Raw genomic sequence first — 242,005 nt, 5'->3', positions numbered from 1 at the left:
TTTGGGGAGGTAGGCCGGCAGGCTTTTTGGGAGGGGGTGGGACAAAGGCTGGAAGCAGTGAGGGGACATAGGAAGGAGGGATGAAGGAAGGAGAGAAAACGGCAGAGAAGGGGGGGGGTTGTAAGTAGAAGAAAGACTAGAGAGATAAAGGCCTGGACCAAAGGGGAAAGACAGGAGGCAGAAGCAGGACGTTGGAAGGTGCAGACAGAGGGGGAGAGCCCCTGAGGAAGAGCAGAAAGAGGTGATCATAACAGAGAAGGGAGACCTGGAACAAAGGTACAAAGGAGAACTGAGACTGGATCTGGGGGCACTAAGGACATAGGAAGGAGGTGCTGGGGACACTAAGGATATAGGAAGGTACTGGGGCACTAAGACATAGGAAGGAAGGAAGGAGGGAGGGAATAGAAAGGGACAATTGTTGGGCCTGAGTGCAGAAAGAAATGAAAGATAGGATGCACAGTCAGAGGGAAATGCAACCAGAGACTCATGAAATCACCAGACAGCAAAGGTAGGAAAAATGATTTTATTTTCAATTTAGTGATAAAAATGTGTCAGTTTTGAGAATTTATATCTGCTGTCTATATTTTGCACTATATTTGTCTATTTTTCTATAGTTACTGAGGTGACATCATTGAAAACCCCCCAAATATAAATAATTAACATTTTCTCTGCGTATAGGGTGCTTTGTGTTTTTTTAAAAATTTTATGGTTACCATTATGAAATAATAAGATATTGTGTGTACATGAAAAATGAATGGAAGAAATTGGGGGCGGGGCTAGGGCGGGATTGGGGGCGGGACTGAATATTAATAGATGTCCCGTTTTGATGAAAAAAATAAATGGTCACGTTATTGTTGGACCATCCTCAGTTTACTGCAGACATTTCTGTTTATATAGATTTAATTCATACCTTTTGCAGCAGTAGCTCAAGGTAAATTACATTCAGGCATACGCATATCAACCCCCCGTTTTACAAAACCAAAATAGTGGTTTTTAGCGCAGGCCAGCGCCCTGAATGCTCAGCTCTGCTCACAACATTCATAGAGCAGTGCAGAGCATTCAGCCTGCTGACCTGCATTGACTCATACGCTCCCGGTATCAAACACCAGCTGAGTTAGACCCGGCCAAATTTAAAAAAACAAACACCATTTTCTGAACGAACTGCTTTTTTCATGTAAAAATACCCCAAATTTCCAATGAAGTCTCTCAACCACCACGTGAAAAATCTGCAAAATTCCCATTTACAAATCATAACCAACGGAAACTTAAAACGCATGCCCCAAAGCTCGGCAACCCTCCTTATCAAAAATATGCACTAACGGCCAAATTTTCCCAGGTCCAGAGACTCCCTTGACCCGCCTGAAGGGACCACCAACAGGTAATTCTCCTTGGTTCAATAAAGTACAGTGCGACCCCTACCCCCCCCCCCCCCCAACGCTGCCGACATACAGGATCCCTCAAAAATCAAGGCCCCGGCTTTAATTGTGGCCTACCACGGGCTCTGGAACCCAACTGAGTATGTGCGAGAGTTCGCACATGCCCAAAACACCTCCCGACGCCGACTAGGTCGCATCCCCGGCCTTTCCTGCAGGACTTGCTCCTGTCTTCATTCGCGGCTGGTCGCGTCCCTGAGCATCAGAACGGACCCGAACTTAAATACGGGTCCCAACAAGGCACCATATCCCCTGTGCCTCAGGCCAGCCCTGGAGCAGGTAAAAAAAAAAAAAAAAAGCGTTTTAAAACCTATTTGCACACAGATAGCAAGATAACAGTAAAACCTATTTGCACACAGATAGCAAGATAACAGGTAGCTCTGAGGGGCTAGTGGGAAAGCACGAAAGAGGGGTAGGAACAGGGCAGCTCCTGGCTTGCTGAGGAGGGCGGTAACTTGTTCTGGGTTTTGAGAGCTAGATGGGATGAGGGATAGGGTTAAGAGTGGCTGAGGTCAATGGGCTAAAAAAGAAACTGGGTGACAATTTTGGGGTGAAAAGTGAGTCGGAGGGAGGTTGCTGGTATTACTACCAGTGGCATTCAGAGACACATTAAAGGCCTGATTTACTAAGGCTGTTTTTCCATATTGCTTGTCCAAGGGATAAGGTAAGTTTGTAAATAAGGCTCTGAAAGAGCTAGACCTTAGATAGCCCCAGCCCCTCCCTCTCTTTCCTTCTTTTAATGGTGACAGGAGAAGAGGAGGGGAGGGTCGAGAGAGATCTTAGCTGCTGGGCTGGACAATAAAATTTGTCAAGGCCTGCTATACATGTTACAGAACAGAATATAAATAGTGATAATAGTGGAAAGTGTACAGTAACTATGGTAGAAGAGGGAGGGAAAGAGAGATTAGACTTGGGGAGTGGGGAAAGACATTGGACTGAGGATAAATGTAGGACTCATTGGGGGACACCAAGGACAGAAGCAATATTGGGGGGTTGGGAGGAGGGAAGGTGAAACAATTTGGCTTAGGGTGCTATAATTCTTTGACTTGACTAGGGATACTGCAGAGGAAGCCCTAGCCATTGCTCAGCAGCAGCAGCATCAAGTGACTGGATCTCAGAGGAAGCCTTAGTGCATGGCTTTTGGCTGAGCATTCTTTGCATTGGTTGAGCTACTTAACTTGAGAGAGAATATAGAAAACGGGGAATACCATTCTGGAGTGGTACCGTAATTGTTAAAGTCTCATGACGCAGGGTCACATCCCTGGCTCTGATTGAGCTGGAAGCCCAAAGGAGCGAGTGGAAACTGTCAGGCCCTCCCCCAATTTATCAAATTAGATATAAAGTGAGAATTTTTTCTGCCAGTAGTGATGCCTTACTTCAAATATAGCATGAATGTTTAATTATTGTAGAAACATTTCCCAATGATATCTACTACAACAGATCAAGAAGTGAGTGATATCTTGTGTCAGCTCAGAATGGGCCAGTTTTATAACTTGTGTTTCTTTTAGACTCATTGATCTGCTCTGCCCCTCCACTGGACCTATCCAAACATGGTAAGCAACATTCAAGTCCTGAGATGCTTCAGAACAAGTGGTTGAGGCCTTCATAAAGGTTATATTTGTTCCAAAGGGAGAAGATAATTTGTAGGAAGTTTATTTTTTTAAATATCTGCATGAGTCTTATAAAAAAATGAATAATCAATCCAGAAAATACAGTTTCTTTTGTGGGAAGTTTTCTGTTTCTGGTTTTGAGAATGGAAAGTAGGGGGTGGGATTTGATATACAGGTACCACCTTTCTGTGGTTACAATCAAAGCAGTTTCCATATTACTGTACATACAAGTACTTATTTTCCAATCTAATCTAAATTGACGTTTATATAGTAACACAGTAACAATTACTTGTATGCTGCTTTGAACCATTACAATTAATTTTATGCTTCTTTAGACTACCGATATAGAGAATAGAGAATAAGTGGGCTATAAATGTCATATAAATTGACATATATAAACCATTTGTTTATGTTTACTCAAATGCCTTTGTACATTGAAGCGGTTTATAAAACATCAAAGAAGGAAAGGAACTAAGGGCTCCTTTTATCAAGCCGCGCTAGCGGGGTTAACACGCGTGACTTTTTATCACGCGCTAACCCCCATGCTGGCTAAAAACTACCGCCTGCTCAAGCAGCTAGTGCAGCTGGCGGTTTAACGTGCGCTATTATGCACGTTAAACCGCTAGCGCGGCTTGATAAAAGGAGCCCTAAAATTGTTGCGGATAGAGGGAAAGGGAGAAAAAAAAAATGGTCCAAAGTAGCATACAGTTAATTGTAAATACAATAATGTACAAATGGCATTTACAAGGTACACAATTCATAATAAAATGCTAAAACAGAATTGGTTCAGGCTACTATAGCTCACATAATTCTCAAATAAATGTTATGATCTTTATGAAATAGCATATAAGATGATTGATTCCTTAGACTGAATAGCAAATTATTTCAAATCTGAATGACCTGTTAAGAAATTTTCCAATATTTTTAAAAATCTGATTCCCTTAAAGGATGAACAGGCTAGGTCCAACCAATGTAAAGTGCAGCTGAAGCTCAATCTGAATGAAAATTGAATCAGATGAATAACCTATAGACAGGTTAAATCATAAAAGATCTAAAAAAAACCAACAACCCCAAAACCCGCAACAGGATTTAAAAATATGAACTTGCAACAGAAACCAATGCAATTCCTTCAGTAATGGGGACACATGATCAAATTTACTCAGTTTAAAAATCATACGAGCCACTGTATTTTGTAGCAATTGAAGTCGATTTCATAATTTCACCAATATGCCTAAATACAATATGTTACAATAATCTAAGGTCCCCTTTTATCAAGCCACATTAGTGTGCTGCCTCTCTTGCTGGTTTATTCTTGGGAGAAGCTGTGACTTCTGCTTCACTCACAGGCTTAGATGCATTAAGTGGTGCATTAAAATGCTGCGCTAAGCTTCAGAGCACAGCATTCTAATGCGTGCACCAAAATAACCTTTTACTCACAATGCAGTAAATTTAACAGCCAGGGTTGTGGAGTTGGACTTAGTGCATCTTCACAGGTGTTCAATGCCATAGTTCGGTGGTGGGGGCCTCCTAAGATGGATATGATGGCCTTGGCAGTAAACACAAAGACGTCTCATTTCTACAGCTGAAGATACAAGCTTGGAAGTGAGGGATTGGCCGCGTTATTCCAACCGTAGCTAAAGAATGAGCTCTTGTTTGTGTTTCCCTCATGGCCCATGCTTGGTTGAGTCATTCGCAGGATTGTGATCCATTCCAGCTTGGTAGTCCTAGTGGCGCCCGATTGACTTTACAGACTTAGGCCATCTCCAGAAGCCTCAGACTGCTGGTCCAAGAGATCTTCTCACTCAAGGACTGGTTCCTATCAAGAATCCAGAACACTTTAGGCTTAAGGCATGACTCTTGAGTGGGTGGCCCTGACAAGCAAGGGTTATTCAGATGTGGTCGTTACTATGTTGATCAGAGCTAAGAAGAAGAGAATGACATAGTGACTGTTACCCGCAGTTAGCCACGGGTAACCCGCTGAAATGGGGATGTAAAAAATATAGTAGCCGCAGGTACAGGGATAAGGCCATTCACCGCCCCGTGGAGCAGTGAATGGCCTTGTCCCTGCAGTTAACTGAGGATCGCTTGGTCCAGCAGCCCCCTTCTTCCTTCCTCCCAATCGCAGTCAAGGCAGCTCCATCCCTCCTCTTTGCTTCGCTGGCTTACTTTAAGACTTACTTTAATTTTCTCTTTAACAAGCAGCCGGAGATGAGCCTTGAAGTTGCATGTGGCTGCCGGAAAGGCCTCCTCTGACGCAACCGGAAACAAGAAGTTGCTTGCATTATTGTCTCATAGAATAAATAATTTCATTTATTTGATTGTATGTAATAAGAACCCAAGCAAGATACAAGTGGAATATGAAACAATACATTAAATAATAAACCAAAATAAATGATACAGTGAAAAAATAAGGTATGATAAGATAATGATTTTAGAAGCCCTCTCTCCAGCTCTATAAAGGGCCTGGTGGGCCACCACGTGTTCTGATCAGCACATTGAGGATGAAGGGAGGCCAAGTTGTCCCCCCTCACTGCATCAGAAAGCTTGTTCTTTTCGGTTGGTAGCCCTACCTACTCCTCCACGTTTGACCTTCAGCCCTATAAAGGGCTCAGTGGGCCACCACATGTTCTGATCCAGCACAGTGAGGGGGCAGGAAGGTCAAGTCGTCCCCACTCACTGCATCGGAAAGCTTGCTCTTCTCTTCAGTGGGAAGCTCTGCCCACTCCTGCATGTTTGATCTTCAGCCCTCTCTCCAGCCCTATAAGGGGCTGTCGAGCAGGCGGGCTCTCACTGAAGGGTCATGCCAAAGGGCGCTTTGTGTAGTCCTTCTTGCAGATTAAGGAGGACTGGACAAACATCCCACCAACCCCAAGATTAAGTAACCTTCTCCCTAGAAAAAATAAGAAAAGAAATTACCCATTGCTGAACATATTCTGCCTCACTTCAACCACCACCAAAAATCCTTTATCATTAAGTTAACCGCAACAACCAGTCTAAACATATCCCCCTATGACCTCAACAAACTCCATAGATTACAGACCTCATTGCAGCCATGAAGGAACTTCATACACTTGACTACTTTTCCTAGTCCTTTCAAGCCTTACAGCAGCCAAACCAACACAATCTACCAGAACTTTTCCTGCATGGTTCTCTAATTGTCATGTGCTTAGACATTTTGAAACCCACTGGCAAACAAACTCACAGTTTGCAGACCACTCCATCTTAACTCACAATCCCATCCTCACTATCACCAGCAGTCGTCTCGCCTACAAAAAGATCTCCACATACCAAGGTCCATCCAAACCTGAAACACATCCACACACCTCCCTGCCATGTATACAAAAGTGCAACTACCTCTATACCATGCACTTACATCAATGCCAGATCGGTTGTCAACAAGTTGCTACTACTGAACGAACTGATAACTACCAATGACCTAGGCCTTGCCTTCTTCTCAGAAACCTGGCTCAAGGACAAAACTAGCCCAGAACTGACTCACCTCTGTCCCCCAGGTTATAGTGTAATCCAAATACCTAGATCAGGAAAATGAGGCGGTAGTCTGGCTGTAATCTACAAAAGCTCCTTCTGCATCACCTTAACTGACTCCTCAATCCTGCTCAACGTTGAATATAAGGCACGTAAACTGGAAGACAAAACCAACACCTGCTCCAGCAGTAATGGTATCTTATTAGTCTACTGCTCTCCTGGGCCATGATCAGCCAACGACACCAAGTTACAAGAAATTATTTCAAACCTAATGTGCCAGTTTTCATGGCTAGTCATTATAGGCAACCTTAAATATACCTTTAGAACTACAAGATAATGTCCATGCCTGCATATTAAAAACCTTCCTCAATAACAGCCATTTGGATATAAAATCCTCAGGTCCCATACACGAAAAAGGGCACACACTAGATATATAGTAAAACCTTGGATTGCAAGTAAATTGGTATGCAAGTGTTTTGCAAGACAAGCAAAACATTTTATTAAATTTTAACTTGATAAAAAAGCAAGGCCTCGCAATACAAGTACATACCGTATACACACATCACATCATCACAACTAAGCCAATGGTTCTTCTCTCTCTGATGCTGCAGGAGTGTAGTGACTGTTCTAAACAAGCAAGGTCTTGCGATATGAGTTCGTACAGTATTTTGTATTAAAGTTTTTGGGTTGTAGAACGAATCATCTGAGTTTCCATTATTTCTAATGGGAAAATTTGCTTTGATATATGAGTGTTTTTGATTACAAGCATGTTTTCGGAATGAATTATGCTCACAAACCAAGTTTTCACTGTAATTGAGATAAGGAGGTGGTGGTGGTGCTGGGGGGGTGGGTTGGATGCAGACACTGACTGGTCTCCAGTCCCCTGGTTAGACCACTATCTACTTTTCTTCAGTCTCCTCCTAAACATGGGTAAGGCACTTACCAAAAGTCCCTCCACAAAGACTCTATCGAGAGGCAAGATTAACCCCACTCAGTTCTGGAATAAAATGTCTGTAATGCTAAACACAATGTCAAACAACACCCTCACAATGCTGGCTACCTAGAACAAAGCAATTGAGCACACAAACCCCTCTGTGCTATCGCAACAGAAGAGCTGCAAAGACCTTCTGTTCACAGACACTTTAAAAGCAGAAAAACAAACCTGCTGCAAACTTGAGAGGAAATGGCAAAAAAGTAATTTACCTGAACACAAAATTGCATGGAGGGCTGCAATCAACAAATATAAATACAACATGGCTGAGGCAATAAAAGCCCACTATGCTCAAGAAATTGAAAATAACTTAAATATCAAAAAAGCTATTTTGTTTACTATGCACCATGACTACACCCCGATTTAGGTCTGTCTGAAAAAAACCTAATACCCAGACTCTCTCTGACCTCTTCCTCAAGATAATAATAATAATAACAGTTTTTTTATATACCGCAGGACCGTGAAGTTCTATGCGGTTTACAATGATTAAAGAAGTTACAGATAGAGTGGAATCAACAGAGTATAGACTTAGTGATTGACAGTTATGGAGATCATTTGTTGAGGGCTAGGATTGTATAGGTTGGTTTCCTAAGTATTTCAGGAACAGATGTGTTTTTAGACGTTTTCTGAATTCCCTATAGGTAGTAGGCGTGAGTAATTGTTCTAGGTCTTTACCCCACAGAGCTGCTTGATTTGAGAAAAGATGTTGGTGATGACTTTTAAATTTACAGCCTCTGACCGGTGGGGAAACAAAGTTTGGGTGTGAGCTTTGCCTATGTTTGTTGGTTGAGAAAGAGAAAAGGTCTGTTATATGTTTAGGGGCTAAGCCATAAAGTACCTTGAAGCAAAAACAACCAAACTTGAATTTAACACGTGCCTCCATCGGTAGCCAGTGTAGAAGTCGATAGGAAGGTGTTATGTGGTCGAACTTCTTCAGTCCACAAAGTAGTCTGACCGCTGCATTTTGTACCAGTTGCAATCGCCGCTTATTCTTCTGGGGGAGTGCCAAGTAGACGATGTTACAATAATCGAGTTGACTCAGTATAAGGGATTGTACCAGAATTCGAAATGATGAGACATTGAAGTAAGCTCTGATGGACCAAAGCTTCCAGAGGGTGAGAAAGTTTAGATTGCTTCCATCACATCAGCTCCAGTTCACTCACCACCACAGGAGACTTCCGACACCTATCATGCTGACCAAATCTGGAGCACATTTATACCACTAGAAAATTCCGACACAGATAAACTCCTAAAGAAACTTTCCTCCCGCAGCAGCATCATTGATAAATGCCCTGGTTGGTTATTAGCCAACCCCCTGAATCGCATCATTGCCTGGCTCACTCACTTTCTGGACGATTTACTACACCATGGCCAACTCCAACCCCAAATGGGTCAGATTGCACTCATCCCTATTCCCAAGGCCTCAAAAGCTGACCTAACAAATCCTATAAATTACAGGCCTATAGCTGGCATCCCAATACTCACCAAACTTTTAGAAACACATGTAAGTAAATTGCTCTCACCTGTATCGAAAAACACTTCTGCCTCCATCTTACATAGTTCAGATTTCACCCACAGCACAGCACAGAACTGCTTCTACTAACCTTAACTACCAAAGTCAAGCAAACACTAAGCAAAGGACATCAAGTCATCCTCCTTCAATTCAACATTTCTGCAGCATTTGATTCTGTCAATCACCAACTACTCCTAAACATACTCAATGAAATAGGTATAGTGGGCACCGTATATAACTGGTTCAAAGACTTCCTATAGAATAGGAATTACCTTGTCCGGAAGGACGAGGAATTCTCACAAAGCTGGCAGCCATTCTGTGGTGTTTCCCAAGGATCCCTCCTCTCCCCTATACTCTATAACCTATTCATGAGCTCCCTAAGCAATACACTTCCCCCTCCGAATCCGCTGTTTCAGCATCCGTGGATTCGGTTATTCACGATTTTAAAACAAAAAAAAACCCCACATTTAAATTTTTTGGGCTATTTTAAGCCCTGTAAGCTCCCCCCTTAAGCCTTACCTGGTGGTCTAGCGGGTTTTTTGGGCAGTAGCGATTTTCCCATGCTCCTGCCCTGTGCAGATCGCTCATAGGAAATGGATGCCTTGAGCTCCATAGTCTCTCGAGATTACGACGGGAGCAAGGCAGTCATTTCCTATGAGCAATCTGCACGGGGCATGAGCGTGGGAAGATTGCTCCTGCCCCGAAAACTCACTAGACCACCAGGTAAGGCTTAAAGGGGGGCTTACAGGGCTTAAAATAGCTGGGTGGAACCGGCCTGAATATTATTCATGCTTTTTTAATATTCACGGGCCGGCTCTGCCCCTAACCCCTACATTGGCGCAAAGACCTGGAACAGCCTCCCGATAGCCATCAAAATGGAATCCTGTTATCTCAAATTTCGAAAGAGACTAAAGACTCTTCTCTTCGAGGCATTATACTCCATTGACAATCAGTAGCTTGTTCTAATTCGCAGATTTCTTCCCTTCCAATGTATATTGTACTTCAAATATCTCCTCAATACTTCCCTGTAGAAGGAAGACTTCATGCTCCCTCTCCGTCTCCTCCTCCTGCTCTATCTCCTTCCTCGCTATTTCTTCCATCTTTTGCCCATCACTTGAATTGTATGTCGCCTTGAACATATTCAGGCATAGAGCAACTCACAAATTGTAGATTAGATTAGATTATTATTTTTAAACCCTAAATCAAAAAGTTGCTAAACCAATGCAAGCAAAGAGTATAAGATAGTCAAGCATTTAACTAATAATAATAATAATAGCTTTATTTATATCCCGTCATACCTATTCAGTTCAAGACGGTTTACAGTGAAGGAGTGAGCAAAGTGGTTACAAGGTACAGATATACAGTATTACAGCTAACAGAGTGATTACAAGGTGAGGGAAGATCTAAAAGAACAGGGTTGTAGCTTGTACATGAGTATCAGAGTTTGGGTGGAAAAGAGGGTAGGTGAGAGAGGGGGGATTGGAGAAGTTGGAGGAAGAAGACAGGTTGGAGGAAGAAGACAGGTTTGAAGGAAGGAAGTTCAAACAAGTTTGTCAAATAGGTGGGTTTTAATTGCTTTTCTGAAAGATTGGTATGTCGAGGAATTTAGGAGGAGGTTGCTTAGGGTGTTGTTCCAGGTTCCTGCTTGGAAGGATAGTGTCCTGTCGAGGAATCTCTTGTAATGCCATCCCTTGGGATTACAAGTATTGCATTTTAAGCTTTGATCTCTCTGCTTTCCTCATTGCTAGATACGGATTGCAGCATTAAATGCCTCCTCCACTGTAGAGGATGAGCATGAAGACACCTTCAAAAGTCACAAAACTCAGACAAAGGAAGCTCAGGTGGGTAAAGCTGCAGTTTTCCTAGTCTCTGCTGGAGGTGTAGTTTATATTCTCACTTCCAGAATATGTTAGAGGCACTTCAATATAGTCACAGATGCTTACTCTCTTTAACCGAGCCTTCAGGGAATAGGGAAAGGCCTAATGTATCCTGAATTAATGTACCTGCAAGCAGCTCCCATTGAGTTTCCAAACTGAATGCAAACGTGACAGAATTTTTTGCTCTTCTTTGCAGGAAGCTGAAGCATTTGCTCTTTACCATAAAGCTTTGGATCTTCAGAAACATGACCGCTTTGATGAGTCATCCAAAGCTTATCATGAGCTATTGGACACCCGCCTTCTACAAGAGGTCAGTGAAATAAGGCAAAATAAAAAAACAGTCCCCCACAGGTTTCTTCTTCCACTTTTTCAACTTAGCACACAATTGTCCCATGTTTTGTTGCTAGTGGGATATCATTCTGCTGAGCTTGACACCTTTTGGAATAGTTGAGAATATTGGGCATTTGCATCTTTGCAGCACTGTGGTTCAGTTCCACTAAGACTCTAAAGGAATAGTTTTATGCAGACTTGAGTTTTGCTGCTTGCTCAGTTTCTCAGAAAAAAATACAAAGGATCCTGAACGTTACAGAAGTGCAAAAGGTGATAAAAGAAAATGAAAATATAGAGACCTATTAGTTTGAAATTTTTAGTGAGGGACAGACTAATACAGTACCTTGAAGCTGGTAGGTTACAGGAGTCTAGGGAGCATAGTTTCCTAGAGGAAGATCTTGCCAAACTGGATTTATTTCCTTCAGGTGATCAGAGTAAAAAGTCGAGGCAGGTTCAGTAGATGTGGCCTCTCTGGATTTCTGTAAGGTCTTTTACCTCTTTTTCCACACACAAGACTGGTGAGCAATCTAGTAAACTGGGCAAGATGTTAGATGAGAATCAGGACTGCAGAAGGGGTGCTTATTGTTGTGCACCCTGGAGAAGGGAAAAGTGACCAGTGAGGTGCAGTTCTAAGCTTAATCCCCATCAATGTCATTGGGGGATTGTGAAAGGCTTAGACCACAATATAGGGTAGATAAAAAGCAGCTGAAATTCTTTTTCTCTGACTTGTCTCTCACTTTAGATAAATTATTATATAAATAATACCATCTTCTCCCAAGTGTTTTATTTGACTTCTGACTCCTGTCACTGCTCTCTTTCAAACATGTTTAAATTCCATTACAGAGCTTGCCTTTTTCACCTCTACTGGTAGACTCATATAGGCTTTTTCACTCTGCCTTCAGTGTACTTCACAGTAGAGAGTTGCGCGGGGACAGAAATCCCACCCGTCCCCGCCAAAGTCCCACCCATCCCCGTGAGGAATCACACCCGTCCCCACCCGTCCCCGTGAGGAATCCCTCCGTCCCCACCCGTCCCCGCGAGTAATCCCCTCCATCCCCGCCCGTCCCCGTGAGGAATCCCCTCCGTCCCCGCCCGTCCCTATAAACTTCAGAAATAGTTATTTCATTTAATTATGCTACTGAATTAAAGGCTCTGGTAGAAACCCATTTACAAATAAGCAAAAATACTTTATTAATTTGGAAATATTAATTGGGAAGAATACATACTTTGTAAATGGGTTTCTACCAGAGCCTCTAATGTTTATAAATTTTTATCAACACAGCTAATATACTATTTTATCCTGAAGCAAAAAAAGAAATAGAATTATTTTCCTACCTTTGTTGCCTGGTTTCTGCTTTCCTCATGTTCTCATTCAATTCCTTCCATCCACTGTCTCTCTTTCTTCTACGTCTTCCATTTGCTCTGTTACTGTGCCTCTCCCTTTCTCCCCCCTTCCAAATTGGTCTGGCACCCATTTTCTTCCCTCCACTCCCCCATAGTCTGGCATCTCTGTCTTCTTCCCTGCCAGCGTCTTCTTCCCACTCTCTCTTCCCCATTTCTTTTCAGCGTCCTTCTCTCCCCCCATCTTCCCCATGTCCTGTCAGCGTCCTTCTCCCCCCTCTGTCTTCCACAAGTGCTTTCAGTGTCCTTCCCCCCTCCTTCTCTCCCGCCCCGGGTGCAGCACAGCCAGCCAGGTCCCCTTACTTTTGTGGCGCTTCCCCGACCGACAACAGCCCCGGTCCGACAAACCTCCCTGCCCTTAACCGGGAATCTAAATTACCTTCTTACAGCTGCTGTAAGAAGGTAATTTAGATTCGCGGTTAAGGGCAGGGAGGTTTGTCTGACCGGGGCTGTTGTCGGTCGGTCGGTCGGGGAAGCGCCACAAAAGTAAGGGGACCTGGCCGGCTGTGCTGCACCTGGGGCGGACCGCCCCCCTCCCTTGGTAGCCACTCGAGCCGCGAGGCTATTCTCCTTCTCCTTACCTGCCCTGCCTGCAGCACAGAGCCGAACGGAAGTCTTCCCGACGTCAGCGCTGATGTCGGAAAGACTTCCGTTCGGCTTTGTGCTGCAAGCAGAGCAGGTAGGGAGAAGAAGAGCCGCGCAACTGAGTACATCCAGCCCCGCAGGAACCCCGAGACCCTAAGGGGCGTCCCCACGGGATCCCCGTGACCCGAAGGGGGAACCCGCAGGATGCCCGCGGGATTCCCGTCGTCCCCGTTCCCGTGCAGCTCTCTACTTCACAGGCTAGCTTAGCGCCCTCTAGCAGTCTTTTCTTCTGCACGCATGACTGCAGTTGTGCATGTTCTGCTCTCCCCATTTTATTATTTTTAATTCGATGTAGTTTTGTCCCTTTCGTGGGTATTTTCGCGTTTGAAGTGGATTTGAAGCTCTGCCTGCTTGAGAATTTACAGACTTTGGTCTGTAGCTGACAGGCCGATCCCTTTGGAGTACCTGTTAGCCCAGTGGTCTCAAACTCGTGGCCCGGGGGCCACATGCGGCCCGCCAGGTACTATTTTGAGGCCCTCAGTATATTTATCATAATCACAAAAGTAAAATAAAACAGTTTCTTGATCATATGTCTCTTTAGCTATAAATTACAATATTATTATTAAGATTTAGCCAAAAGGAAAGATTTATAAAGTAAAGAATTTTACCTCATGCAAAAATTGTCATTTCTTTCATAAGACATTAACTATTTTTTCTGAGGCCCTCCAAGTACCTACAAATCCAAAATGTGGCCCTGCAAATGGTTTGAGTTTGAGACTACTGTGTTAGCCAGTCTGCTTAGTCTGCCTCGGAGTTCAGGCCGTCCCTGACCTAGTCTCACTCCCTGTTAAGCAGGGGGTTGAGCGCAGACTGTTTAGCATGCTTAGGGGGCTCAGCGGTGTTCCATAGCATACTGGCTGCATTTTCGCTCCTCCACCCAGGGCCAGATTAAAGAATAGGCCCAGGAGGCACGTGCCCAGGGCCCGGAATTGTCAGGGGGGCCCTAGGGCCGGCGTTAGGGGGGAGCAAACAGGGCAGCTGCCCTGGGCCCAACAGATCCAAGGGGCCCCGTGATCCGATCTTCTTGATGGAACTCCTACATTGTCCTTTTCAGAGGGGCCCCGACACAGCAGCTGTTTTCACAAGCTGCAGGCCCCGACACGGCAGCTTTTTTCACAAGCTGCAGGCCCCGACACGGCAGCTGTTTTCACAAGCTGCAGGCCCCGACACGGCAGCTGTTTTCACAAGCTGCAGGCCCCGACATGGCAGCTTTTTTCACAAGCTGCAGGCCCCGACACGGCAGCTGTTTTCACAAGCTGCAGGCGGCTGCCCCGAAGTTTTCCCTCTGCCGCAATCTGCCCTGTCAGAAACGAGAAGTTGCGGCAGAGGGAAAACTTTGGGGCAGCCGCCTGCAGCTTGTGAGAATAGCTGCCATGTCAGGGCCCCTCTGAAAAGGACAATTTTGGCTGCAGGGGAGAAGCGATCTCTTGCCTCGCCTCCTCCCCCCGTTAGAACGCCTCATCTTTCCCCCCAAGGCAGGGCCGGCTTTAGGGATGAGCAAGGAGAGCAGCTGCCCCGGGCCCTTAACTTCTCTTTTGAGCCACGATGGTCGTCTGCTTTCCTCCTGCTTCCCCGATGCGGCAGGCCCACAAGCCTTCTTCCTATCCCCTCCACCCCCCCCCCCCCCGACATCAGTTCTGAAGTTCCAGGCCAACCAGGCAGTGATTGGCTGGCCCAGAACTTCCTCTCCGACGTCAGATTTGACATCAGGCAGGAAGGTTTGTGGGCCCGTCACGTCGGGGAAGCAGGAGGAAATCGAGGGCGGTAACTTGGCGAAATCAGCAGCAGCAGCGGAGTGAGAGAGAGAGAGAAAAAAAGGGGAGGGGCAGGAAAAAAGAAATCCTGAAAGAAAGGGGACAGGAAGAGAGAGAGAAAGAAAGAAAGGGGACAGGGAGAAAGGAAGAAAAAGTTGGACTCATGGAGGGACAGAGAGAGATATTGGTTGGGATGAGATCTGGAGGAGAGGAAGAAAGAAAGGATGCACAGTCAGAAGGAAGTGCGACCAGAGACTCATGAAATCACCAAATAAAGGTAGGAAAAATGATTTTATTTTCAATAGTGATCAAAATGTGTCAGTTTCTTCAAATTTACATCTGCTATATTTATATTTTGCAGAGTATTAGGAGGCTATGTATCATTGTTTCTGTGGTGTTTCACTGTATGCAGTTTGGCTTCTTGGCGGTTCAATTTAATCTTTATCTACATTTTTCTGGTTTTAGTTTGTGATTACTTATTCCATACTGGGTGAGGGTGGATCTGTGTTCTGTGTGTATGAAAGACATGGTTTTCTGTTAGCTTTGACTAGCCTTGTTTGGCGAAATGCATCAGGCATGGTTCTTGGGAGCACCTTGAATAAGCCTGATTTGATTCTCCTTATTTTCTGCCGATCTTCTTTGGTTTCCTGTTGGATTCTTTGGTGGACTGCTTGCCTTGTTGTTTCGTTACAAGTTAACATACATGGAGTGGAACGTACTAGATGAGTTACAGATTTGATTGTTTATACAGTAGAGTGAGGCCATTGAGAGGTGTTGTAAATTTGATTATTAATATAGACTTAAATTTTGGATAATATTACTGCTTTACAATATATTTGAACACTTTTATATATATATGGAAAAGGTTCAGAATAAAAGTACCGGGTAAGTAGGTAGGAAGGGAAGGAAGGGGAAATTGTTCAGAGATGTTTGGGGGTGGCATAGAATAAAAACTGTGCACTGGTATGCTAATCTTTGCTTGTTTTGTCATTCTCATGTATTTTCTTTTTCACTTTTGTGTTATGTAAAAACCTTAATAAAAACTTACTGAACTTAAAAAAAAAAAAAAGAAGAAAGAAATACAAGTGGAAATAAAGAAGTAAATAAGAAAACAGATAAATGGAGGTGGGGCAAGGCCAGGGGGGGCCCAATGTACTTGTGTGCCTAGGGGCCCTCGAAGAATTAATCCTGCCCTGCCTCCACCCATCCTGGTGTGCATCCAGTGGTCCACAGGGATGGGGGCATAGTTAGACAGTGGAGTCCGGCAGCCCGAAGATCATTTTGGAGGAAGCATTTCTAGGATTGTGGCAGTGAATTTGAACCGGATATTGAAAAGGCTGGAAGCAGGTGCAGCACCAGTGTCTCTGGTATCAATGAATACAGACAAGCTGACAGGCTCCAACAACAAATTTAAAAAGTTAATTTCAAAGGGTTTTTTTGTAGTTTCCAGTGTTCCCCCACCTGAAAAATCCTAAAATTGCTGTTTTTTAAATCTTCGGGAAGTGTGCTTTTTAGTACGTTTTTGGCACGAATTTGGTGCCAGCGACCATCTTGGATTTTTAGCGATCTTTTTTTCAATTTCTCTCTGCTTCTTCAAAATTTGAATTTTTGCCAGGAAAACTGCTAAGATGAGGTCCTCAGGGTCTCATCTCGTGGATTCATGTAAAGTTTGTGCAGATTTGCCACTTTTAGAGCATCTTGGCACCACGTGCCGCGGTCGGTGTGTGTGTGTGGGGGGGGGGGTGGGGGGCGGTAACTACTGATTCAGCCTCCCCTTTGCAGAAGCAGGCGATTACACGCTCAGCTAGCCTGTCTGGGTGGCCATCTTTGCTTTTGGGGCTTGGTTCTGCGGTTTCATCTGTCAGTTGCGAGATGGATCCTCCGCAGCCTAATAAGCGCAAGTCTAAGTCACCTAAGGGTGACTCTATGCCCCAGGGGATAGATACCTTCTCAGAGTTCATGAGATTTTTGGGGTCTGAATTTTAATCCAGGGGTCCGGCTGCTGGGTGCTCTTTTTTTCCCCCTGCTACGTATCTCAGCGGCAGGGTGTCCTCGGGGGTCTCTTTGCCTCCGCTGTCTGTTCCTTCTTCCCAGACTGTTCAGGGGGTTCCAGTGGCTGATTCGGACCTCCCTGATCCTTTGTTGGATAGTGCTGCATTTCCTGGATTGGGGGATCCAGACTTGGGTGCTGGATCTGCGGATTATTTCGGGCCTCCAGATCCTGAAGATGATCCTAGCTGTCATGTGCTTGTTTAAGTTTGTGGTGCTACCAGGTCTAATTGTGAATCTTTGAAGGAATTGAGTTTGGATGCCCAAGCCACTACTTCTACTTCAGCTTCTCCGCCCTGGCTCTGCAGCATTCGTTTGCAATCTGCGACCTTTCCCTGGCATCCAGATATGAGTTTCATGGTCACGGAGCAGTTTGACCCTCCGGAGAGTCCTTTGCAGACTGCTAGGTCTATGTCCCGCTTGTATTCTCTGGCGCAGGATTGTCAGCAGCTTTTTGGGGCAGCCCAAGGTGGATTCCTTGGTGGCTCAGGTGACCCAGCGCACCTCTCTCCCCAGTGACAGGGGAGTTGTGTTGAAAGATATGCAGGACTGCCAGGTGGATGTGGTTCTCCAGAAAGTTTTTGAAGTAGCTAATTTAGGCATCAAAGCTGCGGTGGTGATGTCCTTTGTGGCCTGCGTCTGTCTAGCTTGGCTACGAACCTGGAGACGGACGTGGTAGAGCCTCCTCAGCTTCTGCTGGCTGGGATGAAGTACATAGTGGTTGGCTTATCTTTTGAAAGTGCTGACAAAGGTGTCAGCATATTCTTTTTCAGCCCGCTGAATGTTCTGGGTTCAGCAACGGGCTGGTGATTCCACCTCCAAGGCAACTCTGGCTCGGCTGCCTTTTAAGGGGCAGTTGTTGTTGGGCAAGGGTCTGGATGACCTCATGAATTCGGTGATGGACTGTGGTTCAAAGACCCTGCCGGATAGTAGAGCACGAGCCAAGGGTTCTGAGCATCCTGTCTTTTGTGGCTCACGACGAAATTTTTGTGATTACAGGCAATATTCTTCTTCCTCATTGCAGAGATTTTCTCAGGGTTCCAGGGGTCGGTATGCAGGCTACAGGCACTCTCAGCCTGCCACTGCCCATCCTGCCTGACCTGCTCGTAAGACACAATGGCGCCAGGGAGCCGAGAGCCCTTCTGCGGATAGGGGGGTCGGCTCTTGGAGTTTCTGCCTGCTTGGATGCGCATTACACGGTCAACTTAAAGAAAAACCAGGGTATATAATTCAAAATGATGAGAGAAAAAGTGTCAGACTACAAAAATGATAATCTCCCTCATATAGTGTTTAACAAATTCAATAAACTTCTCAATATAGAAACTTTTCACATTCACATATGCTCAGAGACATGAAGCTCTGTGTGGACTAGCCCCATCACGGAGCTCACCCTTCAATCATTGCATATGACTTATGTATTGTGTGTGTTCTGTTTTTTTGTTCAAATGTGTTACATGATCAAGAGTAATGTTCAAGATGTATACATGTTTGCCACTTATCTCAAAAATAATTTGGGGGTCCCGACGTGGCCCCATTTCGATCTCTTCCTCAGGGAACACAAAAATAAGATAGATTTTATCACTTGAGATTTTTTGCATGGCAACGAACCTATTGTATTGTCATACAAAGCTCCCAGTACACGTCCATCTCTGGTGTTCAATATCTGTCATACATACCACAATTTTTCAAAAAATTAAATATCTCACAATGGCATTGGAAGCTGGACACGCCTCAAAATGTCAGTTGGAAGCTGGGTCTATGTTATTGTAAGTCTCAGTTTGAAATAAACAAGGTTTTACTTCACACCATTGCTCCTGTGGAGTGTTCATTGTTCATTCCCACTGTCTTCTTTGCTGCTCAGTACCTGTGGGATCTTGTCCTGTTGAACTCCTTGGGTTGTTTTGATTCTACAGCCAGGACAGGACAAGACAAGACACCTCACCTCAGGAGAGGAAGGGATTACTCCCATCCCAGCTTGGCTCACCACACCACTGGACCATCAGGATTTAAGGTGGACCTGAATATAAACCAAAACCCCCATTTTTGTGCCCCAAAATCTCAGTTTGTATTCGAGTATATATGGTACTTCAGAAGACTGGGAAAGTGTTGGGACGAAGAAGGCCCATCACTAAATTAAACCGGCAAAAAACAGACCCAGTAATAATAACAAGCAATTAAAGTCCCTATTGAATGCTTGGTGCATGTCTTCATGGTCCCCTGTCTTGCCTGGAATCTAGTCTGGCGGGGATTCGGAATATTGTGTTCCATTACAGAGTTAAGCAGTTGTGTTTCCACTATGTTTTAGCTACTTTACTTAGAAACGGAAAGAGAGAAATTTGTATATAATTATTCAAATTAACTGGCTCTAACAGCTAATTTAAATAATTATAGACCAATTTGCCTCCCTTGTGGTTAGTCTAGTTTCAGAGACTTAGGACAACAATTTCCTATGTAATCCCAGCCTCCGTATCTAGAATGCTGCTTTGGGTTTAGCTGTGTTCCTTAGCTATATTTATGTCCGCTATTTTAATATGGCTTCTTGAGGAGTCAGCTGTAAGAATTAGAAAATTCTGCAATGCAAGTTTTGAAGTTCTGTTAAAACTCTGCATACTTGCATAATTTTACATCTTTTCTATTTAGTGTACAATTATACATCTCTATCATTTCTTTTCCATATCATCCTCACTAGATCTGTCTAGAACCTTTGGAGTATGCCTGCTGTCCAGCAGATGGAGATAGAGAACAAAAGACTGAGATCCTTGCCCTATAAGGGCATCCTGCGGCCTGATTTCCATAGTATTTTTCTGTCTTCAGCAGATGAGAATGATCATATCCTGCAGCTCCTAGTTTGGTCTGGTTGAATCTATTGTATTATCAACTTTAGACTATTGTAATATAATTTATTTGGGGTTACCTAAAAGATTATATTAAGACTTCGGTTGCTGCAGTTCGCCTGATTTTTAATCTTAAAAAGTATGATCATGTTAGCCCTTTTTATACCTAGTTACATTGGTTGCCTTTTGGGGGCCAGAGTGCTTTTTAAGTTCGGATGCATTTGTTATAAGGTGCTTTTTGAATTATCTCCCTCATATTTGTCCCCCTATCTGAAACTTTCTTATTCAACAAAAGGAACTAGAAATTCTGGAAAGTTCATCTTCCCTACTCCAAAGGCCTGTCGTTTTAAGACCTTTTTAGACAGGACTTTGGAGTATCAAGCTGGGAAGATGAACTCCTGGCTAAGTCCGATGATAGTTCAATCTAATTCTTACTTCACATTTAGGAAATCATTAAATACCTATTTATTTGATAAAGAAGAATATTAATTTTGATATATTTAAATGATGTCTTTTGTTTCTATTCTTATTGTCATAGTACGTTTTAATTTTTTAATAATTTTTAACATTGTACTTGAATGTTTTTAACAATTGTATTACTTTTATTATATAATTTTAGATTGTACATAGATATAATTTTAGATTGTACTTAGTGTGTTCTATGAAACTGTACCATGTGCTGAAATGTCTCAGTATTCTCCTGTTGTGAACCACCCAGAACTACTGGTTGGGTGGTATACAAGAAAATAAATTATTATTATTATGGTTCCTAACTCAGGTGAAGAACCGTTAGCCAGTTGAGCATAGGAGTTTTGGAATTGGGGGACGTAGGCTTTAATTGAGGTGATTGAAGAGTCCACCCCCCCTCTCTTCCCTTAGTTTTCCTCTTTTTTGAGAGGGAGTTTGTGAACTCTGCTATAGCTGTGCTGTTTGTCACAACTGGAGGTTTCTTCCTGACGCTTGGCAGCCAGTGTCACTGGGGCCACAAGAATGATTTGGCTCAGTATTGCATCCTAGTTCTTACTGTTTTTTTTTACTGTTGAGTGCCTTTTACTATCAGCTATGGAGGTACCAGCAGATATATAGAAAGGTGTCTTGGTGTGATGGAACTGCATAACTTGTCACAAAGGCCCCTGTGTTTGCTTATTTTGCAGTGAAAACATGGCAATTCAGAAAAATTTGCACCCTCTGTGCTGTTCAGCCCTGGAGATAGATAGTTTGCTTAACACTGTTCAGAGCTGCATTTCCCACATGGAGGAGATGGCAGTGATGGCAATTGTGTCTCCTTGCTCCCTCAAAGCCACCTCCTTAACAATAACTACTGTTGCTGGAGATTCACAGCGCCAGAGTGACAGTGGTGAGGGTGTTGACTAATGCATCTGGTGGATGATTGGTTGATGATTCCTCACAATCTCACTTGAAGTCTTCCCTTCCAGCTCCCCTGCCATCACAAACTTCTAACCACAGATGTTTCGATGTTAGGATGGTATGATCATCTAGACAGTCTCCACACTTGAGGAGTTTGGTCTCACTATGAACAAATGCTCTATATCAATCTTCTCGAACTGCAAACAGTAGTCAACACTCAAAACATTTCAGAACCGTCTCCTCCAATAAGTTGTCCTTGTCTGTACAGACAATCGAGTGTTCTACCTGAACAAACAAGAGGGCACAGGATCTCATCCCCTTTGCATAGAAGCAATTGAAATTTGGAATTGGGCAATTGCTCATGGTATACTCCTCAGAGCAGTTTACTTAGTGGGGAAGCAGAATGTCTTGGCAGACAAATTGAACAGACTCATTTAGCCTCACAAAATAATAATAATAATAACAGCTTATATACCGCAATACCATGAAGTTCTATGCGGTTTACAAAAGATTAAGCAAAGGTACAAATTGACTGACTTCAAGAGGGGAAGAGGAAAGAGAAGTAATTAGACAGGAAATTCATTGTTGAGGAGAAAAGTGATCAAAAGGACAGTAGGTCGCTATTGAGAGGAAAGAGATAAGTGGATCAGTTGTCAAGATGTTTTAGGAACAAGTGTGTTTTTAGACGTTTCCTAAATTCCTCATAAGTAGAGGGTGAAAGTAATTGTTCTAGGTCTTTACCCCAAAAGGTCTGTTAGCACATCTGTCTTGCTCCAGATTTTCTCCTAATGGGGAACACTGGCTATAGATCACTTCCCCTCAGAACAACAAACTTCCAAGATTCTGTTTCAGACTCTGTATCCCCAGTCACATGGCATCAGATGTCTTCCACATTTATTAGAGGGACAGATTCCTCTCTGCATTTCCTCCGATACTTCTTGTTGGGAAAACTCTATTCAAACCTCTCAAGGATGGAAGCACCATGATTCTCATAGAATCATTTGGCCATGCCAGATTTGGTTTCCACTTCTAGAGCCACTTGACTAAGAAACCGTGCAAATTGCAGTTGTTCCCAACACAACTGATGCAGAACGAGGGATCCCTCTTTCACACTGACCACCGCTCCTTATCACTAACAGCACAGTTTCTTTCACTGAGCAAGTAAATGCTTTCTCCCTCTCGGCTGCAGTATCTGCGGTCATTGAAGCATCTAGAAAACCTGTGCTGTTACCGCTTCAAATGGACAAGGTTTTCTTCTTCATTTACTTTGGAATCCATCACCTATCCACTACTGTCCATGCTGGACTACCATCTTCACCTCTCTAACTCTAGTCTAAAATGTAATTCGGTTCACATACATCTCAATGCTATCAGTGCATTTCACTCTTCCTCTGACCAAAAACCTCTCTGTTCACCATTGACAGCTCATTTCACGAAAGGCCTATGCCTCATGAAACCACCTATCAATCCTCCACCTATTACTTGGGATCTTAATGCACTGTCTGCTCTCATGAAGTCTCCCTTTGAGCTGTTTACATTACATCTTATCTCAAATATTTCATTTGGAAAGTCATTTTCCTCATTGTATTCACCTCTGCTCATTGTGTGAGTGAACTTCAAGCTCTTGTATTGGATTCTTCCTACCCAAGATTCTACCAGGACAGAGCAGTGCTTCAAGCTCATCCAAAATTCCTATCTAAAGTTGTCTCAGAACTCCACCTCAACCTGCCTGTTTTCTTTCCCAAACCACATATGCATCCTGGAGAGGCAGCACTTCACACTTTGGACTGGAAAAGTGCTATGGCATACTATCTGGACAGAACTAAACTTCATAGAGGATCCTCCCAGCTTTTTGTAACTTTCAACCTTAACACACTCGGAGTTCCTGTCACCAAAAGAACCGTCTCCACTTGGCTAACGGACTGTATCTCCTTCATATATTCTTAGGCTGGGCTGATGCTTCAGGACCGTGTAATAGCCCACAGTTCCAAGCTATAGCTATTTTGGTGGGCTTGATGGACTTTCAGTCTGTCCCAGAATGGCAGTTCTTATGTCCTTATCTATTGAGGACAACTGCAATGTGGTCCTTTGTACTGTTTGGAGCAAAACTCCAGAAGAGACAGTCAGTTTGGTCAAGCAGTTCTGCAAAATCTATTTAGTTCTTTGAGAGCCAACTTTCCCTTCAATCCTCATGGGTTTTGGCAGGCTCATTTTTATATATCCATTATTCTTCTCCAGAGTCATGTTTCTGGCAGCTTGAAAGTCCTATGTGTGAGAATATTATGCCTACTTATCCTCAGAGAATGCAAAGATACTTACCTGTAGCAAGTGTTCTCTGAGGACAGTAGACATATATTTTCACAATCTGCCTGCCTCTTCTAGTTGGCTTCTTAGTTTTGTTACTGATCTGATGGTCTCACAAGCCGACATCAGGTGGGAAAGCACCAGCACATGTATGATATGTCAGTGTCAATATTTTTTGGAATTATCTGGCTTAATCTACTATAATGTTAGTATCTCTTAATTTGTGAACTGCACTGACCGCAAGGTTGCTGCGTTATATAAGAAATTATGTTATGTTATTAAGTTTATAGTAAATGTAAGAAATGTATATAAGGATGGGCTGGTTGCCACATTTTAAGTTGCTCCTTCTGGTGTTTGTCTGCAGGCTGTACCAACCAGTGATGAAAAGGAGGGTTTGAAGCATCCTGGTCTTATGTTAAAATATTCTACTTACAAAAACCTGGCACAGTTGGCAGCTCAGCGTGAAGACCTGGAAACTGCTATGGAGTTTTACTTAGAGGTAGAGTGCATTATAGAATATTGCTTCTGGGTGTATCCCTTTTACATGTCACATATTTAACAGTGGTGATGCTTACCTGATAATTGATTTCCAAAAGTTTGGCTCCATTTGAAAAATCTTTTTTTTTTTTAATAATTCTTTATTCATTTTCAAATTGGACAACAAGTGCACAAAATAATATAATTCAACAAGTTATTACACAATAGCACTTTGATATCTACTACATAAAAATCTAATGATACATTTAACCCCCCTACCTCCCAATCTTCATCTTATTTTCAATCAGAATATACACATATTATAGAACATATTATAACATATTATGTAAGATTGTTCCCAGCACCCTCCCCCCTTTGGTGTGCCAAAAGAAGAAGAGAAGAAGTGATGACTATTCACTACAATATTTTGTCAATGGCCCCCATATTTTTATAAATTTATAAGTCCCTCTTTGTATTGCTATTGCTCGTTCCATTTTAAATATATGACATAATGTATTCCACCAAAATGTATAACTAAGGTTTCTGTGATTCTTCCAATTGTTGGTTACTGGATTTAATATGTACAGCAGTGGCACTGTAATAAAGGTACAATAAACATTTACATTTTGCAGTTTATATTTGATATATTGCCCATTGAGTACGTCTGAGTGGTTTATGGACATTAAATAGAATAAGAAACGAAAGTACAAAGTTGTTATATTGCAATAAAAAAGAAACATTAAGAGGGAGAGAGAGAAAATATGTTTTGTATCGCTTGGTAGACTGATATAGTCCTTACGAATGGGTTATATGCTACCAGCGGGTGGAGATCGAGCACAAACTTGTATATCGGGCTAGAATCTGCCCAGCAATTCAGTCTTCCTCAGTCTCCATTAAAGCAGGTGGTAAGACTTATTCGGCTCAACTCTTAGTACTGTTGGAATTTTATTCTGGACTCCTAGGTTCCTCTTTTGTGCCAGATAGAGCTTGGACGGGTCCTGTTTGGGGATCTGTTCGACCTCGTGGGTGGGGTTTTTTTAAAAAAAATATCATTTTTATTAAATTTTTCAGGTATATAAATACAAGCAATACAGCAAACCAACCACAACTAACAAGAGTTATAGCAGGAACAGTCAGGTCTTTCCTTGTCGGTGTTAAACTCGGTGGGTCCTTCCGCAGGATCAGCTTGCACTACCGATGGGGGTGCGTTTTTTTTTTTTAAGGGGTGGCGGTTCGTTCTACTTCGGTGTCAGCGTTCTATAGGGCCCTATCGGAGCTTGCAAGCCCTAAAGAGGTGTCGTGTCTTTGAGAGAGCTGGGGTCGTGAACTTCACATTTATCTTAGTACTTGGGATATTCTGAAAGCCCTGCGGGGGGTCCCTAGTTTGATAATGGGAACAGTGTATCGTGAATGTTATGTTAGAGTGATATATAGGGCTTATTATACTCAAGTCCAATTGCATAAAATAGGGGTATCGACTCCCCCCTCTGTCTGAAATGTGGCCGGGATCCCAATACTTTAGCTCATTCCTTTTGGGATTGTTGGACTATACAAGCTTTTTGGAAATCTATCATTCATTACCTCCGAGGTTTATTTTTGAGCACCATTGTGGGTAGCGTGGAGCAGTTGGTTCTTGATCTGCCTGGGGCTTTTCGTGGCCTTCCTAAGGGGGGTCCTCTCTGGTGTCGTAAGGTGTGTCTCCTTGCTCGCAAATGCATTTTGCAATCTTGGACTGTTTCTGAGTCCCCCTCTTTTTGGACCTGGAGAGCTCTAGTGCGTACATTGGCCACGTGGGAGGCTCGAGAGGCACTTGGTCACCCTTGTCGCTGACGTCGCTTCCTGCTTGTGTTTGGAGTCTACTTGGACTCCTTATCTCCTAGAAGCCGTAGTCTCCTTTTGAATCCTCTTGCTTAGCCTTGTTGAAGTTCCTCGTGCTCCCTCCCGGGATCAGTCACCGCAGGCATACCCCCCATTTTTTCCCCCCCTTTGTTTTGTTGACTTATCTGTTGGGGGGGAGGGCTTTTCGCTTGTGACTGCCAGGGGCCACCAGAACACGGGCCTCTGGAATTTTGTTGCTTGACTTCTGTTTGCTTCATGGGACATGGGGGGGGGGTTCTTGTATGGGGGGTTATTGCTGCTTGGGTGGGGATTGGGGGACAGGGGGGGAGGCAGGGGGTTCCACTTTTGTTTCACCAAAGTACCTCAATGACTTTTGTATTGTTGGAAGATCTTTCCTTTGACTTTGATGTCTTTGTTCTTTGTTGTTTTGTATTTCTACTAATAATAAAATAGATTTGACCATAAACTCAGTGGGTCTCATGCTGGGTCCCTCCCCCCATCTTCCTCCACCTCCCCACATTTTTGTAGAGGTGCCTCAGCCGGCGGCCTGGCTCCCTGGTTGATCAACCCTCCAGCTTTGAGAGCCGTGGAATCTGTTCTGAGTAAGTGGGGAAAAAAAAAATCCTGAGGTGTGCCAGTCTAAAGGGCTCAATTCCCTTTAAAACTGCCATTTCTATTGTTTTTTCTCATCTAACTAGCACTTTTATTACAGCTAGGGCGTTTTTCAGCACAGTGAGCACTTTTAAGGGGAAAAAAAATGCTCATTGTGCTCCAGATGCGAGGTACTCGCTACCGGCCTTTGCAAGCGTTGTGCAGGCCGGAGCAGTGGGGGAGTCTCGTCGGCAGCAGTTGCCGGCTGCCAGGCATCCCGCCGCATGTACCTTGACTGGGGATTCCCTTTTCATGTTGGTCGGTTTCTTGGCTTCAGCGTCAGGAAAGTCCCAGGCTTTTCAGACACATCAGGCCACAGGAGCTCCGATTTTGGTGGTTTCAGGTCCAATTTCGGCGGGAACCTCCTCCTTCATTTCTGTTACCTCAAGTGACATTCCCCCTGTTCTGAAAATACAGAGGCAAGGTATGGCAGGGACCCCTGCTGGGGCAGGGAGTCCCATGGGGCCGCCAAGGGTTTTCCCCCCCTGAATTTATAAAGCTTATGTGCTGGTGGCTGGAGGTTCCGTGTCCACTCCAGGGGTCTCGCAGGGGTGGGGGGTGTTTGCCCTCAACATCTTCCCCAGTGCGGCCCCATACAGCGGCGGTTTTGCCCCCCTCTACTCCTCTCTCATCCATATGCCCGAGGGTCTCTTGGGATGAGGATTTTTGCCCAATGGAGCAAGATGTAATTGATGAGGACCTGGACCCTTGGAGAGATTTCCAGGATCCTTTTGGGGGTCGGATTCCGCCAGTGAGGGTTCATGCACCCCTCTGCTGGCGAAGTTGCGTTGGTGCACATTTTTTAGTGGGAAGAGCTTCATGAGCTAATTATTCAGGTTTCCTCAGTTTTGCACTTTGAGGTCAACGAGTCAGAGCCCACGCTTACGGTAGACCCCTTGCTTAAGGGGGATCAACCCTGCTTCCTGCTCTTTTCCTATGCATCAGGATATTCAGGACATTATGCTCGCACAGTGGCAGGTGTCGGAAGCTCCCTTTCGTTTTGCGCACTCCATGACCCGCCTGTATCCCATTCCTGAAGGGGATAGGGGCACTCTGAAGTCGCCTGTGGTGGATGCGGTGGTCTCGGCCATCTCTAAGAGGCATACCGTGTAAAACTGAGGATTGGGAATTGCTCAAACACGAGGTGGTAAAGATTGAATTGGGCGTTTTTTATCTTTCAGATGCCATGTATGACCTCTTGCGAGCTTCTGCCAAGTCGATAGCGTTTGCAGTGGCAACTCGCCTTACCTTGTGGCTTTGCACTTGGTTGGCGGACTCGGCGTCCAAAGCTAAGCTGACAAAGTTTCCTTTTCAGGGATTTTTCTTGTTTGGTGAGGACCTGGACAGGTTGGTTCAGACTCTTACTGATTCCAAAGTGCCTCGTTTGCCTGAGGATAGGCCTAGGCTGCTAGCTCGAGGTAGTGCTGCTCATGGGCATGGGCGTGATTTCTGCCATTTCTGCCCTGGTCAAGGGGCTGCTTCTTTTCAGTCCCCTGAGCTCTCTAGAGGCAGGTTCTTTCAGTGCATGCAGTCCTTTCATGGGGGCCCACTGGGGTGTGGGTAGCGCCCCTACCGGGTCCCCTGCCACCTGTCCTGCCCAATGACTCCTTGCCTGTCTTGGTTCCGGTGGGCGCCTGGCTGTGGGATTTTTATCCAAAGTGGGCAGACATCATGTCCAATCATTGGGTTCTGGAGGTGATTCGGGATAGTTATGCTCTGGAGTTTGCCCATTCCTTGCCAGATCGTTTTCTTGCTTCTCCTTCGCAGGTGGCGTGGAAGCAGCAGGCCTTTCACCAGACCCTTCAAAGATTGTTGGATCTTCAAGCGGCGGTTCCAGTTCCCCCATGGGAGTGGGGCACTGGTTGGTACTCAATTTACTTTGATGTGCCAAAGAAAGAAGGGACCTTTCAGACTATCCTGGATTTGAAGGGGGTCAACGGGGCTCTTCACGTGCCTTCCTTCCGCATGGAAACTCTGCAGTCTGTGATTCTGGCGATTTCACCGGGGGAGTTTCTGACCTCTTTAGATCTGACCGAGGCCTACTTGCACATTCCTGTCATCGCTTCCTGCGCTTTGTGATCTTGGAGCAACATTATCAGTTCTGTGCACTTCCCTTTGGTCTGGCCATGGCTCTGCGGATGTTCACCAAGGTTTATGGTGGTTGCGGCGGCGTTGCACAAAGATGGAATTCTAGTTCATCCCTACCTGGATGACTGGTTGATTCGAGCAAAGTCATTACGGGAGACCACTCGGGTTGCGGCTCGGGTGGTGCAGTTTTTGCAGTTGCTGAGATGGGTAGTCAACCTTGCCAAGAGCCGGCTGTCTCCCTCTGAGTGCCTGGAGTATCTAGGCGTGCTGTTAGACAACTTCTTGGGGAAGGTCTTCCTTCTGGAGGCTCGGGTAAGCAAATTGCAATCTCAGATTCGCCTGCTTATGGCGCCCCAGTGTCCTCGGGCACAGGATTTCCTCCAAGTCTTGGGTTCGATGGCGGCTTCCCTCGATGTAGTGAGGTAGTTGCGGGCCCACATGCATCCTCTTCAGTATGCACTTCTTTGAAGGTGGTTGCTTCAGAGGCACGGTCTGGATCACCCTGTTCCGCTTCCGGGCTTAGATCAGGACAGTTTTCATTGGTGGCTCCAGACCCGCCATCTTGTATAAGGGGCGAGTCTGGATCAGCTGCAGTGGATGGTGCTGCTCACGGATGCCAGTTTTCTTGGTTGAGGGGCTCAGTGTCTAGGTCACTCAGCTCAGGGCACCTTGTCCACGGAGGAGGCTTCTTGGTCGATCAGTGTTTTGGAGACCAGAGCCATCTGTCTGGGGTTGCTAGCCTTCCAGTCCTTTCTAATGGGCAAGTCAGTCAGGGTTCTGTCGGACAATGCTACAGTGGTGGCCTATGTCTTATCATCAGAGGGGCACCAGGAGCACTCATGGTCTGGTCAGAGTCGCACCTTCAAGACATATCAGCTTCCCACATAGCCGGAGTGGAGAATGTTCATTTGATAATGCAGTTTTGGGGGTCAGCCCCTCATGGTCCTGATGGCCACAAGTGTTAACGCCAACACACCCCGCTTCTTCAGTTGTCGCAGAGACAGTCAGAGATGCTCTGGTTCAACCATGGCCAAAGGAAGGGCTGTTGTATGTGTTCCCTCCGTGGCCATTAGTGGGCAGGCTTCTTCGCATAATTCGCTATCCAGGCCTCATGGTTCTGGTGGCTCCAGATTGGCCTCGATGACCATGGTACGCAGATCTGGTGAAGCATCTTGTGGCGGATCCTTTTCCTCTGCCTCTCTTTGACGACCTTCTAACTCAAGGTCCCATTCCAATGTTCTCATTCAGGTCCCTTTTGTCTTACAGCTTGGCTCTTGAAAGGAATCTCCTAGGTAAAAAGGGGTATTCAGATAAAGTGATCTCAACTCTCTTGGGGTCCCGGAGGCTTTCACCTCTTGGGCTTATGTGAGTGTTTTGCATCTATTTGAGGAGTGGTGTGATGCGCGTGGAATGGTCTCTTTTGGCGCTTCCCTGCCTAACATCTTAGAATTCTTGCAGGATGGCCTGGATAGGAGACTGGCTTGGTCTGCTCTCCGGGTTCAGCTTGTGGCTTTGTCAGCCTTTCAGAGGTTATTGAAAGGTCAGCGTTTGACTGCCATTCCTGATTCACTTCTTGTGGGTGACCAAGTTGCTCAAGCCTCCTGTATGACCCTTTGTTCCATCTTGGGATCTGAATCTGGATCTGTCAGTTCTAGTGCGCCCTCCTTTTGAATCGTTGGGTGACTGCTCTTTGAAGGACCGTACTCTTAAAGTGGTCTTTTTGGTGGCTATTACTTCAGCTAGACGTGTTTCTGAGCTGCAGGCTTTCTCTTGTAGGGCTTCCTTTTTGGAGTTTTCTAGGGGGAGGGTTTTCTTGAGGCCTGTTCCTTCCTTTCTGCCAAAGGTAGTTTCTTCTTTTCATGTCAATCAGGCAGTGGTCCTCCCGGTGTTGGATAGCTGGGAGGGCTCTTCCAAGCAGAGACAGCTGCGCAAGTTGGATGTCAGTCGGGTCCTTCACTTTTATGTGCAGAAGACCCAAGAGATCAGGAGATCCGATCATCTCTTTGTCCTTCTAGCGGGTCCTCGTAAGGGGGATGGTGCTTCTAAGGCTACTATTGCACGCTGGATCAAGGAGACTATTGCTTCCACTTATCTTCTGAAGAAGAAATCTGTTCCAGAATTTCTTAAGGCTCATTCTACTAGGGGTCAGGCAGCTTCTTGGGCTTAATCTTCTATAGTGCCTCCAGTGGATATTTGCAAGGCTGCAGTTTGGTCTTCTCTGCATTCCTTTATAAGACACTACCGTGTGGATGTTTAAGTGCATTGGGACGCAGTGTTCAGTGAACGTGTTCTGGTGTCGGCCCTTCGGGGGTCCCACCCTTAATGGGTACGTCCCATTTGTAAGGACTATACCAGTCTACCAAGCGATACAAATGAAGAAATTAGGTTCTTACCTGCTAATTTTCTTTCTGTTAGCTTGTAGAATGGTATAGTTCTCCAACCTGTCTGTCTTTGTGCGGTGATTGTGGGTTTTTGTTTTGCTCGCTTACAGATTTGTTTTTTTCTGCGGTTTCTAGAATTTTTCTAGGGCCGGGGAGAAGTAAGAACAGCGGCTATGGCTCAGCTGGCTTATCTGGTGAGCTGTGGGAATGTTTTCTATACCAGGATTAAGTTCTACACATGTTCCAACAATAGTTTATAAGTATTTGTTGTTTTTTCCACTCCTGTTCGGAGTGTGTTATGCTGTTTTCAGTTTAAATCTTTCCTAGGTTCTGCTTGGCTATTCGGCAGACTGAGTTGCTGGGCAGATTCTAGCCTGATGTACAAGTTTGTGCTCAGTCTCCACCTGCTGGTAGCAGGGAGGCATATAACCCATTCGTAAGGACTATACCAGTCTACAAGCTAACAGAAAGAAAATTAGCAGGTAAGAACCTAATTTCTTCTTCTTTATCAGTGTAATAAATAGGGATGGAGAATGACACGGGGACAAAATTTGTCCCTGTACCCGAGGATAACCGTGGGAAACCAGCCCGTGTCATTCTTTAGTGTCTATCTCAACCTCAGTCCTTCTACACCAGCATTCTTCAATGCAAGGCTTGAGAGTCAGTGGCTGTGCCCATTCATACTCCGATTCTTCCCTCTCTCCTTAAAGAATAACATGGGGATAGTTTCCTGTATTTAACTGCGGGGATGGAGACAAATTCTGTCCCCATGTAATTCTCTAGGTGTAGTCTCCCCCCCCTTCAATAGTTTAATCTCTCTTTTTTTGCCATTTTTAGAAGTTTCATTCATTTTTTCACATTTTGTTATTTGTGTAAATTCAGTCTTGCTTACTGTAGATAACTGACTTATGTGTATAAAATTAAATTTGTATACATAACAGGAAGAAAAAAAATGTGCGCATGTCCCTAGTAATTTGGAGGGAGGAGGAGTTCTCACTAGTGCTGCCCGATTCACGATTTGAATCGGTTCACCGATTCACTTCGGGTGAATTGATTCAAATCGATTTAAAATCACAAAAAATCAGCTTCCTGACTCGGCTAACCTTCCCCCCTCGCCCCTAAAGCACTGACGTCAGAGGAGGGGCAGGACCGCTGCAGAGGAAACAGCTCTGAAGCTGTTTGCAAACATCGCTAACGCCGCGATCTTCTGTGCAGGATGCTCTTCAGAGGTAAACAGGTGTGGGAAGGCCAGGGGGGAAGCCGGACACCAGTGGGAGGCCAGGGGGAACTCGCAGGCCTTCCGGGGGGGGGGGGGGGGGTGAGTAGTCCTTCGGTATGGGGGGTGGGACTGGCCTTCAGGAGGGCCAGATAGGCAGGCCTTTAGGGGAGAACAGGCAGGCAGGCCTTCAGGGGTGGGATGCAAGCCTTCAAAGGGGGGACAGGCCTTCAAAGGGGGGGAGACAGGTCTTCAAAGGGGGGAGACAGGTCTTCAGGGGGAACAGGCAGGCCTTCAGAGGTGGGGTGCAGGTCTTCAGGGGAGGACAGACCATCAAGGGAGGGGGCCCTGGTGTAGAAGTACACGGAGGGAGGGAGGGAGGGAAGGGGGGTTCAAAGAGACGTGCATATGCTGGACTTTGGGGGGAAGAAATGGGTCTAAAAATAGAGGAGAAGAAGAGAGATGATTGGACAATGGGATTTAGGGAGGGAAGGAACAGAAAGGGAGAGAAGTTGGACACAAGGGATGGTGTGGAGGGGGGATAGAGATACTGGATAGGAGGGTAGTTGAGAAAAGAAAGGGAGAGATGGTGGACCCTGGGTTGGTGGGGAAGGAGGGAGAGATGCTGGATGAATAGGTAGTTAAGAAAAGGTGGATCTGTGGAGGGAGACAAAAAAAAAGGAAAGATGCCAGAGGACAGAGATGGCAGGTGGATGGTTAGCACGGAGAAAGAAGGAGACCCTGGCAAGCAAGTTATCAGAAGACAACCAGAGCCTGAGACCAACAAAATTTGAATAATGACCAGACAACAAAAGGTAGAAAAACTAATTATATTTTCTGTTTTGTGATTACAATATGTCAGATTTGAAATGTGTATCCTGCCAGAGCTGGTGTTAGACCGCAAACATGAGCTAGGATTTAACGGAGAGAGGAAAAGTCTTTTTTGTTTGTTGATTTTGTTTGCACCACAGTACCAGTGTGGTTGGAGAAGGCAAAGGGGGTTAAGAGGCTATAAAATAAACCCACCAGGATGTTTGAAAAAAACACCCAATTGGGAAAGAAAATCAAATCGAATTGAATCGAATCGAAAACCAATTCAATAAGCTGAATCAAATCGAATCAAAATTTTTTTTCCTGAATCAGGCAACACTAGTGCTCACACAGTGCATAGATAGCTCTGTTGCTGAAGACTAATGAATGACACGTCCCATCCTCCTGAGTTTTGTCGCTGTCGCTGTCCCTGCCCCATTCCTGTAAGCTCACCTTTAACCACACAAGCCTCGAACACTTATGATTTTAAAGTGTTTGAGGCTTGTGTGGATGAAGATGAAGCTTGCAAGAATGGGGCAGGGACAGGAAAAGAGCTCGTGGGGTTGGGATGGGAAAATGAGTTCCTGCGGGGATAGGATGGGAAAATGAGTTCCCGCAGGGATGGGGAAAAATTTGTCCCCATGTCATTCTCTACTGAAGACAGCAACTGGTTTACAACACAGCCTTATACATCCCATAGTACATTATACTCAGCTTATGGTGTGCAGTGACCTCTTGGTTAACCAGAGAGAGTTTTAACCAGTCTTGTTTCATTGTTAACTCACATCTTTGGTTCTTGGGTAATTGGTTCTATGATACTCTCTCAGAATGTATTAAGGAGGCAAATGCCATTAAGTTGTATATATTATTTGGCTGATTGCAGTGTTTTGCTCTGAGTGCTCAGTTTGTATTTGCGAATGGTATAAATAAAGAATTAAAAAAAAAAAAAAAAAGATGGCAAATGCCATATTCATCAAAACTATTCTAATATATGTTATCATTTAATCTGCCAACACACACAGTATGGTCAGGCTGCTATTGTAAACTCCTGTCTGTGCACGCAGTTTTAGTTAATACTTATTCATGAGTCATTTACCCACTTTACAGGCAGTAATGTTGGATTCTACTGACGTCAACCTTTGGTACAAAATAGGCTGTGTGGCTGTGCGGCTGGTACGCATCCCCTTGGCACGGCATGCTTTTGAAGAAGGGCTGCGGTGTAATGCAGATCACTGGCCATGTTTGGATAATCTCATTACAGTCCTATACACGCTTTGTGATTATACAAGTAAGTAACTTCTTGGCTTATTGGTTTGAATTTGTGCAATGTGCCACTACATCTCATGGCTTTGTAGAAAGGAATTCAGCCTCTCATAAAGGCTGACCTGTCCTGTGAAGGAAGAACTCGAATCTGATAAATGTACTTCTCTGAAATATTCTGTAATTAGTACGGAGCTGCTCATGGGACTCTAATGTGAAAAATAGAATTGTATAATGCAGTGGTTCTTATACCTTTCCTGGGAGATCCCCAGCCAGTCGGTTTTTCAAGATATCCCTAATAAACAGGGATCTCAAAGTCCCTCCTCAAGGGCCGCAATCCAGTCGGGTTTTCAGGATTTCCCCAATGAATATGCATTGAAAGCAGTGCATGCAAATAGAAACATAGAAACAGATGGCAGATAAGGGCCACGGCCCATCTAGTCTGCCCACCCTAATGACCCTCCCTTACCTTTGCCTTGTGAATAGATCCCATGTGCCGATCCCATTTGGCCTTAAAATCGGGCACGCTGCTGGCCTCAATCACCTGCAGTGGAAGACTATTCCAGCGATCAACCACCCTTTCAGTGAAAAAGAATTTCCTGGTGTCACCTCGTAGTTTCCCGCCCCATAGTCATTGGGGAAATCCTGAAAACCCGACTGGATTGCGGCCCTCAAGGAGGGACTTTGAGACCCCTGCTAATAAAAGATTTGCATATAATAGAGGTGATAGGCATACAAATCTGCCTCATGCATATTCATTAGGGATATCTTGAAAACTCAACTGGTTGGATGTCCCCCAGGACAGGTTTAAGAACCACTGGCCTAATGAAATGTTGACCTCATTTTGTGCAAGGTGTTCAAAATTTTCCCCAAAGAACCTTAAAATAGAAACATGATGGCAGAAAAAGGCTAAAATGCCCATCCAGGCATCCCATCTTACGAGATCTCATGTGCCTGTCCTTCACTTCGAATTCAGACAGTCTTTGTCTCTACCACCTCTACCGGCAGACTATTCCAAACGTCTACAACCCTTTCTGTAAAAAAAAATATTTCTTTAGCACTCTCCAGACCAGTAGAGGTTAATCTTTACGAATGGGTATATATCCAATCATGACCAGCAGGTGGAGACTGAAAACAAAACTGTGGGACAGTATATAATATACTCCCTTCTCTATTTACATCAGTCTTCTTTCAGTCTCCAGCAGGTGTTGAGTGATCTGTACCCATCTCCCTTGGTAGGGCTGTTGGAATTTGTTTAGGGGGTTTCTAGTCCCTGTTTTTGGCCGGACGGAGCTTGGGCGGGCCCTATTTGGGGGTCCGTCCGACCTCGGGGGTGTCAAACCCGGCGGGTCTCGAGCGGGGTCCCTCCTCCCACTTCCTCCACCTCCCCACATTTTTTTAGAGGAGCCTCAGCAGTAAGCCTTGCCCCCTAAATCAAGCAAGGCATATTGCTTCGAGAGCCTGTGGAGTCTGTTCTGTAAAAAAAAAAAATCCTGAGGTAGTGCCGGTCTGCAGGGTTGCTTCCCTGTCAGTTTAATGGTTTTTACTGTATTTTTTCATCTAACCGGCACTTTGTTTCTAGTTAGGTCGCATATGGAGCAATTGTGCCCTTCTCCGGGGGAGTGGGACACAATTAGGTCCAGCCGCGAGGCACTCGCGGCCAGACTGAATTCGGTAGTTTGGGCCGGTGAAGTGGTGGAGCTACGTCGGCAGCGGCTGCAGGCGCCCAGAGCTCCCCGCCGATGGTGCCTCGCGAGTCGGCTGGGAGCAGTGGGGAAGCCCGGTCTTCTCCAACCGCCCACGGAGGGATTCCCCGAAGGATTCCCTCTCAGCTGATTTTTTGACAGCTGATGCCGACTTGCCTGTTTTAGCGGCTGGGACTGTTCAGGCTTCTCAGCCGCTACAGGCAATGGAGGGAGCATTTTTGGCGGGAACTTCGCCATTTTCTCTGTCTGGCCCCTCCATTTTGTCTGCAACCTCAGGTGACCTGCCCCCTGTATTGCAAACACAGGGGCAGGTTTCAGCAAGGACCCCTGCTGGGGCAGGGAGTCCCTGGGGACCCCCAGGGGTTTTTTGCCCCCAATTTAATTTCTTTCTTTGTGCAGATAATTGGGGGTCCCATGTGCACCTGGGGGGTTTCAGGGGTGGTTTCCCTCTGCGCCCCCTATGGCTTTGCCTCCCTCTTTTCGTTTGGCGTCCCCTCTTCCTCCTCCCTCATCTAAGCGCCCGCAGGGGGGGCTTGGATTGCAAATTGGTGGTCGGAGTAGCATGTTGGCATGATTGAGGACCTGGCCGCTTTGGCGGGCTTCCAGGATCCTCTGGAGGGGACGCCCGCTGGCAGCGGGGCGGCGGGTTTCCCGTCTTCCAGAGCAGATGCGTCCGTGGTGCGCTTTTTATTCAGAGGGATGAGTTTTTAGACCTGATGTAGCAGGTCTCCTTGGTGCTGCATTTTTGAAGTTGCGCCACCGGAGACCCCGCGTATGGGGGCCCCTCTGCTTCAGGGGGTCTGTCCTGTTTCCCGCTCTTTTCCTGTGTGTCAGGATTTTCGGGATTTTGTGCTGGCGCAGTGGCCTACGGGCGCCGTTTCGTTTGGTGTGCACCTTGGCTCATGGGTATCCCATCCCGGAGGGGAATAGGGCTACCTTAATTTCGCCAATGGGGGACGCGGTGGTCTCGGCACTTACTAAGCGGCATACCGTGCCTGTTATGGACGGTTCTGCTCTTAGGGTCTCTGAGGAGCGTACGTTAGAGACACTTCTAAGTATAATTTTGATGTCTCTGCCTTGGGGGTATTTGTGTGGGGCTGGTGGCTCGCACCGTGTTTTGGTGGTCTGAGCGTGTCCTGGATCATGAGTCTGATGACTGGTCCTTAGTGGATCAGGAGGTGGTGAAGATTGAGATGACTGCCTCGTTCCTCTCGGTTGTTCTTTGTGACTTGGTGCAGCTAAGTCTGGGACTTTTGGTGGCCGCATGCTGTACCTTGTGGCTTCGCGCTTGGTCGGCGGTTGCCGCGTCCAGAACTGAACTTCCCAAAATTTCCCTTTCGGGGGTTGTTTTTGTTTGGAGAGGACTTATCAAAAATTCGTTTGCATTTGTTTTATCTCAATCATTTTAATAAATATTTTATATTTTAAAGTGACAATGTACTTAGCTTTTTTTTGTTCAGCCAACGTCTGGGAGTCAAACCCGACATGACATGTTTCGCACTGTGAAAGTGCTGTATCAAGGGTCTCCCTGAAATGATAGGAAAAGAGGCTGTTGAAAACATTCACAACCGTCCCCTCTCCCCCTTTCATGCATTAATCTTATCCCAACTCTCAACATACTCAACACCCACCAAGAACGCCCGTGTCATCCGACTCCACAAATTTAAGGGTGAAAGATGGCCACGGTGTCTAAGCCCGGAGTTTAAATATCCCTCCCTTCGTAGTATAGAGGTTACCTCCCCCTGAATCTCATTGGCCCGACCTCATCCAATGAGTGAGGTCCACTCGATTTCACCGTTCAGCCCCCGTGGTTCCACAGTTTCAAGCATGAAGATGTGCCTCTGCTCGCTCTCATTGAGTTTGTATGGATCTTTACCCCCATCCCTCCCAACTACCTGGTTAATGACATGCCAGCGGATCTGTTCCACTGTGTGTTGACATGCTATCCAATGGGCAACTAAAGGGGCCTGGATGACACCATTCACTATACGTGATTTGTGTTCGGTCAATCTGACCCGAATCGCCCTGCTAGTTCTTCCAATATATACTAACTCACAGGGGCAGACAATGGCATAAATCACATCTTGTGTCAAACAATTTGTATCTGTTCTTGAAATCAAAATTGTGTCCCTCCCTGGGACCTTCCAGCTCCCCCCTTCAATTGTTGATGAGCACCATTGGCACCTGCCACACTTCATATGCTGACCCCCCTGATCCTCCCTTGTCCTCCCATATTTCAAATGATTACATTTTTGCCCTAATGTTGTGCCCCTCGAGTATGCCACCCTGGGGAACTCCCTCAACGCCCGATGAGCTTGTACTATATACCAATGGCGCTTCATTATAGCCACAGCCAAATTTGTCGCTCTAGAGAAGGGAAGAACACAAGTGAGAATGTCATTCTCAACCTTTTGAGATACCTCCGATTTTTGCAGGAGGAGCTCCCGCTGGGCAAATTTAGCCCTCAAATAGGCTTGTCTTATGGATCTTTCTGGGTACCCCTGATCTCTAAACCTCTCCGAGAGAGCTCTAGCTTGCTTCTTAAACTCTCCCAAGGTGGAACACACCCGACGGACACGGAGAAATTGGGCAATAGGCAAATTGAACCTCAGTCTATATGGGTGAAAGCTATCAAAATGGAGGATCGTGTTCCGTGTGACTGGTTTCCTGTAGAGAGAAGTATCAATCCTACCATCAACCACAGTGATAGCTATATCAAGGAAATCAATCCTATCCTGATGGCATGTCATAGTGAATTTTATGTTGTTATCGACGGAGTTTAAATAATCAAAAAATTGTTGAAGATGTTCCCTAGTTCCTTCCCATATCAGAAAAATATCATCCAAAAACCGGCCCCAGTATATTACTTGGGAGAACAATGAGGTCCCGTAGATGTACTTATAAAACAAATGCAAACGAATTTTTGATAAAAAATGCATACAGGCAGCCAATGATGAGCTCCCACATAATTCTTCCCGCAATGACAAATTAACATAGCGGTGGAGTGGTGGGGCTGAGGCTACCTTTAAAAGAGTATATAAAATAGTGAATGGGACCGGTGAATATAGCCGTGTTGTACTTTCAGAGCAGCACAGAAATGTATTTCGGGGAATCTCCTTGTACCTCTCCTTCTTATGTGTTTCTATATAGAGCTATATCATCTGCTTTGGTACAAACTGAAGGGGGAGCAAAGCCCTCTGGAGAAAGGAGGAGTTGAAAACCTGGATTCCTACTGCATGACTCACAAGCATGGGGAGAATACCATACTGTCCACTGTTTCCAGAGTGACACACCTATCTACTAAAAAAGATATTAGCAAGGTAAAAACCACTTAGACAGCCTGCTCTCCCAGCGGTATATCAAATTCCATTAAAAACTTGAAATATATATATATTGGTTGATTTTTCTCTTGTCCTTCTGCAGCCTGTCTGTACTTTATCTGCAAGGCCTTGGAGAAGGACTGCCGATATAGCAAAGGTCTCGTTTTAAAGGAGAAAATCTTTGAGGAACAGCCTTGCCTACAGAAAGATTCTTTCCGCATGTTTCTGAAATGGTAAATCCAGATGTTTTCCAGTGGTTATTTTATATGTCTCAGACACACTCCGTCATTGTTTTTGTCTCATCTTTTGCTTGCACAGTCTTCCCTATTAGTAATTCTCACTTGGGCTAGAGTCAAAGGCCCTTTGGGGCATGGCTGTGAAACTCAAGGGAATAGCATGTATAATGTAAATATGCAGTAATTACCAGTAGCCTTTTCCAGTGCATATGTATTAAATATGAATGTCATTGGTCATGCATTCTTTAGAGGTGCAAAACAGTAAGCAGAAGATGCCACGTTCTTCTAAATTACAAACATTTAGGTGTTTTAGAAGAACATATTTCTGGCATGACTTTGAAATTCTGTTAAAGATTCTGTTCAGATTTCCTTATCAAAGCACATAGTGCAGCATTTAGGTTTAGTGACACTAGCCAGTAAAATATATTTTGCAGCCAAGATTCAGAATTTAGTAATTGAATATTAATTTATCCTTTCATTTGTTTGTGATGTTTCTCGTTCTACATTTATGTCACTTTTGCAAAACAATGTAAATGATTCCAACAAAAATACATAAAACCAAGCAAGAGCGTGCTGTTAATCTTTCCATAAAGAAGTAGGATATTCGCTTAAGCTAGGGAAATACAGTAAACTCTGAGCTCACTCCAATGCTCTGTCTTCCTTCGCGCCAGCCTGACTCCAGTGGTGGAGGATCGGGGGAGTCATCGACACAGCCTCACTCAGAGTTAGACATCTCCAGCTCCTCCCCGATGAGAGAGCAGACACCGCCCTTCTCTAGGGAACAACTGGCAGACAACCGCCAACCTCGCCTTTTGGTCCTCCCCCTCTTGTCGCTGTGGGGAGATCACTGCTGGAGGATGCCGGAGGTTGGAGGCTCCCTTTTTGATGCCGGCATTGTGGCTGTGGGTTGAGCGGATGGTGTGTTTGGACCCCAATTCCTCCCTGATTTGCTCCATCTAATCTGCTGCAGACTGGCATTGGCCCTTTTTGGAGCAGCTGGCTGTGGATTTTGGTGCGGCAACCTCTCATGCTGTCAGGAGTCCTGGGGCTGCTATGCACCATTCCTCCTGTGGCTTGCAGATGTTCTGCGGTTGTGGTGGAACTGACCACATTGATGAATCAATGGCCCTGCTGCGAGCTGCCTGTGGGAGTCTGCCAGCATCGGGCAGCTAATTTGAATGCATCTGCCAACTACTGAGCCAGGAGTGGTATCTTTCTTTGGTGGGGGTGGCCTAATTTTGTCCTTTCTTTTGTTTGCTGCTTCTTTGTTTGTGCCTTGATTCTGTATTTTGTAATTTCTTTTGTCTTTATCATTTCTTCATCTCTCTTTAGGAATTGATTTTTCTTTGATATGGAATATAATTTAGAATGTAAGCTGCTGAGGTCGGTATTTAATGTAACTTAGAATGTAAACCACTGTGATATATGCGGTATAACAAATGATAATAAACATAACATAAATATAAACTCTGTTATCTGGCACCCATGGGGTTTTGTGGATGCCGGATAACTATAGTTTTCTATTTGTTTGAGAGTTAAATCGTTTTGTCTCCCTTTCCAGCTCACTCTATAATTCCTCCCATCCCCACTTGTAGGACCATCTCTGTTCTTCCCATCTTTATGGGTCACTTTCTCTTCCCCCTTTCTCCCCCCACTTATAGGTCCAGCATACATACATCTCCCTCCCTTGCACCCTGATGATCCTCCCTCCCCAAACACTTCTGGTCTGACCCTACCCTCACTTACTGAAGTAGCAGAGGTAGCGCTGAAAACAGGATGCTTGCGGACAGCCCCATATCGGAAGTGATGCATCAGAGGAAAGGCCCTGCTGGGGCTGGCCGTGAGCAGCCTCTTGTCAGTGCTATCTCTGCTGACCGGCTGTTGTTGCTGCTTTGGTAAGTGAGGGGGGCTCGCAGCTCAGGACCACTGCCGCTGCTTTGGAGCTGGAGGGAGGGGGGTTCGTGGCTCAAGACCGTTGCTGCTGCTTTGGGGCTGGAGGGGAGGGCTGGGGGCGGGTGTTCGCGGCTCAGGACTGCTGCAGCTGCTTCGGGGCTGGAGGGAGGACTGGAAGGAGGGGGCACACCGCTCGGGACCAGTGTCGCTACTAAGGGGCTGGAGGGAGGGGGGGGTTCATGGCTCAGAACCGCTCCTGCTGCTTTGGGGCTGGAGGGAGGGAGGGAGTTTGTGATTGAGGACTGTTGCTGCTGCTTTGGGGCTGGAGGGAAGGCTAAACGGAAGGGGGTTCTTGGCTCAGGATCGTTACTGATTCTTCGGGGCTGGAGGAAAGGGGGGGTTTGCAGATCAGAACCGCTGCCACTGTTTCAGGACTGGAGGGATGGGGGTTCGCAGCTCAGGACTGCTGCTGCTTCGGGGGTGATTTTTTTTTTTTTGCGATTGGGTGAGAGTGTCAGTTGCTTGAATACCGGTTAATCATGATTCTACTGTATCTATGTGCTGCCGCCTGTGATGCTCTGCAGTGTGTTAGTCTCAAGCTTGCAAATTTTACCTGGAGTTTGTTGTGCTCAAGACCACAGGCTTTGAAGCACATCTTAGTGGTTTTGCCTGTGTGTAGGTTAGGGATTCTTGCTCTAGTTAGTAGCAATGTGACAAATGATGGTGAGGAGTGAAGGAGTAGTCTAATGGTTACTGTAGTGGGCAGGGAACCAGGTTCAGTTCCCATTGCAGCTCCTTGTGCGCATGGGCAGATCACTTAACCCCCTTTACCCCAGGTATAAAACATTATATTGTGAGCCCAGTAGGGACAAGAAAGTATTTGTATAATCTATTGTAAACCGCATAGAACTTAACGGTATTGCGGTATATAAACTGTTATTATTATTATTATGTCTGGGAAAAGGTGACTTTAAAGTACCAGATCCAGAATGTGGAGAATGGCTGACTTTATCATGGTTCCATAAGCAGTCTGGAAAAAGTTGCATGTTTGAACTTCTGTAGCTTTTTTATTTTGTCACATAAAAAATGGAATTTGGACTGTTTGTATTAAAAATTGCTTACTTCAACAGAATTCATTATAACCTCATTTTTTGTTCCTGGTGATTTTAGTCGCATGGTCAGATATGTTAACAATTGTAGCACAGAATGGCAATGTATCTGGAATGTAATAATAATAATGAGCTTTGGGTAGTACCACAGGTCTATGATTACCTGACTCTTGACTTTCTGGTGCCTTATTTTATATTATGATGTTTCATTGTTCCTCTATCTTATAGTGACATGTCAATCCATGAGGTGAATGTGAGTCTGACAGAGACAAGGGCAATTATAGATGAAGCATTAGAACTGCGTAGAAAGAGGAAAGCTTTGACGGTGCGGGAGAAAAAGCCGGACCTGAAACTGGTGCAGCCTGTTCCTTTCTTCACGTATGTTTCATGGCTCAGGCCTAGGCTACGCTCTAGTCTAGCATGTACTGTCTCATGAGCATGGGATGCATGTATTTGGTATATCTAGTGAGAGTGTTATCTGTGGAAGAAATTTTAAATGTGATGGTAAAAATGACTCAAGTTTCTTCTCTGGTACAGGTGGAAGTGTCTAGGAGAGAGCCTGTTGGCTATGTATCGGTACCTAACTACTTGTGAGCCACCACGCCCCAGTCTGGGCAAGAAAATTGACCTCTCGGAGTATCAAGATCCTGCTCAGCATTTGATTCTCTCCCCTACCTCCACTCCTGTCAGTGTTATTCAGGCCAATCCCAGTAGCAGCAGCATGGGAATGGCAATAAGGGAGCCAGTTACCCCTCTAGCTGCTGATACTCCTGTGCTACCCATTCCAAGCCAGAGTCTGCTGGAGTCGGTAGCCTTGTTAGGTGAGGAGGGGCCTGTGCCCTGGATGCAGTCATATTATTCCTTCATTTCATGAGATTTTTTCCACCTTATGCACGGAGCATTTTAGGCAGGTTACAGTTAGATAAAGCAGCTTAGGGACTAGCCCAGATGGGTAAGCACTTAAAAACTACTAATTTGATTCCCAAGTCAGAACTTCTGCTCCCCAGAGAAGCTGCAATGGGGTTTTTTGTGTTTTTTTTTTGCATGATCTGATACCTAGGGGTCTGATCAGAGGGTCACGGTGATCATGTTCTGAAAGGATGCTCAGATGTGAGAAGGGTGGTATGTAGACTGAGGGGATTTTGTGTTCTTATCTATCTAAAATGGTGGAAGGAAGAAGGAAGCCAAAAAAACACCTATTCGTGATAAAGAGATTTTTGCAGGCAGTTACTCTCTTTAGTTGGCTGCTAGAGTATCTCCTTGGCAACATGGATGTATCCTTGGTGGCATGGTTAGAATAACTGGGTAAATGGATGGGTTGATTTGATTTTTTTCTGCCTTCATCTGCTATGTTAATATGAGGTCGCTATTCAAAGTTAACTGTATAAGTTTTTTTTAGGGCCAAGGGATGCATAACCTTTTTTATGGACAGCTTGATATCTGGCAAAGGTTATGCCTTTTGAGAGGAGGGGGAACTGAAATGAGGGGGGAAACTAGAAGTTGTGTGGCTAGTGCTGATAATAGAACTATCTGGATAAATTTATCCATTTTAAGACAGGCTGCACAAATAGCTGTCCTAACCAGAATGAATTTCTTGGGCTGCAGCATTCCAGTATAAACAGATACAGTAGTATGACTACAATTCTAAATACAGATAAACAGACAAGTCATCCCCTTAACTTTGTGACCTCTGTATGTTTCTTTGTATGCAAAACGTGTTCTCTCAAAGTTCTTGTGAAACAGAGCCTCTAGCCTTGGATTTGCTGAGATACTAGTTCTAACTTTGATTTAACAAGGTTTATATGTGCAGTTCTTACTTGCCGTCACCTATGTGACAAATTAGCCCTAGAATAAGAATTCACATATTGGCATCATGCAAAGCAAACTTTGGTCCAATAGATTGCAGCGGGTTTTTATTTTTCGCTCTATAAGACGCACCTAGCTATAGAGGAGGAAAAGCCAAGAAAAAAAATTTTGAACCAAATGGTGTACCCTGTCCCCTCCTCCCCCCCCCCCCCCCCCTCTGTAGTCTAGTGGCAGGCCGGGGCAGGGCACAGGCAGGCAGGCAGCCCCCCCCCCCGGCACCTCTTTTTAATCCTAGCAGCTGCCTCCTGTGCTGATGTGTTTCTGGCAGCGTTTAATCCTGCGGCTGCCTCCTGTGCTGATGTCTAGCAGCAGAGTGGCACACCTCAGGCAGGCGTGAGCTATTCACACGCCTGCCTGATCCCATGCCGCTCACTGAATGGATGCCGTCAGTTCTCGCAAGAACCAAAGGCAGCCATTCAGTGAGCGGCACGTGAATAGCTGGAGCCTGCCTTAGGTGTGCCGCTCTGCCGCTAGACATCAGCACAGGAAGCAGCCGCCGTGATTATAAAAAGGTGGGGGAGTATTTGCTCCATAAGACGCATCCTTATTTCCACCCATTTTTTTGGGGAAAAAAGTGCATTTTATGGAGTGAAAAATATGGTAGTTCAGTTAATTCAATCTTTTTTGTAGCCTTTTGTAATATGTATACAGAGTAAAACAAAACCCTGTAATTAGCCATGGTACTTTGCAAGGTGTGCATTTTGAAACCATTGGACTCATTTGCTAGGTGATGCATCCACATGTGACAAAACCAGGAAAGGGGTGAAGCGGAAGAGAACCACAGATGATTGTGGTGAGACAGCCAAAAGACGCTCAGCTCGTGTGCGAAACACCAAGTGTAAGAAGGAGGAGAAGATTGATTTTCAGGAGCTGCTGGTGAAGTTCTTGCCTTCCAGGTCTGTTTCTACAGCTCTCACCCCTCCAGAGATGTTGTAATGGTGGCAGGGGGACTAGATTTTAATCCTGGGGTAGGCCATGCAGGTAGAGCTGTAGTAGTGAGGTCAGAAGGTAATGTGCAAGTGTTTATTTGATTTTCTGTGGAGGTATTGCCATTCTGTCTTTTGCTCTCATTGCTGCTAAATAATTTTTTATACCATTTTCAGTATATGTCTGACATTTAAATCTATGGGTCATATCCAAACCAAGCTGAATATCTTGTAGTCTGCTAGTGTCACATTTGAACTGCAGTCTGCAAGCTGACCTTGCTCTAGTTGATAGTGAAATATTCTGGTTTCTTTCTCCTATATCAAAGTGAGCCCTTTAGCTCTACAGTAGAGTACCACCCTCTGTCATTCATGTATATATGTTCAGTAGTTTATTGCTATTCCTTTGGGCTTCTAGTTAATAAGAACTGGTTTCTTTTGAGGTTGCAGTTCAGTAAGTCTTTGTTTTCCACTATCTGCCATATTTTTTCTTAATTTTAACCCCTCTTCATTCTGGTCCAGCTATTGCCAAGGTCCTTCAGACAGGGATTACAGCCTTCATATCCTTTTAGAACCTTCTGTATGTTTACCATCGGTTAGGCCACAAGGCATCATGGTTGTAGAGTAGTTGGGACGCTGAGGAGCTGTGAACACTACTTCTGCAGGAGACACAGCATTCAGGAGTGCTGGCCCATCACAGTAACTTTGTAGATGTCTGCAAAACTGACAACAGTTGGCTCACCCAGTCTATCAAGTTGTTCATTGCTCAAACAAAGCATTTCTCCTAGCTGTTAGCCATACCAGCTTGACCACCTACACAATATTTCTCTGGTTTTAATTTGTATAATGATTGCAGTCCATTTGCAGCACAGTTGCATATCATTATAAGGATGAAACCATGATATAAATTGTTGTATTATTTCGCACAGCTCAGAACCCTTGAAAATAGAGGCAACTACTGTGTTCCCCGAAAATAAGACCTACCCCAAAAATAAGCCCTAGCATCATTTTCAGGGTAGGTCTTAATATAAACCCTGCCCCAAAAATAAGCCCTAGTCCCGGGATTCGCCAGCAACTCTTCAACCCGGCCCCCCCCTCCCCTCCCCATCGTGCAGCCAAACCCCTGCTGACCCTCCATCCTTTCCGCCAACCGCAAGCGAGCCCTACCTTCAACTGAAGCACCATCAGGCTGGCAGTTTCAAGTTTCTTTATTTTTGATATACCGTCTATCAAAACAAGTGTCTAGACGGTGTACAAAATAAAAAGTTATAAGGGACAATTAAAATAGGTAAATAAAAGCAATATTTTATCAAATATTAAAAAATACTGGATGAATTCAGATTAACGTACATGAAAAGGGAGGGAAAGGTTGTTTAAAATACATCAAAGTAAAATTAATAAAAAAGGACGGTAAATGGGGAGTGGCAAAAACATTAGAAGGGGAATCATTTCAAAAGAAGTATTAGATGTTTCAAAGCTTCACATGAATCAAGGAATTAAGAGGCTGAAGCTAATACTAAAGAATAAAGGCATCTTTAAAAAGGAAGGTTTTAAGTTTGGCTTAAAATTTTTCATCAGTAACGCGGCAGAGTGAAATCCCCGACAGACATGGCCAAAAGCCGGTTTAGAGTGCTGCCGGCCCGACGCAGCTTTGGTTGAAGGTAAGGCTCGCTCGTGTCGGCGGGGAGGGAAGTATGGAGGGTCAGCAGGGGTTTGGCTGCGCGGTGGGGCAGGAGGGTGCTCAAGGGTTCTGCACAAGGGATGGGAGGGAGGGAAGGATGGATAGAAGCTGGGCAAGTGTTATGCTGCACAAGGGAGAGAAGGATAGAAGCTGGGTAAACCTCTACTGCGCAGGGGGATGGGAGAGAGAGAGGGAGGAGAGGAAAGATGCTGCACGTGGGGGAGAGAAAGGAAAGAGGAAAAATTGGGGTGAAGGAGAGGGAGGGAGAGATGATCATGTGCATACTCCGAAAATAAGACCTCGGGCCTTTTTTGGGTCCCAAATGAATATAAGACACTATCTTATTTTCAGGGAAACATGGTAGCAGTGTGCAGGAGAGAGAATAGCACAATTCAAGTAATACCAGATTCCTCCATCCTCCACAATTTCAGCGGAAGCAAAAAAACCCAAAACAAAACATTTTATGCAAAGCCCAAGAGAGAGACTCCTTCCAAGTTTAAGCATAAACCCCAATTTGATGCTGAAAGAAATTTTTAAAATAATAAACTTCCCTTGGCTGTCCAGATTTTTTACCATTATACTTGTACTGTGTAGATTAAGGTGTTTTTGTTCTTTTCTCATTGGGATTCATCACTGGCTACACCTTTCCCTTGCTATTCAGCAGATGCGACTTGTAGCTTCCAGTATATAATTAGGTTTTGCAACATTTCTTAACTTTCTGCAGACTTCAGAAGCTGGATCCAGAGGAAGACGATGATCCTTTCAGTATTGATGAGGTACAGTCTGAGGTCAAGCAGGAGGACTTCCAGCACTTGGGTCTTCACAGAATGTCGTTTGGTTCTACCACCTTTACGGAGTCTGGTGAGAAATTTCTTTCCCCATCCCTCTATTCTACCAGGCTTTTCTCCCACTATTGGTACAAAGTGTAACTATATATGAGCCTCAATGAGTGTTTTTTAAATGACCTTATGAACAATGCTACTTATCACACCAGATTTATTTCATACATACTCATTGTGGATATCCTAACAGTCACTGGATTTGGATTTTAGATTTAATTACATACCTTTTCCAGATATGAGCTGAAGGTGACCTACAAGCAGGTACACAAATTATTTCTTCTTCAAGCGGACTTAAAATGTAAGTTGGACTTGAGCCAACGAAGGGTGAAGACATTTGTCCAAAGAGGATTTAGATTTCCAGAAAGCCTTTGACAAGGTACCCCATGAACACCTACTTTGGAAACTGAAGAACCATGGGGTGGAAGGAGACGTACACAGATGGATCAGAAATTGGTTGGCGGGGAGGAAGCAGAGGGTAGGAGTGAAAGGCCACTATTCGGACTGGAGGAGGGTCACGAGTGGTGTTCTACATGGGTCAGTGCTCGGACCGCTGCTATTCAATATATTTATAAATGATATAGAAACAGGGACGTAGTGCGAAATAATAAAATTTGCAGACGACACCAAACCATTTAGTGCTGCTCGGACCAAAGAGGACTGCAAAGAATTACAAAGGGACCTGAACAAGGTAGGGGAATGGGCGATGAGATGGCAGATGAAGTTCAATGTAGAGAAATGAAAAGTATTGCATGGGGACAGACTTAAAGATCTTAATCTGTATATTTTGGAGGAAAGGTGGGAGAGGAGAGATATGATGGAGACGTTTAAATACCTATGTAATGTAAATGTGCATGAGTTGAGTCTCTTTCATTTGAAAGGAAACTCTGTAATGAGAGGGCATAGAATGAAGTTAAGAGTTGATAGGCTCCGGAGTAATCTAAGGAAATAATTTTTTACAGAAAGAGTGGTAGATGCATGGAACACAGTCTCCTGGAAGAGGTTGTGGAGACAGAGACTGTGTCTAAATTCAAGAGGACCTGGGATAGGCATGTGGGATCTCTCAGAAAGAGAAAGAGAGACTGGTTACTGTGGATGGGCAGACTAGATTGGCCATTTGACCTTTATCTGCCATCATGTTTTTATGTAAAATGACTATCTTATCAAAGTTACTATATATTTTCTTGGCCCTCTCTATTGTTATCCGTAATAAATCTTTCAGATCTTTAACTCACAAAGCCTTTGCTTTTATCTGGAGACACAGACCTCCCAGGATCTCCAGATTGATACTATATCAGCTTAAGCACAATGAAGGCATGTAGGTACTACATTTTCATTTCCATTATTCCTGCAGCCCTATTTCAGGGAGTAGCATACTGGTGGCAGACAGGAAATAAACCATGGATGGCTATAGTACAGCATTGGACAGGTGCTTTACCACTCTGGATGATTCACTGGCCCTCTCTAGCAAAGCTACAACAACTACGCCACACCTTAATAAATATCTGAAAGTTCAATTAGAAGAATGGATAAAATATAGAGTAAAGGTGTTTGCAAATAGACAATGTTTTCCATTTACTCCTATTTAATTTGCCCCAGGTTTTCAGCCAGGTTCAGTTGACCCAGCTTACTCTTGCTGGGCTTCAGCTTCTTTCTGTGTGCTAGGTCAATTATGACAGGGGGGTGAAATGTGAGAATTTGTTGGAGCCAGTAAGGAAGCCGCTCAGCACCCAGCAGCAGTTCCAAATCGCGCTCCTGCTGGTGCTGCTCAGCGTCCGAAAAAACTCAATCTGCAGCAGCTGGTTAGCAGTGGGGCAGGAGTTCAGAAAGCTTGTTCCTGCCCGCTGCACCTCTACCAGGGATCAGCAGAGGTATGAGGATAGGGCAGGGAGGGGGGACAGAGGGCAGAGCCTGGGAGGGAGGGTGCAGAGTCTGACAGGGGAAGGAAGGAAAGGTGCTGGGTACAGAGCCTGACAAGGGAGGGAAGGAAGAAAGGAAGGGTGCTGGGTGCAGTGCCTGACAGGGGAGGGAGTGAAGGGGGTGGGTGCAGAGCCTGACAGGGCAGGGCACTTGAATATTAAGCCGCCTGACTTATATTCGAGTCAACAGTATAAACTCTTTTACTAATGGTACTATACACCAGACCAAATATTGAAAATCTATAAGGTGAGAGATGATTATGCTGGCATAACTGTGGGCAAAGGGAGACATTCTTTCACATCTGGTGGACGTGTCCTGCTATTTTTGCCTTTTGGGAAGCCCTTGTTCTCAACCTAATGAAATGAACATCTATACTATACCCTATAATAGCTAAAGGGTGCCTCCTTAATTTTAAATTAGCTGGGATACCTAAAGAAACCCATAAGTTGGCAATACATATCTTAATGGCAGCAAGGATTCTAATAGCAAAAAGTTGGAAGACCTCATTTATTCCATCTTTAAAATTGGTGTACTGTATTAAAAAAATTGATTACTTCTGCCTTATGTCCCAACTAATAGCTCAAAAATGTGGATAAATAATCGTATTTAATAAAATTTGGGATGTATATACCCAGTGGATAGCACAAAATGCTTAAATATACTGTTAATTAGACTTTATAGTGGAGCTGTGTTGATGTAGTATGGATTTCTTGGCTGGAAGAGGGGGGAGATATATTTCCAGTTTTTTTAAATTATTATATCAAAATTGTACATTTGTATCTGTTTGTAATTTTGCTTGATTTCTAACTAAAAAAAAAAGAAAAAAAGTGTGTTGTACTCATATGAGAATTCATGCAGTGTTTTTACAGTCCAGGAGCTGTACATTCCACAAAACTTTCATGATACCTAAAAGGTTGAAAGAGGACAGCATCTATTTTCTGTTGTCTTGTGATCTCTCTTATTCTTTATCATTTCCATTCTTATTCTCTCTCTCATTTTCAGAAAAGCAGAATGTTCATGAGTTCCTGCTGGACAACCAGAATAATGGTGGTATTCTGGAGCTCATGATGCGGTACCTGAAGGTTATTAGCCAGAGGTTTCTGGTGAAATGGCCACCTGGCTTGGCAGAGGTAGTGCTCAGTATGTACACCAGTTGGAGAAAGCATTGCAGTAACCTGCCTAACCCACTGCTGAGGGACTGTAGCAACCAGCATATCAAGGTAATGATGTATAATACTGTCTGCCTGTATCTCCTGTGCCTCACTGGTGACCCAAGATTCTTATCTACACAAAGATATTGACTTACTAATTTTGTTCTGTTTCCCTTCATAGAAAATTGATAGATAAAAAAGCTGGTCATATGGATGGAAGGTTTCAATATTATTTTTTTTTCCCCAAATTCTTTATTCATTTTTCCATCTTACATCAAGTACACAATATTACATTAGTTAAAACTTGTACACATCACTTGAATTTCTTTCTAATATCATCTTAAATACATAAATTTATACTCTCCCCAACCACCCTTCCCACAAATATTTTAATCAAAAATATCATATAAATATTATATTCTTATTTATTGATTAAACCTTTAATATAACTTTATACCATCCCCCTCCCCCCTATGTATAAATATACTTTCTGTGGAAAATGGTGTCTAATCATTGCAATAATTTGTCAATGGCCCCCAAATCTTTTTAAAATTATTATAATTCCCTTTTTGTATGGCAATTGTTCTTTCCATTTTATAAATGTGGCACAACGAATTCCACCAGAAGGTATAGTTAAGTCTACTATAATTTTTCCAATTATTGGTGATATGTTGTATGGCGACTCCTGTCATAATCAATAAAAGTTTATTATTGCTTGATGAAATTTGACTTTTTGTTCTCATTGACATACCGAACATAATTGTATCATATGATAATGCTTCATGGTTTTCTAGTAAACAATTAATTTGAGACCAAATTGATTTCCAAAAGGCCATGATACAGGGACAATAGAATATTAAATGATCTAGAGTCCCTGCTTCCAGATTACAATGCCAGCATCTATTAGACTTAGAGCTATCTAACTTTTGTAATCTAACTGGGGTCCAAAATGCTCTATGTAAAAGGAAAAACCAAGTTTGTCTCATAGATGTGGACACCGTACATCTCATTCTCCAAGACCAAATTTGTGGCCATTGAGACGCAGTAATTTGATGCTTTATCTCAATGCTCCAAATGTCCCTAAGTCCATTTTTAGTTTTTTTATTTACAAATCCGTTTATCAGTTTATACCACTGTGCGGCCTGGTGTCCCAAGAAGTCCACCTGAAAGCATAAGAACTCTAGACTATTCTGATTATTGAGATTTTTCCATTCAGGGAACCCCTCCTGAATAGCCTGCTTCAGTTGCAACCATCTAAAGCTTTGTGATTTATTAAGACCATATTTATGTTGCAACTGTGAAAAGTCAAGCAGTTTACCATTTGAAATAACATCGTCTAAAATCCGTATACCTGCTATCATCCAATGCATCCAGATGACCTTAAATCCGCCAATTTGAATCTTGGAGTTTAACCATATAGTTTGATTTGTTGATTTATAGATTGGAATAGATGTTAAATTACTAACATATCTCAGAGTTTTCCATGTATCCATAAATATTCTGTTTTCTTTATACAATCTAGGCATTTTAATACTAAGAACATGACATAAACGTAGAGGGAACATGAGTCGCCACTCCAACCACAACCAGTCTGGGATATTATCAATGAGCTCTGGGAGGACCCTGGCGCAAAATATAGGCTTGATGATACCTAAAAAATTGGGAAAATTTACCCCACCCTCCGCAATTGGTTTTTGTAAAGATACTAAAGCAATTCTAGGAGTTTTGCCCAGCCAAGCAAATTTTGTAAGAATACTGTTTAACTTTTTATAAAAAGACCTCTTAAAAAAACTGGTAACATTCCCATCTGATAACAAACCACAGGCAATATCATCATTTTAATAGTTTGAACTCTCCCCCACCAAGACAGATGTAGTAGATTCCATTGCTTGCACATTTGTTACCTTCTGCAATATAGATTTTTCATTCTCTTTCATTGTGTCTTCCAGCGTGTTTTTATCCAAATTCCCAAGTATTTTAATCCACCTTCCTTCCATACAAAAGAAAATGAATCAAACAAGCCTTTTGTACAATACACGTTTAGTGGAAGGACTTCAGATTTTCTCCAATTTATCTTATACCCTGAAAATTTTCCAAATTTCTCAGTCAATTCAAGTAAGCATGAAATGGTTGTTTCTGGATTTCTCAAATGAAGCAAAATATCATCTGCATATGCAGAGACTTTGTATTCCCAGTCTGAATAAGGAATACCCTGTATCTCCTTTACTTGCTGAATAGCTGATAACAAGGGTTCCAAAATAATATCAAAAAGCAAATGAGATAGGGGGACAACCTTGTCTAACCCCCCTCCGCAAATTAAAGCATTCTGAAAAATTATTAATATACAATTTTGCAACAGGGGAGCTATACAATGTTTGAATCATTTGTATAAATCTTGAACCTATTCCAAATCATTCCATAGCTTGATACATGAAGGTCTATTCCACCCGATCAAAGGCTTTTTCTGCATCCAAGGATACAGAAAAAGCGGAATCTTTCATGGCTTTTGTTAAATTTAATATATGAAAAGCCAATCTTGTGTTTTTAGATGAATGTCTCCTAGCAACGAAATCAATTTTGGTGTATATCAATAATAAAAGGGAGAGCCTTGGCTAAACTTAAAGCCAATGTCTTAGCCAAAAGTTTTCCATCTACATTGATTAATGATATAGGCCTATAATTTGAAACCAATGTGGGATCTTTGTTTGGCTTTGGCAAAACTATAGTCAATGATTCTGCCATAGTACCTGTAATGCAACCCTTATTTAGTTGAGACTGATATAATTTCAATAAATGAGGTAATAGGGTAATATGATATGATTTATAAAATTCTACCGTGAACCCATCACCACCTGGAGCAGATCCAACTCTAAGAGATTTCAACGCTGTTTCTAATTCCTTTAATGATATAGGCTTCTCTAAACTTTTTTTTATATGCTCAGGAATTTTCGGCCCCTCAATTAGATTCAAAAAGTCTAAACCATCTTTTTCTCTATTTTCATAAGGCTCAGAAGAATATAGGTCTTTATAAAAATTTAGAAATTGACTTAAAATGCTTCCAATTTGAGTATATATCTCTCCTTTCTCATCCTTTATTGCATTAATTTTTGTTCTTCTTTTCTTAAGATAGTTTGCCAATAATCTTCCCGCCTTATTTGAACTTGCATAATACAAATTTTGTTGGGAAAACAAATCATTCCTTACAAATTTTGATGATATCTCATTATATTTACCCTTTGCTTTTAATAAAGCCGGTAGTGTACTTTGTTCCCACTTATCAACTAATTTAGCTTCCAAATGTTTAATTTATTTTTCCAAATCATAAAATTGTTTTTTAAGTTGTTTTCTAATATATGCCGAATATGAAATAATATTGCCTCTTATGGTAGCCTTAAATGCATCCAATAATGTTTCTATGGTAATTTCTTCTGAAGTATTAATTTGAAAAAATTCAATCATTTTTAATTTAAATTCTTCAAGGAAATTTGAATCCGCAATCAGGGCCTGATTCTCTAAAAGTGCGTCCCGATTTTAGGCAGCTGTAGGCGTCCTACAGCTGTCTAATCAGCCAATCGGGATGCACGTTTAAAAAAAAAAATGCTCCCCAGGCAGGCCGCCTATATTGAAGGCGAGGCCCGCAAGACACCTAGGCCCTGATTCTGAATAGGACGCCCGGGAGAGGCGTCCTATTCAGAATCGGCTTAAACTAAACCCCGATTCTGTAACCGGCGTCCATGTTACAGACGCGGGTTAGAGAAACGGGTTAGATTAGACACGGCCCGCTACACTTATCGCAAGGGATCTCTCTGCCGCTATAAGTATAGCGGGCTGCGGCCCCCTGACCAGGAGGGTGCCCAAACCCTCTGCCCGAAGATGCACCCCCCCATACTACCGACCGCCCCCCCGACACTACCGACCGCCCCCCCTGACATTACCGATCTCCCCCCCCCCCGACAATATCTTTCGCTGGCAGGAGGGTGTCCAATCCCTCCTGCCCGAAGACGCACCCCCCCTGGCGTTAACAACCCCCAAACCTCCTCTCCACCAAACCTGTTCTTAGATGGGTCTTGCACGTCTTGAGCCGGCAGGCACGCCTCGTCGAAATGAAGCGGGCCCGCCCCTTCCCGGCCCATCCCGCCGAAGCCTAAGGCCTGATTGGCCCAGGCTCTAGAAGCCTGGACCAATCAGGCCTTAGGCATAGCGGGTCCGCCCATCCCCACTAAGTCTAAGGTCTGATTGGCCAATCAGGCCTTAGATTAAGTCTAAGGTCTGTTTGGCCAATCAGGCCTTAGATTAAGTGGGGATGGGCGGACCCGCTATGCCTAAGGCCTGATTGGTCCAGGCTTCAAGAGCCTGGGCCAATCAGGCCTTAGGCTTCGGCGGGATGAGCCGGGAAGGGGCGGGCCCGCTTCATTTCGACGAGGCGTGCCTGCCGGCTCAAGACGTGCAAGACCCATCTAAGAACAGGTTTGGTGGAGTGGAGGTTTGGGGGTTGTTAGCGCCGGGGGGGGCGTCTTCGGGCAGGAGGGATTGGGCACCCTCCTGCCAGCGAAAGATATTGTCGGGGGGGGGAGATCGATAATGTCGGGGGGGGCGGTCGGTAGTGTCGGGGGGGCGGTCGGTAGTGTCGGGGGGGATGCGTCTTCGGGCAGGAGGGATTGGGCACCCTCCTGCCAGCTATCGATATTGTCGGGGGGGGAGATCGGTAGTGTCGGGGGGCGGTCGGTAGTGTGGGGGGGCGGTCGGTAGTGTCGGGGGGGTGCGTCTTCGGGCAGGAGGGATTGGGCACCCTCCTGCCAGCTATCGATATTGTCGGGGAGGGGAAATCGGTAATGTCGGGGGGGGGCGGTCGGTAGTGTCGGGGGGGGGTGCGTCTTTGGGCAGAGGGTTTGGGCACCCTCCTGGTCAGGGGGCCGCGGCCCGCTATACTTATAGCGGCAGAGAGATCCCTTGCCGCGATTAAGTATAGCGGCCGCGTCTATTTACAATGTAGGCCAGCATTTTGCTGGCCTACATTTTAAGCTTCTCCTCTACTAGGGAGACGCGTAGGGCCGTCTAGGTTCAGCCTAAGGCCCGCCTAAGGCCCTTAGACGAGCTTAGGCATCTTTCGGGTCTCCCTAGGCTCCCGGAGGCGCCTTCAGGCTTGCCTGGGGAGCATTTTTTTTTTTTAAAACGTGCATCCCGATTGGCTGATTAGACAGCTGTAGGACGCCTAAAATCGGGATGCACTTTGGAGAATCAGGGCCTCAATGTTCTCCAAACAGACTCTATACTCTTGCTCCTGAAACTTAAATTCAATCCATACATCTCCATGATCAGACAAAATGATAGGGTCAATGGATGCTTTTGTCACTTGTTGTACTATTTGATTTGAGACAAAAATATAATCTATTCTTGAAAAGGATTTATGAACTTGTGAACAAAAAAAAAATTCCCGCTCATTAAAATGAAGTATCCGCCATATCTTTCAAATCACAAGATTGTATCAAATTATCTAACCCTAAGGACTTCATAATTTTACTTGTTTTTTTTTATCCATTAATGGATCCATAACAGCATTGAAATCTCCAGCCACTACTAAATTAGAAGCAGCCAGTGTTGTAACTTCTTAAAAAATTCACTTTGATTTATATTTGGGTCATAAACATTAAACAGTTCCAGGGTATTATTTCCCATGCTCATTTTTACATGTATCCACCTACCCAAGGGATCAGAATCAATTAATTGAAAATTAGCTATACACTTTTTATTTATTAATATGGCAACCCCAGCTTTTTTGCCAAATGCAGGGGCAAAAAAACTCTGTTTTACCCAGCCCCCTTCCAACTTTTTTGACTCCACCACTGATAGGTGTGTCTCCTGTATAAAATATAGATCTGCATTCTGTTGTTTCAGAAAGGCAAGCATTTTTTTCTTCTTTATTTGATGGTTAAGGCCATTAACATTTAATGAAAAAAGTTTAACCTCCATTATATATTATTATATATTTTGTTTTCTAAGTAATCAGATGTAATTAATTTAAAATGAACAAACAATTTCCAATATTTTAAAACTTTGCACATAAAATTCCCCTATCCCTAATATTTCCTTTCCTCCCCTTCCCCCCCTCCCTCCCCAAATCTTTATTAAAGTGTTAACTTGGTGACACACATATTAGATCAGGCAATGATAAACTCCCTTTAGACCCTTTTTAAATCAATACTTAAAAATAAGTCACATAGGAAATACTTATAAGATATGATAATTCTTCAAAGAACTTATTCTAGTTCATAAATTATATAATATTATCTGTTTAATGAATTCGTATATATCTTTAGAAACCTTTAAACTAATATCATATATTAGTATACCTAAACAAGTTATATTCCAATTATTTCACCCTATAATTAATATATTTTAATAATATGCTTACTCCATCTTAGTACCATTTAATACCTTATAATAAAGACTTTTTACATCTAAGATTAGAAATCCATATTAGATTCAAATTTCTCTTAGTTCCATTTATCAACTAATTATATAACTTATGATATAGAATTAATTAACATCCATATTTTGTGATCTTCTTACTTATGTTTAATTAAAACTTTCATAGAATTTCATCATCAATCTTATTTTTCCCCAGCTTATATAATTTAATACTCAAAACAAATTTAAATTTATTGAATTTGCATAAGACTAAAACATAACATCTATCTTTTGGGGAATGTATATTATCTTTTTACTAAATCTTTTAATTAAATCAATTTATTTAATTAAATCATTTTATTTTAATAATAAGAATCCAATGAAAACCCATAATTAGAACTAAGCACATTTAGAACCATTCAGAGTCTATTTCTAATATTTCAATTAATATATGAGACATAAATAAATAAATGTAGATTAACTTCTACCATTATAATACCCTCCTTTGAAAAATTCATTCACTTTTATGGAACTCTTAGAACCTTTCTCCTTCTACATTCTATAATTGAATTACTTGTATTTATCTAAAGTATAGAAAAAAACAAAATTAATAAAATATCTTATTTTGTTGCATTTACAAATCCTCCTATGAACCATGAATCTACAGGAATCTTCTTAAGCAGTCTCATTTACTAAGGCATTACCTCCCGAAAATAAAACTTATATATTTCCTCTCAAACCAACAAACGAACTTCACAACATGGCATTGTTCCATACTCTCCAAGTTTCTGCATCAGATGCTTTAACTGATCAACACCCCTCTTGCTTTGTCAGAGAAAATTATGCTATTCTTGTACATTCTTTCATCTTATCTCCAACATCCTTGACGAATCCATTTCTGAATTTCAAACCAGCTCCAAACATCAGATCATCCGCTGTTGGCAAAAATTCAAATTAAAACCACTTAATTTGGGTCATGCATGCATTTCTGAACATAGGCACCAAACTTCTCTTTCCTTGCATTGTCACAACCATTTAAAGTAACCAAAGACTCTCTAAATATAGGGAACAAAGACATCAAGAGACCTTCTCGTTCCAAGTATACCCTTCTCATGAAACTCCTCTGTCACTTCAATATTCACATTCGAGGTGAAAGTATCAAATAAGCACTAGGACTTATCCATATGACTCCAGAAATATATCAGAACTTTGCCATTTATAATAATCATGACTTCCCCACATATTAAAATTTCACCCTTCCACTCCGGTCCCGATAGGGAGAAAGTCTTATATACTCTCCGATTCAGATTTCCATAAAATGTCTGGCATAATACAACAGGAACGGAGAGAGGAAATTTCTTTCTATAAGTCTAGGCAACCAGGAAGTTACCTTCGTGGAGCGATTCCTTTAAGATCATGTATCCTGACTTTATATGTTTTCAATAAACTTTAGAGTAGATGTAATTTCCTCAAAAGTATTCATTTAATGACTCTTGAGACTACGACCCAATATAGAAACCAGGAAAACATTCCATTTCTCATTGTTTCTGCCATTGAGTCTTGTAGTTTAAATTGAATCAAAAAAACATTCTTTAACATTTTCCCCATAAGCTTTCATGGAGAATATATTTGACTCATAGCCTATAACATTAAGTAAAGTCCCGTGTTCAGTACTAAAGAAGATGAAAAGAAAAATAAATACTTCAAAGGAAAGTCAAAAATCATACATTCCGCACAATCAATCTTTCTTCAATATATTTTCTCAAATCTATGTCAACATGGGCTGTTCCTGTTGATTTATGAAGTCATGCAACTTTTCTGGATCATCAAAAGTGATTGTCCTGTTCTCAAAAGTAATTATCTTTAGTGCTGGGTATAAGAAACCATATTTAGCCCCCATAGCTCTCAATTGTGGTCTCAGCGCTAAAAAACCTTTTCTTTTAATTGCTGTATTTCTAGCAAAATCAGGAACAATGTGAATATGCGCATCCTAGCACTTCAAGTTCCTGTTTTGTTTTGCCAATTGGAATATTTCTAAAACCTGCTGATACCTCAGCAGCTTAAATATTAGAGGACGAGGACCCTTTTGCCTATCATCTCTCTTTACAGGGATTCGGTGAGCCCTTTCGATTTCGAGAGGAAACTTTGATTTTATAGGCAGTATCTTAGGCAAAAAATTCTCTAGAAAGGAAATATCACTCCCTTTCTCCACCCTTCTGGGAGACCTAAGATACGCAAATTGCTCCTCCTCTCACAATTTGAAACATCCTCCAGCTCTCGGGTAAGAAATTCAGTTTTTTTCCGATCCATTATGCTTTTGACTATCTCCGCTTCAGCTGCCTCCATTCTTTTCTCAATATTATTTGTTTTAATTTTAGCCTGTTCCATTCTCCTGGTAAGAATAGACACTTCATCCATGAGATCATTCACTTTATTAGCTATGCCCAAAACGATCTCTTTTATTTCTTTCAACTCCTTCATAATATCGCTGTCACCATTTTTTGATGATATTGATTTCAACGGCGTTTCTGGCTCCGGCTTTGCTCGTTTAACATTCGCAGATGTTACAAACGCTGAAACGCTCTTATTCTGCTTTCCCGAAGCCATTATAAGTTCTTACCCTTTTCTTAAAAAATCAAATTGAAATACTTTTGCGTGACTTATTATCACTATCAAGGTCTATCAATACGGAGCCCACTCACTATCCGACCTTTTCCATGTGTGACCAAGCCACGCCTCCTCAGGTTTTAATATTCTCAAAGTGCATGGACTGTTTTTGTTTGTCGGTCCCTGCTCATTATCGCCCAATTGCAAGCATACCTTTGATGACAAAAACGATAGTCAATTGTTTCTAGTCAACTTTCCAACTACCTAGAGAAATTTTCTATCTTTTTGCCATTTCAATATGGTTTCAGACCAAATTTCAGCACAGAAACTCTTTTATTGTCAATTAATTTCAAAAATCCAAAATTTATAGATGCAAAATAAATGTGCAGTGCTGTTACAATTTGATTTGTTGGCTGCGTTTGATGTAGTCCACCATGACATCTTGATCCTATATTGTCCGATATAGGCTTAAACCATGTGGTTTTGGATTGGATTGGTTTAGCAAATTCCTTTCGCAGTGATCCTATGAGGTAAACTTAGAGGGCGAGGTTTCATCTTCATGGAAACCTAGTTGTAGGATACTGCAGGGTTCCCCTTTGTCGCCAATTTTGTTCAACATCTACATGACCTTATTGAAAATTTTTTGTCTTACTTCTGCAGAGACTATATTTACTTATGCAGATGAAATTTTCATTTTATTGGAGATCAGTCCTGATCTTAGCAACTTGTCTTTAGGTATAGATTGTTGTATTTCCAAATTGCAAGCATGGGCAATATCCATTTAAATGAAATTGAATGCATCAAAAACTAAATTGCTTTGGATTGGGCCTAGATTAGAAAATCTCCCTGCCAATGTTACATTGAAAACAGGTATTTCATTACATATAAATTTTTCCTCCAGAATCCTGGGTATCATTTTGGACTCATCACTTACATTTCATGATCAGATAAACTCTTTGGCAAAGAAGTGTTTTTTAGTTTGCGTATGCTGAGGAAAGTTAGATCACAATTTCATCAAGAGCATTATGCAATGTTGGTACAGTCTACTGTGCTTGCTCAACTGAATTACTGAAATTCTATTTACTTGGGTATTAAACAGGGTAGTCTAGATCAGCTGCAGTTGATACAAAACACAGCAGCTAAGCTTATTTTTGGAAAGAGAAAGTATGACCACGTCTCCCCTTTGTTGAGAAAGCTTCATTGGCTTCCAGTTCATTTTAGGATACAGTTTAAGTGTGCAAGCATTGTTTTCAAATTCCTTTACAAAATATTTGACTCTCTAGTTCCCTTGTATTGGAATACCACTAGAACTTGTTATTCAAGGAGCACACAGATTTATAAATTATCATTTCCCTCCTCGAGAGGACTTAAATCCATTGGGAAGCTTAGTAAATCTATGGCTTTCAAGCTGGTAGAAATTTGGAATAAACTTCCTGACTCTGTAAGATTGATAGGTCTGCTACAACAGTTTCGAAAAGATCTAAAACCTTAGCTGTTTACACAATACCTTAGAGGCTCATCTAATTGAAGTGTCATATTAATAGTATATTTTATCTTGTTAGCTCTCTTTTAAGCTTATATTTTATTATATATCCTAATCTAATTACTTGTAAACCGAGTCGAGCTCCTTCAGGAGATGACCCGGTATATAAACCGAAGATTAGATTATATTGCACCAATTCAAAGGTAGAACATTGTTTCCCTTTGAAAATGAGCAACTGCTGAGTTGTTTGAGATCCACAATATTAACTGGCCCACCAGAGTCAGTATCAGTAACAGAAGCGGGATTTTTCAACATAGGTATAGTCTGAGATGGGTGTGGCCATCTTTGGGTTGTTGATGGTGCAAAACATATTTTTTTACATTGTGTTTAATCGCAGCATTGGCCCACATGAATGCTACAGCAACCCAGAGATGACTGTTTCAAGAATATCGTGTATTAATTTGCTAGTTTTCTGGTAATAATACTTTTTAGGCCTAAATTCAGTTTGAAATCCGTTTTGTGGGCTAAACTCATTTTTGTAGTAAAGGTAATAAAGATTTTACTGATATGTTTTTCAAGTTAAGGCTCAGCTGTGGTCCACAGGAATCAGGTTTGTGGTCCAGATTTTGGACCATGGTTTGGACTTTGAATGCTCCTGGTTTAAAATATTTTATTGATGACTGCATAAAACAATAAACATTCAAAGCCACAACAATTGTCATCATCATTTTGCTACATAATTACAACAATTGAAGCTACCCCTCTTCCACCTACATCACAAGCATTCAGCACATATTGTAGGCCAATAAAAGATTTGATAAAGTGTGTGTGTGTGTGTGTGTGTGTGTGTGTTAAAAGCATCTGCGTACTAACACCTGTAATTTATGAAGATTGCTGAACAAATGTAAAACAATATATGCACTTTAGAAATCTGATGCATGTGGCTGTTTTCCTTCACTGCCTCGCCCGTCAGAATGCCTCTTTTTACCACAAATAATTATTCATGCTGTAGCAGCCGCATATTCAATTAGCCACACTTGAGGAGGGCGGTTTTTGTTAAGCCACCTTACCCTGTGAAAGTTTCCCCTCGTAAAGCCTAGGATGGAGATAATAGTCTGGACATCCTGGTATGTGGCACTAATCACAGCGTCCAAAGAACCCTTCAGAAAGTGGTGAAATGAGAGAGGGGAAGAAGAGCTGATAATAAAAACTAAGAAGATAGATGTCTGCCTAGCATTGCTAGCAGTCAGCATTTTCGGTTGGCCTAACTAATGTCAGCAGAGATCTATGGGACATTATATCAATCTGACTCTGGAATGTTGATGCAGATACTCTAGCTAATCCTTACAATAACCAAAAAGAGTTCTTTTCATCTCTTCCCCAAAGGATATGATGCTGATGTGTCTGTCCTGTATGGAACTGCAGCTGGACCAATGGCTGCTGGCCAAGGGGAAAAGTTCCACAGGTAAGGAGAGCAGCTGTGTTCTACCTAACTTGTGTTTCTCGGTGGAGAGATTTCAGAGTAAAACATTTCTAAGTTCATTAAAGCAGAACTTTATTTATTTTTTGATAATTTATACTCTGCCTATCCTATAATTCTATGCAGATTCCAAATTATTCAGATATTCAAGCATTTTTCCCTAATTGTCCCGGTGGGCTCCCACTCTTATCTAACAACTTTGTATTATGGTCTATGGTTTTATATACTATGATCCTCAAAGAACAAACTATGTCCTGAATGATCACTAAGAGTTGCCATTTCAGCACTGCTGTGTGTGAAGTCTTGGTTATATCCTTGAGCCCAGCCACTGCTCCTTAAATCTCGTCAACAATGGCAGAGCCAGGCCCTAGTCTGAGTCAAAGGTGCACTTGTGCTGGGATCTGGAAGGAGCCATTTTTGTGCCTTCATCACAGAGCTGTTTCTGCAGTGGCTAGATTAAATTGATTGTGGTTAAACATGAGAAAATCTAGATTTATTGTGAATATAGACCCCCATGTAAGGGTCCAGTCTGATTGAACCAGAAGCTGAAAGGTGCAGGATCTGGTTTGTACAGATATCTGGATTAGAGTACCCTAGTGCAGTGTTTCTCAACCTTTTCAAGCCAAATACCCCCTAAGCCTAACAAATACCAACTGAGTACCCCTGCCCAAGCTCTGCCCTTGACTCCACCCCCATAATAATAATACTAATTGTAATGCAATTTCTTCCTTCCATTTTTCATATACACACAATATAATTTTATTTATACATAATAATAACCATAAAATTTAAAAAATGCAAAGCACACTGTACACAGAGAAAATGTTAATTTTCATTTATATTCTGGGGTTTTCAAAGAGGTCAAGGCAGATGACTTTAAAATATGCAATGTCACCTAAGTAACAACTATAGACAAATACTGTATAGTGCAAAATATAGACAGCAGATATAAATTCTCAAAACTGACATAATCTTTCTTTCTCTCATGCCACATCTCTCCTTCCATCACTATGCCCAACATTCCTCCCTCTTGCATCCCCTTCAATTTATCAACCTGTTCCCTCTCCACCACCATAACCAGCATTTCTCTCTCTCTCATCCTTCTATTCTCCATGCATCTCTACCTCACTCCTCTCTGTCTCTCTATGCCCAATTTTCCTCTTCCTTTCCCTATGTGCACCATCTCTTTCCTTCTCACTCACACACTCAGGCCCAACAATTGCCCCTTTCTATTCCCTCCTCCCTTCCTTCTGTGTCCTGGGTTTGTGCCCCCTCCCTGTCTTCCAGCCCTTGTCCCACTCCTTCCTCCTTCCCCCGAAGCCGACCCATGCCGAAGCCTGCCTTCCCCCCCCCCTACTGAAGCCGCTACCGATTGCTCCCTGCAACCCGACTCGCTCCATCCAATCATCCCCGCTGCCGCATCTCCAGGCATGGAAGGGCCAGGTGCGTGCAGCGATTGCATTCCACCAGCCCACAAATCTTCTCCCCGACATGAATTCTGACATCGGAGAGAAGGTTCTGGGCCAGCCAATCGCTGCACACGCCTGGCCTTTCCTTGCCTGGAGTTGCAGCAGTGGTGGGAGATGATTGGATGGAGTGGCGAGGGGTGTTGGTGCACCGGGGAGGAGTGGGGGGGAGGCGAGTGAATGTAGCATATTGGGTGGCAGGGAGTAATCGGCGGTGGCTTCAGTGGGGGGCAGGCAGGGGAGTCAGTCCACGTACCTCAACAGGTGACCCTTATACCCCTAGGATACGTGTACCGCAGGTTGAGAAACACTGTCCTAGTGCATATAGAGCTAAGGAAACAAAGCATTAAGGGCTAGATTCACTAAGCCCACGGATTGGATCCGATATGTGGGCGGGAGGCTGATTCACATCTCCAACTGACTGTATGGATTGCTGAATTGCGATCCCGACTTATATGCAGATGGTTTGTGCATGCTTACATAGCAGTGACCTTTTTTTTTAACTTTTACTTTTTATAGCGAGCCCATGGTTTGAACCTCCTTTAAATCCTTGGGTTAAAACCACAGGCTCACACTGTGGGGGAAGGCTAGGAGAGTCGGGGCAGAAGCAAGGCGGCAATCAGGGCAGAGAGCTGGAAAGTCGGGGCAGAGAGAGCAGGAGAGTCATGGCAGAAGCAGGGCGGCGATCAGGGCAGAGAGCTGGAAAGTCGGGGCAGAGAGAGCAGGAGAGTCGGGGCAGAAGCAGGGCGGTGGTCAGGGCAGAGAGAATAGGAGAGTCAGGGCTGAAGCAGGGTGGTGATTGGGGCAGAGAGCAGGTGATGCAGTTGGAAACGACGTCAGCGACTGATCCCCAGCAGTCGCTTGTTTGTTGATTGGCCAGCCCACTCGGTGTTCCAGTTTTTTGTTAGTGAATCGATGCCTGCCTACTTTACATGACGTTTCCCCTCATTTGCATGCGCAGATCGGATTGGATTGGAAGATGATCGGCCACGAGGTTAGTGAATCGGGTCGGAGGGAAATCAGGTCGCTAAGTGGTCGCAAAGTGGTTGGGACTTGATCGGTGGGCTTAATGAATCTAGCCTAAATCCTGCTGCTCCTTGTGATCTTGGGCAAGTCACTCCTTCGCTCTTGAGTACAAAATTATGGATCTGTATTCAAAAGCAGTTATCACAATAACAAAAGCATTTGCTATCTAGATAAATTCTGCTGGGAATGTCTCTGCACTAGGTGAATAGAGCTGGGGCAGAGCAAGGACAGTCCCAGAATTTACATATATAGTGGCAATATTCTGTCTGCTACCCAGATAACTTAGGATAGGATAGACAGAAGACAATTCTAAGTTATTCGAATAACAGACTGAAAAGTGCCAGTATTTGGATACGTTCTAATGCTGATCATTTTAATTAAATATTCAGTATCATCCACTATCTCGATGATGTCACTGAATATCCAGATATTTTTTGGCCATCATAGATGGTATTTATTCAGCCACTTTGCCCAGTGTTTTCTTTGTCCCATTAGATTGTAATACCTGCTGTACCTTAAGCATCCATTGAAAGAAATAAGATAAAGCAAATATAAACACACTCTGGGGAAGCAGAGTTTTCATGAACATGTTACCTGTTTGTTTATCCATATAGTGATTTGGAAAAATTAATTCTAATGATAGTGTTTAAGTGGGTTACTTTGCACAGACCATGTCAGGAATGAAATTCAGCCCCATGAGGTTAGCCTATGTCAGGGGTGGGCAATTCTGGTCCTCGAGAGCCGGAGCCAGGTCAGGTTTTCAGGATATCCACAATAAATATACATGAGAGATTTGCATCTCAAGGAGACAGTGCATGCAAATCCTTCTCATACATATTCATGGTGGAGATCCTGAAAACCTGACCTGGGTCCGTCTCTCGAGGACCAGAATTGCCTACTCCAGGCCTATGTCAACATCCGTGCTGCATGGAAAGATCTCACACAGAAATATGCTTTGTTATGAACTGATGACGATTGCTACAGTCACAATGCTGATCATAGCAACATCTGTTTTGGTTTCTGTATACTGTAACAGCTCTGAGACTCATCTACTCACTGAAGAAACACGACCATATTACAGAGGCATACATCGACTCACACTGGCTACCAATTCAAGAAAGAATACTATTTAAATTCTACTGCATGCTATTTAAATCTTTAAACGGAGACAGTCCAATCTACCTAAACAACCGCCTCTACCAAACTACGTCACCCAGACATAGAAAAACACACACCCTTTTCACATACCCTCCAATCAAAGAAGTCAAACAGAAAAAGCTGTATGACGGCCTCCTAGCAACACAAGCAGCAAAACTGGATAACCAAGTCTCCAACCTACTGATAACACCCCTGAATACAAGATATTCAGAAAAGAAATAAAAACAATGCTCTTCAAGAAATCACTGAAACACTCTTAACATCTCAATTACCTTCCATCCTCCTGCCTTCACCCCTCCCCACAGATACTACCTGTTCTTCTCAACTTCTCTTAAATTCACCAATGATCTTATATTGTAACCCACCATTTATAACTCTTTTGTAATCCGCCTTGAACCGCAAGGTAATGGCGGAATAGAAATCTCTAATGTAATGTAATAACCAGGTTATCAGAATGCAGTAGTAACATAGCAAATGATGGCACAAAATACTTTTGTCTTACCCAATCTGCACAGTTGATTGATTTGGTAAGTGCAGTTTGATAGGTACAGGCTCATTTTTCAAATGACTAAAATAACTTTTAGATAAGGAGACAGGGAAAATTATGGCTTACCTGCTAATTTTTTCCTTTGGCCCCATTTGACCAGTCCAGATACTTGTGGATTATGCCTATCAACCAGCAGACAGCCATAACTCACAAGTATCTGGATTGATCTGGTGGAGACACTAAAAAATAAAAGCTGGGAATGCATTTGAAGAGAAGAGCACTAGTATAGGAATGAGATGAAAAGCTTTAAGGTGATGAAAGTTCTTCTGTTGTGTGCCTAACAACCAGCAGGCTTTCCCCCCCACCCCTCCCCCAATGGTTACATAATTAGAAGTTCAGGGGTGTTCACATTAGGACAGAGATTGTTAACTCAAGTCCTCGGTACATACTCAACCAGTTATGAGATTTTCAGGACATCAGCAATAAATACGTATGAGATCAGTTTGCACATAAGAGACAGTTCATGCCAATTGATCTCATGTATATTCATTGTGGATATCCTGAAAACCCAAAAATTGGGTTGAGAATCCTTGAAGAGGGTTCCACTGTTTTGGCCTTTCTCAAGTAGCATATGGGGAAGAGTTGCTGGCACCTGAACTTGGGGTCAGGCTCAAATGTCCCTAAATTTCTATGGCTTCTCCTCAGTTGTATCTTGCATTGCTATTTCTGTTTCTCTACAGTTTCTCCTCGGCCTTGCCCTGCAGGGTCTGTGTTGGGGCGCTTTGGGCCTGATTTTCCAGGGACTCATTTCCTTGGCGACCTCTTGCAGTTGTGCTTCACAACATCGCAGCGGGATCTATTTGAAGAGGGCTGGCTGGAGTTTGTGGTGCGAGTGTACTGGCTGAAGGCTCGATTCCTTGCTCTGCAGGTTAGTCCCAGAGTGGTCATGTATCCATTTTGCTCAGGATTCATACCTGAGGAGAAAACTTCAAAATAATGTCTTGCATCACATTTGAACAACTTTGGGGGAGGGGGTGGTGATCCATGAATTAATTCACTTTTTTTCCTGGACATGTAGTTATTCCAGTTAATGGTAACTGCACCAAGTACTGCTAAACCTGGATTTTCTGGGCAATACCATGGCAGTTGCGTATATCAGGCAACAAGTAGGAGCGAAGAGTATTGCAATTGTGAAGGAGGCTGCCCTTCTTTTTTGTTGGATGGAGGGACATCTATAGGTGTTATTGGCAGTACATGTAGTGAAGATTAAAAATGTTAAAGCCAAGTTCCAAGAGAATGGAAGTTGTTGCTTTCTCTGTAATCACGAGACACGGGAGATGACCAGCAGTGAACTTGATGGTGTCCAATCAGAATGCCAGAATACCATGTTATCTCAGATGGAAGAGAGAGATGAATAGTAGGACTAGATGTTAAAGGCCAATTTTTAGTCAGCACTAGTCTTAGATAGTATGAGCAAGTTAAAAACAGCATTTACCTCAGCAAGTGCCCAAAATGACAATCCCAATGAAACAAGCATGCAAGACAAGAATCCAGACAAAACGTGGAACAGCGTTACAGGAACAAAAACTGGGCAAGACTCAAAACAGGAACAAATGCACTGAAGCAGAAGCAGGGACCCAACATGGAGCCAGCCCAAAGGCAAGGCAGATAAACCCCCAGGTCTCTGGACTGATTGCAGCAGGGCCAATCAAGACAAGACACCTCCAACAGACAAACCAAGACGAGGCAAAAGACACCAGAGTATGTACCCAACCAGGATATATAGTGGCAGGGAGCATCTCCTCTTAACCTGTTTTTGCTCAGTGTTCCAAAATTGATTTAGAAATCTAAGATGAAAATAAAAAAATTTGAACAAAAACAGATTAAAGGAGGAGAAACTCATGTCCAGCATGTCACAGGTCTGTCCTAGCGCCATGTCTCAGAATGACTTTGTCCATCAGAACATCTATTTTTCACCTTATCTTCACCCTTGCCTGGGACAACTTAACTGTCAGCTTATTGGGCCCCAGATGACCTCTCTGATATAGCAGCTCATCAGCAGTATCCTTAAGTTCCTTCAGATAGGAACTTCCATTGCAAGTCAGAATTGAGTCCAAGCCTTTCACCATCTATGTTATTTATTTTACCTTCAGGTAGGCGAATGTTAGGTATAACCCCCCCACCACCATTACCACCACCATGTTACTGAGTGCTATTCAGTCTAGGCTTGAGTATGATTGCTTGGGAGTTGCTGTTCCTGACTATGCCCTTCCTATTCAGCTTGTTGCTCTTTTGCAGGGAGACATGGAGCAGGCGCTGGAGAACTATGATATCTGCACAGAGATGCTGCAGAGCTTTGCAGCCTCCCAGGGCCAGGCTGGCAGTGAGAATGGGCTCTTGATCAGGCTTCCCAATTTACACATTGATTGCTTTATCTCTGTGGAGGAGGTAAGATGTTTTGCTGAGTCTTGCTTCATTTGCTTTACTGCCTAGAGGATCCTTTTGTGAAGCTGCTGACTGAACTCACTATATTTTGTGGATAGCCTGTGTAAGAATGGTTACTTAAGACATTGAGACGGCATAGTCCACTATGGTCACTGTGGCTTTCTTGGCTGGAGGGAGAGATAGGAATTGGGACAGCGTACTCTATTTCTGTGACAGTACTGATGTTGTAGTGTCACTGTATATATACAGTGCTTTACAGATACACATGAAGTTTGCAGTCTAAAGACAGACAGAAGACACACATAGACAAAACAAGCGAGAACGGTGGAGCCAGTTAGGTTTTGACCAGGTACTAGTGATCTGGATTGGCCACCATTGGTCTGACCCAGTAAGGCTATTCTTATGTTCTTAGGTGATGGTATATTGTGAGTTTTACTGAATTTTGAATGAATCACGGTTTAATAAATATTGGGCATGATATTTAAGATAAAGTTACTTATCTGGGTAGCTGCTATCCAGATAACTGATCCCATTTAAGATCTTAATTCTTGATCGTAAAGCTTTTAACTCTGATGAGCCTTTATATTTTTCAACTTCAACCGTTCCATGCACATCATCTTACTCGCTTCGCTTGCTTGACGCTAATTGCATGGCCCTCTCAGGCCACAGACTGGCTCCATCTAGAATCTACACAGCATGTAGCTTTTTTATTTTCTAGCTCCTTCTCTTTGGAATTCTCTTCCTGCACTATTCCATGCCAACAGCTTCACCCCCTGTTTTAAGACACTTTTCAAAACACATTACTTCTCTATAGCTTTTCAAATCAGCTGTTACTATTATTAATTATTTCTAGAGCACTACCAGATGTACACAGTGCTGTACAGAGTCACAAAGGAGACAGCCCCTGCTCTCTTAGTGAGCCTTCTGTTGGGAGATTGGCCTGGGTTGCTGCAGCATGCTCTAAATGTTGGCTTGGTGTGATTTTGAATTTGGATGACAGTTTCTTCTGTTCTTTTATACAATGGTGTTCCCTCTTTCTGTATTGGTTTAGCATAATTGTAAACCATTTAAATACGTTTCAAACAACAACAAAAAATCCACATATTTGGAATGTGTGGCATAGCAAGTTTTTAATAAACATAAAACGCCCTGATCAGCACTTTTGATAGCTTTCAGCAACAGTATCCAGAAAGGCCCTAATTCTAAAAGTGGCGCCTAGCCAATTTTCCACACAAAAACCTACCTTTTAATTGGCTTAAATGGCGTGATTATTGAAAATGCAATTGAAAGCCGATTAAAAAAACAATTCATTAAAGTTCTGCGCAGAAATTGGCATGGTGCACCTTCTGTGAAAAGTAGGTGTGGTTAGGGGGACAGAGTTTGGGCATGGAATGATTTTGGTGCTGGTAAATTAGACCAGTAAAACCCTGGCCTAATATACCAGTACCTAACATGATGATGCTGAAGTTGAGTTAAGTCGCGCTAGACACATTTCTATAAACGATGCCTTAATTTGATTGACATACAGTAGGTGCCATTTTCAATGGTGGCTACCACTATAGGCGCCATTCATAGAATCGGGGCCAAAATGCCACAGAGAATTTATCACTGTCCGGAGTGGAGCTGAAGCAGAGTTGGCAGTTACTTAATTATTGGCAACATCTCCAGCATGTGCAAAACGCGGCAGTCAGACTTCTAAAAAAAACCCTCCATGGCTACGACCCTTTCTCTATCGTCGGCTCACTAGCTGCCCGTAGCCAAATGTTGTGTCTTCAAGGGCCTGATGCTAGCGTTCAAATGCTTACACGACATGGCGCCAGGCTACATGAGGACCAAGCTTCCTCCGTATGTGCCTAACAGGTCCCTCCGCTTCCAGAATGAAATACGCTTTCAAATGCCCCCAGGTCACAAAACGGTGTTCCTACTCCCACTTCATACCAAGCCACTGGAATCAACTGCCCCTCCCCCCCCCCCCCCCCCCCGATTTGATCCCTTGAAGGGCTCCTCAGCTTTTTAGAAAGCAATAAAAACATTCCTCTTCACCTAACTCCCCCTGCCTACGACTGATAGATTACAAAGAAATGTATACTGATACAAGATCCTCAGTATTATCTGCCTTTAGGTTCTATCTATGAAACAGATAATGTTAGTAGGCATTCGGTATGCTTTATTGACTGTGCAGGGTGTAATACTGTGGAATACTTTACCATTGGAGATAAGGACTGCTACCAGTTTACTTCAATTTAGGAATGGTTGAAATTCTGCTTTTTCATAAATGCATTTTGGTAAATGTCAGAGCTAGGAATCATTTAAGAAAATAGTTAATATTTTGCTTTTTTCTAAATAATGTATACTGGTAAATGACTGAGGAAGAATTTTATTGCTTTGATATAGTTGTGAGATGATTTGTTTTTATTTATCATTGTTGTTTGTAATACTGTTTTAATTATGCATGTTTGATTGTAACCCGCTCAGAATTGTTGAATGGTTGAGAGTAATAAATTTTTAAATAAGTAAATTAGGATAAAAACTTGTATTGAAAAATCTTACACTGTAATTATGACAAATTTAATCTGTAAATTGTGACTTCTGTCTGTCTTTATGTATATTGATATTAGATTGCTAATATGTGTCTAGTTGGGACTGCAACTATGGCAAATTGTAACCTAACTGTATATTATGTTAGCCTGTAACTCATTCTGAGCTCTTTGGGGAGGATGGGATAGAAAAATAAATATTCAGCCCACTAATCAGCCTGACAATCCCTGCGCCGACTGAAGTCCCTCGGTGCTTTGATGTTGACACTCGTGGCCATAAGGTCCATTATCGGCTGACCCCAGGACTGAACAATCAACTTGAAGGCTTCCAGCCCGAGACACCACTTAAGAACATAAGAATTGCCGCTGCTGGGTCAGATCAGTGGTCCATCATGCCCAGCAGTCCGCTCCCGTGGCGGCCCTTAAGTCAAAGACCAATGCCCTGAGTCTAGCCTTACCTGCGTACGTTCTGATTCAGCAGGAACTTATCTAACTTTCTCTTGAATCCCTGGAGGGTGTTTTCCCCAATAACAGCCTCCAGAAGAGCTTTCCAGTTTTCTACCACTCTCTGGATGAAGAAGAACTTCCTTACGTTTGTACGGAATCTATCCCCTTTTTAACTTTAGAGAGTGCCCTCTTGTTCTCTCTACCTTGGAGAGGGTGAACAACCTGTCTTTATCTACTAAGTCTATTCCCTTCATTATCTTGAATGTTTCAATCATGTCCCCTCTCAGTCTCCTCTTTTCAAGGGAGAAGAGGCCCAGTTTCTCTCATCTCTCACGGTATGGCAACTCCTCCAGTCCCTTAACCATTTTAGTCACTCTTCTCTGGACCCTCTCGTGTAGTACCGTGTCCTTCATGTATGGCGACCAGTGCTGGACGCAGTATTCAGGTGGGGGTGTACCATGGCCCGGTACAGCGGCATGATAACCTTCTCTGATCTGTTTGTGATCCCCTTCTTAATCATTCCTAGCATTCTCTTCGCCCTTTTAGCCGCCACCGCACATTGTGCAGACAGCTTCATTGACTTGTCGACCAGTACTCCCAAGTCTCTTTCCTGTGGGATCTCTCCAAGTACTGCACCGGACATCCTGTATTCATGTATAAGATTTTTCTTACTGACATGCATCACCTTACCTTTATCCACGTTAAACATCATTTGCCATATCACGGCCCATTTCTCGAGTGTGTTTATGTCACATTGCAGGTCTTCGCAATCCTTCTGCTTCCTCACTAACATAAGAATTGACGCTGCTGGGTCAGACCAGTGGTCCATCATGCCCAGCACTCCGCTCATGTGGCGGCCCTTAGCTCAAAGACCAGTGCTCTAAATGAGTCCAGCCTCACCTGCATATGTTCCAGTTTAGCAGGAACCTGTCCAACTTTGTCTTGAATCCCTGGAGGGGTGTTTTCCCCTATAACAGACTACGGAAGAGCGTTCCAGTTGTCTTCCACTCTCTGGATGAAGAAGAACTTCCTTACGCTTGTACGGAATCTATCCCCTTTCAGCTTTAAAGAGTGCCCTCTCATTCTCCCTACCAGGAACCAAAACATGATGACTGAGAAAGTCCGCCTGGACAATATCCACTCCAACCATGTGGGAGGCCGAGAAGTCCAGAAGATGAGCCTCTGCCCATTTCATGAGGAGGGAGGTCTCTCTTGGTGCCCCCTGATGATTGACATAGGCCACCGCTGTGGCATTGTCTGAGAGAACTCGAACTGACTTGCAAGGACTGGAATTCTACCAATGCTAGCTGAATGGCTCTGGTCTCCAGAACATTGAGCGATCTGGACGCCTTCACTGGTGACCAGCTGCCCTGAGCTGAGCGACCGAGACATTGAGCTGAGGAGACAGGCATCCGTAGGAAACACTGTCCACTGGGGCTGATCTAGGCTCACTTCCTGAATCAGAAAGGAAGACCATAGCCACCATGACCACCGCCAAAGAAGCGCATACTGAAGAGGGCGCATGTGAGCCTGAGCCCACTTGACCACTTCCAGGAAGGCCACCATCGACCCCAAAATCTTGTGCCTGAGGGCAGCGACAAACCATCAGGGAGCGAATCTGTAACTGCAATTTGAAAACCCTAGCTTCTGGAAGGAACACTCTCCCTAAACTAGTGACGAACAGAATGCTGAGATTCTCCAAGCGCTGAGATGGAGTCATACGGCTCTTAGATAAGTTGACCACCCAGCCCAAGGACTGCAGAAACTCCACAACCCAAGTCGTAACTAGAGAGCTGCACGGGAACGGGGATGATGGGAATCCCGCGGGACCCACGGGGATCCCGCGGGTTCCCCCTTTGGGTCACGGGGATCCCGTGGGGACGCCCCCTAGGGTCACGGGGATCCTGTGGGGACGCCCCCTAGGGTCACGGGGATCCCGTGGGGACGCCTCCGAGGGTCGCGGGGTTCCTGCGGGGTTGGATCGCAGTGCACTCGAGCCGCGAGGGTAGTCTCCTTCTCCTTACCTGCCCTGTCGCAGCACACAGCCGAATGGAAATCTTCCTGATGTCAGCGCTGACGTCGGAGGGAGGGCTTAAGCAAAGCCCTCCCTTCCTCCGACGTCAGCGCTGACATCAGGAAGACTTCCGGTCGGCTGTGTGCGGCAGTGCAGGTAGGGAGAAGGCAATGGCGTACGAAAGAGGGAGGAGGGGGCGTTCCGCCCCGGAGAATGTGCACAGCCGGTCAGGTCCCCCGATCGACCGACAACAGGCCCGGCCGACAAATCTCCCTGCCCTGTAGCCGCGAATCTAAATTACCTCTTACAGCAGCTTCACTACTCCAGCTGCTGTAAGAAGGTAATTTAGATTCGCGGCTACAGGACAGGGAGATTTGTTCGACTGGGCCTGTTCTGTTGTCGGTCGGGTGCAAAAGCGCCACAAAGGTGGAGGCAGGGAGGGAGGAAAGGTGGAGTGGAGAAGAAAAGACGCTTAAGGGGGGAGAAGGCCGCTGAAAGCACTGGGGAAGACAAAGGGGTGGAAAAGAACGCTGAAAGGACATGGGGTAAACGGGAGGAGGGGGGGAAGGACCCTGAAAGCACTGGGGAAGACAAAGGGGTGGAGAATGCCACTGAAAGGACATGGGGAAAACAGGGGTGGAGAAGGCCGCTGAAAGGACATGGGGAAGACAGAGGGGGGAGAAGGCCGCTGAAAGGACATGGGGAAGACAGATGAGGGAGAAGGACGCTGAAAGGACATGGGGAAGGCAGAGGGGGGAGAAGGATGCTGCCTGACAGGACATGGGGAAGATGGTGGGGGAGAAGGACACTGAAAGGAAATGGGGAAGAGGGAATGGGAAGAAGACGCTGGCAGGGAAGAAGACAGAGGTGCCAGACTATGGGGGGAGCGGAGGGAAAAAGATGGGTGCCAGACCAATTTGGGAGGGGGGAGAAAGGGAGAGGCACAGTAACAGAGCAAATGGAAGACACAGAGAGAAGAGAGGCAGTGGATGGAAGGAATTGAATGAGAACATGAAGAAAGCAGAAACCAGGCAATAAAGGTAGGAAAATTATTTTTTCTTTTTTTTTTTTGCTTAAGGATAAAGTAGTATATTAGTTGTGTTGATAAAAATTTATAAACATTAGAGGCTCTGGTAGAAACCCGTTTACAAAGTATGTATTCTTCCCAATTAATATTTCCAAATTAATAAAGTCTTTTTGCTTATTTTTAAATGGGTTTCTACCAGAGCCTTTAATTCAGTAGCATAATTAAATGAAATAACTATTTCTGTAGTTTATAGGGACGGGCGGGGACGTAGGGGATTCCTCGCGGGGACGGGCGGGGACGGAGGGGATTCCTCACGGGGACGGGTGGGGACGGAGGGATTCCTCGCGGGGACGGGTGGGAGTCCTCACAGGGACGGGTGGGACTTTGGCGGGGACGGGTGGGATTTCTGTCCCCGCGCAACTCTCTAGTCGTAACCCAGGAGCTCTCCTGAAAATGACTTTCCATGAATCAACCAGTCATCCAGATAGGAGTGTACCAGAATGCCCTCCATGCACAAGGTCGTCACCGCCGCCACCACAAGAATCTTGGTTAAGGTCCACGGCGCCATGATCAGACCAAAGGGAAGTGCACAAAATTGATAATGCTCTTCCAAGATCGCAAGCGAAGGAATCATGGATGGGAGGCCCGAATCGGAAGAGGCAGAAAGGCCTCCGTTGAGAGGCAGATAGGGCTCCATCGAGAGAAGTCAGACAGGCCTGCTATATGTTTTTCCACCATGGCTTCTAGTGAGCAGAGTTCTTCTTCGGATTGCCCGACATGCAGGCTACATGATCCTGGTGGCTCTGGATTGGCCCAGACACCCGTGGTACGCAGTTCTGGTTCATCTGCTTGTGGCAGATCCTCTTCCATTTCCCCTGTTGCTCAAATTAGAGAATGACACGGTGGTTGTTACCCACCGAAAATGGTGCAAAAAAAAAGGTCACCATGGGTACGAGGACAAGGCCATTCACTGCACCATAGAGTGGTAAATGACTTTGTCTCTGCAGTTAAATGAGGGAGCGCGCACGGTCACTGATCGCGTGGTCCAGCAGCCCCCTCCTTACTAATGATCGCCGCCATCCATCCAGGCATCTCCCTTCCTTCCCCTTACCTTAATGGCAATTTCTAATTGTCTTTCTACATGCAGGAAGTTGTGTCAGAGGAGAACTTTCCAGCAGCCACACGTGACTTCAAGGCTCTGGCTGCTTACGGAAAGACAATTAGAAATCGCCACGAAGGTAAGAGGAAGGGGAGATGCCTGGATGGTGGGAGGGAGGGGGCTGCTGGACCGTGCGAAGTATGCTGAAGGGGGATGGAGAAGGGGAAGATAGAGAGGGGAAAAGACTCTGAAGGGAACTGGGGAAGAGAGAGGGGAGAAGACGCTGAAGGGAACTGGGGAAGAGAGAGGGGAGAAGACGCTGAAGGGAACTGGGGAAGAGAGAGTGGAGAGAAGATGCTGAAGGGAAATGGGGAGAGAGAGATGCTAGATTAGGGGGGAGCGGAGGGAAGAAGATGGGTGCCAGACCAATTGGGGGGGAGGGAGAGATGGAAGGGAGAGGCACAGTAACAGAGCATATGGAAGAAGCAGAAACCAGACAACAAAGGTAGAAAAAAAATTTCTATTTATTTTCTTTTTTTGCTTTAGGATAAAGTAATATATTAATTGTGTTGATAAACATTTATAAACAAAGTCCTGCCAGCTGAAAATCTCTTTCTCTAGTTCAGCAGCCAGAACATAGATTTATAAAATAACAATTGTACAGATTATTGTTTCTTTTTATACTTTAATAAAATAAGTTCAGTATAAAACTATTTGAGGCTTGTGTGGATGGGATCAGATGGTTTGCGGGGACTGGGCGGGGACAGGAACTGAGCTGATGGAGATAGGGACAAATTTTTTCCTTGTGTCATTCTCTAGCCCGAATCTCTGTCTCGGGGTACCATTCAAATGTTTGATCCGGGTCCCTTTTGTCTTACGGCTTGGCTCTTGAAAGGGCTCGCCTAAAGAAGAAGGGATATTCAGATAAGGTGATCTCCACTCTTTGAGTCTCTGAGATTTTTGACCTCTCGGGCTTATGTTCAAGTTTGGCGTCTTTTTTGAGGAGTGGTGCTCCGCGTGGGGGGTTGAGCCCCTCCACCCTGCTTTGTCTCACATCTTAGAGTTTTCTGTAGGATGGCCTGGAGCACAGCCTCGCCTGGTCCTCTCTTCATGTGCAGATTGCTGCCTTGTCTTCCTTTCACGGTCTCCGGCATGATCAGTGGTTTGCCTCTTCTCAGGCTATGATTAGTTCCGACTGTCTATTAGTCCATCGGTTCTTGCCAGGGACCTCAATCTGGTTCTTTCTGTGCTCGTTCGTCCTCCGTTTGAAGGACCTTACTCTTAAGGCGGTCTTACTGGTGGCCGTTACTTCCACGAGACATGTGTCTGAACTGCAGGCTTTCTCTTGTAGGCCACCTTTCCTGGAGTTCTCTCAGGAGCTAGTCGTGTTACAGCCGGTTCCCTCCTTTCTGCTGAAGGTGGTTTCACCTTTTCCTGCCAACCAGTCCGTGGTCCTCCTGGTCTTGGGTAGTTGAGAGGGCTCTTTGGAGCAGAGAAAGTTGCACAAATTAGATGCCCGAAGGGTCCTTTGTTCTTATGTTCAGCGGACCCAGGAGTTCCGTAAGTTGGATCATCTTTTTATACTTTTAGCAGGTCCTCGTAAGGGGGACGGTGCTTCCAAGGCTACCATTGTGCAATGGATCAAGGAGGCTATCGCTTCGGCGTACCTTCTTTAAAGAAGCATGTTCCGGAATTTTCTCAAAGCTCTTTCCACTCGGGGTCAGGCTGCTTCTTGGGCAGAGTCTTATCTTGTTCCTCTGGTGGAGATCTGTAAACGCTGCAGTTTGGTATTCTTCTCCATTCTTTTGTGCAGCACTATCATGTTGTGGTTCAAACCACATCAGGATGCAGTGTTCGATAAACCGTTCTAGTGGTGGCCCCCGGGGGTCCCACCCATGATGGTACTACTTTGGTACGTCCCATCCATTTCTGTGCTGGTCTGGAGGGACTAAAAGAAAGAAATTAGCAGGTAAGGACCTAATTTCTCCTTATTTAGATCTGATTTTTGTCCATCATGTCCTTTTTATTTAAAATAGTGTGATGGTATCTCTCTCCACTTATCTATGTGGAGGGCATAATCGAAAGGGACATCTAGTCTGTTTACGTCCATCTCGCAAGTCATCCAAGTTAAAAAGAGCCTAGATACATTTTTGAAAGAAACGTCCAACTTTTGTTTACTTTTGAAAATCGTCTATTATACGTCCTGCCGATCAGATCGTCCAAGCCGCTAAATCATCCATCTTATACCACATTTTCCGTCCAAGTCCAAATATGCCTAGAACAAGTCCTGTTGGAAGTGGGAGGGGTCTGCAAAGTGATGGACTGAACACCCAGACATGGCACCTAAATAGTGGGGTACCTTACAGGGCACTGCTGTGAACTTCATAAAAAGAGTGCCATGATTTCTCCTCACTACAGCTCTCTTATAGGTGAAGGTGAGCCCACAAACCACCTCCAGAATCCCCTAGACCACTTATCTACCACCCCAATAGCCCTCATGGCTGCAGGAGCCACTTATATGCCAGTACAAAAGGGTTTTGGGGGTGTATAAGGGAGTGTACATGTTTCAGTATCAATGCAGTGATTACAGGGGCTCATGGGCATGGGTCCTCCTCTCCACTCCCAAGATGACTTAAGCCGCCTCTGGGCTAGATGACCAGGCTTTCTATGCCAGGCGGCCAGGTGATGAGGTTGAAATTTAAAGTTGTGAATATATTTTTTATGGGGGTGGTGGGGGGTTGGTGATCACTGGGGTAGTGCGTGGGGGTCTGTGTCATGTGTTTGAAGTGCTTATCTGGTGAGTTTAGGTGGGTTTTTGTGACTTAGACCATGTTTTACATGGTCTAAGTCACAAAGTCCAAGTTCCGTCTAGGCTCTGTTGTTAACTTTCGGTATACATGCTGTACAACTAAGTCTAAGCTGGCCATGTCCCGCCCAACTCCGCCCTCGACACGCCTCCCGAAATGTCCTGTTTAGCTGTGGACGTTGAGCGGCACTATGAAGGTCGTTTAGAAATACATCCAAAAGCCGGTTTTATTATTGGCACTTGGACGTTTTTGAGAAATGTTCATCCAAGTGCCGACTTAGGCTGATTTTTGAACGTTTTTCTCTTTCGATAATTATGAGCCCCTTAGTGTTTAAGGGAGGCAGGGAATGGAACAGGAAACATTTAGACACATAGCACTCAGGATGAGCTTGGCTGGTTGCTGTTAGTGTCTAGAAGTGATGAGATGAGGACAGGAACCATAGGTTTGACTGCATGTTATGTATCTTACAGATTGAGAAGAACTTGAAGTCTCTGGAGCGCTGCCAGTCATTGGAAGAGATTCAGCGGCTTCATGATACTGGAGATTATAAAGCTGTGGTCAGCCTGCTATGTCCAACCTTGTGCATTGGTGTTTATGGTCGTGCTAAACATCTGGAGTTTGTGACATCCATTCCAGAGAGACCAGCACAACTGCTGCTCTTACAGGTTAGGATACAAGTATTGAAATCTGAATTACCATTACTGTTCAAGTTTCATGGACAGCTTGTCTGTAGCTTCCTATTGTGTCTGGCTCTTGCACTATATGAGAGCACTGTGAGTTGTTTGTATATACACACACAAATACACATATATTCTGTTCCTATTTCCCAGGATTCTTTGTTGAAGTTGAAGGATTACAAGCAGTGTTTTGAGTGCTCTGAAGTGGCCTTAAATGAAGCTGTTCAGCAAATGATGAACCTGACAGCAGCTGTGGCAAAGGAGGAATGGGTTGCTACAGTAACGCAGCTCCTCACCGGCATTGATTGTTCTCTGTCTGCAAACAGTGACATTTTAAAAGAGTCAAACGCTACACCAAGCTTAATCCGTCTCACCAACAACCTCATACAGGTAATTCACCAATGCTACTACTATTCTCTTCTAATGATCCAAGAATGCAGATTTAACTCCCTTCTAGCAGTCATGTTTTGCATGTTTTTACCTTGCTTTTGTAACAAATATGCTGATCTTTGTATGGCAGATAATTGACTGCAGTATGGCAATCCAGGAAGACGCCAAGGAGCCCTCTGTGTCCTCTGTGCTTCCTTGGATCATCTTACATAGGGTCATTCAGCATGAAGAGGACACCTTCCATTCTCTTTGTCAGCAGCGGCTCCATAGTGATGGGGAAGCAGGTGAGACAAACCCTCATTCTCTGTCCAATGTTACTTTGAGCAGTGGGCTATATAACAGGGCTTCAGAATATGTCTGTGTTCTTCCTTGGTCCTGGGCAAGTTTTGTTACATGCATTCCTAGAATGTACTGGTTTTGACACAAATATAAAGATTCACTGACTGATATTTGCCTCAGGATTGACACTGGTGAGTCCCCTCCCCCTGGTTTTAGATACTTACTTTGTTAAAGTGCTAAGCGCAGTCTGTTTTTGGTCAAGCCATTTGTTGCCAGCTTTGTTTCTGGGGTTCCATGGTTCCCTTCTGTCCCTGTTTCTCTTTTCCATCTCTGCATACAAATGCCTAGCTCTTTATTCATTTCTTGTAGTGGGTCCTGACACGCCTATGCTGCCCTCTTCCCTTATGTTGCTGAACACAGCCCATGAATATCTGGGCAGGAGGTCCTGGTGCTGCAACTCAGAAGGTGCCCTTCTCAAATTCTATGTGAGTATACTATAAGATGGAGGTGGGCAACCACAGTCCTCAGAGGCCACAATCCAGTTGGGTTTTCAAGATTTTCACAATGATATGCATGAGATTGATTTGCACATACTGCTTCCATTATATGCAAATAAATCTCATACACCATTGTGGAAATCTTGAAAACCTGACTGGGACGTGGCCCACCTCTGCCACCAATGAACAATGTTGTTTTGTATTTGACCATGCACAGCTGTCAAGTGTATGGGAGAGAGAACTTCATATGTTAAACTTATTTTCTTGTAGATTTTTTTTTTTCCTTTTTTTGTACATTTTTGTTTAGCTTTGAAGTTTGTAGGCTTGATTGAAAACAATAGTTTTTTGTATGTGGGGGGGGGTTTCTTACAGGGCATTTTTTTTAAGGTTGAATATAATATTTTTTCAAGCAGTCTTGTGCCATAACTGCTTATACACAGATTGGTGAAGGAGAGTTATAATGCTGAAATCCTGAGTAGTTTTATATTCTTTAGGTTGCAAGCATATTAACAATCTGATGGGAATCTGATTTTGTGATTGGTGTCATAGTTTGGTCAGAGATGTTGAATTGGTCCTAAAGAGAGATAAAAAATATATATGTATATGATAAAGTACAGCAGCATGGCAAAAGCAAAAAAAAAATTGTTAACTTCCATAGATAAATGTCACACTGCACCTTTATCTTAAAGAACTGGAAAAATTTGGACAGATTAAATTATTCATTCTGGTGGGAATCCCTATGTTATATCTTTAAAATGGAAAAGTTTATGGCCATTCAGAAGGGATATTATAAAAAATTTATGGAAGTTTGGGAACCATTAACTAAATATTGTAAAAATTGATTTATTTTTATAACTGAGGAAAACATGCATATCCGGGGAGAGGGAAGGGGGTATATTTGGCATTTGTTAAGAAGTATAGAAGGGTTGATTATGAATATTTTTATGAGATGTTGGTTAATAGGAAGTGGGTGGAAGAAAATAAGTCTTGTTTGTATTCTATTAAGTATATTGTGCTGTAATGATAATATATTATGTAAATGCATCATCTTTTGTGCACAATTGAAGTTTTAAAAATTAATAAAGAATCTTAAAAAAATGAAAGCTGTGGGTTAGCATGAGTTGAAATTCTCATGTAGCATCCACAGATCCATCATGGTTCAGGTAAATTTTGAACTTGAACCTCAGTACCTTTCCATTTAATGTAGAAGATAGTTTTCGCAAATGTAACTGCTGTGTGGTAGCAGGCTCAAAGTGTAATGATGGATTTATGATACCTTGGCTCCTCTGCTGGGTATATAATTCCTTGTGTCCCTTACCTGATCACGGTTGTCTTTATATCTTCTGAGCTCTATATTTTGTGAATGATGTGTGTGTATATGTTTCTCTTAGGTACGCGTATTACAGAAGGAGTTGGCAGCCTCTAAATCAGAAGACACTCATCCTTACAAAGAAGAGCTGGAAATTGTTCTTGAGCAATGTTTCTATTGTCTGTACAGCTTTCCCAGCAAGAAGAGTAAAGCTCGCTACTTAGAAGAGCACTCAGTACAGCAGGTAGCCAAAAAGGGCTATTAAATCTTTTGAGCAAATAAGAGATGCTGCTTACTTCACATTACATTACAGTAGTGATTTCTATTCCACCATTACCTTGCAGTTCAAGGCGGATTACATCCAAACTAAAACAAGAATTACATTTCAACTTTGAAGTAATAGATTAAACGATGAGATAAAATTTTAAGGGAGAATTATGGGTTTTAGATAATGTTTGGTAACTAGAAAAATTAGAGTACTAAGGGTTGGACGTTGATGCTTGTTCCTAGTTTTTTCCCTTTTTGTGTATAACTTTGAATACTTTTTCATCTTTTATTAAGCTTTTGGATTCTTTTGTCACATATGAAGTTTGACAGTATGTACGTGCATTAGTTGATATCTTGTAATAGGCGTGTGGCAATCCTCTGTATACATGCTGTAGATTGCATTGCAGGAGGTCTAAAGAGTTCATAATATATAAATTTAATATCATTCTGGTTTTTAGGTGGAGCTGATGTGGGCTGATGCCTTGTTCATGTTTGACTATTTCAAGCCAAAGACCCTTCCAGAATTTGACAGTTATAAGACCAGCACAGTGTCAGCTGACCTGGCCAACTTTCTCAAGAAAATTGCTACCATTGTGCCCCGGACAGATAAACCCATGCAGAGCATAGAGAGCGTCTCATCCTATATTGAGGGAACATCAAGCAAGGTAACGATGCTCAGATCTGCTCTGGGGTGCAGCGTCCAAAAAAACCTCTTGAAATGAGAGGCGATATGCTGCTTTGCAGATACTTCACTTGTGGCCTCTTTGGATTTTGTCTTTGTTAGTTCTGAAATGTGTGTGTCTGGGAACTCTTCTTTATAGCACTACTTATTTCATATTACACTGCCTACCAGCATTTCTCAGTATCTTATTTTGTGTACAGAATGCATAGTACAAGTGCTTTAGATCTAGTGTTAGAATGAGGGAAAAATAAGTTTCTGTGGAGACATACCTGTACACATACCAAGGCAGGCCAGCAATTTTCACTGCATCTGTAGTTGGGATATCAGTTGTAGGTATTTGTGGGGGGAGGACTGAAAATGAATTTTATTTATTTGTCTGCTCTTCGCTAGGCATCATAGTGACAAGTCATGAGTTCTGTCACTAATGTTTCTTCTAAGCAGAGAGATTCTCCCATAGAGTTTCCAGTGAATGCATTGCTAAGTTGATTGGAGCTGGCATTACCACATAGTCTGATGATGCACAGCGCTGTCCAGATTGTCTGAACTCTCTACCACTGCTGAGTGCTATTACAAAGCATTTTTCACACCTTCTCCTCTCAGGTACCATCACTCCCCGATGGTGCAGATGCCTCGCCTGCAGTGCTGAATGAGTTATATTACCTTCTTGCTGACTATCATTTTAAGAATAAAGAACAATCCAAGGCCATTAAATTCTACATGCATGACATCTGTGTTTGTCCAAACAGGTTAGTGCTGTTCATAGTGTAACACGTAAAAACACTATCAAGATGATCAGTGTAAATCTGAAAATTTAGTGATGAGAAGAGTACAGATATACAAGTGCAAGTCATTTAATTGTACAAAATTTTTATTAATGATTAAGAAGAAAGACAGCAACATTACAAACTATAAATGCCAATGCAAAGAAGAATATATCTTTGATATTACACACACTGGCATAATAAGTATCACCATTTTTATGTTAACTCAGTAAACCGTTGTCCCCCACCCACACCTCCCCCACAGTGCAAATGCTGATTTCAGAATTAGGAGTTGTTGGTCTTCCGCCCCCAACTCTTATTACTGTCAATTTGTTTTAAACAGGTTGTTGAGAATAAACAGCAGGACAGGTAGATAAACTATACAGCAATATATATTATTAGCAAACAATAGAACACAATTCCAGCTCTTAGTACAATCCCTAGTACTAGGTCTTTTAGACTATTGCAACATTCTCTACCTCCCCTGCCCAGCAACAATGATAAAACAACTACAAAAATCCAAAACACAGACTTATCTATTCATTGAGGAAACACGACCACATCACAGAGGCATACCTCAACTCACACTGGCTTCTAATTCCGGCAAGAATACTATTCAAATTCTACTGTCTACTATTTAAAACCATAAATGGTGACAGCCCAACCTACCTGAACAACCGCCTCATCCAAACTACATCAACTAGACATAGGAAAACCCACACTCCATTCACGCACCCTCCAATCAAAGAAGTCAAACGGAAAAAAACTATATGATGGCCTCCTAGCCACACAAGCAGCAAAACTTGACAACCAAATCTCCAATCTACTAATTATGACCCCAGACTATACATTACATTACATTAGTGATTTCTATTCCGCTTGTACCTTGCGGTTCAAAGCGGATTACATAAGAAGAAGCTGGACATTTCCAGGAGGGTACGTGACATTTAGGGTAAGACATAGTAACAGAATGAGTATAGACTTGGTAACATTGGATGAAAGCAGTTATATTACATTACATATCAAATCTTTTTCCAGGCATTGGTAGGTAATATGAATCGGTAGGATGAATTAGGTTTTGTTTTTTTTGGTCGGTTGAGGATATGGTGTCAGGGAGTGGGTAAACCTGGTCGGTGTATGTGGAAGAGGAGATTAGGTGTTTTGAATATGCTTTTTGAAAAGTAGCGTTTTGATTTCTTTGCGGAATGCTTTGAAGTCAGATGTTGAGGTTAACAATCTGGTTATGGAGGGTTCGAGTTTTGCTGCATGCGTTGCTATGAGGTTATCGTAAAGCTTTTTATGATGAGTGCCGTTGAGTGGTGGGTATGAGAATGGTGTCAGTGTTCTTCTTATTCTGGGTGGAAGGTTACGGTGTAGGCGATCGATTAGATAGGCAGGTGCTGTACCGTTGAGTACTTTGAAGATTAGACAGTATAGTTTGAATTGGATTCTGGCTCTAATCGGTAGCCAATGTGAGTCTAGGTAGGCGTTAGTTATGTGGTCATATTTTCCGAGGGAATAGATTAGTCTGAGAGCCGTGTTCTGAATGGTCTGTAGTTTTTTGATCATTTTTGTAGGACATGGTAGATATAGGATGTTGCAGTAGTCCACAAGTCCTAGTACCAGGGATTGAACAATGATCCTGTAGTGTTCTTTGTCGAAGAATTTCCTTATTTTTCGTAAGTTGCGCATTGTGAAGAATGCTTTTTGGGTAGTTTTGTTGATTTGAGTCTGCATAGTGCAGCATCTATCTATCAGCACTCCCAGGATTTTGAGGGAGGTCTGGATTGGGTATTTGGTAGTTTTAATTTCCAGGTCTGTTATGGATGGGATTTTGTCCGTTTCAAGCATTAAGAATTTGGTTTTGTCCGAGTTTAGTTTTAATTTGTGGTTTGTCATCCATTTTTCTACTTCGTCCAGTATTGTTTCCAAGTGTCCAGTTGCGGAGTTGTCTTGGGTTTCGAAGGGGAGGAGGATAGTTATGTCGTCTGCGTAACTGAAGGATGTTACATTTAGGTTGTCTAGAGTGGTACCAAGGGAAGAGATGTAGAGGTTGAATAGAATGGGTGAAAGTGGAGAACCCTGAGGGACTCCACATGGATTAGACCATGTGTTGGATTTCGTATCATTTATCTTAACTCTGTAAGTTCTTGTTTTAAGGTATCCTTGGAACCAGTTGTACACCACCCCTGAGATCCCTATTGCATCAAGTATCTGGAGTAGTATGGTATGATCAACTAGATCAAAGGCTGCGGAAAGATCTAGTTGGATAATTAGGATCCTGTGACCTTTACTGAGGTGTTGTCGGGCTATGTCCAGTAGTGTTGCTAGTAGAGTTTCCGTGCTGTGGTAAGATCTAAATCCTGATTGGGATGAGTGAAGTATATTGTGGTCAGCTAGGTAGTTAGAGAGGTATTGAGCCACAAGTCCTTCAATCAGCTTGACATAGAGTGGGATCGAAGCGATCGGTCTGTAGTTGGTAGGTGTGTCTACAGGACCTTTTTGGTCTTTCAGTATGGGTGTGATTATGATCTCTCCTAGATCTTGTGGGAATTGGCCTTCTATGAGAGTGCTTTGTATCCACTGCATGAGGCTGGTTTTGAATTTAGGGGAGGCATTTGTGAGTAGATACGATGGGCAGTTGTTCAAGTCGCATGAGGTGTGGCTGTATTTTTTATATAGTCGGTTCAGTTCAGGCCATTGTAGAGTTGGGAAGGTGGTCCATGTTCTGTCTGCTGTTATGGCTTCTTCTGTTGTGGGGGTAGTTATTAACTCGTTGAGTATGGTAGTTGAGTTGTTGAAGGTAGTTCTGATTTTGATGATCTTGAGTTTGAAATGGTCAGCTAGTTGGGAAGCTGTTGGAGTTTTGTTGCCTTGAGTGGCAAGGTATGGGTTTGTGTCTGTAAGTTTTTTTACTAAGTTGAAGAGTGTTTTTGTGTCGGGGTTGTTTGTGCCAATTAGTTTAGTGTAGTATGTTTTGCGCTTTTCCTTAAGTTTGTTGTTATATAGTTTGATTTGGGTTCTCCAAGCGGATTTGGTTTGGTCATTTCTCTTTTTTCTCCAAGATCTTTCAAGTTGTCTGCAATGCCTTTTTAGTAGGTGGAGTTCTGAGTCGAACTATAAAACATTCAGAAAAGAAATAAAGACTCTACTCTTCAAGAAATTCCTGCAAATGACTTAATACCGCTAGCTCGTTCCCACTTCCCAATACCACTCCCTAATACCTTCCCGATTCTCCAAAGCAACCTCATCTACTCCGTATCTCCTCTAGAAATTACCATTTATCTTCGTCATGTAATACCTTTTTTGTAATTCTTTTCTAATCTGCCTTGAACCTCAAGGCAATGGTGGAATAGAAATCTCTAATGTAATGTAATATACCAGATGAGTCTTTACATCATAGAAATTAAGACCTACCTATCCTCCCAAAATTAAAAAAAATACCACCTTTAAAAATACGCCATTTTTCTATTGAAGTATACACCAGTTATTGTAGGGAGGGGGGAGGGTATTATATTTTATTGTTCATTTTAGAAATTATTGATGAGTCTGATGGGAGGGATGAGGGTTACATATTTGTATTTTAAGAAATAATAATAAGAATATCAAGTGATGTTAACTATGTTACTGTTGATATTTGTACACTTGATGAAAGTTTGAAAATGAATAAAGATTAAAAAAAAAAAAAAAAATACCACTTTGATTCTCTGAGAAGGAAGGTCTTAGTTCTTATGATCTTCCCTCTCTAATAGATATCTATCTTTCCTTCTAATATCCCTACCCCTTCTAACCCTCCCACCTTCATCCCCTTAAACAGACTCTCAAAGTACTTCATTGAGTCCCACTGGTAGGTTCATGCTCTCTTCTAATAAACTTTTCTTGCATCTTATTTAAGATCAGACTTCTAGCCTCTGCGGGAGGGCCTGTAGGTAAGGTTCGCATATCAACAGGAACTGTTTTGTCCATTTTCAGGTAGGGAGAGCTTATCTTGTCTCCCATTACACCAACCAATAAATCTGCAATCTCCATTGCTAAAAGGAGGGTGAATTAGATGAAGTCCAAGCTTTTAAAACACATTTTCTCCCCAACAGGCTCAACTTCCAAGATAATAGATTTGGGCTTTTTCTCCATTATATTGAATGTACCAGGAAGGTCCAACACTAAGGCTTCTGTGGAAATGTGAATTTATTGCCTTATCAACTGAAACAAATATTCCCTCACTTCCCACTAGAAATTTTGAACAATCAAACAACTCCAAAAATAGTGGTAAAAAAAACACTCCTTAGACACTTTAGATTTTTAGCACCCGTTAGTGTGAAATTGTCCTGCTTTATAGAGTTGGGATTGTATACAGTAAGCTCTGTATAATATCTGAACATACCATTCTCTTGCGTCTACATTATATATTCATGCTGGTATGTCTTTTGATATTAACTCCTACAAACCAAGAACAACTGGTAACTCTGCTCACTTATAAGGAGGAAGAAAAGACATCAGAGATCCAGGGGTCACCACTGTGTCCTGAACAAAGACACTCTTACCACCCATATTATGGACCAATCTCAATCATAGGTCTGAAAAACCTTCTCCTAAATTCTACAATTGTTCATAACACAAAACACATTTCATAAACCATCAAACCAACCAACCAAATTTTGTCAATTATGCACTCTTTAACATTGAAATAATAATGTCCCAAACATTTATCTGTTTCACCTGTAACTTCATTAGGGGATCCGACATGTTTGCATACCATTGCTATCTACGACATATAGGGAATACATAATCAGATATTGAACAAAGTGAAATAAAAAGTTAATCATATTCACAACGCAACACTAACCCACAGAGTTTCTGTATGCTCTCACCAGTAGAATTACTTTATACACTCACTCTGCATTATGCTTACTAACCATAATGGTGCTGGGATTCCACACGGATGCCAGCAGGGAAACTACTCAAATGAGCTTACCCCATGGCATCAACAGAAGCCGCACCCAGTGAAAAATGATCCCACATTACGTAGCAGCAGATCAATTCGTCAAAGCTCACTTTCAACATTTCAGCTCCCCTATTTTTTCCATACCTTCTGGTGCAACTGACTGAAAAAAGTACCGCGGACACCTCCAGGGTGTCCAAACACATCGGCTGATCCCTGGGACATCCACAGAACACACATCCAAGGAGGCAAGGGATCAAATGTAAGTATACCCTAACAGCGTCTTACCTAGATGGCCTAACACTAATACTAACAGAGAGTAAACACATATAATACAGCCTCAAAAGCTGTTACTAGGTTTTCATAAGTACAATGGACCTCATACACCCAAGACATTATTTCGGTATTTTCATGTCCTTACTATGGTAGTGTATTTATCATTGGTCCCTAGTGTACTGTTCTAAATTTTTATGTTTATTTAGTGCATTCATGTGCATTCAAAGATGACTTAGCGCACTACATGTATATAAAGAAAGAGCACTTAACTTGCTTAGCCCGACAGTAGCTTAACCGTTTCACATCGCTGTTTTCTCAGGGGCAGTGCTGCTTTTTCTATGCTTGATTCTATAGCATGACCCAAATAACAGCCAACTATTAATTTTTTCAAAGTGAAAGTGTTACCTAAAAAAGAAGTCATATTATAAAAACATTAGTTCAGATTGTGAGCGTGGTTTTAGTCTAATGAACAATTTGAAGACTAAACAAAGGAATCGTTTACATTTAGAGCATTTGGAAATGCTGATGCATGTTAAGAATCACCTTCAAGATGGAGGCTCAACAGATCTTGACGGAATTTATTCGGACTGGATAAATATGAAAGATCGCAGGGAAAAACTTTGAAAACTAAATTGCTGTTATTTTCTAAATTTTAAGTATAAAGTACAATGATACCTTATTTATAGGTAGCGCTCAATGAAACATTTCAATAAAACATAATTTATGTTTATTGAAATGAGACTTTATGTTACATAAAGTGTAACTAAAATTACATTATGTTTTCGTTAATTCAGACTAAACTCAAAGACATGCCCATAACTGAACTCCGGGCCCTCTGGCAATCATTTTTATAGCGCACACAAATTTAGTTTTTCTTTAAAATGCGCACAGATGACATTTTTTGCACACACAGCCTATGAAAAATTAGAGGGAACATTGCTTGGGAGCTGTGTATGACTCTTTAGGGGTTTGGATTTATTACTCAGGGTGACTTATGTTCAGGTATATGAGTTCTCGGTACAGCCCTTTTTCAGTACAGATGTTTTAAAACATTTTTAAAAATGTAACACATATCTAGTTTGAAAGCTTAACAGAAAAAAAATTGATCTTTTGAGACTCTGCTCAGTGTTAATGTCTAGTAACAACAAAGAGGCACAACCAGTCACAACAGGGTTTGGATGGGGGACGCTCAGAATAAGTAATAGTACTAGCCTGAAGCAACTCCACTGAAGAAGTAAAGGGCGCTCTCAGTGTGAACCATCAGCAATGGGAGCAAAAGCTCCGATGCTTCACTTCCGGGCTGAGGCGGGAAGCCTCCACCACCACACCATCATTGAGCCCCCTATGTGTATGTAATAATGAAAACACCTACAATAAGGCCCTAAATAAATAATATAATCCAAACAAACCCGTGAGCAATTTAAACTCAAACGGTGGAGATACAAACTGAGCGACCCCCACACAAACCCTGCCAGCCGAAACCCGCCAAGCTAACTACAAAGCAATATCAAGTCCTAATTAAACTAAATCAAAATTATACTTATCAAACCAAACTGCCACAATGAAAGCGCCAGGAGCCGAAGTTCAACCAAGCTGGTTTCGGGGAGGAGCCCTTCTTCAGGAACCAAGCCCCCGACCACAAACCAAAAAACAAAAAATGAAAAAAACCGAAAACGAAGCGGGACGGCTGGAGGGAGGGGTGACCGGGCGGGAGAGCACCCGCGCTTAAAAGGCGGACCAGGAATTACGTCACACACAACCCAACCAATCATACAGGACGCGCTGCGCGTCCTAAATCACTCATACAGGGGCGGGACAAAGAAAAAGAAAAAAAGAAAAAAGCCCCAAGACTGAAAAGAGAAAACAGCAAGTTCCATACAGAATTCTCACCCAAACATGCAAAAAACTACCCAGCACAGAAAACCTACTCGAAAACACGGCACCCAGAAAGGGTGGACGGGAACCCTATATGATGGTGTTCCACTCCACACTTTCATTAAGGCCATGGGGAACAACAGCTTGAAGTTGGAAAATCCAATATTGCTCCCTAAGATTTAACTGGAATTGTTTATCCCCCCTGAAGTCCCAGGGAATTTGCTCCAGCACGAACCATGTAAGATCAGTAAACTGATGGCCAACTTCCAAACAATGAGGCACCAGAGGGGCGGCTAAAGATGCCGTTCTGATCCGACTCCTGTGTTCTTGAAGTCTTGTCCTGATCTTTCTACTCGTGCGCCCCACATAGTGAAGCGCACAAGGACAGATGATAATATATACCACCCAAACAGAATCACAGGACGTTTGGGATCTAAGATGGTAAATGCGCTGCGTCCGAGGATGTTGCCATTGAGAAATGGATAAAGAAGACGCACACATGTCACAATGGCCACATGGACCATGCCTCCCCCCGGTGACAACTCGGCCTTTAGTAGATAACAATTCCTTCAGATTTTTTGGACGAGAGAAAGCAATGCACGGAGCCTGGTTAAAAATGGAATGATGGTCCAAAACATGCCAGTGCTTTCTCACAATACCGGCTACCTGGTGAGCTTGGTCAGAAAATGAAATAACGCACACCTGCTGTTCCATGGGCGGCCTAATGGCAGGAGCCCGCAGAAGCTCAGGGTTGGCATAACGAGCTCTGCGGTAGGCTCTCTTGATGGTCCAGTCTGGATAACCGCGTGCCTTAAAGCGCTGCCATAACAGCTTGGCCTGAGTTCTGAACTCCCCTAGTGAGGAGCATATACGGCGGATCCTGAGAAATTGCCCCACAGGCACGGATTGACGCAGCCTGGCAGGATGACAGCTGGTGAAATGAAGATATGAGGTACGATCGGTAACTTTCCGAAAGACCGTAGTGACCAAATGCCCACCGGACTTGCTGACCATAGTGTCCAAATAGGTGACCCTGGCACCATCCACCGTAGCGGTGAACTTCAAGTGTCTATCCAAAGTATTCAACCAGGTAAGGAATTCATCAAATCTGGCCTTGGTACCAGTCCACACCAGGAACACATCGTCGATGTACCGGAGCCATGTACCAATATCCGACATCCACATAGATGGATATAACAGCTGTTCTTCGAAATTCGTAACATAGAGGTTGGCCACACTAGGGGCCATGGCCGTCCCCATGGCAACCCCGTGGGTCTGCAGATAAAATTCCCCTCTTACTTCGAAGAAATTCCGCTGTAAAACCAAGGTAGCCAATTGCATTAGAAAAACCTTGGTTATACGATGATGGAAAAGCCCTTCAGATAACTGTTGTTCCACAATCTTCAGGGCCTCAGTCTGAGGGATATTGCAATATAAGGCTTCCAAATCCATAGTAACCAAAAGGTCGGTGTGTTGGACCTGAATGGACTCAATTTTATTCAAAAAATTGGTGGTATCCAATACAAAGGAACGTGCCTGGGCAACCCTGGGTTTCAGGAAGTAATCGACCATTTTGGACAAGGGCTCAAGAATGGTCCCACAAAGGGAGACTATAGGCCTACCCGGAGGGTTGGAAAGTGTTTTATGAATTTTGGGTACCGTGTAGAAGCGAGGGCTGCGACTGGGAGTTTGGGATAGATATCTGGCTTCGGATTGAGTAATGATATTATCCAAGAGCGCCTCCTGAACCAAGTTTGCTATTTCCATACGCAAACCGGGAGAGGGATCCCTCTCCAGTTTAGTATACCAGTCCGCGTTGGAAATATGAGCCGCCACCTGGGCATCATATTGGGCAGTGGACTGAACAACCACCGCCCCGCCCTTATCGGCGGGTTTAATATCCAAGTCAGGGGCGTTCTTGAGAGCCTCCAGAGCAAGCCGTTGGCCCTTAGTAATGTTGACATAATGATGAGTAGAGCATGCATTCGGGAGCTGGTCTATGTCACGTAGGACCAGGTCCCGGAATACTTTGATGTGAGCATCAATCGGCCCCGGGGGGATCCAATGGGATTTAACCCTAAAAAGGGAATCATCCCGGGAGCCCTCCTGAGTAGAGAAAAACAGCTTGATCTGGAGGCCCCGGACAAACCGTGCCATATCCCGGTGAGCGGTGAACAAATCTAAAGCAGTGGTAGGAACGAACGAAAGCCCCTTCTCTAATAATTGAGTCTGTGCTTCAGAAAGAGGAACCCCTGATATGTTGACCACTAGGGACCCCTCGCTACCTGCGAGCGGGTCACTGGGATATTTTGCACTATATTGCGGTCCGGGTAGCCCCTGCGGCCCCGAGACCGTCTTCTTGGACCTCTTCTGGATCCCCGACCTAAAAAACGCGCTGACCCCATATAAGAACTGCGTCCACTGGAATCACTGTTGGAGGAACTATCCTCCGACGGGTAAGTGGGGTAGGTGTTAACCTGCTGTGCTGCAGCGGAAGAGGAAGACCCCTGGGGCTGCATCCAAGCATACACATACCCGGATGCGTAGTCCTCCGCATCCCTATGAAATTTATTGATTTTCCCCTGTTAGATCTTGCTACGATATTGTTCATGAAACGCCTGTAAATCAGGCAAACATTGAGCAAACAGTGGAGATGTATTGGGATCAGTGGTTAATTTGGTCTGTATATCATTAATTAGGACTTGATATTGCTTTGTAGTTAGCTTGGCGGGTTTCGGCTGGCAGGGTTTGTGTGGGGGTCGCTCAGTTTGTATCTCCACCGTTTGAGTTTAAATTGCTCACGGGTTTGTTTGGATTATATTATTTATTTAGGGCCTTATTGTAGGTGTTTTTATTATTACATACACATAGGGGGCTCAATGATGGTGTGGTGGTGGAGGCTTCCCGCCTCAGCCCGGAAGTGAAGCATCGGAGCTTTTGCTCCCATTGCTGATGGTTCACACTGAGAGCGCCCTTTACTTCTTCAGTGGAGTTGCTTCAGGCTAGTACTATTACTTATTCTGAGCGTCCCCCATCCAAACCCTGTTGTGACTGGTTGTGCCTCTTTGTTGTTACTATTATAGGATTTTTGGCATATTTATTGAGTGTATTGTTGTGTGCAGTGTTAATGTCTGACAGAGTGGCAGAAGTTGAGTGTCACTACTGTAGCATATATTCACAGTACTGCCCTGGACTGATTCTAGGGCTGATATGTTGTGTCTTAAGCATGTAGTTTGTCACTTGCTAGAGGAATTATTGGATGTGCTTTATATGCCCAGGTTTGATTCGTGGGCTGGCATGGCTTTAGCCAGAGCAAGTCGGATCCAGGACAAGCTAAACTCTAATGAGCTGAAGAGTGATGGTTTGATATGGAAGCACTCTACCCCTGTCCTCAGCTGCTTCAAACGTGCCCTAGAAATTGACAGCTCCAACTTGTCTCTCTGGATTGAATATGGAACCATGTCTTATGCATTGCATTCCTTTGCCTCTCGCCAGCTGAAGCAGTGGAAAATGGAACTCCCAGCAGAGGTGGTTCAGCAGGTGAGGGGCACATGCACAGCTACGTTGATGTTGAGATACTGATGCAAGTCTTGCAAGAAGTACTGTTTAGTGTTGAAGTGAGAGGATCAGCTACAGAATAGATGTTTCCTTGTTTTCACCTACCCAGTTCCCTACTCTGTTTTCTTTTATTTCTGATGTTCATTTCCTCATTGAATAATGTATTGCACTGCTCAGGTCCTTTATTGAAAACACCCTTTTTTTTTTTCAAGCACTTAAAGCAAAGGGTGCTTTATGTTTAAATTGTGTTCATTATATATACCAACAAACAGACAAGAAGAATCAACTGTAATCAGTACTAAATGGCATAGATTTTGCAGTGACTGTTGTATTGGTGTTCATTTTATAAAACACATCATAGTGATGTATTTATGTACATGTTCATTGTACAAATTGTTCTACTCTGAACTTCTCTTTCCAAAATACTTTTAGCTTTGTGCCATGTGAATCTCACAAAGTAGAAGTCTGCTGAAGAGACTTTAACTGAAAGGTTTAGTTTATTAAAATTTATAGCCTTCTGTATCAAATAAACTCAGTGGGTTACAACCAAACATGCACAGTAAAATGCAATATTACAAATTTGATAAACAAAATAATGTTAAGATTGATCACAGATTATTTTGTTTACACATAACCTAAACACTGGGGAAAGCCAAATAGATGTTAAACTTCATAAATTCAGTTTGTATTAGGGATCAGTCACAAGTTTACAGGCAATGCATTTCAGAGTATTGGCCTCAACAGAAAGAGCCCGTTCATGAGACTCGCAGAGCTGAACTTGTTTAAATCTTGATGCATCCAATATTGATTCGTTGACCTTAAATCAGCTCACTATTTTTAACAATGATGCCATTGCATCAGGGACTTCACTGTTAAGTGCTTTGTGCACAAAAAGTAGGATCTTAACTCTTATGCATTATACAACAGGAAGCCAGTATAATTTTTGCAGTAGTGGTAATGTAGATTTTAGAAGCACTTTTTACATGCATTGTTTGTTCATTTATTTACAGCAATATGAAAAAGTTTCTGCTTCCTTCTGATTTTCCCTATTGGATATCTTTTCCCTATTGGAGTTTGTTACACTGAATAGTTTGTGATTTTTAAACAAAATACAATATTGGACAAAGGGAATCCGAGTAAGCACATAAATAAATGGCGTGATAATTTAAGCACTGTTAAGGAACAAAGGAGTTGCTGTACAAAAGTTCAGTGAAATCTGGGCTGAATACATTTTAACATGGGATATTTCTGCACACTGACTCCAGAGTTATTATGGCAATTTTGAGGGACTTTTTATTTTGTATTTGCAGGTCATGCACTAATATTCCCATTAGTGCCTGGTACCTGCAAAATATTAATATGGGAACACTTCTGCCTCCTAATAGGGGGCATTAAGGCTCTGATTCTATAAACGGCACCTAATTCTATACGCCTTTGAGCAAAATTGTCCATCATCCACTAGGTGCCGTTTATAAAATCATGCCTAGTGGCACCTAAGCAGTCTTAGGCACTGGTAGGCGTTGAAACCCTTAGGCGCACTCCATTTACGCCAGAGTTTTCCTGGCCTAAATGAGGGTGCCTGAGTCAAACCACACTCAAAATTCACCCCTAACCACACCTACTTTCTGGTAGGTGGTTCGGAGTAGATGCCTACCCTGAAGTGGTAGGTGCCAACCAGCTCACTATTTTTAATAACTTTTAAATTGCTTTTTAATGGCTTTTTTCAATTAACAACACTGATTAAACTAATTAAGAAAAGTAAGCTAGGTGCCTAACTTTAGGCGCCGTGTATGGAATCTGGGCCTAAGTGCTCCTGCATTAACTTTCAGTTATCCAGTTAGTGTGCACTAATCCTAATGCACTAGCTGGGTTATGTGGGAATGCTCACTCTCTGCCCATGACACATGCCCTCCAAAAAATGTGTTTAAAAAATAGGTAATGCGTGCAAACAGGCAAAATACTAGAAAACACTTTAACGCATTCTCCAGTTGCCTGTTAATGTGCACTAACCATACATTAAGGGCTTAATGCCCTTCAGTAAAAAGGTCCCAAAGTTATCAACCCCTGTGGAAAAAGTAACTGCCTCATTAATTAATCAACCAGTTGATAATTAAATTTGGCTGATGGAACACAACAAGGCTTGATTTCAGCCAGCCCTGTTGAATCTAAACCTCACTGTATATCAAACATTACCATGATAGTGAAATAATCACCACAAAGTTTCTACAGGGTACTTACTATGCCTTGATCAAAGGGAAATCCAGAAGACAATAAAAATTTACGAACTATATTGGCCTGGAAAGAATTACGTTTCCAAAGTTCTGGGACTCCACTGAACCACAGTGAGAGCCATTATCTCCAAATGGTGAATCTTCCAAAGAGTTGATAGCCTCCCAAAATTTCTTAAGGGTTGCAGTAACAATTCATCCAGGAAGTACAAAACATCCCAGACTTGCAGACTTCTCTAGCTTCAGTTAAGGTCAGTGTTCATTACTCCATAATAAGAAAGAGACTGAGCAAAAATGGGATTTTGTGGGAGAGTACCAAGGCAGAAACTGTTGCTATCCAAGAGTAACACTAACTCAGTGCTAATCACAGATGAAGATGAAGATTCTTAAGTTTTAAGTGAAGGTGACTGTTGAGGGGCTTGGGTGGTTTCTTCTTTTTGTAGATGGAGGAGCGTCGTGATAGCATGCTGGAGACAGCTAAACAGTGCTTCATTGCAGCATCCCACTGTGAAGGTGATGGTGATGAGGAGGAGTGGCTCATTCATTACATGCTGGGGAAAATAGCTGAGAAGCAGAAACAGAGTCCTTCTGTCTACCTGCAGCACTATAAGCAGGCAGGACACTATCTGCACGAAGAAGCTGCTCGATACCCCAAAAAAATCCACTATCACAACCCTCCGGGGCTTGCTATGGAGGCACTGGAGGTAAGAACAGCTTCTCATTGCCACTTTTAACATTTACATTTATCGTGATTGGGGAAAAATGGACCAGGTCTCATCCTTGGTGGGGCTCATTTGACTTCTGCTCTGATTTATAGTCACAGATCATTTTGGATAGAAATAGCACATAGAATTGCAGGTACAAGATTTTCCTTCATGTTTTATGATTCGGCAGATTTTCTGCTTTTTATAATTCCAACACGGTTAAAAATGGGACTGGGTCTGGCATTGTGAGCCTTTTTCCCAACTACTCAGATTTTCCCCATATGCAGTGCTGGTCTTGGGCTGGAGACCATGCATCACACTCTAATATTTTACTACATTTACAAATTAAAACCAGGGTGTGCATTCAAAAATGTACCTTAAAATTTTTAGTGTGTGCTAAATTGATTTAATATGCACCTTAATTTGTTGGTTAATGTGCCTTAAATCAATTTAGCATGCACTAAAAATTCTGTTAAAACAATTGTGTGAAACAAATTAAAAAGCACCCCCCCTCAAAAAAAAAAAAACCCAGGTAAAAATTGTGAAAAAAAAACTAACAATTTTTCTTGCATGGAACATCCATAGAATATAGTGATGTAAATTGAGTTGAATAGTTGTAATATCAGTATTGTGTAGTATATAAAAATTTTAATTTTCTAAATTTATTTGTTATTTATATACTGCCTATCAATGGAGATTGTCTAAGCAGTTTTACATTCAGATACTCAAGCATTTTCCCTTTCTGTCCTGGGTGGGCTCACAATCTGCCGGCCAGTCTCCAGCCTCCCATTTGTCTCCAAACGCCTTGAATGAATAGTGCTCCACCGATTACACCCTTTCATAGAAGAACAAGCTGCCCTGTCCCCCGCACAATCTGGCTTCTGAACAGGCCACAGCACAGAGTCAGTACTCCTGGATATCATAGATGACAGATGGTCGAAACTCGACAAAGGCAGCGATGCCTTTCTGGTCCTACTAGACCTCAGTGCTGCCTTTGACACTGTCGACCACCACCTCCTCTTATCCAGACTCTGTGACCTCAGAATCAGGATTTTGCCCTCCAGTGGTTCACCTCCTTCCTTCACAAAAGAACCCAAACAGTTCTACTAGAGCCACACAAATCTGACCACAAACCTATCAAATATGGTGTTTCCCAAGGCGCCCTTCTATCCCACCTCCTAGTTAACCTCTACATAAGACCTGTCATCGATATAGGAGTGAGATCCATCCAGAAGTGTTCCCAAATCGCCTGGAAGCGAAGGCCTGGACCCCTGTCAAGGGGTGCAAAGTGCCTACATTCCAAAGAGGCTTGAATGATCATCAAATGATCTCCATTGACTATAGGTCGGTGGTTCAGTAGACAACCAATTGGTCAAAATGGCTTTTTTGCCCAGTAGCATCACTCTAGCCTCAAATCCCATCAATCCTTTAGGTTTAGGAGATGTTAACTGTTAAAATCCAAAAGGTGCTCTGGGCATAGGCGACCATCGTCTGCCCCATAAGGAGGTAGTGTAATGACCCAAACAGTTCCAAAATTGCATAATACGCAGGCAGGTCCAAAACATATGGCCCAGCATGGCATGAGCCCGTGCACATTTAGGACAGTTATGAGCTGGAGTAATGCCCATCCGGTATGCTCTCAGAGGTGGAATATAGAACCGGAGAAGGAACTTAAGCTGAAGTTCCCAATGCAGTATATTAGAGGACAACTTCCTCAAGTTCTTCAATAACTGTTGCACCTGTGAAGCTGTAAGCGCACACTGAAGATCCTCCGCTCAGGTAGCTGCTAAAATCTCCAAATTGATGCCGGTTGAATGTCTCGTAATCCAACATGGTGAAATCGTAAGGGAATCAGTTTTTGAGCAGAAAGACTGAACATCTCAGAAAGTGCTTCTCGGCAGTCCTCCGTTAAGAGACAAGCCGGCAAGGAATGGCGGATTTGAAAGTAGGCAAACATGTCAATCTCTGGAAGTCCAAATTTGTGTTGCAAGGAATGAAAGGAGGCAAAAGTCCCCTCCTCAGTATACAGTTGGAAAATATATTGTAGTCCTTGGGATGCCCACCTTTGAAAAGAGGAGTCCTGCAACCCTGGAACAAAATCACAATTGCCCTGAATCGGAAGGTATGGAGAAATCACATGGGACAATTTTAAACAACCACAATCGCAACCCATCGCCACGTCCGCCTCACAGGTGCAGATATAGGGTACTTTCCCACCACGGAGCGGAGAGTCGGGCTGATACGTGTAACAAGTAGTTAATATGATAGGGAGTTAACACTGACAGCTCCACCTGGGTGGCAGAAAAATAGGATGTACCTCTAAACCAATCATTAATGTGTCTCATCTGGCAGGCCAACGCTTACCAGCGAATGTTCAGAAGTCCATAACCCCCCCCCCCTCTCCCTGGGTAGACACATCCACACAAAGGTCATATGAAGTCTCTTGCCCCCCCCCCCCAGATATAGTGTTGTAATACTCTAGAGAGTTGGATATGGTGGGCATGGGCTAACAACAGTGGTAAAACCTGAAATCGGTATAGCCATTTTGGGAAGAGCACCATATTATACAAGGCCACACGTCCTGCCACTGATAATGGGAAAAGTTTCCAAAGTTTGAGCTGTTGCCTTGTTTCTTCCAGTAACGGGGACACATTGCAAGCATATAGAGTAGACAGATCGCGAGGTAACCACACATCTAAATATTTTATCGCTGTTGGGGCCCAAGAAAAGGGAAACCCTCCCTCCCAGGTATCCTGGAGAGAAGCTGGAATAGCTAAGGCCTTGGATTTGTGGTAATTTAGCGTGAATCCTGAATAGAACCGAAATTCTTCCAGGGATTGCAGGAGATGAGGTAGGGAAGAATGAGGCTGAGTCAAAGTGAAAATTAAATCATCGTCAAAGTCCAATTCCTTTACCGTATGTTCTGCAAATGCTATCCCTGTCACCTCAGGATCCCTCACTATCGTTCCTAAAAAAGGCTATAGATAGAGCAGAAAAAGGAGCGGGGACAGTGGGCAGTCCTGTCACGTTCCACGTTCTATCGGAAAGCTCTCAGTTATCGTGTCATTGATTAATAAACGCACCACCGGTATGCATAAAGAGTCTGTCACACTTGAGCATACTATCCCGTCACCCCCAAATAGTCTAGTACACCAAACAGATATGTCCAGTCAACTTGATCAAAAGCACGGGCTGCATCTAGACTGACTAATAACATTGGAATGTCATGCACTTGAGCATGGGCCATTGTTAAAAGCACCTTGCAAACATTTTGTACCGACTGTCTTCCCTTCACAAAGCCCACCTGTTCTGACCTTATGATTTTTGGGAGAAAGAGAGACAGGGGGTCTGCCAAAATCTTGGCCAAAATTTTGAGGTCTATATTAAGGAGCGATATAGGGCGATAGAAGTCGCCTCTTTATCAGGTTTCAAAATCAGTGTGATCAAGGCCTCATTAGCACCCGGGAGAAAGCTCCCTCGTGTTATAACTTGTGTAAAATAGTCTCACAAGGGTGTGCTAATCTGAGAGGACAGCAATTTATAAAATTTGGCTGTAAAGCCATCGGGTCCAGAATTCCTCTGATTCTGAATCACCTGTTGCAATTCTCTAGTTGTAATAGGAGCATTTAGGGAGTTTATTTCTAAATCAGTGAGCTTGGGCATGCACGAGTCTGCAAGATAGTCCCCAATCAGAGAACCAGCTCCCAGATCCTGCTTCGCCTAGAAATCCTTAAAGTAAGACCGAAAAAGGTCTGCAATCTGAGCTGTTTTGTGGTGAAGCCTCCCCGGGCCATCTTTTATCCCCATTATAAAACACTGTCCTCTCGCCCATTTAGTAAGGTATGCTAACAATTTGCCTGCATGATTGCCATATCTATGATATTTAAATTTTTGATAGAATAGCATCTTCATCATGCATTCGTGTATGTGGGTGTTAAGAGCTGTCTCTATTGAAATTAATGTTTCCTTAGTAGTAGGGGATGGACAATCAGCATAGTGTCGTTTGGCAGCCACTAGATCTCTCTCCAAATGGAGAATTCCCCTGGATAATCGACGATTCCTAGCTATAACATAGGCTATACAGTCCCCCCTAAGAACTACTTTAGCTGTATTCCAAAACAAGTCTGGGTCCTGTAAATGCTGCCCATTAAACTCCAGAAAATCATCCCGCCTTTGTTGTAAAGAATCTCTAAAATGGGCATCATGGAACAAATAGCTGGGAAAGCGCCAACAGGCAGGGCCCCTCAAACCAAAACCTACATTCACATCTATCCAAATCAAAGAGTGATTTGATATGACCGCGGGTCCGATGTTTGCCGAGTCAATATTCAGAAAAGTGTGTGTCTAGTGGTAAGAATTTAGTCAATCCTGGAAAGCGTACCATGCGCTCTGGATCTGTGAATATAATCCCTCTCAGTAGCATGAAGCAGATGCCATGGATCCACCAGATCCAAGGCTGAACAAAGATAGGGAATTCCACGCGTCCCCGTCCCCGATGGGAAAGGTCTGAGATTAGAGCGGTCACTACTTGGATCAAGGACCTGATTATAGTCGCCCGCCAAAAACATAGGGTCCTCCGTGTGCTCCACCATCAATGCCATCAGGCGTTCAAAAAAAGAGTGGTCGTACACGTCAGGAGCATATATACTCACAAGATAGAAAGAGTAGGTACCCACAGTAATGTGGAGCAGCGCAAAGTGGCCCTGTGGATCCAGTTCCACTAGGAACGCAGTATGTGGCAAGGATTTTTTAATTAGGATTGCTACTCCTGCCCGTTTATGTGGAGAAACATAGAAATAGACGGCAGATAAGGGCCACGGCCCATCTAGTCTGCCCACCCCAATGACCCTCTCCTACCTTTCTCTGTAAATAGATCCCACGTGTCTATCCCATTTGGCCTTAAAATCAGGCACGCTGCTGGCCTCAATAACCTGAAGTGGAAGACTATTCCAGCGATCAACCACCCTTTCAGTGAAAAAGAATTTCCTGGTGTCCCCGTGCAGTTTCCCGCCCCTGATTTTCCACGGATGCCCCCTTGGAAAATGGCTGCAAAAAAACTTCACCCACCCAGGATTTCTTTAATTTGTAGTGTTCTACATCCATCAAGTGTGTTTCTTGGAGACATACAATATCTGCTTTGTGGCGTTTCAACTGATTCAAAATTTTTGTCCTTTTGATAGGGGAGGTGATATTCCAGGATATTATGTGTAATGTGGTAGCTATAGACATGGATATCTAGAGAAGCGTGTCATGTGGCATACCCACTTAGTCAACAAAAGTCCCTCCTGGGCTCCCAGGCAGACCCAGGGCGAGTAATCAGATAGGACATATCGCAGCCTAGGTTCAGAGAAAGGTGACCAAAGATCCACTCATCTCCTGCTACAGAGGAAATAGAACCAGTGAATGCTCACAAAAAACCCTAGTAGAAAAAAGCCCCTATCCATAACCCCACCCTCCCCAATTACCTCCTCCTGCCTCCCCAACCCCTCCCCCCTCTCCGAACTAGACACATCTGCAGATCCCACCGAAGTGGGCCTTTAGGTGTGTAGGATCATGAGAAGATGCCTCTCCGAGCCCCAAGTCATGCCTTAAAAAATAGCCAACAGTACCCATACATCATCTATGTCCCCAAACCATAAGCTAATTAAATTACAACATCAGATTTGTGAAATAACAGAACCTGATACACACAGAACCTGATAACAGAAATAACAGAACCTGATACACACAGTCTAACAATATATCATATTAAACTAGGTTATATCCGCTGGATAAACGAATTAGGCTGGCCTCCTCTAAGCACATCTGCTGTCTTCCTTAGAAAAATTATGACCACAGCTGTACTGTCCCCGATCCCCTTCAAGTTGGGTCTTGTGGGTGAAGCAGATGTATGTTGATGTAGGTAGCCACCTCCACCAAACAATCAAAGATGTGCCACTGGCCTTGATGTTGGAGGCGAAGAAGGCCGCATTTCGAACTCCGTGGTGCATCTAGCAGCGTCCATGAGCGTATTGTCCAGCTTCTGTAGCTGTTCCAAGAGCCAGTCAAGACTAGGCTGCATTGCCAGGGTAACAGCCTGTGTTTTGTCCCGAAGCACCTCTGGGGACAGCTGACTCACCTCCGCACTGGAGTCTGGCGCCATTTTGTCGTCGGCCGGCTTCAGACGCTAGCGGTCTTTTTTTGTAGTTTTTGTGGCCATCGGGAGCACCGCTGATTTTAAATATTTGTCCATGCACCGGCCCCGCAGCGAAGTCTTCTGTGGGCACTATGGATGCTAATACTGCATCTTAATAGCGAGTTTGAGACTTTGGGCCCGGGAGCAGACAGGGTGTGTCTGCCCTCGCTTACTGCATCATGTGATCCCTTCTTCTTGCCCTGTTTAAATATGTATGCATTGTTGCCATCAAGAAAAAGAGCTTCCTGCCTTTTGCACTGTGCAGCTTTTTTATGAGTTTTTGCCTCATGGTGCAGGAATGCTAATGCCAGTCTGGAAATGTCAAAGCTCATGAAATCAGAATGAATGTTCAGAATTTCATGATTTTAGCTTACAGCTATGTGGTGCAGAGAGCAGAAACATGGAAGATAAGTAGTAGAGCTGGGGGAGCAAGAGAGTGCCCGCGAGTAGGTGGGAGGAATTTTAAGTGGTTATATTGGTTGGGGGGGGCAGTGCAGAGATTAGGGGTTAAAGATGAGTGATTGGCATGGGGAAAGGGGGGAAGTTGGCTGGTTGCGAGAGAGATCTTATGGTATGCCTGGGTAGTGAGAGCTAGTTGGGGGTGAGGGTCAGTTGAAGGCAGAGGAAGACTGGTATGATAAGTGAGAGAGACTGGATTCAAGTTTATTTAAAAATTTGTTATACTACCTAATCAGGCTTCTAGGCCGGTGTACATCAATAAAAGGAGCAGGATGAAGGAGAGAGACTGGGTTCTAATGGCAGGGGTGTAAGATGAAATAGAAACTGAGTGGAAATGGAGGCTACTGGCTGTTTATTTCTCAGACACTACACAGGGCTATATCACCTCGTATTAAATTGCTGGAGGAACTTGAACGAGAACTTTATAAGAGAAAAGGGGATGGAACTTGTTTACTGCCTTTTTGTGGTTACACTTTCAAAGTGGTTTACATATTAACAGGTACTTATTTTGTACCTAGGGCAAGGAGGATTAAGTGACTTACCCGGGGTCACAGGGAGCAGCACTGGGATTTGATCCCACAACCTCAGGGTGCTGAGACAGCACCTCTACTACTAGGCTACTCCTCACCTCAAACCCCCACAGAAAAGCCTCTGCAATAGGACATGTGTGTATGCTCAAAAATTCAAGGAGACCAGCATGGATAAGCAGATCCTAAGATTTTCTAGTATTTAATTATTGCACACTGTGTCTCAACTTCCAAAATATGTAAAACAAAATTATCACTGAAACAAAGCATTAATTTTCTTAAATGTGCATAACCCCCCAAATGAAAATATTACTGTGTAGAAAAGAAATCACTTATCTGATAATAGGTCCTGGGTCCCAATATTGACTTTGTTTTGCTTACTGCTGCTTCAGGAAACCAGAACAAAAATCTTTTGTACAAAACTTAGAAAATTGTGGTCTCTGGAAAAGATAGATATGTAATACAGAGAGAAAAGTGACAAACATCAAAAACACATTGCAAAAGCAAACATTTCAAATGCTGTAAAGGCAGATGGATGAGGGATACCTCATTCTGTAGAATTCATAATCTTCATGATGAAACACTAAACTGCCTGTTTCAAACCTGTGTTTTTAAATATTTGCTGTTTTTAAATACATGTAATATGTTCATTTTTTATAATTCATTTTTTTATTGAGCTATGGATAGTCGCTGTTTATTGGCAATTTGCTATATCACCTGTAACTGCGCAGGCAAAGCAAGGCAGTGTACAATCTACTGTAAAAACATAAAGAAAATAGCTATAGTTTCTTAATACGATAATATCATTTATTCAAAGAATAGACACCACATAGTCAAATGGAAAGGGGGGGAATGCAGGAAAAAGAGCTGTAGGAAAAGGAAGGGCCTGGAGGAACACTGAAATCATTCACCGTGAATAGTTAGATGCAGAGGGTTCCAAAGAGCAAGATTTGTGAAGAAAAATGCACAATGGCGTTTGTATTCCATACAAGCTAAACAGGGAGTAGGGAGCACTAATCTGTAATCATTTAGGGAATGAAGAGTATGCAATGGAGTATAAAGAAAAGGTAATGGGTGAAGGTAAGTTGGGGAACCAAAATGAAAGGCTTTGAAAGTGAGAAGTAGAATTTTATATTCTCTGTTGGGAGCCAGTGATGGTCCTTCAGTAGAGGAGTAATGTAAGTATATCTACCAGAGCAACACAGTAACCAGATGGCACATTTTTTTGTAGAGTCTGAAGTTTTCATAAATTTAATGAGAAACACCTGAAAAGACAATGTTACAGTAGTCCAGACAAGTCATGAACAGCAATAGTTGTTGGAGTGAGATTACTTTAACTCAAAACACAAAAGTCATCCTTCTGTTACCCCATGCATTGCAGGCACCATTATCCAACGGTTTGCTCTCCATCATTATCTACCTCTTAAGCCAGCTGGTTTTAGCTCATCAGGTGTCAGAATGAGGTCTTGAAATTTTTGCTTTTCTAATAGGTGTATTTCAGGCTTCATGCCTCCATCCTGAAGCTGGTGGAGAAGATGGATTCCAGCATGGATGCTGAGATGCTCTTCACCTTCATGAAGGATGTTTCAGAGGGACCCTTTGCCAGGGGCGAGGAAAAGAATACACCAAAAGTTGCAGAGAAGTGAGTGTTGATCTCTAGGCAATGGAATTCACTGGCTTTGATATTCAGACTGGTTCTGTTTTGTACCAGCTGCCTTTCTAGTGTTCCGTAAAGGCTCATGTTATCCTCTTGTTCTTATGCCACATGCAGAGAGAAGGCTTGCATACTGGATGAGGATTCCCACTCTTCTGCTGGGACAGTGCCGGGCCCTGGGACATCCCTCCCCTCTTCCTCTGGTCCAGGTCTGACATCTCCACCTTACACAGCCACTCCGATTGACCACGATTACATCAAATGTAAACCCTCCCGTCAGCGGGCGACGCCGGACGGTACAGTCCCCTGTTCTCAATACTGCCAGCACAGGGAGGTGCTCTAATCACAAAGGGTGTGATCAGGGGGCAGTCAATTACTCACTTTTGATTGGATCACATGGCTTAGGGTGATGGTTTGTGGTAACATGGCCTGTATTGCTACAAATAACCAGGTCTACACAGCTAATTGGGCAGGATGAAACAGAAAGGGTGTATGAACACTCAGTCAGTCCAAATAGAGTTTTTGTGGTACAGTAATAGTATTGGAACTGTCTGCTAACAAAAACACTGCATCTATTTATGTTTAATTATTCCTGTTCTGCTTTCGCAAGGAATTATGTTCAAGGCAGAGTAAAATCATCATAAAATCTAGCATTCAAAATTTAGCATAAAATGTGTGTCTTAATTGAGACAAAGCAAGTGCAATATAACATCATGCAATATGATAAATACTACCACTCAAAGCACTTATAATGGTGGTAAATAAAAGTTTGATGCATTAAATCAAATAAAAACTATACAGGGATTCATTAAATCTAAGATGTCAGTGTGGAGACAGAATCATATACATTGACATTCTTAAAAAACTTAGTAACTTACTTAACTTAAAAGAGCCAGAGGCCTAATTAAGTAGTATGTAGTATATATATTGTATATGAGCCAAGTTATAATCTAAACACTATAAGAGGATACTGCCACTGGACCACATCTCTGAAGGCATAGGGAAGCTCTTTCACCTATCCATATCCATTCACTCCTTGACAAATGCAGGAAAACCCTCCTTGGCAGCTTTGATGTCAGTATGATCTTATTTTTAAAAATGTGATAGCACCTAAAATGGAGCTATATTAAAGAGTTACTCTCTTTAAAGAGCAGTCTGTTATAAAAGGATAGTATTGTGCAGGAAATCAAGAGTATTTCCTATGTCACAAATGTATCATAGCTGAAAAATTGTGAGTACAGCTGTTTTGTCTGGTAAAGATATGGGCTCAGTACTTATCTGTCAGTAATGTCTACGGCTTGCAATGACTGAGCAGCATATACTGATCATTCACAGAGGTGCCTCTGGCATGCTAATTTAGCAATGTGAGTAAAGCTAATTCTGCAAGGTATTTGGTTAAATGCACTAGACATCAGTCAGTATTGAAACAGTACTGCTTTAGGATATAAGATTGTGCCTGAATTCATAGCTATAGATGGCCATCTTCCTTGGAAGTCAAAACTTATTCCAATTCACTGAATTTCTAGCAAGGAACACTCCATTTTGTATTAACAGTTGTAATACAAAGAGCATCCTATGAATGGACATATATAAGAACTCCTGTTAAGAATGGGGCGGGACCCTCTCTCCTATGCGCCGTTGTCAAGAAAACATAGTGTTAAATAGTCCAATCTAGCTGACAGTCTGGCACAGTGTAATTCCATAGCACTGGATGGTCATGGAGTCCACCTTGAAAAAGGCAAAACAAACAAAAGCCCACTCCAGCACTTAGGGCTCCTTTTACGAAGGTGCGCTAGCGTTTTTAGCACATGCACCAGATTAGCACGCGCTATAGCACGCACTAGCCGAAAAACTACCGCCTGCTCAAGAGGAGGCGGTAGCGGCTAGTGCGTGCTATTCCGCACGTTAAGGCCCTAACGCACCTTTGTAAAAGGAGCCCTTTATCCATGAAAGATGCCAAACATTGGATCTTATAGGAAATAGAGCAGTACACCATCTTTAGTTGTTACAGTGTATGTTGCTTTCTGCTGCCAGGGATTAAGTTCTTGGACAGGTTATCTGATGCATGAGTGTGCGAAGCACTTAGTTTACATATAAACTTTTCATTCTTATTTATTTTAACAATGCTTGTATAATTTTGTTTATTTGTTTGTTTTAATTATATTGATTTTTAGCCGTTCATAACAGAACATAGGCAGGTTATAGATATTTTTAAATAAAGGATACTTCAAGAACCACTTTATTAGTGATAGGGACAAGGAAATTTGGTATGGTTCAGAGCATCTGGAATAATATTCACAAAAGACTAGCTGATGTCTTCTATCAGTGAAAATAATTTTGGGAAGAAGGTGGAGAAAACAGTTGATTTAATGAGACCACAGTTCCATTCTCTAGTCCTATTATAGTCAATCATGGCAAGTTTATGGACTACCAATTTTACATGTCCATTTATTTTAAATCTTTGTTAAAACAATTATTGGACTTTGAAGAAATTCTTCACCCAGACAGTTTATAACTGTTTCGACAATTATCTAAAAACTTATTCATAACTAGAAAGTTCATGGTTAGAGCAGCTTTCATGTCTTTGATGTTTCTTCCCAGATATCTGCAGTAGCCATTGTAATGCGCAGGTTGGCCTGCCTTCTAGTCTTAGATCTGGAAACTTCAGTTCAAGAATGCCTTTCCAATATACCTTGCAAGGGAAATGACCTATTTGGAGAAAAAATTGAGGAAGCTGCAGATAAGATTTTAGAAAACACAGATACTATGACCACTTCTAAACCACAAACCTGTCTAACTTCTTCATCATCCAGAAGACATTCTACCTCATCCAGACATTCATATTACTACAGCAAGAAAGTTGACCCTGATCCCTCCACAAAGGGGACATGATCAAAGAACAAAGGAATTGTGGAGAGTTGATGTCCAAGATGAAGGCTTTATTAAAACAAATAGATGATCCACATAGAAATGTCTAGGGCCAGAACCTCTGAGAACATGTGGACCCAACACGATCCGTGTTTTGACACTATAATCTTCTTCAGGGGTCTCTATTGGTTCTAAATACAGGCTTGTGGATTAAATAAGCATAAACCTCTGCGCTGTGGAGATACACTTGAGTGTATGATACCATCAGATTCACTCACTCTGCCATACAAACGCTTGAAAAGGTTTCTCCTACACTTTCGCGGAATAAATCTTCTCTCTCTGCTCCTCTTTGGTATAATCCTAATATTAAAATTGGTGGTAAGCCGTAAGGGGAAGGATATTTGGTATATTAATCAACTGATGGACAATAAATCTTTACTCACCTTCCAACAATTGCAAACTAAATTTGATCTCCCTTCTACGTAATTCTATAGATGGTTTCAACTACTGCACTGTTTAAAGAATTTAAAATGGCCTCTATATCCTAATGTCCCTTTAATATCAAAATTTTTGGAACTCTGTCATGTAGGAATTACTCAAGGTCATACGACTTCACTTTATTATAAATTTTTTATATCATCTATAACTACTAGTATGTGTACTAAACGCATTTGGACATCTGAATCTACTTGATCAGTATCTGATGATCAATGGATAAATGTTTTAAGTATACACAATGTCTTACACTATCCACCAGTTTAATGCAGTCACTATATATTTTTTTCAGTAAAGCACATTGGACTCCTAGCAAGCTACATAAGGCCCATTTAACAAATTCAAATAAATGCTGGCATTGTAATGGAAATTTAGGAGACCTTAAGCATATGATTTATGATTGCCCAAATATTCAACCATTTTGGAGATCAGTATGGAAAACCTTATGCACTATACTTCCTTTTTCTTCTCAGTTATTTTTTCATATTGTTCTCTTTTGTTCTTTTGCTTTGCCCGATGTACTAGACAAATGGCATTCTAAATTACTCGATATTCTTATGGCTCTGACTCTGCAAATGATTCTCTCACACTGGAAGTCAGCTCAATTATTAAACACCTCTTTTTGGTAGGCTACAGTTATGATGATTCATAAATATGAATGCAAAGCAAATTCCCTTACTAATAGGAGCTTTAAAACTAACAAAATATGGTTTCCAATAACAAATGTCTCTTCTTATTTTTGAGGTAATTGTTAAATTTCAGCTGGTAACTTTAAATATAATTTCTTATCCTAATGTTTTACTTATTGCTTGTGATGCTTAATTTAGTAAAATAAGGTCTAATCGAATCTTATCTAATCTTCGGTCTTTATCTAATCGTATGGTTATATATGTATATTTAAAATTGTCTACATAGATGCTTTTAGCCTTCTCTACATCTATGTTTTACATTTATAAATCATTTGTTCTGTAAAATCTCATTGTATTTTATTTAATCACTTGTTATGTTAAACTTCAATAAAAAATTTTTTTTAATGAAAATCAAAGCTGCAGGCAGAAGTGGCGCCGCTACCTCAGAGGTGTACCTGTTATCACCGCCGTTTGCTCTCCCACCATGTGGCAGACGAGCCGCCAATTTGTCAGCCACACAGCTCAACTGCTTCTTCCTCTCTATGCACCGCTTTGTAGACATCAAGGCTCCAGCGGCACTTTTTTTATGCCTCAAAAGATCACTGACAATTAGCTGGAACAATGCTTTTTGGGGGAAAATGCTTGGATGAAGAACAGAGCCCTAAGATCAGGCGTCCATCTTCTTTGGTGACGTCACTTCCTCCCCCTCTTTTCTTCTATTCTTAATGAATATGCATTAAAAAGATTTGTATGCCCACTACCTCTATTGCATGAAGATCTTAGTGCAGGAGAGGAGCTAGCATAATACATATGGGTAACAACAGTTTTGAAAGGTGTGGGAGGGAGGTTCTGGAAGTCAAAATTAGTTTTTTAATTGGAAAACTGAAGTCTAGAACCCTCCCAGATGCAAGGAGATCTTTAGAGTTTGAATGCATGAATGAAGCAATGGTGCAGAAAAGAGGGATTTAGATTTCTTAGAAGCTGGGCAAAATTCTTGGTAAGGAGAAGCCTAGATGGTCTTATATCTTATCTAGGTGATTGTTGAAGTTCACTGTCTTTTCACCAGGCAGGCAAGCTAACAAGAAGTTAGGTAGCTAATGGGCATGAGGATTATTTAAATTCCTAGTGATGAAATTGCTAACTACAATGTCCATCCTAACCCTTCTGTCCTTGGCATGAATACGTACCTCTGGAGAGACATCCTTGATGTAAGAAGATACACCTGGAGGCAGATCCTAGCTTCAGAATCATTTCCTTCTGCACCAAAGTAATGCTCTTCTTCAAAGTGACTTCTCTGCTTAAAGGCAATATAGATGCTGCCAGACTGGAGGTGGGACTAATCCACTATAGTCCCTGAGGACTATAGTGTTCCTCAGCTCCATTGAAACTGCCACTCTAGCCTCTATAAATCTGATTTTTCTGTGAGAGCCAGAAGCTCTTTGCATTTTACACACATACAGCTTCTCACCAACTGGGAGATAATTGCACATATTGTACTTAGTGCAAAAGACTAGAGCCTCATCTTGCTGTTGAACTGCTATAAGCATCTTAATGTTGTTTAATTGTTGTGTTGATGGCAAATCTTGTGAATATCAAGGAAAGCTTTAAAAAAATAAAACAGCTGAGTCTTGGATCAGATCAAACCTAAACTCCCATTTGGAGGCCAAATAACTAGATTGAAACTATCTTATTTTGGACATAATTATACGATGACCAGATCCTTTAGAAAAGAGTATTTGCTTGGCAATGTTGAAGGCAAAAGACATTGGAGGATCAGCAGCAAGCTTGAAGAGTGTGGCATAGTGGTTAGAGCAACATCCTTAGCACCCTGAGGTTGTGTGTCAAAACCCATGCTACTCCTTGTGACCCTGTGAACTCACAGGGCAGATAGGGAGAATGCTAGATTACCTGATTTGTAAGCTGTTCTGAACTTCTTTGAGTGGACAGGCCAAAGAAAATAAAAAAAATAATTAAAAAAATGTCAACTGTGACTGTGCTATTGAGTAGCCTTCAGACAAACAGAAGGTAGAGCACACTGAAGAAAGTTAATCCATGTTGTCACCAGGAGTAATCCCTGACTTGATATGGCACTTCATCATCTGTTCCACATTATCACCAAATTTTAGCATTAAACATGTCCTATAAATCCAACTTAAATAATTTAATAATTAATGTGAAATGCTCAGACCCGCAACCAAAAATGCTTAGTGATAAAACACAGCACCGGTTGCCAATAAGACCATCACAGCCTTCATTTGTCTTAACCGCCTAGATATCATCTGTAGAAACGTATTCTTAAACAAATGTTAATCGTTTGATGACTTATCTTTGTTTCCTCGGTGGTTAATCCATCTGCTGTGGCAACCATGTGACAAACAAACTTGTGCCAATAAAACCTGTGAATTTTCCCTGTCTGGTTGACTAAAAACCCCCAAAAAACTTTGAGTGCATTTGGTATAGTCCCTAAAATGACTGACTGGGTTAGAATCTGGTGGAATGGAAGGCAATATTACCAATAGTATGCTGCAAGGATCGGTTCTTTGTCTAGTTCTTTTTAACATTTTTGTAAGTGATTATTGTGAAAGAGCTATTTGGTAAAGTGTGCCTCTTTGTGGATGACACCCAAATCTACAATAAGATAGAGCCCTCAGATGGTATGGATAATGTGAAGAGAGATCTAATGAAGCTTGAAAAATGGTCTAGAATTTGACAACTAAGATTTAATGCTAAAAAATGCATGGTACAACTTTTATCTTTATTGTAAATGTATATACAACTTAAATGACTAGAAAGTCAATTCAAAGAGGTATATAATTGTGACAAAGTGTATATCCCATCACCGGCCAGCAGAGGGAAGTCTCAGCAGGAGTTCATTTCCATATAGATGCTGCAAAGACATATGGGAGCGCTCTACTCACCCCAAGTGGAAAAGGGACTTAAAAACAAGAGACTTGAAAACAAGAGTTCCAGAACAAAGAGCTGGGAAAAGCAAGAGCTCCTTCTGGAGTTTAAGTGACCTTCAAGGGGAGGAATGCTGGCAAAAGCCTAACCCTTGGTAAGTCTAACCTTGACTTGCCATGCCTGGTAAAGCTTGGAGTGACCGGAGGGTGCTCAAGCTTGATAACTGGCCAGGATCGGTGGAGAGTTGAGTGACCAAGAAATTCCTCAGGGAGAGACTGAGTGACCAGGAGAGTCCTCATGGAGTGACTGGTGACAAGTGAGTCTATGAGGGACCAGTGTACTGGTGATATGCTGAAACTTGGTGACTGGCGAGGGACCGGTGGCAACCAGCAGAGAGACTGGTAATGGTATCAGAATCAGCCAGAAAATCCAGAGGGAAGCAGCCAGAAGAACTAGAGACCAAGTAACTGGTAAGTAACCCCTGGAGGGACTGGAAGAAGAGGCCAGAAGAGTTTAAGGTTCTAGGCTGATGGTGACTGGTGAGTGACTGGCGGAGAGATTGGTAATGGTACCGGAAGCAGCCAGAAGATCCAGAGGGAAGCAGCCAGAAGAACTAGAGACCCTTGACTGATGGTGACTGGCAAGTGACCGGCAATAGTATCGGAGCAGCCAGGAGACCCTGAAGTCTCACAAGGGTGGAAGAGAGCCCGGTAGCAACCAAAGGAACCGGTGGAGTCTGGAGTGATCTTTAATGGCCAGATTAACCAGGTAAGTGAGATCAGAGGAGCCTGGTTGGATTTTGGAGAGCATAGTGAAGCATGTAGAAGAACCTGGTGGTGAAAGGAAAAGAAGACCAGAGGAACCTAGTGGTGGTGAAGTGATGGGAGGTGACCGCTTGGCCTGTTCACAACAATAAACCAATAACAAAAACAAAACAGTATATATAACGGTATTATTTTTAATACAAAATAAATCTAACCCAGTGGTGTATAGTGAACAACTGTAGTTTAGGAACTATACATATCTCAGTGTTACATAAAATACAGGATAAGTTAGCATTACTTCCCTAAGGGTCTCTTAAGTGACTAGTAGCCTACATCAGCTGACGTACCTGTGAATAGGACTGTCTTCAATTTTTTCTTGAATTTGCCAATATTCATTTCTGTTCTTAGCTCTTTAGGTAGAGTGTTCCATCACACTGGGGCCATCGCTGAGAACATTCGATGCGCTCATATTTTAAGTCCCTGATAGAGGGTGCATCCAATAAGAGCTCTTGACTGGAGCTCAGGGACTGTTATGGTGCATGTTTGTGTAATCTGTTTAACAGATATTGTGGTTCGGCTTATGTGCAGGACCTTGAATGTCAGTAACCGGATATTAAATTTTATACTGCTCTTGATTGGTAGCCAGTGTAGCAGAAATCTGGCTGTGGCATTTTGCACGGTTTGTATTTGATCCTGTACTTTGGTAGTCCTAGCAAGACAGTATTGCAATAGTCAAAAACAGAGAGCACAAGTGAAATGACTACATTGGTCATTGCCTGCAAAGAAAGGTACGGTTTCAGACCTCTAATCTAGTACAATTTCCAATATTCATTTTTAACTGTGCGCTGGACCTATAATGACATATCAAAACTTGGGTCCAACCACACACCTAAGTTTCTCACCCCTTTCACAAATGATTCAACTGTTTCCATTCAGTCTTAGCTGATATCTCAGATTCTGCCCTCCCCATTTATTAAAGAACAGTAGCTCTGGTTTTTTTTCTTTATTTGCTACCAGACCGTTGGCTTGAAACCACCCAAAAATGTTTTCCAGTCCTGTCTTAATTCTCTGCTTGGCCTCTCCTTCCAGTTTAGACACAGGGATGATCAGTTGAATGTCATATGCATATATGTGACATTCCCAGCCTAGGTTTCTAATCATTTCCCCCAAAGGTTTTAAGAATATATTGAACAGCATGGGGGATAAAGCTAACCCCTAAGGGACACCTATGTTCATTTTCCTTCAGTCAATGTTGTCCCCCTGCGATTCTACTCTTGTCATCCTGTTAATACTCTTCCTCCTAGGCCTGCTTCCCTGCAACATATTCCCAGCAGAGCATGTTGGATCAAGTTGAATGCTGCTGAGAGATCTAGGAATCCCAACAGCACATCTTCCCCCAGTGCATGATGCATCAAGACAGAGTCTTGTACCGCTACCAGGATGGTCTCAGTACTAAGGTGTCTTCTGAATCCTGACTAGGCTTGATCCAGTTTATTGAAGTTTTCCAAAAAGTACACCCAAACAAGCAGCCCCTAAGGGTATGCTTACCATGTGTTGAGAAACACTGCTATAAACTGTAGGGTTGTAACTGCTGCTATGTGCAAGTTTATCCCCACTCCCATACTTTTGTATAGGATTGTAACTAATGTGCAGTTCCCCCTCCCCCAAATATTCCTTTGTTCAGATTGTAACTGCTGCTTTGTGCAGTTGACCTTGTTCCCCCCCCCCCAAACAAACACATATACTAATTTTTGGAGAGCTATAGTATTCCTGCTTGGTGTCATTGTGTATCAGGATGGATATGTGATCAGTGAATGCTTATTTTTTCTTGGTTCTGGAGCTCGGCTGCATTCTGTCATCTCTTCTCTCTCCCTTAAGTTTTCTGTCTTCCCGCTTTCTCTGCTGTGGTTGTTTTGCATTTCTGCACTTTATATTTGAAGCTTTCTTGGAAATTTTGAGCTCTGAGGAGAGGTATGGAGAGTGAATTGATTCTTGTCCCATTTCCTTCTCACAGATCGGAGTCAGGATGGCACAGCAGTGATGCTCTCTGATTCAAACTCTACACAAGACATGTTTAATGAGCCTGCCAATTCCCAAGACAGCTCTAGGAAACTATACCCAGAAAAGAGAATATCTCTGACATGCTCTGATTCATTGACATCTAAAGAGATTCCAGGAACAGCAGAGCACAAAGGTATATTGTGGCAGAGACTTGTTCTAGTGGCTCTGTCAAACTACTTTATAAAGGTTCTAGTGGGACTAAGAGTCAGTAATTTGGGGCAAAAAGTAACCTTCAGGGACCTGACACAGGCTTGAGGATTCTTTTTTTCAAAGGAGGAATACATGTTATCAAGGCCCTATAGATAGGGACGTTGGCGTATGACATTATTCGCGTCATGAGCAAGGTATTGGCTTATTCCATCTTTGCCTGCAGAATGTTCTGGATTAGGCAATGGGTGGGAGATTCAACTTCTAATGCCATCTTAAGCAGACTTCCTCAGCACTGGTCTGGTTAGTGTCATGGTGATTTGCAAATGTATTCAGTGGTCCTAACCCCAGCTGGTGCTGCCGAATCTCTTAGGAAGTGGTGTTTATCCAGGGTAGCTGGTGTTGCTACTCAGATCAGTGCTTTTGAATATTAATCTTAGTTTCAGAAATAGGTGTAGTACAGATGCAGATTCTGAGTACTTGTTGAAGAAGGCAACCCTTGTCCTTAGGGAGCGTGAAGTGTAGTTGCTTTAAAATTGTGTTTCTTGGTTACAGGAAAGTCCAATGAACTTTTGGAGGTCATAGAATGTACAGAAGTTATGTCCAATCCCCATGCACCAGCAACCTGTTCCACCCCTTTTAGGGGCACAGCCACCTCTTCTGTATCTTGGGACTCCAGGAAGAAAGCAGATGTTTCAGATACAGCTGATTATCCCCAGAGCCTTCCTGTAGACCTGGAGGATCAGCGCACAGTTCTGACAGAGCAGTGTATCAATGCTTTTCAGCTCTGCCTGAGCCGTTTCCCACAGCACTACAAGAGTCTCTACAGACTAGCGTACCTCTACACTTACAGCAAAACTCATAAGGTGAGATATTCTGTTATCTTCCCAATTTTTTTGTTAATTGAGGGGAGGAGGTTCCACTTTGCAAAGTTGTGAACCAACATTATGATTTATCTAAATCTGTGCTTGCAGTTTGTTCAGAGTATTATAGGTGATTGTAAATAATGAATTAGGCTGCCATGCCTTTCAGGAAACCAGTGTTCTCTGCAAACAAGCAAGGAAATTTAGGCATACTATAAGGTGGCATCATCCAATGGTTTTTTTGTGCCACAGATCTCCTTCAGCTCAGAGAACTCTATATTAGACCTGTCTGAACATGCTTGTTCATACATTACCTTGGACTCCCTTCCCCATCATTCTTTAATGTCCAACAGACATGCCAGCAACTTTCTGCACCTCCTTGGGTCTTATCAGTATGCTTCATCAATTTTATCACAGTTTTTGAAAGCTTAGTGCTTGTATTACTGACATCAACTTCCTTAGCTATAGTTTCACTTTTGCTTTCTTCTCCCGTTATGACCGTACTTCCGCTGACATCTTCCCCTTCAGTGCTTCAGCTTTCTCCTCAGTCTTTGAGGTTCAGACCAGCAGAAAATAACAAAACTGATCACTGTGACCGGGTGCGGCTTGACTCAGGTGAGCCCAAGGCCTTGCTTGGACACAGACCTCGGCTGAGCGGAAAACGAGGTATGTTTGATGGTTTAGGTAGGCAAGAAAGAAAATCAAAGTTCTAGTAACAGTCAAAAAATAGTCCTTTATTCCAAGATTCAAAGTTGGTATAAGGTTCCAATAATCAATAGAGCAAAATATGTTGCAAACAGCCATTCCCAGGTAAGATATTCCTGCAGTCACAGGCTGTATTGCTGTTTTAAACTCTTGTAACAAAATCCAAAGTACATAAAGAAATTGCCACTTCTGTCAGTTCAGCAGTTTGTTCCTCGTGGCAACTCTCTGGGGGAAAACAATCATTTAACTTCCCCAGAGCATGGGATCCATTCCAACTCTTATTAGATCAATTTTTCAAATCCCCATCCAAAGATCCAACAGGATGACGGCCACTAAAGAGTCTTTGTATTTGGAAGACAGTGGCACCAGCAAACACTGTTCAAACCGCTCCCCCCCCACACACACACAAGTCTGCCAACCCCAAGATGGCCGCTGTCCTATAGGATATTGCATGACTGACTACAGTCTTGCTGCCATGACCCAAAAATACTTATTCTTGCAATCTTTAGGGCTTTAATTCTCTCCAGGGCAATAACAGCACTTCCTGGACTTTCCTTCTCTTTGCTCAGCAGACATTAACACATGTGAGCCTTTAGCTTAGCTCCATACATTTTGCATCAAGAATTTCAGACACCTCATAAGAACATAAGCCGTGCCTCTGCTGGGTCAGACCTGAGGTCCATCATGCCCAGCAGTCCACTCACGCCTGTGTAGTAGCCCTCTATCTATACCCTTCTTTCCCCTTTTCCTTCAGAAAATTGTCCAATCCCTTCTTGAACTCCAATACCGTACCCTGTCCTATTACTCCCTCTGGAATCACATTCCAGGTATCCACCACCCATTGGGTGAAGAAGAACTTCCTAGCATTGGTTCTGAATCTGTCCCTTTTCAATTTTTCCGAATGCTCTCTCGTTCTTGTAGTTGTCGAAAGTTTGAAGAATCTGTCCCTCTCCACTTTCTCTATGCCTTTCATCATCTTGTAAGACTCTATCATATCCCCTCTAAGTCTCCGCTTCTCCAGCGAAAAATCCCCAGTCTCTCCAATCTTTCAGCGTATGAAAGGTTTTCCATACCTTTTCTCAAACGTGTCGCTCTCTTCTGAACCCTCTCGAGTATCGCCATATCCTTCTTTAGGTACGGCGACCAATATTGGACGCAGTACTCCAGATGCGGGCGCACCATCGCCCGATACAACGGCAGGATAACTTCTTTCGTTCTGCTTGTAATACCCTTGATTATTCCTAGCATTCTATTCGCTTTCTTAGCAGCCGCTGCGCATTGTGCCGACGGCTTCATTGTCATGTCCACTATTACCCCCAAGTCCCTTTCTTGGGAATTCTCATTCAGTAACAGCCTTCCCATCGTGTAGCTGTACCTCGGGTTTCCGTTTCCTACGTGTATGACTTTACAATTCTCTACATTGAACTTCATCTGCCATCTCGTCGCCCACTCTTCAGGTCCCTTTGTAAATCTTCGCAGTCCTCTTTAGTCCTAGCCCCATTAAATAGCTTGGTGTCATCTGCAAATTTTATTGCTTCGCTCTTCGTCTCTGTTTCTAGATCATTTATAAATACATTGAATAGCGTCGGTCCAAGCACCGACCCCTGCGGAACACCACTCGTGACCTTCCTCCAGTCCGAGTAGTGGCCCTTCACTCCTACCCTCTGCTTCCTGCCCGCCAACCAATTCCTGTCCATTTCAAAGGAGTTCACATCCTTCCCCAGTTCAATCTGTTCCATATCAAAATCTCCACAAGCATTATCAGGTTCAACATAAAAAAGTTTCTACCTGCTTGTCCAGAGAGTCTGCTGTCTGCTGCTTTCCTGCTGGAGTATTCTGCCTTCTACCATATTCAAAGGAGGTTTGCGAGTGTGTTGGTTGCCTCTTCTGTTTGGAACCACTCCCTTTTCTCCTACCTTGGTTTGATTAGTCCTGTCCACAGCTGAGTCTCTAAGCCTGCCTACAGCAGTGTTCTGGTGCTTCCTCAACTGATTAGGACTTGAGCCAGCTGGGCTGGTTGCAGTAGCTGTTCCAGCCCTAGGTTTCCCTTTCTCCTGCCTGTAGCATAAGTGGGAGACTTAATGGACTGTAAGAGTCCTGCTTATGACTAGAGATGCAGAACCTATACAGTGGTGCCTCGCATAACGAACGCCTCGCACAGCGAATGCTGCGCACAACGAACTTCATGTCTTGCTTCCTACAACGAACTTCGTTTCACATAACGAAGTCGCCCGAGCTGCATCCTTCCGCGCAGGCACTGCGCTTAACTGCCCTCTCTCCGCCTGGCTCCCTGTGCAGTGGCGGACCGTCGGCTCGCAGGGGCCCGGCGCCTACTGCTGATGCGTTGGGGGGGGCGGAGCTACTCTCGCCGCTTCCCCGATGCTAGAAAAATAACAGCTTTGTTCTCTCTCACCATTGGCATTCTGTTTACATATTGAAAGAAACAGGAAAAAAAAAGCTTATCCATTAAGACCATTTTGTAATAAGTATAAACTAGTATTATAGACAGAATGACCTGCCCAAGGAAATGGACAACATTTTCAACCATGCAGGCATTTAAAAAATGAACAGTTAAGTCCCAGTTTTTGCCGCTGAGACTCTGCCCTCTCTCACTGTAAAATTAGACTCTACTTAGTCTGTCTTTAAATTTAAAAAATGTGTGTTGTTTTAAAAAACAATTATGTTTTTAGATGTATCTAAATAAAAATAATAACAAAAAATTTATCTTTTTTTATGTCATCTTAGCATATTTTATGCTACAGAACGAATTATTTTTTTTAACATGTATTGTTATGGGAAAACGCGTTTCACATAACGAACTTTTCGCATAACAAACTTGCTCCTGGAACCAATTAAGTTCGTTGTGTGAGGCACCACTGTATATGAAGATGGGAGAAAAAGCAAACCAAACTGCAATTAATATCATTTGCAAAAGAGTTTATTTTTTTGCTGTGTTGTTGCTGTATTTAGTGAACTTAGAGCACCTGTTTTATGTATGCTAAAAAATGTAGTGACACAGTCCTTGAGAGTATCTACTCTAAGATGTATATAGACTGGGAGCAGTGCCAAACCAAGTGTTGCACGATTGATGTGGTGGCACAAGGTGCAAACAGGGAAGGGCACAAAAATTGCTCCCAGCCCACTGTTTCTTCTCATTACGGTTTTGACTGAATAATTAAGATTCTTGGTGGACAGAAAAGGACAGATCTACTTGCCAGCAGGATGGTGAGATTACTTAGAAGAGATGTATGCAAGCAGGGGGCAGCAGAAAGAAGCAAGCTGGTGAGTCATTGCAGAAACTTGGGGGGGGTTTCTCTCTGCCTTTGTGATTTTCCATTCATTAGTGTTAATATGTACACAGCCTAATACCCAGGTCCGCAAATTGGACATTGGGTCTACTTGCAGCCTTGCTTTCAGAGAATTACTCCAGTTTAGATATATTAAATCTATGAGCTTACAGTTAACAGAGAGCATCCTGTGGAGAGGGGGGGGGGATAGATATGTTAAGAGACAGTGAGTGAACAGGATGCTTTTGCCTGGCTGTGCTCACGTTAAGAACACACCTTCCCTATGTCTCCCACATGCACTTATTCTCCTCCTCCTCTTTCTCACAGAACCTGCAGTGGGCCCGAGATGTGTTGCTAGGCAGCAGTATCCCGTGGCAGCAGCTGAAGCACATGCCAGCACAGGGGCTCTTCTGCGAGAGGAACAAGACTAATTTCTTTAACGTAAGTTTTTCATGCATTATATCCTCTTGGCTTGAACACCCTTGAGTTGTTTCTACATGAAAAGACCATTACTTAGGGCAGTTCAGAGCAACAGACCAGTGTGCTGCAAATGTGGATAGGTTCTTAGGGGTTCTGAAGACAGAGCGGAACTGCAGTATAGAGTGATGGGCCTCTTCAATAGTCTCTGTGCCAGACTTGGAGTCGCCACTGGCCAGTTTGAAATGGTGTTGACATGCTGTGGGTAGTGTTGACCTGCCTGGTGATTTACCAACTTCCAAAATGCTTTGTTAGCATTCTAAAACCAGTGCTAGTGTGTTTGGAAGTTTAAATAAATAAATAAGTAAACAAACAAACCATTATGATATTTTCTAATTATTGAAAAGCTGACTGAGCATGATAGATAAATGTCTTATTCGATATAAATATTGTTACTGTGGTTAAAACAACCAAACAGCATTTTTACCTTTTCTTTTGTCCTCTTCCTCTAATGCACACACAGGGGATGGTTGTATATCATATGAGTCTGTTACTGATCTAATATGGATATAGCAGGCTCTGATACATATGTTCCTCTCTGCCTCCTGGCCTGAATGAGAAAACTAGTTTAGAAGTTTTAACCTTTGTTGCATGACCACACAATTGGCATGATAGGAATGTTTGAGTTTGGAATAGGAGGAAGACTTTGCTATTAAGAGAGAGATTGTGGGCCAGGCAGGAGTTGCAGTTTTCACCATGGGGATGTTTACCCCCTTCCTTTTCTGATGCTTCTTATCAGTTTTTATTTTTTAAAACAAATCAAATTTAATTTTATCCTGTTATGCTCTCTTGTTTCCCTTCCCTTTGCAAATTTGTCATCATTACAGCCTCCTAACTGCTTTATGCTTATTACAAACATGTTCTTTGGCAAGGTATTCTTGATGTACAGTATCTGTAAGTTGAACCTCCAGAAAGGCATATGTTCAAATAACTACAAATGTGAACCTTGAAAAGGTAGTTCACAGTCCTGTCGTGCTTTACAGAATAGCCTCATCCCACATTCCCTGAAGCTTTAGGCACAGGAGTGTGTGTCTGGGTGAGAATATTCTTTTATTGCAAGCTGCTGAGATGTTTATTTTTTCATATGCTAAGGCACTTGGAGAAAGAGTCTGAGCAGGAGCCTAGATGTTTTATAAATCATGCAGTTTTCCCTGTGGAATTATTTATGAAATGTTTGAGAGCTGAGTACAAAAGAGAGACTGCAGTTCTCTCTTGCACAGCTCACAGTGTTGTTGCCTAACTTAGGGCTAGATTCACTAAGCAAACCGATTGTGTACCGATTGGTTTGCAAGCCCTTTGCGACCAAATTTCCCTCCAACCCCATTCACTAACGCCTATAGCGATCCGATCCCGATCCTCCTATGCAAATTAGTAAAACCCCATGCAAAATAGCCAAGCGATTGATTCACTAACAATTGCTTGGCTATTTCGAATCGGGTTTTAATATTGGCAAACCCGACTGCTGCAGACCTGTCGGTAACTCAGTTACCGACAGGTCTGCAGGTTTTTTGTCAGGCCTGCCTGTCTTTTTTATTATTTTTTTTTCCATGGCATAGATATTTTGCATGTGTTATGCACGCAAAATATCTGCCCCATAAAAAAAATGATGGGACAGGCAGACTTGTCAAATGGCCAAGGGCCCCCCTCAACAAACACCCGATGCTGCCCTCCCCATGCAAATATGGGGAGGGCAACTCTCCCTTCTGCCACCAACAGACACCCCCTCCCCCCTATCGGCACTGCAAGGCACACCCCTCTCCTCCGACCGGCCCACCGCACCACTAATCCCCCGACCGGCCCACCCCTGTTCGGGCATGGCCCGACCCGGCCAGAAACTTCTCCTGTACCTAAAAGTTGGGAGCAGGAGGGGTGCTCAATCCTCCTGCTCCTTAGGCCTCCAGCACTGTCTTCTGCTGTCTTCAGGAGCAGGAGGAACCCCAAAGTCCTCCTGCTCTTGTTCCTGGCCATGATGCACCACGAATATGGGCCTTAGGCCCCGCGCCAGTGCATGTGATGCATGTGATGCATGGGGAGGAGCCTAAAGCCCTGATTGGCTCAGGCTCCTTCCTTGGGCGGGGCCTGGGGCGCCTGATCTAATCAGGGACTTCCTTAGGGCATCAATTACAGAATCTGGCCCTCTGGAGTTTCCACATGGATGATGGCTGTGGTTTGTGAGCTGTAATATGTTTGTTTGTTTAAAACTTTCTATCATGTAATAGTCCAGAAAATGAGTGCTGTTCATCATGGTATACTGATATGGAATTACTTGCTGCCTTCTCTGTAGACTATAAAGGTGTTTAGTAGACTCCATAGACAGCCACATCTTGTGAATCTTCTAAGCCATTTTTAAAGAGAATGTTTCTATAGCAACGAAACCAGGAGTATGCTTCCTTGATAAAGAGGTATCTTATTGCTCTCCTTAGATTTTGACTGATTTTTAATTTTGACTCGAGTTTCTTGGTAATGAAAAATTGTGAAACGTAGTGCTTATCAATCCATGTGAGGGGGTGGGGGAAGGGGGGAGTCATGCAGTGATGAAGGACTTCTTTTCCTTCTATAACTCATCTGAAACCAGTCAGCATATACTGAATGTAAATTTTATTCCTAATATAGCTTAGCCAACAGTATCTAGTTGTCTTTTAGTTAAACATCAGCAGTGTACGTACCAGTTGGGAAAGATGGCCTTATAGGAATCTCTTGAGCTTCTGCAGCAGACACTGACCTACTTACCTAAAATCTTAAAATGCTAGCTGAAGAACTGAAATTTAGAAATTTCCCAGACATGGGGGGCATTGCAAAGGAAGGCCTGTGCTATAGGAGATGAAAGATACCTAGGTTGCTGTTTAGTTCAATGGTAGGGAGAACTACTCATATCCTTCCTTCTGTTATCAGTGCTTTGCTGCATATAATCTCCTTATTGCCAGACCTTCCCCACTTCATACCCATCTAATCTACATTTGTCTCTAATTTAATTCTGTGCAAAATGTTAAAAGCCTTTCCTGTCACATAAAAACATACTCTCATAGCAGATAAAGAGCACCAAATTCATTCAGTTGCTTGTTTTCCATTCCTGTTGCATTACCACTGCTTGATCTCAACATCACCTTCAATTACCGAAGCTGGAAAGTGTAAACAATGAAATATGCACAGTAACTTTTACCTCACGTTTATTATTGGAAGCCAGATATATTTCTAGATCTTATAAATGGGGTTGGTGTAAAGTTAACTAGGTTGCTAGGTCAAGATACAGGTACATTAGATAGTGAGCCCACCGGGACAGAAAGGGAAAATGCTTGAAGAACCTATATGTAAACCACTGTGAATGTGGTTGTAAAACTACAGAAAGGCAGTATACAATTCCCAACTGACAAAATATATCTTTACTGTAACTTGTATCCCATGTAATGACAAAATGAATCTTTAATGTAAACCACTTGCATCCCATGTACTGACTAAATGTATCTTTATTGTAAACCGTTTCTATCCCATGTACTGTCAAATGTATCTTTATTGTAAACTGCTTCGAACTTCACGGTATAGCGGTATATAAGAAATAAATTATTATTATTATTATTATTCCTTTCCCTTACAAATTACTAGAAAGGGGCTTGTAGCATCCATTTATTTGTTTGAAAGATGTGTACAGCAGACCCTCAAAATTCGTGGGGGGTTAGGAGCAGAGCCAGCCCGCGAATAGGGAAAAATCGCAAATAATTTTTTGGGCCAACTCTGACCCACCCCCGCCTCCCTGACCTTCCATGGTAGTCTAGCGGTGATGCGGGGCAGGAGCGATCTTCTTACGTTCCTGCCCTGTATAGAGCCATCATCAAAATGGCTGCTGTGAGTTCCCGTTGTAGTTTCGAGACTACAATGGGAACTCACGGCAGCCATTTTGATGATGGCTCTGCATGACAGACAATGCTTGCATACATGACTCTTCCATACCTTTGATTTGACACAGCATGATAGTCTGTGAATTAACTATAAACATGTTCTACATCCACAAAAACCCTATCTCTCCCCCCACTCCCAATCAGTAGGTACAGATATCGAACAACTTGCAATGCTCAGATGATAAATGTTCCTCTAAGCAAAGCAATCTAAAAAGAATATGTTTATATGTAAGTAAGGAATGTAAATTTAATAACGTTTTAATTCTGTTCCATACCAAATTCCAAAAAATTTGCAGATTAGGACATGAGAATAACATGTGTTCCAATGTACCTATATGTGTATTACAGGACCAACATAGATTGGAATTTGTTGGTTATTAACTCTATGCTGTCTAAGTGTTCATAAGGTTTTATGCATGAAAGAATGCTGTAGAATCCACCCATGCGTGGATTCTAAGAGGTATAACCTTGAAAAAGTATTCCCCTGGAGCTCCAGCACAAGCTACACTTTGCCCCCTAAGTTCCAGGGGAGCTGCATCTGCAAAAAGTGGCATTGCAGTGACCATCTGGACAGAAGAGTATACTGGAGTGGGTGCATCTTGCCCAGGGAACAACTTCCATGGAGGCCACCATCAAGTTCAGCACCTGAAGGTAATGCCAGGCTACGGGGCTCAGTAGAGCCAGGATCTCTAAGATCTACTTCCTGAGCTCTGGCTCAGGAAGAAAAACACAGCCCTGCGCTATGTCGAAGTGGACTCCCAGATATTCCAAGCATTGAGTTGACTATCCAACCCAGGTTCTGGAGGTTCACCACCTGCTGCACCATGTGCTTGCCGTCTTGTAGAGATGGGGCTCTGATCAGCCAATCATCCAGTTAAGGATGCACCTAAACGCCCATCCTGCACAGGTGGACTGCTACAACCACCATCACCTTAGTAAAGATGTGAGAAGCCGTGGCTAATCCAAAAGGGAACACCACAAACTGAAAGTGTCTCTGCAGAATGTGAAATCTTAGATATTTCCTGTGATCGGAAAGATGGGGATGTGAAGATACGCCTCTGTTAAATCCAGAGAGGCAAGGAATTCTCCTGGAGCCACTGTAACGGAGTGAACCATCTCCATGTGAAAGCAGGGGACCTTTAGGGCCTTCTTTACTGACTTCAAATTCAAAACCATCTCCATGAGAAAGCAGGGGAGCTTTAGGGGCTTCTTTACTGACTTCAAATTCAGAATGGGCCTCCAATCTCCTGTGCCTTTCTTGGGCACTATGAAGTATTAAGAATATCTGCCTGAGTCCAATTCTTCTTCAGGAACTGGTTTTATGGCCTTAATGTCTAAAAGTCATTGCACTGTCACTCAGAATCTGGCCTCCCCCTCCAGCCATCTGGCTGTGGAGTCGAGGCACAGATTTGGAGGAGGCTGAGAAAACTTGATCTTGTGCAGAAATAGAGTAAGCCAAAATCTTACACAGGACTCTGATATCATAAAGAGCATCGGCCACACAATCCACTTCCTCCTTAATCATGTGGGGATAGACATCCCCAAGCTCCAAGTAACTAGTCCGCAATCTGGTATGACAGGCCCATGCCACAAGGGAAGCAGTCACTGCAGCTTTGATACCCAAAGCCAGTACTTCAGATTGTCTTTTAAGGACCACATTCATCATTCCACCCTCAGTAGGAAGGGAGGTGTGCTTGGCCACTTATGCTACTGCAGAATCCATTTTTGGCTACACAAACAGCTGTTGGAAGTCTGGAACCATAGGACAGTTACTAAGGAAGTGATGTCTGGATAAGCAGTAAAAACGGTTGTCTGTGCATTAGTGCCGTACGGAGCACTGAAAGACAGAAAGCTGCTGGGCAGAAATGACATGTGAAGTGGAAGTTGATTTGAAAAGACGACGCACTGAGGGATCATCACTGTGATCTGCAGCTGCTCCTGTCTCCTGACTTCTGGACCCCGAAAGGGATCTCACATCATCCACAGACACAGGAGCCATGTGAGAATAAGGGCATGGAGAGTTCTAATCATACTAGTTCTGCTCTGAAGGGTCACTGACACTAGGAGCTGGCATGGTATGAGGAGACACCTGCTTCGGAGAAGGGTCTCCCTGAGTTGGAACAAGCATGCCTGTAGGCACCACAATGCTTCCTGGACCTGTTAAGTAGGCTTTCCATAAAAGGCCAACAAAGTTGGAAAAGCCTTACTGGAGGCCCCAAAGACCCCCCTCTAAGACCTCAGACTGGGGAATTAGGCTATCCTCTGCCACCATGCACTCGTGTTTTGCCTCCTCATTACTTGCGGTCTCTGAGCGGGATCTCTTCCCTGCAGACCAGGCTTTTAGGGGTTTCAACGCCCTGGAGGTATGATTAGAGGCTGAGCCTGAAGTTCCCGCTCCTCAGCTGATAAATCTGCACAACAAACACAGGAATTGGAACTACTCTGACCTAGGGCATCTATTACAGATGATCCCTAGGCAAAACAAGGGGCTTTGAAGCAGAAAATAGGACTTTGAAGAAAAAGTCCAAGATGGCCACCACCAGAAAATTTGTGCCAAAAATGGCCTGTTGCAGCTAAACAAAGAAACAAAAAATAGAAAAAAAAGGGGGTTTTGGAGGTGGGGGAACCTAACCCCAGAAAACCTCAAAACTGGGTTTTTTAGACTCCCAATTTTCCCCATAGGGAATAATGGGAGTATTCCCTGTGACTTCTGGTGCCTGTCAGCTTGAATCAGGCTGCCTACATGGAAAGGATTTCTGCCTTAGAGATTAGCCAGCACAAGTCTGCCAATGGAAATCTACTGGCTGTTGGTCAAGTGAACTCCGACCACAGACTCCCACCCCTGAAAGTCCTCGTGACACGATGGGAGAAGAAACTTCACATTCAGCTCCTGATACCCAGAGGGTTGTTACACATCCTGCACTCAAGTCTCTGATAAATCAGCAGGTGAGCAGCTCCCAGGGAAACAGATCCTGATCTCCTGAAGGGACACAAAGCAGGCTGACTCCATAGGTACTTAGAAGAGATTGGCCAGGGAGCAGCAGTCCACCACATGCAATTGTATTCTTTCCCCAGCAGAGTAAGTCCAAGAAGGGGACCTCCGAGCACTGAAACCATGCAGAAAAATATGAAGACCAACAATACGATACAAAGAACAATACGAAGACCAACAACAAAATATACCCAAAAAGAAGGAGAGCGGAACACACCTTCTGAGTTTGCTTGCAAAAGAAAAAACTGAAGAGGGAGCGGTTTCTCTTCTGCCAAAGGGGAGGAGGTCAGTGTTTTAAAGTGACACCCTTCTTCAGATTCGTGACTAATGGGAAGTAACAGCTACTGTTCAGAATCCTATAACTTCGCTACTGAACTGGCCTTATTTAGGATTCTGCAAATTGCATCTTCACACAAATACAATGGCACGCAACTTCTAGGGTGGAATGGGATAATTCATTTCAGCCATGCTGAATCGTCCCATTCTGAGCCAGGCACTAGTTCTCCAGGGTGCTGCAGCCTCGCTCATCACCTCTTATTGCGATGTTTCCTCTTTGAAGCTGCTGATCCCTTATGCCTATTCACATGCTGGCCATTGCAGGTTGCTTCTCCCTTTTACTTTTGGATCATCAGTCCGCGAGAAAGCCTGTCCCTGCACCCCCATCCCCAGTTCCTGATGCCAGGGAATGGATAGGAGCGTCTGAGCCAAGGCGATGAGAGGGCAAGCTGGGTGAGGGCGGTGGAGTTCAGATGGCTGAAGGGGGTTTGCTCATGATGAAACGGCCACAAGGAGGTGTGGACCTGGGAGGGGGCAGAGATAGGCCTAGCACTCACATGCACAGGTTATAGAATACTAACTGGCACAAGCATTCACACTAGAATTAAGCTGGCATTGGTGCTTTGTGTAACTGTGGACTTGTGTGTGCGGTCACTGTTGTAGTGTAGTATAGAAACCTAATTGCCAATATAGAATTAATGCCTAGTAGGCATCATCCCGATCAGTGGTATATGAATTTTACATTAGCGTTGGTTGAGCTTGAAATCGAAGGGCTACAAGGTCGGTCGGTACTCGGACCGCTGCTGTTCAATATATTTATCAATGACCTAGAAACAGGGACGAAATGTGAAATTATAAAATTTGCGGATGACACTAAACTCTGTAGCAGGGTTAGAAATGTGGAAGAATGTGAGGACCTACAAAGGGATCTGAACAAACTGGAGGAGTGGGCGATTAATGGCAAATGAACTTCAATGTAGGGAAATGCAAGGTCATGCATATAGGGAAAAAGAACCCGATGTTCAGCTACCAAATGGGGGGATTAGTACTAGAGGCAAGTAACCTTGAAAAGGACTTGGGTGTGCTGGTGGACACAACAATGAAATCAACGGCACAATGCACAGCAGCCTCCAAGAAAGCAAACAGAATGTTGGGTATTATTAAGAAGGGTATTACAACCAGAACGAAGGAAGTCATCATGCCGCTGTATCGCGCTATGGTGCGCCCGCATCTGGAATACTGTGTCCAATATTGGTCGCCGTACCTAAAGAAGGACATGGAGATACTTGAGAGGGTTCATAGAAGAGCGACAAGAATGATAAAAGGTATGGAAAACCTTTCATACGCAGACAGGTTGGAAAGGCTGGGGCTCTTCACCCTGGAGAAGCGGAGACTCGATAGAGACTTACAAGATCATGAAGGGCATAGAGAAGGTGGAAAGGGACAGATTCTTCGGCCTATTGGGAACTACAAGAACAAGGGGGCACTCAGAGAAATTGAAAGGGGACAGGTTTAGAACCAATGCTAGGAAATTTTTCTTCACTCAGAGGGTGGTAGACACCTGGAATGCGCTTCCGGAGGATGTGATAGGACAGAGTACATTAAGGGGATTCAAAGAGGAATTGGACAAGTTCCTGAAGGATACGGGGATTGAAGGATATAGACAGAGGTAGAGATAGGATTATGGAAGGGTATAGATAGAAGAAAAATGGGGATTGAAAGGTTTTAGACAAAGGATCACTTACAGGTCATGGACCTGATGGGCCGCCGCAGGAGCGGACTGCTAGGCGCAATGGACCCCTGGTCTAACCCAGTGGAGGCAACTTCTTATGTTCTTAAGGCCAAACCTTGCCTTCAGTGCTGTTTTGCATGACTTTCCCTAAGCTCACAATCCATCATCTACAGTTACCTATTTGTTTTCTTTCCTCGGATTCTTAAATCTCTCTTACCCCTATCATACCTAATTCTGTTCTGATCAGATTTCACACGCTGCTGCAAATCTGTTGTTGCTGTATATTTGTAATTGCAGAGCCGTCTAGGATAGGACCTGAAAGACGCAGTCTGAACCAAAGGGCTGCAGTCTACGTTGCTCCTTTGAGCCATTCTGCAGAGTATAAGCCTCAGGAAATGCAATCCCGGATCTCCTGGGTTACCCTGGCGGCGGAGAGCAGTCTGCAGATGCTGGTGGAGTAGCCGCGTGTGCTCGCGTGTTTTGGCATTGCCTTGGGGGCTCATGTTGTGAAGCTAAGCGGGGGCGGGCGCGCGCACGCATCGGGGCATTCTTCAAGCGGAAGCGCGCGTGCGTGCTCGCGAAGGTTGGAGCAGTCCAGGGTGAGAGGCGATGAGAGCTTGCGTGGGTGTGAAATGGCAGGCTGGCAGAGGGAAAGCAGGGCATCAGGCGGAGGATGCATGCTGTTTGTTTCAACCCCCGATCCTCCTCCCGCAGTCGGGGGCAGCGAAGTGAACTTTGCAGTTGATGCTCTGCATGGCGGAATAACCCGAAGGGCTTCTCTTTTCTGTAATGGTGAGTTTTTGGTGGTGGTTTTATTTTATTTTTATTTTTTTTAACCGTCAGAGACAAAAAGGATTTGCTGTCTGTGGAGCAGGAAGTTGTATTTCTTTTCTAAAAATAGCAGCTAGTAAAGGTTTATCTATAGTGGAAAGGAAAGCCAAATAGAGCAAGTTCTTTTTTTAATGAGTTGAACTTGCACATACAGTAATGTATACTTCTCTCTTACCCAGACCGTTTTGCCTGATGTTGACAGACTGTAGTAAAGGGTAGCACAAGGCTTTTGGATGAAGGAAACCCCAGCCCCAGGGTATAGTAATTCTGTAGTATGAAGCATGTCCAGGCTCTGAATTATACCTATTAAGGAAATAATGAGCAAACGTTTTTATGCTTCCTATAGTGATGGCTAAATGCAGCATTAGCAGAGAGAAAGGGAAAATGGCTTCTGTATTTTGGGTTTGGAAAATCTGCTTGCTGTGCCACATGGAGGAAATCAAAAGCTTCCTAGTGGCCTGCCTCTTGACCTGTGCTCCTGTTATAATAACCTTTTAGATTCCTTCTTACCCAAGGGTGAACTAGGGAGTTTCCTGTTTTTAATGAGCCCTAGAAGGCCACCTCTGTATGTGTGGAGAGAAGACTGTCTTGGTGTTCACAGTTCAGAAGCACATTATTTCACTTTAACTCTATAGAAGAGCATACACCTGTGTTAAGAATTCAGAATACAGCATATGATTTCACCCAGCCATTAGACAAGACTAGGCAGTTGCTTAGAGCAGCAATTTCAGGGGGGAGGGGAGAGCAGCTGCAGTCAAAGCAAAACAATAGATCTTGACAAACTCACAAACTTAAAAAAAGAGATGCTTTTATTGCGGTGGGGGAAGGGAGATCAATTTTCAACATCCTATTTATCCAGATTATTGGTAGTGGTGGGTGATCATGATTGGGGGCAGAGGCCCAAGGGGCCTAAAGGTTAATTAGAAGGAGACACAAGGCTGAATGCTTGCCTAGGACACAAAAGAGGGGTATTTTTGATATGACATCAGAACATGCAAAAAAAAAAAAAAAAATCCAATTGATCATATATAATTGACCATTTTTAAAACTGCTAAACTTCTGTCTTGTTATTTTTTTTTTTAAATGGTTGTATTTGTTCTCAGTGGCCTGGATTCTCCAAACGGCACTGTAGTCCGCAGCAGACTTAAAAGTGCCGCCAATCGTGTGTCAATTGCGTAACAGCGCTGTTTAGAGAATCGCACTTCCGGCAAAGATAAGCACCAGAAATGTAGGCCAAGATTTTCAAGACCTACATTTCTAGCACCTGCTGTGGTGTTAGGCACTGGTAGGTGCATCCAAAGGCCAGTAGGCGCCTTGAAAATTTTTTTTTTAGTACCATTTTAAACAGAATATGAGCCAAGGTGTCTATCTTTTAGAACCATTTTTGAAAAAAACACATCGAGAAACAAAAATGCACAGAACAAGCTAATAGGATGTAGGAGGATGTGGTAGGATGTCCATAGTAACATAGTAGATGACGGCAGATAAATACCCAAATGGTCCATCCAGTCTGCCAAACCTGATTCAATTTAAATTTTTTCTTCTTAGCTATTTCTGGGCAAGAACCCAAAGCTCTGCCCAGTACTGTGCTTGGGTTCCACACAGACATCTCAGCAGAGCAGTGGGGCACCCTAGGGGGCACTGCAGTGAATTTCACATTAAAAATCCCAGGTATATATATTTTTTTAATAATAATTTATATTCTGCATAAACTAGAATTCTATGCAAATTACAAATTATTCAAGTACTCATGCATTTTCCCCTAACAGTCCCGGTGGGCTCCCACTTTATCTAATGTAACTAGGGCAATGGGGATTAAATGACTTGCCCAGGGTCACAACCCATAACGTCAGGGTGCTGAGGCTGTAGCTCTAACCACTGTACCACACATTCCTATATCTCACCATAGCCCCTTTATATTGTATGGTGAGCCCTCTAAAACTCACTGTACCCAACTAAACACCATGCCAATAGCCCTTATGCCTGCAATGACACCTATATGTGGGTACAGTAGGATTAGGATGAGGTTTGGAGGGCTCACCAATTTTACACTAAGTGTAGTGGTTAGAGTGGAGTATGGGCCTGAGTCCCCATCTCTATTGTTAATTACACTGCCCACCAGGCTACTCCAGGAACTGCTCTAATAGGACTGTCCATAATATCTGAAGCTGTCATTCAAGCAGGTATGAACTGTTTCATTCACATTTTTGCGGGGTGGGATGGGGTCAGTGACTACTGGGGGAGTGTGGGAGGATCATGCTTACATCCCTGCAGTGATTATCTGATCAGTTTGGGCACCTTTTTGGCACTTATTTGTTGTTAAAAAATATCTAGCCCCAGAGGTTCAAATTGTGCCCTGGATGTATTCTTAAATGTTCAATTATGGCAATTAATGCTACCCTCACCATGCCTCTAACATGCCCCCTTGAGATTTAGATGAACAGCATAGAAATTCATCTCGAAAATAGATTTCAAAAATAGCAAATTGGAAGGGTTTGGTGAGAAAAACATCCAATTGTTCCTATATGCCACCTTTTGGACATCTTTCTTTTTTGAAAATGAGCCCCATAAAATCTTTGCATGGGCCCTGATTTTACCTTTAATATGTGTGGGAGAACACAGAGCTGTATAAAAGTCCTGAATTACCATAGCTTCACCTCTGAAATATGCAGACATCTGTGGAAGAATACATAGCAGTGTAAAATCCTGAATCGGTTTCACTTAGTGTGTATGTATACAGCCAACTTGGGAATGAAATGGTAAGGGTCTTTCCAACCTTTCACAAATCTGTATCAGACTTTCAAGAATATAAGCTAGCTATGGGAAAAGAATCTGGTAGTAATTATTTGATTTTGTTTTCAGGTTATAAGCGGTGAAGAATACTGTTTAGATTTTAAGTCAAAATGTTCCTTCCCTGTTTGGGAAGAGGTTTGCCTTTGTTGCTTTCTAAACTCTACCTCTTGCTGTGTGCAGTTATTTTGATTGCAGGAGTCTTGCTGTTGCACCAGAGATCCTTTCTGGTTTGTTATCAACAAAAGAAAGGAGCTCTGCCTCATAATTTCCTCAGAAGGCAATGTACTGCAAGTGACTGGCAAGCACACCCTCTCCTTTTCCTTCATGTCTGTATTTATACCTATCTTCTCTTAACTTTGTATGTGTCTTCAGTTTTCTATGTTCAGGGAGTTATCCATTGACCAGGAAAACACAGAACCTTTAGTGGAGACTTCAGCAACTTGTATAAGTGCATCTTGTAAACACAGAACCAATATAATTGACATTGAGATTGTGAAAAGCAAAAGCAGGAAGACGCGGTGTTCCACAGAAAAAGGAGCAATCCAACAACAAAACAAACTGTGGAAAAAACACAATGTTCTTGACATAGAAACATGACGGCAGATAAAGGCCAAATGGCCCATCTAGTCTGCCCATCCACAGTAACCATTATCTCTTTCTGATATGGATATATTTTTTAACATTGAATTTTTTTTTTCCTCCAAATTCTTTTTTCATTTTTCCATCTTACATCAACTACACAATAATATATCAGTTAAAACCTGTATGCATCACTTGAATTTTAACATTGATTGAAGAAATAAAGGAAGGTCAAGAACATTGTGTTTTGTCCTCAGTTTGTTTTGTTTGACATTGAGATTGCCCACTTTTCAGTGTAGTCACAGCTAGAGGATAGCCCCAGCGTAGTCACAGCTAGAGGATAGCCCCAGCTTCTCCAAAGCCATCCATCAAGGATATTTAGTTTACATGCAGTCCCCAAGTTACAGACACCTGACTTAAGTACGACTTGTACTTAAGTATGTGGTTGTGGCTTCATTTGATTTCACTGAGCAGTATTTCCAGTGGCACAGACTCCTACACTTCTGTAGCAGATTCAGGAATGATGTTTGGCCACATGGAGAACAGAGTGTGGTTCTGTATGCTGTACCTTAGAGGGAACACTGAGGGACAGTTGGTCCTTTTGTCAGCTGGGAGCAGAGGTAAGCAGCAAGAATCTTAAAAGCTACAAGTTCTGAGTCGCATACAAATCTGACTTAAAAACAGCTTTAAAAGCATAACTTGTTCTTAACCTACTTTTTTAACTTTATAAAACATTTTGCAATAAACAATTCCCCAAACTATGAATAATCATTCAACTTGCTCAAAAAATGAGATATAGACTATAGAGCAATTAGTAATAAATCTTAATTAAAAAGAAAAAAAAAATTTAAAGATACTATCTCCTCTTACTCCCCAATAGAAGGGGGATCAAATAGCAATTTACAAGAGATCATTAAACGGAAAAAAAAAAAAATTAAAATGGCAAGTGACCTTAGAATCATTTCATAGCGTGCTTTTAATTAACATCTCTAAGAGAAGCGTTATACGTTCTCCTAGGCTTCCGCAGCTAGCATCATGATTGTTGCAGTTGTCTGGGTCTCGTCACATCTGGGTAGGTAGAACTGATGTTTCAGCCATAACCTAAAGAAAGCCACAGCATGATGGCTGAAACCTTGGTTCTACCTATCCAGACGCGGTGAGACCTGGACAACTGCAACAATCATCTCTAAGAGAAGTCCAGTTACATTTGATCAAACAATGAAGATCATTTAATAAAAATACATAGTCCAAAAAAATCACTGTAGAAACTGCCATTTCTTCAATGTTTTCCTAAACTTTTATTTATTCTAATTATTATTTTATTTATTCTAATTATTAATCACCTATAATTTCTAAAAGCTTTAGGTGATATATAAACATAAGTACTATTTCTTAAAAGCTCGTGAGAAGACTTAAAAAAAAAAAATCAATAAAACTTTAAAATGCTCTTTGTTCCTTGCATCCTATAAGGTCTGTATCATGTAGCAATAAAATGATGATGGAGGCATGAATTGCTGCTTCAGTCATGCTGAGTCACATGCTTTAGGCATTTCACCAGTGTTCACATCAAGAGATTTATTAGTGACATTACCGTGGATTTCAGGCACACTGATGCCAGTATTTTTCATTGCATTGAGGATGGAATTAATTTTATACTGAGGAGTCCATGTTCTCTAAGGTTTACACTGAAATCTTACCACCTGGTGTTTCCAGGCCAGACGGCCCATTCTTGTACTCAGCTTGATTCATCTCTTGAGAGTAGCCCTGAAGAGGACTTCTCCTGCATAGTAACAGAGAATTCATATTGCTGTTATATTGATGAGCCCAGAATTTTAATAACTATTTTAGGTGTATTTTCTTAAAACAAAATAAAAAAAGGCAATAGCACCTATTGTTGATATAGCAGATTGGGTCTGTCTGTATGCATTGGATGATGTATTCATGCATGATCACATATCTTTACAGAAGTCACTGTGCACACCTCACATCAAAGGAGGAGCTAAAACCTCCCCACATCCTGTCTGCTGCATTCACTCTCAGACTTTTTCTAAGCAATGTTCTTTTTGAATCTGTTCTTCTCTCGCTCTTTCTTTTACTCTGCCTTGATCAGCAGGCTTCCTCCTCTGGAGCCATCACACTTTTCTCCTCAGCTTCTGTGCATGAAGCAACCAGCGGAACACTCCTTTTCAGAGAACGCTTGTTTGAAATCTGAACCCCTGAACTGCTCAGTCTCCAGCCAGTAATTTCTCTAATAGAGAAGGCTTGAGTATGCACCTAGCTAGTAGTCAAGACCTTGGTGAGGATGTTCCTCGAATGTTAGTCTCTAAATCTTGATGTGAACAAACGCCTTGAGTAAACTTCCTCTTTCTGATGCTCTGTATTTCGATGAAATTGCCCAGGCAATGCATGTCTCAAGGACTAGTATGATAGAATAATATGGACTGGGTATGCCCTAGGACATTACAGGCCATATGATTCCCTAGCCGCCACACTAAATAACACACTACAAGACATCAATGTAATGTAATACAACCTCAAATTTAAATTTTTGAAATGAGGAGCACCCTCAGCGTGAGTTTGAAAGTAGAGAATGACACGGTGACAAAATTCATCACCGTTCCCGTCCCCGCGGATAACCGCGGGAAATAATCCCATGTCATTTTCTAATGTCTATTTCAACCTCAGTCCTTCTACACCAGCATTCTTCAAAGCAAAGCTTGTGGGTCAGTGGTTGTGGCCATTCATACTCTGATTTTTCTCTCTCTCCTTAAAGAATGACATAAAGATGGTTTCCCGCGGTTATCCGCAGGGACGGGAACGGTGATGAATTTTGTCACCGTGTCATTCTCTATTTGAAAGCTCTAAAGAGCAGCTCAGAAGAGCTCTAATGCTTAAAAAAGCAGAGCCGGCAAACTCTGGGCAGATTATACTACTCCCGCCGGCTGCACACCATCATCTGTGTGCTCCTGTGTGCTTTAAAGTGGAAGAATGTGGCGCAGTGGTTAAAGCTACAGCCTCAGCACCCTGGGGTTGTGGGTTCAAACCCATGCTACACCTTGTGACCCTGGGCAAGTCACTTAATCCCCCCATTGCCCCAGGTACAATAGATAAGATTGTGAGCCCACCGGGACAGACAGGGAAAAATGCTTGAGTACTTGAATAAATTCATGTAAACCGTTCTGAGCTCTCCTGGGAGAATGGTATAGAAAATTGAATAAATAAATATTGGTGGAAAGGCAGGAAATCAACTGTCCTGTAATGCCCCGAATGCCTGAGCTCACTGACCCAAAGACAGACAGTGTAAAAGTGAATCACTTATCCCTCCAGGTACTTAGCTGAATGTAAAATGCTGTAATCAAGTGGTATCGGAGGAAGCCCAAGTCCTTTTCAATTAAAGGCAGAAGTTAAAGTGCAGTCCTATTTCAACGCGGCTCAACCTAGCAGGGTTTCAGGGCCGTAATCCCTTCCTCAGGAGCCGAGCAGGCAAACACAGCTGGGTTGAGCCGCGTTGAAATAGGACTGCATTTTAACTTCTGCCTTTGATTGAAAAGGACTTGAGCTTCCTCCGATACCACTTGATTACAGCATTTTACATTCAGCTAAGTACCTGGAGGGATAAGTGATTCACTTTTACACTGTCTGTCTTTGGGTCAGTGAGCTCAGGCATTCGGGGCATTACAGGACAGTTGATGTCTAGCCTTTCCACCAATATTTATTTATTGCACATTGTTTGCACTGAATTTGCACTTTAAAGCACCCAGGAGCACCCAGATGATGGTGTGCGGCCGGTGGGAGTAGTATTTTCTGCCCGGTGTTTGCCGGCTCTGCTTTTTTTTAGCATTAGAGCCGCTCTTCTGAGCGGCTCTTTAGAGCTTTCAAACTCACTCTGAGGGTGCTTCTCATTTCAAAAATTTAAATTTGAGGTTGTATTGTGTTATTTAGTGTGGAAGCTAGGGAACCATATGGCCTGTAATGTCCTAGGGCATACCCAGTCCATATATTATGTCTTTTAAGCATTTATTCCTTTTGGGGGGGCTTTTTTTGCATTACTCAAGGACTAGTATAACATCCGTTTGCTTTGATGTTGCTGATATTTGAGTTGCTGGAATTGAGTTAGATAACTAGTAAGCCTCTTCTTGATCCTCCTGTCCAACTCCTCCTCAAAGACTATCCATGACAAAACTGAAGGATGCACAACTGTAGAAAGGCCACATCTTCCTGGGTCACCCATCAGTGGCCTGCTTCTGTTTCCTTTCTTGGTCATGAAACAGTGGTTTTTATTTAGGCAGAAGTAGCAAAACTGTTTAGTTATCTCTGTACAGAGTTCAGTTCCTCCTTCTGCCAACATACCTACTTTCTCTTGCTTCTTACTTCAATAAGTCTGAGCTATGGGTAAAACTAATTCTTGCTGTGGCCTGGCCAGGAAGCTGTAAAGTTATACTTTCTTCAAACATTGTCAGAAATAACAGGCAGGAGAATATATTGACTGGTCTGAGCAGAGATGAAAGATTTGAGCAGTGGGTATCCCCTAATTAGGGGAATTTGTATTCATATTGTTCTTGGAGATTAAAGTATATCATGGTAGTAGTAGCATCTTTTAATACTCATATAATCATTCTGTTCCTTCCTGCATCAGGATGTTCTACATCTGCAAACAGGAGATCTTTATCTGTTATCTTGCTTTGCACACTAACTGACGTACCAATGGGGAAGAGGAAGTTTATAGCTGAGTGTGTCAAAAGAGGTGTTTACCTTTTGTGCCAGGGAAGTGAGAGGTCTGGTCAGTCACTACAAAAGCTATCCTATTTTCAGCCATGTTGGGAAGAGCCTTCTAATCTAAGGGGATAAATCACTCTTTAATCTCTCTCACTACTCCCTAATTGTGGCCTAGAATCAGTTCTCAACCTGAGCCTAGAAGACTTCCCAAGTATGTTGTAGGATGTTCAGTACAAATATACATGAGATATATTTACATATAACAGTAGTGCATGCAGGTACCTCTTGCATGTTTATTATTAACCCAGTTAAAACAATGGGGCAATAGTAAATCCCTATTGCCACATGTGGACATATTCATGTTTTTAGTTTAATTTTATTAGTTATTTATATACTGCCTATCAAGGGGAGGTTGTTTAAGCAGTTTTACATTCGGGTACTCAAGCATTTTTCCCTGTCTGTCCAAGCAGGCTTAAAATCTACCTAGTATGGCTGGGGCAATAAAGGGTTAAGTGACTTGCCCAAGGTCACAGGGAACAGTGCTGGGCTTGAACCCACAATTCCAGAGTGCTGAGGCTGTAGAACTACTAGGCTACTCCTCCCTAATCAGTATTAGGACATGGTGTGTTATAAGATTTTGATTTCTTTTCTTATGATGTACATTTTGATTATTAAGGGATTGGGACTTTTACATTGCCTTTTTGTAGTTATACACCCATACTCAAAGCAGTTTACATATACCATGTTTCCCCGAAAATAAGACCTAGCATGATTTTTGGGGCAGGTCTTAATATAAGCCCTACCCCAAAAATAAGCCCTAGTTGAAGCGCTGGATTTGCCTGCAACATCGCTTCCCCCTCTGCCGAGCAGCTGAACCCCCTGCTGACCCTTCCATTTCTCCCTCCCATCCGAATCCTGCCGACCACAAGACTGACATACCTTCTTCCAAATGGCAGTGTCGGCAGCAGTCTAAACAGGTTGCTTCGCGGCCTGCTCCCACCGGGGCATTCCTGTGCCGCATCACTGATGAAGTCATCATCAACGTGGCACACGGAGCGCCCTGGCGGGAGAAGGCTGCGAAGCAGCCTGTTTAGATTGCTGCCATTTGGAAGAAGGTGTCGGTCTTGCAGTTGGCGGGATTCGGATGGGAGGGAGAGATGGAAGGGTCACCGGAGATTCAGCTGTGCGGCAGGGGGGATGGGAGGGAGGGATAGAAAGATGCTGCATGGGGGGATGGGAGGAAGGAAGGGATAGAAGCTGTGCAAGGGTTCTGCTGCACAAGGGATGGGAGGGAGTGATAGAAAGATGCTGTGCAAAGGTTCTGCTGCACAGGGAGGAGAAAGGGAAGGATATATAGATGCTGCAAAGGGAAAGCATAAGTGGATAGGTGAGAGGGGAGGAAAGATGCTGTGCATGTGGGGGGAGAGAAAGGAAAGAGGAAGAATTGGGGTGGAGGAGAGGAAAGGAGAGATGATCATTGTACATGAAAAAAATAAGACCTACTCCGAAAATAAGAGCTAGTGCGTTTCTTGGGCCCAAAATTAATTTAAGATAGTGTCTTAGTTTGGGGGAAACACAGTTGGTACTTCAAGCATTTTCCCTATCTGTCCTGGTGCTCACAATCTATCTAAATTACCTGGGACAGTAGAGGATTAAGTGACTTGCTTGCATGTTCTATACAATGTGATATAATTTGGGTGAGAGTTTGTTTTTTCTATTTTGATATATCCTGCCACTTGTACCTACTGTGAGGAGAGCAAAGGTCTGTGTTAGAAGTGTTTACTTATTATTGTAAATGTTTTATTATATTTTGCTGTTAATTTATTATTATTATTAAAATATCCTTTTTCATTCTGGAATTAATATGAAGGATTAGATCAGGCTGATAATTTTATTTTTAAAAAGCCTGCTGTAAAATGACTACTCCTTTGGATCACCTATTAAGGGGAAAAGGTGATATATAAGATTGAAAATGGGCTAGATTAGAAGTGTTGCGGGGGAGGGGTTAAAGTTTTATTGAATGATAAACAAAGCACTACAAAAATATCAAAACAGCAAGCAACCCTGGTTATTCTGAACATTAAATTAGCCAGATGATATGTGTGGACTGGGATGAGAACTGCTGGCCTGTATCAAGGGCATATCTAATAAATCTCTTATAATGTTAAGTGTGTGTTCTGTACTAACAGCCTCAGTGTCATGTAATTGTTGTGATAAGTCAAAGGGACTCTTAAACTGGTTGCTCATAATTGCTCAAACCCCAGCTGAGATGAGATTTACATTTCAAGCTTGACATACCACCCATCAAATTAATATCTAAGCAGTTTACATTACCAGGATAAATTAACAAGAAGGGGTAGTAGAGGGGAAGAGACACAAGAAAAGCCTAGGTTACAATATTTAAGTTAATTCACATAAAAAACCCAGACAAAACAAAAATAAAATTATCATATAAATAATAAGAAGAAACAGTGATTGGCTGAATGCTGCAAAGGAATGCCACAAAGACCACCCCCATGATGGTGGACATTTTAGAGAGAAGTAGCTTAATAGTCCAAAAGATGAGACAGTTGCATGCTATTCTGAGAGGAATGCTTGGCTAAAATATGTCTTTAGGGCTATCTTAAAATTTTTGAGACAATTTGTTGAATAGCCACTACAAGGGAATTTCATTACAGAAACCTGAGTGGCATGGTTCTCCCATTTGGGAAGGTATTGCTAGAAGTTTGTGTTAAGTGGAGTGAAAAGAACAAGATGGTTCGTATGGGATGTAGGAATGTTGGGCTGCCTGATAGGCAATAGTTAAAATTTATAAAGGGAACACAGTATGTGATAGGAGGCTTCCCTCCTCTGGTCTGTGAAATCATCTGTTCTTAACATTCTTCTCTTAGCTTCCCTCGGTTCCTTTTTATAAGCACATTGTTCTTCTCTGGTCTGACTCAGCAGACTGTAGCTAACTTGGCCGTCAGAGTCTATTTCATACATCAGACTGGTGTCATGCAGCTAAAACTCTCAGTAATTCACTAAGAATGTTACTCCATTAAAGGTGCTTTCTCTTCTGTAGATGTGGTTGGCTTCTTCCTGTAAGAATCTTTTAGAGCAGACTGTCTCACATAGTAGGTCATGATGGATACCCAGCTAAGTCGGAGTCTGTCCTCTTATGAGAACAAACTCTTCTTCAGGGGATTTGACTCGCATATCTGATTACTAGTCAATGTATTGTAAACTGTGGGAGAAAGGCAGTATATCAAATAAATAATAACCTTCAAGTGAACAGGCTTTTACCTTCTCATCCTATATTTGATGGACAGGCCTTCTTTGGATTCCGCTGTCTCTCCCTATTGCCATGGAATAGCACACACAGGAATATCCTTAACTTTCACAAAAAAGAAAAGTGTGTGTGTATGTATGTATATATATATATGCTATAACAGATTTAAAAGCTTCATGATTTCCAAAATGGCACTTTTGGGATAGTGTCACATGACTCATTTTGGTGGGTCCATTGAGCTGCTCTTGCTAGAGTTACTTAATTACAGATAAATGGTGTAACTTTTTTTTCACTGGTAAGGTGTATCTCTGTAGATTCCTCCCTAATATCAGGGCATTCAGATCTCCTTCTTTCTCTCTGATACCAGCGTATACCTGTCTTGAGTTCTGGGGCATGTCTCTCATCAGCATGCATGCTTCTGCTTCTTCTAGCACCGTGTTCCTTGGATTCAGATTCTAGAAACTTTGTCATGGCAAGCTTATGCCTTCTCATTGCTAGTACAAGCTGTTACCAGTCCTAGCTGAATGTATTTTCATGTCCCATAGGGCTTACAGCCTGTTTTGCTATCAGATGGCTCCTGGTCATCAGAGAGAAGATTGATTTAGCCTGTCTTTTATAATCTAGAACTATCGGATAACCCAGTTCCTTGAACATCTCTCCCATCAGCATGTGTACTTTTTTGCTGCTTATAGTAATATATCTGATTTCTGGCAGGGAATCTGGCGTATCCCAGTGGATGAGATTGACCGCCCAGGCAGTTTTGCATCTCATATGAGTCGATCAATTGTGCTACTGCTGAATGTGCTATCACAGCTGAAGGACTCCAGCACTCTGCTGAAAATATCCTCCATGCTCCAGCGGACTCCTGACCAGGGAAAGTGAGAACCTTTCTTCTCTAATGAATATCTGTCAGCATAGATATAAATTCTGCTTGACCTTCAAAATAATGCTTTGCTTACATGGCATTTTGCCATTTAAGATTTCTGTACTTCTCTCCTACAGGTTATGCTGTCATGTGATGCTAGTATTTGATCATGAAGGAATGTAACCTGCACAGAATGGCAGGTGTGGCTCGGACCTCTTTGTTGGGTAGACTTGGAAGGACCATGTGGGTCTTTATCTGCTGTAATATACTGTGTCACTATATTTTACAATATAATACTTTTTTGTTACATTGTACTAGCCTTTTTCCTACCTTATTTGAACTGTCAAGCTGTGAATGATTTAGGTGGCCTTGTGATAAAACTGCTGCAGTGAAAGCTGTTTCCAAGACTGCTCTCTTAGGGTTGGTTCCATTGTATGCAGTGCTGCCTGTAACACCCACCAGGAGGACAAGAGTCATCAAGATAAGATATCCACAAGTACTCATAATTCATATCAATATGTATTCGTATGAGTAACATGTAAGGGACAAAACCAGTTACAGGTTTGTTTGTTTTTTTTAGCTAAGCTGGTAGAACATCTCGTTGCCTGAAACTAAAGAGTTTGGATGCTTAATTTTGAAACAAAGAAAATTAGAAGTGACGCTGAATGTGCTGCTTATAAATCACCAGTAATATATCAAATTTTTTTTTTTAACAGTAGGAAAGTAAAGTATCAGAACAGCAGTTTGACATTGAACAAGATTGTCCAGCAGTGTACTGTAATGTCTTATCTCATTTCATGCAAAAGTTACTTCCCTTTGCATCCCTCCAGACCGGCCTAGACAGATGGTTTATGCATGCCTACCAGCATGTGGGTGGAGCCTATAAGTTAGCTGTGCAGTCCCTTCCAGGGTCAGTACACTTCTCCTTCCGTATTCACGGGGGTTAGGTGCAGAGCCGGACTGCGAAGTGTGAAAAACCGCGAAAAATTTTTCGGCCGGCTCTGACCCACACCCGCCTCCTCCCGCCTTCTGTGCTTTAAATACAAACTCTCACTCAAACAAACCATCCCAGACCTTACCTGGTGGTCTAGTGGGCTTTTGGGGCAGGAGCGATCTTCTACGCTCCTGCCCCGTGCAGATCACTCATAAAAAATAGCTGCGGGGAGTTCCCGTCGTAGTCTCAAGAGACTATGGGAGCTAATGGCAGCCATTTCTTATGAGTGATCTGCACGGGGCAGGAGCGTAGGAAGATCGCTCCTGCCTCAAAAACATGCTAGACCACCAGGTAAGGCTTAAAAATAGCCCAAAAAATTAAACTCGGCCCCCAAAATAAATCGCAAATAACCTTCAGGGGCAGGATCGCGGCAGAGAGAACATGCCGTTGAGGGCAACAGGCAGCTGCAGGGATCGCTATAGCACCAGCGATCCTGCAGGCTGCTTTATTAGCTGCTTAAAGTAAGAGCGGGAAAGCTGGGGGAACATGCAAGCTTGCGGGGGGAGCAGGCCTTCGCAGCGAGGAGGGAGGAGGATGAGTGCCTTCACAATGGGAGGGGGACAGGCCTGTGCAGAGGGAGGAGGAGGAAGGAGTAAGAGAGGGGAGGGGAGACCTGTGGTGAAGTGAAGGGAAGAGAGAGAACAAACCAAAAAGAGAGGGAGGAAAGCAGAGGAGAGGTGCTGGACTAATGAAGAGAGGGAGAGAGAAATGCAAGACCACAAGGGGGAGGATACAAGAGGGACATATACTGCTCCAAAATATGTGGGCAGGGTGCAGGATGTCAGGAGAGATAGTAGGAGGAAGCCTGTACCTGGGGAAGGGGATACAGGAGGTAAGGAAGAGAGAAAGAAGAAGCTGGATATGGGGAGAGATAAAATGCTGGGCATGGAGGGAGCATAGGAACAAGGACACAGAAGAGAGATGCTGGATGAAAGGATAGTTGAGAAAAGAAGAGATGGTGGATGGTGGAGTCCATTGCTGCAGCTACAGGGGGATGGAGATGAACAAAAGGAAAGATGCAAGACCTCCGGGGGAGGAAAGGGAAACAGAAGGGGAGGACAGAGATGGAAGATGGATGGTTAGCATGGAGAAAGAAGGAGAGCCTGATCAGAAGACAACTAGATCAACATGGGACCAACATGATTTGAAAAATGATCAGACAACAAAAGGTAGGAAAAATAATTTTATTTTCTGTTTTGTGATTACAATATGTCAGATTTGAAATATGTATCCTTCCAGAGCTGGTATTAGACTACGAACGTGAGCTAGGATTTAACAGAGAGAGAAAAAGTATTTTTGTTTGTTTGTTTGTTTGTTTACACCACAGGACCAATGTGGGTAGGAGAGGGCAAACGGGTGAAGAGGCTATAAAATAAACCCACCAGGATGTTTGGAAAAAATCATCCAATTGGGCAGGAAAATCGAATCGAATCAAATAAATCGATTCAATAGGCTGAATCTAATTGAAATTTTTTTTTCTTTAATCGGGCAGCACTATGCAGTCTTTGTTTTGTGCTCAGTTTAAACATAGAAACATAGAAAGATGATGGCAGAAAAGGGCTATAGCCCATCAAGTCTGCCCACTCTACTGACCCATCCCCTTAGTCTATGCCCTAATAACCCAATTCCTTAACTCAACCTTCGTAGGGATCCGACATAGGCATCCTATTTATTCTTGAAGTCTGGCACGCTGCTTGCCTCGATCACCTGCCCTGGAAGCTTGTTCCAATGATCCACCACTTTCTCCGTGAAGAAATACTTTCTGGAATCGCCATGAAATTTCCCGCCCTTGAATTTGAGCGGATGTCCTCTTGTGGCCGAGGGTCCTTTGAGAAAGAAAATATCATCTTTTACCCCTATACGTCCTGTGATGTACTTAAATGTCTCAATCGTGTTCCCCTCTCCCTACGTTCTTCGAGAGTGTAGAGCTGTAATTTGTTCAGCCTCTCTTCATACGAGAGACCCTTGAGCCCTGCAATCTTCCTGGTGGCCATCTGCTGAACCGATTCAAGGCAGCATCCAGGCTTAGCCTTGCTGACAGTGTAGTGTTCTTGAACCCCCTCCCTCCTGCAGCTCTTGAGTTTGTTCTGACTAGTTTTCAGTTGAGCTATAATTCCTTTTGAGGTTTTCTCTTCTGAGCTCCATTTGCTTTGGAGGGTCTTTTTTGGCTTGGGGTTTTTTTTTCCTGAACCAGTATTTCTGCTATGTTTGTCATGTTTGAGGTACCTTTGGGGGGATTTCTCCTGATCCAGTTTTTACCTGAGTTTTCAGTTGCATTTGGGGACTGCCTTGTTTGGCTCTAACTCCTGTGCAATAAATAAATGTGGTGCAGAGGTACATATCGGAGGTCTCTGAGTTTCCTGACTTGTCCCCCTCCCCCCCATCTCCAGTCCATTGAAACCTCTTTTAGAAGACAGTGTAGTGAGTTTGTGCTGTGTTTATTTTCTGGCATTTTTCTTCCTCTCCCCCCCCCCCCCCCCAAGGTGTCAGTACTCTGCCACTGTGAGAATGTGTTTGTGCCTCTGCTCTCTTTCATGCATGAGAAGATATGTTTTATTTTGTGGCAGTTTAAAACCTCCCAAAGCTCCCTCGCCTTTGGCTGTGGTAAGGTGTATTTTTATCATTGCTTTTTAAACTCTGCAGAAGTAAGCAGTAGTTCTACTGCTTTGTTTAACTTTGCAGTGTTTGACGTCTCTGAGAGCATGCCTGGCTTTTTACGATCTTCAGATTTCCCTCATCTTAGAGGGCATAGCACATGAGGCTGTGTTAAATTGTATATTAGCGTTCTCGTTCTTTGAAATCTCGGAGAGAACGAGAGCCAGAAGGCCTTGAGCATGCGCAGATGCTCAAGGCCCGGCCCAGGCAAGAGGCGGGAGATTTCTTTCAGTGGCACAACCGGCAGATGGGGTAAGGAGCATGTTTGGGAGGAAGGAAGGGCGGATGCCGCTTTCAGCACGGGGGTGCGATGCGGTTCTCGTGGGGGACGTTTGCGGGGGGTGGGGGTGCGATGCCGGTTAGAGCAGGGGGGGAAGGGGTGATGGAGCAGCGCCGGTAGCCTCGGGGGGGAGGGGGAGGAGGAGGTAGAACGAATCAAAGCGAGTTTCCATTCATTCCTATGGGGAAACTCACTTTGATATACGAGTAACTTGATTTACGAGCATGCTTCTGGAATGAATTATGCTCGTAAACCAAGGTTCCACTGTACTTGTAATCAATTGAATGGCTATACCTGTTAGGATCATAAATAGACGACTCTTATATTTATCTAGAGTGGGTTTCACATGTAAAATTGTTCCACAAATTATAGCCTCATATGACATTGGAACATTTGAATCTAGTACTAAATTTATTTGTCCCCAAATTGACTTCCAATATCTATAATAATAAAACCCTAAGCGCGCATGCGCTCTTGAAAATTCGTGATTCCTGGCGCTATGAGGTGTGCTTCTGTGGCAGTGTTCTATTTGACACCTCACGGCGCTTGCAGGGGCTGGAGGCGCGTGCGGTGGCTGCCCACGTCCTCGCCTGCCCGTGCTCTCTCCCTGCCCGCGTCACCTCCCGCTCTCACTCGCCGCCGCTGCTGCTAATCCTCCTCTTCAGAGCAGCCTGCGATCGTGGCCGGCTTTAAAGAACCTCGCAGGCTGCTCTCCAACCTCAGTAGCACGCTCCCTCTGACGCACAGGATCGTGCCAGACGGAACGTGCTACCGAGTTGGAGAGCGGCCTGCTAGGTTCGCTAAAGCCGGCCACTAGAGAATGACACGGGGAAAAAATTTGTCCCCGTCACCACCCTGTCCCCGGCCCACCATCCTCTGCACCGCCCCGTCACCGCCATTCCCTTCACCGCCCCGTCACCGCCACTGCCATCCCTTTCACCGCTCCGTCACCGCCACTGCTACCCCATTCACCACCCCGTCACCGTCACCGCAGCATACATTTATTCTTTCTCTGAGGTCTCCCTTTCCTGCTTTTCTTGAGCAATGCAATTTACCTTTTGTTCCATGTCAGGCAGTGATATATGAATCTCGTTTTGTGGAAGGTTTGCTGACTTAAGGCTTTACCGAAAAGGAGCAAGGTGTGTATTAGAGGGAAGAGAACAGATGACTCGTGGTTCTAATTACCAGGCCCCCTCCTCAATAACATTGCACATGGATATGAAATGATCCTTTTTCCAGTGCAGAAATGAACAAAAGGCTGTTACTGCATGATCTGCATAGTACTGTCCATTTAACAGACTGCAAAAAAATGATTGGGTCCTGATTTTCCTATGGTAATTCAGGATTTTTGCAATTAAATAAAGGATTAAATATCTCCTAAAGGTGGTGGGAAAGCATCAGGGCCAAGCATTTGCAGGTTACCGAAAATGGCTGATTTCCTGGTCTGGGAATGGCACTGCTGTGTGTTCCATTCGAGCCCCCTGTGGGCATGTCATTGCATAGTGAGCATATTTCAATATACTAAGGGTATGATGCACAAAGCTCCATCAATTCCAGTTAAAAATGCTGGGTTGGGAGCGATTTCCTTTTACCAGGCTATGCTCACACAATTAGCATGCTGTTTGTACGGTAAAAGAGGAGAGGGGCTGTGCCTGGTACTTGCTTAGCAGAGCAATCGCTAGGCACAGCTCCTCTTCCTGATCAGCTGATCACAGCTCTTGAGCCGGCAGGGGACGCCGCGAATCAGCAGAGCAATCGCTAGGCACAGCTCCTCACAGCTCTTGAGCCTGCAGGGGATGCCACGAATCAAATGAGGAGCCAGTATATTGGGGGGCGGAGTCAATGCGGCAACGTGCAAGTCGGGTAGAGAGTTGGAGGAGACAGACCACATGGCGGAGACAAACATGGCCGCCGGAAAAAAAAATCAAACACCCGGTCCCGAACCAAAGACACACGGTGAAGACAAGGTAAATAGCGGTACTTAGAAGGGGGTACATTGGCCTGCGGGGACAAATCTTTTCACCGTTTTTGCGGGCGGTGAAAACTTTTGTCCCCGTGTCTGCGGCGATTTGGCTATGGAGTCTCCATAACCCGCAGCCAAACCGCCACCACGCCACGGCTCCCTGTGGGGATCGCTCCCCGTGTCATTCTCTACCGGCCACCACGATCGCAGGCTGCTTTGAAGAGGAGCAGGCCAGAAGACGCGGGGATGGAGGGAGGGTAAGAAGGGGGTCAATACCGGGAGCCAGGGGGAGAGGGAAAGGGGGCTGCTTTGGGGGGAGGGGTGTGCTAGGGGGAGACAGAAGGGGGCTGCTTTGGGGGGGAGGTGTGCTGGGGACAGACAGCTTTGCTCTGGGAGGAGACAGAAGGGGCCATGGAGAGATAGGGAGAAGGAAAGGGGGCTGCTTTGGGGGGAGGTGTGCCGGGGGCAGACAGCTTTGTTCTGGGGGGGAAGACAGAAGGGGCCCTGGAGAGACAGGGAGAAGGAAAGGGGACTGCTTTGGGGGGAGGGGTGTGCTTGGGGCAAACAGCTTTGCTCTAAGAGGGAAGACAGAAGGTGCCATGGAGAGACAGGGAGAGGGAAAGGGGGCTGCTTTGGGGGGGTGTGCTGGGGGGAGACAGAAGGGGCCATGGAAAGATAGGGAGATGGAAACGGGGCTGCTTTGGGGGGAGGTGTGCTGGGGACAGATAGCTTTGCTCTGGGGGGGAAGACAGAAGAGGGCCATGGAGAGACAGGCAGAGGGAAAGGGGACTGCTTTGGGGGGGGAGGTGTGTGCTGGGGGGTAGACAGCTTTGCTCGGGGGGGGGCGGGGAGACAGAAGAATACAGACAGCGGCCAAGGAGAGAGAGATAAAGAAACACAGACAGACAGACACATCTATTCTAGCACCCGTTGATGTAACGGGCTTAAAGACTTTATTTTACATACCCCCCAAAAAATGGACCACGACCAAAGATGACTTCGCTGAATCACTACTTACCAATTCTCTAACAAGCCCATACAACCTACTGTGCGGGGACATCAACATACACCTCGAGCAAACTGACCAACCTGAAATCTCGGATTTCTGGTCATTGCTCTCCCAACTAGGCTTTGACAAACACCCCCCTATCAAAACCCACCAAAGAGGACATCAGTTAGACCTGGTAACTCTATCCTCCAAGGAACAGGCCAATCCCACTTTTTATTGGAAACAAGGCAGCTGGTCAGACTCCCTTTGGTCCGACCACCGCCTATGTACCTTCACCATTGGATGCCAACACAAACCCCCTAAAAGCGGCAAAACAAGAATCATCAAAACCCACACTACCAGAGGAAAGATTGACCCAAAGGAATTCTGGTCCCATTTCGAAATCAACACCAATCCAATAGACGATACGGAACAAATCATGACCTCCTGGATACAAGATAGTACCAACATACTAAACGAGATTGCCCCCACAAAAACCCGCAGAATAAGAACCCAAAACCAAGAGGGCTGGTTCGATCCTGAACTGCTGCTATGCAAGAAGGATCTCAGAAAAGCTGAAAGATTATGGCAAAAATCCGGAACCCTAGAACACAGATTGGCCTGGAGACAAAAATTAAAAAAGTACAAAACCCTCACTAATGGAAAAAAGAAAAAATTTCTACTCCCACAAAATCGGTAATACTAAAACCAATAGCAGTAACCTCTTCAGACTGGTCAACGATCTATACAACATAGAAACTTGCACGAAGAATCCACCTTAACCGCCAACACCCTTGCCGACTTCTTCAACACCAAGATCCAAAAATTAAGAACAACACTACCCGCCAGTCCCAACCCCCTCGAGCTCTTCCCCATCCTCATAGACATGAATTTATCAAACCCAGATCCTGGAGCCAGAGTCGACCTTAGCTGGAAACAATTCGCATTAACCAATTGGCAAACCTTCAATACTTACTACAACAAGTATACACACTCCTATTGCCATTTGGACACATGCCCACCAAATATCATGAAAACTGCCCCCCCCCCCAACTTTAAAGCAAAAATGATGACATGGGTTAATTACCTACTATCCACAGGAAACTTCCCGTCTGAGCAAGGTCATATAATGATTACCCCAATTTTAAAAAACGCGAAAGAACCACCTAACTCCCCATCTAACTATAGACCGATCGCCAGCATCCCCCTATTTACCAAAATAGCGGAAGGGATGGTAAAGGCGGAACTTTCCGCATACCTTGAAAAATTCAACATTCTATGTGACAACCAATCAGGCTTTCGCGCGGACCATAGCACTGAAACCATCATAGCCTCCCTTCTCGACCACCTCCACACGCTCTTTAGTCAGGGCTCAAGTGCCCTGATCATACAACTCGACCTGAGCAGTGCTTTTGACCTGGTCGACCACACCATTCTCCTTGAATGCCTAGCTCACATTGGCATCTCAGACCAGGTCCAACTGGTTTCAGGGGTTCCTACAAAATAGATCATACAAGGTATTCAAGAATAACTCTTTCTCTTACTGCTGGGACAACACCTGTGGGGTCCCGCAGGGCTCCCCCCTATCCCCCATCCTATTCAACATATACCTAGCCTCCCTAGGTAAACTCTTACACAACCTAAATCTCAAATTCTTCATTTATGCAGACGATATCACAATAGCCATCCCACTAACCAACTTTTCACAAGAACTACTCGACCACATTACAAACATTCTCAACCAGATAGAACTCTGGATGCTTTCATTCAGACTGAAATTAAATCCCAACAAATCAAAATTCTTCCTAGCCTCCCCCAAAGATAAAATCAAGGAAACCACAATTCAACTAAAAGGAATGACCTTCCCCCTCGATCCGACCATAAAAATTCTGGGAGTCACGCTGGACAAAAACCTATCTCTAGAAAACCATACCGACCTCATTGTTAGGAAAAGCTTCTCGGTACTTTGGAAACTTCGCACCATAAAAAAATACTTCAATGACACTGCATTCCGCCTACTTGTACAATCCTCCATCCTCAGCATTCTCGACTACTGCAACATCATTTTCCTTAACGCCACAAAGAAAACTACCAGGAGACTAAAAATAATCCAAAATACCGCAGTGCGCCTCATCTTTGGCCTAAAGAAATGGGAACATGTCACCCCTTTCTACCACCAACTACACTGGCTGCCATTTGAATCTAGAGTTCTTTTTAAATTCGCATGCTTCTGCTACAAATCGGTTAACGGCTCTTCTCCAAGTTACATAAATACCCACGTTAACCTTTATTGCAACAACAGGACATCACGCAGAATTCAACTGTTCGCCTTCCCTTCGCTAAAACACTGTCTTCTCAAAAGATTCCTCGATAGAACTTTCGCCTTCCAAGCAGCCAAGTCGAACCCATGGCTAGCCCAGATGATACTCGAGGCCCCCACTTACCTTGCCTTCAGAAAACTACTAAAAACTTACCTATTCAGCAAACATGACCCTTAATAATCCCTTCACCCCACATAACACCTGCTCCACCCCTGCCCCCTTCCTCCTTCAGCAGACCCTCCCTTTTTCATACTCTCTACTTCCCTTGTCTAGTTCGATCAAAGCTGCAATTTCTGTTAAATTGTTGTAAATCTTCCCTTCATTGCAGACTGTTGTAAATTGCTGTAATTTCATTGCTGACTGTTGTAAATTGTTGTAATTTATCGTAAATCTGCTTGTAATTTGTTGGAAATCTGCTTGTCAATGCAGGTCATTTGCTAATTGATGTGAACCGCCTAGAACTCGCTGGGTATGGCGGTATATAAGAATAAAGTTATTATTATTAGTAGTAGTAGTATTAATATAAACGGACAAAAATACAACAGATGATCCAAAGTCCTTATACCAATATGACAATGCCAGCATCTATTAGACTTAGAACTATCTTTTTTATTTAATCGAACTGGGGTCCAGAAAATCCTATGTAACAAAAATAACCATGTTTGTCTCAGATGCTGACGCTGTACATTTCAATCTCCAAGTCCAAATTCGTGGCCAACAAGACACAGAAATATACTGTTTTATCTCGATGCTCCAGATGTCTCTAAGACTATTTTTTGGCTTTTTATTCAAAAATCCAGAAATCAATTTGTACCACTGAGCAGCCTGATGTATTCAGTATGTCTTTATCGAAAGCAAATGATAGTAAAACTAAATGAAAAATTGCTGATGAACATCGAAATTTCCAAGAAAAGTGGGAATCGGAATATTTTTGCTGTTAAGTAAAAGATAAAATAAATTGCTTGATATGTAATAATACTATTATTGTACAAAGTTATATAACATTAAATGGCACTATGACCAGCATAAATCAAAATATGACAATTATGAAGAATTAGTGAGAGAAAAGTTGAAAGAGCTCAAGTTGGGACTGAAAAAACAACAGTTCATGTTTACTAAAGTATCACAAGAAAGTGAAGCAGCGCTGCATGTAAGCTATGCCTTGTCAGAGTTGATAGCTAAACACATGAAACCTTTTACCGAAGGTGATTTAATCAAGGAATGTTTAATTAAAGCTGCAGAAATAGTTTGTCCTGAAAGTGTGAAGGTTTTTCAAACAATCTCTTTGTTTCAAAGTACAGTTGCAGAAAAAATTACTGATTTGGCCGGCGATTTAAGTGATCAAAACAAAATCATCTAGTTTTGAAGCTTTTTCCATTGCATGTGATGAGAGTACAGACATTGGGGGAGTAGCTCAATTAGCTGTGTTTCTTCGTGCTTGTGAAACGAATTTCAACATTTTTGAGAAATTATTGGAACTAGTACCGATGCGTGACACTACAACGGGACAAGATATATTTAATTGTGTTTATGAACAACTGCAAAAATACAATTTACCTCTGTCAAAACTAACTTCTGTAGCTACAGATGGAGCTCCTTCAGTGGCCGGAAAAATCAACAGTTTTGTGGCGTTACTGCAAAAAAAACAAAGTGAAACTTGTGGAAGATCCAAGATTCATCATACGTATTGCATTATACATCAAGAAGTATTATGCACAAAGGTAATAACATGGAAAATGTGTTGAGATTTGTCAAAAAAATTATCAATTTCATAAGATCTCGAGGCTTAAATCAACGACAATTCTCTGCTTTCTTAGTGAATTAGAAAACAAATATTCTGGTGTGTCCTACTTTACTGAGGTACGTTGGCTATCTGGGACTTGATCGCATGTTATTAAAAAAATAGCTGTTAGCCTATCATCTATCCCCATTGTGGCATTTGGCAGTTGATTGACATACAGTACAGCCAGTCTGAAATCTCGTCTTTTCTAAAACAAGACTGCGTATGCTAGGTCAACCGTGTGAGATACTGCAAAACTTCATCGAACAAATCACCTAGTTATTAGCTTCCAATTTATTTCTACTAAAGAAAGGGTCTAAAAATGAGTGGGGGAGCTGGACCATGTAAGAAACCAAAAACGTACCACTTCCATTCGGAAGAGGAGGAGGATTTTTTTTTCACAATGTCATATTCAAAGTGTGTTTGTCTGATATGCCAATCTACCATCGCTATTCCAAAGAAAGGAAATATGGAGTGACACTTTTGGACTGTTTATAAAAAGTACGACACTGACTACCCACCGAAAAGTGAGCTGAGAAAGGTGAGGGAACTGAAATCACAGTTGTCTGGACAACAGTTATTTTTCTCACAGCTAACCTCAAAAACGAAGGTAGCCACCAAAGCATCGTTCAGGGTGAGTCATGCCATCATTAAACACAAGAAATCCTTCCAAGATGGAAAGATGATAAAAGAGGCATTCGTTGAAGTAGCTGACTTAAAAACAAACCGGAGATATTATCTTCAGTCAAAGCTCTCCAGCTATCAAGAAGCACAGTTACACAGAGTTAGTGAAATAATGGCCGAGGATTTGATGCAGCAGCTTTGGAAGGACATCGTGGACTGTGAGTATTTCTCACTTAAATTGGATGAGTCGACAGACTTAAGCGACACAGCACAGTTGTGCATTTTTATTTGGATGGTGTTTACAGATATGACTGCAAAAGAGGAGCTATTAACAATACTACCCATGAAGGGGCACACGCGAGGAGAAGACATTTTTCAGTGTTTCAAAAACTTTATGGAGCAAACCCAGCTCCCAGTGTGCAAATTGGTGTCAGTCACCACGGACGGTGCTCACGTAATGGTTGATTCCTCGAATGGATTTATTGCCAGGTGCAGGGAGGATGAGGCTTTCCCAGACTTCCTTAATTACCATTGTATAATACATCAACAAGCATTATGCGCAAAAATGCTAAATATGAAGGAGATAATGGATGTGATAATGAAGATCGCCTGTTCTATTTGAGCCAGATCTCTTCAAAGACATCTGTTCTGTGCGCATCTAGAGGAAGCTGACTGCGACCATTCTGAATTGTTACTACACACTGATGTGAGATGGCTCGGTAGGGGGAAATTCCTGCAGAGATTTCGAGTGCTATGTTCGGAGATAAAGGAGTTTCTCCTTGTCATTAAATATGCAGAATACAACTAACTAAATGACGACCAGTGGCTGCTAGACTTGGCATTTTTAACCGATCTGACCAACATGTTGAATGAGCTCAGTGTAGAGCTGCAAGGAAAAGACAAAACCGTGGTTAAATTGATCAGCTCAGTTAATGCTTTCAAACCAAAGATGCAACGATATGTCTTCAAAGCTGCAGCGCCATGATTTGGGAAACTTTCAAAACCTGGCGTCAGAGCTGGAGACGCAGCAAAAGGCTTGTACACAACTCAACAGTGACTGAGATTGACAGTCAGAGTTTGACAGACGCTTTCAAGACTGCTTCACTCAAGCCAGTTGCTACATTTATGTGCTACCCATTTTGGGAAGATATTGAGGTTGATTTATTGGCATCAAAAAGTGCAACACTGTTTCATCTGAACTCATCTGGAGTGGAGGAGGAGATTTTCATACTACAGGCTGACATTGAGCTAAAGTCCAGGGCTCATGGACAGTTCTGGAACTTACTCCCTGAGGAAAAGTACCCAAACATGAGGAAATGTGCTACCTTCTTGACTGCATTATTCAGCTCAACTTATTTATGCGTCTGCCTTTTCCTTCATGAAGATTATTAAGTCCAAATACTGTTCCACCATGACTTCTGATCATTTGGAAGTCTGTTTGAGACTAGCTACAAGCAACTACTGTCCGGACTATGCAACTCTGGCTGATTCCATTCAGTTCAAGAGGTCATCGTGCCATACACTTCATCGTGCCATGCAAGTCTGGCTGATTCCATTCAGTTCAAGAGGTCATCGTGCCATACACTTCATCGTGCCATGCAAGTCTGGCTGATTCCATTCAGTTCAATAGGTCATCGTGCCATACACTTCATCGTGCCATGCAAGTCTGGCTGATTCCATTCAGTTCAAGAGGTCATCGTGCCATACACTTCATCGTGCCATGCAAGTCTGGCTGATTCCATTCAGTTCAAGACGTCATTTTGCCATACATGTTCATGCTGTTATTCAAGGTAAACAATATATATTTTAAAAATAAAGTACACTCAGTATATATATAAATATATGTTTAGCATTTTTATTGTTGGTAGATCATTTTGACTTGGTCATTTTAAAAGTAGCTCACAAGCCAAAAAAGTGTGGGCACCCCTGACTTAAATGATTTAAATTTAAAACTGCAAGGTAAAGATCAGATCATTACAAGCATGTATGATCAAGTTAAAGCATTCCAATGTAAGCTAGTTCTTTGAGAAAAGCAGTTGAAAAATGATTTAACGCACTTTCCGACATTCAACATAAATCAAGTTTAGGTGAAATTGTATTATATCAAAAATACATAGAAAAAATTTTAAGCCTTAGAACTGAGTTTGAAACAAGATTTGCAAATTTTAAATATTTGAAAGACAAGTTTTCTTTGATTTTCTCAATAAATATAGAATCGGTACCTAATCATATGCAAACAGAAGTAATTGAGATCCAGTGCAATTCAGATTTGAAGACAAAATACAATGAAGTTGGCTTGAATTTTACAAATATTTGTCAGCCAGGTTTGAAAATACTTAAAACTTTGCATATGAAATTATTTCCATGTTTGGAAGTACTTATTGGTGCAAGCAGTTATTTACACTTATGAAAGAAAATAAGTCTCCTATTAGATCCAGAATTACCAACGTTCACCTTGGGTCAGTTTTAAAAGTAATTACTGCAGACAAGATTTCCCCCAAAATAGGAAAAAAATAGTAGCAGAGTAGAGAAGCCAAGTGTCAGGAAAAAAAATTAATTTTATCATTGCTCTTGTTCTTTTTTTATACTGTACTTTTCAAAATAAACCTGTTTCTATGAAAAATTATGTTTTTGCTTTTTTGCGGCCCACATAAACTTAAACCTTGTTTATTTGGCCCGTGTCAGCCTTTGAATTTGACATGCTTGCTCTAAAGTATATATATTGAGATCTTTAAGTCTGTCCCCATACGCCTTATGACGAAGACCATTCTGTGGGGCATATGAGAAAGGGGTTGAAGTACTAGGCTTAGTCCCCTCTGGTCCTTCCAAAGGGTTAGAGTCGCAATCAGCTTCTAGAGCTTACTGAGAGCAATGCAGTGTCATAGGCAAAACACAGGCACACAGTTGCCTCTGAACCTAGAAGGAGACAGGATGTGCTCTTGTAGAGGTCCTCTGGAGATCCAGTGTAGGGATTTGACTCTTGAGTTTAATGTTTGAAGCATATCTGAAGTTTAAAGAAGCTTCAGTGTCTGAAGTTTCACAGGGACGGTTTCCCTCCGCAAGGTTTGATTCCACTGCAGAGGGATGATCTGCAGGAGCTGGAGGTCTGATCTGAAAAAAGATTGGAATAACAGCAAGTCAAACTCGATACCTTTGCTCTCCCAAAATGACTTTTCTAGCTAGGAGGAGTCCAAGCCAAAGGCAGGCGGCCATAGCCAGGAGAGGACTCAACCCTGTGTAGGCTTTTTAAGCCGTCAGACTTAATGGAGGTCCTCACGGTTTCACTGCCAGGAATTAAATTTGTATCCCACACAGAAGTCCACAGCTCAAACTTCTCTACCGAACCCAGTCCACTTATTTTCCTTCCCATCCTGAGATCACCATGAAGCTGATGGAGCATTGAAATGCGCCAGAGGGCCCTTTTAAGGGGTGCCGGGCTATGTCAAGATTGTATCCAATGGCTTCAGATTTTCAGCAGCTATGTACACAGCCTAAGGTGGATTCATTGGTAGCGCAGGTTACTAAGGGCTAGATGCAGTAAGCACAGTTGCTAAGACCATGTGAGTTGCTGTTGGTTGATTGTGGAACAGCGATCAATCCTCCAACAAGTTTGCATACAAATGATTTGCACAGAGGTTCATCATAATCCTGTTGGACCAGTCACTCTGAGAGCGACTTTGACACATGCGCAGAGCTGGTTTGGGGGAGCCCAAACAGCTGAGTGGCAGAGGACGTCCCAAAGCAGCCTCCTGCCATTTAGCTGTTGGGGCTTTTTTATTATTTTTTTTAATGGCACAGATGTTCGTGTGTTACACTTGTACAATATGTGCCCCATTAAAAAAATGCCAGCCCTCCATGATGACCTCCCCCAATGATCCCCCACGGAACCAGAATGGAGGCAGAAGGGATGCTCACTCCCTCCTGCTGCTGTGACACCCCCACCCCCGCACAGGCCACCCCGATTCAATCCCTTCCCTCCCCTGCTTCCCTTCCTAAAAAGGCACAGCCTTAGAGCACAAAAGTTATTCGGAGACAGTTATTTCTACCCTCCTATGAGCCAAAAAGCTGGTAACTGTCATGGCTTATGCTAAGCATAGAAGACATTTAAGTACTGGTGTGTGGTGCAGATGATTGAGCCTCTTGAGACTCCATTATCAACAGTTCTTACATTTCTGCAGGACTTACTGCAGAAGGGCCTTTTGATTGGTTCACTCATCTCTTGTTCTTTCAACAACGAGGAAAAAAGGGATCCCTAGCATCTCATTCTGATATAGCTAGATTCCTGAAGAGAGCATTGCGTTTGAATCCTCCATTGTGATGACCATTTCCATCATGGAGTCTTAACATTGTCTTAGAGGCCCTCAGTGGGTCTCTGTACGAACTCTTGCAGGAGGCATTTCTAACGGATCTCACTGTGAAGACAGTTTTTCTGTTAGCTATCACCTCTACATGGAGGGTGTGAGAGTTTCAGGCTCTCATATGTAGGGAGCCATCCCTCAGGTTTATGGAAGCAGGTGTTTCTGTTTACACCATACCTTCTTTTCTGCCAAAAGTGGTGCCAGCATTCCATATCAGTCAGGAAATCTGGCTGCCAGTGTCAGTTACAGGTCAGAAAAAGAAGGATGTGAGTTTGACGTTGCTGAATGTCAGGAGAGTTCTCTGTTACTTTGAGGTGACTAATTCCTTTCATCTCTCCAACCATCTCTTTGTATTGACTAGCTGTAGTTGCCTGGAAAAGATGGATTTGCATGGCTATTTGTTTCTGTGTACATTGGATGTGGTAAACAGTCACCAATTTCTTTGAAGGCACATTCCACAAGAAGTGTGACTTCATTGTGGGCAGAATCCCATGCTGTATCACTCGAAAAGATTCATAGGGCAGCTGCATGGTCCACACTCTATACTTTTATAAAGTTTTACAGAGTGGACATGGTGGCACAGAAGAACACAGCTTTTGGGTCCTCAGTGCTTCAGACAGGCTCATCTGCCTCGCCCTAGATTCAAGGGACTGTTTTGATACGTCCCTATGGTCCAGACTACTGTATCCTTTGCACTGGAAGAGAAGATTAGGTTCTTACCTTGATAATCTTCTTTCCAGTAAACGAGTACAGTAGTCTGAATGACCCGCCGTCTCAGTTATATGGTGGCGTTCCAGATGCTTGTCTTTGGGCAACCAAGAAGTAAGAAAATGCTCATAGGATAGCTCATATGATAGCTCTCTATTAAAACTTATAAGAAGCAAGAAGTTAATGCTAATTGCACTCAGGTAGGTGGGTTGTTAGCATCCACCTTGTTTATGATATATTTCCATTTGATTATTTACTTATTTTGAATGGAGAGCAGAACAAAATTGACTTTGTCGGGGAGTTCCCTGTGTCCTCTTTGTTATTTCTCCTATTTAGAAGTTATCCATGGCTTTGGTACAAATTGAGGAAGAAGGGCACTGCCCAGTGCACAAGGAAGTGGAGCAGAGGAAATTGTTTGATGCCTTCTGCAAGTATCCACAAGTATGGGGATAAAACCTGTGGTCCAGACTATTGTACCCGTTTACTGGAAAGAAAATTATCAAGGTTAGAACCTAATATTCCCTTTTTGTTTTTATAGAGGATGTTGGTATTACCATAAGGATTATGTTTTTAGTGTTGGGATTCTTGTTGGAACTCTGTTTTTTTATGTAGTGGTGTGGATTTTGTTGATACTGTTTTTATATAAATTTAGTTTTTCATTTACCTTGTACCTAGTAAGCTTCCTTGAAACAGAATTCTAATACGAATGCCCATTTAAATTTTAAACCCAAAGAAAATTCACTGGCTTGAAAACAATAACAAATAAAATCCATTTCCATTACTTTTCTCTTTCAAGAAAAACAAATGCTGTTTTCCTCTAATCTTTCTCATATCCAATGACCTTGTTCCCAGAGCAATGCTTTGAAGGAAAGTGAAGCTGAAAACCTGTATTGGTGTTCTGCCAAGAATAGCTGATGGCTTCATTCTCTTGCTGCAACTGTCAGCTCTTATTGCTCTGTGTGTGTTGGAAAACATGGTCCCAAATAAATATCCAGTCTGAACCTCAGCATGTATTTTCAACCCCACTTAAAACCTGGTGCTAGTTTCTTACTAGTAACATAGTGACACAGTAAATAACGGCAGATAAAGACCTATGTAGTCCAGCCAGTCTGCCCAAGTTGTACTTGCTACTCTGTGCAGATTATTCTCTTCTATGCCTGTTTAAAATTTGTTTTGCTTCCATTCCATCCGTTTTCTATATAGGAATCTTCTGTGTTTGTCCTATGCCTTTTAAAAAAAGTCTTTTCACATACATCTTTTTAAGGATATATGTTGGTAGAGAGCTATTTCAAGCATTTGTTCAAAAATATTTCAGTAGGATCACATTTCTAGGGTAAAACTGTATGAAGAGAGTGAGAGTCTGTAAGATGAACCTAAGCCAGATCCCTTGTCTGACTTGCTTTCCCTTCTCTTCCTGTTTCTGATATAGGAAGTACTTGAGAGATGCTGATCGACAGATTCTTGCTCAAAGAGCCTTCATTCTCACAGTGAAGGTGTTGGAAGACACCCTGAGCGAGTTGACAGGGGTAAGTGAGGATATGCAAAACCCATCTTAAGCATAAAATATTACATTTTCATATCATCATACCTGTACAGTGCTGTCTTAAAAAAAAACTGTTGTGCCAAACAGAGCCATCCTTTTATGAACAACACGCTCATAGTGGCATTTTGTATTGCACCACCATATCTTCACTGTGCTATCTGTAATTTTGCAGTACCACTGTAGCCTGCTCTGAAATCTGAAAAGATCTATTGTGTTGCATTGCTATGCTCTTTCTGTACTATCAAGTACAAGTACATCTTATTAAACACTGAGTAGCTCCACTGTGTTTCAACCTAACTTTTAGTCCAGGAGGAAACTGAGTATTTGGGGGTGAGGGAGGAAGGAAGTAGCATCTCTTTTATGTTGCGTCCTGAAATGAGAGGCAGTATGTTTTAGCACAGCTGAATGCTGCTTTTATTCGTTATTAGAATATTGTTTGAGCCTGCTTTTATCTAAGGCTCCCTTATTAGAAATATTTTGAGTAGGGAAGAAAAAACATTGTGCGATAGAATAAATGGGACAGGAAAAAATCGAAATTCCTTATCCTCCTCACTAGACCAGTCTAGAACCTGTGGTTGTGTCTGTTGACCAGCAGATGGAGACAGAGAAATAAAAAATAATAATTTGGCGTTTGCCCTATAAGCACTGTGCAGCATGAGCTCATCAATATTTCTCTATTTTCAGTGAATGGATGACAGGTTAACCATACAGCTTCTAAACTGGTTGAGCTCAGAGTACCTGTTAAAGTTTAGGCTTCATAAGTTTGATTTAAGTCTACATAATAACTGAAGCTCAGATATAGCTCAGAGGTCACTGAGCTCCCTCCCCCCTTCTCTTCTGCACTCTTCAATACCTTCTATGGGGACAGAACACCTACAAGTAACAAAAAAAGAGCTGCCTTTTGAGTTCCATTTTCACATAAGAGGTGTATTGGAGCTGGAGTAGGAGTAAGCCTCCCAGCTACCCCTCCCACCAATTGCAGCTCTTCTAGCAAACCAGCTCTGTTTCATGTAGGTGGTAAGTCTCAACTTACTTGCATGCTGGGAGTGAGGGACCAGATTATTCAGGCTTGACTGGTCCTTTGGAATCTTGATTCTAATCAAGTTTCAAGTTTATTATAATACAGTGGTACCTTGGTTTACGAGCATAATTCGTTCCAGAAGCATGCTTTTAAACCAAAACACTTGTATATCAAAGCAACTTTTCCCATAAGAGTTAGTGTAAACTTGAACAATTCGTTCCACATCCCCCAAAACTTAATTACCATTAGGGACGCCTCCACCACTGCCTCTGCCATCCACACGGCTCCTCCAATTCTCCTCCTCTGCTGCTGTTCGCTGCCTTTCACTGTGAGTGGTGCGCGCTAAGCAAATGTCGCCACTGCCGCCACAGAGCCCGACTGGACACTGTTGGCTCTGCCACTCCCGGACGCTGCACCCCACCCCCGGATGCCACTACCCCCCTCTGCTTGGACTCTCAAGTGCTGGCTCACTCCTGCCGGATGCACCCTGACTCCCATGCTCCACCCGAGGCCACCGACGCTGTTATCACCTCTTCCCCCCCCCGACTGGTCCTGTCCTTACTCCTGCACCGCTGGTGATAAAAGTGCCTGCCGCCGGTCTGCTGCTGAGCCTTGAGCATCTGCGCATGCTCAGGCCTTCTGATCTCACCCTCTCTGAGATTCTCATGAGAATCTGTTAGCATGCCAGCTCCGCTACATGGGGCTTCACGTCCCAAGCAGGCCTCTCTGCCGTACAACATGCCGTCTCCTAGCATCAGTGACCGGAGCAGAACTTGGAGGACTGGAAGTCATTTTCCATGTCTTTAATATTTCAAGGCTCCCCGGCATCCTTTTAGAAACAGGAGTTCAGGAAATGGGGGCGGCTGTGGATCATGGTGATGATCTCTCAGTATGCCATCTCTTCAAATTGGCTTCTGTTTCACATGTCATTTCTGACACCCTCTGTGCATTGAAGCAGGATTCCCCGCAGCCCTCCACCTTTAAGTGTCCCATTATAAGCGGCACTAATACACAGACTTCCTTTTTTTTCCATCTCATCCAGACATTGCTGCCTCAGTCACTGACCAATGGGAGTTACCTGAAGGCTCTCTGAAGGTGGCAAAAAGCTATGTCTCAGCTTTATCCTATGGCTCTGAACTTCCAGCAGCTGTTCTCACAGTCGAAATTGGATTCTGCGGTAGCACAAGTGACTAAGTGCACCTCCCTTCCTAGTGCACTTCCTGAAGGTAGATGTGGTCCTTAAAAGACAGTTTGAAGCGCTGGCTTTGGGTATCAAAGCGGCATTAGCTGCCGCCTCCTTGGCCAGTCATACCAGATTGCGGAGTAGTCCTTCGTAGCTGCGAAACACCTATCCCAACATGATTATGGAAGGAGTGGAGTATATGACCGATGCTCTCTTTGATGTCATTTGATGTCATTGATGTCATTAGAGTCATAAGCAAGGTTTCGGCTAACTCCGTTTCTGTCTACCGACTGTCTAAATCAGACAGTGGGCGGCAATTCAGCTTCCAAGGCCACTCTCTGCAGATTACATTTCAGGGGGGAAGATACTTTTTGGCAAAGGTTTATCTGACTTTATGGCCAGCGTGGCCATATCTTTCCCAGACAGCAGGGGTCGTCTTTTTGAGAGGCATACCTCTCAATCAACTCATGGGTGACCTTATTTATTTATTTATTTATTTATTCATTCAATTTTCTATACCGTTCTCCCAGGGGAACTCAGAATGGTTTACATGAATTTATTCAGGTACTCAAGCATTTATTCAGGTACTCAAGCATTTTTCCCGGTGGGCTCACAATCTATCTAATGTACCTGGAACAATGGAGGGATTAAGTGACTTTCCCAGGGTAACAAGGAGAAGTGTGGGTTTGAACCCACAACCTGAGGGTGCTGAGGCTGTAGCTTTAATTACTATGCCACATTCTCACCTTGGTAGGCACCTGTCACTCTCATGAGAGGTGCCTGCCTGAGCGGTTGGAGAGCCCACTGCTGCGGTTGCCCTCTTCAGGGCAAATGGACTTGGTCGGATAGCAAGTGATCAATAAACCACCTGAAATTGAGCACTGTTCATTTGGCACTAAAGGAGTTGTAATCTTTCCTGACAGGAAAGGGTATTTTCAGACAATGCCACTGTAGTAGCTTATGTAAGGAGGCACCAGAGGCGCTCCCCTACACCTGGAGGTATAGATGTTGTTCCAGTGGGCGGAGGTTCACTTACAAGTCCTCTCAGCTGCCCTTGTGACATGAGTAGAGAATGTCCAGGCCAATTTTTTCCGCAGGCTGACTCTGGATCTGGGGGAGTAGTCTCTGTCCCAGAGAGCATTTGCCCTCATTGTGCAGCATTGGGGAAAACTGGAATTGGATCTTATAATCACAGACAAGAACACCAAGGCAGATTGCTTCTACAGTTGAAGAGCTGAGCCGGGAAGCGCAGGGCTGGACACCCTCGTTCAGCTCTGGCCCACCGAGTTACTATTCTGTGTTTTCCACTATGGATCATGATGGGCCAGATCATCCACAGAGTTGCGAGCCACCAGAGATTGGTGTTCCTGGTAGCTCCAGACTGGCGCCCCTGGCCTTGGTATGCAGATCTGATGTATCTCCAAAGGAGCAGGTATCTTAAACTGCCAGTTCACCTGGGGCTTCTCAGTCAGGGCCCAGTTCCCATGGAAAATCTAGAGTGCTTTGGTCTTACGGCATGGCTCTTGAGCGCATGGCCCTAACTCATAAGGGTTACTTGGAGGTTGTTGTTACAACTCTACTTAGAGTAAAGAAGCCTTCAACATTTGCGGCTTATGTGAAGATCTGGACGGTTTTCCAATTATGATGTGCTAAGGAGCAGGTGGAGCCTGAGAGGACTCACATCCTGATGATTCTATCATTCCTGCAAGCGGGACTAGAAAAGAGCCTAGCGGTTTTGTTTCTCAAGGTACAAGTAGTCGGCCTCTCGGCTTTAGGGCTCGGAGGAGGTATGCAGTCCATTAGCGTCTCACCCAGATGTCACTCAGTTTTTGAGGGGGCACTCAGATTGTGTCCTCCCCTGCGTAGGCTGTTTCCATATTGGGACTTTAATATTGTTCTGAAGGGTCTCTTTCGGGCTCCGTATGAGCCCTTGCCAGACACCTCCCTCTTGGATCTTACGGTCAAGACTGTGTTTTTGGTTGCCATAGTCTCAGCAAGGCGGATCTCTGAATTACAGGCTCTTTCCTGTAAAGGACCGTTCCTCAGGTTTTCGGAGTCTGAATCTTTGTAGATCCTTCGTGTCTGCCGAAGATGGTTTCTGCCTTCTACATCAATCAGAAAATTTGCCTTCCCACGTTTCATCCCATCATCTCAGTGAAACAGGATAGGATTTTACGGAGGCTGGATGTGCACAGAGTCCTCCTCCACTACCTGGAGAGGACTAATGATTCTCGTCTCTCTGACCACCTTTTTGTATTGACCAGTCAGTTGAGACAGGGCAAACCAGCTTCCAAGGCTTCAATTGCTAGATGAATTCATATAGCAATTTCTTCTTCCTACAAGCAGCCTCCTGTCTCTATCACAGCTCATTCAACTAGAAGCGTGGCTGCTTCTTGGGCAGAGTCCCGGGCTGTTTCTCTTGATGAAATCTGTAGAGCAGCCACCTGATCTACTCTCCATACCTTTATGAGGTTCTACAGAATGGATGTGACGGCTTGAGAAGATGCCACTTTTGTGTCCTCAGTACCGCAGGCAGGCTCATCTATAGCTTTGGTACATCAGCTAACATATAGAATCCTATGTCTTTGCAACAGAATAGAAGATTAGGTTCTTACCTCATTAATCTTTTTCTGTTAGGAGTCATTGGATTCTGTACAACCCACCCTAGACTTTTGCCAAGTTTATTCAAATCTTTCTGTCCTGCACCAAGGATGAACCTTCTGAACAGCTTACAATCTAAATTCTAATGGAAAAATGAGGAGAATTTGTGACACAATATATCACGTGTGACATGAAAATGTAGTTAAGGGGGAAAACTACAAATTATAGGAACATGAGGGCTCCTATTCCCTTTCACCTTTGGGGGTATTTTATGGCTGCTACTAATTGCACATAGCAGACTGATTTTAGATAGTGCTGGAGAGGAACCTGCTGTCTTGGTACATGTGGGTACCAATGACATAGGGAAATGTGGTAGCGAGGTTCTGGAAGTCAAATTTAAGCTCTTAGGTAGGAAGTTAAAATCAAGAACCCCTAGGGTAGCATTTTCAGAAATGCTCCCTGTTCCACATGCAGGACCCAAGAGACAGGCAGAGCTCCCGAGTCTCAATGCGTGGATGAGGCAGTGGTGTAGGGAGGAGGGTTTTAGATTTGTTAGGAACTGGGCAACATACTGGGGGAAGGGGGAGCCTATTCCACAAAGATGGGCTCCGCCTTAATCAGGGTGGAACCAGACTGCTGGCGTCAACATTTAAAAAGGAGAATAGGGCAGCTTTTAAACTAGAAACTGAGGGAAGGCTGACAGTTGCTCAATAGAGCAAGGTTCGCACAAGGTATCTAAAAGATATCATCATAAAAGGAAAGACAGAGCATCCCAACAGTGAGATTTCATTACAGGCTACAGTAGACCAGATTTCCTTAACCATTTATTTGGCATTGTTGCTCAGAAGCAACATGTATTTCTATGGCTCTTATGGAACATATGAATTGCCGCTGCTGGGTCAGACCAGTGGTCCATTGTGCCCAGCAATCTGCTCATGCTGCGGCCCCCCAGGTCAAAGACCAGTGCTCTAAATGAGTCCGCCTCACCAGCGTACGTTCCAGTTTAGCAGGAACTTGTCCAACTTTGTCTTGAATCCCTGGAGGGTGTTTTCCCCTATAACAGACTCCGGAAGAGCGTTCCAGTTTTCTACCACTCTCCAAATGCCTGTTACTTGGCACTGTTGCTCTCATTCAACATCAAGTTATGTAAAGCAACCGTTTTCACCATCTGCCAATTAAAGGGTTAAATACAGAGCAGGCTGATTTTAAAGATTGCAAATTATCCATGTCAATACTGAGCAAATTGTAAATAGATAATGATACGCATTGTTTGAAATATCTGTATGCAAATGTCCAGAAGCCTAAGAAAACAAGTTGGAGAGTTAGGAATATATTGTACTAAATGAAAAGATAGATTATAATAGGCATCACTGAGACCTGGGTGAAGGAAGATGATCAATGGACACTGTCATACTGGGTACAAGCATAATCATAGTGATAAGATAGATTAAATCCAGTGGAGGCGTAGCATTATATGTTAAGGAGTGCCTTGAAAATCAAGTGTCACATTTAATGATGGAATGTTCTTCTTTCATAGATCTAATAAGAACAGCGATTATGTTCTCTACTACATCTGTGAATCCACAGTGTAGTTTACCTTATATTTGCTCTTGCAATCTTTATTATGTGGGGCAAAACTCCCATTTGATAGAGCACCGACACTTTGTGGCAGCAGGTAAACAAATGGAGCTTCTTGTTGAACATTGTTTATCACAACATCATGAGTTTTCTTCATTTCAATGCCCAGTATTAGAGCAGCTTTAAACGGGCATTCGAAGAGGTAATATTCATCGCAGATTAAGACAGAGGGAGCAGCGATGGATTTTTGTTTTGGATTCAGTAATGCCTGCCGGTTTAAATCACTCCATTGAATGGAAAGCAGGGCAGGCAGGAGAAAGTCGGGAGGCAGGCGAGCATGAGAAGGAGCAGAATCGGGAGCAGAGAGAGAGAGGAGTAAGAGAGAAAAGAACAAGGCAGGCAAGAGTGAGGGGCATGATAACTTCTCTGATCTCTTTGTGATCTAATCTTCAATTTATATACCGAATCCTTTCCCGAAGGGACTCGATTCAGTTTACAATTAATTAAAAAATAAGATAACATCTAGTAAATCGAATGGAAAGAATATTAGATAGATATTTAAATAGTTGGAGGAACTGGTCTGAATAACTATTGCATAAACAACCAAGTTTTTAGATCTTTCTGAAATTGCTGTAACTGACCTAACAGTCTTAAAGAGTCTGGCAGTTTATTCCAGATTTCCACCAATTTAAATGACAAAGTTTTGCTAAGTTTCCCGGAACATTTAAGTCCTCTAGAAGATGGAAATGATAATTTATAAATTGTTGTAATCCTTTAATGACAGGTAGTGCTGCCCAATTCGCAATTCGAATCGATTCACCGATTCACTTTGAGTGAATCGAATCAATTCATTAAAAAAAAAAAAAAATTTTGGCCTCCCGATTCGGTGACCAACCCTCCTCCAGCCTTCAGGAGCAACAGCACTGCCTTTTGCTGGAATACACACCTGGAATACACACCTGGAATACTGCGTTCAGTATTGGTCACCGTACCTCAAGAAGGACATGGCAGTACTTGAGAGAGTCCAGAGGAGAGCAACGAAACTGGTAAGAGGACTGGAACACTGCCCATACGCCGAGAGGTTGGATAGGCTGGGGCTCTTCTCTCTGGAAAAAAGGAGGCTCAGGGGAGATATGATAGAGACCTTCAAGATCATGAGGGGCATAGAGAGGGCATAGAGATTCTTCAGACTGAAGGGGACAACAGGTACGAGGGGGCATTCGGAGAAACTGAAGGGAGATAGGTTCAAAACAAATGCAAGGAAGTTTTTTTTCACCCAAAGGGTCGTGGACACTTGGAATGCGCTACCGGAGGAAGTGATCAGGCAGAGTACGGTACAAGGATTCAAACAGGGATTGGACGGATTCCTGAGGGATAAAGGGATCGTGGGATACTGAGAGAGGTGCTGGGATGTAACACAAGTATAGAAAGCTAACCAGGTAATAAGTATAGAAACCCAACCAGGTCGTGCATGTGCAAGACCAGAGGGTTAGGACTTCAATGGGAAGATAGGACTTTAAATGGGAAACCAAGGTGGCGAGGGGGCCCCTTCTGGTGATTCAGACAGGTCGTGACCTGTTTGGGCCGCCGCGGGAGCGGACTGCTGGGCAGGATGGACCTATGGTCTGACCTGGCGGAGGCACTGCTTATGTTCTTATGAAGGCAGGAGGAGGGTTGGTCACCGAGAGGGAGGGCCTGGAGCTGATAGTGGATCTCCGGTTTTACCTTAACCTCTAATCCTAGTTGAAGTCACACAGAGGTGGAGCGCTGCATTGCGGGCACAGATTCACCTTAGTGTAACAGGACAGAGGGGAGCCAGGAACTAGCTCCGGAGAATCAGAACCTGGGATCCCCTCAGGAAACCAGTAACGGATTCCCCCCGAACTGGGCAGCACAGAAATTCCTTTCCCTGGCCCTGCTAGAGCGCTACTCCTTCCATCTTGCAGCCTGGCTCCCATCTTCTGCTATTGCACTTGCTCGGTTACTTCTTCATTTTGCACCCGGAGCTACCCGCAGCAGCCTCAGCATTCTATTATTAAAAAGACTCGGTAAACTTCACCCTCTGCTACGGCCGGCCAATAGGGAGGGAGAGGGAGGCGGGGCGAAGCGACAGGAGAATCCTCCAGAGAGGTGACACGGTCTGTTGCTTACGATTGAAACCTCGAGTAATTGGTGGAGGGGAGGACTCAGCTGGCTCGGGATAGGCATGCGGGATTAAGGATGATCTTTGTGGGTGGTCTGGGTTTCTTTTTAGTTTTCTGGTCTAGCAATGTTTGCCATGTTTTGGTTTGTTTTTTTTTTTGGGGGGGGTTCAAGTAATCTATTGTTTTTGGACCTGTGTTTCTAGCTGTTTCAATAGGAAATAATTTCTTAGTCTGCCCCTTATTCTTTTTCTTTTTTAAGTATTTAAAGTGGCTTAAAACCATACCTTTATTTTTTGAGGGGCCTTGAGCCCACAGTAGGTGGACACAAAAATTGGGCTTTGGCTTCTTCCCTGATCTCTATACCCTCCTAGCCCACCCTCCCCCCCAGCTCAAGCCAGCTGAAGAGGTTCTCCTCCTGGGGGCCAACAGCCAGAGGCGCCCCAAAACTAGCAGTTGGCAAGCACTTTACATGGGCTGTCGCCATAACTCTCTTCCTCTCTACCACACACACCTGTATAGTCAGTTTTATGCATGCGTGAAAGAGTCAAGCATGCTTGGGAGGGGGTGGTGCATGATGGTCCTTGAAAAATACATACCTTGCCACCAACCATGAGATATTGAGAAGGCACCAAAGTAGCACTTCTGCTGGCAAAGCAGGAGCATTAGCACCAGTGCCAAACAAAATTTTTTTTTTGGGGGGGAAGCAACAGCATTGTTTTGCATACTACATAAGAATACTAGGCAGCACACACATCAGGTTCACTATTACCCCTCTCAACCACAGCATTGTAAACTTTTAGTGAGCAATACAAACAATCAATATAACCTATTGCAGGAGGTGTTAAACTCAGGCCCGCAAGGTAATTTAAATTTGGCCCGCGAGAAAATACCCTGTTTCCTCCATCTCATTGTCCACCATCTCTCTCCTGGCTTTCCCGGTCTCACCTTCAAAAGCAACCTGCAGAGGATTGCTGGTCGGGCTGTAGTGATCCTAGCAGGCTGCCGTAGCCTCCGCAGCATGTTTCCTCTGCCACAGTCCCATAAGTCAGAGGAAGTTGGATACAAGGGGATGGGATGGTGTGGAGGGGGGATACAGATGCTGGATAGGAGAGTAGTTGGGAAGAGAAAGGGAGAGATGGTGGACTCTGGGGTGATGGGGAAAGAGGGAGAGATTCTGGATAAAAGGATAGTTGAGAAAAGGAGAGAATGGATCTGGGGATGGTGGGGTCCATTGCTGCAGCTGCAGGGATAGAGATGAAAAAAGGAAAGATGCCAGACCTCTGGGGAAGGGGGAGGACAGAGAAGAAAGATGGATGGTTAGCACGGAGAAAGAAGGAAACGACAAAATGGCAGCAGACCCTGGCAAGTGAATTATCAGAAGACAACCAGAGCCTGGAACCAACATGATTTGAATAATGACCAGGCAACAAAAGGTAGAAAAATAATTATATTTTTTGTTTTGTGATTACAGTATGTCAGATTTGAAATGTGTATCCTGCCAGAGCTGGTGTTAGACCATGAACGTGAGCTAGGATTTAACAAAGAGAGGAAAAGTATTTTTTGTTTAAACCATAGCGCCAGTGTAGGTAGGAGAGGGCAAAGGGGGGTGAAAAGGCTCTAAAAGGGTGAAGAGGCTATAAAATAAACCCACCAGGCTGTTTGAAAAAAACACCCAATTGGGCAAGAAAATCAAATCGAAAAATCGATTCAATAGGCTGAATCGAATTGAAATTTTTTTTCCTGAATCGGGCAGCACTAATGACAGGATCTAATAACATTCCAACATAGAGGGATTGAAGGATCAAATATTCCATAAAGGAATTTAAAAACGACACATGCACACTTAAAATATATCCTATAACAAACTGGGAGCCAATGAAGCTTTCTCAACAACGGGGACACATGTTCGTACTTTCTCTTTTCAAAGATAAGATTGGCCACTGCATTAGCATTCCGTTCGCCCTTTTCACCACCACTGTGCATTGCGCGGACAGCTTCATTGACTTGTCTACCAGTACTCCCAAGTCTCTTTCCGGGGGGGGGGGGGGGGGTATTCTCCGAGTACTGCACCGGACATCCTGTATCCGTGTATAAGATTTTTGTTACCGTACATGAAGAAGGATATTGTACTACTCGAAAGGGTCCAGAGAAGAGCGACTAAAATGGTTAAGGGGCTGGATGAGTTGCCGTGCAGTGAGTGATTAGAGAAATTGAGCCTCTTCTCCCTTGAAAAGAGGAGACTGAGAGGGGACATGATTGAAACATTCAAGATAAATGAAAGGGAATAGACTTAGTAGATAAAGATAGGGTTGTTCACCCTCTCCAAGTGTAGAGAGGAATACAAATGTAAGGAAGTTCTTCACCCAGAGAGTGGTAGAAATCTGGAACGCTCTTCCAGAGGCTGTTTATAGGGGAAGTCAACCTCCAGTGATTCAAGACCAAGGTTAGACAAGTTCCTGCTGAAACCGGAACGTACACAGGTAAGGATATAGACTCATGAGGGCACTGGTCTTTGACCTAAGGCCACCGCGTGAATGGGACTGCTAGGCAAGATGGACCACTGGGTCTGACCCAGCCAGCAGCAATTCTTATGTAATTATGGAAGGCAGGGTCTCTGTACTGATGTCAAGAGGGGATGAATAAAAAAGACGCTGGTGCCATTTTTCTTACATGCTGCAGTTAAATATCTCTCTCACTGGTGGTTCCCCTGACGATGTGAGCAGCGAAACAGGGTCTCCCGTAGGGAATTTGTTTGAAGATACTGTGTGCAATTCTGGTCGCAGCATCTCAAAAAAGATATAGCAGAATTAGAAAATGTACAGAGAAGGTCGACAAAAATGATAAAAGGGATGAGACAACTTCCCTATGAGGAAAGGCTAAAGTGGCTAGGACTCTTCTGTTTGGAGAAGAGACAGCTCTGGGTGATATGATAGAGGTCTATAAAATACTGAGTGGAGTGGAAAGGGTAAATGTGAATCACTTGTTCACTCTTTTCAAAAATACTAGGACTAGGGAGCATGCAACGAAGCTACTAATTAGTAGATTTAAAACAAACCAGAGAAAATATTTTTTCACACAACGTGTAATTAAACTCTGAAGTTTATTGCTAGAGAATGTGGTGAAGTCAGCTTAGCGGGGTTTAAAAAAGGTTTGGATCATTTCCTAAAAGAGAAGTCCATAGGCCATTATTGAGATGATTTGGGAAATCTACTCCTTGGGATGGAACATGGGTTGGCCACTGTTGGAAACAGGATACTGGGCTTGATGGACCTTCTGTCTGTCCCAGTATGGCAATTCTTATGTTCTTAACTATAGTTCAGGGAGTCTCCCTGTACCCTCCCTTCCTTAAGTTTATCTATATAGGGAATTTCCTGTATCCCTCCTTCTTATGTTTATCTATATAGGGCTATTACCTGCTTTGGTACAAACTGAAGGGGGCAGCAGAGCCCTCTGTAGGAGGAGGAGTTGAAACCCCAGAGTGGATTATTTCTGCACAGATTGCGAGCATGGGGAGAGTTCCCTACTGTCCAGAATGACACACCTATTTATTAGAAAAGATATTGGCAAGATAAAAACTGAATCTCTTTTTGTCCATTTTTGTAAAATTGCTTGTCATATAAATTTATATATTGGATTTATTTTATTGTTCAAGCAAAATGTTTAATAAATGTATGTGTATTGGATACAAAAATAACAGAATTCAAAAGGGCATGGAAAAAAAGGACCCATTAACACAAAAAGAAGGCAGTAATGTGATGGAATTATTTATTATAAATGTTTATATTCCACCTATATATTGAAACCACCTGCATAGAAGCACAGTGTAATTTATACTGTGTCAGTTACAAGAGCACTAAACATTTTGAGCAGACTGGCATTTTACTACTATATAACATGCAGTATGTTTTTATCTCCCTATTTTCCCATATATATCCCAAAATTTTATACCTCTAATCAGCCACAGGTCATGAAAATGCAAGTGAGTCGAGACATTACTAAAGAAGCCAGAGGAAGGAAGAAGGAAGGTTTTTCTTTAGATACGATACAGACTTGCATTTTAATTTATGAGAAAAAAAGCCAGGTGTATAGACTTCAAACTAGTAGTGATAGCAAGTGAGAGCACTCTTCTGAGGAGCACAGGCTAAGTTTGGATACTGCTGACACCACAGAAATGGAAGATATGTAAAACTGACTATATAGGAAAGATAATGGAAGTGGTATTCTATACCACTTGAACAGTAGAGTGAAAAGGGGGCAATAGATAGGTAGGAATAGCTTGCATAATTAAGGGGAGAAAGGACAGGTATGGATCAAATTGAAATTAACCCCCCTCTTACCGTCCCCTCCCTAACCCCAGATCCTACTTTTCCCTCTCTTGGAAACCTTCTCTGATCTAACGTTGTAACCCTTCTTCCATAACTCTTTTTGTAATCCGCTTTGAACCGAAAGGTAATGGCGGAATAGAAATCTGTAATGTAATGTAAATTATAGATATGGCAAGATTTTTGGAAAGAATGGAGATTACTCAGAAATAGATCAATCAAAGCTGCAAGGATGAATTTTGTAGGGAAGTAGGAAAGACAGTAGCAGAGATGAAAGGAGAGCAGGGTTTGTGCAGTTGCAAAACCCTATATTCTTGTTTGGTATATATCTTTAATATAAAACATAATTTTATTTTGTGTTTAAGGCATCAGATGAGCAAGGTACAAGATTGGCTGCTGTTAGGGGGATGACAACAGACGTGTCAAACAAAGTAAAGTCTGAGGACAGTAAAGAGGTTCTTCCCAAAAAGACAGCTTTGACGGACAGAGCTGTCCAAGGTGCAGAAAATGGAGTCAAAGAGGCAGCACCCTCTGGTACTATGGACTCAGAGGAGCAGTGGGTGAGGAGCAGTAAGGACATCTCCAGGCCCATATCAGCTGAGGCTATGGACCTTGATGTGCATTGTAATGAATATGAGAAAACAGATACTTCTCTCAAACGCAATGAGGCAAATCGGACTAAGTCTCACAGGCCTTCTAAAGAAAAAAGTCCTGAAATCAGAGCTCCTGAACTATCCCTAGAGGATTTGAGCATTAGCTCAAAGCAGCAGCAACTGCAGGTGGCTAAAGCTTCTGTTGAGGAGCCTGTGCAAAGGCTGAGTAGAAAGAGGAAGCTGCTAGAGGACACAGAATCCAGCAAGACCCTTTTACTGGATGCTTACAGGGTGTGGCAGCAAGGTCAGAAGGTCATGGCCTATGACCTGAGCAATATTGAGAAGATTATGTCTGAAACATACATGTTGATTAAACAGGTATGCACTGTTTATCTAAAACAGATTTGATTTCTTTGTTTGAAATTCTTTGTTTTTAGTTCCACCATAAACCCACTCTTTCCCTGTATCTCTGCATTTTAAAAATTGAGTACTTTATTCTGAATAGTGGAGCTTGACAGCGGGACTCCAGTGTACTCCCAGTTACCATTCCCTGTGTCTGCCACAAGAATGTTTGATTGACGTTTGCAACCCATTGAACTCACTTTTTATCCTCTTGTATCACTTCTATATCTGCAGCAGGGACCTTTGTAGCCCGCTGAGCTCTGGCCTCTTATCCTCTTGTACCACTCCTTTCCTCCCTGCTTTGCTGTTTTGTGGGGTAGATCAACATCATGAGAAATAGCTTTGTCTGTTGTAATCACAGCAGTAGGAAAATATGAGAGTAGACAGTGCTGACTAGTGCTGCCCGATTCACGATTCAAATCGATTCACTGATTCATTTCGGGTGAATCGATTCAAAACCCAAAAAAATCGGCATCCTGATTCACTGTCTGACCCTCCCCCATCACCCCATAAAGCAGGATCGGCAGCGCTGCCTCTTGCTGGCCGGCGCTGCCGCTCCAGCTTTAGAGGGCGAGGGTCAGTCGGGAAGTGCTGCAGTGTCCGGCTTCCCCCCTGACCTCCCGCGCCTCCCTTTACCTGATTGCAGCAGAGAACAGCCTGCAGAAAGGATCGCGGGTACTTTAGCGATCCTTGCAGGTTGACATAGGCCTTAGGAGCTGTCTTCCCTGTGCTGCGATCCTGCTTCTGACGTCAGAGGAGGAGCGGGACCGCGGCAGAAGGACGACAACTCCTGAGGCCCCTGGCAACCTGCAAAGATCGCTAAAGTACCTGCGATCCTTTCTGCAGGCTGCTCTCTGCTGCAATCAGGTAAAGGAAGGCGCGGGAGGCCAGAGGGGAACGCACAGGCCTTCCGGGAGGGGGACAGTCCTTCTGGGGGGAGGTGCAGTCCATCAGGGGGGTGCAGGCCTTCGGGGGGGACAGACCTTCAGGGGGGTACAGTCCTTTGGGGGGGGGACAGGCCTTCAGGGGTGGGGTGCAGGCCTTCAGGGGGGACAGGCAGGCCTTCAGGGGGGGCAGACCTTCAGGGGAGGGGGCCCTGGTGTAGAAGTACACTGAGGGAAGGGGGTTCAAAGAGACGTGCATATGCCGGACTTTGGGGGGAAGAAATAATGGATCTAAAAACAGGAGTGGGAGAGAGATGTGGATAATGGGATTTAGGGAGGGAAGGAACAGAAAGGGAGAGAAGTTGAATACAAGGGATGGTGTGGAGGAGGATAGACATACTGGATAGGAGGGTAGTTGGGAACAGAAAGGGAGAGATGGTGGACCCTGGAGTGGTGGGGAAGGAGGGAGAGATGCTGGATGAAAGGGTAGTTGAGAAAAGGTGGATCTGTGAATGGAGACGAGAAAAAGGAAAGATGCCAGGCCTCCAGGGGAGGAAAGGGAAATGGAAGGGGAGGACAGAGATAGAAGATTGATGGTTAGCACGGAGAAAGAAGAAAAGAAGGAGACCCTGGCAAGCAAGTTATCAGAAGACAACCAGAGCCTGGGACCAACAAGATTTGAATAATGACCAGACAACAAAAGGTAGAAAAAATAATTTTGTTTTGTGTTTACAATATCTCAGATTTGAAAAGTGTATCCTGCCAGAGCTTTTGTTAGACCACAAACGTGAGCTAGGATTTAACAGAGAGAGGAAAAGTATTCTTTGTTTGTTTATTTTGTTTACACCACAGTGCCAGTGTGGTTAGAAGAAGGTAAAGGGGGTGAAGAGGCTATAAAATAAACCCACCAAGATATTTTATAAAAACATCCAACTGGGCAGGAAAATCGAATCAAATTGAATTGAAATTTTTTTTCCTGAATCGGGCAGCACTAGTGCTGACACCACAGAGAAGGATTTGGGATAGCTCAACTGAATAACTAACAGTATCTTCAGAGATGCAGAAGTGTTTAATTTATAGGAAGAAACCTCATTATCCATATATAATATAATGGAAAGAGCCAATAAGCTGCTAAATAAAATTCAAAGACATTCAAAACATAATACACAGGAGCTGCTGCTACAGTAAAACTCAATACTAGTGGCCTACAAAGATGAGTTTCCTCCATTTTACAAAGGAGCAGTACAACAAACATAGGGTCTTGTCTTGTTCCACATTCAATAACAGCATGAACTGAGGATGTGCTGAATAGAATTATCTAGTTGTATAAAGCGTTTTCTGCTTATAGTAGCCATTTGTTTTATAAAGTTGGGCAGATGTGTGGGTGGAGCTGTTATGTGTCCATATAGAGTGCATGCATATAGTTGCATCTGCCTTAAATCAGGTGGAACTTTGGACTAGAGCTAATTCTGGGAGCCTTCTTTTATAACACATACATGTGTGTTTTTGCGTTTTCATGGCTCCCCTGTTGTAAAATAATTCTTCTAAAGAAGGCCTTTTCTCTCTGTGAACTGGAGAACTCTCACTGCATTGGACACAGGAACAGAGTTATTGGCCCAATTTGCCATACTCCATTTCTCATAAGAGCATAGGTGCTCTGCAAGGTCAGTCCATGGTCCAGCATCCTGCCTTTGACAGTGGCCAGTCCAGATCATGTGCAAGTAGCTGGAAGACTCTTACAGGAAGATTCATTCTTCATTGCTCATCATCAGAAATCTGCCTTTTAACATACAGTGTTTAAAATAAAAACAGTTCTCTGAAATTACACATTGTGCATCTGCAAATGGTTCAGCAGTGCCAGTCAGTGAGCCTGATTTTCCTGACTTCCTTTTCTATTCTCTTCCAGGTGGATGGAGAGGCAGCACTTGAGCAAGCCATCAAATTCTGCCAGGTGCAAATAGGAAGTTCCATGCAGAAACAAGTAAGTTTATTTTGGTCAGAGATATCCAAAATGTGTGAATTAAGAGAGAAACAGTACCAGTGGAAGATCTTAACCTGTTGAACGTGGATTGGCTGTACCACAGAAAGGTGGTATTAGTAGCGCTTGAGAAATGATTAATAGAAATACTTGTATGATACGGCAACTGCTACAGCATTATCTTGACTTTAAAGCCATGCTACAAAATGGGAATAACAGGACTTTCAAACATTATTGTATAAGTTCAACTATTAATATTTATTACCTCCATGTCATTGTTGTTTCAGCATTGTGGACTTTTAGTTCAATATATTTTTATTGGAAAATGATATACAATCGGCATTGTGTACTTTTATTGTTTTTGTGTTAGGAAAAACAGTAAAATATGTGAAGTAAAAAAAAATATATATATGATTAGGAATAGGGGAAAACACCCTCCAGGGATTCAAGACAAAGTTGGACATGTTCCTGCTAAACTAGAACGCATGCAGGTGAGGCTGGACTCATTTAGAGCACTGGTCTTTGACCTGGGGGCCGCCATGTGAGCGGACTTCTGGGCACGATGGACCACTTGTCTCACCCAGCAGCGGCAATTCTTATGTTCTTATATAATAGTAATAGTAACTAGAGAACAGTGGGCTAAACTGTAAGGATCTGTAATAGTGACAGAGGACAAGGAAACCAGCAAGCTTTTCCAAAGAGATGCCTGAAAAAGTAATGAAGACACAACAGGAATTGTGTTACATTTACTTAGGAGTCCATACATTAGGTAATCAACCATTCCCATGAACCAGGTTTTGTAGAAGTGTGTTACTTACAACTTTGAACACCTCCCACATTGGCAACAGAGTGTATTGCCCACTTCAGTTTTTCCTTCTGCAAGCGAACTAATCTGCTCTGCTTAGTTTTTCTTATTTTCAACTTTTAAGTTTGTTTTCCACTCCTTAGAAGCGTCGATGTTCAGAGCGCTCTTTATCACTCCAGAATGCTTTATCTGACTGGGCGTCATCCTGCTTCTAAGTCCCTAACGCCTGAATGCCACTCTGAGCCCAACTGTACCTTTTAACTACATTGGTATTGGTACCTTCCCTGCAGGACCAAATTAAAGTCCGAGTGCAGCAAGATTTGTCCTCCTTGACACGTCTCAACTTCAGTCCAGCCTGACGTACATCAGCCAGATGCTACTTTTCAGTCTTCCCATCCTCAATGCCATTCTGTATTATGTCATTGTGATTCAGTGCCTTGATTTTGATCTACATCCAAGCGTTGAGCTTCCAGATCTTGATGTCGAACTTCTTCTTGACATCATTTGCCTCATGGCTCTTAGTCTCCATCGAGGCACTCTCAACGCACATCTCCTTCGCAGTCTTGACGCTCCTATTGGCATTCCACATCTCATTCTACTAGAAAACATCACGTTGAGGACATTGACTCAGCTCTCCATACATCAACGTCTGCTGACGGGGTCTTATGGAATCCCATCAGAACCTTCACCTCTTCTCCCTAGGAGAAAATCCCCACCTGAAAGTCTCTTTTTTATGGAGTTCCTCAGGTAAATGGGGCTAGCTCTTCCCATTCATATGGAATCTGAGCAGGAGCCTTGAGTGGAGCTCATGGAAGTGTTAGACTATGTCAAATGGCCCATAGTACTGTGTAAGCTTTCTCTGCACATACTTTAATGAACGATACTCTCTTTAAAAACTGGGAAAATCCTCTCACAGTCCCAGTAGCTCCTAGAAAGTTAGACACACTATATAGATGTCAATCTACATATATCTTCGATAAACCATAACTACAGCACTAGTCCTTTAGTGATAGAAACAGCCTTGAAACATGTTCACAGTTCACATTCTTATGCCAGCTCTCTTCCCCAAGATTTTATTTTTTATTGTAGACTTATTTGTCTACAATAAAATACGATAGGCGGAATATCAAATTTTTAATCAAACTTGAAACTTGAAGGCAGAACCTTGGACAGATTTGGCAGACAAATATTTCAATCATCCATGCTCATTAACCGTATACTGAATTATAATTTCTCTATCACATTTCAAGTTTCTTTATTTTTGATATACCGTTTATCAAATAAGTGTCTAAACGGTGTACAATAAAATGTGGTTAAAAAATACACATATATATTGTATCAAAAGTTAAAAATACGGGGCTGGTTCATACAGACGTACGTAAAACAAGAGGAGAATAGGGGAAGGTAAGTATATAAATCCATAAAGATAAAAAATTTTAAAAAGGGGAGGAAAATGGGGAATGGAAATACATTAGGGTAGGGCTCGCTTCAAGCAATAACTTCCTTTGACCAACAGGAAGCTTTCCAGTGCCACACCAAAGATTTTTTTAAAACGAGAAAATATTTTGGTGAGGTCTGCCTTTTATGCTTTTGACTTCTTGTCTAGAACATCATCAGTTTCTATTTGCAATGCACAGGCAGACGCCTAAAGCCCAATGTCCAAGACCATCTGTCAAATATACCTTGTATAGAGGATGACCTTTTCGGAGACCGACTAGAGGAAGCTACTGAGAAAATAAAGCAGCACACAGTTTGTATGACGACATTGTCCAAAGTCTAATCAGCAGTCACAAAAATACTCTGCTCCTATTGATGACAACCTTATCCATCCAGACGTAATTTTTCTCATCCTGCCTCTGCCTCATGCCAGTCTTCTCATAGCCCATCAACAGAAAAAGCGGTATACTATATCAAGTCTCATCCCCTTTGAATGACGTGATGGTTGGTTTCTGATATTGGGGGCAGGTCATTCCAGAGATTCATACCACATGTATGCACAGACACACACACACACACACTTAGGATTGTTGTTTGTATAGCTTATTTTTTATTATTCATTTTACTGATGTGAAATAGAGATAAATCAATTGTAATTTCAATGAGAACACATCACTTTTTTGTGTTGAGCTGCTCTGGTTTTTTTATTAGAGTTTATAAGTGCTTAATATCATTGGTTGCACGTTGCTGTATTTTCAAGCAATCGCCTCTTTGTAAGGGGGGAAAAAAAGAAATTCTAATCGGAGAGAACATAGAAACATGATGGCAGATAAAGGCCAAATGGCCCATCCAGGGTGCCCATCCGCAGTAACCATTATCTCTTCCTCTCTCTCTCTAAGAGATTCCCACATGACAATCCCAGGCTTTCTTGAATTCAGACACAGTCTCTGTCTCCACCACTTCTTCCAGGAGACTGTCCAGCGCATCTACGCACCCTTTCTGTAAAAAAAGTATTTCCTTAGATTACTCCTGAGCCTATCATTTCTTAACTTCATCCTATGCCCTAAGCACATTATGATCCTCATCTATGAGTTTAAAGTTGCTGTAAAATTGAGCATTTGGAAAGCTGCTCTGCCCCTGGTAAGAACCAAATTTATGTCCTAGGTATCATGAAATGCTTGCTTGTATCTTCATATTTGGTTTTCCACAGCATCAATCACCTGGATCCATCATTCTAGGATAAGTTAAAATCAAGTATGATTATTGTCCAAGCATAGGTATAAGTCAGTACAGTATTAGAAAGGATGACACCCAATTCTCATGAAATTTGTATGCCTACACATTAACCTTGTGTCCAAGCAACAAAATTCAGGGTCTAATTTCAAGCAGCAATATGAAGAGAGCGGTAAAAAATGAGGAATTCAGTTCCTGAGAAATCTTCTTGATTAAATTGTTAATGTAATATGAAATAAGATTTTAGATTTAATTACTTGATTTTTACAAATCCCAGCTCAAGATAAGTTACAGACAGGTCTAGTAGGCATTTGTAGATGGGCCTCTCCTTTTTCAGTTCATTTTTTCATGTATGAGGTGTCCACACTTTATGGCAGTTATCAATAGGCAGTTACTGTTGGGTTTTTTATTTATCCTATATTGCCCAATAAGCTCCTCAGATTTTTGTGCATATCGTTGCCTGAAAGCAAGTGATATATATGCAATTTTTTTCATAAAATGAGAGAGAAGTATATTTCAGTACACGCCTATAAGATCATCTTGAATGAAACTTTACTATATTACTGTTAAATTAAAAATGTGATTATAGTATTGGTAATTTATAATAAGCACATTGAGGAGGGAAATTCTTCAATGGGTGCTAAGCGATTTAGCATGGGTTAAATTCTAAAACACCCATATTCCTATGGGCATCTTAGCATTTGGCATGCACTAACACTGCGCACTAAGGGCTAGATTCACTAAGGGCACGGATCTGATCCATGTCCGGGGCGGCTGATTCACAAATCACCCTCATGCAAATGAGGGCAATCGGAATCACGCCCCCAACCGCCTGCCCGGATCGCTCTATAGCGATCCCAATGCATGCGTAGAATCTGTATATGGTCTGCACATGCGCTGGCCCGAGCCCGGCAGAGAATTATTTTTTTAACTGTTTTAAACTTTTTTGCAAGCCCGTGGTTTTAACCTGCTTTAAGCACTGCGGGGAAGGGCAGGAGAGTTGGAACGGCAGGAGAGATTCGGGGTGAGAACAGGAGATCGGAGCTGGCAGGAGAGGGCAGGAGATTCATTCAGGGCGGGCAGGAGATCGGAGCAGAGAAGCAAGGCGGCAAAAGGCAGGGCAGTCGGAAAGAACCTCCTCAGCAGTCACTTATTTTTGGATTGGCCAGCCCAGTTGGTGTTGTTTTTTTAGTTTAGTGAATCACTTCCTGCCTACATTTGAATGCCGTTCCCCCCTCATTTGCATGCACGGAACGGAGGATGATCGGGACAGAGGTTAGTGAATTGGGTCAGAGGGAAATCGGTTCGTAAAGAGGTCGCTAAGTGGTCAGAAGTTGATCAGTAGGCTTAATGAATCTAGCCCTAAATCGCTTGGCTTCCGTTGATGAATTCCCAGCTAAACTTCTAATTTTCTCTATTTTCATATCAATATTTTGCTTTCAAGTGACAAGTGATATTTTCCCTCCAATTCCTTCATAGTGATGAATTTGGCTTTTGCCCTCACCTTTCTTAGTAGTTCAAGGTGTTGTGAATAAAGCCTTAGCTGCCTCATACCATCTCCAATGCAATTTAATCTGGCTATCCTTTTTTTGTCAGTGCACTTCTTAAGTGAAGTATTTTCTTTACAAGGCTTCCTGCTGGCAAAGTTTAACTAACCTAGGGACCCATAATTTAATCTTTCAGGATCTGGTTCATTCAAACACAGAATGAAGTGACGGGTAATAAATATGATTAATAGGGACCAGAGAAAGAGATAGGAAAACACCAGTCTGTTTACAAACCGTGAAAATTATTACACTTTCAGCAGCCCTGCCCCACTACCAACAGACTTGGTCAAATGTTAAAATTAATTTTGCAAGCACCCACAAATTAATAGATACAGCTTCTTCAGAGTTTGAGTCTGATCAGGCCAGACAGTGGCATCATTCAAAGGGCAAACCAAAAACAAGGGGAGGAACCACCGAAAAAACTTTGTCAAAAGCACAACACTAGCCTAGCAGTGTTCTAAAAAAAAAAAAAAAAGCATTACATCTAAATCAAGCAGTTTGCTTTTCTTTTTTATCTCTCTTTTATATTTTAAGTAAAGTACTATAAACAAGTAGACTACTAGGAGGAAAAAGACCTCAGATTCCCAGGGTCATAATAATAATAATAACAGCTTATATACCGCAATACTGTGAAGTTCTATGCGGTTTACAAAGATTAAGCAAAGGTACAAATTGATTGACTTTAAGAGGGGAGGAAGAAAGAGGGTTAATAGGACAGGAAATCCATTTTTGAGGAGAGAGTGATCAGTAGAACAAGTTAATCGCTATAGAGGGGAGAGAGAAGAGAGGATCAGTTGTCTAGATACTTTAGGAACAGGTGTGTTTTCAGACGTTTCCTAAATTCCTCATAAGTAGTGGGCGAAAGCAATTGTTCTAGGTCTTTACCCCATGATGCTGTTTGGTGCGAGAGAAGATGTTCATGGTGTTTTTTCAGTTTACAACCTCTCACTGGGGGGGAAACGAAGTTGGAATGTGAGCTTCTCTTGTGTCTGTTGGCTGAGAAGACGAAAATACTGTTTCATTTGATCACTTACAGGCTGGCTATAATCATTGGTCAAAAAAACCTCCCTCCTTTCATGTTAAAATCATCATACTATTTATTTATCTTTTAAGGACTAAATCCTATAGTGAAACCTATCTTAATGTAGTTGCATTAGCAAAATACAGGAAGCTCAAAGATCTGCATGAAGCATTGCAGGAAAACTCAATACCCAACGGGAGCCCGTTTCACCAGAGGCTTCATCAGGGGATTTCTTGCCTGCAAAGCTTTACAAATTGTTGCATGCACATAAAACAAACAAAAGTTGTCAATCTACTTGCCAAATATTCCAAATATAACTCACAGTTGGACTTCTACTTACTTATCATTCAAAGGACAACATCTTGTTCATGCAAGAAGTAACTGTTAACTATTCATGAAAGGAAAAAAAATAGTTTTCCAAATAAATATAAGTGCAACTATCTGTTCTTTCTGGAAGAAAAACTTTAGAGAGGAGTAAACAGGCATTTATGAGTCCAGTGTAGAGAATTGCGTGGGGACAGAAATCAAACAAATCTCCTCTGTCCTCGCCTATCCCCATAAACTTCAGAAGTAGTTATTTCATTTTTTTTAAATTATTTACAGCTTTATAATTTACATACCACCAAAAAAAAATGATAAGAGGAGATAGGAAAAAGCAATAAAGTCTAAATCTATACAATACATTCAATCAATGTCCAAAATGAACAGGAAATTTAAGGATCCAAGAAAAGGAAATTATAAGAAGGAAAAATTAAACAAAAAGCAAGTCATCCAGACACATTTTATGCAACCAGCCATCTAATCTAATCAGGATTCTTAATCGCACTTTTCCAGTACAGGTTCAAGGCGATTTGCAGGCTAAGAGGCCCATGTAGCAACATAGGGAAAATTTACAACTCAGAAGTGAACATTGTTTTGGAAGGGAAAATACAATACAGTTCAAAGGAAGGTTACATTGTTTCAGGAAGGAAGCAGCTAAGTACAATGTGGTGGCTTGCTTGCACTACCTAGGTGGGAGTGCAGAGACTCTTAAGTTGCGAGGGGATTGTTAAATAAGTAGGTTTTCAGTCTTTTCCTGAAGATGAGATAATTTGGTTCTATTCTTGTGGATGGTGGGAGGGAGTTCCAGGTTCCTGGCTGAGGTTGTAGCTCTGCCCACTGCACCACACACTCCCCGTATGGTCTTGCATAGTATTTGTGCATCTTGGCATGTTGATACATTAATGAGACTCCTTCATTTAGGTTTGAATTTGATTTTTTTTTTTTACTTTTTATACTTATTTTTACTGGAATACCAAACAAGTACATAAACATCATTCACAATAACATGATCATATGTGTTATTCTTTCATGGTGATCTATTATTCGGATACACAAGTCAATTATCTAGTTGTAACCCCCCCCCTACCCCTAAGTCCCTTCTCCCCATGCCCTGAGTTACAAATTTAGCATGTAGCTACGAGCCCTAAGAGTTATATAGTCTCAAATTGGTAAAAGTATTGGTATATCCTCCCAAGTCCTAAGAGAACCTTGTCTGGTATCCAATCCTTCCATTTTCAATAGATAATCTCATTTTTTCCATGCCGTCACTGGAGGAGATTGTTGTCAGCAAGCTTAGGATTGCCATATGGCTCCAGAAAAAGGAGGACAGATTGAGACATCTGAGTTTTACTTCCATTGCTTTCAATGGAAGTAAAACCCAGATATCTTAATCTGTCCTCCTTACTTCCATCGTTTTCACTGGAAGTAAAAGCTGGATGTCTCAATCCGTCCTCCTTTTTCTGGAGCCATACCTTAACCCTAAGCAAGCTAATTTGTACTTTGTAGCCAAAAGATACACTTTTTGCAATAAAGAGCTGGTGTGTCTGCTAGTTCATAGTAACGCAATATTTGACAGCCATTGGGACAGTAAGGGAATTTTTCAAGTACCTTTCTTATTTCTAATCTTAATGTATATTTTCTGTAAACCGCTTAGAACCTAACGGATGTAGCGGTATATAAGAAATAAATTACATTACATTACATTACATATCCACTCTCAGTGGTATCCTCTGACGAAGTATAATATTAAGATAACACGATATTTGCTTCCAAAAATCTTTAATTCTCTCACAAAGCTAAGCATACGTGTGAGTTGCTGGAGAGGTTTGACATCTAGGCACCCAGTATAGGTCAATGGTGAGGCCCCACTTAGAGTATTGTGTTCAATTTTGGACACTATATTTGGCAAAGGACATAAAAAGACTTGAAGCAATCCAAAGGAAGGCGACGAAAATGATAGGAGGTTTGTGCCAGAAGATGTATAAGGAGAGACTGGAAGCCCTGAATATATATACCCTAGAGCAGCAGTCTCAAACTCAAACCCTTTGCAGGGCCACATTTTGGATTTGTAGGTACTTGGAGGGCCGCAGAAAAAAATAGTTAATGTCTTATTAAAGAAATTACAACTTTGCATGAGATAAAACTTGTTATAGTTTATAAATCTTTCTAATCTAATCTAATCTTCTGTTTATATAGAAAGAGCTCGACTCGGTTCACAATTGATTAAAATTAGAAAAACATAATAGTAAGCCTAAAAGAGAGAGTGCTATTGGTGTATCGTTTCCAGAAACAGCATTAATACTTAAAATTGAAGGAATAAAATTAAAGCGAATAAAATATACTCTTATTACAGCACTTCAGGAAATGAACTTTTAAAATATTGTGTAAACAACTAAGTTTTTAAATCTTTCCAGAATTGTTGTAACTGACCTGTCAATCTGTTAGTCAGGAAGCTTATTCCAAATTTCAAACAATTTAAATGCTAAAGATTTACTAAACTTCCCAGTACAATTAAGGAAAGATTTATAAACTATAAAGAATTTTTTTATCTTATATAAAATTTTGGTGTAGTCCTCTAGCCTTTTTTGTAGAGGGAAGAATCAATATCAGACTTGTGCCTTAAGTGTCCGGTGGTTGCGTCCACAACCACCTTCAGCTCTCACCTCCAGCACCGGACACATCCGCAATCTTACATCAAGCAGTCACCACCAGGAGAGGTGCCTAATTTTGCTAAAGTTCATGAGATTACGTACACAGGCACAAGCTGCACTGCTGTAACTTCACGCAAACATTTTCCTGCATCTGTACGCGATTGTCCTCTCCATTCCACCTCACAATCACATACAGACGCAGGAAAGCGCTTGCGTGAGGTTACAGCAGTGAGGTGGGCAACGTTCCAGAACAATGGCAACATATTGAGGGCCTCAAAACAGTACTTGGCAGGCCACATGCAGCCTGTGGGCTGCAAGTTTAAGACCACTGCCCTAGAAGAAAGGAGGGACGGGAGATATGATTAAGATTCTTGAAAGGTATTAACGTAGAACAAAATCTATTCCAGAGAAAGGAAAATGGTAAAACCAGAGGACATAATTTAAAGTTAAGAGGTGGTAGACTCGTGAGTAATGTTAGGAAGTTCTTCTTTATGGATAGGGTGGTTGATGTGTGGAATGCGCTCCCGAGGGAGGTGGTTGAGAAGAAAACGGCTGCTGAGAAAATTAAAGTGTCATGGGATAGGTGACAAAGTTCAGTTGTGGATTAGAAATTGGTTATCGGATAGAAAACAGAGAGTAGGGTTAAATGGTCATTTTTCTCAATGAAGGAGAGTAAATAGTGGAGTATCGCAGGGATCTGTACTGGGACCGGTGCTATTTAACTTATTTATAAATGATCTGGAAATTGGAACAATGAGTGAGGTGATTAAATTTGCAGATGACACTAAGCTGTTCAAAGTTGTTAAAACGCATGTGGATTGTGAAAAATTGCAGGCGGACCTTAGGAAATTGAAAGACTGGGCGTCCAAATCGCAGATGAAATTTAATGTGGGCAAATGCAAAGTGATGCACATTGGGAAGAATGGCCTGAATCGCAGTTACCGGATGCTAGGTTAGCCAAGAAAAGGATCTGGGTGTCATTGTAGACAATACAATTAAACTTTCCGCACAATGTGCGGCAGTGGCCAAAAAAACAAACAGGATGCTGGGAATTATTAAAAAAAGGGATGGTTAACAAGGCTAAGAATGTCATAATGCCCCTGTATCGCTCCATGGTGCGACCTCATTTGGAGTATTGCGTTCAATTCTGGTCTCCTTATCTCAAGAAAGATATAGTGGCGCTAGAAAAGGTTCAAAGAAGAGTGACCAAGATGGTAAAGGAGATGGAACTCCTCTCGTATGAGGAAAGACTAAAACGGTTAGGGCTCTTCAGCTTGGAAAAGAGACAGCTGAGGGGAGATATGATTGAAGTCTACAAAATCCCGAGTGGAGTAGAATGGGTACAAGTGGATCAATTTTTCACTCTGTCAAAAATTACAAAGACTAGGGGACACTCGATGAAGTTACAAGGAAATACTTTAAAACCAATAGGAGGAAATATTTTTTCACTCGGAGATTAGTTAAGCTATGAAACACATTGCCAGAGGTTGTGATAAGAGCAGATAGTGTAGCTGGTTTTAAGAAAGGTTTGGACAAGTTCCTGGAGGAAAAGTCCATAGCATATTATTGAGAAAGACATGGGGGGAAGCCACTGCTTACCCTGGATCGTTAGCATGGAATATTGCTACTCCTTGGGTTTTGGCCAGGTACTAGTGACCTGGATTGGCCACCGTGAGAACGGGCTACTGAGTTTGATGGACCATTAGTCTGACCCAGTAAGGCTATTCTTATGTTATGAGTTCAAACAAGCGTGGGATGAACACAGAGGATCTCGAATCAGAAAATAATGGGCATACATTGAAGGAACTAAGGCCAGTACTGGGCAAGCTTGCATGGTCCATGTCCTGTATATGGACATTCAGTTGAGGATGGGCTAGGGAGGGTTTCGATGGCTGGAATGGTTAAGATGGGGTGGGGTGGAGTGAGCTTTGACGGAGACTCCAGTAGATAGAACCTAAGCACACTACCGTGCAGGGCTCTGGGTTTTTTGGCCCAGAAATATCTAAGAAAAAGGACCATTTAAATTAAATGATTAATTTATTGAGCATGTATGGTTGGGCAGAGTGGATGGACCATTCAGGTCTTTATCTGCTGTCATTTACTATGTTACAAAAATTTTGTTTAAAAAAAATCTCAGAGATGACATAAACATTTGCAGCAAAACTGCAGATCTAGTGATTTTAGTGATATTTTTCATCAAGATACAAAAAGCCATCCCAGTTACCAAGTCATTGCTCGCCAATTTTTTTATTCCCTGCCACCACTACTTGATTATAGTCCCATTTCAGAACTAAACTACTTTAGACTAGCTTGATAAAAGAATAGTCTGACTAATTTCTCTGCAAGAATAAAAGTTTCAGCAGCCAAAACAATGGCATACTAATTTAAGGTATTTGTAAGCAATGATTGTACATAATGATTCACTTGCAAGTATACAAACCAGGCAGTGGACTGCAGAGTTTGAATTTGATTTTTTTTTTTTTTTTTAATCACTGTTGGCGTTTAGTTAGGTAGGGTAGGGGAAACTGTTAACACTGTTAGTATAATAAAACGATTCCCCAAATCATTTTGTTAATGCTGATTATAGAGAGTTTGGGTTTAGAGTCCTACATAGGACTTATTTTTCTCTGAATCGAATAACTAAGATGGGGAATTCTGAACTGTTTCACCTTATTAAATGTGGACTCCCCTGGGGTGATCAGGGCCACATGTTTTGTCATTGTTCTTCAGTTAGTTCATATTTGGGTTCTGTTGTTCATTATTTGATGTCTGTTACTGGTCAGACAATGGTCTTGCACCCTTGGGGCTTGATACTACTTGGCTGGGACAGAGTTGCTGTTATACAGGGGAAGGGTATACAGCAGTGGTCTCAAACTCAAACCCTTTGCAGGGCCACATTTTGAATTTGTAGGTACATGGAGGGCCGCAGAAAAAATAGTTAATGTCTTATTAAAGAAATAACAATTTTGCATGAGGTAAAACTCTTTATAGTTTATAAATCTTTCCTTTTGGCTAAGTCTTAATAATAATATTGTCATTTATAGCTAAAGAGACATATGATCAAGAAACTTTTATTTTACTTTTGTGATTATGATAAACATACCGAGGGCCTCAAAATAGTACCTGGGGGGCCGCATGTGGCCCCCGGGCTGCGAGTTTGAGACCACTGGTATACAGGGATTACTTCAAAACTCTCCGGTAATAGCACTAAAATCTTGGTTTAGACATTGGTTGCAAAAGGAGCCACCCACGTATAGGGATGGATAAGTGAGCTCCATGATTTTGTACATTGTTTGGAGTCTCAGGGAGCGTGGGGTATCTATAAGTGTAGAAAATTCTTAATGTTTTGGGATCTTTAAATCTTTCCTCCATTTCACCAAGAGCCAGAAGTTCTATAATAAATGATTTAGGGGGTCCATCCAAACAATTTTAATTAGGAGTCTAGATTTGGAGAGGATATTTTCAATCACTTAGCCTTGTTCTCATTGGGATTGGGGGAGAGGGTTGTGATTACACGAAGGGTCAGTTCTGCGATATTTAAGGTGGGCGGTTACATGTTTTAGATTATTGGAGGGTTCCATAAGAATACAGGTTCGCTCTGGATTTGGGGGGGGTATATTTTTTGATGGGGGATGGAACATGAGGTGGAGAAGGGGGGGTTGTTTTTGAGACAGTGTCAGAATGAAAATACATCTAAATGTTCTGACACGATCCATATAGTGAAGGAACAGAGCGAGAGTGGCAACTAAAAACTATCCATGTAGTGGATATATTCAGCTGCTATATGGACAATAGCAGTCAGCGGCTTATATACAGTGTATATTTAATGCTGCTGAATCTATGTATTAACTTAAACATGAGGCCAGCATTTAAATCATTGCCTCAGGGAGACTGTTCATTTCTGTATTACCTCAGAGAGTGACCCTAGCTGCAGATTTTTGGAATGGGACAGGCAGGTTGAACTGAGAGAAAATTAAAATGTAGAGCTGGGAATAGCTTCAGAAGCTCTTTCCTGACCAGACATGGATTGATTTTACCCTGCTGACTGGCTTTCTGTCATTCCTGTATGGAAAAAAAAAACCCCAAAACCTATAGCGCAAGGAGCTATGATGATATTCTCCTTTACTGATTTATGCAGGGAATGACTGTGGGAGGAGCAGGGAAAATAAACCATATTAAAGGGAAAATGAGAGTGTGTCCTAGTATCATGTGCTTCCTTGAGTATCTCGTCTCCTTTCATTCCATTTCTTTGCCATTTGGCCAGACAGTAGGAACCACTCCTAGGGCTCTTTCTGAGTTCTCTAGCTTTTGTTAAAGCATCAGAGAGATTCAAAGAGTGAGAGAAAAAAAAGGGAAATTGAGATGCTTTTTGCTGATCTCTCTTCCAAGAGAGGGGTGACCATTTTGTTGGCTGTTGCATTTACTTGTTGCCATGGCATCCTTCTTGCTCTGTACTCTGGATATAATTAAAGACTCGTCTCCTGAACTGGTGACTGCAGGCTATCGTCAAATCAACAAGAAGCAAGAAAAAACACTTACTTTCCCTTTTTGATGTGTTTTCCCCTTTAATAACGCTGCCCCCACCTCGGTTCTATCAGGCAGACAGCTCCATCAGTAGTGTCAAAAACGGTGAGGAATCCAGAGCAGTTGCTGCTCAGACCAGGAAGAAAAAATCTGAGAGTCTACCTGGTACAGATTGAGGGGCCCGTTCAGGTGGAAATATGAGGTAGTGTATACGAACTCTACATATCAACATTAATGGAATTGTGATTAGGCCTGAGTGAGTGTGTGTGTGTGTTTGCATGTGTGTGATTCTGTTAGGTCTTAAGTCATTGAGTATGAACGTTTAGTGTTTGACTAAATGTTCACATTCAATTTTATTTGAAATAACACAAAGCAAAGTAATAATCTAGGGAGCTTACAATGTAAATGATTAAGGGAGGGTACAGACAGAATCAGAACAAGACAACAAACAAAAGGAGCACAGCAGGAGGCAAAATAATTGTAATTCAGTTACCAAATAGAGGGACAATGGGAGGAGAGACAGCGAGAGACATAAAGCTTTATACTGCTGCCAACGAAAGGAGCAGACTCAATTCAAAGATATTAGACTAAAGTTGCAGAAAGATCTATGTAAGGGGAGAAGTTTTAAAGGTATTGCGTTCAATTCTGATCTCCTTATCTCAAGAAAGATACAGCGGCACTAGAAAAGGTTCAAAGAAGAGCGACCAAGATGATAAAGGGGATGGAACTCCTCTTTTATGAGGAAAGACTAAAAAGGTTAGGGCTCTTCAGCTTGGAAAAGACAAGGCTGAGGGGAGATAGGATTGAAGTCTACAAAATCCTGAGTGGAGTAGAACGGGTACAAGTGGATCAATTTTTCACTGTCAAAAATTACAAAGACTAGGGGATACTCAATGAAGGTACAGGGAAATACTTTTAAAACCAATAGGAGAAAATATTTTTTTCACTCAAAGAATAATTAAACTCTGGAATGCGTTTCCAGAGGTTGTGGTAAGAGCGGATAGCATAGCTGGTTTTAAGAAAGGGTTGAACAATTTCCTGGAGGAAAAGTCCATAGTATGTTATTGAGAAAGACATGGGGAAGCCACTACTTGCCCTGGATCATTAGCATGGAATGTTGCTACTCCTTGGGTTTTGGCCAGGTACTAGTGACCTGGATTGGCCACCGTGAGAACGGGCTATTGGGCTTGATGGACCATTGGTCTGACCCAGTAAAGCTATTCTTATGTTCTGGATAGAGAGTTCAGTCCTGATGGAGAGCAGAAGAATGGGGTAATGGCACCGAGGCAAGAATTCCTGATATAATCAGGCCAGATATGACAATGAGAGGGTTCAACAAGAAGGGATCACTGAGAAGAGGAGAGAGAGAGACCACTGAGGGATATAAGAGATGAGGAGACTGGAAAGAATTAAAGAGAAACCTAAGTGTATAACCTGATGGATAATAATCAGGCACTTGAAGAGGATTTGGTATGCTACAAAAGCCAGTGCTCAGATTTGGAAGGAGGGGATATAAGGTGATCATTTTTCTACAGATAACATGATAGCTGTGTTTTTTGCACCAGTCATAGCCTTCTGATTTGGGTGACTTAACAGACTATAGTATAGGGAATTGTTATGGTCCAATTTAGAAATAACAGAGGCTAGAAAGAGGATCCTAAAGGTATAATATTGAAGCATTAAGCAAACCAAACATATCTGCCTCAAAACAAATAAGCTCCTACTAACAACATTGGAGATTATTTTGTGGAATGAAAGTTTTGTCATATTATCAAATACTAGTGTTTTAGCCCGTTACATTAACGGGTGCTAGAGACTCCTCTTCATCCTGCCCTTGTTCCCTCTGTTAGGCGTTGATTTTTTTTTTTCCACTCAATTTGAATTCAAGATGGAGGATTGTACCATGAGCCGTCGCCGAGATCACCGCTAAAGCTACAAAAGAGCCTCCGTTCGCCTCTGTATAAAGTCCTTTTTTTTTTCGTTGTAGGCTTCCTCCCCCTCCCTTTCCCCTTCCCATCCCACCTTTCGCTTTTTCAACCCATTTCCCTTTGCACGGTCTCCCTCGTGCTGTGATTGTGCTTCATCCGCTCCTTCTTCTGGCCTCACCGCTACTCCCGCACAGAGTGGGGGGAGACCTGCGGCGGCGCTGAGTTCAATTCTTCCTTCCTTCCCTCCCCCTTCATGCCTTTCCCCGCTTTCCCCTCTTCCTACCCCCCCTTTCCTGTGCCTGCTTGGAAGGGAGGCTCTTTCCTGAGATCTATCCATAAGGTGTGGGGGGGTGCACCGACGACGAACTATCTTAGAGTGAGTGAGGGGGGGAGCCGCGCAGGGCATGAAGTGTAAGGGAGCCGGCAAGACCACAGGGACCGTTGTAAGTGCGCATGCACACTCCTACCGGCCACAGACCTACAGATCAGGGATCATGGATCATGGAGGTAAGAGTGCGCATGCGCTCTTAGTGTTTTATTATAGTAGATGACACTAAAGGAGGGAATTAATCAAAGGGCATTACCACATTAGTACACGCTAAAGACACCTATAGGAATATAATGGGCATCTTTAGCATTCTAGCACATGCTAACGTGGTAACACCCTTTGATGAATTTCCTTCTAAGTATTTTATTTTGACTTGATACTGACACCATGAATGTCAGGAGAAACACCTGGAAAAAATAATTACTGTACTGATTTAGAGGTGATATATTGAAATACAGCAAAACATAAAAGAAATAAGGTGATACTTTTTTATTGTTCATTTGTAGACCGTTCTGAGCTACTGGGAGGACGGGATAAAAATCCAAATAAATAAATAAATAACAATGAATTTTTTATTAGCTTTTGAAGATTACCCTTCAGATCAGAAAAAGCAAATGTTGACAAATATTAGAATGTAAAAGTGAAACATAAAAACATTCCAATGGAAGAGGGAATGGGATGGGTAAGTAAGAAAGAAGTGTTTGGTTTTTTTTTTTTACAAAGCTGCGTACAAAGAGAGACTGAACAAATTGCAGCTCTACACTCTCGAGGAACGTAGGGAGAGGGGAGACATGATCGAAACATTTAAGTACCTCACGGGACATGTCGAAGTGGAAGATGATATTTTCTTTCTCAAGGGACCTTCGGCCACAAGAGGGCACCCGCTCAAACTCAGGGGCAGAAAATTTCATGGCGACACCATAAAGTATTTCTTCACAGACAGAATGGTTGATCATTGGAACAAGGTTCCAGTGCAAGTGATCGAGGCAGACAGCGTGCCAGACTTTAAGAATAAATGGGATACCCATGTGGGATCCCTACGAGGGTCAAGATAAGGAAATTGGGTCATTAGGGCATAGACATGGGTGGGTAAGCAGAGTGGGCAGACTTGATGGGCTGTAGCCCTTTTCTGCCGTCATCTTCTATGTTTCTATGCCTATCAGCCAAGCCGCCCATAGGAATAGAACATGCATTTATGTGCGCTGCTCGGTAGCACAGCTTTATGAAATATCCCAAAGGAGAGCCGGGTGGGTGAAAGACTGGACAATATGGATGAATGGTAAGAAGGTGACAAAGCAGTATAATTTTATGGTTTGTAATGCGATAGAAAACCAAGCTCTTTGTTAATTCCTGTCTGGTGGGTGTCAAAATATTTTGATTTCAAAGGTCTTACATTTCTGCATTGTCTTAAAACTTCCTTTTAGTATTTTCACCATAAAATCATTGATGCAGTATTTGGTTTTCTGAAGTAGTGTCCTACAGAGGTAACGTCCTGGTTGGCATTGTAAATTTAATATATCTGTGTAGATTGGTTCGAGTCTTTAGCATCTGACTTGTTTCTCCAATATAACACCTTTCTTTATACTTTTGCTTTGAATGATATATGCCACATTAGAAGATGAGCATGTGTAGGATCCCCTTATGATGAATGTTTTCCCCATGTGTGTAACTCTAGGATCCCATGAAATGTATTGGCACAGTTTGCAACTTGGTATATTGCAGGGATGTGAGCTGTTCCCTTCGTTCTGAGTTTCTGTTGGGAGTTTGCTTTTCACTAGTTTTTGTTTCAGATTAGGTGGCTGAAGGCTAGCATAGGTGGAGTTGGGAATATTTCTTTTAAGTAATTCATCCTCCTGGAGTAGTGGCTGCAGGTCTTTTATAAATTTTCTCTGTTTTTCCAGCTCTGGATTGTATGTCTACCAGGGGGGAAACTCTCTCTGTAGTTTTCTTGATTTTGTACTGCAATAGGTTTTCCATGGGTATTCTTGGTGATTATTTGGGGGTTGTATCCTTTTTGTTTGAAGATTGTCTGTGTTTTGAAGTGTTTGTCTCTTGGGTCGGGACAGAGTTTGGCTGTGTATAATGGATTTTTTTAATATGTGAAGGGTAGAAGTTGGAGTTGTGGAGGTAACTGCATCTTTCTGTAGGTGTCCTATCTATAGATGTTTGTATATTGCCATTGTTGATGGAAACTGTGGTGTCTAGAAAGTTTACTTTTTCTAAGGAGTCATCAATTTAAATTTGACTGTGGGATGGTATATCTTGAAAGAACTGTAAAATGGAGAGTCTCTTCTCCCTCAATCCAAATCTTGAAAATTACATCAATATGCCAGTGATATTTTAGGGGTTTATTCTGATATGTATTCAAAAATGTCTGTTCCAGTTCTACCATGAAGAGGTTAGCATATTGTGGTGCCATTCTTGTGCTCATAGTACTGCCTATGATTTGCACACATATATCATTGTTAATGTGGAAGTAGTTGAGTTAGAATTGATTTGATTAATGTTATAATAGCTTCCAATGAATATTAGTGGTCCAGGGTGGATGTTTTTAGGAATTTTTCACATGCAGCTTTGCCATCTGCATGGAGAATGTTACTGTATAGTGATTCTACATCCATTGTGACTAGAAGTACACCTGGTGGTAGTTGTTTGATGATTTTTAATTTGTTCAAGAAGTCTGTATTATCTTGTATGAAGCTATTATTATCTGAATTAGAAGGATTACCATATTTTTCGCTTTGTAAGACGCACCTGACCATAAGACGCATCTACCTGAACCCTGTTCCCCCTCTGGTGGTCTAGTGATGGGCAGCACACACCCCCCCCCCAGTATATTTTAAAATTCTGGCCCAGCGCTGTATTGGCAGGAGCTTTCCGCGCTCCTGCCCCTCCCTCGATGGACAGCTGCCTCCTCATCTCTTGCAGCAGAGCAGCGCACAAGGCAGGCACGAGCTATTCACGCTCCTGCCTGGTCCCACGCTATGCCCTGAATGACTGCCAACAGTTCTTGCGAGTCCCGTGAGAACTGAGGTCAGCCATTCAGGGAATGGCACGGGAGCTAGGCAGGAGCGCGAAAAGCTTGTACGCCGCTCTTCTGTAAGAGATGAGGAGGCAGCTGTCCAGCAAGGGAGAGGCTGGAGCGCGGAAAGCTCCTGCCGATACAGCTCTGGACAAGAATTTTAAAAAGGTACCGGGAGGGTATATTCACTCGATAAGACACACCTACATTTCCACCCACTTTTTGGGGGTGAAAAAGTGCATCTTATGGAGCAAAAATACGGTAAGTTTCATCTATTTGTAGATGGCCGATCTACAACCTTATAGAGATGTCTTCAGAGTAATTCACTTTCTCTATGTAAAGCTGACTCAGTGATTTTGTATTGCATACCCAAATGAAATGAGAAGTATTAAAAGATTCACTTTTAGTTCTCTCTGATAAATGATTCATATGATAAGAGTGTTACCAAAACAGAAGGTTTCTTTTATATCAAGTTGATTTGAGAGAGATTTAGCATCAGACACCTTATGAAGTCTTCAGTTTGAGATGCAAAAGATGAGGAGCAAGTCTGTTTACCTTATGGAATAGAAGAGCCACTGCCGTCTCATCTTGTGAGGGTAGAGTTAGTGGCTAGATTATCCATTTCCATTGGACTTTGAAATATGCTATTTCTCTGTATATATGAGACATCTCTTCCACCCAGTAGACAATACATTTCACTGTTGCCCTTTAGTACCTCTTGTTGTTTTACTTCTTGCACCTAATCACACACAGCGCTGTGCTGTGATTGCTTTTCTTGATGCTCCTACCCTACGATTCCTGTACTGAACTCGTCACACACTTCTGTCCATGCATTTTGCTTCTGTCTTGCAGCATTCCCTGCTGTTCCAATGGAGGGATTGGTCATTAGTGTAATAGTAGTAAATTTACAGGTTGCATGGTTTTGAAAATTATAGGTCAGTGATGAGCTTTGTGTGGTTAGAAAGTACATAATGTTCATTAAAGTCATAATCCAAACTCCTTGCCAAAGGTACATAACTATAGAAGTGATTATTAGTAGTAGTACTTTCCCTTTGAAAAATAACATGGAAATAAAACCTGATCAGAAGAAGCTTCTGCCTTCAAAAGCTTGCCAAAAAATGTATTGTTAATCCAAAAAAGGTATCCCCTTATTTTTTTTGTTCTTTAGTTTTCTTTCCATTTATAACCTTTAAAGTGGACTAATATGGCAACCACATGGCTTTATCCTTTGAAAAATGCCCATGGATTTTACCCACACAAAAAGTGGGCACAAAAGTTGAATGGAAAATAATGCATGTAGATTTGAAAATACAATTTACACATTATTTTCTGATCTGCCCAGAACGGGGAATGCTGCTGTGGTGCAGCTGTGTGCATTGTGAAACAGCACTCCTACTCTTAGCCATTTTAGAAGGTGGATATGTTTTTGAAAGAGCCAATTACCTGGGTAAATTGCTACTTCTCGTATAAGGTTGCTTTGAGGTAGAGAAGCTGCAGAGGCAGTGGACAATGTCTGTAGCATCATGCAGTAACACATAGGGCTAGATTCACTAAGGCCTATGTTTGCGATTCACTAAGCCCGGGTTTGCAGTCGTGTACTGACCCGATTTTCCTCCGACCCGATTCACTAACCTCTGTGCTGATCATCATCTGATCCGTGCATGCAAATGAGGGGGAACGGCATGCAAAGTAGGAAGGACGCGATTCACAAAACAATTTCAGGAACACCGACTGGGCTGCCTGATCCAAAAACAAGCGATTGCCGAGGACCAGTCGCTTGTGCAAAAACCCTGTTCTCTGCCCTGATTCTCCTGCTCTCGGCCCCGATTCTGCTTCTCCTGCTGTCTGCCCCGATTCTCCTTCTCTTGCTGCCCTGCTCTCTTCCCCCACTCCGTGGTTTTAACCTGCGGTACAGCCCCACTTTCAACCCACGGGTTAAAACTACAGGCTCGCGAAAGTTTCAAGCTCTGTATTTTTTTTAAAAAAAGTTTCCATCTTTTCCTTCGCGGTGAGCATGCACAGACCATCTACAGGCAAAGAAGATGGTCTGCACATGTGTCAGGATCGCTCTCCAGCGATCCGTGCAGTCGTTGGGGGGCGTGCTTCCAATTGCCCCCATTTGCATGAGGATACGTTGAGAATTCGTCGGCCTGCCACGGATTGGGCACGATCGGGCAGGTTAGTGAATCTAGCCCATAGTGGTCAAACATAATGCACACATGGTGCATTCTGAAAGAAAGTGGCGTCCATTGCCCTTATCCAAGAACTTTTATTGCTGTGGTGGGGGAGGTTCTAAAAACAAATCTCAGGTAGTTGTGAATGTAGGCTTATGGCATTCTTTGAGACTTTTTTTCATTTTGTTGACACTATACCACACACAAGGAAAAATAATCTCTGAAAACATCCACTGATAAATATCAAACAAAACACATCTGAATAGAACTTTAGAAATTATTATATATGTATATATACTATTGCATTCGTTTATATATATATATATATATATATATATATATATATTTCATATATTCCAGGAAATAGAAAAGGAGATCTCCATGTCTTTAGTGTGGAAGCACTTTCGTAGTGCTGCTGCTAATATGGATATTTTTACAAAGAATTACTATTTCTGAGTTTTATCTGCTTGAGGAAGCCCGAGAATAGAGTGAGACCTATTTCTGGTCAAGGATGAGAACATACCTAAGTTAAATTTGCCTGTTTACTTATCTTTGCATTTATGCATCAAAATTTAATCTATTATATTTATGTTACAAAATAACCTGTGACTCCTTGTGAGAATTTTGTGTGCTGCGATGATGAATCTAGTCCCTCATTACACCCAAATCTTCAGAGTATAAGTGGTAGGAGTTTCTTAAGGCTATTTTAAATGAACAATAAAATGGGGGGTCTACTCTGATTCCAACACAAGGGTAATATTTATTATGCATCTACTAAAATAACTCAAGAATTGAATTTTGGCCCAGAGCGCCTGCTTCAGGAGTCAGTCCATAAAAACAGTACATACAGATATCAATCATTTACATATCCAAGCACAATGAGTAAATATTTGGATAAATAATTATAAAACACAAATGAATAATAAAAGCATGCATAAATTAAAAAAATACTACTTAGCAACATACCAGAAAATGCTTATATATTCAGACATAATAATTAAATCTTATAGTCAAAAGTATATAGTACAAATTAAAAGGATTGCTGTATCTAGTGACAATTTTGGTGCAACCATTCAAAAACATAAAGTGCGCCAAGCATTGTCCATTAAAAATAGCAAAGCATAAAAGTCAAAGAAGAGGCGAAGAGGGCATCCTGCAATCAGATGGGTGAACACATTGAAAACAACCATGGGGGCTGATGCTGGAGGACCTTACCAGACTTGCACAAAACCGATTTCTTTTTAGATTTGTAATTCATCAAGTTGCTGGGACTGAAGCACGAGTCGATGGCACCTAAGAAGAAGAAGAAAAGTCAAATAAATATACTTAATAAGTTAAGAAACTTTACAGGCAGTACATATGAGAACTCAGACCCTATTTATTCATCCCCCAATCAAAGGAACACAGCGCAAGAAGATGTACGACAGCCTAGCAATGCAAGCAGCGAAAATAGACCACCACCTTTCAAATATACTGACAACTACGTCCGACTACAAAATATTCCAAAGGAAAATCAAAACCCTGCTATTCAGAAAATTTATCAAGAAAAATTAAAACTTTTCCCTATTGCTCCCAATCCTATAATTTTCCAAGCAATCTCTCAACCATGTGATTAGCACTATTTCCTGTAACCTTCCTGGAAATGTCCAGTTATCTTCTGTAATTCGCCTAGAACTGCAAGGTATAAGAGGAATAGAATTCACCAATGTAATGTAATATGTTTTTACTCATTGTCCTTAGATATGTAAATGATTATCTAGCTTTATAGCCCGTTACATTAACGGGTGCTAGAATATATGTGTGTGTCTGTCTTTATTTCTTTCTCTCTCTGTCTCCTTAGCCGCTTTTTCCTGTCCATTCTCCCTTCTTTTTACCTCCCCTGTGTTCACCACCACCCCTTCACTGCTCCCCTTATCCAGCAGCAGCCCTTCTCTCTTTGTTTTACCTCCCCCCTGTCCATCAGCACCTCTTCCTGCTCCCCCTGTCCAGCAGTAAGCCTCCCTTCATTTCCCCCCCCCTCGTGTCCATCATCACCTCTTCCTATTCCCCCTGTCCAGCAATAAGCCTACCTTCCTTTTTTTCCCCCCTGTCCATCATCACCTCTTCCTGCTCGCATTTCCCTCCCCCTCCAGGTCCCTGTGCAGCAGTAGCAGCATTTTCCCCCACCCTCTTCCCTACTCTTACCACGAAGTGGCCTGCTCCTTTTGGCCCCTCCGCCTTCCATTCCCGCGGTCTAGCCTGCTCCAAGGGCTCCCCCCTTCCCTTATTGTGTTCCCCGCAAGCAGGCCCAGCTTCTCCCTGCACATTACCTTTTTTAATTCTGTTGCTCTCCCTCGCATGGCTGCCTACCTGGTCCCATTGAGTGGCTCGCGGCTGAAGTCTTTTTTGTTGGCGCTTCCCTGCCCTGTGTTTGTTTTGGTGTTTGTCTCTTTGGCTGATGTATGTGGATATTTTTTTTCTGTGTCTCTCTCTCTCTCCTTTTATTTTTTTCTTTCTTTCAATCTTTCTCTATTGCTCCTTGTCTTGTCTCTCTCTGTTTGTATATGGAGGTGTCATATTACATTACATTACATTACATTAGGGATTTCTATTCCGCCATTACCTTGCGGTTTGTCACCTATTTTTTTTTTTTTTTTTTTTGTAATAACTGAAGTTTCACAGAGTAAGTTTTTTTTTAATGTATATTAGCAGCATTTCTTCCCTCTCCATTTCCCTCCCCCACACTACTTTCCTGTGCAGCAGCAGCATTTCCTCTAACCCCCCCTTTCCCTTCCCGAGGTCTGGTTGGCTCCCTTAGTCCCTTTCCGGCCCCCCCCTTCCCTTCCCGCGGTCCCGACAAACCTGCTATACCAGCAGCATCTGCAGCATTGTACACACGCTGCTTCGGGGCCTTCACTCTGCTTCTGTGCCAGAGTAAATCAGGGCAGTAGAAGGCCCCGAAGCAGCGTGTGTACAGTGCTGCTGGAGTCGGGACCGCGGGAAGGTTTCTAGAGAGTAGCTGAACAGGTCACCGGCAGTCAATGAAGGGCTGCTGTCCTCGGGGGCAGAGCACGCTAAACAGGCTGGTTCACGGCTTTCTTTTGCCATTGAGTCTCTGTGTCGCGTCATTGATGACATCATTAGTGACGCGGCAGAGAGACTCAACTGCAGGAGAAAGTCGCGAAGCAGCCTGTTTAACGTGCAGCGATTGCCAACGCTGGAGGGAGGTTTGTACCGGTATGTGCAGAAGCAATATGTCTCTCCCCCTCCAGTATCTGTGCAGCATTATGCGGCGCATCCTCCCATCCTGAGTCGGCCACAGCGCTCGAGTCTGTTTCTTGCTTTGTCTAGCCGCCGCATACGCACTCTGGCCACGGACCTACAGATCACGGATTAGGGATTACAGATCATGCAGGTCTGAGTGCGCATGCGCGGCTAGCGTTTTATTATATAGGATTGTTTTTTACAGACTTTGACTCCTAGGGCAGGCGCTCTGCACCGAAATGCAATTCTGTGTTGAGTCTTTTTAGTGGATGCATATATATTTTAAGGTATAATCAGATCTGTGTTTGATATTTATCAGTGAGGGCAGTTCTGACAGAACTGGAAACTGAGAAGGAGTTAGTTAAAAGTTCTGAACCAAACAGAAGATCCAATTAAATCTCCTGATGCAGTTTAAGCTCTACAAAAGAATGTAAGAAAATATTCACAATACAATAAGAAGTAATGGCCGGTGTGATGGTTTGCTCAGTGATGCTCTGCACTGCTCTCTATGCAAGACCTGGCTTCCTATTGACTGACGCTCTTGCTTCTCTGGAGACCTGAGTTTTTCCCAGCTCACTAATGACATAAACTTCCATTTTAGAATGCTAGTGTAAAGCTGTAGATTTGCACCTAATTTTAGGTGTGAGCACTTGTGCCATATCAGACCGGTGTAAGTGTTTCTGCCTAATTGTTGACAGTTAAGTGTGTAAATCTTTGTATTCTATAAGCTGCATGCCAAAACCCTAGGTATGCCCCTGACCCAAACATACTCCTCCCACATCCATGCCTCCCTAGAAGTTGCATGAAATGGAATTGACAAGTGCAACTTGGATAATGATGACTAAGGGCAGTTCTGCTCACAAAGATGCTAATTGGGGCCAATTAACACCAATGTAAGCAAATAATTGGCTGCTATCTCTAGTTGATAAGCAACTATCAAATTAACTGCCCTTATTCTATAACTTGCAGATGCAAATTTATGATCTAGGCATGAATTTGGGCACACAAGTTTATAGAATCCAGGTGTAAGAGGAAACTCTGGTTGATACCAGACAGATTTCAGAAAGCATCAGATCTTCATCCCTGGCCACGATTACTTTAGATATGAACTTAATTTGTTTCCTCTGTTTTCAGTCAACAGGAGATGCACCAACAACTCCAAAGCACACAAAGGACAGCAAAGAGCTCTTCTTCCCACTGACCCCAGTATCTGTGCAGCTTACTCCTCTACAGCTGGACGCTGTGACTTCTGAACCCCTACTGAGGCTCAGTGATCTGCACTTCAAACCCAAACTGGTGTCTTCCTGTTCCTCCTCAGCTGCTGCCTCACTGCCTCCAGCCCCGCAAGTGCAAGGTGCCTGTGGCATGGCATACCTTGCTCATGGTATGTGTCCTGTCTGAACTCTGGACATGCATGCTAAGCAATCAATAGTGCTACTGGATCCTCTATTGTATTTTTAGCTATGTGTCCACTTTTTCAAGCAGGTTAGAGTGGCCGTACAAGGGGATGAAACCATTGATAAAGCGCCAACACAGCATTTCTCAAAAGCTCTCTCATCCCACTGGTAGCTTGTCAGCATTATACTCTTACACACACATTCACTCACTCACACTCTCTCTGTAGTTTTTAATTTTTTCCTCCTGCATAGGCATTCAACTCTGGTCTCCTTATCTCAAGAAAAATATAGTGGCGCTAGAAAAGGTTCAAAGAAGAGCTACAAAGATGGTAAAGTGGATGGAACTCCTCTCGTATGAGGAAACTCTAAAATGGTTAGGGCTCTTCAGCTTGGAAAAGACAAGGCTGAGGGGAGATATGATTGAAGTCTACTAAATCCTGAGTGGAGTAGAACGAGTACAAGTGGATCGATTTTTCACTCTGTCAAAAATTACAAAGACTAGGGGACACTCAATGAAGTTACAGGGAAATACTTTTAAAACCAATAGAAGGAAAAATATTTTCACTCTGAGAATAGTTAAGCTCTGGAGCGCGTTGCCAAAGGATGTGGTAAGAGCGGATAGCGTAGCTGGTTTTAAGAAGTTTTGGACAAGTTCCTGGAGGAAGTCGATAAGTCTTTTTTAGCTCTCTTTGCAAATCCACTTCTCTCACACCATTGTTGACCTGCCTAGATGCCCTAGGGTTGCAAGGTAATGTTCTTTCATGGTTCAAAGGGTTCTTTGGATTGAGATTCTGTCAAGTTAAGTCTAACAAACAGCTTTCCTTAGCTTGGAAAAACCCTTGCAGGGTCCCTCAGGGTTCCCCACTCTCCCCCACATTATTTAATAATAATAATAATTTTATCCCAGGACAAGCAGGCAGCATATTCTTAACACATGGGTGACGTCACCGACGGAGCCCTCGGTACGGACCTTTTTAACTAGAAGTTTCTAGTTGGCCGCACCGCGCGTGCGCGAGTACCTTCCCGCCCGACGGAGGAGTGCGTGGTCCCCAGTTTCTTCGTTTTCGCGGAGCGAAGAAGACGCGTGTGTTTTTTCAACGGCCGTTGAAACCACTTTTTTGCCTTCCCGCTCGCGCTTTTTTCCTTAATTTTTCTTATTTTGCCTTCGGGTATCTTTTTCTTTTGCTTTGTAAAAAAAAAAAAAAAAAAACTTGCTTTTTTTCGACTTTTTTCGATTTTGCCCCGGCGGGGCCTGTTGCCATTATACAGGCCTCGGGGTTCGATTTTGCGGAGGCCATTTTCCCCTTCATGCCCCCGCAGGTCGGTTTTAAAAAGTGCCAGCGGTGTGCACGCCCGATCTCCATCACTGACCCACACAATTGGTGTTTACAGTGTCTGGGTCCGGAGCATCGGGCGGACTCCTGCACCCACTGTGCCACTCTTCAAAAGAGAACTCTTAAAAACCGAAGAATTCAACAAACTCTTCTCTTCTGCTCCGGGTCGGTGATGGACTCCTCGACATCGACAGCGGTACCACAGAAATCGGCACCGTCTACTTCGACACCGCCCGACCCCACATCGGCGTCTCTGGCGCCAGGTAAGCCGGCTAAGAAGCCTTCCTCTTCCCTCGAGCGCCCTCCAACTACGGTGGCGACGCCGACCTTACCGGCATCGCACCGATCCCGCAAGCGCTCCGCCCCGATCTCGGTGAGTGCCTCGTCATCGGCCTCCTCATCGCCGGGGCGTGGAGCGGCATCTAAGGAACCGAAGAAAAAGAAAGCGGTTCCGATGCCACCCCTCGATGACCGTATCTCGGCCATCTTAAAAGTTCAGCTCCAGGAACAGTTACAGCAACAACTCGAGCACCTGTTGCCCACTATCCTGGCACCGCTCCTTCCGGTACCAGACCGGCCCGAGCCCCGTACCGAACCACCGGTATCCACTCCTTTGGTACCTATCAACACCTCCATGCCGGTTCTTTCGGCTGAGCAGCTTCACATCAATCCAGTGGTTCACTCCCATACCACATCGGATCCTCCTCGGCACCAGGCAGTGCGTCATTCTTCCCGGGACCGGGATCGACGCCGGTCTTCCTCTCCTGGTACCGTCTCGGTGCGCTCTGGGAAATCTTTATCCAAGACCCGCCATACCGCACCTTCCACCCCGGTGTCTCGACATGCACCAGAAGTCCGAGACCCTGACTTATGGGAGGAATCCCCTCTCGGTACCGAGGAGGATCCCTCCTCATCTGATGAGGACCCGTCGGCACCCGATGCCACCTCCAAACCGGAACAGTCCTCATTTTCGAAATTCCTCAGGGAGATGTCTGCAGCCTTGTCCCTTCCTCTGGAATCAGACTCTAAAAAATCTCAAGCCTTCCTGGAGGCTTTAGATTTTGAACAACCTCCTAAGGAGTTCCTCAAGCTCCCCGTACATGACATCCTACGGGAGACTTTTTACAAAAATTGGGAGAACCCCCTTACGGTACCGGGGGCCCCCCGTAAACTGGACAATCTCTATCGAGTAATACCTATTCCAGGATTCGACAAGTCTCAATTGCCCCATGAGTCCCTTCTTGTCGAATCCACCTTGAAAAAGACTCAGGGCTCCAGTGTCTATGCCTCTACCCCTCCTGGCAGAGAGGGTAAGACCATGGACAAGTTTGGCAAGAGGCTCTACCAGAATGCCATGCTGGCCAACAGGGCAAATAATTATTCATTCCATTTTTCATTTTACATGAAACATTTGGTTCAGCAGCTGTCCGCCCTTCAGAAATACCTTCCAGAGCGCAAGGTTCCACTGTTCCAACAGCACATCTCTGGCCTTCTTCAATTGCGCAAATTTATGGTCCGCTCGATATACGACTCATTCGAGCTCACCTCTCGTGCCTCTGCCATGGCTGTAGCCATGCGCCGCCTGGCCTGGCTGAGAGTCTCCGACCTGGACATCAACCACCAGGATCGTCTAGCCAACGCCCCCTGTCTCGGGGATGAACTTTTTGGAGAGTCACTAGATTCCACCACCCAGAAACTCTCCGCCCATGAAACCAGGTGGGACACCCTGATAAAACCTAAGAAGAAGGCTCCGCCTGCCTGTCCTTATCGACCTCAGTCGTCTTACCAACGCAGGTTCTCAGCCAGGCCACTCAATCCGCCTCCTCAACAACCTCGGCGGCCCCGTCAACAACAGCACCATACCCAGGCTCGTTCTCAGGCCACTCAACCCTCCAAGCCTCTCCAGCCTGCTAAGCAATCCCAGCCCTTTTGACTCTTCTCTCCAGGGCATAGCCAGTCATCCACCTTCGCTACCTCTTCCACAACCAATCGGAGGTCGTCTCACCATATTCTCCAGCCGTTGGGAGGTCATCACATCGGACCAGTGGGTCCTCAACATCATCCGCCACGGCTATTCTCTCAACTTCCAGACTCTTCCATCAGACAACCCTCCCGTAGAGTCTGCTTCACACTCATCTCAAACCCCCCTCCTCCTGAGGGAGGTTCAATCCCTCCTCCTTCTCAATGCCATCGAAGAAGTACCTCCAGATCAAAGGGGTCAGGGATTCTACTCCCGCTACTTCCTGGTACCCAAAAAGACGGGAGACCTCCGTCCCATTCTCGATCTCAGGGACCTCAACAAGTGTCTGGTCAAGGAGAAGTTCAGAATGCTCTCCCTTGCCACGCTCTACCCTCTTCTTTCTCAACACGACTGGCTATGTTCCCTGGACCTCAAAGAGGCCTACACTCACATCTCCATCAATCAGAATTCTCGCCGCTACCTGCGGTTCCAGGTGCTGCACCACCACTATCAGTACAAGGTGCTACCGTTCGGCCTCGCTTCCTCACCCAGGGTCTTCACCAAGTGCCTCATTGTGGTAGCGGCCTTCCTCAGGTCTCACAACCTCCAGGTGTTCCCCTACTTGGACGACTGGTTGGTGAAAGCACCTACGTCTCAACTTGTGCTACAGGCTACTCATCACACCATCTCTCTCCTCCACCTCCTGGGGTTCGAGATCAACTACCCCAAGTCGCATCTGCTTCCCACCCAGCGACTTCAATTCATTGGAGCCATTCTGGACACCACATTAATGAGGGCTTTTCTCCCCTCCGATCATCAGCAGACCCTGCTCCACCTCTGTCGTCAGGTGCTCATGCATCCCTCCATTCCTGCCCGACAGATGATGGTCCTCCTGGGTCACATGGCCTCGACGGTGCATGTCCTTCCTCTGGCACGTCTCCACCTTCGCACACCTCAGTGGACTCTCGCCAACCAGTGGTCACAGACTACGGATCTTCTTTCTCATCCCATCTCTGTGACATCATCTCTTCAGCAATCTCTCCAATGGTGGTTGAACTCCTCCAATCTTTCCAGGGGTCTTCTTTTTCATCTACCCCCTCACTCTATGACCATCACCACGGATGCCTCCCCCTATGCGTGGGGAGCTCACCTGGGAGATCTACGCACCCAGGGACTTTGGACCCCACAGGAGCGTCGTCATCACATAAATTTCCTGGAACTCAGGGCCATGTTCTACGCCCTCAAGGCTTTCCAGCATCTTCTCTGCCCTCAGGTTCTCCTCCTGTGCACAGACAATCAGGTCGCCATGTACTACATCAACAAGCAGGGCGGCACCGGATCTCGCCCCCTTTGTCTGGAGGCTCTACGCATCTGGACCTGGGCCACGGACCGCAATCTCTTTCTCAGGGCGGTCTATATCCAGGGCGAACAGAACTCCCTGGCCGACAATCTCAGCCGCATTCTTCAACCTCACGAGTGGATGTTGGACCCTCCGACTCTGCTCTCCATCTTTGCTCGATGGGGCACTCCGCAGGTGGACCTCTTTGCAGCACCTCACAATCATCAACTGCCCCTCTTCTGCTCCAGACTCTTCTCTCCTCACCGTCTGGCCCCGGATGCATTCCTGCTCGATTGGAGGGATCGGTTCCTGTATGCATTCCCTCCTCTTCCTCTGATGTTGCGGACCTTGTCCAAACTCCGCAAGGACAACGCCACCATGATTCTCATCGCTCCTCGGTGGCCTCGCCAACACTGGTTCTCCCTCCTGCTCCAACTCAGCTCCAGGGAGCCCATCCCTCTTCCTGTGTTTCCTACTCTACTTACGCAGCGGCATCAGTCTCTACTGCATCCCAATCTGTCTTCGCTCCACCTGACAGCTTGGTTTCTCTCGGGCTGACCTCTCCAGAGAATCTATCTCAACCGGTCCGCCTCATATTGGACGCCTCCAGGAAACCGGCCACCCTCCAATGTTACCATCAGAAGTGGACCAGATTCTCCTCGTGGTGTCTCCGGCATCATCAGGAACCCACCTCCTTAGCGATGGAAACTGTATTGGAATATTTACTCTCGCTGTCCAATGCTGGCCTCAAAACTACCTCTATCAGAGTCCACCTCAGTGCCATCACTGCGTTTCATGAGCCTATTTTCGGAAAACCCCTCACGGCTCATCCTCTGGTTTCCAGATTCATGAGAGGGCTCTTCAATATCAAACCGCCTCTCAAGCCTCCTCCTGTCGTCTGGGACCTGAATGTGGTTCTCTCAGCACTCATGAAACCTCCATTTGAGCCTCTTGCCACAACTTCGCTCAGGCTCCTTACCTGGAAGGTGCTCTTCCTAATTGCCATCACCTCTGCCAGGAGGGTCAGTGAACTGCATGCACTAGTTGCCGACCCACCGTTCACTGTTTTTCACCATGACAAGGTTGTTCTGCGTACCCACCCTAAATTCCTTCCCAAGGTGGTCTCGGCTTTTCACCTTAACCAGTCCATTGTGCTGCCCGTCTTCTTCCCGAAGCCGCACTCGCACCCTGGAGAACAGGCGTTGCACACGCTGGACTGTAAGCGTGCCCTTGCTTACTACCTTGATCGTACCAGAGCTCACCGTACATCCCCTCAGCTATTTTTGTCTTTCGATCCCAACCGTTTGGGTCGTCCTGTCTCCAAACGGACACTTTCAAATTGGCTTGCTGCCTGTATTGCATTCTGCTATGCTCGGGCCGGTCTCTCACTGGAAGGTGCTGTCACGGCCCACAGAGTCCGAGCTATGGCTGCTTCTGTTGCTTTCCTCCGTTCCACGCCCATCGAGGAAATCTGCAAGGCTGCCACTTGGTCCTCAGTTCACACGTTCACTACTCACTACTGTCTGGATGCCTTTTCCAGACGGGATGGTCGCTTCGGCCAATCGGTGTTACAGAATTTATTTTCATGATGGCCAACCATCCCCCCTCCCTCTTTGTTAGCTTGGAGGTCACCCATGTGTTAAGAATATGCTGCCTGCTTGTCCTGGGATAAAGCACAGTTACTTACCGTAACAGGTGTTATCCAGGGACAGCAGGCAGATATTCTTACGTCCCACCCACCTCCCCGGGTTGGCTTCTTAGCTGGCTTATCCTAACTGGGGACCACGCACTCCTCCGTCGGGCGGGAAGGCACTCGCGCACGCGCGGTGCGGCCAACTAGAAACTTCTAGTTAAAAAGGTCCGTACCGAGGGCTCCGTCGGTGACGTCACCCATGTGTTAAGAATATCTGCCTGCTGTCCCTGGATAACACCTGTTACGGTAAGTAACTGTGCTTTATTTCTTATATACCGCTGTACTGTGAAGTTCTAAGCGGTTTACAGTAGAAACAGATCTATCTTCTCTGGAGTTTCATTTGAACAAACTGGGCTGTAGACTGTTTAGTTATGCTGATGACATTACGATCATCATCCCATGTAATACAGCTATATCTCATATTACCCAAATAATTGAGTCTATACTGAAACTGATGGAATCATGGATGCGAGAATTTAAATTCAAATTAAATCATGATAAGACCAAATTCTTTGTTGTGTCTCCACCTAGAATTTTACATGAACCATCAATTACTATAGACTCAACACTCTATAAGATCAATCTAACGATTAAAATATTGGGAGTTGTTATAGATCAACACTTGGCCATGAAAAAGCAAGTAGATGCTGTGATGCATTGTGGAAGCTGCATACCATAAAATCATATTTTGAGTTTCCAGCCTTTAAACTTTTAGTTCAGTTCTTACTTCTAAGTCTTCTCAACTATTGTAACAGTGTCTATTTGATATGTACCAAGAAAGAAATGGATAGGCTTAGACTGATTCAAAATACTGGGGTCAAATAAATTTATGGTCTAAAGAAATATGATCATGTGACTCCTTTCTACTATGAGTTGCATTGGCTTCCAGTGGAGGCCCGTGTTTTGTTTAAGCTAGGTTGTCTTTGTTACAAAGTTGCGTATGGTATTGCTCCAAACTAAATGACCAATAGATTTCTCATAGCATTCCATAAACATAGGAGAGAATCACATGCATTGTTTAATTTTCCATCTGCTCAAAGTTATAAGAGCAAGAAATCCTTGGAACACTAGCATTTCTATGACAGGGAATTTAGGCCACTGTTGCGTAGTGCTTGCTTTTACAAGCACTTTAGAACTCAATTGAAAACTCATCTTTTTCAAAATATTTAGCAAACTAATTTAAATCATCCTTAGGTTATGTTATTTTTAATCTTTTGTTCACTGCATTGAACTTAGGGTTATACGGTTTATAAGTACTATGTTATGTTATTCTCCATGCAGACCAAGCAAACACGAAGTATGGAAGGCTATGTACAGAAAAAATAGACCACAGTGGTTCTCCGCAGAGATCTCAGAACTAGTAAGGCAAAAGAAAAAAGCTTTCGTAAACTACAAACAATCACAACGACCGGAGGCTAAAGAAACCTATCTGGCCAAATCCAGAAAAGTTAAAACGACAGTCAGTGAGGCCAAACTCCGGATGGAAGAAAACATAGCTAGGCAGGTAAAGAAAGGGGAGAAATCTTTTTTAAATATGTTAGCGATAGGAAGAAGAACACAAGCGGTATTAGGCGCCTAAAGAAATCTGACGGCAACTTTACAGACTCGGACGCAAACAAAGCAGAAATATTCAACAACTACTTCTGTTCAGTCTTCACCTGCGAAGCATCAGGATCCGGTCCTCAGCTACAGACAAAGGGGAATTTGGAGGATCCATTCCGGGACATGGAATTTACTGCGAGCGAGGTCCACCAAGAATTATCAAAATTAAAAGTAAACAAAGCTATGGGCCCGGATGATCTACACCCTATAGTACTTCGAGAACTGAGGGATGTCCTGGCAGAGCCGTTAGCTGTGCTCTTCAATCTTTCCTTAAGCGAGGGAAAAGTTCCCCTGGACTGGTAAACTGCCAATGTTATCCCGCTCCACAAAAGGGATGCAGGTCAGAAGCTGAAAATTATAGACCGGTGAGTCTCACATCATTAGTGAGTAAACTCATGGAGAAGTTGATCAAGAATAGATTGGACACATTTCTGAATGATGAAAGATTAAGGGATCCCCACCAGCATGGCTTTACAAAGGGAAGGTCTTGTCAATCCAACCTGATAAGCTTCTTTGACTGGGTAATGAAAAAACTGGATGAGGGTGAGTCCCTGGATATCATGTATTTAGACTTTAGCAAGGCTTTTGATAGTGTTCCACACCGTAGGTTATTGAACAAGATGAACTCGTTAGGACTAGGAAAAACACTGACAGCATGGGTACAAGACTGGCTTAGCGGCAGACTTCAGACAGTAATGGTGAACATCAAAAGTGACCAGTGGAGTGCCACAGGGTTCGGTCTTGGGCCCGATGCTATTTAATATCTTTATTAGAGATCTAACTCAGGGGCTTTGAGGCAAAATTACATTATTTGCTGATGATGCTAAACTATGCAACATTGTGGGCAGAGCAACAGAACCTGATAGCGCAACCGGGCCCAGCATTATGGAGCAGGACCTGCTTTTGTTGGCAAGGGAAGAAGTGGGGCCATTGGATGATGGAGACAAAAAAGGAGTGGTAAAAGAGGAAAAAGAGATAGCAGACAGGTTAAATAAGTTCTTCACGTCAGTCTTCACGAGGGAGGATACATCCAATATTCCGGAACCGGAGGACATCGTAAATGGGGATCGGGATGAAAAGCTGGTCCAACTAGAGGTAAGCCAAGAGGATGTCCTCAGGCAGATAGACAGACTAAAGAGCGACAAATCGCCAGGTCCGGACGGCATTCACCCAAGGGTACTCAAGGAACTAAGGAACGTAATAGCAGAGCCACTTCGCCAAATATGTAACCTATCCTTAAAAACTGGAGAGATCCCGGAGGATTGGAAAATTGCAAATGTCACACCCATCTTCAAGAAGGGTTCAAGGGGGGACCCAGGGAACTACAGGCCGGTGAGCTTGACCTCGGTCCCGGGAAAAATGATGGAAGCACTGATTAAGGACAGTATCTGTGAACACATAGAAAACAATGGACAGCTAAAGTCGAGCCAGCACGGCTTCTGCAAGGGTAGGTCATGCCTCACAAACTTATTGTACTTCTTTGAGGGGGTAAACAGACAGGTGGATAAAGGGGAATCCATTGACATCATTTACCTTGACTTTCAAAAAGCCTTTGACAAGGTACCGCACGAAAGACTGCTTAAAAAGCTGTGGAGACACGGGGTGCAAGGGGAGGTCCACCGATGGATCAAAAACTGGCTGGCAGACAGGAAACAGAGGGTTGGAGTGAAGGGCCATTACTCAGACTGGCATGGGGTCACGAGCGGAGTTCCGCAGGGGTCGGTGCTGGGACCGCTCCTGTTCAATATATTTATTAATGACCTGGAGGCGGGAACAAATTGCGAAGTTATTAAATTTGCGGATGACACCAAACTCTACCGCAGGGTTGAAACCATGGAAGACTGCGAAGATCTGCAAAAGGACCTAACGACGCTAGAAAAATGGGCCAAAAAATGGCAAATGAACTTTAATGTAGGGAAATGCAAGGTCATGCATGTAGGGAAAAAGAACCCGATGTTCAGCTACAAAATGGAAGGATCACTGCTAGGGGTGCTACAGAGTTATGCATAAAAGATGGGAACTCCAGGGAGGGAGGGTTTTTGATTATCACAAATGTATGAGATTTTATAATCACGGTCAAATGTTTCAATAGTTTTCCCCTTCAATTTACACCAACACAGAGGTTAAACATTTAAATATTTCTACTTATTTGTTGCAACTAAAAAGAAAATCAATAACAATTGAGGTTGAAAGAAAACTATATAAGTATGTTCAACAATTGTTGTTATCAGATGTTGTTTAAGAATAGCCTTACTGGGTCAGACCAATGGTCCATCAAACCCAGTAGCCCGTTCTCACGGTGGCCAATCTAGGTCACTAGTACCTGGACAAAACCCAAGCAGTAGCAATATTCCATGCTACCGATCCAGGGCAAGATAATTTACCACTCAAGTGTGATCAAGTTTACATTGATAACATCATTATAGTTAATGATAATATTCAAACCTTTCAGATTAATATCAACTTTATTCTAGGATTTCCAAAGCCTTAGGTAAGTATTTGACTAGGTGACTTTTAAAACCAAAGAATGTTTCTCAGTTCCAAAGTTCAATAAAATACAAAAAAAAATGTATATCTATGTGCACACAAAAATAAAATATTTTAAATTTCCTGTTTTTCCTGGTATCACCGCTTTCTTGAGCTAGGTACCGCTGAGTCATTGTCCTGTCTCCTGTCTGGAACCAGCAGTTCCTCTGAAGATCCGGATGTTTTCTACTATCCTATCTTGCTGCTTCCGCACACGGAGCCTAATAGTATATCAGGACTACTGACTGGAAATAGCTCCGCAATGCAGAACCTCCTTGTACTGCCTTAATCTCTCTGCTTCCCTGTAGCTCATAATAATGATTCTAAGATTCTTTTTTTAAAAAAAAATTCTTTATTCATTTTCAAACTTACAATAAGTGTGACATATGTTCAAACAAATTAACAATAAATACATCACTTAATAATCATCATTGGTACAAAACATAAACTCTTATCACCCCCCCTTCCCACCCTTTCCTACCATATAATCAAATATCTTATAGAATATGTAATAGTAAAATAACTCCCCCTCCCCTGGATAATGATAGAGTTGCTATTATGTGCAAAGCTTCGTGCTGGAAAATCTGTTTCTCATCTCTCATCTCCCTGCAGCTCACAGGCTCTTTGCATGGGGGCAGCCCTCTCAGCACTTACTAATTTCTGTTTAAAATTTATAATCTTTTCTTCCTGTTACAGCAGGGAGCTTGTCTGACTTACACTGCTGCTCTCCTCTGCTCCCTGCTATTAGCCCACTACGCAGACATTTCTTAGCCAACCAATAGGCTGCAAAGGAGGCAGGATGAATAGCTTAGGAGACACCAACCTTCTGTCCTGCTTTCCCCTGTAGCCTATTGGCTGGCTAAGGAATATCTGACCAATGATGTCTCCTATTCTGCTGCCTCCTTTGCAGCTTATTGGCTGGCTAAGGAATCCTAATCTACTGCGTCCCTTGCAGCATATTGGTTGGCTAAGGAATGTCTGACCAGTAGACTGCAGGAGCATTACGTGCAGAGACAGTCTTACTTCCTGCTTTCCTCTTTAGCTGTACATCAGGAGGATTTTAAATATGATGTCTGAGCAATACTGCAAAGAATATTGGGGGGTGCTATTATACCCACGGAGCTGGCACCTATGTTTGCAGTGGGCCAGAGAGAGTTTCCTTCTGAGTTCATAAAATGTAATGTGTAAGCAACCTATCATCCTTGGAGGTGAGTTGGTCGTTTAGAAGAACTTGGTGGCTTATATCCAGTTCCTATAACTCTATCCCGGGGCTTTGGAATGACAACGTAGGCCACATGCTTTTTGTTGATTACTATGTATGATTTTACAATTGTTGCACCTCTTGATGCACCTTTTTATGACTTTTTTCATATTGTACACTGCTTTGCACAGCTGTTTTTATTTGAGAAAGTGGTTTATAAAGCGATAAATAATATGGCTAAGTATCATCCAATCTATATAAAAATTAAGACATAAAGAGAAATCAATACTAGAGCATGACACTGACAAAATTCATCACTGTTTCTGTCCCCGCAGATAACCATGGGAAACCATCTCCATGTCATTCTTTAAGGAGAGAGGGGAAGAATCAGAGTATGAATGAGCACAACCACTGACCCTCATGTCTTGCATTGAAGAATGCTGGTGTAGAAGGACTGAGGTGGATATAGACACTAAAGAATGACACGGGATTGTTTCCTGTGGTTATCCGTGAGGATGGGAATGGTGATGAATTTTGTCACCGTGTCATTCTCTAATCATTACCACATCTTCTATCCAAAGTAAATAAAAATGAAAAACTTGTGTGCTTCAGCCTATACTCTATAATTTTTTAAAAAACACATCGGTTCTCAGAGGACAAGCAGGCATAATATTCTCATGTGGGGGTGACACCAGCTACAGAACCCAATACGGACACCACCAAGTGCATTGTCACTTTAAATTTTGTAAGCAGTGCCCATACTGCGTGCATGTGCACACTAATGCTCTCCCGCTCAACATTGGCTTGCGAGACCATCAGCTGTTTGTTTTCCATAGAACTGAAAAGCTGTGTTTTCAGTTTTCTCTTCTTTTCTAATTTTTTTGTGCCTTCCTATCCTTCTTTTTCATTTTTTTTTTCATAATTATTTGTTTTTATCATGTTCCAGTATTTATCCTGACTTTGGTTTATTTTTGTCAACGTTTTGGTTTTGGCCTTCATGCCACCTTAAGTCTTCTTTCGTACCTGGGAGCATCAATCAGTTACAGGATAATTTTCACTTGAGCTCAGCAGGCCATTGAGTCCTTTGATTTGGTATCAGTTTATTTCCCCCTCCATGTCAAAGACAGTACCGAGCAGACCATATCAGTCTCTGACCCACATAATTGGTGTGTTCAGTGTCTGGGTTCTGAACATCAGGACATTAACTGTGCCTCTATATGCAAAAGAAGTCGCTCAAAGCCCAGAATCTTCAGTTCGAAAAATGTTTCAGTACTGCATCACCATATGATGGAGGGCTTGGAACCTGACATTTAGCCTCCAGTGAACCCGACATTGATGCCAAGTACATCAACATTGCATCCAGAGCGTCGGGCTTCTTGCAGAGGCGAGATTTTATATCATCTTCATCGATGCCTCAAGTATCAAAGGATGAAGTACAAACATTCTTCCCCTTCTAGGCATGTCACTGCATCCTCCAAAGTGCCATCTTCCTCAACGCACAGTAAGTGCTGACACACAGATAACCATTCTCCTTTCACTGAGATGATGTCTCCTCATAGGTGTGCCTTGATATCGAGGTCTCTCACACCACACCAAACGGTACAGCAGACTGCTTCCAAGCTGATCTCTTTTCTGGTACTGACTCTCTAGGAGGTGATCCAGGCCATGCTCAAGAGCAAGGTCTTTCGGAACTTCTGTAGTCGCAGTCTTTACAGGTATTAAAGGTTTCCGTGCCTGCCTCAGCCTAGCCTGAAGCTATGTCAGAGCATTGATCAAGGATGAGGTCACACAACCCTGCTCAGCATTGGAATTGGCATGGACTCACTTGACACATGCATCATCATCAGTGAAGGAGATATCTCCTGCTTCAGAACATCGATCTGTATCTTGATGCACAGTTAACACTCCTCTCGACGTATACTTCCTGATTCCTCTAGTAGGGAGTACTTTAAGGAGTGTGACTCAGATATCTCCAACCACTCAGATGAGGAGTTGTCAGAATACTCAGCAGAAGAATCCTTTTTTTTTTTTTTTTAAACAGTGTTTGGGATTTTAGACTTGGAGTATGTGGCCTTGCTGAGTGTTGGCTGTTCTGTTTTTAATGAAGTTCATTTTCTAAACTTTTATGTGATTGCTTATGCTTGGTATGTACACTAATTTGGCCTGTTTTTTTCAGAAAAGGCAGTATAGAAAGTCCTCAATGAAGCACATCTCCATCAGAAAGTATATCTTTTACTGGCTTTATAAGGCAGATGGGACAGGTTTTGCCCATCAAAATGAAGACTGAGAAAGAACCTTGTTCTGAACTTTTTGAACTTCTTGATTTTGAAGAACCACCAAATGTGAATACATTAAGGTACCCTAACACAAAGACATGAAAGAGTCTTTATTTAAAAACTGGGAGACTCCCCTGTCAGTCCAGGTAGCTCCTAGAAAGATAGACACAATGTACAGAATTCAAATGTGTCCAAAATTTGACAGAACTCAACTTCAACGCCACTCATTTAGTTATGGAATCTGCTCTGAAGTGTTTACACAGCTCCCGATCTTACACTTCTGCTCCTTCGTGCAGAGTAGCCAGCACATTAGACTATTGGCAAATGCATTTTCCAGTCTTCTATGCTCCTTAACAGAATTATGGACTACCAGTTTTACATGTCCACTTACTTCAAACTGTTTACTAAAACAATTGTTAGAATTTGAGGAATTTCTCCCCCCCCTGACAATTTAAAGCAATATCAACAATTATCTTAAAACTTGCTCACTACTAGGAAGCTCATGGCTAGTGCAGTTTTTGATGCTTTTGATGTTTCTTCTCAGACTTCTGCAGTAAACAGTGCACATTTAGCCTGGCTTTGAGTTTCTGATCAAGACACTTTAGTTCAGGAATGCCTTTCCAATGTGCCTTATAATGGAGATAACCTGTTTGGAGAAAAAAAATTGAGGAAGCCACAAATAAGATCAAAAACACAGTCTTTATCTAAACCACAAACCTCTCAAATTTCATCATCCAGAAGATATTCTACCTCATCCAGATGTTCATATTACTATAACGCTAAACACTGTTACAATCAGCCACCTCCTTCATCTTCTAGAGGTGCTGCTTAACGACCCCACACAAGGAAACAGAGACCACAGAAATCACAACCTTAATCTCAATCCAAACGGCAGCAGTCCTTTTGACTCCTTTCTGGAGAGCATTGTCAATATTCCCCTGCCTCTTCCTCACAATCTTCCTGTCAGAGGCAGATTAATCTATTTTCACTAACAAAGGACTCTTATCCCAACAGACCAGTGAATGCTTTGAGTTGTCACTCACAGCTACGCTTGCTAAGAAAACCTCCAAACCACTCACCAAAAGAGTCTTCTTTCATCTTCTTCCAGAAGGCCCTCCTTCACCAAGAATTCTCAGCCCTTCTCCAATTACATATGCAATAGAACATGTTCCTCTGTATGAGAGGGGCTGAAGGTTCTACTCGAAGTATTTCCTGATAACCCAGAAAGATCATAAGCCTTATTGAAGGAGGAGTTCCTAGGAGTTCTACACAAGGTCAAGCTTTTCTACCACAGCAGAGAAGTGACACTCGTGATTCACCTGTGCCAAACAATTTCCACCCTTTCATGCATTGCAGCTCATCAGATGCTACAGCATCTAGAACACATGGTGTCCTCAGTATATGTTGCTCTGTTCGCACATCTTTACCTCAGAATCACACAATGAACCTTGTCAACCCAATGGCCTCAAGCCACAAAATATCTGTCTACTCTAATCCAAATCACCTTGGACCTAAGACACTCTCTGTTCCTCACAACTTTACTTGAGGTCTTCCCTTTCAGATCACCACCACCATCAAAAGCTCCTAATCACAAATTCTTTGATGTTAGGATGGCGTGCTCATCTGGATAGCCTCTATACTCTGGGAGTATGGTCTTACTACGAACAAACCCTCCACATCAATCTAGAACTATGAGCAATTGGCAGTGCTCTTAAAACATTCCAAGACAAACTCCCCAAAGTTGTCCTTGTTCAATCAGACAATCAAGTCACTATGTTCTATCTGAGCAAACAAGGGGCACGGGTTCTCACCCCCTTTGCAAGGAAGCAATCCAGATTTGGACTTGGGTGACTACTCACAGCATACTTCTCAGAGCAGTTTATCTAGCGGGGAAGCAGAATGTGTTATCAAATAAATTGAGCTTCAACCCACAAATGGTCTCTCAGCACAACCATATGTGTCAGATTTTCTCCAAATGGGGGACACTGGATATAAATCTCTTCACTTCTCCCCACAACAACAAACTTCTGTTTTTCTGCTCTAGACTATATACCTCTAATTGCCTGGCATTGGATGCCATCCCCAAGCGCTCTGTCCCCAGCATCCATACAACCCTCAAACAGGTATGATTTTGTATATTAACTTCATCAAACTCCATGGTGTATTGCGGTATACAAATAAAATTTTGTTATGTATAAAAGGGCCAGTGTTCCACACATGAATCCAAAACAAAAAAGAGTGGAACAATAGTCTCTGGATGTAACAGGAGTAGTTGGTAGATTAAAAGTTTATTTAAAATGTCCAAATATATGAAAGCATCAAGGTTGACAATCCATGTACCACCAGAAGGGGATGATTCATCGCGGCCGTTTCATCACAGCCACGCTTAAACGTCCTGCAATGAATCATCCCATTCCACTCTGGAAATATGGGGGATCCTGATATGTCGAACTCAAGCCTTCCATTTCAAGCTTTTGGTACAACCTCAAAGATTCGGTTGCCTGTGTTTTTATGTCTTCCGGGAAGATAACTGGATTATCTTTCAGATGTGTAAGTAAAAGGGAAGCAATGCTCTGTAATGGATAAACCAGGAAATAAGTGTTGATTAACTGTTCAAAATGCTCCTTTATGTCAGCAACAATTACTGAATCTGTTGCAGTAACAGTCAAATGTTTGAACAACTGTGCACACATTTAAAGGACATTGCAGAGGGTAGGCATCTTATCAGTAGATAAGACTCTTGTTGCTGCATCAAAGGTGGACAAGACACAAATTGTGTCATTTAATAGTGCTTCTAGAAGGACTTATCATACACAATTGCCTCCAATATGTATTGTACTACAATTGAGCTCTCAGATCCCTGCACTGCTTACAATTGGGTTCTTGAATCAGCTATAGCAGGTACTAAATATCATTCATTGAGCTCTATGCATCTTTTCTGTACTACCAATCAAACATAAAGTGCTTAGTGAAATAAATAGGAAGAATTTTTCATAGAGCTCAATGAATGATACCAGCGCAGGGATCTAAGAGCTCAATTGTAGTATTAATAATACATATTGGAGGCAATTGTGTATGATAAGTCCTTCTAGAAGCAAGTTTGATAAGTTAAGGACTTTTTTCCATTGTGCATAATTTAGTGCTTCATTCAAATCCAAAAGAAGCCTTTTCAGTTTATCACCATACTCATCTACCAGTTGTTTAAGATGTGTTACGTTTTGATATGATGGAGAGCAAGCAAAACAAAAAACTGCAGACTTTGTACACGATGCAGGCAGACTTTATTTATAACAAGTAAAACATTAGATTAAAAACCTTTTACCAGGCAAGGGACCCAACACGGTCCGTGTTTCGTATAATCTTCATCAGGGGTCCAATAAATAACGTGCTGAGGAAATCTGAAATGCTGGTGTACAATTCAGTGTACAAAGATCAATGCTGTCTTGTTAAAATGTTTATTTTATTTTTATTTTTCCTCTAACTCTACTTTTCACTTCTCTATTACCCTCCAGGTACTTTAGTTAGATTGTGAGCCTTCGGGACAGTAAGGGAATTTTTCAAGTACCTTTCTTATTTCTAATCTTAATGTATATTTTCTGTAAACCGCTTAGAACCTAACGGATGTAGCGATATATAAGAAATACATTACATTACATAAGAGGAAGAGTAGTGCATATGGCAGTAGATAAAGATTACACTGAGATCTGGAATTGTTTGAGTCTCATCTTTATTTATTCTTTGTTCCGGTCATATGGAGTGCATTCTTTGCACATTTTGTTTCTAGTATGATTCCTAATTCAGACCTTCTTGGATTATCCCTGCTTGTGTATATGCTGTAGCAGAAAACCTAAAGTAATGTGGTCTCAAGGATAGCGACACCCTTTCCTTTTTATTACTGACTGACCTGTCATAATTTTGTTTTTTAGCCGAGGAGGAAGAGTTGGAGCGACCCCAGGAAACTCATGGGTTTCAACAACAGGAATCCCAGCTTTGCCAACAGATGAAGATGGCAGCTGTTGCTTCATCTTCAGAAGCAGTTCACTGGCAAGCTGAAACTGTGACCAGTACAAGCTCAGGGCATTGCTGCAGCCAAGGTGAGAAATTGCATGCCTGCTATTTTGTCTAGTACTTCTACAGAGAGACATTTCTCATGTGAGAAAATGGAATCCATACAGGAAAACAAGTGAGGATGAAGTTCACTAAACAGCCAGTCTGTTACTCTGCTGGATGGAATCATACCATACTTTGCATTTAGCAGTTGAGGAAGTGGGGGTTAAATGTGCCTGCTCATGAGAAGGGAGAGGGAGGGGGGATAGTGGATGTACTGGACTAGAATTGTGCCTGTGTAGTTGACTGCTGTGTTTTACATACAGTACATATAGGTTGCTAGCTAGGTACTGTTAACATGTTTCAGCTGCATGACTGATGTCTTTTAATCCTCTTCTCACAGATTCCAGTTCCAAGCCAGAGTCAGAATACAGTGTACAGTGTACAGACAGTACTAAGATCAAAACTCGCATTCTTCCCAACATGCCAAAGCTTTTAATCCCATCAACCATCACCAAATTTCCCCCCGAGATCACCGTTACACCACCAACCCCCACATTATTGTCTCCTAAAGGCAGCATTTCAGAGGAGACCAAGCAAAAGCTAAAGGTAAGAAACCATACAGGAGTCAGGATCAACTGAAGGAAACTCCATAATGCTGAAAAAAAAAAAATTGTGTAGGAGCGCTGGCTATGAAGCACCTCTCTTCGCTGCAGTCCCAGCCTCTTTCAGCAGGAGGCACTATAGGAAATTGCATAACATGTTTTCTGTGCAGTCCTAGTGTCTCTTCACAAGATGTAGGGGCCTTGAGCATGAAAGGAAATTGTGTCACAGTGCTAGCTATATGGATGGGGTACAGATGAGGTTCAGGATAAAATCTGTGGTAGGCTACCAAAGGTCTCACTGCCATCTTGTCTTTTATTTGGAGCAGTCTGCTATCCTGTCATCCCAGTCAGCAGCTAATGTGAAGAAAGAGAAGCTCAGTCAGCCAGCCCTGGAAATCCTGGAAACCTCGAGCCAAGAGTCCTCACAAGAGAGCGACACAGATGATGATGATTACATGGACATCTGAGGGAGCATGTTACTGCCAGTCATCTGTTAGTCACACTGAGACTGCCCTTCATCTCCTCCATCACTGCTTTGTGCTGTCTTACCATTAACTGAAGAGGAAGGCTTGAAGCCAGCATAAAGACATAGCCTTGAGCTTGGAAACTATATTACAGTTAAAACAAGGACTTAGTATGCTGGAGAATTTGCTGATATCTGCACTCCCCATTTTGTGTTTCTTACAGTTGGACATGCAAGGGAGTCTGTCAGCAGCTTTCTGGGGGATTTACATGGAATGAGGGTCCATTAGACTTTGGAGCAGGTTAGACCCTAAAGTGGAATTGGGTGGAGTTCTGAGGAAAGTGGGTGTCTTAGCTATTCCCATTCAGTGGCAGAGGACAGTTGTATGAGCAATGGTTAATGCCTCTCTCCTGCCTGGCTCACACAAGGGATCTGATAAAGAGAAGAAGAGGCATTCAACCCCAGCACCACTTCAGAAAGTCTGGATTTTTATAGAGATTGGTTGCTCACAGATTTATAGACTTTTTTTTGCTGTTGTTGTTTGCTCACAAGTTATTTATATTGGGAACAAATTTGGTCTTTTTTTTCTACTGAATGTTAACTTTTGTAAAAGGAGTGCAAACCCCTCTTTGTTTGCTGATGGCTTACAATATCAGATTCCCCCAACACTCAAGAGGGGACCATCACAGAGCTTCATAGTAAAACTGTTTTCTAATAAAGGTGAGACTTTGTCTTAATGTGTGTATCTTTTTGTAGCATTTCATACTGAACTCTGTTTTCCTAGACACTAATGTTAACAATTTTCATTCTTTATTGCTTTTCATTATCACTGCAGAGAAATTGTCATAAGCACAGGTGAGCACCTCACTTTTAAAAACAAAGATCAGGAATTTGGCAAACTTGTCTGCCTTGTGCTACTGATTGGATTTATAAACTATGGTAAAAGACGTAGGAGCCAGATACTAACAGCCTGATACGAAGTATGACTGATTACTGGGCAAGTCAGAGTGAATACTCAGAGTGAGGGAGCCATGTAATTCAAAGGGAAGTGGGGGAGGAAAAAAAAAGGTCATGCACAAACTGGATTTTCTTAGATTTCTATATTTTTGAATAAAAGGAGAAAGTGGCTTCTCATAGCAGCTCTGAGCAAATAATTCCATTATAAATGTCATGTGAATAACTGAGTGTTGTATTTTAAATTAAACTGTGCTAAGAGAATAAAAAAGTAATTGGGTACAGATTGTGCATTTAGGAGATTAATAAATATTTAAAGAGACATGGACCCTTTTGCAGCACTCTTGAAAGCTTTCAGCATTAGAAGGGTACCAGCTAGCTTATTGATTTTCTTTTATATACTCTTATAATGGAAAAAAATCTTATGCGTTCAGAGCACTGAGTATCTTTAGGGTGGAAGAAAGTTAATGTAGATATGTGGAGAAAAGAGAATCTTAAACATGCTATCTTCCTCATTAAGGGTTATTGCTAAGGAAAAGGACTTCAGTCATTGTGAACACACTTAGATCTCTAGCTCAGTACGCAACCAAAAAAAGGAAATACAAGGTAAGGAAATATTTGGAAAGTAGAAACCGATGGAAAATAAAATTATAGCACTTATGTGTACATCTGTGCGCAGTTCTGGTTCTCCCATCTCAAAAACAATATAGTGAAATTAGAAACGGTTCAGAGAAGAGCAACAAAAATGAGAAAAGGTAATGGAACACCTCCCTTATGAAGAGAAGCTAAATAGGCTAGGGCAATGTCTCGCAAACTTTTTTCAGCTGCAGTACACTAAACTTGGGGCCACGTCTAGAGGGCCTCCGAGCATGCGCAGATGTTGACAAATATCATCACACATGTGTGTGTAACATCATCATGACATCTACACATGCTCAGAGGCCCTCCAGGTGCGGCCCTTAGCTTGGGGGCCTTCCAAAACCCAGACAAACTGCAGGGGTTTGGAAATCCCTCCATCTGGTAACCCTAAAATTCTGATACACCGGGTGGCAGAGAGGCGCTGGCGCCAATGTTATCTCTTGTGGCATACCCGAATCTCGCCATGGCACAGAGTTTGCGATACACTGGGCTAGGGGTCTCTACCTTGGAGAATTGATGACTGAGGTCTATAAATTATGAATGGAATAGAGCAAGTAAATAGAGAATGGTTATTCACCCTCTCGGACAGTACTAAGACTAGGGAAACACTGCATAAAATTAATGGGTGTGTAGATATAAGACCTTCTCAGATACGACCCTAGCATTTCAAGCTGGTAGGCAACAGTCTTGGTTAGGTAAATGTATTCAGCAAGCTATGTTATCCTATTGCAGTTTTCGGAAATTAATTAAGACCACTTTGTTCGATAAGTTTATTACTTAGTGAGTTTTATTATTGAAATTCTATTTTACAAATATTTGTATTTTTACTATATTATTATATTTCGATGATTGTCCAGCTCTTTTTAGTGTAAACCGCCTAGAACTTTTGGTTATGGTGGTATAAAAGAATAAAGTTATTATTATTATTAAAACTACCTCATGTTACATCTAAAATTTTAGAAAGCATTTCTACAGTTCTCATTTTCAATTACATAGAAACATGATGGGAGATAAAGGCCAATTGGCCCAACCGCAGCATCTACTATCTCCTCTTCTCCCTAAGAGATCCCATGGACCTGTCCCTTTCTTTCTTAAATTCAGACACAATCTTCGTCTCCACCACCTCTGCTGGGAGATTATTCCGTGCATCTACCACCCTTTCTAATAAAAAAAAAACTATTTCCTTAGATTACTACTGAGCTCATCATCTCTTAATTTCATCATATGCCATCATTCCTGAGCTTACTTTCAAATGAAAGAAACTGACCTCGTGTACATTTATGCCACATAGGTATTTAAACGTGTCTATCATATCTCCCCTCTCTCGCCTTCCCTCCAAAGCAGAACATATTCTATTTCCTATCAAATTCCATTTAAACAGAACATTCTTTCTTTTCAGCTTTGTTTTTTTATTTACTTTCTTAATTCAATATTCCTCACAGAACTCTTCGCTCATCATACATTTGCTACCTGTTCCTTCTTTTAGGCAGCTATTTCTTGATGTTCATAGAAATTATTATTTTCAGTTATGGCCCCTACTCTTTGGAACTCTCTTCCTCTTTATCTTTGCACAGAAAACTCATTTATGACATTCAAAGCTCAATTAAAAGTATTCTATTTCTCACAGACTTATTGTTCATAGATTTTTGAAACTAGTGTAACAGTATATACAGTATATTAAATAATATCTTTTTACCCTGATTCCTTTTGTTTTTTCCTTGTCCCTACTTTATTGTAAATTTTCCTTATTCTTTTTTTTTTTCCCTTGTATTTCTGGTGTAGTCATTTAATCATTTATTAATTTTGCCCCTCCTATTGTAAACCACTTAAATTTTAACCTTGGTTTTTTTATTGGTGGTATATGAAATAAATTGAACTTATATATATTGAGATCTTTAAATCTGGCCCTATACACCTTATGATGAAGACCACTGATCATTTTAGTAGCCTTCCTCTGGACCGACTCCATCCTGTTTATTTCTCTTTGAAGGTGCAGTCTCCAGAATTGTACACAATATTCTAAATGAGGTCTCACCAGAGTCTTATACAGGGCATCAATACCTCCTTTTTCCTACTCGCCATACCTCTCCTTATGCACCTTAGCATCCTCCTAGCTTTCGACGTTGATGTTTCAACCTGTTTGGTCACCTTTCATCACATACTATCACACCCAAATCCCACTCCTCTTTTGTGCACAAAAGTTCTTCATCCCCTAAATTGTACTATTCCCTCAGGTGTTTGCAGCCCAAATGCATGACCTTGCATTTCTTAGCAATTTCAGACCATTCTTATAAAAATGTTAAAAAAGAATAGGCCCAAGAACCAAACCTTGAGGCACATCATTGGTAAAATCCCTTCCTCAGAGTGATCACCATTGACAACTACCCTCTGTCATCCTCATCTCAACCAGTTCCAGACCAACTGTCACTTTGGGGCCCATCCCGAGGGCATTCAGTTTATTTATTAGACACCTGTGTGGAACAGTCAAAGACTTTACTAAAATCAAAATATGTCAACCAAATCTATCTATCTATCCCTCTATCCAATTCTCTGGTCACCCAGTCAAAGAAATTGATCAGATTTATCTGACAAGATCTGCCTCTAGTGAATCCACTGGATTCCAGAAGCGCCACTTCGCTGTTTTAAAAGTATTTCCATTATTTTACTTACCACAAATCAGACTTACTGGCTTGTAGTTCCCTACTTCCTTACTTCCACTTTTGAGGAGAGGGCCACCTCCGCCCTTCTCCAGGCCTCCAGTACCACTCCCAACTCTAGAGAAGCATTGAAAAGGCCAGCCAGTGGAGCTGCTAGAACGTTCCTAAGTTCCTTCAGTACCCTCGGGTGCACACCATCTGACCCCATTGCTTTGTCCACCTTTAGCTCCTCACGAACACAATCCTCTGAAAATCAATCATGGTCTACCATACCTCCATCCCTATGTGCATTAGTCTTCTGCTGTCTCACTCCCGGTGTGTCAGCTGTGAACACAGAAATATTTGTTAAGCAAAACAGTCTTATTTATTTATTTAAAAATTTGTATACCACTTAAACCTAAGCGGTTCATATGGCACATACACAGTCTAAATCACAATACAAAATAAAAAACATTCATCTAAACAATCTTCAAGTAAGAAAACAATACAGAAAATTCATTTTAAAAGCTTCTGTAAATAGTTGTTTTTAGCACATTCTTGAATTTCTTAATATCAGAAAGTATCGTTATCAACTTCTACATATTTCTCCCCTTCACCTTTGAATCTCATTTACTACTTTTTCACTTCTTCCTATCACTAATATATCTTTAAAAATGTCTTGTTCCCCCGTTTTGCCATGTCAGCTATTTTTTTTTATGTTCAAAGTGTTTTATTGATTTTATAAGTAGAGTAAAAATACAAAGCCAACAATGTGAGTGCTCCAACAAGGAGCACATTATAACAATATCATTAACAAATGTGAAGTGCATCCACAAAGGAATAATGATCACAGATTATTAAATGCATAACAAAATAAAGATGTGATGACATTAGTTCAAGAAAGGGGTATTGAAGAAAAGAAAAACAAAAACAGTAGGTGAAATGCTCAAATAATGTACCAGAAAAATCAGAAGGACATGTCCAATCTAAAATAAAAGAATATGATATATATAAAATGTATTGGAACATGGTTAATTCTGATAAGTGCCTGAATTCAGAAGACTAAGGGTGAGGTAAAAACATATAATAGAGAAATGAATATTAAAGTCAAGAATCTGAGTAACAATATTCAGTATTCATGAGACTGATTTGCAATATTCAAGCAGAGGGGACCAAGTTTTTGTATAAGAGATCATGGAGTTATTGCGTTCAGCAAAATGACATTCATATTTCACAAGGAGACATATCGAGTTCCACCATAAATTGACATGTAGTTTAGTGGTATCCTTCCAATTGTGCAGGATGGTGGAGAGAGCAGTGAATAAAAGTATAATTAACAGGCGTTCATGAGTGATGGATAAAGGGGAGGATAGGATCGAAGAGCCATTAAACAATAAGTCAAAGGAAAAAGTATCGGTGATATGAAAGATGCGGGCAATTGTAGACCACACATTAGACCAAAAAGATGAGACATGTGTAAAGCATAGGGAGTAAAGAGCCATCAGGGGATTTACAGGTCCAGCAACAACCATCATAAGACCGATTTATTTTGGCTGACTTATCCGGGGTCCAAAAGGCCCTGTGGTATAAGAATATCGCTGTTTGTATGTGTGAGGCTGAACGAAGTGACTTCAGAAGTTTGGGCCACATGAGTAGCCACGAATGTTCAGTGAATGGAGTGTGTAATGAAACATTCCATTTCGCTATGGTATCATGGGGAGGTGTGGTGGTGTGAGATTGGATATATTTATACCATTTAGATGTCTGACCTTTCATGGTAGGATAGGAAAGAAATAGGTTAGGTAAGTCAGGAGGAACAGCAAGGGAGATAGGAGATGGAAAGGCAGATTTGAGACTATGATGAAGTTGTATCCAGAGAAAGTATTGAGATTGAGGAATGTGGAATTTGACCATAAGATCGGAAAAGGAAAGCCAGTGGTCATTCTGGAGGAGATGATGAACATACCAAATCCCCTGTTGTTGCCACCTCTTCCACGCCACCATCTCCTTATTGATTGTGATACGAGGATTATTCCAGACGGGAGCTAACGAAGATTCTGCCCATTTATGAGAAGAGATGGAGTCCACATAACAAATCGCTGACCATGTACTCTTGAGAATGGGGTTAGCTTTAATAGAAGCAGTGAGAGACATACAAGGGGCATGCTTAAAAGAAGATGGATCCGTCAAAGTCATTTCGAGTTGTAACCAATTAGGATTGACTGAGATCGGATTAGAATCTTGCCAAAGAGAGCCCTGAGTCATCAAGAAGGCCATGTGATAACCTCTGAAGCAGGGAAAATTAACACCTCCCCATTCACGGGGAGATTTCAATTTTGTAAGCGCAATTCTAGGTTGTTTTCCCTGCCAGAGAAAGTCCACAAGGAGTTTCTCAATGCGGGCGTAAACAGCATGAGGAAGGAGTATGGGGAGCATGCTGAGAACATAATTGATTTTAGGGACGATCATCATCTTAATAGTAGAAAGACGACCAAACCATGTCAGATTGAGCGGAGACCACTTGCGAGTACAGGTGAGGGTGGTTGAAATAAGATGTTCGGTATTAAATTGTATAGTGGAGTCTAGGGAAGGACCAAAGAAGATTCCGAGATATTTTATTTTTTGGGGAGACCAAAGAAATCCCTGTCCTGTGACCACTGTCTGCACGTCAATACAGTTTAGTGGCATAATTTCAGACTTAGAAATATTTAGCTTGTAACCGGAGATAGCGGAGTAGCGGTGGATTTGGGATAGGACCGAGGGCAAAGATTCCGGCGTGACATAGAGTAGGATATCATCTGCATAAGCAGAAAGTTTAACAGAGAAAGAGTCATGATGGAATCCCTTAATAGAAGAATCATTCCGGATGGCAATAAGAAGAGGTTCAAGTACGAGATTAAAAAGGAGAGGTGAAAGTGGGCATCCCTGTCTGGTACCCCTCGAAGGCGAAAAGGAAGAAGTTAAATGTCCATTAATCAAAATTTTGGTTTGAGGGTGGGAGTATAGGGTTTTGATCATGCGAATGAATGTTTCGGGAAAGCCGAACCATGAAAGCGTGTGAAAAAGGAAGGGCCATTCAACACGGTCGAAGGCTTTTTCAGCATCTAATGCCATAATCAGAAGTCTATCTGGATTGGAGTGTCAGCTATTTTTTTCATTCATCTACATTCCTGACTACTCAATCGGCCTCTCTTATCTTTCCAGATATTTTTGCCTGTATTTCTGCCATCTTTTCTAGTTTATGAAAGCTAACCTCTTTTTCCTTACCTTCTCAGCTACTACTTTTGAGAACCAAAGTGGCTTTCTTTTTCTCTTGGTTTTACTTACTCTCCTTACAGAATTATTTGTTGCCGTGTCAATAGCTCCTTTCAGTTTTGCTCACTGCTTTTCTATTTCTTCCAGACAACAGTTTCTTGACATAATCCCCCATCCATACAAAGTTAGGGTTTTTTTTTTAAAGTCTAGAACCTTTACTTTTTAATGAATGCTCTCTATACCTGTCTTAATATTAATCTATACCGTGTGGTGATCACTGGACACCAGATGATCACCCACTGTAACATCAGAAACACTTTTCCCATTTGTAAGCACTAAGTCCAGTATGGCCCCATCCTGCATGGGTTCCATTACCAACTGCTGGAACAATTCTATTTGTAAAGAATCTAGGATCTCCCTACTTCTAGAAGACCCTGCAATAGGGATACCCCTAAATAACATCTGGCATGTTAAAATCACTTATTAATAATACTTCTCCTTTTACAACTATATTCTGAATGTCTGCTATTAAATCTCTCTACTTTCTGTCTGTGAAGGAGGCTTGTATATCAGTGGTCTCCAACTCAAACCCTTTGCAGGGCCACATTTTGGATTTGTAGATACTTGGAGGGCCTCAGAAAAAAATAGTTCATGTCTTATTAAAGAAATGACAATTTTGCTTGAGGTAAAACTCTTTATAGTTTATAAATCTTTCCTTTTGGTTAAGTCTTAATAATAATATTGTAATTTATAGCTAAAGAGACATATGATCAAGAAACTGTTTTATTTTACTTTTGTGATTATGATAAACATACTGAGGGCCTCAAAATAGGACCTGGCAGGCCACATGTTTGAGACCACTGCTGTATATCATACCGATGTAAATACAATTTCTATTCCCTCTTTCCAGATTAACCCACAGTGCTCCTTACCCTGCAGCTCCTGCAATTACCGTATATACTCAAATATAAACTGGGATTTTGGGGCTCAAAAATTGGCCCAAAAATGGGGGTCCCAGTTTATACTTGGGCTAACGCCCCCTTCCAGAATTACTGCTGGCCACCGCCAGGCTCTGCACCCTGTCCTCTTACCTCCTCTGCCAATCCCTGGTGGGCCAGAGGTGTAGCGGACAGGAGCGAGCATTCGGTGGTAGCTGCCACGAGATTGGGTTTCTTCAGCCGCTGAGCGACACCGAGCAGGAGCACGCTTTGGCACTGCTTCTCGGCACTTAGCAGCTTCTTTATTGGCTCCCACAAATTGGGAACTTCAAGGGGAAGCTATTGCTTGTATACCACTCTGAGAATCTGAGGGTGTTTAAGAAAAATAATGTGATGAAAATTGTCTGTTACATGTAGGGCTAATAAAAAGAGATTATGTACTTACCCTGGTAAGCTCTTTTCCAGTAGATAGGTGAGACAGGTTATCAAACGACTCTCGACTTAAACAAATCTATTCCCAAACATATTTTTTTAAATCAAAAATTGCACTGGTTTCTGGAACAGAATCTCAGTTCCCGAACAGGCAATCCAGCAACCACTTGCTCCGTGGGCTGAAATGTATGGTGGGAGAGCGTCAGTTACCCCTATCCGCTCAATCCAGACTCCTGCTCGAATTTGCAGTGCCTTTTCTTGATTTTCCTTGTTTTGTTTTTTTAAAAAAAATAAATTACTAAATAACTACCATGGGGGTCGCAGGATAGCTATAGCAGCAAAGCAAAAAGAAAAATTGTTGGAATGTTAATAGAGGTGAAAAAAGAAATCATATCCAAACATGAAAATGGTTTTCGTGTCTCAAAGCTTGCTCTACAGTTCGGTATAGCAAAATCAACGTTCTGTACTGTACTCAAAAATAAAGTGGCTGATTATCCTCAAGATATTACTTTGAAAGATATCTGGCAAGTAGTGGTTAGAACTGAAGAGTGTATAAAAACTGCTGTACCACAATTTTGCAGTTTTTCTCAACAGACAGTTGATAAATTTCAAGAAGTAGATTGCAGATATCATCAAATTTTCCTAATATTCAATCTGTTTCTTTAGCCTTTGTTAAAGACAGTCTGATTATACATAGGCAATTAGAGTTTCTTGAAAATCGTATTCGAACAAGGACATTAGTTTTTTTAAAATTTTCCTATTTATTATCTACTGTCTCCGTAAATCTTACTGCAAAGATATTTAAAGGCGGTATTACGTATTACGTGGAAGAATGAATTATTTCTGATTGTAGATAATGTTTCAGAATCGGAAGCTGAGAAAAATGAGGAGGTCACAAAAGGAGGAGCTAATTTAGAATCTATAAATTTAACTGATTTCCTTGAATCTTCTTAGGAGGGTATTTCTACTGGAGCTACCCTCTTGGTGACCTTTTCCAACTGAACAGGTGAAGATTGTTATTCTAAAAAAATATTTCTGAAAGAAAGATATTCAGTTTTGTGGACAACCCATCCGGATATTTCCAGATGTGGCTAGAACCACATAATTATGTCGGAAGGAATTTCTGAATTTACAGGATAGGGCAATATCTTTAGGAGAGAATTTTTTTCTTCAATTTCCATGTAAGTATGTTGTGATATTAGAATCTAATAAATATATTTACTTTGACCCTTCTCAGCTTGAGAGATTGCTGATTGAAAAAGAAGTTTCTGTGGAGGGGTAGACAAAGGAGAAATTAGGTTCTTACCTGCTAATTTACTTTCTTTTAGCTTCTCCAGACCAGTAGAGGTTAATCTTTACGAATGGGTATATATCCAATCATGACCAGCAGGTGGAGACTGAAAGCAAAACTGTGGGACAGTATATAATATACTCCCTTCTCTATTTACATCAGTCTGCCGAATAGCCAAGCAGAACTAAGAACTGGAAAACAGAAAGAAAACAATACTCCGAACAGGAGTAACAAATAACATACCCAAATGCTGTTGGAAAATGCAGAGGAGAAATACCAGAAGGAAAATGTCCCCACAGCTCGCCAGCCGAGCCACAGCCACTGTTCTTTAATTCTCCCCGGCCCTAGAAAAATACTAGAACCCGCAGCAAAAAACAAAAACTGCCCGCGAAACAGCCACAACAACAACAGACAGGGTGGGGACCTCTACTGGTCTGGAGAAGCTAAAAGAAAGTAAATTAGCAGGTAAGAACCTAATTTCTCCTTTAGCACTCTCCAGACCAGTAGAGGTTAATCTTTACGAATGGGACGTACCAAATCAGTCCCTCACACGGGCGGGACCCCCGAAGGGCTGACACCAGAACACACACACCGAACACCGCGTCCTGACACGCCAGAACATCTACCCGAAAGAGTCTGACAAAGGAATACAAGGAAGACCAAACCGCAGCCTTACAAATGTCCACTGGAGGCACGAGCGACGACTCAGCCCAAGAAGCCGCCTGATCCCGAGTAGAATGAGCTTTGAGAAACTCCGGAATGGGCTGCTGCCCCAGAAGAGAAGCGGAAGCAATAGTCTCCTTGATCTAGCATGCAATAGTAGCCCTAGAAGCGCCAGCGCCCCTAAGAGGACCAGTCAGAAGGACAAAGAGATGATTTTATTTCCTGATCTCCTGGGTCCGTTGCACATAAGAGCGAAGGACCCGACCAACATCCAACTTGCTCAGCTGTCTTTGCTCAGAAGAGCCCTCCCAACTACCCAAGACCGGGAGGACCACAGATTGATTGACATGAAAAGGAAAAACTACTTTAGGCAGAAAAGGAAGGAACAGGCCTCAAGACAACCTGCTCCCTAGAAAACTCCAAGAAGGGAGCCCTACAAGAGAAAACCTGTAGCTCAGAAACACGCCTAGCGGAAGAAATGTCCACCAAAAAGACCGTCTTCAGAGTAAGGTCCTTCAAAGAGCAGCCGCCCAACGGTTCGAAGGGCGGGTGCATCAGAATAGAGAGAACCAGACTGAGATTCCAAGAGGGAATAGAGGACCGCCCGGGAGGCCTGAGCACCTTGGCCGCCCGCAAAAAGCGAATCACATCAGGAATGGCTGTCAAATGCTGACCCGTCACAAACCCCCGAAAGGCTGACAAGGCCACAAGCTGAACCCGGAGAGAAGCCGAAGCCAGGCCTCTATCCAGGCCATCTTGCAAGAACTCTAGGATGTTAGGCACAGAAATGCGAAGAGAGACCACTCCCCGCACCTGGCACCACCCATCAAAGAAGTGCCAAATCCACACAAGCCTGAGAGGTAGAAAGACTCCAGGACCCCAAGAGTGTAGAAATCACCCTATCTGAATACCCCTTCTTACCAAGGCGACCCCTTTCAAAAGCCAAGCCGTAAGACAGAAGGGAGACGGGTCGAACATGGGAATGGGACCCTGCGTCAGAAGGTCATCCAAGGGAGGCAGAGGAAGAGGATCCGCCACCAGAGTGTCACCAGATCTGCGTATCACGGATGCCGAGGCCAATCTGGAGCCACCAGAACCACCAGACCCGGATGGCGAACAATGCAGAGAAGAACTCTGCCCACTAATGGCCACGGAGGGAACATGCTCAACAGCCCCTCTGTTGGCCATGGTTGAACAAGAGCATCCAGACCTTCAGCCAGTCCATCCCTGCGACGACTGAAGAAGCGGAACACCTCGGCATTGCCACTCGTGGCCGTCAGGTTCATCAGGGACTGACCCCAAGCCTGCATTATCAACTGAAAAGCCACAGGGCTGAGACACCACTCTCTGTTATCTAAGATGTGACTGAGGAAGTTCGCCTGAACATTCTCCACCCCAGCCATGTGAGAGGCCGAGAGGTCCAGAAGGCGTGACTCTGCCCCAAAGCATGAGCCGAGCCGCCTCCTCCGCCACCTGAGCGCTCTTGGTGCCTCAACGATTGACATAAGCCACCGCTGTGGCATTGTCAGACCGGACTCTGACCGACTTGCCCATCAAGAGGGAGCGGAAGGCTAACAGCGCCAGAGGGACGGCTCTGGTCTCCAACATGTTGATCGACCAGGACGTCTCCTCCATGGACCAGGTGCCCTGAGCTGAGTGACCTAGACACTGAGCCCCCCAACCGAGGAGACTGGCATCCTTGAGAAGCACCGTGCACTGCGATAGATCCAGACTCATCCTCTGGACCAGATGAGAGGTCTGGAGCCACCAAAGAAGACTGCAGCGCGCCAAGCCTCGCAGAGGGACAGGGACCTCCAAACTGAGCCTCTGGGGTGACCATCTACAGAGCAGAGCATACTGAAGAGACACATGTGGGCCCGCGCCCACCTCACAACATCCAGGAACGCTGCCATCGACCCCAAGACTTGGAGGAAATCTTGCGCCCGAGGACACCGGGACGCCAAAAGAAGGTGAATCTGAGATTGCAATTTGCTTACCCGGGCCTCTGGAAGGAAGACCTTCCCCAAGGAGGTGTCGAACAGAACCCCAAGGTACTCCAGATGCTGAGCGGGGACCAACCGACTCTTGGAAAGGTTGACTACCCAGCCCAGTGACCGGAGAAACTCAACCACCCGAGCCGTAACTCGGGCGCTCTCCTGCAACGACTTCGCCCGAAACAACCAGTCATCCCAGAAGGGGTGCACCAGAATGCCCTCTGACTGCAATGCCGCCGTGACGACCACCGTCAACTTGGCGAATGTCCGGGGAGTCGTGGCCAGGCCTAAGGGAAGCACACAGAACTGATAGTGCAGACCCAGTATCGCAAAGTACAGAAAGCTGAGGAGAGGCCCGAATGGAAACAGGCAAGTAGGCCTCTGCCAGAGCGAGAGAAGTCAGGAACTCCCCCGGCTGAACCGCCTGAAGGACAGACTGCAGTGTGTCCATGCAAATAAAAGAGAATTCTGAGAGTCCTGTTGACCTCAGTTTAAACCAAGGATGGGCCGAAAGGTCCCCTCCCTTTAGGGCCCCATAAAGGAAATGGTGTACCAGCCGATACCGCACTCCTGAGGGGACACTGGACAACTGCTTTGAGATCTAGCAAGCGCTGAAGGGTCTGGCGAAAGGCTAGCGTCTCCCATGCCACCTGACATGGAGAGACTAGATATGATCCGGCAGAGAGCGGGCAAAATTCAAGTACATAACCGTCCCACACCACCACCAAGACCCACTGATCGGATGTGCTCTAGGCCCACTTGGTAAACAAGTTGCGAAGCCGGGCACCCACGGGAACCAAAGGGGGCGCCGGCAAAGAGACATCACGCAGGACAGGCAGCAGGGGAACCGGGGGGGGGAACTCCCAGCCCCCCGACGGGCCCCCTGAAAAGACTGCATGCGCTAAGCCAACCGACCCCGGGGAAAAACCGGAAGCCTGGAAAGAAGAAGTCCCATGCCCCAGGCGAAACTTGCGAAATTCCCGCAGACGCCCCCGGGCAATGCCAACCCGAGATGCCGGGCGGGCACGGTCCTCAGGCAGACGGGGCACCTCAGAGTCCGTCAGAGTCTGAACCACCGGATCTAAGTCCTCTCTAAACAAAAAACAACCCCCGAAAGGGAAATTTTGAGAAGTTCAGTTTTGGACGTGGCAACCGCCGACCAAGCGCGAAGCCACAAGGTACAGCGTGCGGCCACCAAAAGTCCCAGACTTAGCAGCACCAAATCACAAAGAACAACCGAGAGGAACGAGGCAGTCATCTCAAACTTCACCACCTCCTGATCCACTAAGGACCAGTCATCAGACTCACGATCCAGGACATGCTCAGACCACCGAAACACGGTGCGAGCCACCAGCCCCACACAAATAGCCGCCTGGACCCCCAAGGCAGAGACATCAAAATTATACTTAAGAAGTGTCTCTAACGTACGCTCCTCAGAGACCCTAAGAGCAGAACCGTCCATAACAGGCACGGTATGCCGCTTAGGAAGTGCCGAGACCACAGCGTCCCCCATTGGTGAAATTAAGGTAGCCCTATCCCCCTCTGGGATGGGATACCCATGAGCCAAGGCGCACACCAAACGAAACGGCGCCCGTAGGCCACTGCGCCAACACAAAATCCCAAAAATCATGACGCACAGGAAAAGAGCGGGAAACAGGACAGACCCCCCTGAAGCAGAGGGACCCCCTGAAGCAGAGGGGCCCCCATATGCGGGGTCTCCGGTGGCGCAACTTCAAAAATGCAGCACCAAGGAGACCTGCTACATCAGGTCTAAAAGCTCATGCCTCTGAATAAAAAGCGCACCACGGACGCATCTGCTCTGGAAGACGGGAAACCCGCCGCCCCGCTGCCAGCGGGCGTCCCCTCTAGAGGATCCTGGAAGCCCGCCAAAGCAGCCAGGTCCTCAACCATGCCAACACGCTCCTCCGACCACCAATTCGCAATCCAAGCCCCCCCGCGGGCACTTGGATGAGGGAGGAGGAAGAGGGGACGCCAAACGAAAAGAGGGAGGCAAAGCCATAGGAGGCGCGGAGGGAAACCACCCCCGAAACCCCCCAGGTGCACGTGGGACCCCCAATTGTCTCCACAAAGAAAGAAATTAAATTGGGGACAAAAAACCCCTGGGGGTCCCCAGGGACTCCCTGCCCCAGCAGGGGTCCCTGCTGAAACCTGCCCCTGTGTTTGCAATACAGGGGGAAGGTCACCTGAGGTTGCAGACAAAATGGAGGGGCCAGACATAGAAAATGGCGAAGTTCCCGCCAAAAATGCTCCCTCCATGGCCTGTAGCGGCTGAGAAGGCTGAACAGTCCCAGCCGCTAAAACAGGCAAGTTGGCATCAGCTGTCAAAAAATCAGCTGAGAGGGAATCCTTCGGGGAATCCCTCCGTGGGCGGTTGGGGAAGACCGGGCTTCCCCACTGCTCCCAGCCGACTCGCGAGGCACCATCGGCGGGGAGCTCTGGGTGCCTGCAGCCGCTGCTGACGGAGCTCCACCACCTCACCGGGCCAAACTACCGATTTCAGTCCGGCCGCGAGTGCCTCGCGGCTGGACCTAATTGTGTCCCACTCCCCCGGAGAAGGGCACAATTGCTCCATACGCGACCTAGCTAGAAACAAAGTGCCGGTTAGAAGAAAAAAAACAAACATTAAACTGACAGGGAAGCAACCCTGCAGACCGGCACTACCTCAGGATTTTTTTTTTTACAGAACAGACTCCACAGGCTCTCGAAGCAATATGCCTTGCTTGATTTAGGGGGCAAGGCTTACTGCTGAGGCTCCTCTAAAAAAATGTGGGGAGGTGGAGGAAGTGGGGGGAGGGACCCCGCTCGAGACCCGCCGGGTTTGATACCCCCGAGGTCGGACGGACCCCCAAACAGGGCCCGCCCAAGCTCCGTCCGGCCAGAAACAGGGACTAGAAACCCCCTAAACAAATTCCAACAGCCCTACCAAGGGAGATGGGTACAGATCACTCAACACCTGCTGGAGACTGAAAGAAGACTGATGTAAATAGAGAAGGGAGTATATTATATACTGTCCCACAGTTTTGTTTTCAGTCTCCACCTGCTGGTCATGATTGGATATATACCCATTCGTAAAGATTAACCTCTACTGGTCTGGAGAGTGCTAAAGAAATAGGGCATTATGAAATAAATAAGAAAGTAGAAGGATGGATAGGGTTTAATTTCCTTAAGTCTGTATAAATGTATGATTCATGTTGTCTCCTCTCATCAATGTGGACTATGATTTCATTATTATATTTCATTTGAAATATGTAATTGAGAAAATTATTTAAAAAAAAATAAAAAGGCGATCAAGGGCGCTTATAACACTGATGTGTTCAAAGCTAGTAAAAGGTGGCTTGAGAAATTTAGGCGAAGAGACATACCGAGTGTGGTTAGGCAGGGGGAGGCTACAAGTTTGAACCAAGAAGCTGCTGAGAAATATGTGCAACAATTTACCCCTCCTCCCCTTTTACTAAGCCACGGTAGAAGTTTCTATCACGGCCTGGAGCACTAAATGCTCCTATGTGTTGGAGTACTTAGTGCTATGGGCCTTGGTAGAAACATCTATGGTGGCTTAATATAAGAGGGCCTTAGTAACTCTGTAAAAGCTGAGGGCTTTCTTCCCCAATAAGTGTTCAACTGGAAAAAATTACCAAGGAGGACCTACATCACTCAGGAGGAAAAAGTATTGCAAGGACACAAGCCAATGAAAGATAGGTTTGCTTGTGCACCACTCTGAGAATCTGAGAGTATAAGAAAAATAATGTGATGAAAATTGTCTGTTAGGTGGAGGGCTAATAAAAAGAGATTATGTACTTACCCTGGTAAGCCCTTTTCCAGTAGATAGGTGAGACATTCTAATCTAGACAGTAGGGTTCTTTCCCTTTTAAATCAGGGGTACCCACACTTTTTTTTGCTTGCGAGCTACTTTTAAAATGACCAAGTCGAAATGATCTACCAACAATAAAATTTTTTAAAAAATCACAAAGCACACTACACAGAGAAAATGTTAATTTTCATTTATATTCCGGGGGTGGGGGGGTGTTCAAAGTGGTCAAGGCAGATGACTTTAAAATGCAATGTCACCTCAGTAACAACTATACAAAAATAGACAAATATACACCCTTCCCTTTTACTAAACTGCGTTAATAATTTTTAGCACAGGGAGCTGCGCTGAATGCCCAGCACTGCTCCCAACGCTGTCATCAGTGACGCGGCAGAGGGAGGAGAAAGCCGTGAAGCAGCCCGACGCTACTGGAGGGAGGTTTGCTCTCGCTGGGAGGGTGGGAGCGCGATAGGGACCAGGCCGGCTGTGCACCCTCCCTTAAGGCTGCACCCGGGGCGGTCCGCCCCCACCCCCTTGGTACGTCACTGATCGCGATTGACCTTTTGGGCACCCCTGCTTTAGATGCATGCTGGAGAAGGAATCCACTCTGGATTTTTCACTCTGCCTCTATTGTACATCACTGGGCTCCCTAGCTCCACCCTCAGTTAGTACTCAAGTACGTAGAGTCACCCAATACATGTGAAGTAGAGGCACCTATAGCAACAGGCTCAAACCAACTCTTCTGCTCAAGAGTTAACTCAACAGGCAATTTAAATACCAACATAGGCTTCAAAGAAGCTCAGAAAGTACTTCCCAATAAACAGCATCAATACAAATTCATCCCAGCCCCCAAGGTATCCAAGAATCAGCTTAGAGAAACATAAATAGACCTGAAAACTGTAAGCAGGTGCAATAAAGACAGGGCGGGAATCTAGAATGTCTCACCTATCTACTGGAAAAAGAGCTTAACATGGTAAGTGCATAATCTTTTTCCAGTGGAATAAGTGAGACATTCTAGATAGTAAAGATGTATAAAAGCAGCCCCTCAAAAAGCTAGGGCGGGCTTGCTGCGCCGACCCTGAAGACCAAGGACCTGAAGGTGGAATCCTGTCTTGCCACCATGTCCACTCTAGAACATGGCAAACGTGTGAACAGAATACCACATTGCCGCTCTGCAAATCTCTTTAGGAGACATGTAGCATCGGCCCATGAAGCCACACTCCTAGTTTTATGCGCCTTGACGGAAACAGGAGATCATTTCCCAGAAAGAATGTAGACTGATAAAATGGCCCTACGAATCTAGAAATCGTGGCCTTGGAAGCGGGAGAGCAGAACAAACATCTACAGTCATGTGTGCAGAAGGAAAGAACTGAAGATGGAGCTAGAGAGCCCAGTGAAGTACAATAGAGTCAGAGTGAAAAATCCGGAGTGGATTCCTTCTGCAGCATGCAACTAAAGGGAAATAACCCTACTGCCTAGATCAGGGGTAGGCAATTCCGGTCCTCCAGAGCCAGGTCAGGTTTTCAGGATATCCACAATAAATATGCATGAGATAGATTTGCATCTCAAGGAATTACCTACCCCTGGCCTAGATTAATGTCTCACCTATTGCACTGGAATAAAGCTTAGGTAAGTTTTAGCATTTAGCAAACACAGTATCAGGAGAGAGTGTGGCACAGTGGTTAAATCTAAAGTCTCAGCACCCTCAGGTTGTGGGTTCAAACCCACACTGCTCCTTATTACCCTATGTGTCACCTAATTCCCCCCATTGTCCCAGGTACCTTAGATAGATTGTGAGCCACCAGGACCGACAGGGAAAAATGCTTAAGTAGCTGAATAAATTCATGTAAACCAGGGGTCTCAAAGTCCCTCCTTCAGGGCCACAATCCAGTCGGGTTTTCAGGATTTCCCCAATGAATATGCATG

At 43.2% G+C, this 242,005-nt stretch overlaps 1 protein-coding gene across 6 annotated transcripts; it reads left to right on the top strand.

Moving 5' to 3' along the window:
- Positions 1-1,105: 1,105 nt before the first annotated feature.
- CABIN1 (calcineurin binding protein 1) lies at positions 1,106-224,188 on the top strand. 6 transcript variants are annotated; one of them, XM_033954800.1, is made up of 37 exons: positions 1,106-1,378; positions 2,942-2,986; positions 10,782-10,874; positions 11,107-11,220; positions 23,960-24,094; positions 34,165-34,345; positions 39,447-39,576; positions 42,810-42,959; positions 43,119-43,402; positions 45,175-45,343; positions 47,776-47,912; positions 50,813-51,030; positions 62,846-62,924; positions 67,817-68,004; positions 69,375-69,524; positions 79,923-80,117; positions 80,283-80,519; positions 80,650-80,803; positions 81,168-81,283; positions 82,687-82,848; positions 83,330-83,536; positions 84,154-84,299; positions 94,683-94,944; positions 97,634-97,894; positions 106,546-106,697; positions 106,827-107,005; positions 116,381-116,560; positions 117,130-117,440; positions 121,757-121,870; positions 143,704-143,867; positions 161,955-162,051; positions 175,283-175,888; positions 178,703-178,777; positions 204,143-204,392; positions 222,263-222,430; positions 222,787-222,992; positions 223,315-224,188. In XM_033954800.1, the coding sequence occupies exons 2-37, from the start codon at positions 2,984-2,986 to the stop codon at positions 223,453-223,455; spliced, it is 6,414 nt and encodes a 2,137-aa protein (XP_033810691.1). In that variant the 5' UTR covers positions 1,106-1,378; positions 2,942-2,983; the 3' UTR covers positions 223,456-224,188. The 6 variants fall into 6 exon arrangements, with proteins under 6 accessions (XP_033810691.1, XP_033810693.1, XP_033810689.1 ...); XM_033954802.1 differs by lacking the exon at positions 1,106-1,378 and adding an exon at positions 1,485-1,712 and having other exon boundaries at positions 106,827-106,918; XM_033954798.1 differs by lacking the exon at positions 1,106-1,378 and adding an exon at positions 1,486-1,712.
- The last annotated feature ends 17,817 nt before the right edge of the window (positions 224,189-242,005 follow it).

This window comes from Geotrypetes seraphini, chromosome 8, assembly GCF_902459505.1.
Source record: "Geotrypetes seraphini chromosome 8, aGeoSer1.1, whole genome shotgun sequence".
Taxonomy (NCBI): domain Eukaryota; kingdom Metazoa; phylum Chordata; class Amphibia; order Gymnophiona; family Dermophiidae; genus Geotrypetes; species Geotrypetes seraphini.
Note: the sequence above shows the minus strand (reverse complement) of the source record. Positions and strands in the feature narration are given on the sequence as shown.

Bases quoted from the DNA above. Each gene is read 5' to 3' on its own strand.
- CABIN1 (XM_033954800.1), top strand. The intron at 34,346-39,446 runs GTAAGTAACTTC...GTCCTTCTGCAG, and splicing joins CACGCTTTGTGATTATACAA to CCTGTCTGTACTTTATCTGC. The intron at 42,960-43,118 runs GTATGTTTCATG...TCTCTGGTACAG, and splicing joins CAGCCTGTTCCTTTCTTCAC to GTGGAAGTGTCTAGGAGAGA.